The sequence below is a fragment of the Ptychodera flava genome, chromosome 17 (genome assembly GCF_041260155.1).
Source record: "Ptychodera flava strain L36383 chromosome 17, AS_Pfla_20210202, whole genome shotgun sequence".
Classification (NCBI taxonomy): Eukaryota; Metazoa; Hemichordata; class Enteropneusta; family Ptychoderidae; genus Ptychodera; species Ptychodera flava.
The window spans coordinates 37,948,854-38,237,211 of record NC_091944.1 but is presented as its reverse complement, the minus strand read 5'-3'; the positions used below and the strand labels follow the sequence as shown (position 1 = coordinate 38,237,211).

At 36.5% G+C, this 288,358-nt stretch overlaps 9 protein-coding genes across 19 annotated transcripts in view; 5 read left to right on the top strand and 4 right to left on the bottom strand.

Annotated features, from left to right (window-relative positions):
- The window catches only part of LOC139116281 (transmembrane protein 205-like), an 8,386-nt gene extending 4,330 nt beyond the window's left edge, over nt 1–4,056 (top strand). Inside the window, exons 2-5 of one of the 2 annotated variants that reach the window (XR_011548271.1) lie at nt 563–720; nt 1,544–1,710; nt 2,065–3,113; nt 3,265–4,056. Coding sequence is in view for 1 of the 2 variants with exons in the window: in XM_070678888.1 (XP_070534989.1) it covers nt 563–720; nt 1,544–1,710; nt 2,065–2,346 (607 nt within the window). In the remaining variant the exon portion in view is untranslated. Of the gene's footprint in view, nt 1–562; nt 721–1,543; nt 1,711–2,064 lie in introns of both variants that reach the window. The other variant, XM_070678888.1, reaches the window with a different exon arrangement.
- Nucleotides 4,057–11,514: 7,458 nt separating this feature from the next.
- LOC139116277 (sushi domain-containing protein 2-like) lies at nt 11,515–35,420 on the top strand. The gene is made up of 20 exons (XM_070678882.1): nt 11,515–11,767; nt 13,859–13,983; nt 14,367–14,450; nt 16,016–16,237; nt 16,943–17,059; nt 17,521–17,677; nt 19,052–19,303; nt 20,051–20,354; nt 20,890–21,032; nt 21,421–21,565; nt 22,836–23,101; nt 24,179–24,322; nt 24,869–25,030; nt 25,168–25,310; nt 31,026–31,152; nt 31,390–31,650; nt 31,935–32,126; nt 32,906–33,076; nt 33,547–33,685; nt 34,135–35,420. The coding sequence occupies exons 1-20, from the start codon at nt 11,680–11,682 to the stop codon at nt 34,316–34,318; spliced, it is 3,426 nt and encodes a 1,141-aa protein (XP_070534983.1). The 5' UTR covers nt 11,515–11,679; the 3' UTR covers nt 34,319–35,420.
- A 577-nt stretch (nt 35,421–35,997) lies between these two features.
- LOC139116278 (uncharacterized) lies at nt 35,998–46,281 on the bottom strand. Of its 2 annotated transcripts, XM_070678883.1 has the most exons (5): nt 46,146–46,274; nt 44,731–44,875; nt 40,674–40,844; nt 37,468–37,606; nt 35,998–37,048 (listed from the first exon to the last, which is right to left on the bottom strand). In XM_070678883.1, exons 1-5 carry the CDS (start codon nt 46,167–46,169, stop codon nt 36,982–36,984), a joined length of 546 nt encoding a protein of 181 aa, XP_070534984.1. In that variant the 5' UTR covers nt 46,170–46,274; the 3' UTR covers nt 35,998–36,981. The 2 variants fall into 2 exon arrangements, with proteins under 2 accessions (XP_070534984.1, XP_070534985.1); XM_070678884.1 differs by lacking the exon at nt 44,731–44,875 and having other exon boundaries at nt 46,146–46,281.
- Nucleotides 46,282–53,783: 7,502 nt separating this feature from the next.
- Nucleotides 53,784–66,292, top strand: LOC139116276 (heparan sulfate glucosamine 3-O-sulfotransferase 1-like). Of its 5 annotated transcripts, XM_070678878.1 has the most exons (3): nt 53,838–53,871; nt 56,044–56,267; nt 63,114–66,292. In XM_070678878.1, exon 3 carries the CDS (start codon nt 63,157–63,159, stop codon nt 64,129–64,131), a length of 975 nt encoding a protein of 324 aa, XP_070534979.1. In that variant the 5' UTR covers nt 53,838–53,871; nt 56,044–56,267; nt 63,114–63,156; the 3' UTR covers nt 64,132–66,292. The 5 variants fall into 5 exon arrangements, with proteins under 5 accessions (XP_070534977.1, XP_070534979.1, XP_070534980.1 ...); XM_070678876.1 differs by lacking the exon at nt 56,044–56,267 and having other exon boundaries at nt 53,784–53,871; XM_070678879.1 differs by lacking the exons at nt 53,838–53,871; nt 56,044–56,267 and adding an exon at nt 56,596–57,027.
- A 2,739-nt stretch (nt 66,293–69,031) lies between these two features.
- LOC139116274 (uncharacterized) lies at nt 69,032–90,308 on the top strand. Of its 4 annotated transcripts, none has more exons than XM_070678875.1 (15): nt 69,032–69,169; nt 76,288–76,982; nt 77,555–78,336; nt 79,738–79,878; nt 81,336–81,518; nt 81,974–82,622; nt 83,111–83,356; nt 83,630–83,854; nt 84,358–84,582; nt 85,170–85,388; nt 85,800–86,021; nt 86,536–86,751; nt 87,401–87,613; nt 87,963–88,253; nt 88,822–90,308. In XM_070678875.1, the coding sequence occupies exons 2-15, from the start codon at nt 76,304–76,306 to the stop codon at nt 88,836–88,838; spliced, it is 4,308 nt and encodes a 1,435-aa protein (XP_070534976.1). In that variant the 5' UTR covers nt 69,032–69,169; nt 76,288–76,303; the 3' UTR covers nt 88,839–90,308. The 4 variants fall into 4 exon arrangements, with proteins under 4 accessions (XP_070534976.1, XP_070534973.1, XP_070534975.1 ...); XM_070678872.1 differs by having other exon boundaries at nt 77,552–78,336; XM_070678874.1 differs by lacking the exon at nt 69,032–69,169 and adding an exon at nt 69,251–69,336 and having other exon boundaries at nt 77,552–78,336.
- Nucleotides 90,309–98,485: 8,177 nt separating this feature from the next.
- Nucleotides 98,486–105,930, top strand: LOC139116273 (brain-specific homeobox protein homolog). Of its 2 annotated transcripts, none has more exons than XM_070678871.1 (3): nt 98,486–99,595; nt 101,225–101,505; nt 102,838–105,930. In XM_070678871.1, the coding sequence occupies exons 1-3, from the start codon at nt 99,187–99,189 to the stop codon at nt 102,925–102,927; spliced, it is 780 nt and encodes a 259-aa protein (XP_070534972.1). In that variant the 5' UTR covers nt 98,486–99,186; the 3' UTR covers nt 102,928–105,930. The 2 variants fall into 2 exon arrangements, with proteins under 2 accessions (XP_070534972.1, XP_070534971.1); XM_070678870.1 differs by having other exon boundaries at nt 99,093–99,595; nt 101,222–101,505; nt 102,838–103,565.
- An 11,881-nt stretch (nt 105,931–117,811) lies between these two features.
- On the bottom strand, nt 117,812–121,739 carry LOC139116272 (epidermal retinol dehydrogenase 2-like). The gene is made up of 3 exons (XM_070678869.1): nt 121,505–121,739; nt 119,588–119,704; nt 117,812–118,724 (listed from the first exon to the last, which is right to left on the bottom strand). The coding sequence occupies exons 1-3, from the start codon at nt 121,723–121,725 to the stop codon at nt 118,610–118,612; spliced, it is 453 nt and encodes a 150-aa protein (XP_070534970.1). The 5' UTR covers nt 121,726–121,739; the 3' UTR covers nt 117,812–118,609.
- Nucleotides 121,740–129,892: 8,153 nt separating this feature from the next.
- Nucleotides 129,893–130,258, bottom strand: LOC139116421 (estradiol 17-beta-dehydrogenase 11-like). Its single transcript, XM_070679060.1, has one exon. It carries the CDS (start codon nt 130,256–130,258, stop codon nt 129,893–129,895), a length of 366 nt encoding a protein of 121 aa, XP_070535161.1.
- An 8,386-nt stretch (nt 130,259–138,644) lies between these two features.
- LOC139116263 (uncharacterized) lies at nt 138,645–276,891 on the bottom strand. Its single transcript, XM_070678856.1, is given in 98 exon segments — nt 138,645–143,013; nt 144,232–144,449; nt 145,257–145,396; nt 146,481–146,671; nt 147,977–148,178; nt 148,924–149,212; nt 150,059–150,312; nt 151,337–151,605; nt 152,164–152,388; nt 157,436–157,616; nt 158,923–159,242; nt 159,967–160,203; nt 160,410–160,519; nt 161,344–161,509; nt 162,914–163,097; nt 164,455–164,781; nt 165,595–165,851; nt 168,231–168,335; nt 170,126–170,274; nt 177,256–177,409; nt 179,861–180,073; nt 180,538–180,643; nt 181,523–181,656; nt 182,009–182,228; nt 182,967–183,092; nt 184,146–184,260; nt 187,673–187,840; nt 188,573–188,597; nt 188,600–188,638; nt 189,775–189,949; nt 191,729–191,833; nt 192,287–192,443; nt 192,860–193,010; nt 194,590–194,756; nt 195,123–195,328; nt 198,825–199,067; nt 199,298–199,534; nt 199,922–200,093; nt 201,107–201,270; nt 202,063–202,153; nt 202,816–203,024; nt 203,775–203,901; nt 205,553–205,713; nt 206,371–206,499; nt 208,994–209,164; nt 209,876–210,169; nt 210,440–210,559; nt 211,817–211,928; nt 212,364–212,521; nt 213,546–213,751; nt 214,245–214,442; nt 215,330–215,452; nt 215,825–215,950; nt 216,500–216,598; nt 217,209–217,538; nt 217,969–218,098; nt 218,867–219,010; nt 219,529–219,830; nt 220,436–220,627; nt 221,295–221,409; nt 221,801–222,021; nt 225,344–225,536; nt 226,209–226,363; nt 226,618–226,761; nt 227,221–227,356; nt 230,420–230,629; nt 232,114–232,284; nt 233,117–233,277; nt 234,305–234,458; nt 235,438–235,609; nt 238,428–238,475; nt 238,795–238,856; nt 240,470–240,619; nt 241,083–241,295; nt 241,492–241,614; nt 242,282–242,422; nt 243,030–243,174; nt 245,541–245,576; nt 248,269–248,453; nt 249,104–249,199; nt 249,724–249,906; nt 250,505–250,648; nt 251,389–251,467; nt 251,959–252,194; nt 253,063–253,353; nt 253,892–254,074; nt 255,053–255,340; nt 256,044–256,278; nt 257,792–257,998; nt 259,179–259,300; nt 259,957–260,068; nt 261,620–261,768; nt 262,680–262,901; nt 264,268–264,393; nt 267,169–267,291; nt 268,664–268,904; nt 274,407–274,513; nt 276,765–276,891. Coding segments are annotated over 97 exon segments (18,162 nt in total). The 5' UTR covers nt 274,511–274,513; nt 276,765–276,891; the 3' UTR covers nt 138,645–141,250.
- Nucleotides 276,892–288,358: the final 11,467 nt, after the last annotated feature.

Here is a 288,358-nt window from a genome sequence, read left to right as displayed (position 1 = left end):
TATAAGATAGTTAGCTTTTCCTGTTAAAGGATCCATTTATCTCACTTCTACCGGTACATCTTACAAGTAATTGATTGTTATCTTTATTTTAGCTAATGCAGGTAAGCAATAATGGTATGTTATAAATTGAAGAGACAAAATTTGAAAACTTTCAGAGTATACTTTGTCAAGAGAACTCACACCCATCAATCTAATGTATAAGTGAAAAATGAAACCAAATCCATCTTTCATGCAAGTATGAGAAAAGACAATTTGTTTGAAAGCAGGTTTTATGTATTGATTTAAAGTAAATCGTGTGCTTGGGAATTTAAGTTTAATTTAGAGGTGCATTTTTATGTGTTGCTATGCTGTTTAGTTAATTGACATCACTGTCACAGATTGTAAGAGATGATAACATCCTATAATTTGTTAGAAACTGTCATTTGATGCAATTGATTGACCTTTGAATGTCTCCCTTTCTGACATGAATACTTCATTCTTTAGTTCAATCATCACAATTAAATGTAGTCCATATCATTCACAAGGAAGATCATGATCAACATGTCTTGCATCTTATTTTCAGATTTGGTCAGCCAGCACATGCCTTGGCTGTAGTAGTGGTATTGATTGGTTTGTTCTACTTCGTACAACCGTTGGTATCAACAAATGTTGTCAACTTTCTCCATCTGTTAACATTTGCAACATATTTTGGAATGCAGTTCTGGGTCACTTTCATTGCTGGTAAGGAGAATTGAAAGTTCTTGTGTGAACAAACCTGAATGTGCTACACTCAATGTCTGAACCAATATCTATTATTACTTTTACCTGATAGTTTGCATTCTTATTCATTAGAACGCGATGATTGACGATTGTGTAAAAGGTTGTACATGCCTCAAAAATGGAAGATTTAAATTTCATTTAAACTTTCCCAAAGGAAACTTTCAACTATCATTTCAAATCTAAAACAGAAGTCAGGGGTTACCGAGCAAATTTGGTTCCAGAGAAACAAACCAACTAAAATTATTGATATTTTAAATCCAAAATGGCCAGCATATCTGTACTAAGTGTAAGGTGGTGAAAATTTTATTTACTCCAAGAGCTTCAAAATGAGCCAACACAGGAGGAAGACCAGAGGAAAAGTATCTGAAATATTTGAGCATCCAAATTTTCTGTCCCTTGGGTACATTCTAGTCATGTGAGGTTGCCATAGCAATGAAAATTTATTGTCTCATTTGTAATGGGCTTGTTGAAAGAGAAAATATCGCCCAACCCTTGCTTGGCAACATTGGCAACAATCTCTTATTGTGCAAATGACCACTAGATCTGAGATTTGCATTCTTGCAAGTAATTGCACATGTAAAGTAATGATCTCATTGAAAATCAGATAGAGACATTTTTCTCACTGTTTGCTATGAATGTCTCTTGTCTGTCTATTCTGGACCCTACATTCTGCAAGTTCATGACCCAACTCTGCAGGGTCATGACCCTACTATCTGCAAAATCACTGTGTATTGATATTTGTATTGCATAATCCAATTTGAAAGCTTTACTCTTTCCTTTATAGGATTGACAATGTTTCACAATTTACCAAGACACATGTTTGGATCCATACAGAGTAAACTTTTCCCCAAGTACTTCTTCATTGGTTCAATATCATCAGTTGTCACCATGGTTACATTTCTGACTGTTCATCCTCTTGGATCAATGGACAATACCCAGACCAAGATTCAGGTATGCCAGCAGATAGAACTTATTGTAAACAGGGACTGTATTCTTTTAAAAGTCTTTGTATTTCAAAGCCTGCTGCAGAGTCCAGGAAAAGTCACTGAAAACTAAATTGAGTCCTTGAAATTGCTAGGCCACCCATGATTTTTAAAAATTTTGAAATTATTGGTCATGATACCATAATTAATTTCCTTTGACCTCTTCAATCGGAAATATGGTCTGTGAAATGCTGAATATATGTAATGGGCCATCCAAATCATAGCAGTGGACTAAAGTAGTGTTTTTTTGCTGCTACATGTATTAATAATCAGCTTTCTTAAAGCCACCTGTTAATAAGTGTTTGTATGTTTTCTATTTCAGTTTGGCTCTCTGCTAACTTCCATACTGTGTACCATCAGCAATATAATAGTCACATCAATCATGATCAACTACATGATTGAAAGAAATGTAATTGAAAAGAAGAAAGGATTTGAAAATCACGTTGGTCACCTGGACAGCAAACACTTTGCTGGAGATGCCAAGTACAAAGAATTATCATCCAAGTTTCTCTGGTATCATGGCATAAGCTCAGTTCTGAATCTTGTCGCCTTGTGTGCAAATATGGTGTATCTCTATATTCTATCATCAAAATTGAACATGTAAATATGATATTATAGCCCATATCATTTGTGCCATTTTTAGCCTTGTACTGAAATTAAGCATATCAGATATATTTGTATCACCTATGTGACAACGGTGTGTTCCAGTTGTAAGATGCTACAGTGTATACCTGTATTTGTATGTTGTTGTTGTCAAGTAAGTCAGAGATAACCCACCGTATATATCAGTATTACCAAACTATGACATTGTAAATAGCATTTTTCAATTTTTGCAACAAATAATTCATAACAGCATGTATTGGTATATCAGCAATCATTAATTTTTACGGTGTTCGTAGAGTAGGCTGTCATAGTCAATATACAAATACAAATACTAAAATACACAGTGCATATATATGCTGTGATTCAATATTAAAACCTGTCAGTGCTGTTTCTTTTTCTCACAAGCATTGTATGTGCAATGCTGACAGAGTTTCATGTCTGTGTTATACTTCATGTTTAGCTAGAATTATTGGTCAGAGCAAGACGCTTACATTTCCACAAGATACCAAATACTTTATAGATATAGCATAGAACAACTGAGACCTAAAATGACACAAAATAATCAATGTTACTGCTTAAGATTCCGTGACAAGTATTGAATCCTTCTCTGCAGATATATTTTCTGGAAGCCTAGATATTGGCAAATACTGTGCTTTGTATTATTTTACAATTTTTTACATAAGGACCACGTGACATTCAGTTTGAATAAGCTCTTAAAAATTGCTCTAATGCTGCAGTATTTCCCGTCAAAATTAGCATGATCAAAAGGTTTTGTGTCAATCTTCCAAAGTGTGTCTTGTATTTTTTAATCTGTCCTCCTTTTATTACTTTGAAAGGTATCAGTTATTGGTCAGATAATCGTTGCCTTATAAAAAACGTTCGAGAGCCTAAAACAAAAATTGCAGACACATTTTGGAAGATTGACATGACACCTTTTTATCATGCTAATTTCAACTGGTTCACGGAGTTAATATATCTTGTTCTTTTCTGACTGCATACTGCATCAACAATAAATGTGCAATTATCATACAGTAAACAAGCAGTTGACGTATTTTTGACAAAGTCAACTCAGAATACTAGAACAATTGATATATACTAAATAGATAATGGAAGTGATATCTTATTAGCAATATTACGACAGTTTCAATGAATTTTTTGTCAAACAAGGAAGAAATGCATATCCCTATACCTTAAATTTTTGACTTGTAAAGCCATTTGAAATGATGTTGTGTAAGAATAAGTGTTTGTGCTTCATTATAGCAAAGATAGCAAGGAATTTGTGTATGTTAAGAGACTCTGAAATGTCTGTATGTCTGTAAATCAGTGGATGGTTTAATGGCATACTGACATACTGAAATGACTGTATGTCTGTAAATCAGTGGATGGTTTAATGGCATACTGACATACTGAAATGACTGTATGTCTGTAAATCAGTAGATGGTTTAATGGCATACTGACATACTGAAATGACTGTATGTCTGTAAATCAGTGGATGGTTTAATGGAATACTGAAATGACTCAATAGTAGAGGCTGAAAAAGGTGCTGATGTTGAATGATTAAATGAAAGATTTGAAAGATTACATCATGTATCTAATCTCCAAAGCTGTTTGTTTTTCCAGTTTTATTTTGTATTAAGTACTCAAAGTACCACTGAATAATTTGTTTGTAAGCCAAGTTTCAAGATAATAAAATGCTAGCTCACTTATAAAACCATTGTGTATTCTGTGTAATCACTACTTCATCGTTAATTTACAGAATCATTACCATGATCATAATGCAGTCAATGATGACTTTCCATTCATGGCAAGATCTGACAAGACTTAGATATTCAATGCATCAGTGTTTTATCAACAATGTGAAATAAGTCAATATATGACAGTTGTGTACAGTATTTTTAGGCACTTCGAATAAAATTCTTTGTTTTCCATCCATGTGCTGCTAGGTTTTCAGAGAAAATTGAAAAGACAAGCACAATGTTAACACTATTACAAATAAAAATATTATTTTCCAAAGGAAAGCAAATAAAAGTTGAGCTTATGTAAATACACTTGTTTTTGTCTTTGTTTGTTTTTTATCTGGCTGGCTGGTAGGTTTTTCAAAAATCCAAGGATGGCAAACAAAGAATTTTCTTTAAATGGCCTTATAGATAAAATGAAGTTTAATATGACTTCTGATAATGCTCAACACTGTAACCAGGGGTAGCTTGTCCAGTGGTATGACAGCCCTCTCAAGTCTTGTGTGGCATTGAAGATGATCTGTTGACAACATTGAATTAACAGTTGATGGAGTTAGTATGATCTGTGCTTACATTTCAATGCAACACTCATATGAGTTACATTATAAGGTAATCAGGAGACAATACTATGCAGCCTGTGATAAAATTTCAAAGAGCTAGAATTTGATAAATGTAAGTAGATCTTGCAGTTAATCAATTTTCAATTTAAAAAAGACTGTCTTCTCAAGTAATTGCAAAATGTTTATGACAACATTAATGCCAACAGTAAACAATGATCGGGACATGATTAAAGGAGCACTCAGTTATTTTTGTAGAGGATTGGCCAGCCAGGGTGGTGTTTGAAATTAGACAACTGTAAAGAGATGGCTAGTATTATTAATAAGCCTCATAGGTGATATTAATCGTTGGTAAACAAAGTTGACTCTCTGAATGTATTCACTCTCTGAAGTCAAAGCACTGTTGTCTGAATACAAGTATTATGTGTCTATAGTAGTTTGCCAGTGCCAGTCTATAAAGGCTTCTCTCACAATAATCTTTACCAGGAGAGATGGCATGAAAGGTTACTTCTGTCCTTTGGCTGCAGTCTGGCAAACCAGAAATGAAAGCAAACTGTTAAACAAAGATCTGATGTTTATTTATAAATTCTGTTTGTGCTGTTGAACATAGCAGTGCTGATTATATCAAAGCATTTCACGAGAAACATTCACAAAATTTGAGAAATAAAGACAGAGAAATGTAAATGAAGTATTGTTGATTTCGTTTTGTCCATGAGAATTAATATGGGAACACCATGAGTAGAGCATACACAAAGCATGGGAATTTGTATTTTAACTTTATCTTATATGGGTAGTAAATACATAAATACATTGTAAAATATATGTCAGGTGGTATCACTATGTAACTGGTCAGACAAGGACCCTCAGTACATGGATAGTCTGTGTTTGTGACAGTCTCACCGTATTCAAAATAGGCCTTTTTCTGCAGGAAAATAATTCTTGTGAAAATTCAAAGTTTTGCTTAAAAGTAAACCCCGTGACAATTCAGTGAATATTAGGTTGGAATCTACAGAACAGCAAGAAAAAAATGAAGCCATGACTTGTGGTGTTCTCAGGAAAAAGCAGAAAAGCAAAGTCGAGATCTATAATCACTTCGTTCTTTTAGGAACGAGAGTCAAAGTATCAAAGTATTGACATCCTGGGACTATATTTGCCATCTCATTTGACTGGTTATATCGTCAGTGACTGATTTTTATGTAAGGGTAACTGGTAAAACATCATCGGACCAAAGAAACTATATAATACTTGCGTTAAAAATGTAACTGAATGGTAGCAATACACGGTAGAATGCGAACAGGTTTGAAATGGTTAAATCCATCCTGTACTCATCCACCGAGTGTGTCTGAACTGAATAAAATATTCGAGATTGCAAAGCGAGGGATGTAATGGCCTTAGTTGATCCATTCCCGGGGAATATAATGCTCTGCACCTCTTTCTTTTACGTGTAAAATGACTTACAATTGCAGATCGTTAAATTCGCAATCACGATGATTTCATTGCATCAGATATTACAGTAGAATTAATTATCTCGTGGGAACCATGGAAATAACACATCAGAACCAGTCAAGTCAATGACCCTGAACTCAGAACAAATTACAGAGCAAAATCAAAGACGTTACTTTATCGACAGTGTTCCAACTCGACACCAGACTATACCAGGAAATGATAAGATAGGACAGTGAATCAAGGGGCTGCTAATATGATCATGCATATCATGATCATGGGATTTTGACAATGACCTGCCACTTTTTTATTCGTACTCGGTGGAAATTTCGTAGGAAATCTTAAATAGTTATACGGCCACCAATGGCCGTCATTTTTTTCTCATTTTTGAAATTTTATCACCGATTTTCAATGAAACGTTCACTTTCGTTGGTTGCAATTAAGGCATAACCATAATTAAACCGAAAACTCGGTTTGCTTCATATCATTTTAGAGAAAAATAAAAGGAAAATATGTTGCTGTCAAAAAATCTCGATTACCGCAACGATGACAGTCAACAGGTGGTTTTAGCTTTTCAAGAAGATATGCTTAGTGTTAAAGATCCATTAGCTGTAACTTTGGTCATTTCTAAAATTTTGTTTGTTCTGTGTATCATCTGCAGTTTCTGGTTTGAATCCCTGAACCATGAAGAAATTCCTAATATTTAGATCATAAATATACCCTATATGAGTATAATCTGCATTGTTATTGTTTAAATTTTGTATTCAGGTCCGGACTAGATTACATTTATCAACAATAACCATGGCCATTTCACATATACAGGCTGTGTTGGCAAGCAGGACACCGGGCATTGGTCATGATGATCGGATTATAGTAAAATTCTGTAGTTGATACATTGAAATGGAGTCGTGAAAAATTAGTCAAAAGTTACACCTAATGTCCCTTTAAGGTTTGGTCCATTTTTTGCATCAGAGTAAAGGGCTGACGACACGATGCAAGTCCTCAACTATCCAGGCTGGAGGCAAACCTCATGTAAACCCTCTGTGAACCTCTTTACTCAATAAACACATGAGGAGCCCATTCAAAGATGATAAAAAATTTCATGACCGCCCTCGACCAGAATGAAACAATTGAGTCCTGTAGGAAGTTTCGTTTTTTACGGGGAGGGGGGGGGGGGGTCGGTGGAAATCGGGACGTTGATTTTTACAATACTGTTTTTCGGGGGGGGGGTCAAATTTTACAATCAATGATTGGAGGAGAGGGGTCAAATTCTACGACAGTTTGTATGGAGTTATGGCAACAACAAAAACTACAGAATTGACCGAAAAAGCATATAAATCGAATACAAACATGGCTTTATTCTGTCTGAACAGGTGATTACAAGTATAGAAAAGAGCACTTTTGTTCATAAAAAAGAAACTTTTCAAGGTGATCAAGAGAAATATGTGTCATGCCATGTTCACTTTATTTTTATAGCACTTTGAATACTTTGGAAATAGCTCATTTTTTTTTGAAAATATGGTGTTATATGGAGTTTTGACAAGATTTTTGGACTTTGTAATTACATAGATTTAAACAAGAAATTTGATTTTGGAATTTCGAAAAATGTCGATTCACTATACGTTATTGTCTACGAGGAAACTAGGAATAAAGTTTTTAAGATACAAAACTAGCTAAATCTGTGCTTTGTTAATATATATATATTATGTCTCTGAAGGTTAACACTCTTCATTGCTTGTACTGCCGCCTATTTCATCGATTACAATGTCATTATCATATTGATAAAAGTGTATCTCTCGTTCTGATGTGTCCCGTGACTGCCGCTGTTAAGCAGATTCAAACAATGCACCTAGTTCTGTACTTAATGCCGACAAGGACAAATTCTTTGTTGCTTTTTACGTATTTTGTATTTGTATATTGTATTTCACAAACCTGTATTTTCTCACAGAATGCATTTTGAATAATTCGTACCATCAAAAATGCTAGCGTGTCCTCATAGAGGTCTTTCATGGCAGATGACACAGGCCTAAGAACCTGACTAATTAAAGCAGGACATGTATTCTTTTATTTTCAGTGGGGCCCGGCTCGTCGAAAAACAGCAAAATTTGGCAAAACCATGCAAGATATTTAAAAACGCGTACAATGTTTGGGTCGGGGTTTGTAAATAAGGTAGGTCGGGTTATCGGGCCGGGAACACACACATTTCAGTGACCCGAGTCAATAATTAGTCCCCACGGACACCGTCCGGGGGGACTTATAGGTTTGGTCATGTCCGTGCGTGTGTGCGTGCGTGCGTGCGTGCGTCCGTGCGTCCGTCCGTCCGTTCACGCAGATATCTCAGAGATGCCTGGAGCGATTTTATTCAAACTTGGTACAAGGATTAATTCATATGTCATACAGATGCACGTCGATTTGTTTTGTGATACGATCCAATATGGCTGCCAGGCGGCCATTTTATTACGATTTTTTCATGTACAGAGCCATAACTTAGGCATGTTTCAACTGATTTTATTCAAAGTTGGTACAAGGACATTGAGCAATGTCATAGATATGCACGTCAATTTTTTTTGTGATACGATCCAATATGGCCGCCATGCGGCCATTTTGTTACGATTTTTTCATATACAGAGCCATAACTTAGGCATGTTTCAACAGATTTTATTCAAAGTTGGTACAAGGACATTGACCAATGTCATAGCTATGCACATCACTTTGTTTTGTGATACGATCCAATATGGTTGCTGTGAGGCCATTTTGTTACGATTTTTTCATGTACAGAGCCATAACTCAGGCGTAACTCAACAGATTTTATTCAAACTTGGTACAAGGACATTGACCTATGTCATGCACATGCACATTGATTTGTTTTGTGATATGATCCAATATGGCCGCCGTGTGGCCTTTTTATTACGATTTTTTCATGTCCAGAACCATAACTCAGACATGTATCAAGCGAATTTATTCAAAGTTGGTACAAGGAGATTGACCAATGTCATACATATGCACATTAATTTGTTTTGTGATATGATCCAATATGGCTGCTGTGCGGCCATTTTGTTATGATTTTTTCATGTACAAGCCATAACTCAGGCATATTTCAACCAATTTTAATCAAATTTGCTACAAGTACATTAACCTATGTCATACATATGCACGTTTATTTGTTTTGTGATACGATCCAATATGGCCACCATGTGGCCATTTTATTACGATTTTTTCATGTCCTGAACTACAACTCAGACATGTATCAAGCGAATTCATTCAAAAGTATTTTTATCACAGACATAATGAAGAGGACTCTATCCTCTCTGAGGACCTGTAATCAAAGTACCCATTAACAAGTGGGGACTGTGTCATCAACGATGACTTTTTCTTCCTAGTTTGTTTACTCCTGTAAACGTATTTTTTTCTCTCTCAGAAAGCTGTGATGGACATTCGAAACGTGAATCTGTTACGAGAATCATTTTAAAAGTATCGTTGAATTCTTTTTTATTTTATTGCTCTGTTGTCAATAGGCGACGGCATTGATCAACAAATGAAGGGTATGAGAGTTGTAAATCTCTGTAATTTATGGGAGTTCCGTTTCTCATGAGATGACGTCACAGCATGTGAAGTAATCACTGTAATTAAGAAACGATGGAATGTCAAATATGGTTTTGTTACCCATAATAAATGTCAATATCTTTTAATTAACTGCATACCAGAATGGCGTTCTGTAATCAACACACCTTAAAATTTTGAATCACGTTATATGTTTAAGTTAGCCACCTGAAGTAACAAACTGATGGCCAATTAAATGGATCAAACGTTTCACATTGATTTAAGATGTAGATGTACCGAAAGAACGTTAACGTTGCCCGTCATTGTTATAGGCGACAATCTACCGCTGAAATGTGCCCTCCGCGTAGGCAGACATGGTACGATGGGCCCGCTATCATGAGGGCTAGTCCTCGAACTCGCCTTGCAGAAATTTCTGTATATAATAACAATATGAATAACGTGAAGGTAATCGGTTTGCAGTGTGATATGTAAATTTTATCATCGACTCTAAATGACTGTGTTGTCACGTCGTACCAGTCATCAATTTGTACTTGAACTCATGCCAACATTGGTAATTCGTAAAGACCATCACGTCATAGGACACACAAGGCAAGTCAAATACGGTTAGAAAATGTTTTTGTTTTTTTTTTTTTTTTTTTGTTTTTGTCTCAGGTGGATTTTACTGATCCGTGGTGAGCATTGATTTATCACGATATCAATCAATAATTATCGAAGTTTAGAGCCAAATGTACGCCATATCAACGCTTTAGTGGATCAATATGACGTTGCAGTAGAGTCGTTGTGAAATTACAATTTAATAATGTTACTTAAAAATTAGTTCGATATGTTGTTTTGGAATCATACATAATTCAAGAATGAACTCTCACTTATAAAGTCGGGAGAGAACTGAGAAGTATTCTTTTCTCACGATGCATGACTGTCGCTCAGATAAGTCACACAATATTCGTAGATATACTAAACTTTTATTTCATTTTGTTCATCTAAATGTCAGCCGTGACGTTTCAAACATTCCCAACAGTTTGGAAAGCGTAGATTTATATTATAAATTTGCTCTGTCCGCGGAAGAATTTAACACCGAGTATACACCTTAGTGAAATAACTGTCCTGGGGAAGGCACCACAATGCGTATCGCAGATCTTCTCATGGAAACCTTTCAATCACAATAAGAAACTTTTTCTATATCTTCATTATTTGATTGTTTTCGATATCCATGACCATCCCTTACTTTGAACTCCCAATAGTTCTACTAAATTGGTGACTTTTGATTTTACAAATGTACGACTGGAGAAAACTGTAAACCGTGACTAGTTCTACATCTCCGATCTCTTCCTAAAACAAGTGATATGGCTGAAATAAATCATCTATGGATTTTATTCATAACTAGAAACACATCTGCGACTGCTTATACTTTCTATTGAAAATTTTTACATTTTCTTTCATTTTTCTTGGCGAGAACGACATAAACATCACTAATAGATCATATTTCATAGGAAAATGCCGATCTTGTTTACGACTCGGTACCTAGTCCCCCTCTGATATTAAATGGTTCTGTCCTAAAAATCTTTTGGAAAAGGGAATCGTGCATATGGTAATGGGTAACTCAGAATCTTATAGAAATATCACGTTTCTCGGCAAACATTTCGTGTATAATGGTGTACACTCATCTCCCTTAAAAAAAACGAACCATGACGTTCAAGTTCACAACGTTGCTCAACGTTAGGGCAGAATGCAATGCTGTTTCTCAGTTTAAATCTAGAGAATGTCACATCCTACAACCCCCCCCCCCCCTCCGCTTCACTTAAAGGATATAACTTGACCACACCCGATACATTCTTACTGGACACTGCCTGACCCTTTATCATTTGCATATATCAACGTCTGTCACCAGCCTTGTACATCCATACGACCGCTGAGAGTTGCAAAGTAGAGTTCTACAAATCACTGTGTTGTTACAAACAGTGTCTAACGTTCTTGCTGTTCCGTATTTGCCAAGTGCTTGTCTGTTCTCACAGCCTAACTTTAGGTTTTGAGGAAGATATGGGAAACAGTTTCATGCTTTGTCCCAAGTTTTTTGCTACAGTTCTTGCGGTTTGGTGTAGCGTCACCGTTGTCATACAATCGCAAGGTAAGTATTATCCCGATCACATCGATCACAGATGAAAGGTTAGCAGTATGTTTTAAAGCAACCAAAGTCCGTTATCATGTACTGATAACTCGCATGGCATTCTACCATTGCGTGTTGACCTACAAATTGAGGTGTCATACATTGAGACCCTAAAGGTGTTGGTCATCATCCAAGGTTTGGATAAGCGTACAGCAATTAGTTATTATCGGTCTACAATTTAGGTCCTATCGTAGTTACCAATTGTGATCCGTGATTATTTCGCATGTTATTGGTGCATATGGGGACACTTGTTTCAAAATGTAATCGGCTTTTTGGACCAATACTTTTCTCTGGCTATTTCAAAACGACAGGACATCTCAAAAATGTGTCGGACACAACAAAATACGTTTGGCCATTATCATTTATCCCGTGTACGTTTGACGAATTATGTATATGATATTCAGGGTTTAGTGTAGTGTTGCTGAACGATCTTACTTTCAAGGACTAGATAGTTTTGAAAATGCTAAAAAGAAATTTAGATTTCATAACAACTCCCTGTATTGATCGAGTAGTTGGCCATGCCAACCTGATTTCAACTGTGTTCGGGTGAATTACGATTTGTGTGTGAACTGCTTTTCGCCGACTTTATAGCCATGTTGAAAATATTCATAATGTTCTTTCGACCCAAGGGTAATATTAATCTTATCTAGGCCACGTATACATGATGGAATGCTTTTCCCATATTGTCAAGCCGTGTAACAATACACTCAAACAAACATCTTCATGAATCAAGGTACAATGTATCTTTGTTTTTTCTGTCACATACTGATAGCAAATTTTGATGCATAAAAAATCAACGCAAGTCTTTTTTCTCAAGAACAACATGGAAAATCCTAAGAAAAGGCTCAGGTTAAAGGGACAAAGTAGGCCATGTTTTCATGAATTTTGTTTGATACGAAATACTATTTATATTGTTTGACATGTTGAAAGATACTAAATGAATGGATGACTATGCATGTATTCGACCCACGTTTTAGACACGATACATGAAACCATCAATCGCAAAAATGAATTAACGGTCATGATCATTTATGTCTAAAACGTGGGTCGAATACATGCATTCATTCAGTATCTTTCAACATGTCAAACAATATCGTATCAAACAAAATTCATGACATGAAAAAATGGCCGACTTTGTCCCTTAAACCTGATCATAGAAATATTATTAAGCGACATCAATTGTACTCATAGGATTTGTACTTAACCATGGCGGTACTTTTGTAATATTTCCTCTGAAAACTGAAGTTTTTTCTGGAGAGCCATTACATGTAATGAAATTACACCTTTGAGGTCAATGGGCGAGGACCACCAATAACATATTTGGCACTCTTCTATTATCAAGCCTGTTTGGCAATAATACAGTGACAGATAGGTGTCAATAATACAGTGACAGATAGGTGTCAAATTAAGTGTGAATATTGCAAAGCGTATAGGTCTTTGCGTTATCACTTATGTAAGTAATCAAAAGAATCTTGTGACAATCGGTTAAAATGTTACAAATATTGTTTGCAGAGAGGCGTGATAAATTAGAATTTATGGTAGTTTAAGTACCTTGGACATTCCCCGGTCGGTAATGACTAGAGTAATGTATTGTGTGATGAGTGTCGAATTATATATTAGATAAATTGTGGAATCGGATCTCATCATAGGTCAGTGACTTTTCCGTATAGCCAAAGAGAGATTTTTAGAAGCATGAACTCTGACACTAGGAAATGATTAATCATAAAGTACTAAGATAAAGCCGAGTCATTCTTTCAGAATACAGATCACACACATTGGTTTGGAACAATCAGAAGTACACTATATCAGAGATACAATCTTCGCCAAACAGACCTGTCCTGAACTAGGAGCCGGTCAATATGTAATCATTTTCATTCGTTCACATATTCAGGCGAGTCTCAACCTCTCGACAAAATGTTATAAATCCCTCCGGTTGATTATTTCAAACGCTAGCCTACGTACCAACTCAAAGCTACTGTAAAATGTTCATGAGAAATGATAGATTGAAATTACAACAAAATACCTAATTATCGTATGGTTTTCTCATTTCAGTTTTATATCCATTTGGCGAGAGTGAAGGTGACACACAGCTTGCAGCGGTAAATGACGGTGCATCACCAGAAGTGACGTTGTCACAGGGATTTCCCTACTACGGCAGCCTGTACTCGAAATTATATGTAAGGATTTTGAACATTTAAACAAAAGTTACCGAGAGTTGAGTGTCTTTAATGAATGATATTTAAAAACCGACATATGTACACCATCATGAACTCAGTTAATACCACCTGTGTACCACTTTCATTGAACAAAACTCAAAGATAGACAGGCATTTATACTTTACGTGTTTAAAAAAAATCGTAGTTTAATATTGGTCAACCATGATTTGTTCACTTTGTTCTTGATGGTTCCTCTGGACAAATGTTATCTTATCCCTTATGTCTTCAATAATTAAACCTTGCGTGGTCAGTCAGTGTACGGTACAGTACTGTCCACTGATTGTTATCAGCGACCAAAGCATTAAAACACTAATTTTATGAAAAAATAAATGGTTTCCTTCAAGGTAAACACGAATGGTTTGCTATCATTTGAAAATGCAGTGTCTATGTTCGATGAAAGCGAACGGATCCCACTACGAAGTGATGAGGTGAGTACAGGAAAAACAATGAAAGAGCAGCCTTCGCATTTTGTTGTTTGAATGGTGCTGAGAGAGGTCACACAGGGGAGTGCTCTTCTTATTTAGGCACCGATCATTATGTTACATGGGGGGGGGGAACAAAGACCAAACCATCTGAGGGAAAGACAGTCATTTTCTTGATTATCAGATAAAGAAAAATCTAAAGTACAGATGAAAGATCAACACATGGAACCAAATAGAAGTAGACTTGTCCATTGAGGGGAAGGAAAGTCCCATGCCTGCATCTGTAACTGGACTTTGTTCAAGACCTTTTGCCCAAGTAGGAATCCATAATATTCGTAATTCATCGTTTAGCGCCAATGTTAACGTTCGGATCATTATCTCCATTGTACAGGTGATCGCTATGAAATATTCGTCAAACTTTTACATACGGACAACTTTAGTTAACTCGACACTGGATTATGATATACCACTTACAGAGGGTCCAGCACAAAGCGTACCATGTGATTGCTGTCGACACACTAAGATAGCGTCCATATCTTTCAGTGACACGCACATAACACTGAATACAGACATCGGTTTCTGCAGGGGACCGAACGTTTATTGACGAATTTAATTGTGAATGTAATGAGGATTGATTATTTTGGGAATCTTCACTTGAAACTAGGAATGATATATCACTTCAGATATGTGTAATGGTCACGACTACTATATAGGTCTCTCTGTGTATTCTACACACAGGGTTCAGGTTGCAGGTGCTTGTGTTTATGTACGAGCAAGAATTTGTTTACTCTATTCCTTGTTTATTTTTACCCTCGCTCAAAAACTTGTATCCACAAATTGTTACTCAGCCTCATATTCACACTATATGTGCATGTATGCATTTATGTACCATATATGTATGTATGTATATATGTATGTATGTATGTATGTATGTATGTATGTATGTCTGTCTGTCTGTCTGTCTATGTGTATGTATGTATGTATGTATGTATGTATGTATGTATGTATGTATGTATGTATGTATGTATGTATGTATGTATGCATGCATGTGTGTATGTATTTTTTATGGTTAGAAGTATGTACGTATTCACAGTTTGTAAACACAAAGAAAGATATGACGTTTTATGTGATGTTTTACATCAAATGACAATGAAATAATCATTTTTCACCCGAATACAATACATCCACATGACATGCTATCAAACAAAAGATAAACTCGGAATGTAACTTGGTTTGATTTTAAAATTTTATTGGACAACAAACAGCGTACCATGGCCCTATTAAATATTTTGTGTTATGGCCTATTTTCGTGCACGTGACCGTAGTCCAGGGCTGAGAGAAGTTTTCGTAATCTGCCCTCCCGAAGGAATGTTTCTGAACTAATTTTAGACTGATTATGTTCGATGTTTTTTTAGCGATTATAAATCTTATGTCGTTCTTATTTTCGTTCGTCATCTTTCTGCTTGCCCTCTTACTCCAGCTCTGACATATACGGTCAATGTGCATGAGAACAAATAAAATTTGCTTGTCTTTTCCATGCCTCTACTGAAATGGCGTTCTGTTGATTCCAGACAACAAAATACGTTTTAATCGCTCCTTATTGGTCTGATATCGATCTGACGGCTGGTGGCGATATATATTATCGACAGCTGACATCCAACGAAACCTTGTTAAACGAAATAACGGATGACATTAAGCGCCAGTTTATATCCGAGAGGGACTTCCAAGCTACTTGGGCCATGATTGTCACGTGGGATAGTGTCAAGTACAACGGAGGTTCAAGTTCCCAGGATGTAAGTATACTGCTACGAATTAGAAAACATACGAATTCAGGTATAATGTTAGACTAGCACCTGTCGCTTAGTCTAGGTCCTCGACTCCGTCTTTTGGCCTTCGTTCATGGAGCAAGGCCAAAAGACGGAGTCGAGCGTCTAGACTACCAGTCGCTTAGCTTTTTCTCCGCTGCAGTTATTGGTGGGCAAACGCGTTCACCCCGCAATCAGCCTACCACTAACGCGACAGTCTGCTGAAGTTTACTCCTTCAATTTATACTGCTTTGATATTTATATGCCAACAGATTTGGATCAAATCCAGTATAATATGAAAATTGCATAGATACGCTTGGAATGAAAACGGATGGTTGAATTCAGAGAAAGATTTAGGACAAATATTAAAAATGTGACGTAACAGAGTTAAAAATTTACTTTTAATTTGTCCATAAAACTAGGAGCAGACCGTCTGCTCCTCAGCTCGAGCTAAGGTGGTAAGCTTATATAGAGCACGTTTTACATCAATTAATATTGTCCATTGATAAATTGTCCAACTTTCAAAATAAAAACAATGCCCATTTGATACAATTTTTTATAAAAGAAATTTAGTATATTTAGAAATGGAGCATCAAATCCATTTTCGCAGGAGAATCTTTTGTCAAACTCCACTCACATAATCAAATGCGTCAGTCTTCCTAAGAAATGCGTGTTTGCATCTTTTCTAACTAGGAAAATACTTTCCAAGTTGTCATGGCAACCGATGGTCATTATTCGTTCGTTCTGTTTTTTTACGAACGGCTTGAGTGGTCTGGAAACGAACCGGTGGCGTCACCGCTGTCAGCACAGGTAACTTACAATCTGATTAAAATCAGATGTAGAGTACGGCGACGTATCTACTTACGCGGTACTCTGTAGTGAGAGGCGACAGCAAGAGAATACCGCGTAAGTGTAGACGTCGCCGTCACGTACTCTACTTCTGGTTTTAATCAGATTGAGGTAACTTACTGATACGTTCTTTAATTTGTGATGTTTTTAAATAATGTGTGAAATTTGCGATTAATTGATAGCATTTAGATGGAAGTATTTACTTTAATAACATGCAGAATTCCGATCTATTATGCTAAAGGTCGAGAACAAAGTTGTACATAAAGTTTCGCAAAGTTGTCTGCGGAAACAAAACGTTTTCTGACATGTGCTACATAGTATGAATAAAGACAATATAAACTAAGCCAATCAATGAATGATAAACTCTTCTGATTCAATTTAACATGCCTTTATAATGTCTCTTCTTTATAACTTTTAACAAGGCGGGTTTCAATGCGGGTGATCTTGTTAATTTTTACACTTTGCCTGGAAGTTTGTTGGACACCGTTGACGACTTGGCAACTACCAGTAATATAGGCATCAACGGCCAATGGGTGTTTCGAGTCGACACAACAGTGACGTCATCACCTTGTCCCTCAGGTATCTGCATTTTTGTTCAAAGACCATTATTTATCAAATAATCTACAAATTCAATCCTTTAAAGGGACATTATCGCTATCTTTTGACCCTTTTTACACCAATATTGTTGCAAACGAGCAATTGCTGATGTTGTTCGATTTATTGAAAGATGTCTATAGACAACTTCCATCCAATTTTGCCTACACTGTCTAGAAAAACCTCGGGTCAGGGGTTAACAGTAGCTCACCTAAAACCTCTGACCCAAGGGTTTTCTATACAGTGTAAGCAAAATTGGATGGAACTTGTCTATTGTCGACCAATTTTTAGACATCTTTCAATAAGTCGAACAACATCAGCAACTGCTCGTTTGCAACAATATTGGTGTAAAAAGGGTCAAAAGATAGCGATAATGTCCCTTTAGTACGCTGGCTAAGTAACAAGTAATTAAATACGTCATTTTCTTTCGTTGCCGAAATGATGATGCAATATTACCAATAAATACATTTGTCTGCTGTGCAGGTAAAAATTGCTAGCTTCCAACACGTAGTTGATCTTGCAGTAGATTGTGAGAAATAAATGCATATACTGATGAAGCTAGAACTAATCAGTACCACATTCAGCATGGGAAAACACCTGAACAATTCCTAAACCAACAAAGCTGTCAGCGAGACGCCTTAAAGTTTTACGGTCTTGTTTGTGAATGCCAGTTTCACTACTCTGGTAATTTCGTTGCTTAAGAACACGGAAATAATGAAAGATTAACTGTGCCATACATTTCGTAAACTCCAGCAACCCTACTACAGAATTTTGTAACTTGAATTCACGTTTACCCCATGGCTTGGGCTTGAATTTGTCTTATCAGTGCCAAAAATTCAACCAGCTGGAAAACGTCAATGTGAAAGTTTGTGTACAACAAGGACAATTTTACAAAATCTTAGGCAATGATGTGAATTTATTGACTTTTGTAGTTTTCCACACAAGCGGAGATGTAGAAGTGGGATATGACTAAAACGCTGACAGCAAAACTGTTTTAAAATTAGAATTAATCGTGTTCTCAGTTACACAGAGTTCATGAAGATAATTCCGCCTTTCATTGATAATGGCGAAAACACACATGTATAAAATTATTACATTTTATATCACAAACAATTTTGATTCTTTGAGATAAATTTTAACACATTGCGATGTAATCCTCGCCTCTTCAGACATTGTTTCGTTCTGGAAGAGCGCGTTCAAGTTGTTGCTCTTAATAGTATTTTCACTCCAAATTTGAAACTACAGAAGAAAGGTGATAGATTATTGCTTGTGAAGGTAGTTTTGACTTTGATTCGACATACAATTGTCGAACATCAATTCTTCTCTGTAACTGACAACGCCCCTGTTTGTCCATTGTAGATTTGTGTGCATACCCAACAATTGGAACGATGTTTGGTGGCGAGATCATTGCAATCAGTGGCCTTGCCTTTAACACTGATGACGACATAGTTTGTAAATTTGGTGAATATCCAAGGGTGAATGGTACCTTCATTAGTCAGAACGAGATACAGTGTGTGACGCCCCCGTTCTTTGGAATTGGTGTTACCAGGATCGTAGTTTCTCTTGACGGTGGTGCGACGTTTGAAGACAGACAAGGAGAAATCTATATTCGTGAGGAATGTTTTTTTTATAGCCAAAGACTCAAATTTGATAAAACTGCGTTTTTGTAAGCCTATGTTTAATGATGATGTTGGCTTGAGAATTACCTGTTGTCTTCTACTGGAAGACAATAATACAATTGATTTCAACCAGAGTAACATACAGATGGAATCACGCCACCGTAGTTGACTTTGTCTTTTCGAAATTTATCGTCAAAATGTCAAGAAATAACATTAGATGCACTTTGCTGAAGAGTGGAAATATACCATCGGCGCCGTGATTACAACAAATGCAGTTTGTTTTTCATTGTGTGAAGTATATTTAATGCAAATCAATTTCGAAAGTAAATTCTCCCTGGAACACGATTGGAACTAATTTGGGATAATTGGATGGTGAAGTAATGCCGATTCAATCTACAAATATAACCTCATCTGCTTTGCTTTATACATTACACACTTGTTTTTATGAGTAATTTGCAATATTGCAACATTCAGCTATACGGCAGCTCACGCTTTTGAGAAATTTGAAAAATATGAAAATCCAATTATCCCAAATTAGTTCCAATCGTTTTCTGGTAAATTAAGTAGACAGCATCTTAATGTCACTAACTACGGGAATATTGTATTTTTGTATCACCAGTCCTTTCTTTCACTTTTGATTGGAATAAATGATTACTAAATGGTCTATTTAACAGTTTTCAAACTTGAAAACAGTTTCCTTTTTATAATCTCAATATTGCATTTTCTGTACTGTCACTAGAAACTTATGATCGTTTAGACGAGTTTCACCTTCGTCGTGTGAATACTGATTCTGATGACTGGAATTATGCTGGCAGACCATTGATGATTGAATGGGATCACCAAGAAATAGAAGACCCAACAGTAACAGTAGAGGTTGTAGCTTATCGCGAAGACGGTGTAAAAGGGCCTCGATGGGAATACGTATATTCTATAATATCAAGCACACCGAATGATGGCGTCCTAACGTTCACACCTGCTCCAGAGACGGCTGTCACAGCAGGAACAGACTATGGTACTATTCGCTTATTTGGGGAAAATAAACCGTGAGTAGTTCTTATGTGATGACCAGATCTATCATAGTTTTAATTTATTTGACACGTGACCAATAATTTGTTTTCTCACGTTCAGATCATCTTAAAAGGGAAACTTTCGTATACTGGTGCAATTTTTTTCTTTTCTTTTCTTTCTCACATTAGCTTTACCTGATTGTCTGAGTGATTGGAAGAAAATCTAGCAATGCTAGTAAAATTTTGTCGTCGAAGTATGTACGTAGACACTGATAAAACGTTGTTCAATGTTAAATTTTGCGATACAATCATAAAAGCAGCACATAGGTATGAAACCTCAAACCAAGAATTCTGTACAGAGTCTATTAACTGAGAGTAAACACTACAGCATATATCGGGATAACTGCAGATAAATGCGGTAACTGTTCTCCTTTAAATAATTATATTCGTAATGTGGAGTCCACTCATAGAAATTCTATGCAATAATTTAAAGCACCAGGTTAGCAAACACATTGTGTTTTAGCAACAACAGACGGTGTCCAAAATAATGTTTTTCTTCTCTCTGTTTTAGTACTGGCCGGATGTTGTGGGCCAAACCCCATGCATTGGGTTATGTTTTAGAACCGGCGTACCAAAGTGATCCATATGGATGGTCCATTCAGAAATGCGAAGAATTTTATCAGTTTGATCTGACTGAGCCAGACTTCATCGAAGGTTGTATCATGGCACTCCATTATGACATGATTTTCATCGTCTTTTATGTATGAGCAGACCTCCTACTAGCTCAGAGAGCAACAATACGATTGGTTTTTATGTCGTTATAGGTTAAAAAATAGATATCGTCACCTCGAGTTATGAATATACAATGTAACTTCCGTAGTTTTACAAGTACTTGCTGAAAATTCTAACAATCATTAAGGATCCTTAAATAGAACCACAGATAAACTTTGAAAGCAACGAAAGAAATCATTGTGTGATGATTCGAACCGAAAATATCGACAATTGTAGACAAGTTTAGTTTTCTACGTAAAAGACGTTTTGGATAATTAAGCAATAAATCATAACTCTTCAAGAACTTCTAACAAGAAATATTATTTTTCAGGTCTGTTGCCTTGTCCATGTAACTTGCAACAGGCTTTGGTAGATACCGGCAGATGGCAACCAGACGACGGATGCAGTATGTTCAAAGGAAGCAGATGTACATATCATGTGGGGGCGCTGCACTGCGTACGATCTGTCATGCCAACGTAAGACGACAACTTCACATAATCCAGTAATGATTGGTAAAGTTAAGCTGGAAAATAATGATTAAAATATTGAGACAAGGGAATTCTACTGTTTGAGAGTGAACAGGAACAGTTTAATCTCTATAACTCTAAAATGTGTTGGTTTCATTTACGTGCACAGTTAGCCGACCGAGACGGTTTAGAAATTCATTGAGAACATCAGTCAACTGGCAAGTTACATGTCTCAGTTAACAAACTAAACTCTGCCCATGATGAATATGATATAAAAAATATTTATAAACCTTTCCAATGACATGTTGGACCTTGATAAGTGAAATCGAAAATTAAAAACGGACTTTAAACATTCATTAAATTTCAGTGGATTATCACATGAGTGGATCTTATTGAAAATCAAGTTTTAATACAATACAAGATCTTTATTGAAAATAAGGTTGCAGTACAATATGATATCTGTCGCTCAGAGAATTTTGACGCGTCGAAGAAATAAGATGTGTGTCGTATCATTAAAGACATTATAAAGGTCATATGAATTACAGTTCGAATGAAAATTAATGACAATTTAAAGTTGTAGTTTTCTACATCTGCTGTTGTTGCTAAGTTTGAATTATGTCAGTAGTTCTTGGAAGATCGGAAGATGTCGTAAACTTTAATGGCTAAATGGAAAATTCATGTCGATTCACTAAATTTATGAAAAATAAATCAATATGACGACTTTTTCTTTTTCATATGAGAAAGGTGAAATTAATTAAAACGGTCACAAATGCCGTATATTGACCATATTTAACAATGCACTATCTCACAGCCACTGGTTCAAAACCACAGGCCACATTGTCCGGCAAGACAGGGCTCGGAAAACACATTTAAAGCCTTTTGAAATAATTGTAGGAGGAATATATCAGGATTTATGCAGAGTATAGTTGAGCCATTATGGATGTCAACCTAGGATCGAAAGTTATCGTAAATCAATTACAATATGTCCACCTTATTTCCCTGACAATATTGATCTATTTAATCTGCGATATTACAGTGATCTTCATTTCAATTTAATGGGAGTATAAGGGTCATCAGAATTGCTACGTTGTGTCGAAACCTCCGACCATCGTAATTGCAAGTGAAAATGGAAAACAACTACATTATGCCGTCCTGCTAGGATATTAAGTAAACTTTGTTAGTATTTTCTAATCAGCAAAGATGAAGTGAGTGATTAATTTAAATTAATCAAATTATAATTAATAAAATCTACGAGGTGCTCTGATTTCTCGTTTGACAGAAACTTAGGCGGCGGGAACCAGTGTTGCTATGACGACGATGGTAATTTGATGTTTGCCTTGGATACAGATCAGGGAAGTACACCTGATAGGTATCACACATGGGGTTCAGCTCCTTACAACCAAATAGGACGCGTACCGTCTACGTCACACTGGTTAGTTGACGTCATTACTTTCTACTACTGCTGTCTGTGGGGAGACCATTGCTGGAAATATATGACTGTCAGGGCTACAAAAGATTGTATTGAATACGAACCACCAAGGCCAGGTAACGAACTCTTTAGTGTATGAACTATGTACATCCTGTCAAAATTGGTTTATTCATTGATGGCTGGCTGGCTGGCTGGATGGATGGTCAAATGGATGATAGCAATGCTGTATGTATGTATGTATGTATGTATGTATGTATGTATGTATGTATGTATGTATGTATGTATGTATGTAGGTATGTAGGTAGGTAGGTATGTAGGTAGGTAGGTAGGTAGGTAGGTAGGTAGGTAGGTAGGTAGGTAGGTAGGTAGGTAGGTAGTAGACTTGGTTCAAGTCTGTGATTTGTGAATGTTTGAGTGGAGTGAACGCAATGATTTGTATTTTGCTTTCATGTGAAACGCGCGCGTGAGTGGAGTGGACGCGATGAGTCGGCTGAACGCTAAACAGGGGAGTTACATCAGGAATCACAGAAACTAACCAACCGGCAGAAACTAACTCACTATACTGCGCAGACTCAAAGGTAACGCATTCCATCGGGGGGAAAACCTGGCCTGGACTATCAAATTCCGAATAAGTTTGTACGACATAGGAGAGACACAAGAGAAACTATTATAAATGATTTAGTTTTTAAAAATTCACCGACTTGAACCAAGTCCAGGTATAGGTAGGTAGGTAGGTAGGTATAGGTAGGTATGTACGTACTTATGTATGTGTACGCATGTGTGTATGCGTGTATTGTATTTGCTTTGTTATTTTATAGTCAAATGTTTCACCTGTACATCAAATAATGACCAAATCGATGCTATAGCCAAAAAATACAATTTTCATGAAACTCATATTTGTTGAATATTCTGGTGTTAAATTTTTGTATATTTTTGTATTCCCATTCGCGACTTAAGACCTATGATAAACACTGCTGAACAGCTTCAATGTCTATTTGCGAAAGAAATGCTACCATTCCTGGAACTATTAAATGACATAAAAATACAACCAAGATTCCAAGGCCAGCAAAAATTGCTGAACTCTTTTGTAAGCTTCATATCTTACAATACTATGAAGTGAGATATTTGCCCGAAGGTAGAAAGAGAAAGATAATGCACAATGCGATGTCTGGTTTCCTTGAATGTCTTCACAGCTGCCGTCTTTGGAGATCCACACTTTACAACGCTGGATGGATTGAATTACACATTCAATGACAAGGGAGAGTTCACATTGATCAAGACAATTGATGACAGAATTGAACTGCAAGGTCGATTTGAACAGATAACAGACGATCAAGGTGAGTAACGATGTGTATTTAAAGGCACATATGCGGACTGGTACAATAGCCGAGACACAAATTACACAAATTGTCATTGCAAACTTCAAATAGTGATCTATTCCGTTGACACTTTGCTGGGGTTTACTCTTTGTGTGATCGGGAAAGGAATATATCGAAATTTATCCCAATGGATATCTTTCCAACGCGGACGGACGTCTTATGCCATGTCCTAAAACTGAATAAAATTTCAACCCGTTCCTTTTGGTCGTCTCTCTGTTGGGGACGTATTTGTTGTTTAAAGTGTTCTAGGTTTCACTGGACAGAGATTGTACTTCATGATGAATGGGAAACGATCTTTACTCGCGTGTTAAAAATGTTTGGCACAATATTGCATAAACTATTTGTTGCAACGTTTTATAAACGCGTAAACACATATACGTTAGTTTCTGCTATGTGTATATATTTGTGCAGAAAAGTTGGTATGATAGGATTCGACAATTGACGGGATCCCCAAAAGAATGACGTCACACAATTTGCATTCTGTATCTGCGTATCTGTGTGTAGGTAATGAGGTAGCGGCTACTGTGTTGACAGCGATTGCTGTACAGGATAAACTGAACAATGCTGATAAAGTAGAAGTTCGGCTAGCCGAGGAAACCACCCTGGAACTGTTAATCAACGGAGAAACTGTCGACTTTGGTGGACAAGAATGGTTGGACTTCAGTGGTGAGTTGTTACGGTCCACGGAAGTGTCATAGATTCGTAGTCTGTTTATGTTTTCTGTTAGGACACCGTACGCTTGAGTTTTTGTTACAAAAGTTGATGCACTTGTAAAATATCATTTAAATGATTTTCTTAAATAGGTGTTGCAATACAAACTCCTGAACGTGAACCTGGTGACAACGTGACCAAATTGACCATCATGCTTGAACGTGGTTTTGGCATTGAACTGGACTCAATAAATGACATGATGTCTTTGCAGTTTCTGTTACCGCCTACTCTCAAGGTAATATCCCTTTTTTCGATCAGTCAGGGTCTACAGTGTATTAAGACCATTCATTTATTCATAATTCAGCACGAGACGATGGAACGTCATACGCTTAAACAACAGAATTAAAACACAAACTGCAGTTAGTATTTAAAACGAGTCGTAAGTCTAACCAGCTTTTCCGATCATTTACAAATCTAGTGCAACAAATTCAATTTTAATTTACATTGTTACGTGCAGAGAAAACGAACAAAAGGGTGAACTCAGCAGTTAACGTTTAAACAAATTTATTACGAAAATAAAACTAATTGCTAAGTCAGGGATAGAGTACAAGCTTTAAAAGTGTACAGACTACTTATCTCAGCTGGGACGGCAGAGCTCCAGTCTCAGAGTTGTAACAGTCAGTCGGATGAATGAACAGTCCTTTGGCTTGCAGGCTTGAAACTGCACAAAGTCCACAGTATAAATCCAGCGTTGGCAGTGAAGGTCTTGAAAAGTCTTGAGAATGACTACTGCTGGAGTTTAGTAACACACAAGAGACACGATCCCAAAAGTCTGACTGGAAGCTGTGCACGTCCCTTTTATAAAGGCATGTAAGAACAATCTAGAACTTTTATTGACATGCTAATTACTGTTCTAAAATTATCTCCCTTACACAACTAATCAACTTTCCAGAACATTCCAAACATGACTAATTGAATTCAAGGTTGTGAGGTCATCAAGGGCAGTGACCTTGGGAATGTTCTAGACTAATTGAACTCAGGTCATGATGAGTGTGGGGGAAATGACCTACATAACACACCCCCTCTTCAAAAAAGAAAATTTTTCAAAGAAAAATCTTTCTTTACAAATGTAATCTTGAAAAGGATTTAAGTACTCAAATTTTGTTTTACTCTAAAGTAAAATTTCTTGAAAGTGAACAACAATAAAATTTCTTGAAAGTGAACAACAATAAATCTCTAAATACGAGAGAGACAGTCTGCAATTAAATTGTCTCTGCCTTTGATATGTCTAATGTCAAGATTAAACTCCTGTAACATTAAACTCCATCTTAGCAATCTCTGATTTTTGCCTTTAAATTTCTGCAGAAAAACAAGAGGGTTGTGATCAATATAAACCACTATTGGCTGATTTGAAGAAGTAACATAAACTTCAAAATGCTGTAAAGCTAATATCAAAGATAAACACTCTGTTTCAATTGTAGAGTAGTTTCTCTGAGATTTGTTAAATTTGTGTGAAAAGTAGCAAACAGGATGTCCCATGACTATCTTCTTGCAATTTGTTGTTGGAAAACTTGAAATGGCACTGAATTTGGCATAAAGTATGCACGGCAAAGTCCGGTTATTTTTACTGAGTTCGATAAAGTCATTGTTCGGCAAATACTTGGCTTCCTCCTGGAGATATTCCGCTTTCGCAGGATTCAGTCCGTCTGGATGTTGTTCCACTGGTTACTGTCGCAGACATCTTCGTTGTGGTAGATGATGTTTGTCCTCGTTGGAACATCTTGAAACAGGTGTTTATATTCGTGGAGCAGTTCTTTCACCTGTTGTGTTGTTCTGGCTGGAGGTGTGCCAACTTTGTAGACTCCAGCTTCTCCAGGATTTCTGAGTTCTGAAGCTTGACCGAGCCCAGCTTTGAGTTTAGAGTATTTTCACTCAAGTCAGTTTCAGTATCACTATCTTCATAATGGTTTGAACTGACTGCACTGACAGGCTGAGTTATAGTAGGATTATCCCTATCCAAATATGGCTTAAGCATATTTATGTGACATAGCTGTTTTTGTTTTCGCCTGTCAGGTGTTATTATGATGTAATTTAAATCACTCAATTTCTTATCAATTAGGTATGGCCCAAAGTAACGAGCATGGAGTGGTTTGCCAGGAATTGGAAGTAGAACAAGAACTTTTTGACCTGGTTCAAACTTCCGTTTTGAGGTGTTTTTATCATATTTGGTTTTCATTGACTGCTGAGATGACTCAAGATTTTCTCTGGCTAATTCACATGCTTTAGAGAGTTTTGTACGAAAATCTGACACATATTGCAAAATATTCAGACAATCATCATCGTCTGATAGGAATTTCTCTTTAACGAGCTTAAGTGGGCCACGGACTGTATGTCCAAATACAAGCTCAAATGGGCTAAAACCAAGAGACTCCTGAATTGACTCTCTAACAGCAAAGAGCAGAAAATGAATTCCTTCATCCCACTGCTTCTCTGTGTCAAAACAGTAGGTCCTAATCATGTTTTTTCAAAGTTTGATGAAATCGCTCAAGAGCACCCTGACTTTCTGGATGATAGGCGGATGACCTATACTGTTTAATGCCTAGCTGATCCATTACTTGTTGAAAAATACCAGACATAAAGTTGGAGCCTTGATCGGACTGGACACATTTAGGGAGGCCAAATAAAGTGAAAAATTTGACTAAAGCTCTCACTATAGTCTTTGTCTTTATGTTTCTCAGTGGTATGGCTTCTGGGAACCGGTTGATGTACACATAATTGTCAGCATGTACTCATTTCCTGATCTTGTTTTGGTAAGGGCCCAACACAGTCTATTAGTATCCTACTAAATGGTTCTTGAAATGCAGGAATTGGCTGTAAAGGGGCCTTTGGAATGGTCTGATTTGGCTTTCCTACCATTTGACATGTGTGACAAGTTTACAGAAATGTGCTACATCCTGCCTGAGATTAGGCCAATAAAATGACTGAGAATTTTATGATAAGTTTTCCTGACCCCTAAGTGACCAGCCCAGGGCGTTTCATGGGCCAGGCGCAATATTTCAGCACGATAGGGCTTTGGAACCACATTTGATGTTTTATAGCCCAATCGTCATCAACCAAACATCTGGAGGTCTCCATTTACGCATGAGAATACCAGATTTTGTATAATAGGAAACAGAGCTATCTGAAGTTTTACCTTCATCATCTACCCTGTCAAACAAAGACAAAATATCTGGGTCTTTGTGTTGTTCTGCAATGAGATTTGATCTAGAAAATGTCTGACTTTGGTCAGCAGAAGTTTTACTGGAAGTTTCAAATCCACGAGGGATAACGGAATGATCCGTGTCAAACACCTGACTGAGAAAGGTGTCATTTAAGTCAACATCTGTGACATTATTTTTGAGAGTATTTTGATTCTCGGAAGTTTTCTTTGACATGGCTCGAGTAATGGCACATGAAGGAAATAAATCGGGTATCTCTTGTTCAATTGGCTCTGGATCCTGATCTAAACTAGGATTATCAGTCACAAGTGGATTAGTAATGACCTTGTCCCCAGCAAGGTCGTTTCCAAGAAGAAGGTGAATCCCTTCAAAAGGCAAAAAAGGCCTAATACCTAAAGCCACAGGTCCAGAAACAAAGTCCGAAGACAAATAGACATTATGGAGAGGAACAGGAATGTAGTCATTACAATCTACCCCCTTAATAAGAACTTTAGAACCTGAAAATGACTTTTCAGAAAACGGCAGGGTATCTGCCAACAAAAGAGACTGGGAAGCCCCGGTATCTCTTAAAATTTTGACAGGGGTAGCGGAAGAGAAATCACTAGAAAGTGATATAAAACCATTATGAATAAATGGCTCGAAAATACCCATAATGCTATCTTGAGAAGAATTGACCTTGACCTCATTAATTGGGGATAAGAGGGGTTTAACCTCAGAAAATGTGTTGCACACATTATTAGACTCTAATTGAGTTGATGAAGAAATAAGCCGGTGGCTTAGATCCACTTTGACCACTTTGACCTTCACGTTTTTTTCTTTGAACATCTGCATTACTTCAGTTTTCTTTTCAATTTGAAACACTCTGACATTAAATGGCCGTCTTTCTTACAATAATTACAAGAAAGTGTACCGAAACTGTTTGTCAGAAGGAGATTGAGACTTGGGATCTGATGATGTGGGAGTGTTACTTGAATTTTGTGAACTGTTGTCATTTGATTTTCTACTGTCCTTTGAGAAATTCTTGGATGAAAAGGAGGAGTTAAATTTACCTGCATTGTTTCTGTATGAAAAGGACTGGGATGGTTTGCTGAGAAATGAAGATTTGTGGGTCAATGAATAATCATCGGCCAAACGTGCAGCAACCTCTAATGTATCTGCCTTTTGTTCATTGATAAACGTCTTGATGTCACTCCGGATGCACCTTTTAAATTCCTCAATCAAACAAGCTGTCGTAATTTGTCATAATTCTGACTGACCTTTTCAGAAGAGCACCAACGATCAAACAGTTGTTCTTTTGTTCGAGCAAATTCAACATAAGTTTGATCCTTCACCTTCTCACAATCCCTAAATTTCTGACGGTAAGCTTCAGGCACCAACTCATAACCCTTGAGAATTAATTCCTTCACAGAATCATAATCTGAAGCCTGCTCTACTGACAACTGAATGTAAATTTCTCTGGCTTTACCCACCAAAGCACTCTGCAAAGCATAGACCAGGACTCCTTAGGCCAATTCAGACTCTGAGCAATTTTCTCAAAATGAAGGAAATATTTATCAACATCCTTTTCTTGGAAAGGGGAACTAACCTGAAATGCTTAGTGATGTCAAACTTGTCTGAAGGGAAGAATTTTCCTGATTGTCCAAGCTCTAAACGTCTCATTTCTAACTGTAGTCGATGTTCTTCCAATTCTCTCTCCTTTTCTCTCTGTCTTTCTTCCATTTGTAATTCTTTGTCTTTCATTTGTAATTCTTTGTCTTTCATTTGTAATTTTCCTGCCTTTCCCTTTCTTCCATTTGCAATTTTTCCTTTTCTAATTCCAATTTCTTAAGCTCCAAATCTGCCTGTATTTCTAATTCTAATTTTTTGAGTTCGAAGGAAGACTCAGGCTCATAATCTTTTAAGGCAGACTCCTCAAAATGGCCAGAATTAACTAAATGTTTTGCAATCTTGAACTGAATTTCTCGCTTGCGCATAGATCTTTTGACATCTACTTTAAGGAAATTTGCCAGTGCTATGAGGTTGTCTTTTCTGAGGGAATTAAATGTGTCCTGATCAAGGTCATCCATAAATTCGTCTGGCTTGAATTCCGCCATGATTGAATTTCGCTGAGTTCACAGTATACAGTAGTTTTGAAAAGGCTGTCAAAATGTTGTCAACGGCTCCAAAATATTCGTATCCCGGACAAGCCCCAATTTGTTACGTGCAGAGAAAACGAACAAAAGGGTGAACTCAGCAGTTAACGTTTAAACAAATTTATTACGAAAATAAAACTAATTGCTAAGTCAGGGATAGAGTACAAGCTTTAAAAGTGTACAGACTACTTATCTCAGCTGGGACGGCAAAGCTCCAGTCTCAGAGTTGTAACAGTCTGTCGGATGAATGAACAGTCCTTTGGCTTGCAGGCTTGAAGTTGCACAAAGTCCACAGTATAAATCCAGCGTTGGCAGTGAAGGTCTTGAAAAGTCTTGAGAATGACTACTGCTGGAGTTTAGTAACACACAAGAGACACGATCCCAAAAGTCTGACTGGAAGCTGAGCACGTCCCTTTTTATAAAGGCATGTAAGAACAATCTAGAACTTTTATTGACATGCTAATTACTGTTCTAAAATTATCTCTCTTACACAACTAATCAACTTTCCAGAACATTCCAAACATGACTAATTGAATTCAAGGTTGTGAGGTCATCAAGGGCAGTGACCTTGGAATGTTCTAGACTAATTGAACTCAGGTCATGATGAGTGTGGGGGAAATGACCTACATAACAACATCCACAATATTGTATTACGTTAAGAATATGATAACAGGACTGTTTGGTAATTGGAATGACGATCCTAGCGATGACCTGAGGACCCCAGACGGTACAGTAGTTCCCGCTAACTCAACTACTCAAGATATATTCTATTATTTTGGACGTGCATGTAAGTAAGACTTAGTGCATGGAACAAAGCTAACATTTCGATATTGTACATTCAATCTGAGCTAGAATAAGTTATTTGTCGATGCAGAAGAAGTAAATAATGATTGGCAGAGTGATACAGCAACGTTTCTTTCCAATTTTCCATAATAATGAAGTACTAGTCTGATCAATGCTTTGTAGTCCTTAAACTTGGTTCTCACAGAGCGTGTCCAATAGCTTGAATGTCATTGGTTTACAGGGGAAATCACCAAAACAGATATGTTTGAATATGACCAAGGCAAATCCCATGATGATTATCATGATCCGACCTTTGTACCTCTCTTTGAACCGCCGAGTGAAGATGAATTGTCTCCAGAACTTAAACAGGACATGGAGGAAGTTTGTGAAGAAAACCTGGAGTGTCAATTTGATGTTAGAACCACCAAGAGAATTGACGTCGGCAGCTTGACTAAAGAGGGCGCTGATCAATATGACATAATTAGAAATGGCACAGAGAAAGGTAACAAGCTATTCGCAAAATTACAATTTGTCGAAGTTTGAAGATGACGTCAGTTAGGCTAGTCTGTGATGCAACATAGGCATTCCAAATTCCAATATTGAAAGTGTGTCATGATTATGTTTTTCTGAATAATTTAACAAACCAACTTTGCGGACCAGGATACATTTAATATTCAAATAAACACTTTGGATTCATCAAAATATCGAAACTTTAGAAAAAAGTGCATCTTGTCTATCCATTTGTCATCAACTGTTGACTAACTTTGAGTTTTCATTTACTTTCAGTTGTCGTTTGTGAATACATGAAAACTCCTTTGAACGGTACAAAGACATTTAAAGATGATTTGAAAACTCATCTTGTGGGAAGTGTCATTACTTTTGGATGTGATGAAGGCTTTGTACAGACTGGTACCCCGACACGAGAGTGTCTCTTTAATGGAAAATGGACTGGTATTGACACTGTCAACGACTGTATAGGTATGTCCTGGTGATTAACGAAAATGTGTCTCGCTATACCGGTTGATGTATAGGATAATTAACTACACGTACCTTAGCGAATGAATACTCGCGCGAAACGAGACATAAAGAACATGTAATAAAAATAAAGTTTCACAACACGGAATTGAATATATAACTTTTCACATTATTTACAATAGTTGAGTCGATTATCACAGAAAATACCGGCAATGCTTTCCTGAACATTGTTTGTATAACTAAAACATGAGTTTATGACAAAAAGTATGAGTTATGACAAAAAGTTTAAAACAACAATAAGTGAAAACATGGAGAAAAAAATGACCATCGTCTCCTTTAAAACTGGTCGAGTACAATCGTTACAAAGCAACGCAGATGAGATTGAGATAGGCAGAGAGAGAGAGAGACAGAGAGAGAGAGAGAGAGAGAGAGAGAGAGAGAGAGAGAGAGAGGCAGAGAGAGAGAGAGAGAGAGAGAGAGAGAGAGAGAGAGAGAGAGAGAGAGAGAGGCGGACTAGTAAACAGGGTTTTGGAAAAGTATGCTGTTAAACGGAAGAACTGATGCACTGATAGAGTAATGACCGACAGTGAAAGTGCTGGGAAGATGATATAGAAGCACAAGAAGATACAGTGAGGGCAGACGTAATCAATCACGAGATAGGTAGCGGGCGACTGACAGTCATTAGAGACGAAGTGATTGACACAAAGGCATACCAAAGGGTATTCATACAAAGTAAATAGTTACCTACTTGTGTTGAACTCTCATAATGTGTTACCTAATAGAAACTGGGTGTGGAACATTGTTACCGCCTGACAATGGCGCCATCACAGTTGTTGTTGAAGATGGACTGTACGTGGCATATTTCACTTGTGAAGACGACTATAAAATAAGTGGGGCTTCTTACCGTCGATGTGTCAATGGAGTTTGGACTGGCCTCGAAACGGAATGCTACGGTTGGTAAAATTGCGTCATATGTTACAATGTTTGACTCGTCTCTGCAAAGAGCAGCTCAGTTGAAATGTCAGTGATTTCAATGAATTCAAATATCAGTATAGCCGATGAGATGTGGAAATTGACAGCGTACTTACGCAGTGAAAACGAGACTATGGCATGGCACCACAAGCAGGATTGTTTAAAACAGAGTCATCACTCATACTAACACCTTCATAGGTTGATTACTTCTGTTATTTAGGGAATTCAATGGGCCACTAATCAAACCAATTTCTCGAAGTGTAATGAAATGTGTTTTCTAACTTTATGCGTGCATATTCCAAACTGTATCAAATCAGCTTTTTTAGTTTTATGATGTACAGAAAATTTTAATTGAATGAATTGAGTGAATGTAATCAAGAAGTGAATGATCTCTTATTCGATAACAATCTGCAAATCTGGAAACTGACGAGATCTTTGTTTCTTTTTTCAGTTGGCATTGACCCTGACCTTGCAATGTCATTAATCGTCGGTTTGTCATGCGCAGTTGGAGTTGCTCTCATTGTCATTGTTGTCTACGTCATCTATGTCTGTTATTTCAAAGATGATAAGAAAAGCGATGTTGAATCAGGGTGAGTATTATCCTTCTAGAATTGTAAGAGTATAGATATTAGGCCGTCAACAATTAGTAGTCTATATTCAAGAAATCATTGTAGAATTGTAAGAGTAGGCCTATAGATATTAGGCCGTCAACAATTAGTAGTCTAGATTCAAGAAATCATTGATGACAATCAACAAAATCGCCTTACGAGGATGTTGAAGATGAAGAATCTTACCTAATTTATGAGTTTTCGTTGGTTGCCAAATTTATGATTGTAGTTTTACACTTTGAAAAGAGCAAACTATATTGTGAAGACCTTCGAGTATTATGAACTAAGACCAACAATAACAATACCACAAACTTTCTAAACTTCAGAACAAAAGTCACTATACTAATACAGGTATAGATATGTGTTTAACATCTACAAAGCACTTTTGTCCTGATTGTAATAAAACCATTCAAATCATTTTATCTACTTAGAGCAAAGGCAAACACAGAAATGGAGCAAGTCAAATATGAAAACAATGCTGTTGCCATTGACGACGAAGGAAACGACCAATCAGAAGGAGAAACTGGAAAAGACGAGGAAGAAGTAAAACCTGAGAAAGAAGAAGGGGAAAAACACATGGAGGAAGAACTTCCTCCAAAGGAAATTGTACTTTGAGTTATGGACGGAGGCCAAGTGAAGCAAGTCTGCTCTTTGATGACCATTTAACTTCCTCTGTTCGCCTTTGTATATTTTTTTAATTAGGAATTTACATCACCACTTTGTTTATGTAATTTGTGATTGAAATTCGATGAAAGATATTAATCGTATTGAAAATATGATTATGGAAAATTTCTTGCTGACCATTAATTTGAAAAGGTGGCTTCCAGAAGAGTCACTCTGTGATAAGACGCCAGTGATGTCTGCCCGGTGTTGTGTTCGCCTTGTTGTGTTCGCAACTGTTAACACACCCACGTTGTTCGAATTCGTAGCGAGCAGTACCAACAAAAAAGATCATTTAAGTAACCATTATGAAAAGTTATTGATTCAAGCAATATCATTCGAAAGGTATTTCTGCTAAAATATGACAGACTGCCTGAATTTTGAGATTTACATTCTCTGCCAGCATACTGTATCTTCATATACCTTGTCAATATACGACCTGGTTATCTTGCATATCAACATAAACCATTCATAAAGTTCATATCGAGGCTTTATTTTACTAACTAATACTTTAACGATCAACGCGTGCAAAAATTCGGATTTGGAATTGCTTTTTCCTACTGAAGACGAATATTAATACATGCGCGCTGCTCATTGCATTGATACAAGTCAACTTCCAACTCCCAGACATAGAAAACATATCAGTAGCCACTATCACTTGAATCAATAATCAAATATATTGACAACAAAAATATTTTGGTGGTCGCGCCGATGTACAGTTGTACTCCTCTATTTCAACTCGTATTATGATTTTCATTCATAAAATATTGATTCAAATTTTTCATAAAGATACTGATACTTTGTGAATTTGAAATTTCCGAGATCACCGGTTTGTGCAAGCGTTTAAAGTGACGTGCAAAATCGTTGATATATTTAAGTCACTTCATTTGAGCTCAGAAATATGCATATTTTGCCATCGATGCAGAAAATATTTTAAGAGAATCCTTTAAACAATGTTGGAAGTCTCTCTGCTTATTTTAGCTGTACTATGTAGGTAACTTTTATCAGAATGCATTATTTTTGAAACACTCACTTAATAAACCTCCATGTACAAGGACATTATGTGTGGAGTCTGTGTATTTTCGCTGCAATATGCAATCATATATAATTGTAGTTGTAACAACCTAGTGTTTGTCAGCTGCTTCCCAAGTGATGCGTGTTCAGGAAAATCACGGGTGAACAGTGCAGACGTGTATGGTCCAGTGTAAGGTGAATCAATAGGGAAGTCTATTCAATTGCGTGCAGTCTTAGGGTTTCGGATTTTAAGTGATGTCAGTATAGTTATATTTCCATCGGAGTGCAATGCCAAACATGAAGCACAAGCTTGCCTAGTGGCAAAGATGTCGCTCACATCGAAACTTCTAAGTATTCTCAAAAGACTACACGACGGCAAACCGAAGTTGTTACAAAGCTCGTACACATACGCACACTCGAATTCATAACACATGAAATGCGAATTTATTCAAATTGATGTCATCATTGCTCTGGCTGGCCACACAAAAATTGTAAATTTTATCGTTGATATCAAATTTGCATATACAATAATATCTTGTTTTATGTGAAACGATGAGTATTATTGACCAAGAGAGCCCTGTAACGGCGGTGAGAAAAATGCACCAATGGCACAGCGGGTGTCTGAAAGTAAGTTTATTTTGTGAGCATAAAAAGTACTATTTCAAATTTAATTGAAGGTACAATATATCTCTTGCAATTACAAGCAAATGTTTTCTCTGAAGAAATATTTAATTTTATTTTTATAGTTGCTGCGATGAAAAGGGTTTTTAAGCGAATTTACCGTTATATGTCGTCATTTCGATATTCAGTATCCATAAATATAAATACCTCAGACGGGTCATGGAGAACTTCCATCGGTACTCTTTGATTTATTGATTTATTTATTGATTTACTGATTTGCTCATCAACAGCGCCATCAGTTAGCCACTCAACTTACAGATGAGAAAGTACTCATCAGTAGCCCCATTCTCTCCGTGAATTCTGTGTAATCTGATACGCCACTATAGAATCGGGGATTTGAAGAAATAGCAGAAGTAAAGAACATTCAGTCTTAATGGACACCAACACAAGAATATTCTTTCCTTTTGTGTTGAGAGGGAATGTACCACTCGATGACAACATTCTGTTTTTTTTACCCACCAAAGAGTATGGTGACTTGACAATAAACATACCAACATACGTCGAATAGAAATGAGCGTAGCAAATCAAAGTTGGCGAATTTACTTACATAACATTCAATATTATTGTGTCTGATTTATGAAGCAACATTTCCTCACACAGACAGGCCATTGGCGGCTTTCATTTGCGCTGTTTTCAGAGTTGCTAGTCAGCTTAATGTTTGATTTATCATTCAAGTTTATCGTCGACAAATATTTAGAATAATTTTGAGATCTATCTTACAAAACATAGTAAGATTTGGGATTATCTTGGACACGCTTTAAACGCCCTCTGTACAAATCACGAGCTGTAGAGAAAGTCTGGACATATACAATTATTGAAGTTGTGAAGGAGAAGGATCGGAGATATTAAAAGTTATCTGAGATATTTACTCGTACTGGGATTTCATTGATGTACATAAGATTCTTGTCTTGGCATTTTTGTTTTCATTCGTCTTCGATGATGGCCGCCTTGTTCTCGTATTTCGCTTCTTTAGATGCATTTATATGTGATCTGTCGAAATAACAGACAGTGTATGAATGTATGTAATGGGTTGTCAATGATTTTCAACACATATCGTGTGTCCTGTGAGTGTCCGCATACATTCATACAAATTGTCAGCAAGGTAGGTTGGAACAGTGGATATAGCAAAGTGAATAGAGTGCTATGAGTGATCTTAGTAACGTATGCTTACATCGGTATAGGCCATCATAGCGCATTACTTGAACCACAGTAATCGAATTATTATGATCGAAATCTTACAACATTTAAGAAAACGCAATACTACAGATGTTATTTTTTATACATCACAACAAATCTAATCAGAGATTAGCTTGTCACAAAGTCTAATTTCTAGTCTAACTGGTCGCGAGTTATTTCAACAATAAAAAGTACATTTTTAATACAACATAAAATGTTCAGTCACAACTTACCCTGATTCAACGTCTTTGTCGTCATTACTCTTAAAACAGTAGATGTAGATTAGATAAAAGAACAAAGAGAGGACGATTACACCGCCTGCACACGAAGCACCAATGATCAATGACATTTCCAGGTCAGGATCAATGCCATCTGAAAGAAAGATGCATTTTCAAATGTTTTAAGCACGTCATCCTTAGTTTCCTGTCACAATGATAATGTTAAAACCTACCCTTACAGTCATTACAGTTCTATGTGTGATTTATCAATTGACTTACCAGTAATCTGACTCTCTTTTGGCTGAGGTGAGGGACTACCCAAGTATAGCGCAGTGGTATGTATGTGTCAACTTGATGCAGGTAAGGGACTACCCAAGTATAGCGCAGTGGTATGTATGTGTCAACTTGATGCAAGAAAGCATCCTCGTAATATTGTCATAGTCTTCAAACTTTCACAAAAGACTTCGAATGAGAGGTTATTTGAAAATATTCAAAAAGAGGTGTCACCGTGCTGGATTTCAAAATAAAAGTTGTAATCAGTTTCGTACATGTTTGAGGGCTGACGTTTTTTCAAAGCCATATGATCTGCATGAAATCAAAGGATATAGCATATTGCTTAGACTTGGTTCAAGTCGGTGAATTTTAAAAAAATAAAATCATTTATAATAGTTTCTCTTGTGTCTCTCCTATTTCGTACAAACCTATCCGGAATTTGGCAGCTCACGCCAGGTTTTCCCAGCGATTGAATGCGTCACGTTTGAGTCTGCGCAGTAGTGAGTTAGTTTCTGCCGGATTCCGGGTGAAACTCCGCTGTATAGCGTTCACTCCACTCATCGCGTTCACCCTACTCATCGCGTCCACCCACGCGCGCGTTTCACATGAAAGCAAAATACAAATCATTGCGTTCACTCCACTCAAACATTCACAAATCACAGACTTGAACCAAGTCTATGGGTGAAACTCCGCTGTATAGCGTTCACTCCACTCATCGCGTTCACCCTACTCATCGCGTCCACTCACGCGCGCGTTTTCACATGAAAGCAAAATACAAATCATTGCGTTCACTCCACTCAAACATTCACAAATCACAGACTTGAACCAAGTCTACATATTGCTGTATATAAGATGAATCTCAAAATAAAATAAGAACGCAACATGATTTTCCTGTCTAAAAACTATATCCAACTCAAAAACTATACACATCAGAAAAACATTCAGGTGTGTGTATCGTTGAAATTAACAAAAAATGACGATAAAATAAACCCATCGTGATCGAAAAGGCATGGGGTAAGGGTATTTCAGGACTAAATACCATAAAAAGTAGTGTTGTAACCCAATTTCCTGCTTATTTTTATCGTTATAATTCATCAAAGCACAACATGTGCAAAATCAGAAAAAGTGACATTATTCGCTGACAAGTTTTGGGTGAGTTTCGATGAAACCATCAATAAATGAGAACATAACCTGTTTACAGTAGAATTAGTGTACGCCAAAGGTAACTCAGGATCGCCTTACTCAAACCAGATATGAACTGAAAATGCTCACCTGTTTCATTATATATTGCAGTTATGTGTAAATTTGAACCTTTGCCACATGTTTGCAATTTCATTGAAAGTGTTATGATCAACATAATGAATAGTATTCACCACAGATTAATTCATTAAAATATGCAAATTAGGAATTGGCTGAAGTAAAACTGCTTAATAACTTTCAATGTTGTATCATAGTATCTTTAATGTACATAGCAAGTTTCGTCAAATTTGGTCTAGTCAATACAGATGAATATCCCTAATTAGTGAAGTTTATTAAATATGCAAATTAGGAATTGGCTGAAGTAAAAAAGTTTAATGACTTTCAATAATGTTGTTTTATAGTATCTTCAATATATGTAGAAAGATTCATCAACTTCGGTCGAGTCAATTCCGATATATATCCCTAATTAGTGAAGTTTATTAAATATGTAAATAAGGAATTGGCTGAAGTAAAACTCAATAATGTTATATCATAGTATCTTCAATGTACATGGCAAGTTTCATCAACTTTGGTCGAGTCAATTCAGATATATATATCTAATTAGGAAAGTTTATTAAATATGCAAATAAGTATTTTGCTGAAGTAAAAATGCTTAATGACTTTCAACAATGTTACATCATAGTATCTTTAATGTACATAGCAAGTTTCATCAATTTTGGTCGAGTCAATTCGAATAAATATACCTAATTTTAAAAGTTCATTAAATATGCAAATTAAGAGTTTGATGAAGTAAAAATGCTTTAATGACTATCAATAATGTTAAATCATAGCATCTTCAATATACATACCAAGTTTTGTCAATTTTGATCAAGTCAAATCAGATATATATCCCTAATTAGGAAAGTTCATTACACATACAAATTATCCATTATCTTTTATGTCACCCCCTAAATGTCTTTCATAGCTGATATATCTTGGTGTGATCATAGACTCTCGAGAGTCTATGGTGTGATCAACATTTGTAGCAAATCTCATCAAATTGTGTTTAGTCGTTGTCAATATATATCTGTTTTTTCTAAAATCATTAATTATGCAAATGAGCAAAAAGTAAGCAAGCCACACCCACCAAAAACTAATCAGTTCTTACCATTTGCAATCTGAATCTATGTACCAGATTCGATTCTGATCTGATGAGCCGTTTTTGAGATATCGAGCAGACAGACAGACAGACAGACAGACAGACAGACAGACATCGCTGCGACATATGCTCACGTGTGTGAACACGTGAGAATAAAAGTAGGACGGGAACCCCCTTTATTTTTATTTTTGTTGGTATTATTAATCAGAGTACAACATATTCAAAAATCAGAATAAAAATGACCGTGACAACATTTTTTAAAATTTCTTGTAGACCTTCACCTTAATATGAAAACGATGAACTTCATATAGAACGACACATTGGGAAATTCAAAGCTTACCAAGCCAATACCGTTCATTATATATCTCCATGGTCGAATGACAGTTTATCTAGAGTTGTACGTATTGACAATTCTAGGACACAATGAATCGTATTTTTTCGAGTTTAGGCTCAGTCAAGTTTGTTCCTTCTGAAGTGACATTAGGAAAAGCTGGTTGAACACCAATCAAAAGACGACCAAGTCGGTCAGGTGTTTGGTCAAATTATGTGTACAAGTGTCATCGATCACAGTGGTATGTTTGTATCGCTAGGAAATTTTAGTTTTACCAACCGTAGCATTCTGTTTCAAGTCCAGTCCAAACTCCATTTATACATCGACGTCTTACAGCACCGCTGACTTTATATCCTTCAGAGCAGGTCAGGTATGCCACGTGGATGTCATTTTCTATCGTAACATTAACAAAACCCTCAGGTGGAGGCGTCAGTGGCTCACACTCGATCTCTGGCATGAAAAATAATCAAGGATAAGTTGCGTCACATACATCAATGACCACGGACTTTGCCGCCAAAACATTAAGATAGGAAGTCCCTTCCTACCTCCATTGCCAAGACAACCAATCTAAGTTTAAGGGCCAGTAGCTATAACTTTCCATGGTTTTAAACACTTTTGTCTTCATGTCGATTCTGTTCAACGCCCCGTAGCAATATGCTTTTGGGAATAGAAAGAGAAACCGTAACTGACATTAAAAATAAGAATACTGAAAAAATCACCAAAACATACAGTTGCTGGCCGTTAATGTAACTACTACAGGGATACAACAGTGACTCCATGAGAAATTGTATTTGCCAACATCATATTTGTTCTTAATTTGAAATTTAAACTTAGATGTCTGCAAAGCCCTGTCAGAAAAAGGAAAGTTTTCTTGAATACTGACGTATGCGTCACGTTTTTTCTCTTTCCGAATCGGAGCAAATTTATTATCTAAAGGTTTAGAGACAGGCATTGCGCTATTATTAATATGTTTGATCTTGCACCCTTCCCTGTAAATTATCTAATTTCATAATGTATGTGGTGACCGCAATGAAGCATGTTGGTCTTTATAGACTCAGCTAAGGTTGGACTACATAGTGAAAGTATGTCACTTGTCCCATTTAGCCCGTGTAAAGAAAATCCTTTGTTTGCCGTCCTTGGATTTTTGAAAAACCTACCAGCCAGCCAGAAAAAAACAAACAAAACAAACAAACACAGGATAAAAAAAACACAACATAGATCAATCGCAGAAACTTTAACTTTCCCATCGGTTTATGGGTCACAAGCATGAAAAATCATCTGTTACATTTACAATGCTGTATTTCTTACGTTGAAAGCAATGCTTGGAAACACAGGTTATACTTACATAAATACAACAAGCATACTTAGAGTTAGATGACTGTGAGTCTGAACAAACACTATACCAGTACATAATGTACAACAAATACAGTGGGATAGTGATCAACTGGTTGAGTTACGAATATCTACAGTTTTTCTCTGACGGAGGTTAATGCACTAGGTGGTCATAGACACAAGTAAAACTATTAATTAAAATAACAAGATCTCAATTATAAATACAAAGCATATTTGCGACAAATGTAAAAAGATGCAAAATACGTATTACGAGGATGTTTACGAAGTTTTGAAGAAAACAAAATATATTTGAATCAACACTAATCAAGGAACATAAGAATTTCACGTAATTGGTTCAGTTTTGCAACGTGTCTAAGTGACATTTGTATATCAATTATAACATGCACATTTAAGATCGAGACCTGTATTGATGTTTACGATTGAACGTATATTTTTATCTTTAATTTATATATATCATATGATCAAAACCAAGCTTTAAACATAACGTTTAAAATCCCATTCTAAAATAAACGGGAAAGGGAATACAAAAGACAAGAGAGAAAAATACAACAGACAGGGCAGGAGGACAGAACGACCAAAGAGTAGTCCAGGGCACTTAGACAATTGGAGAAGCGTATCTTGGGCGACGGCACTATAAAGCTTGTCTACCGAGAAATAAAGTCTGTGTAGTACCAACGAACTCTGAACATCTCGTGTAGTCAATTGAAGATTACCAGTACCTCTCAGCAAGCTAAGACGAGTCCATGAGTAAAAGCAGGCCAAGATGAGGTGATGAGATAATACGAGAAAAAACGCACTGTACACTATGAATTTCAACATGTTGGGGTAAGCTTAGAACAAAAAGGTGTTCTTGCAAAACCTGAAAATTCCAAATACAAAACAGCAAAAAATCACTGAATATAACAAAGTATGTAGTTGTCACTCAGAGAACAAATGCTAAACATCTTGGTAAAAGGTGAAACTACTATCTCTTCCATACAATTACAATTTTTGCAGTAAGAAGAGCGGGTAGCTGAACAAATCATAACAGCCTTGAGTACAAATCCTCCTTTTTAAGTGTCAAATAAATACTGGTCCTGAGCACTGTTGCTGTTGAAATGCTCCATCAGCTGTACCTTTAAAGGCTATTTATTCTGAATTTTGTGTATCAACTACTTTTTCAGCCGAATTCCAATAGGGCTGATCGCGATGTCAGGTTTGTTTACTAAATATAGCTGCACGGCACGTGCAACCTCGGACACCGCTGCCTGAAATTCGAACAAATTTTGTAATTGCATGCGCGGTCGTTGTTGCAGCTTGTAGTCTGAGCCATAAATTCATAGAATTAGTGTAACTTTTTTATGCATTATAACACTAGCAGGTTTTTTTCATTGTTCTTGCCGAAAATGCGCACAAATATTTATTTTTGCATATTAATGACAGAAAACTGACGTTAAGTAATCAGCGCTATTGCATAGATTACTAAAATGCTAAATATTCTGCTTGTCAAGACAGCAATGCCGAATGGCCATTGCTATTTTTGAAAACTGAATTCTTACAAGACTTATAAAATGATCAAATCGTTTTTAGCAGAAAAAATGTTCAAAGCAAGAGCAACTTCAACCGCGTACGAACTATTTGGAGCATTCAACAACGGACATTTCACCGGGGGTACACGCATTCTGCTTGCCCCGGTGCAGATCCAATATCCGGCGTGATCAATCGCGGGTCGCGGAAAAGCTTATAGAAATTCAGTTCAGTTCCGTATTCGAAGCTAAACCAGTCATGTATTGTTTTCGATCCGTCTTGTATGGAGACCAAAACAATTTCACGCACTTCCACCGATTTGAAAACTTTGAGGGAGAAATCAACTTGTGAAACGGTCGATCGATCTTCACTTACGGTACACTGCAGTCCGCTACTACTGGAGGTGCACATGCACACTTTACGTACAGCGGTTGATGTATCCTTTTACAATAGGTAATCTGATTTGTATTGAAACGATCGTACAACATTTGCGTTTTTGCGACATTTAAGTAAATTGCTGCGACATTGCGAACAAGGGAAGGACACAACGCGCCGTATTTTCTAGCATACGATCTGTGTTTGTTTTTCAGATTTCGTCCAAAAACTTACGCGCACGCGGACCGCAAACAAAGAATTTATTTTACGGCGCCTTATTTAAATTTTTTGGGTGCCCTTTTAGCTTTCACAGTGCATATTGACATGTTATTGAACTTCACTGCGAAGAAGATACAATTTAATTTGTTTTACAGGGAAATGAACAGCAATCTCTAATGTACCCATCTTACAGTCCATTACGTAATTTCAGACAAATGTCAGATTTGGAGTCCAACTGTACAGGCTGACAACATTCGTCAAACTCAATATTCTATGCATTACGTATAAAATGAAGACGAGTATAATATTTCAGACTTTAATGCTGAGTTCACCGAAACAACACCAGTTCCATAAATCATTTCACATCAGGTGTTAAGAATTAATTAGGATCGATGATCAGTAATCGGTTTCGTACCCATATGTTTCGCCCATATCAATTGACTTGTGAATGCACACATCATATAATATGCGATGATCTGGTCTCTTATCTGATAAACGCTAGGACACACTAATGTTTGTTTGGCAAGTTACATAAAATAGATGTTACGGACCCGGTGGTTGTTCCAGATTCTACAAGAGTAAGTCATCCAAAAAGCCTTTGAAGACTGGTGTGGGTGGATAATAAACCGAAATCTTGTGGCGAGCATTGCAAGAAATGCTATGATTGATAATCAAATACAACAAACTGTACTTTGTAACCTCCATTGCCCTTCAGCTGAGAAAGATCTCAATTGAAAGGTCACAGTTTTATGGCAGACCGCTGCGTTTATAAGGCTCTGCAATCAATACAGGTACAGGTATAGGACTGTTTTCTACAAATTAGATCTGTATCATATAAGAGTAACTTGTTGAACGGATTCATTTATAAACAGTGCATACATACCCTGCGACTCTACGCCAATATGAATGTTCAACCACAACGCTAGAACCAATACTGCAAAAGACTTGAAGCAAACTACTTTGTGATGTCTCATGATTGCCTCAAATTTCTTGAAGTATGTGTGGCAAGTACAAAGGCCTGTCTGAAACTGTAAACAGCAGTCAAATAGTTTATGCCAGTCGTAACTTTGATTTGTAGCAGTTGTTTACATTGCGAGGTTATACTACCTATGAAGGTAAATTTGTAGCAGTTGTTTACATTGCGAGGTTATACTACCCATGAAGGTAAATCACCAAAAGTGGGCAAAGCTAAAATAAATATTGGTGAACGATTTGTAAGTACGTGTTTCGTTCTGACAATCCTGCCATCTCCCACAAGAGAATGGTATCTACCTGAGATTAAAGAGATTGCAAGATTATAACCTGGCCTGGCTGCGGTGTCGAGTGACGAGGAGATGGTGACGAGTTTTCAACTGAGGTGTGTGTGTTTGTGTGTGTGTGTGTGTGTGTGTGTGTGTGTGTGTGTGTGTGTGTGTATGTGTGTGTGTGTGTGATAAGTGTTTACATGGTGACACCATTACGTGTAACTTCGAATTCTGATCAGATAATCAGCCACTGACATGGAAGATTACTTACTACCTCCATGCTTACACGTTATGATGCTATATAATTTCAATCAGACGCTGAGAATAAATCATACATTGGTATCATAAAATCAATTATGACGTTGTCACTGTGCGATAAAACACTCGAATGGCATTGGACTCCAAGGTAGAGAGTCATGTGATCCTCTGTGTCTACGTTCACAATGGTTCATATTGGGAACTTTCAAGTTTGATGCATTTAGAAAACTATGGAGGTAGTTACTACCTTGATGCATTTAGAAAACTAAGCTCTGCACTGCGATGACCTTATCAACGTCCATACAGATCAATTACTGAACCATTTTGCATGCGATTACAGTGATAGACTGTGTGCCAATGATGACCTTATCAACGTCCAGATCAGTTATTTTGCATAAGATACATTAATTACAGTGTATTTATCTCTGTGCCAATGATGGCTGGAATCGACAAGGAAAATAAGTACAAAATTCAAAAGAGTTAAACATTGCCGTGATAGTAACTATCAGCGGTTAAGTTGTCAATCAGCGGATAGCTTTGTTCACAAGTTCTAAAAATGAACAGGGGACAATTCAAAGCATAGATTTATGGCTTTACAAACAAAGCATATCAGCCGGAGGAAAACGCCTGGCTAAGGATATTCAAATCATTTATACAACAGGTTTCTTTGTTGTTACATGTAAATAGGCCCAAGTACACCGATCAGAAAATCCTTACATATTTTGAATAGTCGTGGCCGATGTAGCTGTCTTGTTTACAGGAGAAAATAACAATGAAATGAGCTGATGCCACCTACCATAGAATATACGGAATCGAACATTATCACACGGCCAGACCCTGTCAACAATCAGAGACCAGTATTGCCGTGGATTATAAGCCATAACCCACTCTTCACTAGTGCATTACGGCCATAATCCACGGCACGATTCTTTGTCTCTGATTGGTCGACATGAACAAACCACCTGACAAGATGGTATGCACAGTTTTCAGCAATGAACAAGGTCAATTTTATTCCAACGCAAACTTGCAAAACTAGTTCAATTTTCTTCCAACACAAACTTGCAATTTACAGAGCACAAATGTAAGTCTTTAGAAATCAAATGTAATTGTCATTTTCTTTCCAGATCGCTCTAAACAGACAGAGTCAATTCCGTCAGGAACAACAATGTGTAAGACTCGATCATGAGTTGAAGGCTTGTCTTCAGGTTCCTTGTTTTCTGTTTCCGAACACACTTTTTCTTGTTTAGGTTTGGGGGCTACAGGGCATTGGATATGTTTTGTAACAAGTCTTCGGACGGCCGTATATAGCTCCTCACTGCATGCAGTCGAGCGATGACCGCTTCTTCCTGTTATTGATTGTTCATCAAATCCTTTGTCTACGGTGGCCCCCACACGCCACGGAACTCTATTTCTTTTGAATATAAACTCTAATTTACTTGACAACATCTTTAATATTTGTAAGAGATTTTATTTCTCCACTGCAAACTTTTAATTTTGTACGGGCAATTTTATCTCAACTTTATCTTAACTTTAACTTCTCGAAAGTATTTTTAGTTTTAACTATAAACAAAATATGTTTCTCAAAAGTATTTTTTATTTTGTAAAACAGAAGTAAAAATTTTTCAACAAACTCCCCTACACGTCATGGAAATTTATTACTTTTGAACATAAACTCATATTTCTTGACAATATATTTAATATTTGTAAGAAATTTTATTTCTCCACAGCAAACTTTTATTTCTGAACGGGGAAACTTTATTTTTGGGGTAAACTGTTTTTAAAATCTTTTTACAAAAAAAACTTTAACTTTTAAAAAATAACTTTAACTTTGAACAAAATATTTGTTTCTCAAAAGCGTTTTTTTTTATTTCGAAAAGAAGTAAAAATTGTTCACAGCAAGAGTTAAAGATTTTTGCTAATCGCGAACTGAGTTACTTAAATGACATAACCTTATGTCTTTAGAGCAGAAAACTTAAATTCTTAAAGAAAAGTTTTATTTTTCCAAGAGTAAAATTAATTTCTTTATGAAAAAAAGATTTTCTCAGAGCAGCAAATTGAAATAAAGTGAATAAAACTTTTTCTCAATGGCGAGAAATTATTTTCTGAAAACAACAAAACTAATTCTTTCAAGATATATTTTCTACATATGAGTGTGGTTTAAGAATTTGGTAAAACTGAACTGAGAAAGAACGAAAAAGGAAGGATGAAAATGTCAAACGTACTTTTCTTCAGAGCGAAATTTATTTCTGAGAGGAGAAATATTTCATGTGAGGGCGCAATTACCTATAATGCATAGCAAACTCTTTCTAGCAATAGTAAACATATTTTGGGGAAGAGTAAAATATTTTTCCGACGAGCAAAACTATTTTAACGGCGGCGTATCCCACCATGCAACACCCAAGTTTGATGACCCAAGTTTGATTATGTGTTATAACACTCGGGGCTACGTCTCCCTCGTGTTATAACACATAATCGACCGAACTCGTTCATTATCTATCACGTAAAGTCAAAGCGTTATTTTGATGGCAGAATCACAGAATTAGGTCACAACAAGCAAGCAAGGTTATCACTGATTATCAAATGTGCCAAAATACAATTTCTGAGAAGGATATTTTGACAAAAACGCAGCAATTAAAACGAATATGCCAATTTCTTCATAGTTTTAACATTTCTTCATAGTTTAACAAGTATGCACAGGTCATCCTAATTGGATGCAGACTACTTGAACTCTTCAAACAGACAATTTCAGTGAATTCCAAAATTCCTCAAGATTCACCAAAAATAAATGAAGTCATTCCGAGCAAATTAGAAACCAATGTTCAAATTTCTTGCATTCGCGGTTTCAGTTAACTTTATTTGACAAAAAAGTAACAAAGTGTGGTCCAAAATTTTAAATTATTAATTTTTACATTTTTATTATTTACACGATAATAAAAATTAATGAAGAAATAAATACATAAATTTTTTGATGAGTTGAATAAATCTCAATGACATTATCTCTACTTACCTTTCACAGTTGATTCAGGTCAAGGGTCAAGCTAAGATAATAGTACAATTGAGTAAAAAAACAAACCGAAGGTAAAAAAACTAGAGTACACCATAAATAAATAAATTTTAAAACTGAAGTGTCAGCCGTTGATTGGGATTAGGCTGTGGAATTATGAGCTGTAGTCCAGAGACTTGAAGCAATGGTTGGCAAATCATGCAGCACATGTTCAATTGAGGAACAGTGGTGGTGACGAGAGCAAAGCAAACACGACAGTTATGATAGTCAGGGAATGAACAGACCAAGCACCTGTATGCTGACGTTGTTTGTTCCCATCGCAACTCAGAACGAGTTCCCACTCGGTTATGTCATTTCTGCAACCCTGGCACTGATTGGTGGCTACGCTGAGGTGTCATTCAAACAGTATGCATATTAGATTCTGTTCAGCATGACAAAACAGTCAATATGTTAATTGTTCGCCCTATGGTAAAATTGTTTAGTCTCAAAGATAATCCTCTCAGGAAGAAATAATTAATGAAGGGGATTATTGCTGGCAAGCGACTGTTTTCTTAATTTGCAATACTACACAGTGGTAGTGACAGGTAGAAAAGGCAAAGCAACTCCAAACATCGTTCATATTTGGGTTGTTTGCGTTTTGTGTATGAAATTGTGTATAATATAAGTGTATGTCATGTTTGGCTGTTTTATGTAAAATGTTGCTTAGCCATGGTGAAGGTAGTAAAGGGAAAGCAACTCCACACATCGTTCATATTTGGGTTGCTTGCGTTTTGTGTATGAAATCGTGTATAATATAACTGTATATCATGTTTGGTTGTTTTATGTAAAATGTTGCTTAGCCGTGGCGAGACGTATCCGTAATCTACGTGTCTTGTATTAATCCGCACTGGAGCGGAGAGACTAATGTGACACTGCGATCTTTTGGCGCTACGTTTCGAAAACAAAGTTTTCTTCATCAGTCGCTTAAAATTCATTCTTGATTGGTGAGACGAGTTTAATGGATGGTTGTTTTTATTGAGTAGTATGTTGTTCCACTTACGTCTGTTGTTCAAGTAGGGAAGCTAGAATGTCTACTGTTTGGTCTTGTTGTGTTCATGACGGCGCGACATAGGCTATTTCTTTATTACCGGATAATATCGTCTAAAATGTCTAAGTTAGAGAGTTCCAGGAACATGAGACCAAAGTGATCTAATAGGGATAATATTATCGATTTTATCCGATAAAACAGCGTTTTAGAATTTTCCAGCCATCTGCTTCTAAAATTACACTCTAACTTAGAAGTTAGATGATATTATCGATTTTATCCGATAATATCCGATAAAACTGCATGTCGAGCATCTGCCTCTTCCCAACTCATCTAATATTAGACTCTTACTTAGATTTTATACGACATTATCGATTTTATCAGATATTATCCGATAAAACAGCATGTCGGGCATCTGCCTCTTCCCCACTCGTCTAATATTAGACTCAAACTTAGATTTTAGACGATATTATCGATTTTATCGGATATTATCCGATAAAATAGCATTCGGGCATCTACCTCTTCCCCACTCGTCTAATACTAGACTCAAACTTAGATTTTAGACGATATTATCGATTTTATCGGATATTATCTGATAAAACAGCATGTCGGGCATCTGCCTCTTCCCCACTTGTGTAATATTAGATTCTAACTTAGATAACTTAGATAATATTATCCGATAATGCCTATAGTGCCAATGTCGCGGTATCCTCGTTGTGTTTGTTTAGGTTTGTGTGAACCTGAGTTCGAGCCGTTGTAGTTTTTGTGAAGTCTGGCGCTTATAAGTGTATCGCCTATATTTCTGTTCCTTCTATATGCGATTCATTGTTGTTTTTTGGAACAGTTTTTTTAGTGTTTCGTCTTTTTCAAGATCACTCCAGTTTTCTGTCAGGGCTTGCTTGATTTTTGTCATTTCGATGTACGGGCTATATGTTGTTATGAAGACTACTGTATTGTTGGTGGCGTTCTTTCTTTCTTTTTGTTGTTCAAGCTGTCTTTTTCTACTTTTATGATCTGTTTCTCCGATAATGCGTTCTATTTCATTTTTTTATATTGTCGGTCTTGTAACTTTTCACTAAATTGTGTGACTTTCTGTGTAAAATCGGCTTCGTTGTCGCATGTTCTGATGTAAGAATGAGTTTCTTTGTAAGAACTGGAATGTATCTGTTGATGAAACGTCAAAAAAGGATTTTTGCATTTGCCGAGAGTTCCCACGTGTGCCAATCGTGGATTTATTGTTGGAGGAGAGTCACAAATCTCTTTTAAAATAAAAAAAATATTCTCTAAAGGAAACACATTAGATACCAACAGGATAAAACGGTAAACAAACAAACTGATAGGTAGCTTACAAATCAGATGAATGGATACATATACACATTGAACCACCTGGCTATTCATTGCTCAGGGCCGATAGATCTCCCGAACTTTCTCACAAGTTGAAAGGAGGAGGTGTGTGTTTTATGGTTAACCAGAGATGGTGCAGTGACACTACTATATATACTCTCAAAATCGTGTTCTCCCGATCTGGAAATGTTGATGATCAATTTATCTTCCCAGAGAGTTTACCTTTCTGGTTGTTCAGGTTATTATCGGAGTGTACATTCCGCCACATGCATCTGTACCTGTTGCCATTCATCAACTTGCTGATCAGATTTCAGCTGTCGAAAACCGCTTCCCCGGACTCTGTCGTAATTGTTCTTGGCGACCCACACAGATCTTCGGAAAGACTTGCCCAAATACCAGAAATCAGAGAATTCTCGACCACTGTTACTGTACTATTTCCAATGCTTACCACTACATTGCTCGTGCTCCTCTCGGCAACTCCGTTCATGCCATGGTATATCTGCTTCCAACCCGTAGTACTGACAAAAGCTTAAGTCAGAAAAACAACGGAAAAGGGTTGTTGGGAAATGGTCCGTTGACAGTATTGAGAAATTAAAAGCTTGCTTCGAATGCACGCACTGGGACGTCTTTAAAGACTCGTGTGATAACATCTACAAGTACACGGACACAGTAACTGGGTATATTAACTTCTGTGAAAACATCTGTATCCCAACAAAAACTGTTGTTTCCTTTGCAAACGATAAACCCTGGTTTACCAAAGAAGTCAAGTCTCTATTTCGCGAGAAAGATGAAGCATTCAAAAGTGGTGATAAAGCATTGTACAAAAAATCAAAGTATCAAGTAAGGAAAGCAATAAATAGTGCAAAGGCCAGACATAGAAATAAGTTGGAATTTCAATTCTCAACAAACAACGCCAAGAGTTTCTGGCAAGGTTTCTAAAAGATTACCGACTATAAGAAATCAAAGTCCACAAATATCACAGGGAAAGAAATCAGTCCCCTGGGGTGGGGAGGGGAGGGAGGGTTTTTTGTGCAACGGTTTACCTTATTTGATTTTATTAATTTTGACTGTAATATTTCAAATAAAGAGTTCAACTCCAAACCGTCTGACTGCTTTCTGTTTTACTACAAGTAATTTTATTAATTTTGACTGTGGTATTTCAAATAAAGATTTCTACTCCACACCGTCTGACTGCTTTATATATTACCGACAAGTCCTTATCTCCCCTCCAACTTGTGTATACACCACTGTAATTGCTCCGAAAACATTGCAAACTTGCTAATCCGCTGTCCGAATCAGCCGTCACACACGTAGTAAAATTCCTTATTTTACTACATACGTTACCGTCTGTGGAATCTATTTACCTTGATCGCCTTGCTCGCAAATCATACAAAATCATTGCTGATAAGACGCATCCAGCTCACTGTCTTTTCCAGCTTCTTTCATCTGGGAGGCGCTTTAGATATTTTAAATCAAGAAAAAACCGTTTCAAAAACGGTTTTTATCCAAGGGCAGTTCAACTTTGTTGATCTCGCAATTTTTAAATGTTGTGTTTTAGTGTACAGTTTTTTTTGGTATCACTCCGCAGTAGTTTTATTGGTTGTAATTTTTTCTATACTATTTTTATTTTGCAATTTTGGTGTTTTTATTATATTGCGTGCTGATGATATTTGAAATATGTGTGTGTGTTTGTTTAACAACACCAAGTCACAATCCTTATCGACTCGATTTGATAATAATAATAATAATAATAATAATAATAATAATAATAATAAATAAAATATACGTAAGTCATGTGTTACACTTTACTGCAACGTGAATAGAAAAATGGGATTAATTGGTTGGTCGGGAACCTTTAAATCTCATTTCTATTCGCTGTTATTTGAAGATAAGAAAACGACAAAGTTTCGCGTAATTTAGAGTAGGTGACTTAAAGAAGGGTCGGCCGGGTCACCGGCAACATATTTTTTTTCTTGACCAAAAGTTGGTTCACCTTCAGTCTGTGACGGGGATGAATTGACATGGTTTAATATTATGTAAAGCGTTAGTCGTTGATTTCCCTGATAAAGTTTCATTCTTTTCTAGTTCAAGGTTACACATGAAATGAACTACTGACAACAGATAAAGCCGGACTATGAGGAATAAACAGGCCAACACTATAAGACCGAAGTTTTCAAGTTGATGAAATGATGTCGCCCTCATCGGTGAATCGATATATTCGAATATATACTGAACAGCAGCCAAGTAACACAGGCGCAACTCCATGCACACTTTACTAACGATAAAAATCAAACCCACACCAAAAGTAATAATAAAATGTTCCGAACTGTTGTTAAAATTTGTACAGGTTAAATTGGCCTTAAATCGTCTTTGTCGCCAAAGTGAATGTCTTTCTCGTTTGGTTTGCACCAATTGTAAGCTTATCATCGTATCGTCTTGTTCAGCTTTGCACAGAGCTACATTGTAATCATGTGTGAGGCCCAAGTACTAGTATTAGCTGGAACTTCCTAGTGCAATTTTGCACTTTTAAATTAATTCACAGCAAAATAATGACCGGCATTTTTTGTGAATTATTAAATGCATGATTTATTTTCGGTTTTTAATAGTAAATGGTTTGTGTTTTCAAATGGTGCGGTTGTCAAGAGACATCGTTAATTTAAAACAGAAGGCTTTTAACGGTAATTTACGAGTGGTTTTATTTCCTTAGGAGATTATGAACTGTATATTTCCATTTGTGGCGGACTTAATTGCTGGTTGATGGCTAAGTGTTTCCTGTTGCTGAAAGACTAACTCAAGATGTTGAATTCCACCGATAGTGAGGCAGCGTTCTCATTCCATTGCTTGTTAATGTTGCGGCCGAGGCAGATGACTAACTCACCACACCTTAGGTAACGTTGCTTTCAACCATAGACCCTAGGGCCTGTTTCAACTAGCTTAAATTGTATAAATTCACCGACTAATTAATGACAGCTCAGCTGCAGATTTTATTATGTAAATTATTGATAAGACAAGTGCAATTATCTTTGCCTATTGTATCACATCAGTAATCGATGAATGTGACCTTTCACCTTGTAAGCCATATAATCTATCCGCGAAGCGCGTCAGGCATAGATAGCTTCCAATATGGCGTGTGTTCTGTACCAAGGTCAGGTAAGTGGGTGGTAGCAAAACTGTGTTATCGTGTTTCATCATTTAGCTTTCCAATCTAGCTTTGTGAGATATCGTCTAACAGTATGGTGTGTTTTCACACAATACACAGAATTGCTCAACAGGCGATACTGTAGTAAGTCTTTAAAACATTTATTTATGTCATGTACAGATAACCTTAAGCTATAAGTAGCCTAAGACATCGTGTCGATACTGAAGAATAATACATCGAAAGTCATGAATCAATACAGCTATATGCGGATTAATTCATCAACAAATAACAATTTACTCTTATAGTCTCAGACCTTGTCCAGACTTTACCAGAACCATGAAACACTGGTATAGCGTAATCTTTAGAAATGGCAAGAGTGCACACAGCCTCAATAGGAATTGAAATCAAAGCCTTCACTTTTTGAACATGACTCACTTTTTGGCTCGAGAAAATTATGAAAGGGGTTGGGCAGTATGTTCAGTATGAGATAAAAGTGACAGTAACGGTGAAAAACGAAGATCGCAGAGATGAGAGCGTCAAGTACAGTGAATGTGGAGCAAAGCCGTATCAATGTTTGTATTCGAGGTCCGGTTATGTGTTTGCATTCAGCAATCTGAGCAAAGAACACTTGAGATTGCTAACAAAATCAAACAAAGGATTTTTTGTTGAATTCCCGGCAGGCCTAATCGGCACACGAATGAATATTCTATGTCATCTGCCCCCTTGACACAAGCTCCTTAACGGAACTGGTATTTGCATAACCTTTTGAACCTTATGAATGCGAGCATATGCATAAACTGGCTGAGGTGGTACGGTCATAGAGGTGAAGATTTTACTTTAGTGGAACAAGTTAACCGGTGCCTTAATTCTCCTCTGTCAGATAACATTTCGTGGAATACGTACGTTTTTTGTCACTTGTTCAGGTGCAGTTAAGTATCGACGTCTCAACAGAAATGACTGCAATGCAAAATGTCCTGGAGAAGGCAGCAACCTATTTTCAGGCTTCTAACAATCTAACCATGGAGGTAGCAGGTACCTCCATGATCTAACTGAACAAATTCGCCGAGAAAGGACTGAGTCACATTGTAAATAATGCGAATTTGTTGTACTTTACGTTTTTAGCTTGGTAAAGTCCAAAGTGTCCTTTGCAGCTGTCAAGTCAGAATTGTTATCTCATAGACTATTGCTGTTGTTGATGTAATATCAGAGAGTATATCAATGCCATTAGAAACACCATTTTACGTAAGACCCTGGATGTACAAAAATAGCATTCATGGTCAGACAAATGCAGTGTTCCCCTGGAATTTTCAATTTTTTTTTCCGAAGAGTTTTCATGCCCACCAAGGTCACTCTGCAAGTACATTATCATTAACCATACTGGAGATATATATTGTCTTGTTGGTATTTTTATTTCGCAATATGTTTCACAAATATGCAAATTAACTAAATGTCGATTCATGAAATCTCGAGATAATACTTTACGAGACATTAAAGGGCGTTACTAGATCACTGTAGTTGACTAGAGTTGCTTCGTCTTTGGATTGTGGCTGTCCACTATATGGCTGTCAGATTTCTCCATCAATTTTGTCTGTGAGGGAGACTTGGCAACCTCTTTTCCGTCTCTATCTCAGCGTGCTTTAGATTGCTGAATAACAAAACGTAATTCTTGAGTGATAAAAATGATGAAGAACTCGATAAAAAGAAAATCCGTGGTAAGTCTACCCCTTCACGATAACGCAACTTTGGAAGGGCTAGATTTGCACATCAAGTAATTGGTATTTATTTTGTTTCACTAAGTCAAAAAGTGTCAAAATTAGAATATGAGCAGACTTGCCCGAAGTCTGTAGGCGTATAAATGTCAAAACAAAATAATTGAATGAATGAACCTCAGCAGACTGAAAGGCTAGGTGGTAGGCTGGTTCTTAAATCGTGGGGTCAACGCCTTGGCCGGACAGTAAGTGCTCTGAGGGGACAAGCCAAGCGACTGGCGGCCAGTCTAGAATACTGGTTACATCCCACATATTGTGTTTCATTAATTGAATGTATTTTGACAGACCTTCCTCACAACATATGCAACATGTAAAAACCCTGATTTCTTTTGACAAAATGTACAGAATAGATATCAGTTTTCATTACCATATCACCTTGATGCTATATTAAATGATAGTTACATATCTTTATAGGTACCGGGGATAAATAACTCTGGGTTTGTTCATCCATGTCCTCGTCCATAGTTAATACTGATTCGAAAGTTAAATATGATAGGCGAGAGGAGAACAACTGGCAGAGTCATTCGAAACTCGACAATGTGTGTGGAATTTCATACCAGAAGGCTGTGTTGACTGTGTCGTCTATACATGCATACAATATGAAACGGCAACGGAAACAAGTTTAAAATTTATGACGGGTATGTTCAGAAACACATCAGCCTACTTATCAATCGTAACTTCTACGCTAGTATATAGAGATATGAAGAAATGTTGGTACATTAAATTTACACACCAAGTCAATGTATCCATGTCGACAACACCATTTGCATATATCTAATTTCAGAGTGGATGTGACCTCGTTGGGTCAATTAACATTCTCGCCATTATCACCCCTCTTGTCACAATATATCGACTATTTCCGCAATTCAGGCAAGCGCCACTAGCACAATCGTTGTGTAATTATGGTATTTAGTTCTTCCAGAAAAAAGACCATGATCCAAAGTAATTTATGTGATATCAAATTTCGATCAGGTTTATAATGTCATTGATGACACACAAAAGACGAATATTCGTCCATCTTTGTCGTAAATTACTTTGATTAAGCGTGATATCAATTTTAAATGTAGGTAATTATACAAAGGGTTACGTCACAGATACGTCATTAACGAGTCACAAAGCCAATATCGATATATCTGTGACGTAGATGAGGTCAGAGTTCTGCCGCCAATGACCAAAACTGTTACTGGATTGAACTGCCGTTGTTGAAACATTAGCTTTGGGTCATACATGAGAAAATGACATCGACACCGATGACTAGCTGTTGGTATAAATTTACAAAACAGCCTCTTTGAAAGCAACATACATCAAATGTTATTCAAATTTCGGATGTTTATTCATCACACACGAACATACCAAGATGCTGTTAAAGCTATAACGTCGCTACTTGTACATTCGTGAGTATGTGTTGACTTTCATAATAATAATTATTATATAAAGTCTAATTTTAGCAATAGGAAGTTATATCACCTTCCATATGTTTATCGTGTATTTAATTTTATCTCTCTTATAATATGTTTGCAGAACGTTATCTGTCCGGAGCAATACATAAATAATCCTTGACCCAGTTATCAGTGGTTCATGTAGGAATCATTTCAGGCTTGATACACGTCGTGATCGCTGACCTGTTCTCAGTAACAAGCTAAACTAGATCTAAGCTTGATGCCAAACTGTCTGACTGTAGAAAATGGGTTTTTATGTGGGCGTCTTATGTTTGAAATGACCCATAACTGTGCGTTGCTTACTCGTTCTAACGTTCTCTGAACAAAAGTCTGCATTCCGAGACGAAACTGAAAAGCTGCTAATGTACGTGCCTTTGAAACTAATGACAACCCGACGTAATTGCCTGTCTCATGACAAAAACAAACAGCAAATCGGCGCCACATTACCATTTACAGCCGTCGCATCCGCTCGGCGATGCTCTTGCCTCATTTGGAAATCTTGTTAACGGCGCACTGTTAGTTTGGGTGGCTCAGTCAAAAATATCATTTTTTGGAGCTTCAACTGAAAATCGTCTCTCCAACTGAATCTGGCGTGGTCATGCTTTCGTTTGACAATATTATCGGTTTTACTACAAAAGTAAGTGCAGATTATTACAATACTAGTATGTTAGGTGTTGACTGTGATGCATATTTGGCGAAGACAATGCATTTATTTTCGAGATTCTGTCTTCAACAAAAGATCTTCAAAATTGAATACAATGACATCGACTACAGAGTTTAATCAACGACCGGAAGAAGGAAAAACTCAGCTGCGCGATAAGTGTGCGTACCGCAACTGAGCGTAGATTGTCATTTTCCCTCTAGTATCGCATTACAGTTTATTTCTTTTCTTTATGAAAATGCTAAATTTTACTAATTAAATTGACTACTGCCGTGTGCTGTGTTAACTTTGACACCGGCACCATCTTGGAACTGTCATCCCTTAACGTCCTTCACATAAAAGAACTCTTGTTTCTTACCAGAAAATAGTTTGTTCAAAATCAAATATTTAGCCTTTAGGCATCATCAGGTATACACGTGACAGCAGTAAAAATACATTCATTCACATCGGATATTAGGGAGCGTTCAGTTATTATGGTCGGGGGCGGGCCGGCAAATTCTTCCTGAGTATCAGTCAAAATAAGTGAAACCCCACCTACCGGTTGTGCCAAAAAATTCATGACCCCTCCTTTTAAGATGACAAAAATTTCATGACCCCCCCCCCCCCCCCCACACACACACACACACATTGCTTGAGTAAAGCTACACACACAAACACCTCGGGCGGGATATGGAGCGATAGAATAAAAAAAATTTCAGATTTTTTCAAATGACCTTCCTTACGAACTCATAAGGTGTTACAATACTCAGATTTCCCCTTCTGACTTGCTATAATTTTGAAATTACCCCTCAAAGGGGTTGGACAGAAATTACTGGTGGATCGCAATACAAAATTCTGATGTTTGGATTTAATTGAAAATCAGCTGTTGATAATGTTGATTCACTATACATGGTAATGTATGAGAAAACTATGTAATACTTTTTCAATGCAAAACTATATCTATGCATTTATAGATATTTGATAATTTACATAAATATACTTAAATGAAATAGGGTTGTTACAACTGGCATGTGGACAAAAAGTTTGACTTTAGAATTTCACAAAAATGTTCATCCATTATACATGGGAGTCAATGATAAAATTGTGAATAATTTTTTTCCAATGAAAAACTTGGTATACTTGTGCATATACAGACGTTCAATAATTAACATAATTGTACTTGATTAGAATATGATGGTTAAAGGTGCATATTATGTGTAAAAGAAATCTGATTATGGAACTTCACTGAAAATGTTCATCCACTATACATGGGAGTCTATGAGGAAAGTATGAATAATTTTTTTCCAATACAAAAATAGGTAAACCCGTGTATTTATATACTCTCGATTATTGATATTAATGTACTTGATTAGATTAGGGTGGTAACAAATGGATGTGTTTGCCAGAAATTGGATTTTGGAATTATACTAAAATGTAGATTAACTGTACATGGGAGTCTATGAGGAAACTATGAATAATTTGTTTCCAATGCTAAATTAATTTGTGCTTTAATAGGTGTTTGATAATTGATACAAATGAACTTGATTCAAATAGGGTATTTGAAAGTTCAGATGTGGACAACAATTATGATATTGGAATTTCACCTAAAAGTATTAGTTAACTTTTCATGGTACCAGTAGTCTCAGTACAGGTAACTGTTAAATAATTTCCCTGACAAAACTTGCTATATCTCTAATATGTAAGCAATAGGAATTGTTCATTGCCCTCAGTGAGCTTGATTTACAATAGGACAAGCCTCAGAGTTGCCAAGTCAAGATGTTCATGTGACAGATAATTATACTTTTGTTCAGATTTACAGTTAAATGACTTCAGAGAATGAAATCATGCAACGAATCATTTTTATCTCCCAGAATATTTCTGAACACTGAAACTGCTTTTTGACGGGACGGATACTTATGAAAATTAAGTGACCCCCCTCTGAGCTGTTTGAAAAATACATGACCCCCCCCCTCCCCTTGCAGTTTTCAAATTTGAGGTGACCCCCCTCCTGGATTTTGCCGGCCCAAAGACATAATATCGGCAAAGGAAAGTGTTGACCAGTGTGATTTTATATGATTTAAAAAAAACAATTCAATCGGGAGGACATTTGATTAATCTATATCATGTTTGGTTTGAGTGATATGAAGACAGACACTTCAAGTTGCTACAGGTGTGGCCTACAATAAAACACATTAACCGATATGCAGATACCTTTATCGGGCAATCACAGCAAACACATCTACTTGAACGACCGTGTTTTAAGAAAACCAATGGGATAATCAAATGTGATTAGGCTGCGCTCAGAAACATCTCTGGAGGGGACAATTGATGCTAGAAAAATTCCTCTGATTTTTTTAGTAACAAACTCCAAAAAGATTTCAAGTACCACCTTCCAACACATAATAAGTTTGAAGTCCCCTTCCAAAATAAGTTAGGTCCACATAGGTGAACAACGGGCTCCACATTTGATTTTGTGCACATGACTATTCAGGTTTTCTTGTAAAATTGCAAACATGATCGATAGAAAAACGATTTGAAACTAGATGACGTCAGCTCAACTTTCAAAAAGCTGTACATGATGAATGTTTTTAAAACCTGTACGCCAAGCAAGGTTCTCTGAAATATTGTACATGGGCGATAAAAACACCCAAAAAGGCAGCCAGCTTTCTGGTTAGTAGAGAGTGGCAGGGAGGGTGTTACCCCTCCCCGAGTGAGTAAAGTTTTGAAAATTTAACATGTTTTGAAAACTTCGAAAGACAGCGTTGTTTGCATGTGTGATGAACATGGCCACAGAGCATATAGGCCACAATTACTGAACGCAAAACTTTCCAACTGGGTTGACAGAATAGAAACTATGGGACACTTAACATAAAACGTCACAACCAATTCTGTCCATATATATCCTCGTAAACTCCTTTTAAGGATCTATATTCAGTCTGACTGTAGTGTACTAGGGATTTGCAGAACGTTAAAACACCAGCTGCAGTCTAGACGATACATAACGGCTAGATAATTTACCGTTAGTGAAACAGCCCCTAGAGTAATCGGCAAAATTTAATTGATTAACATTACTGTCAATTCGGCATGCGGTCGGCTAAAACTGAACATGCTGGAATGTGTAAAAATACATATATTCACAAGTTATATTTGTGTACAGCAATATTTAAAGGTTATTTAAGCAATAAAACACACCCAGCGACGGCATACCACGAGATTTTGACCAGTTCACGACATATATGCACGAACGATAGCGAGTGCATATATGAAGTGAAGTGGTCAAAACCGAGTGGTATACCGTCACTGGGAGTGATTTATTGCTATTATATCATAGCTATATATTGAAATTCTGGCATGAAACGTCAAAAAAGAATTTTTGCTCTTGCGAGAGCTCGCGCGTGTGCCAGCGGCCGTACAGAACATACCACGGGTCTTTCGCGTCTCGACCAATCAACTCGCTGTGTTTTCGCAATCAATGTATGATATAAATTCCCTGTTCGCCTTTGTTCTGTCACTATGGAAACATCAGAGAATTGTTTTGGATGACTCTAGCCGTATGGAGAACTATATGTTCAGTTAATACCTTATAACCAGTCAATATGTACATACAGTTCCTCTGTCGTCAATTGTAGAAAGGGCTACCACATTGTCTGTCAGAACTTACAGGCAATATTAACACAAACCTTTGGTAACATGTCTCTGATGGAGACCGTATGAACCCCGAAACATTCTGCACTAGACGAGAGGGTTACGGTCTAGATCACTGTAAGTTCTCTTAACACAACAAAGTGGCTGCATGGAGTACAATTGTGCGATTTGTGTTAAGCTTTAGGAGTATTAAAAAGTACCTGTAACACGATTAGGACTAATTTTGAGAATAGAATCCTTTCATTGTTCAAATTTATCAAAACTGTTATATGCTCTATTGCTGAAAGTTACACATAAAATACACATAAAAAAGTGAATTGCAAAGAAAGAAAAATAGATGAGTTTAAGTTTAAACATTACACATTACAACAATATCCTATTCTGCCAAATTGGTTCCAAATGTGTGTATATATATATATATATATATATATATATATATATATATATATATATATATATATATATATATATATATATATATATATATATATACAAAATGTATACAATGTGCCCTCCAGGTTATCACCATAATGGCTTTATGGCAACCTCTGAACTTGGGCACAGAGATATATATATATATATATATATATATATATATATATATATATATATATATATATATATATATATATATATATATATATATATATATATATATGAGAATAGAACCCCTTTCTACAATTTCTACAATCGACGACAGAGGAACAGTATGTAAATATTGAATAGAACACACTTTGACCATTCGACTTCTGGGTTCGAAGGAAAGCGGGGCAGTTTCCTGCTCGCCTTTTTATTGTTTTAACCTTGATAAAGTGGGATTACTCCCACAAAACGTCGGTGTAATAAATTTTATAAATGAAGAGCTTGGTGTCCTGAGTTGGTGCGTCTTGACCTGTTTTGTTTTACATTATATATATATATATATATATATATATATATATATATATATATATATATATATATATATATATATATATATATATATATATATATATATATTCCAATCGTGTTCCAATATGGCCATATATCATGTCTGTCTATATGTATATATGTATGCAAGTACGTACGTACGTATGTATGCATGTATGTATGTATGTATGTATGTATGTATGTATGTATGTATGTATGTATGTATGTATGTATGTATGTATGTATGTATGTATGTGTGTGTGTGTGTGTATGTATGTATGTATGTATGTATGTTTGCGCCAAAATTATGGAAATCTGTCAAAATTTCAATTGGAATCGTGACAGTAACGATTCTAAATATTCGACGAATACGTAACTCCAGCATAACAATGAGTTTACAATTTTTCATTGTGATGTCAAATATTTCTTCATAAGTTGCCTTTGATACAGTCTCGTGAAAACATTGTAATATAATTAGCCGTTCTGTAGGTCAAGGTCAGCCAATGTGGCCATTTTGTTGAAAGTGACCGGGAATACCAAATGTTTTTAAGTTAGCAAAGGGAAAGTCTTGTAGAATTTGCGATTCAGCCATGAACACTCTCGCAGCTAGGCAATATGCCACAAGTACACTACATTGTAAAGTTAGGGGAGGCCAATTTAATGAGTGAAATGTTTTCTCCCTTCTAATTGTACACTTTCAAAATGTGGAAAAACCCGCACTCGTCATTTCTATACACATTGTATAGTCACTAGTTCCATTTCTCCTTCCGGTTTGCTAATGTTTAATGCTACGAATCACCCATAGACTAGTACGCTCACAACAGTTAATGATTTTCTTGCATTCGTTGCAGGCGAGTGAATTGATGAAGAAGATCCCCTAACAAAGCTACACAAATGACTACAGTTACGGAGAAGTTTTTGTCTACAAAGAAGATAATTGTAGGGACGTTGATAGTATGTGTCTTTGGAATGATTCTCGTCGAAAAGTTCTACTATTATGTACGAGATCATCCTTGTCCTGACGACACGGATGGCGGTGTCGCTAATCCTGTACCCCAGTCATTGCAGGCCGCTAACTCTCACGGCGATGAACTACGTCGAAGATTACCGGGAGCGTTAGTGATAGGCATCCAAAAGAGTGGAACCGGAGCGCTGTTGAAAATGTTAAACTTGCACCCTGATGTTAAAATTGCTTTACGCGAGGTGCACTTTTTTGACTTGGACGAAAACTACTCTCGGGGGATGGAATGGTATCGACGACAGATGCCGCTGTCGTTGCCGAATCAAATAACGATTGAGAAAACACCAGGATATTGTGACTCCGACGTAACACCAGAGAGAGTACGTGCGTTGAACCCAGACATGAAAATACTCGTCATTGTGAGAGAACCCACAACACGTGCCATCTCACAATACGTTCATATTCTGACCAATATGCAACAACGCGGTGTAACATATGATTCGTTTGAAAATCTTGCAATGAAAGACGGGCAAGTGAATGCAGATTACAAGTGTATTAAACGAAGCATCTATGTCACATATATGGCACGCTGGTTAGACTTCTTTCCACGCAATCAAATCCATATCGTTAATGGCGATACACTGGTCTCGAATCCAACCACTGAACTTAAAAAAGTTGAGACTTTCCTTGGCCTGAAAAGCGCAATTTCAAGAAGTAATTTTTACTTCAATAAGACACGTGGTTTCTATTGTATGACTGATGGTACAACAAGGGCTTGCTTGCAAAGATCTAAAGGCAGGAAACACCCGGAAGTCAACTCGACCATAATTGAGCAGCTCCATACATATTTCCGACCGTATAACACAAAATTCCAAGAACTATTTGGCCAAGAGTTTAATTGGTCTTAATCAGGTATAGGCACTTATAAACGTCTCTCAGGGTAATAACATTATTGAATGGCGATACTTTGCTGTTTTGTACGCCAACATGTATATGCTTACATATTTCTTGCCATTCTTTGCATGTTAATAGAGCTACTTAACATGTTAGATTTGCAAATCACTGTATAATGTTAGTTTTCACGTGAACATAATTGATTATACAATGCGAAAATAAGCCATTATGTCTTCGTTCGTCTCAGCGAATCTCTACCTCTGTTATTGTCTTTATCGAAATTAAAATGAGAATTCTCAATTTTAGCGTGAAAGAGGACATTAGCTGTAAAGTTTCTTGTTATCACAAATTAGAAGCTACCGTCCCTTGATATGTCCGAATACCCACTACGCACAGAACCATATTATCGATTTTGAAAATCAAAATTATAAGTTGTAATGTTATAAGAAAACGTAAATTCTACAAAATATACTTCCATGGTTCCTTTATCTCAAACATTTTATTTATTCATTACATTGTTTTCTACATCCTGCAATGGTTCTTCCATTCTGCCGAATAATTTAGAATAATTCTAAATTCAGCATTTATTTTCTCCAAAATCGGCATATGCATTGTCGGAATTCAGGTGGATGGCATGCATGTAGAACAGTTGACCTAGTGCGGGTAACTACTTGTCAAACGTCATAAACTAAGGAGTACCATTTCAAAATTAGGACACTCAGGAAATCTTGAAGTGAACTCCATTTGGTTGCATTGCAGAACAAATGCAGAAATGCATTGCAGCCATCACATATTTTATGCTATTTCAAATGACTTGTTTTAAAGTCAGATTTCCTCGACTACCGTGGTAGTTGATAAATCTCATATTGAGGTGTTGTTTATTTCCATGTGCGATTCTACTGTGCATCTCAGATTGAAACTTGAGAAATACACGTTTTAATGGCAACGAAGGAAATGTCCCATTTTGTACCTGTTTTGAATCATGTCAATTTCTCATCGGCGTAAACGAAACCCAAACATTTTGATTTCTCCGTTCGAAACTGGGTGTAAGATGAAATATAAAATATCGGATATTGCTTTGGTGTATAGTTTCAACAAAGCGCGTTTGAATGACGACTTTGGACAATGAGTTTGTTGATCTAACATAACAGGAGCTCAATGCTATGATCAAGTGTTGTATATTATAATATGTGGTTATTTAATGTTTTATATTCGTTAGTTTTCTAAGTTGTATCATATTTTGTGGAATACTTCCACCCTTCCCAGAGTTCTTTGTCGATGAACTGATTGACGTGTGTGCCCTTTGTCTGGGCTCACAGATCGATCAATCTCGATTTTGGCGCCATCCACAACAATGATGTGTTACGTGCTGTTTGCGCACTTTTACCATCTAAAGATTGAAAAAATTGCTCGATGGATCATTGTACTGGTTTTAGCGATTCAAACACTGTGAAGATTATTCGTTGGCCATCCGATTGCTAAATAAGAATAACAGGGATTTAGAGTAGCTTACATAGACTTATTATTGGCTGTACATCTTGACAATAACACTGCCATAAACTAATGTATACATGTATTATGTTTTCATTTGAAGGTTGTCAAATATTTAAAGGATACATTCCATATGTTTGTCTGTCACCTATGCATACCCTAGCAACCGTTGCCATGGATATATGAGTGTCTATCATTGATGTTGCATTCTGTACAGTCTATAGCAATCTTGCCTCTTCGCCGAAAATATTTTCTGTTTATGTATATTCCTCATGTTGAGACAGTTAATTGAACGGATTATGTCCGTATTCTTTGACTGAAGTATTGGAAACACGTAAAATGTTTATGCATTATTCATCTTCATCGATGTCCATGATATCTACCTGTCCTTCTTTTGAAATTTATTTGTAATTACGATGTTACTTTCCGAGTTTTTTTATGAACTGTATGCATCTGACAGTTTACTGCCCCTAAGTCTGAAGGAAAATGCAAGGATTATTTATAGCATTTGTATGTCTTAGTCAAATCCATTTGATTTGTAATGTGCTATTATACAGTCATTTGTTGTTTAAAGACGTCTGTGAACACTATGTAACTTAAAATCATCATCGTGTATCTTAATTACAAAAAAAGAGTTGAATAATAAACGTTGATGCATTGATATCAATGCAGGTGAACTCTGAACAGCGTTTAAAGATCGTAGTTTGCTATTCGCTAAAAAATTAACGTGATCAACAATTTCCGCCAGCTTGGGTTCATTGTTCTTTCGATGACATGAAGTATGTTCGTCCCTGTCTTGTATGCGATCCGTCTTCTTTTATCGTCGCCAGATTTCTGAGGAGGTTTACTGCACCTGTTTTAAATACAATGAAATCGAAGTTACTTCCATGTTGCACTGTGCAGGTGTTATTGTCTAACGTGTGATATTGAAAATGGATTTCTTCAGGTTGTTGTTGATCATTTCAATATATAATAGTGTAATTTATTGATGATTGATAATAATCAGATCTAGTCTTGATTGTCAGCAACACTATACCGGGTAAAGAATTGAAAAAATCAAAATTTATTGGTTCATGGGACAGATAACTTCAGTCTGAAATTATTGTCATCATACCGAGCTTCCATCCGTTTCTAAGAGAAGGCGTCAAAAGATTAACATCCGTCACTTGTAAGGTTTGATGTCTTTTACTCCGATTCGTATAATACAGTTTATTTATTTATTTATTTATTTTACTTTATTTAAACAGGATAAGTCAATTCATTTCCCACACAAGGTGTTCTATGATCTCCCATGACGTCCTGCATAAAAAGCAAAAGGTACACAACAAACAAATAAAAAACAGACACGTAGAATGAATAAAATTGACAAAAGTACATCAAAAGTGACGAGACTTAAAAACACAAAGCGTACAAATTAAACATATTTCTTCACTAAAGATTTAAAATTACAAAGTTCTTTTTGAGATTTTATATATGAGGGTAGAGTATTCCATAGTCTTATGCCTCTATTCATAAATGTGTTTCTACCCTTCTGTAGGCGGAACATGGGCACAATTAATTTATCTATTTCCATACTCGTATCAAAATGACTAAATGTTATGTCCACATAATCTGTATGTCTGTCTAATGTGCGAAGATGTTGCTGAGAACTGAATTTTGAGCTCAGATAGAGTTCAATTATCGATAATTAAAGTGTATATCTTACACAATGCAAGTAATGAAAACCTTACAAAGTTAGAATATTGTTTCATCCGATCGTGCATTTCTTGACATGAGAATTTGAAACCAAAAAGTTTTCTATCGGATGAGAATATAATTTATTATTGAGTGATGCTAGAATTTCTAGAAATGAATGCTGACAATTTCAGATTGCACGGATAATTAAATATGAAAAGCTTGAACAATGAAGTTTATTTCTATTATATTGGACTCTTTAAATTGTTCAGTGTGTACGTGCATTTGTGCATGTGAGTGTGTGTATGTGTGTGTTTGTGTGTCTCTGTGAATGTACGTGTGCACCCATGCTTGTGGTGTGGTGAAGACTTGATATTTTCAACAATACATGGAGTGAGTCGCTCCAAACGAAGTGAACAATACCAAGCTCTGGCGATGTTCCATTCCAAAGCCTCTCCGAACGACAAATTCCCTGCCTCTGACTGCTGACTTGTCGAACGGTAGGAGCAAAATTAATAAAAGGCTTCCATTGACCGACATGTTTTCCTGACTCGGAGTTGAACACACATTGCCTTTACTGATAGAATTACAGATATGAGTGTTTGCCTGCATCACATTGATTGTCTCCCCGGACACTGTTAGCGTAATGACTCAGCTATGTACGGCTTACATTCAGCACCCTTAACGTCGAGACTGCCTTGACTTACGCTAAAATTCATATAGTTTTATAGATTTATTAATGTACATTCTTCAGTTGTCATCGAGAAGAGAAACATCTTACACATCATACATGAAAACAGGAATACAAAGCTAAATCAATAGAATATCTGCTTGTATCGTCTCTGCCTTTGTTTCGATAATCTAGCTGGCAGTAGACTTTTGCATGACTTGCTTGTACCTTAGACACTTATCATCATTCCCAGGTGTACTATGATGGGTCTTATGTACCGTTGTACTTATCCTGTCACTGGAACGGTTGCAGCATCTCAATCAATTTTTCCAATATACGCAAAATGTACGTATATGTTTAGATCTATGAAATAAACATTCCCTAATGACATCTTTACAAGAGAGAAGATTAAAAATCTTAAAATTCATTGAAAGGTATATGTAGTATAAAGTGACTGTGCCAATGATGAGTCGCGTCGAGCAACAAACAGTAATACCAGTGATAATAACGAAAGCATGGTATAGCTTCGCCAGAGAGGGCACTCCGAGATACCTGTTTGATGACAATTATCGATTACTCGGAAGGTATTTGTTTTTCCTTTATATGCTAACAGCTAATTCCAATTCACTAGCCAACAAATAGACGTTAATATATATACATATATATTTTTATTTTCTACCATGCGAGAGATAAATTAGTACGCATCCAGCACGTACAAAAGCTGATACCACCAGCAGCGGCAGGTAGTGTCGTTGTCGTCTACACACCTTGATACTTATCGATAGCGTCACGTCTTTTCTTTGGATCTAATTTATTCGTGATTTACGATTGACGGTCACTTCATAACTGTTCAACATGTGATTACAATACTTACATTGCGCCGTCTCGGCGAAATGCCTTCAGACCTTTGGTCATCTTTGCTCGATAGCCGCAAATCAGTCATCATCGACTCTCAGCTGACAACGACGTTTGTCAATATCTGTTGGCTAAGTTATTTGCATATCTATCCGTACAGAGCCTCGGCACGCTGGTTCATATAATATGCATGTTTTCGCTCCTTAGTTGCACTGTAAACTCGAGACACACGCTGTATACAAAGTCTATGGTAGTTAATCTCTGTTCCATGTACCCAGTACAGTCATTAATTTCATGAAAGTCAAGGAAACTAGCCACGACAACGTCGCCTAAGCGGTCAGAGAGCAGGTTTTTCAGTTCGGGTAAGTCATTTATACTGTGTTGTTCACACCTTCTCACAATTCACACAGGTTAAGTCATACAAACACAGTTATCATCAATCTGTTTCACGTCAGAGACACAAAACGTCCATTCTAGGGACAGCCTTTACAAGTAATTTGTTGCCATGAAGACCTGCCGTTGTAATAAGGTTAGTTCAGTGAGCTGTATTAACTTAGACTATCCCATTGAAACGTGTTTCAACAACAGTTGAACCATTCTTGTGGCTTTGGCCCTAATGTTCGCGGTATTTACAAAATCTTTGCCATGGCAACCTTCCGAGGTTCTTCATTCCCTATTCAATGCAACAAACAATGTCCTATCTATGCGATAGATTTTTTAATTTACTGAATTATTGTAAGTGGATGTATATCGTGAAGCAGGTGTTCTTGTATTATTTATGACAATGGTACATACACATAAAAGTCGATGATAGACTATGGTTTTCCATTGTCCATCATCGTGATAGCATTAGCTTTACGTAGCTCACGTGCACAACAACATTGTTGCTTTCCCCATGGTCTGTTTGTTGGCATTAATCATCAAATGGTACAGCTTATAGGCTTTCTACACATGTAGGGAGTTGCTAGTTGCTAGGTACACACAGCATACTCAAAGTCCACAAGCACTGCTTCAATTATTCAATGGCTCCAAGGTGCCATTCTGTGCTTTATTTATTCACGGTTTTGGCATTTGAATTGCAATGATAAGTTGTATCCTTGGTCATTGAATCTTATTTAACAAGGCGTGATGCGCTATTCCCCGTATTTGAATAAGGTTTGATGGTTATCTCATTACGTCACAGCTGGCCGAATTACAAACTAACTGAAGATGTACGAGATAACACACCATCAGCATATTGATCCGTAATTTGACTTAAATAAAGCCTTTGTATTCCCGTTCCGTCTTTGTACGAATTTCATGGATGAATGGCTTCTCCATGTAAGCCTCGTTCACCGCCGGGCTACTTACTAATTCCAATTAATCAACAACAATAGTAAACACAAAGGTCTATATTATATTTGCTGTGTGGGGGCTGGAGTTCACTCGATAAAGACACACCGCAACACACAAACACAAAGTCCATAAATCATATGTTTATAATGAAACTGGATTTTGAAACTTTTGGCAACTCCTAACTTTGCTGTATTCATTGTACAGAAGGAAAAACCTTCACAGCAAGTTCAGTGTTTTACTTGAAGTGTTGTAGATGACTGCTGTGAACTTGTATTTGTAATTCGTTCATAAGCAGAGCAGGGTCAGAGGTCACTGTCCTGGTCCTTGCTGGAGTCATAACTGTCTTTCCAGAGACCGTACACAATACCAGTTCTCAGGTTCATTGACAGGAGATCAATTCTGTAGCCTTGCCCTGGTCTACTTCTGTACTAAATACCACCTTATTCTAAAATATACACACAAGTAATATGAGAAACGATATCAACGTAACACCTCTGAGAATATCTTATGATGCGATTGGCCATAGTCTATAGTGTACCCAACAATACTATGTCACATGAGTGACTCGCTCTTGAGATAATACCGTGACGTCATCTATTTACATATTATTGTGAGAAATAATGTTATTTTTTAAATGCCATGTTCTGTTCAGCCATGGACGGAGGAACCACGGTTGTTGTTCTCTATTACTTCTCGGTATTTCATGCAAAAACATTCTTTCACTACAAATTATGGAATTTAGCAATTGCGGTAAATGTTAAACCCTGAGATATTCACTGACGTGATTAGTCAATTAAGGAAATAATGTATAAAACAGCAATGGATATCCATCTTCACTCACAACAGTGTCAAGCTGCAGTAGTCTTAGTTGCTTGCGCTAGGGTCTATGGTCAAACTGAAACACTTTTGATGAATAATTTGGATGTTTGTACAAGAAATAACACGCCTACCTCGTTACATGTAAATACACCTGGAATGTTTTGTCCTATTCACGATCTTGCCCCAAAGCCACATTGTATGGACGGCTATGACATGATATAATCACATATGCAGGGAGAATAGGTTTATTGAGTGCCTGCAGGCTTGCACCAGCATTGACAACACAAGACTCTACGTTTACCTGTTTATTGTTTGTCGTTGTAAAATCACAAAAGGCATTGATAATTCTCACATGGCAGTTTCAGAGATATTTTGAGGACTACTGAAAGAAATTGCATTTAAAGAAAATCTTTTATCAATATTTATCAACCATGATAAATAAACTATATCTAGGAGTTTTGAAATCATATAAAGTAGGTTGGAGATGGAATCCGTTGTCAATTCTGTTACGAAACAAGTGTAAAAACATTTACTATGTTCAGACAGGGAAAAATTGAAACGCTTCTGCAACACTATTTGTGATTTGTAAACACAGAGGATTAATAGATTGAGTCCGCTTGCGTCCACATACACAAAATTAAGCCATTGTTTTGATGTTTAAGACGTCTTAATGCGCCCTCTCGAGTTCAAAAGGTGTGTATGGCCAAGCATTGTTTGTAACAAGATGGCTGAAATGGACGACGTCGTACTGGCTGTAAAGAATGTGAATGAGGCTCCCCATCTAACTATCCAAAATGTTTTTGTGTCGAGTTTGTGTTTTATTCGTTTCTAAAATGTGTTCCTACATTCTTATCCGATTGTTTGTGTTAATAAAAATGCTTGTTTCGCCTCGCCATAAGCTTTCCTCACACAAACAAAACATTACCGTCCACACTAATCCAAACTTCCCTACAAATATCCGAGGCGAAACAAACATTTTTATTAACACAAACAATCGGATAAGAATGTAGGAACACATTTTAAAACGAATCAAACACAAACTTAATGACTCAATCGAATATTTTGTTCCCAATTAATAAATCATATAGACAATCTCAATTCTCGGTTTATGGCAATTTTTGTCGACTGATAAAAGTCTTTTCATCTTCAACATTCCATTCTAATTTCACCTACGGTATGATATCCTAACCTCCTGTGACTTTCCTTCTAAACGTTGATTTGCCTTGTGCACCAAAGAGATGCTGTATTTTATGCCAAACGATGAAAAAATATGTGAAGAAATAACCATGTATCAGTCAGTACGGCAGGCGAAACCCGGACGGCCATACCGATTGGGGACAGAGCAGAGTAGATCGAAACGCAAACGGGGTGTTATTATAGGAAAGGCGGTGACTTATTTTAAAGCTGAATAAAATGCTGTCTCTGGTTGTGTAAGTCTGTTGATCGAAATATCCCAGAGTTGATTAATCATGGGGGATGGCAGTCTCGATCTCCCCTTTATGGTTCGATATTTACTGACTCGTTCCCTCTCATTTTTGTCAATCAATGAAAGCATTTTCGTCTTCCATATTCAATATTACTTTGACCGATGTTACATCCTGACCTATACTGTCAGTAGTTTTGACCAACGTACAAAGACATTGCCCATGCGTCCGGCTGATGAGATGTTTTGCAAAACGGTGAAGAAATGGGGGCCCGGGAGACATCGATGTCAGTCTTTCCGGACTGTTTACATGTAGCTAATAGGGGATATCAAAGGAGATGAATCAGTTAGTTGAATAAAACATAACTTTTCGGACTTATTTTATGTCAATTTTGTCAATGTCGGACTTTTGATTCAAGAGAAACCAGAATCACCTACAGAGATGTCTGTATTAAACACGACGCACAATTGGGAATAGTTTGTTATGCTACTGTCGGTCTCAGTCGTGGTGTCTCTCCCATAAAATTTCGAAGCTATAGGTCTACACTTGTCGTTTCGATTCACAGGTAGCGGTACACCGATGACCAGATATTGTACCGTTCTTAAAACTAGTCTAAGCAATTTTACGACACTGCACTATTTGCCATCGTGTCTCCCCGTGAACGTCGTTGAACCTATGGACGTGACCATTGTTTTACTGCGCCCATTAGAGTGTAAACCCCTGTTCGTTACCAGCAGAATACTTTTTAAAGTTCTGTACATCAGTGTACACTGTGTGTATGCCCTAAACCTAGTTTAATTCAATTATGGAAAGGTATTAAAGAATAAAGGGTCGTTACAGTTGCTAAAATTGCGAGAAAAACGGCACTTTTTACTCAATAGTTCCTATTCACAAGCGCTATTGTTTTAAATCACGTCCATGGTGTGCTGTTGATTTTCATTCTTTCGTGCAATTTCATTCGCTTGAAGCAATTATCCTTTCATTTGACTGCTCTGTGGGACTCTTCTGAATATGTGTTTTGGATAAAAAGAACTCTACAGTGAAAGACATAAACTTCGACGGTGATAGGTATACAATATCGGTTCGATGTGTGAAGATATACAGATTACAAGTTATTTAGAAGTTCTCAAAACCAGTAAAAATAATTCTGCGCGCCACTTATTGATAGTTTCTTCTTGTGAACGTCCTTGAATCCGTGACCGCGACCATTGTTTTCGAAGTGTTCGACGGTGGATGATCGGTAGATTAATGAAGATATATGTTACTGAACTATCGTGTGATTGTTTAATAGCATGGTTAGGTAATAGACGGTGTAGTCTGTAGAGGCGATACGGCGAAATTCCACGGCCCAAGGGAGCGTACATCGCATGGTTTCTTACAACGAACGAGCCGTCGGTTTCCATAGCTACTACGTGAAATCCGGCCTCACCGATGTCCCGGGCCGATGTCCCTGTCCTGATACGGAGAACAACTTTCAAGCTGCGTGTTGAGGTTCAGATGTCCGATTTTTTCATATTCAAAAGGCTTATTGATTTACAGAGAACGCCCGCCTTGTTGTTAGCTTTAAATTAGCACATGATGGCAATTGAAAATTCAAAGCCAAATAGCCAGTGGGAAAAAATAGACGACTCGCTCTCACCAGCGGTCGAGGGTCGCAATGAAAAAAAAATCGAAGTCTCTGAAATCGGTATCATTGCTCCGCCATGTTTATTGTTGGTTGTACGGCCAGTTTAAAGTCACAGACTTCTTCACGGTAAAATTCATATTATTGCCATACCGCGAAGTTCCCTGTGCATTTCAATATGTCTATTTGGAAGCAAAAGCCCCACGGACATTCGATCGATGGTGATGAACTTTCTCCAGGCCGTGACATGTCACCAGTTACGAACTTTAAAGGTTTTCGATACGAAAGATGCAATATATTATCAGCGTTGTTCACGTTGTGTTTTGAGTTTGATATGGAATATAACAGGAAAACACTACTAACGATTAGAGTGACGATAGAGACCATGCCCGATACGGAAAAATTGACATCAACTACTTGCAATGAGCAGTGACCTGAAACTTCAGACTGATATATAAATGTCGACAATATAAAACATTGAAATGCCGGAGAGAGAGAGGGAGAGAGAGGTTTACGCTGTCGCGAACTGATTATACTCTTTCGGATATGACTTCGGTGTAGACGATACACAGATATCGAAAATGTACATCTACTTTCCAGAAATTCGACTAATCTTATAATAAAGAGTGGAACAAATTTTAAATCCAAAAGTGTTGGTTGAAGTAAATCTTCAGATGTTGGTTTTCTAAAGTTAGATAATACTTACAGAAATATGGTCGTCATAGTCTTCTTTTAAAAACTATTTTCTTCAACACCACGTTTCTTATGATCGGTGATGTCATTTTTTATTATTTTTACAAACTTTCAATGCATCAAACGCTATAAGACTATCTCATCTGCCTGTCAAGGAATTACAATATATTTCCAAGGGCTGGCACACGATGTCAACTTACGTGTCGTCCGTCGAGCGGCCGGTGGCAGTGTCACAGATTGTTCCGTCTGTAATAGCGATTTTGATGTGACACCAACGTGCGTTTGAGGTTTTTTTGTTACGAAATTTGTCGACCTCACAAAATTTCACAGTCCATGCTTTGAAGCAGTCTCAACATGGCAAACATGTCTCGCTTAAATTTCATCCTCGTCGTTCCAAATTAAATTCGACCACTAAATTATTTCGGCAGTTTTAATTCCTATTAATTCGACGTTTTTCAAATCGTAATGAATTTTTTCTGGTCGAATTGATAGGTTTTTGGTAGCAAGCTTATCTCTTCGTTGGACCAGTATACCGCGAGATGTAGTACTGTGTTCGGCAACCATGGCGAAAGTGAATATTGTATATTGGTTGTTGTTTGTTTTATGTTACAAATACCTGTCGCGTGAGGGCGTTTGAAACGCTTCTGAAGCGGCTCAGTCTGTCCACACAGCGATTTGCGGATAGAGTTAATCCCTACAACGGCTCTGGTCGGGCCGACTAAACCGTCTCAAATCTGAAACGCTTCAGAACCACTTCGGAGTGTCCACACATAACTTTCTGTGTCAGTATTGGCCCAGAACCGTTTCAGAGACGTTTCAATGGCCTGTGTATGAACGGCATAAAAACATTGACAAGAAACTAGGGGCTCCATTGTGTACTTAAAGTATTAAGATAAATGGTCAGTGGCTGTGGTACTGACGATTGTTTGTGTCTCATTGACATAACTGATCGGAGACTTTTTGTATATGAAGTTTGCGCTGGTGTAAGTCTATTTATAGGGCGTCAAGTCCATTCACGTCTTTGTACCAGATCGATTACTCCAATCGTTAAAACTTCCAGCTACTGTAGACACTTACTTCAGAGAGCAGTCATGGGTTCGTTCACAAACTGTGGTTTTGTTCACAGACTGGTTTTGTTCTATTGACTTAGCTATTGAAGTACGTAACCCATTACGATATGTGCTAGCAATACTTAGCATTAGTGGAATAGATCGTGGTGGCAACGCTGAAAGTAGCTAGCGCCCAGAGACTATGTACTGCTTACAACGTACTTGGTGATACGTGTTTCTCCTTTCCATTTTTTCAAATAGTTCGATAAAAATAACTCCAAGGCGCAAGTCTTTCATCATAATGAAGTAGTACATCATTTAACTACATTTCAGTACATTTTTAGACGGAGATTTCAACAGTTTTATGAAAACTATATGATGTGATAGACTGAAAAAGATCAATCGTATATTGTTACGGACATGGCGGAGCATCCATACACCACTGAGTCTCATCAATGTCTAATGCCGTGATCACCTGGATATAAGTGGGTTTTTTTTCAAAAGTTTCATGAATACGTATCTGTGTTTCCTCTCAGAAAAACAACAAACAAGATGATTAATATAACGATCCAAGAGTCAATAGAAGACATCAAGAGACGGGCAAATAATTTGAGGAAAAGATGGCTGGAGTTCAGACCGAAGGTGATAGCATTTACACAGGCAGCTGACAAGGCATTGGAGGATCACCGACCAAGAAAAATGCTCGGGGATAAAATCTTGAATATCGAAGAAATCGCGATGTGTCGCAAAACGTTGTGTGCAGCAGGTTTGTCCGAAGAGACGGAGCTGATGACAACGTTTTACCACTTGTTACATCAATCATTAGAGTTACGTGAAAAGTGTGCCAAGCTGACGGAAATATTACGTGAGAATATCGAGGATAGATCCAAAGAAGAAAGAATTCGTTGCCTTCGTATTATTAATCGTGGCTTGATAGACTGGAAAGAGTGTGCTCCAAAAATGCCCTTTAGACTAAATGTGCATCCAGATATCAGCGACCGATTGACTGTGCGGGCAAAAGGTCAATGTGGACTTCTTATCAGCCTTGTGCCTAGAAGTCTAGACAGTTGTCAACATTTTATTAAATGCGTTGAACGAGGATGGATGTCCCTGCACCAAACACCGATGCATCTTGTGGAGAAACTTGGCAGTCGGCAAAGCAGACAAAGCTTCTCATCTGATCGAAGTGTTGGTTCTGATTTGGAAATCCAAACCGATCTTCTATCAGCAAGTAAGATATTCGTAGATGTGAAAATTTGCAAACTTTGATGTACAGATAAAACTAAAAATATTATATTGACTTGGTGTCAAAGTTAGTGCCTTGTAGTAGATCAAGTATTGTAGTAGATTATGACAATCTGGACAGATGCTTCTTGCCACAAAAGTGAACACTGTGATAAAATGTAAAAAAAACCAGATGAAATTAAAAGTGACATGCTGTGATTGTGAAACATTTGATGATTGGCTACGTCATAAAAATCAGTTTCATTCAATATGCTTTCATGTCGAAATTTCAGCATATGCCTATTGTGTCTGTATATCGATGATGACGTGATCCGGTAAAAATTCGTGATTTGTGTCGTCAAATCATGGTTGTAGTGTACGATGATTTTGTGAGGTGATATGAAGTGAAGATGGTGTAATGACGTAGCATGCATTTCATGTACTACATCATTTGATATCATGTAGAAACGGTGACATGACGTCATAGGTGTAAGTCGATTCAGTTGATTTTGTGAGTCGTTTAGCCGTCTACAGCTAGTTACATTTGTTTTCTTTTCAATCTCCTTTGTGTGACAGCAGTATCCAGCCCTACACCGACCCAAAGAACGACCACAACGCTGACTGATTCCCACACCCTGTCCTTCGATAATGAAAACTATAGAAATATTTGTCTTGAGGAATACTCAAAGCGAATCGCCAACTTAGAAAGTAGCAGAACACTCAGGGATCTCAACTTTACAACTTCAATATTTGCTGCTGGTCTTATTGGAAGAGAAGGTGGTACGCTAACTATCCCAGAATCTCAAGTGTCAATATGTCTTCCAAGAATTCCAAGTTCAGGTCTAGCTGACGATGACATATCTATTGATGTCTTTAATATGGAGAATGACGTAAACCTTGATGAAATGAACAAAGACTTCCAAGTACATGTCTATGTGGATCCAGAACGTAACGTTTCTGTACTTCCGCCGTTGGCAGCGAAACAAACCTTTGTGAGTCCTCTAATTCGGTGTGGGCCTCTCGGAACATCATTGAATAGACCTGCCATTGTGACCATACCTCACTGTGTGCTTGAAATTGATAAATGGTTCTTTCAAGCATATTATAAAGACGACGATTGTGAATCAGAAGTTTGGAAAAAAGTTGCAGATAACAGAACAATGCACTTTCTTGTCGGTGAGAAAAACTGTGTACTACTGACCAATCGGCTTGTAGATGTTCAAATTGTCGGTGAAGTTAATCACGTGATAGAGACTCCGAAGTTACTCAGACTTGGTGTTTTTTCAGTGGCGGAAAACATCAGTTGTGATATTTGTCATTTCCGTATATGTGCTTGGAACAATACAGCCGCAGATACTCAGGTATGTGTAGCTAGCATTAAACCCCTTCTTTTTAGAGTTTCGTAAGTTTTAATATTTTTGTATTTAAATAGTCTAGACTGTCACATCATCTATGAGAACATACTTTCAGAAGTCGAGGAGATGATCTTAAAATGAATGGGCTTCATCAGAAAGAGAGGTTAAACATTCAACACTTCGAGTCATTTCCAGATCGCCTTTTACTGGTCGAGCCAGACACACTGATAGTTCATGATCAGAAATTGTAATAGAATATTAGGATCGCTTTCGGAAAATATTAGACTGACGGAATTTCACACTTTCTTTTAACACTTCCATCAAGAAACGTCTTTCGAAATAGCCATTAATTATATCCACTAACGGTGTTTTGGTGTCCAGTGTATTTTTGACTACCAAAAACTATTAGGCTGTGCGAAAAGACACATCCTTTGCATACAGTTTTAGTAATCCTTCCCTGCAACAAGGCTTCGGAAATTGTCCATCGTCATAATTTCTGACGGCACATTGGACTCTTTTCTGTGATTTTTTCGGTGGATGGATAATATTAGAGCTTATGTGACGTGTTAGCTTCTTAAGACCTTTGTGAAAAATGCAGTATAGCTTGGGAAAGATGCTGTTTTAAATGCTTTTATACGTCATATAATACTTTCTAGAAATCAATACTGAATTCAAAATGTTTACCAGCACCGCAAGCTAAGGTTTGCAGCATGTGCGAGCAGCTGTTATCTGATTCGTATGGTTTCTAATCTTTTTGTCTGAATGTGGTATTGGAGGAATTAGTGGCCAACCATTTTGCAAGCATATTTAAAATTCTGACGATATTGATCAACTGGCTTATCAATCAATCCAAAGTGGACAAAAAAGTAATGTACACAGACAGTAAAATTGTACATTCTTAACCTTTGATTCCAGGTTAAGTTTTTCATTGCGAAATACATCACTTGTCCGTATAGGGGATTTTGATATTATTTACGACATGGGTCATGTCTTTCAAGATGACAAAAGACTGGCTTTGGGTCATTTGAAATTTGAATGCGGAGAGATAAATGATTTTTTTCAGAAAATCTCTGACAAAGATATTTTAATTTAAAAAGTCGACTGTAAAATTTGTATAAGCGTTTACTTTTGTTGCTGTTATTATTATTATTATTATTATTATTATTGTTGTTGTTGTTGTTGTTGTTGCTGTTGCTGCTATTTATCCCAGGGTTTTCTGCCAAAGAATCTTCGCGTTTGCTAATACGCTATTCATTTCTCCCGTCTTTTCAAAGTATGGCTATCTCTATTTTTCTTACGTAGAGTGACGTAGATTTTGCACGTCATCTTGATCATAGATTTCACTGAACTCAAAATATCAAAACTTATGGATCAGATTTGTTCAATATTGTGTTATTATTTTCACAGGTTGTGAATGTCCTCGAGAAGGGAACACGATTGTGCCAAGATGTTGAGTTCGAAGTTCACTCCCGAGGTCAAGATATAATATTGACTTTGGGCAAAGTTGATCCCCATGGTTGGAAAATTGGTGACAATCGGCTAACACAGGTGAATCATAATTCAATGAAAAGCTCTCAAAATATACTTGCATGTTCGGTTTAGTTAAAACACAACATCGTTGTTATATAATTTGAAAAGTAAGCCATACCCCTTCTCTTTCGTTGCTCCACGATCCCTCTATGGATAGAGGGACCGTGGTTGCTCACTTCTTGTCACGATTTCGTTGTTATTGCCGATAAGAAAAGGTTTAAATTGAAGTCACTGAATAGAACACTTAATTTTCCATGTAAAGCAGAGACAGATTCCTCAGTAATACCCTACCTATAGCGATTACACGGACACATGTGGACGTGCACACACATACACAATAGAAATGTGACTTTTAAAAAAGAGATTATCATCGAGTGCCGCAAAATCAGAAATGTACATAACTCGTGTACATCTTGGACAATTTACAGAAAGCCTCCATAATTACGGAGGCGTTTCCGTTTCGATGCTTTTTAGGCCGTTGTCATGGATACAAAGTAGAGTGTAGCAAGAAACATATGTCCAATGTTCATAAATTATACATGTAATGCGCCACACATTGATCAAGGCTTATTTCAAACAGAAGTTTAATGACTAAAATATCACAGATCGAAGCAGACATTCACTTTCATTCATACTAAAGGATAAATATTTGTTCTCATTAAAAAAAGATATATAGATTTCTGTATTGACCGCCTGTGAGGGACAGTCGCTGAAAGGTAGTTAACAGTCAATAATAAGTATAAATATGTACATTATAGAAATTAAATAATTTGATGTAGATCCTAATCCATTCAGGTCGTTGTTTTCAAGCATAAATACATGTTTTTACTGATAGATAATGACTGCATAGTCCACAGAACAGCGCCCCTCCATCCATCTAATTTAAAATCAGATATTGAGATGTGCTACTGTTTTCACTTTCTGAGGCCCACGTTTGTTGTTTTTCCGTCTTCAAGAGATTTCATTGGAATTCTCACGACAGTAGGACATGTGACGGTGACATGTGGCAACATGCGAAAGACAGGGATTATCTCGAAATTTATCTGAATTTAATCCGACTGACCAGTCTACAGACTGCTTTTATGCTCGCTCTTAAAACTTAATGGCAAAATTCAGAGAATAAAAGCAAATCGGTCGGAAAATACATGACTAAGATTCATTGTAAATAGTTTCCACTGGTTTTGTTAGAGACTATGAATGTGGAGAGCTGTAAAAGGTAAACAGATTGAATAGAAACTAATCATTCATTACCGGTTAATAATAGACATAGTTCAGTGTATCAAGGCATTGCAATGATTGTTTTATGTCGCATACTGACTAAGGCAACAAAAAGTTGGGTCAACAGTGTCGGGTCAACAGTGTCAAATAGGAAATAACAAAACCCTTAACCGGCACTTCACTGATGCATATCTGGCATGTGAATAATTTAAATGAAGATAAATATGTACATTTTTATGTGAAATATACTATTTTAGACAATCGACATGGGAAAATTATGGAATACATCAACAGCAGCGATTTCAAGATCCTATCAGTTCGAATATTACGGGAGAGAACTGGCGCCATCAATATCCGTGGAGATTGGAATAAAACAGAAAAATTCAATATCCAAGAATGCAATGTTGAAAGTTCATCGTACTACAAGTGAAGTGTCAGAGGTAAGCACACTCAGACTAGGCTGGTGTTTGGGAAGTTACGTCACCATGAAAGTTGAGGAAAGTACACATATGCTAGAAAGGAAAGGAACAGCAAGCAAGCAGAAATGTGTAGAAGGGAAGGGAATTTAGTGCCCGTTGGCAAAGCTACCGACTCGTTGATCTTTAATAACGTTAGTCAGAGTCCAATGCAACACCTAACGCTTTGCAAATATTTGGACAAACACATACCAACGATCACTGGTACGCCCATGCATTCAGTATAAACAGATGGACTTATCTGATTTGAAAGCAGGTTTATTTATAGTATACATTATTCTTATGACGAACGAACCTGAATAATGCGTTTACGAAATCATCAGTCACTTTGTAATGAGATAATCTCTGTATTTTCCGTAAATAACAAATGCAAAAGACAGTAAGAAATGATTAGTTCATGATTTGATTTTAATTTTTAGACGACAAATGACGTCACAGTGACGTATGGCTACGAAGATAAGTCTAGATCAGAAACGCGATCACAAGGACTAGCATGGCCATCAGAGAGTTTTGAAGTACAGCTGGAAGAGATAATCAAACCTGACCAGCTTCTGCATCCAGACATACACCGACACGTTTGTTCTTCCCTAGCAACAAACCACAACCGCCAACAGCATAGCAACACCATCCTGACCGAAAGAGGGCGCAATAGTACATCGTCAAATCTCTCCAGTACCAGTTCATATCAAATTGGTCAGCCGAGAATACGTCATTGCGCCCTCAAGGCCACCGAGCTTGTCGAGGGATGTACAACAACGGCATCTCACCATAGCGGGCCAATTCGCAACGATGAATATACAAACTTTCCAAAAGATTACCGTGGACTGGCAGTGACACTAGGCTTGTCGTCCAGAACGATATTTTGGATTAGCAAACAGAACTTCCCTGAAAGCACATTGTTGGAATACTTTCATGTAACACACTCATCAAATAATCGAAGGAGGTTGGACGCTCTCAGTGACCTGCATCGCCTTAGCGATAAGATCGGTAATCAGTCAGTTAGTATACTGATTGCAGAAGCCATTCATAGAGTTCTTGTCGACGACGAAGAAGAAGAACAAGCGATTGGTGAGTCATAATTGTTTTGTTATGTGACCTGAATGACATTAAAGGCTACAACAGGAGAATTATAAGATTCTCTACATTTTCAATTTGAGGTTTTCACATGCTAAACTCTATCCGTGCATATTCAAAGGTGTGGAGTTTTTTATTCCATTTGTGTGAGAAAGAATGTATTGCTATAAGAGACCGTTGTCATGAAAACAACACTTGAACTTGGTTTAAGCCGAAATTACATTTAATGAAGCAAGACAGCAACTGTACATCTTTCAAATAAACATACGAGAAAATCTTACTTTCAACCGATTTCGAGTTTAACGCCTTAAGAGGATAATATCAGAACCGACATGTTTAACTGCTTTGACTCTTAAAGATTGTAATATCTGTATATAAGAAGCTTACAATGTTCCGTGATAACTTGCCTATGGATATACGATGAGAGTTATACAAGTGACACGATATTTACACTGAAATGGATTAAATTATTTGATTTAAAGAGACGGACTGTCAGAAAGAAGAGAGGGATGAGGTGGAACGGAGAAGGAATAGTCTGCTTCAGAAAAGTGAACACTTAAAGACGAGAGTTCGACGAGAATCTGTACACTTGGAAAATGAAGAGGTGCAAGGAGATATCAATCGATCAATCATTCTCATCGATGATCGTCTTGGTCGAGTTGGAGGATCTGTACGCAAAGTACATAGCACGGAAAGAAAAGTACAAGATTTGGAGGATAAGTTAGACAGTATGTCTTTGTGTTTATTTCATCAACGTATCCAGACTTCGCCAAGGTTCTTGTTCTATTTATTTCGGAACTATGTCGACAGATCTGATATGGCGTTGCAATCAATGTCAATAACGAGTGAATCCAATCAATCGTCAAGGCTGTTGACTGACCAATATGTCAGTATGCTCGTCCTATTGCTGTCCCATCAAAGTTTTCAATAAAGTTGACGATATATTATCAGCTTGTGAGAATATGCATTCACTTCCTTGTTTTGTATCTATCTATCTGTAGATGAAATTGGTAAATTCACTGTGTCGACTAAAGCTTCAATTCAGAAGAGGTTGTTTAAGCTAAAAGATAAAGTTAATCAAGCGTTCACACAGGACAATAATCGCCAGCAGAAGTATCTTATGGAAATAGAACGTCTTCAAGACAATTTGTCAACCCCTAAAAAAAATATCGACAATTTGATCAAATTGACCAAAGGTGTAGAACAACTAGAACAAACTATTAGTGGTAAGTGTCATACCCGAAACTGTTAAAGCGCCGCCACTGTTTGGAGTGTGGGTAAACGTTGGTGTACGTCTTATGCACTGAGTATGCATGTACACTTATTGCGATGGTTTGACCCTCTGCAACAACTTACAAATGCTATGCACCATATGGATACCATGGTTGGTCTGTGACTTTTCAAGTGCATTTAAATTTCGAAGTGACATTGAATTCATTACCTAAATATATTCATGCAGTGCCGTTTGCATGTGATTCATAGTTTGCAATTATTATTTCAACTATTTTCAACTATTCATAAGGTCGTACACACTACACTGTAGTCCTATCCACACATAATAGTACCAAGGGTTGATGTATGTCATTAATCACTTGAACAGACTGCGAAATTCTATATAGGGCATTTGGCTCGATAATTGATTGCTAACTGGTTGCTGATCGGTTTATAATTGGTTAAAAACTACTTTTTTAACAGTAGGAGTTACAGTGTCACATATATTTAATTGTAGGCGATGCAAACACATATCTGACGACACTTGCAATGTCCATACGTCAGCGTCTAACTGTCTTCAGAGACGCAGTGAAGAAAGAAACAATGTACTTTCCTGATGTCGCTGAACCTTGCAAAGACTCACTGAAACGTATCGAGTACGCACTGACGGTTGCCAAGACGTCTGGCAAGGAGCTCTATAAATTGCGAAAGTCCCTTGAAGAAACCGAGTCTCATTTTCGAGGTATTAAAATTAACATATTGTCGACAATAGTGTTGCCATGAATAGTGTAAATACGTACAATACCTTCTATCGGATTGAACATAACCAAGGAAATACCTAAAATAATATCCTTGTTCCTGTGCTTAAAGTTTATGTTTGTGTCTGCTATAGTGCGCCTGGAAAGAAAGAAAATGTCGACATTGTGAGTTGTTGGTGTACAGAGGTGTGTCATATTCCTTGAACGCTACTGTTTTATCTTATCATGTGAATCAATGCTCCTTCGGACTTTACTAACCCGTTTAAACTTTCAACCAAAGACTGCAATTGAAAACTGAAATTTGATATATTTCTTCATGAAAAGTGTTCGTGCCAAACTTATAGGATAACACTTTTATGTCCCCGCCAGTGTTTGCTTTGAAAGTTTGACATTGTGTACATTTCATGGAAGATTCTATTTCATTTGATAGGTTTGCCTAAACGTCGACCATTTATCCATCATGTTTTCCTAGTTTTATGCTGTCAAAAATATAAATATTTAGCGGTTGCTGAGTGGTGTATGTTTTATCGACATTTAAAAAACGCGTAAGCTGGGTCTATGTTTTTCACAGAACGAATTGTACGCAAGTCGAGGAATCTGTACGAAGAAATAATGGCAAAGCTAAAATCTGTCACAAAGATTATTGACGAAATGGAAAATGACAGGGATGTACAAACGTTGAGGGCGTCTGTCAAACGACTCCAACAAGAAGCAAATGAATCATTTGGCTTTTTAGTTCAATTGCAAGAGTTACTTTGGCAGGTTGATCGTCTAAAAGTAAACGTAACAGGTAAGGATATCTGTATTTTCAACAAGCCATTATTAAAATTATAACAAGTGAATTATATAGTCGCTTCAGAGGAAAATATGAAATTAAAGTTTACATTATCTCACATTTTCCAGCGTAACCATCACCAATATCCTTGAGTGAACCTGTGGTCTCAAGTTTTCCAGGCCTACTGCATCCCTTACTCTGGCATTTGACACCGGCACGTGGAATAGATAAATTAAGAGAGTTGCCCATATCATTTTTTGTAATTATACATTGCTGAACATTGTTGTTGTTGTTATATCAGACTAAATTATCGACTCCAATATAATCATTCAAGATACAATCCACACAGACTGTAATTTCCGATGATCTGTTGATTCGATTTCTTTTTACATCGAACGGCGAACTCTGTCCTTCATTCTTTTGAAGATATTTTAAAGGAACAGTCTGTATCGATGAAGACAACCCTTACAGCACAGGTAGAGACTCTACAAAGAACAGTGGATGAAGACGTCGGAGATGATGAAACAACGTACAATATGCAGAGAACCTTGACAAGGGTTGGCAAGGAATGTAAACTTCATAGAACATCTCTGACCAAACTTAGGAAAATGTCAAGTTATCTTAGTTTCATGGAAAGAAATATCGACGGTAAGAAACGATCAACTGTGTAATAAAATACGAACCGACCAGTGGTTGATGAAAAATAAAACCACTGTGGACATGTCGGGTTCAACCAAAGTGCTGAGGGAACGATTTAACTCGAAACTTCCACGTTTTTATCTTCTCTTCATCACTTGTTGCAATTTTATCCCTCTTTTGAGGTGGTTTTTATCAACTAACAGTGTACTTTCATTGTGTACTTTAAACAGCTTAATAATGTCGATTTTAAATTTCACAGCAACTTGTCCCGTTCGTTATTCTGGATTCTGAGGATCTACTCTCGATACAGTCTGGGTTCTCAATGGTGTATATCACTCAATTTGAACAATGTTTTAAAGGTTTTACAACAGATAGGAGGTATTCTTTGAATAATTACAGTTCTAGTTCAGGTATCTGTGCAAATAAAGTCAGTTCAGTTGGTTGTCGGAAAATTTGAAATTTTACACAAATTTATCATCTTATGCCTTAAAGTAAAAGTTCGCACTAATTTTACTCTGAATAGAAACACGTAAGATGGAAATAAAGCTGAACTCCAAATTGGAAAATAAACTGGTACAATTACATAAACAATTACCGACCCTGGCATCATACGAAGATGTCCAGAAATTCAAAGTGGAATTGGTCAAACTAGAAGATGAAAAGGCAAAGAATAAACCATCGACAGTTGAGCTGAAGTGTTTCTATCAGAAAGCAGTCGACATTGAACGAAGAATGGAAAGTAAGTGGTGTGACGTCATGCCATGTCTGTTTTTATAAAAAAACTCGGCATTGGTTGAGAGCTACGTGAATTTATGGAGTTTGTAGGAATCTATTAACATTTTTCGAAATGGGTTTCTACTGTATCAGCATTGATTTCTCTCTTCTGGGCTATACGATAGATGATCTGTGGCTGGAGTATTTTAGATAAATTTTGTCATAACTGCACCTTATGACAGCTGTGTCGCACTCGAATTAACGTCGCTGACTCATTTCTTTGAGATTTCAGTTATCACGTGATTAACCGATGCAGTCACGTTTCAGTCTCTGTCACTAACAGATCAAGTAGCCGATAATACATACCAGTTACCTGACCCTTACCACATATTGTAACATACTCCATCATTCCAAGACCCTAAAACTCAACATAAACATAATTTACATTAATCTGTCTAAGACATGTGATAGTCACCTGACAAGTTTAGTATGTCTCAGCGGTGTATCAGAGTGATTGTCTAGATGTGTATCACAGTGATTGTCTAGGCACCTTGATTTTTATGCATGGTGATTTGAAATGACTAGACTTTAAAGGATTTAACATTCATCAAATCATTCTAAGGAGTTTTTCGTGCAACAATGTGATTTTATATTTTCTACGTATCACAAAACAGCCGAGGCAGAAATGAATCATACCAAGAACACACTGTTACTCAAACTGAGACATCTGGAGAAGTCACTGAAAACAGTTCAACCAAGATCGTTAGCAGAGGAACTGTTGAACAAAGTGGTGAGATTTAGAAACAACATTGTCAGAACCGACAAGACACTTCCAAAAATTAAAAAAATGGCATCTGATCTCGACAAGTTAGAGGTTAAAGTGAAAGGTAAGTATATTATTCCTATGATGTAATGTCGTCGTGATACTATGATGTAATGTCGTCGTGATATATGATGTAATGTCGTCGTGATACTATGATGTAATGCCGTCGTGATACTATGATGTAATGTCGTCGTGATACTATGATGTAATGTCGTCGTGATACTATGATGTAATGTCGTCGTGATATATGATGTAATGTCGTCGTGATACAAAGCTGTACATAGAAAAAGAGTGCTCTTGATATTTGAATGTTGTCCCGTTCGACAACCCAGTACACTTTCTCCAAATCAAAGTTCACGAAACCAAATGACGTATCAGTCTTTATATTTTTGCATACTGTTGTAACGTTTCAGGATTTCTGAGTGGGTGTGTCCCTGCAAATATTGATTACAATCTCTTGGACAAAATCGCTGAGATTGTTCAGCCAATATGGATACCGACCAATGGTCTGGAAATGCCGGAGTTGAAACATGCTCTGCTGATTAAAGAGGCTGGGATTAGAGGTGATGCACAGAGTATGCTAAAAGAAAGTTACAAGAGAAGAAACGGAAAATTGAAATGGGAAAGTCTGCTCAGAGTTGTAAGAGAATTGGATCCTGAAGGCCACGTGGAGATGCAGCTCCGAGAAATGAGAGCACTGTCTGGTAAGATGACCTTTCGATGACCTTTATGACGATGTTTAATGAAGGAACATAACAATATGTTTACGCAGAAATTAACTGATATATGTAAAGTAAAAAGTTAATCAGAGTTCATTATGAGAGATCGAGAGATCCGCAATATGAATCAAGATTGAAATCACTCAATAAATCACTCAAAATGCCTGATGTCCAGAATAACATGATTGGAACTAATTTGGGATAATTGGATGGTGAAGTAATGTCAATGTAATCTACAAATGTTATCTCATCTGCGTTTCTTTTTATATTACACACTTGTTTTTATGAGTAATATGCGATATTGCAACATTCAGCTATGTGGCACCTAACACTTGAGAAATTTGCAAAATATGAAAATCCAATTATCCCAAATTAGTTCCAATCGTGTTAGAATATAAACGGTATACTTAACATTTGAATATTCAGAATTCTCAATGAAATATGACGTAACTGATAGAACATTTTCTTGGAAAGCTTTGAACAAAAAAGAAAAACAAATTATAGTTTCACTTATCCATTTTAATGCGTCCTTCTTGTTGTTTACTTTTATTAGGTAATGGTAAAATCTAATCAACGGTGACGTGTTGTCATCAACCATCATTGGTAACGAACATTCATTGACATTAGTGACTGCTAGTGTCATTCTTCCGTGCTACAAGAACGAGGGGAAATATAAGTGTTGAATTGCTGCTGTTTATCGCAATCTGTGTATTGATCAGTTGTGACTGCATTCATCTTTTCCATTTTATATTCGTCTCATATCAAAATATTAATTTTAATTACGACTCAGTCAGATTGGACTTCCATTGACGTTGGCATTTTCACATATTTGAATAACACGTCCGTGGTAGACTTTATCTACAGCTCGTGTAAATACTGCACAGAAACCACCAAACTCAAACTTAAAACATGCAAAAATCAAACAGTTTTTACTGAACAGATGGACGAAACTATGTCCATCCAAATACAGTAGTTAAAATTACAAATTTAGATCAGATATCCGGTATTGATACTGTCTTCCTCTTAATGCAAGTTAATAATGGTATGAATGTTTATACAGTGAATACATTTATACTTCACGGAACAAGAACATGTATATACATCATGGTATGTATATTCTTGTGGTGAAATTTGGCATTTATACAAAGCTACATATTCTTTCCAATTTTTAAGGTGTGATGACGTGTGTACATGTGAATGTGTGTGTATATTGTACTTACATGCAGTATTTTATCTCGTAATCCCTGATAAGTTTAGTCATCATATTTTGAAAAGTCTCTCCTAATCGTTGAAAATGTCAATTTGAATATTATTATATTACTTAATATAATAATATAGTACTGTGACAAAGATCTACAAGCTTAGGCCACACACCAAAATAGGCTTACTATGCTAAGACACGATCTCAAGCTAATTTTAACGATCTGACATTAATGAACTTTGCCAGAAATATTGCCGTCATTATGGTGAAATGATGACGGAATATAGATTTCGCAATTTCCTGTCTATTCATTGTCATAAATTATAAAACGGTAGGACCTTATAGATCAAGTAGAGCAGGTACATCAGTTAGGCCTAAGGAAATCATATCCTATCCCCTTTACCAAAACTGGTCGACATCTGCCACTTTTTCAAACTGCCTAGAAACTGTACATTGCGTGTTGCCGCTGCACTGGGATAATTCTCAACGGAAAAAATTCTTGGGACGTATCTTATAATTCCCGATAGCGCGATTACACTGACTGTTAATGTCACCTAGCTGTTGAAGTAATTCTACACAGAAATCTAACTTAAGCAAAATCTAAAGTGTCGTTGATGTCAAATGTTTACTTGATGTCCGGTATTCTTAGCTAAAGCGAGCCCATTTGGTCGCGCGGCCTTTTTTATAGAGACAATTTCTAATCACTGTACAATTTTTTAAAGAAATGTGACCAAGAAAATGTACAAATATTGGACTCCTGTATGTCTAAATTATCTATATATTGTTAATATCAACATTTTACATGAAAATAAACGTATTCAATCAACATGTTTAACGTAGTTCTCAGCATCGACCTAATCCATTGCTTCGATTGCCAAATACAGAGAATGGAAAGGTAGTTAACACGATTGGAACTAATTTGGGATAATTGGATTTTCATATTTTTCAAATTTCTCAAAAATGTTAGGTGCCCTATAGTTGAATGTTGCAATTTTTCAAATTACTCATAAAAATTAGTGTGTAAAGTAAAAAGAAAAGTAGATCAGATTACATTTGTAGATGAAATCGACTTTACTTCACCATCCAATTATCCCAAATTAGTTCCAATCGTGTTAGTTATTGGTTGGGTTGGGTGGACGTTTAAAAAATGGAAGGGTGGAAAGGTAGGTGGGTGGGTGGGTGGGTGGGTGGGTGGATGGATGGATGGATGGATGGATGGATGGACGGACGGACGGACGGACGGACGGACGGACGGACGGATGGATGGATGGATGGATCCACTAAAAGACTGGTAAGTTTGTAAACCTAAATTCATTTGCGCATTGACAAGGAGTGGTTACATAGCTTGACCATAGTGAGCTGATAGTCAGCGAGGAGACAGAGCTGTAGAATGACAAACAGAATTGTTTTTCATGTAGATGGCAATGTGTCGTTGTACTGACGGATTGACAACACGTGAGTATGTTGACCAATTACGAGAATGATTTGCAGAAACACAATGAATGTGAAAGTTTTTAATATTTTACAAACAATCGGTATATTAAGAAAACAATCGGTATATTAAGTATTTTGAAAACGTCGGCTTTAAGATCTAATTATCGTTACAGAAACGTACAACGTCATACGTCTACAGGTTGTCTTGGATGTTTTTTGTATAAATTGTAGAAAAGTTCAAGGTGTCTGAAAATACATAATCATAAAGTAATTAATAAATCTAACAATTTCAGTATGAGATAAAACAAAGGTTGTACGTAGTGAATACTGTTTCTGAAATCTAAACAACAGATGCAGTGTGGTTTCCCGCCTTAAGAAGCGACGCCATATCACAGTACAGAGGTTGAGGTCAAGGAGAGCACAAGTTCTCAGAAAACAGTGCCGAGTTAGTAAAAAAACTGACGGTTGGCTTGTTCAGCCTATTAACCTAATCTATAACATTTATTCTTGAAGAGAATGTACTGGTCGTGTCCGTAATACCTAGAAACAGGACTACTCTCTCCATCACGTATGAACTTTGCATATTTGACATTATTTTTATCGCTTTTATGTATGATAAACACATTGATCTGTCGCCATACGATTTTAACCGAGTTCGAGGAACTTTTAAGTGTCATTTGTAGATCTGATCGGAGAGATCTGCTATAGGCTGACTTCAATGATTTTCAGCCAGGTATGAAGGAGCTAATCCATGTATCGATTTATATGTGAGAAGTAGGATTTTGAACTGAATTCTGTAAGACACGGGGAGCCAGTGAAGTTGGCAGAAAGAGTTGAATACATGAGAGTCAGACAAGCCCGTTGTGAAAGACATTCCCTGATGAATCCATACAATGTATGTTTGTATGTTCTCACAGGTCTGAATTATGTTTTTCTTATAATAATTGTTATCTGTAAGATAGGGAATGCAATTAGCGTGCTGTGTCAGCGACTTGAATGAAGCTTTTATACAACTTGAATGCTGTCAATGGCGGTTGTTGAGTGATCAAATCATGAACGAATAAGGAGGATTTCTGTTTTGCCATCATTTAGTTATAATTTGTTTGATGTCATCCAATCTTTAATGTCAACCAGATCTGCAGATAGTCTTCAATATGAGAAATTGCTATCGAAATATTGATTTTTGTGAAGGCCGTGTACAGTTGGTTGTCATCTGCATATTGGTGAAATTTAAGATTGTGATGGTGGATTATCTGTCCATGGGGTGTAGTATAGAGGGTGACTGAAGGCGGTCATAGAACTGATCCCTGTGGAAGTAGAGTTGATGACCTTTATACAATGACTATGGGGATGATTTTAACTTTTCAGTCAATACCAACTTTGTAATGTTGACTGCATAGAGACTACTTTAGGTCACGGTCAAGAACAATTACGATCAGCTAGCACCAAATCAAATGTTTTAAATTTAATCTTAAAGCTCGACTGATAAACACAGATTCATAAACACAGATTCATGGCTATGCGTGCAATTCCCATAATGCATGTAGCATGCTAGCCAATACTCAAAATACTTATTGTTGCGCACGTGCCTTTAAGTCGTACTCTATTAACTCAGTTAAAATTTCTTCTAGGAACGACACAATGTGAGTGTTGATAGAATTATTTCCTCGTTAAGATGATTTCACGGATCCAATGACATGGAAAGAACTCTCCAAGTAGTGTGCACCACATGTGAATTGATAATGACATAGGGAAAATACACACATGTAAACAAATCGTATAAAAGGTAAACAAAGCATCAGGCAGTGGACGGACGTATTTATCACTGAATGTGAGGTAGGAGAGCAGTGACTGCAATTTATCCAATACACATAAATGATAACAGTAAAATATAAACGACCATACACATTACAACTATAAAGAGATTGTACCATGTAGTGGCACAGTTTTAGCGAAGACAGACGCAGAATGGCTGATCGTTCGAAGTCCACGCGTACATGACTAAGAGCATGGAGGTAGAAAGAGAGGCCTCCATGCTAAGAGTAATATTATGAGTACCCATCACAGACCAAATGCATTTTTGACTTCCAGTCGATCCAGGTATTTCGCCAACACTGTCAAAACTTTTTTACAGTTGTAAATGTAAACGAGGTTGCTCTAGAATACTGTGATTACATACTGTGATTTGACACGTTAAAACTGATGATAAATGACCTCATATCCTAACGTGTCTGTCTTAACAAGATCAAAATGGCGGCTACTGCTGGTTAAAATTTAAGGATTGTCATGTGTATTTCGGTGTATAGTCATAGGTGTTGTTCTCTGCTTTACAAATTACGAGAGGATGAAATTCGCCTTTTGGTACCACTGAACTTTTGATCACATAAATGTTACAAAACCTTCCATCTGCATACACTTTGGTTTCACACCTTGACCTTCGATATGTAGGTCACACTTTGACCATGGATAAATATTTACATTTTAACAGCGTGATGGCATTAATTGTGTTCACATTTCATGAAAATTGCATCGATAGACAAAACTACAGTCGCCAAGTGACACATAACATCTAGAAAGATCGGGCAGAAATGGTGATGATATTACGGGATGTAAATGTAGACGTACACACATAGGGAATGATGATGAGTAGATAAGCCTGCGGTGAAAGAGGTGAAAATGAGTTGAAATGGACAGAGACTTTGACCTTCAACTATAGTATTCCTCATCATTTATTTATTGAGTAAATTTGCCGTCGAAATTAATGCAAATATGACACAACCCCGATTCGGAACTTAACAACTCTTTGGGAGCTGTCAATGTTGGAAAATTATGGTTCAAATGAGAAGTCAGAAGTTTTATCAAAGTTTACTTATGATAGAAAAATAATTTAAAGTATGTTTCGCGAATGCTAGAAAGTGCTGTGAATGTGTCGACTCTTATTAGTGTCTGTAGTAACAACGGTGCTGCGTGTGAAACACGGCAAATTCACTAAATCAGGCTATCATTACAGAAAGTGTTTTTAAAGAATCGATAACACAGCATATTTTTGTCAAGTGACCTTGACTCCATGATGTTTGGTACATTATTTGACACTGGCAATTTTCAGGAAATTCAATGTGAAACATTTACATGCAGCACAACAATTTCCACTGCTGTGCGTATATTTGTTCCCCTAGTTGTATCAGTTAATGAGAGTAAAGCTGTAATATATACCTAAATCAATCAAGACATCTTTCCTCTCAGAGACTAATTGAGGAATGACGTGACAGTCCTGACTGCTGTTACGAAACGCCAATAGCATATTCAGCCATCATATTCTGTCATGCAGAGACACGAAAGGTCGCTCTGCCTTGAGTTTTCACTGTGACGCCCCTTGTCTATCAGTTTACTCATTGAATTCCCATCATTGCACATCTAATTGTATCCTTTTTGAAATGAAATAGTTTATAACATTAATCATATGACATCACAGATACAAAGTTCTCATCAACGAATCTTAACTATTCTGACACAACACATTCACCTAATATATCTAAGCGGGATTGCACTTTGCTATTTCATCATCATTTGTGTTATGTATGACATCAGGTCAGATGATTTTAGCGTGGTAAAACATTAAGTGAAGAAGAAACTGCTATCTAAGTTGCGCAATATATATAACGATTGATTTAAACATTCCTCTGAACACAACAATTTACAGGGTAGCTTAATGATTCAAATCGCATCGTGGCACTACATACTGAAGCACCGCGGTGAGTGTATGGAAGTCCACTTTGATGAACTCCGCTGTAATGAAGCGTGGAAGAATATAATGCATAAAGCGAGCCAGTGAGTGAGAAGGTGAAAATCTTTAATAACTAAGACTATGGCAAGGACAAATTTCGTCGAACAAAAAATAATTGTCATATACATTTGTGAATAAATCTAAAGTTGCTTATGATTTATCACATTTAAGAAATACAGAAATGGATGCAAAACTTGGTAGACTTTTCACTAAAATGTTAAAGTTCATAGCAATTGTTGTTAGCAGACTTTAGAGTTTCATCATTATCCCTGGTATTTGACGCTGCTATTCAATATACTCTTTGTTCCAAGGTGAGAACACCCTGGTCACTTTACCAGGATTTTATTATACAACAAGAAACGAGCTATGTTGTCACTGTAAACATTCTTTGTTCCGTTTCAAAGAAACATCAACGAAACATGCCAAGTCGATCAATCATTTTGACATGTCCGTGTAATTAGGTATAGTTAAGGCTATCAGATTTGTGTTGAGATAACAAAAAACAACAAACATATAAAAAGGTGCAACCAAATCTCTTCTGCACGTGTGCATGCGTGCGGTATCTACCTGACAAGTAGTGAAATCTATAGGAAATGGCAGGTAAAATTACCAACAAAACCAATCTACCCACGGAAAACGATTAACAAAACTTGAAAAAAGAAACTGAAATAACAGTAAGGTTACTGTGAGGTGGGTGCTATCATCGTAAATTCAATGTACGGAGCTAACACACGCAATGACAATGGGGATACCAGATAGGCCACCCACATGTACCACACCTGTGTCTACATATTAACTACAGTAAATGCCAAATATAAAACAAATATATATGTTTCTTTGCTGACATAAGCCTGATTTTAAACTGATACCTGGTGAAAAATAAAGACACTGCAGTGTTTATTGGGAAAAAACATCACTTGTACGGAGGAATCGTTATAACACTAACAAAAATGGTTCATTTGTCGTTTCGGATGACGTAATTGATACTGTTGATATTGTATTTTACACACTAACTTTGCAACACAATGACAGTAAAGTTGTCTTCATTCTAATTAAATATTATTTCCTGTTGTCTCATGTAATTGTTAAAAAACACATACCTAAGAGCACAGAATTTGCATGACAGACAATTATTCAAATGGCGCCACCAACTTTATAGATACACGCCATGACTTCAAAGAAGACCATTTAGTGGTAATATCCGTCACTGTACCTGCCCCTTCAAATGTAACGTTATATTGCGCCCACTTTCAGAAACGTTTGGTAAATGTTCCCGTGTGTATTAGAAGATTCGTACAGCTGAGGTTAAGCCAATCAGGAAGATATCGACATCTCTGTCAAGAATATTCAAACACTAGCTGAACTTTCCATGAAAGTCAGCAGTCTTCAGTCCTCCTCCTCTACTGACAAAAAAACACACTGTTTCATTTTATTCGTGAACTAGACCTTGATATCTGGAGGATATCTATTTCGAATTATTGTGACATACATAATTCACCGACCATCTTGGAACTAAAGCCACCAACGCGTATCATTAATAACAAACGTGTCATTCGTTTTTTTTACTAAACGTGTTGCTATCCTGCAATACGTAACACCATGGTGTGTGTACGTCGTATTCAGGATTTGTACCACTGCTGCCAGTTTTTATAAAATGACTTGTTTGAAACCATCGACAGATTCATTAAGGCAACATGCAATCGCGGAAACGTTTATAAATTTTAAGATTTCTAAAGTTAAAATTTTGTGACCAAAATATTTAAAAGATGATATCAAGGAGTACTTCGATTAAAATATGTCAGAGCGGTAGCACACAAGTCATGTAATTCGTAAAAACTTCATTATTTGCTGTGGAAGATCTACTCGTGCGGCGCAGAATGTCGTCTACCGACGGCACGCGACAGATAAAAATTGACGATATAGCTGAGTTATGCGGAGCTAGGTCAAGTCTGTGTTGCTATGGGTATTGCTCAGCGAAGTGTAACAAAATGCACAGCGGCCCTAACCCGAGTTCAGTAAAGCAATCTCTAGTTTCAAAGTGATATGAACAATTAAAATATCAAGTAACAAAAATGGCGCTGGCGAATTCTTCCATGTTTGTCAACTTTGAAGTAATTTCTACACCACACAGTTACAAGAACTTGTATTACTGAGCACTAATACTCACCCTGTGTGATCTCTATAAATGTGATTTCCAACAGTTAGCCTGGCAACCCCACATTCACGGGACTCCCTAGGCTGATAGTCGTAGACTCAATTTTCTCAACATGACGGCAGTAAGCACAGAACAACTTTTAAGTCGGTTTCGGAAGTGGAAATAGACCCAGATTTATCCATGGGACATACAACATGGTATCGTAGCACTTTTAAAAAACAACAGGTTTCTGATCGGCTGAACTAATTTAATGTTTTCGGTGTTTTCGTCGTTGTTGATGTCACTCGTGAAATTTCCGATGATGTCCATCGTGTCACGTGATGTGACAGATAACTTATTCCCTCCATCGAGGAGACAGACATATCAATAATACCATTTCTCGTACTGTAAATCTTTTATCAAGTCATAGTCGTTTCTGCATCTACGGAATGTCATTATTTGCCTCAATTTTGTCTAAATTTATTTAAATTCATCGTTTGATTACAAACGGCGAATGGGCCCAATCTTTTTAAGATAGACGTTTCCGATCGGATAATTCATGTTTTATTTGCTATTTAGTGTGATGTATACTTGACTGACTTGATTTTAACCATAGACTTTATGTTTTAACTGACAACACAGCTATCCTTGACCCTGTGTCATCTTCACAACAACTTGAATCTTACCATGACCGTGTTCTCTTTCAAATCCTTAGCCATTTGTAGCTATTACAGTAGAAAAAACTGCTATGCATAATTTATCAAAGGTTTCTAGAAAATGCCCTACTGAAGTGTCCACTTTATTTTGCAGCTTTCAGCTTTTAATTTGTCACGTTAAATAAATATGGCAAACGTTTGTCAGCATTTGTCTCAAGGTCAAAACCTTGACTTTTGACCTTGACATAGCTTCCCGGGTAAACCAATCAAACTTAGCATGTGTACAACACGGCATGGGATGAGCATTCAACCTTAATAAACCTGAAACTCAGAAAGTAAATGCGATATAAAGGTTGTCTACTCCCACTGTTTCTACCCTGCTGTAAGTCTGCCAATAACTAAATAAGTATGTAAGATCAACGCCTACGTGTTGTAAGGGCTGTGCTAACTAAATGATCGCTTGGCTTTTTGACACGTCCTGTACCGATATGTACTGTCAATGCTTGTCTGTACGTATAGAGTGTTGATGGAAAAGTTAGTAAATAATTGTTTTGTTGAAGTAATGTAAAATATAACTTAATGTCTAATCATAAAATCTATATTGCTTATGCTTCGGGAATTCGCTTGAAGTCTTTCCTTGTAGCATCTAATAAATATGTCAATGATTGAGCAACTTAGTGGAGAACGTAAACGAATTAATTATTTCTGTTTGAAGACCTGGAGTTGACCTTACATAGTATTTGCGTTCAGTGAAGATCCCAGCACGATAGTCCATTAGAACATATTATGCAAATGAGAGATTACAAAGATAAGAGACGCTGGTTGAGCGATGACGTCGAAGGGTTCGTTGTTTGGCTCGTCGTTGTGATAGTTCCTGGAGAGATAGTAATGGTAGATGTTTATTTGAAACATAAACATGTCAGCCTCACAATGAATGTCCCACAGCGTTTAACACTTTGGTATCACACGACATTACATCTGATTATTATTGGTTTGTGAATGCTCCCCAATTCAGCTGTAATCTATTGTATGCAGCCAGTCCCTGAAATTCTAAGAGGAAGATCTTCCATCGTCTTGCGGAAATTATATAGTTATGTAAGCAGATCACATCGTCATCATCTTGAACACCATTTGATTAATCCAGTGGTAAAATCAACCATGAGTTTGAAGGTTGTACTCATGAGCGCAAGTTTGTATACAGTGTAGAAAACGGAGGTTGCGGAACGGGTCTTCAATCAGCGTCGACGTACAGACTAGAAAGCCATAGCTGGGATGATAAAAGAGCACGGCACAATTCCCACATTTTGAGATGTAACGAATATGTATTGATAAAATGTGTGTAAATGCGAACATTCTATTGTATTTCCCTCAGGTATGTATTATTTAACGAGATAAATCATTAAACTATCATGTTGGGGGTTTTAAAAGTTGGTAAAATAATTACGCGTGACTGAACGCGCTTGGACTGTCTCACAAGCACGCATATGCAGTAAGGGACTCTTGATAGTAGCCTGATAATAACTGTCTGCGTCTGCCCCTCCGAACGAATGCTGGCATACCTGCGGAACGATGGGACATGCCGACAACTGACGACCAGCCAACATCTAACATTTACTTGAGAATGACTTAATGTAGTTGTTAGAGCTGTTTAAGTTTAAACCCGCTATGCGTTCAGTGTTGGTATACCTGAGGTCACTCTAGATGCTTTTATGAATGGTACTTTGTCAACTGTTTCAAAACCGCGAACTCAACTCCGTGTAGCGTCAAACCGTTGTAGAGAACCCAACTACCAGGACGTTAAGTCTCAAGACGGCGTGACTATGCATTGTGTACGTGTTCATCCGTACTCAGTAGTGCCGATGCCGCTTGCTCCATTACCACTCATTGCAGGCGTCGTACCTAACCATGTAATGGGACCATTGCTAACGCAATCACGCAGTGCAACCTGTCGGCAACACAACATTTCAAGAAAACCAAGTTTTTTCATAGATGATATTCTGCAAGTAAGATCTGAAAAAGACAAAGAATATTCAGTAAATAAGCCGAAAGAAAACGATGGATTGTTTGGTGTGACGAGTTTATACAGACAGATCGGCAAGCACGCAAATGAACAAAGAGGTATCTATTATTATAATTATTATCTCACTTAATATGGCTTGTTGATTTTACTAATAACCTAAACTATAAGAATTCTGACAACATTTGCAAATCTTGAGATGATTTGAATATATGGTATCGTTTTCAATGGTGAGCGTTATATCCACTTACATGCCAGTAGAATTGTTAGCATCTGAACTTCAGCGGTCACCAAACTGATCAATGTATGAAATGTAAAACTAAAACGTTTGCTTTACAATGAGAACAAAGTTCGATTCCTAGAGGTTTGCGCTCAGTTCTTGGAATAAAATTTCAATATATCACCTTTGCAAAGAATAATTGATATGATGATTTGAAAGCAAAAAGGTTTTGGCAATCAGAAAAGATCAAGTTGAAAGATAATGACAAATCAGGCAATTATGTGAAATAACTTGACCCCTGCATATGTTTATTTGTAATTGTTTTCGATGTGAACAGTGCTACATAGTATCACGTCGCAGATGTTTAAAATGTCGCGCAGAGAGAGAGAGAGAGAGAGAGAGAGAGAGAGAGAGAGAGAGAGAGAGAGAGAGAGAGAGAGAGAGAGAGAGAGAGAGAGAGATGAGGGAGGGAGAGAGGAAGATTGAAAACGTTAATTTAAAAGGAAGACAGACTGTAAAAACAATTCAAACCTAATAATCATTTGGAACCACCCTATGAAATCTGTGTTAGAACTTTATCTTAGAAATACAGAATATTAAACCTTTGCTATAATATTGAAAACGATTAAGCCCAGCTGATGTGAAAATGACATTGACAAACTCACACAGTTATTTCACTTCAGCGTTTATTTGTTATATGCAGTCGCTGTCAACACTATCTTGTTGAATCCACTTTTTACAGCTAATAATTTTGACGGAAAGCAAAACTTCAAATTAAGTTAAAATGCCTTCCTTTTCATCGATATAAAACCGTCTGAACTCTCATAGAAATTTAATATGACAACAAGTGCCAAACAATTCAGGCACAAATCGAAAGACACGATTGGAATATTTTGAGACGAGTGAATGTTGAAAACAAATGAGAGAAATCTATTCTTACACGTTTACTTTACTAAGTTGTAATATATCATGCCACTTGTGTTTTCAAGCAAGGGATGATTAGCTTTTTAGAATGAAGGAAAGGCCTTTCCGTGGAAAAACAGACCTGAGAATACTATTCCGCCTTGTGTCATCATTTTCATTTTAAATAGTTTCAACTGTTAAAAGTTAACGTCAGGTTGTCAAATTCAAGCATATGTATTGCATAAACTGTTATCAGCTTTAGCCTCGCCAAACGAGGAACCTGAAAATAATTTCCCAAACACATCAGTACTTATTAATATTTAATTTCGGGTTACTTCCGTCCTCGTACTAAATGCCAAACCACATTTCTTCGACCATGAAATTGCTTTTGTTAACATTTCAAAAAATGATTTACTTACCTCATTGGTGTGATCAGCACACCTCTCCAGAAACGTTTTACAAAACGCAAGAAAACAGTCGCTCACCCAGATGGATTGAAAATCAGATAATCGACATTTTTCTGACTGAACATTTTAAAAATTAAATTACTTCGTAATTTAAATCTTTTATAGCATTATTCTAAGCATAGACTATTTTCTCAAAGCAGTTCACCCACTGGCTGGCTCGCTGGCTACTTTGCCGATTCCAGTACCTGTGTATTTGAGAGGAAAGGACACAACGGTTCCAGATTTCAACACCAAACATAAAAAGTGTCGTCGCAGCAGAACGGTCTTTACAGAATTGCAGCTGATCGGTCTTGAGAAAAGATTCGACAAACAGAAATATTTGTCAACTCCAGACAGACTTGACCTGGCAGAATCATTGGGACTAACACAGCTTCAAGTCAAGACGTGGTTTCAAAACAGAAGGATGAAATGGAAAAAACAGGTAGGCGATGTGGCGATACCATTTTCTCGACGAAATGTTGATTAAAGTGCTGCGAACAGGCTTTTCTGTGTTAAAAAGTAAAGCATGTACATAGGTTTCGATTCTACACAATTCTGGTAACTTTCTGAGCTTCAGTGAAAATATAACACCGACCGACTTCTCAGTGACTAGTCTCGGCGAACGGCTTCCATGACTTCAGGTATTGAACGCCAAGACAAAGATTAGTACGAGTTTTAATTTTCTTTTGTTCAGACGATATGCTCATTACTTTATTTCGATATATTCAGGACTTTGATTAGTGTCAACATTACCGTAACCTCAGAGGACTCGCAGTACCCCGATTGACGGGGTTGCATCTTGTTTTATAGTTCCCTTTAATTCTCAACGATGGTGAAGTGAGGTCGTTTCAATCTGTAAATATAGGCTCACCTGCTTTTCTTTTCAAGTTACACACTTGTTTTTATAAATAATTTTTAATATCGCAACATTCAGCTATATAACACCTAACATTTTTGAGAAATTTGAAAAAAATGAAAATCCAATCATCCCAAATTAGTTCAAATCGTGTTTCTCGTAACCGAAATGACAAAACGGAACACACACACTCACACTCAAAAAGCTTGGGGGTTTGATCCATTGATTTATTACCCACGTAACGACAAGAAACTGAAAGTCCGAAACAAATGTACTTATCAAGATAACGACAGTCATGTTCACGTCTGGAGAATACGTTTCAAGCAATACTCGAAGATGCCATTGTTACGATAATCCTGATAAGTAACAGTTAACTGCGTGGTCATATTGGACCAACTGTCAGATTACCTGCGGAGTACACATCAATATATTAACAACAAGAGATTACAAAGCATGGTACACTCAGATGACAGATTGTTCAGGACAAATGTATGAGTGTCTTTGAGAATTGCTATAGGGACACCACCACCGTTAGATTTGTCGGAGCCTTGAAATGTGAGAGAGAGAGAGAGAGAGAGAGAGAGAGAGAGAGAGAGAGAGAGAGAGAGAGAGAGAGAGAGAGAGAGAGAGAGGAGAGAGAGAGAGAGAGAGAGAGAGAGAGAGAGAGAGAGAGTTTTGTCGACAAAACGTACCTTAAATTCCACCCACAGAATGAACAGATTTTTTGGTTTATTTTGAGAAACTGTTTAATAGTGTTGTAAAGCACAAAACCAGCGACTGTGTCCCTTGAGAGTGTATTTTGTTGTATTTACAGTAAAAACTCTGAGATAATCACCGAAACCTTAGACAATACAGAGACACCAAAGGATAAATATTAGCTTCAAAGTCAATGACTTCAATTTTTTATTTCATTGTCAGGTTCTTCAAGGTGGTTGTACGGAAGCTCCGACAAAGCCAAAGGGAAGACCAAAGAAAATACAAATCTCGTCAAATGAACATCAGAAATAGCGACTGACATCATCCCTTACCGATACCAATTAATGCAAAACTGTTGACGGTTTGTTGTAAAGAGTAACCATTCATTAATTACATTTCATCGAAGGTAATTCACTCCTGGACTGTCGCTGGAACTTAGGATCAATTGACCAACAAATAAGAGACTTATAATAACCAGGAATGGTCTGACGAATATTACAAGATGAATGTAGATGTGGAGATTATCAACCAAATCAACAAAAGCAAATACTGTTACATTATTTTTTGTGTCTTTTACATGTAGCTAGACTATATAACGTAACTTTAAAGCTTTCATAGCCAAGGTTTAATGTTATCTCAAGCCCATAGTGTTGAAGATTTCCAAACTCTGGTTAGTCATTCTTTTTGAAAACTATGATATTATTTGTGTCACGTCAATATCCTGACATCTATTAAAACGCCATTAATTTACCTTTGCGCTTATCATAATACGACTGCACTTCATTGTTTCGTCTTATTTGTGACTTACGGACATTATTATGTTTCATTTAAGGAAAGATTTCTGCTAGACCGAATTTTTCAAATCTTTAAACGAAAGTTTTCTTAAAATGTAAATATGAAGTGTTACATCATTATTGTTTTATATAATAATAATAATCTGACAATAATGGTAAATATATTCCGGTTGTGATTTAATTTCATTTTACTTGTATGTGAGTGTTGCTTAGTGTTGCTTACGACGAATAATGAAAGCACCAGTAACGCTCTTTTCTATTCACAGGGCCTTGTTTCAGTACTATTTCTTCATATGCCAGATACATTCCCTTTGTCTACCCAGTCTTTGGCTTGTCGGAACTAACTTGCTCATTTCAGTGTCATGCATTAATACACTTGACAACAGGGTTTATTTCCTGAAATCCATTATGCTATTAACAATAGGACGTGTTACATACACATGATTTATGAATAGACCGTATAGATGTCTTATTCGACATCCTTTCAGGAGTAGATCAAGAAACTGTAGTTGATTAACGGATAAAAGTAGTTGACGATATTGTAGGAATTCTCATTGATTTTGATTTTAAGCTGGTTATCATGATTAATTAATTTATCTTGATTGAAAATTTATGTTAAACCGTTTTTATTTACTGAGCAAATAATCACAAAATCTGCCGCACACCTTACATAATTGTAAGAATTCCTGAAAACATATTTAAATGAGGGCAAACAGATTCAACTACAGACTAAATATGAAATATTGTAATGGAACAGAATCGCTACAAGGCTAAAGTGTCTCATTGACATTAATTCATGTTGTGGTAGTGGTCATAAATGTACACATACATAGAATTTGTTGACCATTTACCCATGAAAAAACTTTACAGCATATGCAAATAGCAAAATAATCTGAAAAAGTAGTTCATAAATATCAGTGTCTGGACGTGTCTGTCAACTCTGTATGGAAAATGAACAAACACTGTGGGCGATAATAAATATGCGAACACTATACACCGCAGTGTGAACTTTTAAACTATCCAGGTGAGAGTTACTTATAGTAGCTTTAACGTTGAGATTTGATTCGCAATGTGTTCATTCCTTCTTCTTAGTGTAATACAAGACTATTAGGATGAATAGTCTTTATAATCCGTAAGCAAACGTCTTACTTATGCCGGAATGCTTTGTAAAATGTCTGACGGGATAATTAATGGAGGGCTATCATTTTATCAGAGGCAAGAAAAACGTTTCGAAACTTGAACCACTAATCGAATTAAAAATGTATCCAAACTTAAATACTTCACTTCGCTCGTTGATGTCACCATGTTGTTGATATTAATGTTGACGTTTTAAAATGTTCCATGTAATATTTTGATATTTATTTAGACTGGTGGTTGCCGCGGGCACACGAATTGTCCGCAAATTACAGCGAGACCGCTTTTCCTTAGAGGCAAAACTTAACCCAGCTATGTACGTGATACGAAATTCATAGCGGATTCAACAAACATGTTTCTCTGTTCCCTGTTGGAGATTCATCATCGCTCAAGGCTTTTTACCCAGTCGATGCTTTTGTCTAATTTTAGAACAAAATGAATCCATGGATAAAAACCGATGACAATCCTTGCATTAGACGGCATTCCAGCCTGTAGCTAATCCTTCAGCAAGGTAAAACTGTAAACACGGTTTCAATTAACAAATACTGTGATTTTGTACTCGACTACTCTTCCAAGTTAGAAATTTCACGGCGGTTTCAATCTTGAAATTAGGAACGGGTGCTTCCTGGTCGGCCTGGTCGATCTGAGCAAGTGATGACGGGATGATATGCATTGATATGAGCGTTACACGATCCGCGTAACTGTTTTCAAATGTGACTTCAACCACAGTCCCTCTATCTAGAGGGACTGTGCTTCAACATAAGGATAAAGACGCTGACGTCACAGATAGTGCAAGGATGCAGACAGACAGTGTAGACACATATTTTGCCTTGTTAGTGTAAGACATCGAATGGGAAAGAAAAAGTGATGTGAACGTCACTTTATGTAAACGTTTGGAGTTCCGATATTAAGATCACTTGACTGGCGGATGATTGACGAAAGATGAGATCAGTTTGTCACGAAAGATGAGATCAGTTTGTCACGAAAGATGCAGTGATCATCTCCTTAAGATTGTGCTTTATATGGTAAAAATGTTTGCATTTTGATAACTGTAAATATCAGGGTAAAACATACAGCTTCAAGTACTACACAGCTACCTATATCCTGCAGGTATTTCGTTGGTGATGATAGTGATGACGAAAATGACATCAACTGTGACAACAGAGACTGTAATTGCGATGATAAATGATAAAATGTATAGTGAAGATGATGGGAATAGTTGTGTTACACATAGACCCTCGAGGGTCTATATGTTACAGCACTAATATGCCATCGATACCAACGTCACTCAGACTAACTGAACAAAACGGACTCGTTTATTTCCTTCAAATTACAATCAGATTTTGACGTTTCATTGACAGATTAAAGACTTTATTGATATTCCTCAAGTGCTCTGCGCAATGTATATCCTTTACTGAAAGGTCTTAATCATACGTTATTTTGTCACGTGATTACGTGATTTCAACCAAGTGAGAGCAGACTACTAGTAACATCATAATCACTTTTGTGTTTTATGCTCGTTCAAATAATGATTTCAAGACCGTACTGACAAATCGTATTAAACGACTATTCGATGGTGGATTTCAAAAGCAGACAGAGTCAATATGTCATAGATATACCAGCTCTGAGAGTTCACAATTAAAGCGAATCCCGACCTTCGATAAATCGTTTATAGGCTTTTAATTTTTATCCGGCTTGGTGGTCTCGCCATTACAGTTGTAAGAAATGGTGTTGACATTTGACATCAAATCGTTGGTCACTAATTGGTGGATCACAGTTGATGGCTACATTTGTCAAAACAATTGACGCTTTTTAGTGCTTCACACTGACAAACAGCGATGTTAAAATTGCTTTTCTCGACTGTAAGTCTAAATTTGACGAGCCACGTAGACGTGTCTTGGAGAGTAGGAATGTGTGACGATGTGAAAAGTAGCGCTTTCATATGATTTGTCGTGAAGTCACGCCAGGCGATATCACGCTAAGTTGTGAAAATTCAATGTAGGATGAATCGAATAGGAATGTAACAAGAAACAATAAGTGCACTGTCTAAACGTAGGACCACACGTTTGTGTTAGTTTGCGCTCAGTGAACAACACGACTTATATTATAGTTGCTATATCTACATTACTGACAAACTTTCGCCGACTTGCCTGCCCTTATGGTGTTGAATTGAATAGTTTACATTAACTTATTCATTAGATTATGTGATTATTGTACTTTCCAGGCAAGGTGTCTGAGATAACGTCATGAATCAAAGGCTTAACAAGGCTGTATGGTAAAGCAGGGGTTGAGATTTATGAACAGATCGTAAATAGTAGACAATGCACTTGGGACAATTTGTAGACAAATAACAATTAAGATGAGGAAGAATGATAAGAAAGCAATAGTGGATATTGACACAGGCGCAGCACGTGAGAAATGTTTTGCATGCAGAAACAGTAAAATCATCACTTGACTATTCATGAAATTTTCACATTCTAGGACTTGAAGGGTTGCATTGACCGGTCCAGGGCGACCAAGCTGCCGATCATCATTTTGTAAATGAAGAAATTTCAGATTACTCTGAACATTATCAATTTCAAGATCCCAGTTACTAATAAGTGTTACAACTTTCAACTTTAAACACTCATAACAAATACGTACTGGTACATTAATATAGGAATACAGAGGGAGGGAGAGCTAGAGAAGGAAAGGGGAAAGAGAAAAAGAGACGGGCAGATAGACGGGGGTCCTTCAGTGATAACTCAATGCGATAGACACCTGCTTACGAACGCGTAGTAAACATTTAATTTTCACGTATACATTACCCATGACATGTCTAAGACCTGTGTATTACGTGTCCGTTTCCTGATATCGGTTGACGGTATTACCCCAGTGTGAATGTAATATAAATATTGTTAAACTCCATTAGAAGGGCAGTCTAGAGTTATGGGATATCATATCACTGAAATTGAATGCAATTTTGGGGTGAAAGAATTAAAACCTAGACGATAGACAGCGTGAAAACAAGTAACAAACTAGAACGAAACACTTACAGCCACAAAACTGTTGTATGGGTTATTTTAGAGCTCTACCAGCTCTACCACCACTGACAGAAGCTAGCAACTCACTCTTGTTTCTAAATCGCAATCAGTGTCATGTTCAAGTGTGTATCTATATATTTATAGGACTTACAGCAGATTTCATTGTCAAATGGCCCGCGGTTCTCTTCGCCACCTTTGCTTTTTTAAACAGTTAAGTGATACGTTACTTGCACATTTTAATAACTTTTCCATCTAGACATTTTCTGGTTAGCTAGCCATGAAATTGGTCGGCTTTATCGACGCATATGCCGCGCCTACTAGTTTGACAAGTGCCCAGAAGCGTTAGCAATATCACGCCGAAGAATTTAAACAGTGGAACCCTATCCTAGATATTATCTAACACAGTGCCCTATCAAAGGAAGTTAATCAAATCCGACAGTCTTCCGACCGACGTGCATCAATGGTACCAATACCCCTATATAAGTGTAAACGTCTTTGACTTATAAATCCTGAGTCAGTGATATCTAAGGTGATAGGAAATATCGCTAAATGATGACCAACAGAGAAATATAAGTTGGCGGGCACGTGCCTGAAAACAATCAGAAAATAGTGGCAGCCTTTGCGTTCTGTGGTACATGACCTGACCAAGCCGCAGGCTATCTCATTATGGTGGGAATTTCTACCACCGTTGAACACGTGTTGCCGAAAAGATGTTTTTAATAAGTTGACACGACATGCACCACGATGTGTAACCATATTTATCTGATTAAGATGTAAAACATGCCTCGTTAACGTTCTTGGTTTTGCTCTAGAAAAACATCCACTCTCTGACGTTATTTCAGTGAATCAACGCTTAATCAAGTTACGCCAGTCATCCAGGGCCGTCGATAACAACTGCTTTAATTTGTTAACGGATATAACATTTTATGCGTCTTGGATTTCAAATCCGCAACCAAGGAAGAATGGCACATTTTCCTCTGCAAGCTAATGGAATTACCGTGGTATATATATGAAAACACGGCATATTGAACTGCAGACCACGAACTTCGGACATAGCCATATGGTGGTTTGTAAAAGTGAATATAATGGCGATGTATCAGAGAGGTCAGAGTGCAGAGTTTGTAGGAAAACAAAGCCTAGCTATGAAGTTGACACTGTACGACATCCCACTATGATATAGCATAGCCCAGGATAATTAACCTAAAAACAACATATTGAATACCCAGTTAGCTTGCCTACTTGTAAAAATGTTTATGGAGTAAATATGATATCGGTTAATGAGCGCAGTCTGGGCCAATGGTTGGTGGCAGGGATTCACTCACAGACTCTGTAGAATTTGACAGATGCTTTCCGCCTGAGACTAGGGCTATGCCCATTCATAAGCTGAATCAATGATGCACACATTTAGCTTATTCTATTAGTTTTATCAGTTTGGTCTGCAAGCAATATAACGACAGTAAGTCGTAGCATTTAAATGTTTGGTTAAATCTTTGAAGACGGCCGTGTCAAATGTGATCATAGGTTTTTGAAAGGTAGAAGAGTATTAAATTCAGACCATTAAAATATAAAGGGCTAATCTTATTTGTTCAAGAACTGTGCTCTGATCTACAGATTGCAACTAGTCGTCTGTCAACGTCATGACGATGTGTGTAAGTCTATAACTTGAGATGACCATTCGTTGGCATCTAATTATATTTAATTTATATTGCGTTATCATTATTCTGGTAGTTTCTTTTCTGTTTCTGACAATGAAAACGGACAGAATAGCAGTCGAATATTTCGAATTCCATGGCCAAAATTAACAAGATGTTGGAAGAAATCTTGAAGATATGACCAAACGATCTATTTCATTTTAGTCTGTTGTTGTTTTTCAAAGTTTGATGTCCAAGTCTAATCACCATAGTGCTAATTTCTTCTACTTTAAGTACAAGAAAGATCGCTCGAGCAAAGTTAATATAATGTGAAATGTCTATTAATACTGACAAATGTCATGATGTACGTGACGCAAAAAGCAAAGCAATAATGTATCGTAATTGTGAGGAGAGAATTCCGCGTTGCAAAAAAACACAATGAATGTTGATTAAAGAGCAAGAACTTTAACTTTTGATGATATTTTCATATTTTTTCCAACAAAAATAAGAACTTTTGTTAATTCACCTCCTTATCAGTGTCAAAGTGTTGAAATATTGAGCATTCGTCCTGCCAACACTACACTGGTTGCAATATGCAGCCTAAATGTTGTACAATGAATTCTAGTCCCGACTGAAATTCTGTTGTCAGCAAATACATTTACACGGGTATAGGTTTTGTTGACAAGATGAACATTTTGGCGATTAGACATGGTTTTGGTGTTATGACCAGACACAAATAGTTCTGAACAAAAATACTGAAACACGATTGACTCGATGGTGATTGGAACTAATTTGGGATTGGATTTTCGTATTTTTCAAATGTCTCAAAAGTGTTAGTTGCCATATAGCTTATTGTTGCAATATTACAAATCAGTCATTAAAACAAGTGTGTAGCTTAAAAAGAAAAGCAGATAAGCTTACATTCGCTGGTTAAAACGACCTTACTTCACCATCCAATTATCCCAAATCCAATCGTGTTACCGAGAAGAACATCATAAGTTACAGCCAATAAAGCGTCTATTATTCATGCTGCAAGTATGTTCTCTGACTGATAAACACCAATTCGCCACACTTACATCAAAAATCACCGTGATTACATCCAAAGATATGAAATGGGTGACGATACCAATCCGTGGCACATTTCGGCCAGCCAATAAACCAATTTTCACCTTCAAAAACGAAAATAGAAATGGAGCTAATTTTCAATCTTCAAATGGTTTTATTATCTTGATTATTAACGTTTAGGCCTATTTTTAAATTTAAAATCTTTGGTCTGAGATTGATATATAGGAAACAGGTGTATACTGCCGCTATAGGATGGCACTTTGCGGCCATTCAAATTTCCCTCTAACAAACTCTATTTCCCACAATGCATATTTTCGTTTTTCCAATTTTCAATTCACCAAATATCTTATTCTTCTATTTTATTTTGGGCGTGGCAGCTGATACTGTCTATCTTTGGCCTAGGAATGCATCAAATTGTGACAGTTATATAAGTTGCGCGGGCAACTCGTTCAATGGATCGAGTAACGAACATACAAAGAACAAAAGTGTTGCGGCCGCCGGAAAGGAAAGTCCGATATAATCAGTTTGACCTGACCTGCTGAAGTTTTGCGGGCTTGCCGTCAATGTCGCAAACTTGAACGTTGTGAAAAATTGTGACAGCCATCAGCCGGCCCAATCAGAGTGCAGCATCCACATTTAGTTTTATCTGATTAATTTATTCAGCTGTCAATCTTGTACGTAATGATGTTTTCCGCATAATGATCTAAGTACCCCGTCATAGTTTTTAACCCGTAATGCCGGCTCACTTTATGAATTGCACCCGTTACAACCCGACCCAAATCTTGACCTTGAAGGCGTTTGATATCATGTTTGAGACAGCATCGTCTTACACTTCGTTCAGAGATTCCACTAGTCTGGCAGAGACCCTGGTATTCGCGTCTTCTCCCTGTCAAGCAGTTGGAACACGCGCGCGCCCTTCACAGACGCGACGCGAATCCCAGGGTCTGGACGTTCTTGCAAGCGACCGGTCGGATTTCTGCCTGATCCGGGTACTTTATAGAACTCCACACATCCGTCAATCAGAAACAAATGACAAGTACCATTGCCAAATAAAATTTAAAAATGACAAATGAAAACATACCGCGTATATAGGTCTACTAGCTACTAGTATAATATCCTCTCCGCCCAGTAAGATAGGTATTTCTTTTGGTGGCACTACCTTATGAATATTCATATCCTTGCAAGAACCGACAGTCGCTGTGTCTGGCAGCGCGTCGTCAAAGCGTAGCCTTCGAATGCAGGCCCATCGCGGCGCACAAAACAAGGCACAGCGACTGTGGAGAGTCTAAGATTCCACTTGCCCTGGGCAAAACATTTTGGAGATGAACACCTATTTTGCGGTGACTTCTTCCTTTATCACCCATTTCTTAGATTTCTTGCGGCTGAACGCACCGACTTAAATTCATTGCCTGAAGTGCACGCGCACTCTACCAACCGAAGAACATTTATTTTTTCTTGTCTTCCAGTATGTGAGACGATTTTAGGGACTGGTCAGTTTGTTCGGCCTCGCGCGCTCTGTGCGTACATGTGTAGTACACACACTATCCATAACTTGCAGAAGCCGTCTGAGATAGCGTTCTACATTTGCACTATAAATCGGAAGAACTTTTCATGTTTATTTTCACTGGCGTTATGTCGTACGGTAAGTTGAAGTGATTGACACTGTAAGCAAACACTTTGTAGACCCAACGTGTCTATTGCAGGACTGTTCTATGGATGAATATGCAACATTAGACACCCCACTCACAGTAAATTGATAATACCGAAATATAGAGCTGTGAACAAAGCCATGCAAAAACCCAAAGGCCGTATAAACCACTTGTTGTCGATCAATTGTGACAGTTTTTTTTGGATTTGGAATACCAGTCGACTGTTTAGCTTTCCAGCCAGTGTGCCTTCAGTTTAAATTACAAAAAATAAAACCAGATGTTGATTTGTAAGGTAATTTTGCCGACATGCTGAAGGCAAGAAAAATCGGTATTTTACATTTAAAACTGCATGGGTAATCACTTTTACCGTTGGCGGCGCCATGCACATTATGCACATCCGCTTACAGAAGGGGAAATACTTTCCCTTGGTAATGCTGAAATGAGATCATTCGAGGAATCATCATTTTCATCGACAGCAAAATCAGTGAGCTACAGATGACACTTCATAACGAGGATTTTCTTCTAAGACCTTAGACCATATGGTAAGACACAGCTGGACAACCGCTAGTGATAGTCGACCGTACAGACAGCAAGGTATTATATCCAGTGAATCCTCTTTCATATTCAAAGATAAAGCATCAAAAACAAATTTACTGGTACGTTGCCGTGTTTACTTATGCAGTCACCGTCATTCTATGATTCTTTTGGACAAAAAACTCTCAAATTTAATAAATTTTTCAGATTATGATATCGGTATGTCTTCTTCAAATCAGTAATAAGTTTGTAACAGTCACCACCATCTATCATGAAAATATTTTAGCCCGACAAGTACTTTTCCACTGAGAGCCAATCATTGTTTTCTATAGTGGCAAAATCCTATCGATGTCTGGAAGCATATTTTCCAGTTGCGTACTCTGCGTATAACTGGTCAAAACTGGCAAACACGGGTCAAATTACCCTATTGCTTGCTGCCACAGTACTGTGTTGTGGAGAACCGTCTTGGTCAATAACTGATTCCTTGACAAAACGTAAGTCGAAAATCGTTGACTCTGTCAACAGAGTTTCGAACTGAACTGCCAACATGTGAAGTTACGAGTCTTTGACCCTGACGATAAGAACAATTTGGTGACGGCAACACATCGCTGGAATTCAACACCCGAAACGTTCCGAAGATGAAGGCGACACTTAACGTTCACAAATTAGAATGGGCAATGCTTTAAGAGACAAGAGAGTGAAAAGCACGATCCTCGAGTACACGCTCGTGAAGACGTTTAAAGATTGTCTGCGAAAAGTAACAAAATCAAATCAATTCTAGAAATATAAAATCAGATAGATGATATATTTTCAATTCAATTTCCATGTCGTTTACGAAAGGACAAAATACGTGAGTGAGATTATAGAACCTTGTTCTAAACCGCAATTACAATGGAATCACAATTACAATGGAATCACAATTACGATGGGAAAAATTGTTATTTCAACTGATGTGCGAACACATGCTCAACATTTGTTTACATTTAAATTAAACAACGAAAAAGAGACACTTTAAAAAAGCTCTAAATCGTTTATTTTTAAGCTCTAAATCGTTTATAGAAAAATAGGTAATGTAATATTCTGTCAAAGGCGTTCTGCAAATACATATAAATGCACAGGAAACTTAACTTTTCGTTGTGATGAATAAATATTTCAAATAATATCCCATTATCCCATTATGTTAAAAAGTCTGAAGTACGGTACTTCTTTTCTTTGTAAAAGCGGATTAAATCAGAAATCTAATTACACGTTAAAACAAGACCATTCTAAAAGTTTACACAGAATATGTGGAAAACCGTTGGTGCGTTTTCATAAATTTCGCCTACGATTCCATCAATTCCAAGGACTTTGTCATTTTAACGGTTTTTTAACACTTGACATCACCTCGTCTAATGAGATAGGCTGCACCAGTAAGTTACAATCAACATCAAGGTCATTAGAGTCTAAAATGTATCTTAGACCATGCCATACTTCATATGAAGTATACATAGATAACCCCCTAGGGCAAGGCTGAATCATATTGGCCCACACTTCACCGTTTACAAATAAAGATAATGCTGAGGGCTCTCATTTGTGTCCATACAGCAACTTTAAATCATTCCCTTAAGAAATCAGCAATAAAACTCATGGATCACACTGCAAAATTTGGTAAAAAATATTAAAACTAATTCTTATCAACGCGTTTCACTAAAAAGCCTGAATGCGCTTTGCAAAGCTTTAAAACAAACGCAAGCAAATTTTAAACACAAGGTAAAACAACTTATTAATCCATAAATAGAAATGTTTCAACTTTGTTTTAAAAGAATTTTGTTAATGTTACGCCGCTGATATTAAATGGAAAGAGTTCCATAATTCCAGGCCTGCGATAGAGAGGACTCTGTCACCACAAGTGGACGTTTTTATATATTTTTTTAATATTACTCATCCAACAGGCGAACAAATTACAGGGTGAGGTAGCCGCAACGCCCTACCACTACCGTTGCTCCACGCGGGACAGTCAGTGTAGTGAAGTGAGCGACAAAAGTTCAGCGAGGACGGACATTGACTTTTCAGAACCTTATAAACTAACTACAGAATTTTGAAAATTATGCGTTTCCCACGGACAGCTGTATTCACTATAGGAAAAACTTGCGAGACCGGAGCGAGAAAGTGACGCTTCCTCGCAATGGGGGAGAATCTCTTGTCATTCTCACTGCTGGCAGTGAGACATTTTGAATTCTCACTGGTGAGCAGTGAGAAATACACTCCTTGGTGAAAATAAAGGATGGTGACAGATTCTCACCTGTGAGACTGGAAATTTTCACCAATCCTAGTCAGAATAGTAATTTTACTGGTGAGAATCATCCAGACTCACGTTCATCGGTGAGAATCGGCTAGACTCATTATTCACTGGTGACAATTAACCAGATTGATTCTCAACAGTGAACAACTAGTCTGGCTGATTCTCACAAATGCCACGGTGAGTCTGCTTCAATCTCACCAGTGTATGATGAGTATGATACATTCTCACCGTGAAAATAAGCATTCTCACTGTTCTTGGTGAGAATTTCCAGTCTCACCGGTGAGAATCCGTTATCAGACTTGATTCTCACTGCTAACCAATGAGAATTGAAAAATTCTCACTGAGAGTGATGAGAATAATAAGAGCAGCTCACCGATTACGAGAAAGCGTCACTTTCTCGCTCCAGTCTCGCAATTTTTCCTATAGTGATTCCTACAGACAGCTGTATTCTGTATTCTTTGGAATTCTGAATTTCCTTTCAGATAACCACTATAAAACTGAATGACAGTCGTCCAGCCTTGATGTTACGTATGCGTGGACAAGTCCAAGTAAGTATAGGAGTAGTGGTACTATAATGTTGAATAACTGCTCCTGATCGCTACCTGTGATTTGCTCGCAATGACAAATTGACTTGGCTCTTTCGATCATGTGATGATGGTATTTGCACTTATTTCTAAAAATTACTTATCTACTTCCAATCACAATGACATCAACCTTTGTTTTCAAATTTCCCAATATCTTGTTACACAACGCGGAGTTCATCTGAAGATAATTGAACTTGGGGTGTGAGAGTCCCTCTTCTTGTTTTCATCGATAGATGTTGATCAAGACAATCGGCTGTTATATTGGTCAATGAGTACATCCAAGTTGTGACTTTATCCTGTTTCACCTGTCAACGACAAAGAAATGTTTTTTCGCATTCTTTCCATGCTATAGCTTTAAGTTTCCGATGACAGACTATTTGTTCAGGAGGTATCGATCATGATCGGAGGGAAGACCTCGATACCAGATTGTCACATTGCTCATGATTGCAGGTTTGTCAGTAAATATAGCTGCACGTGGGTGCGACATTGGATACTGATACTAAAAATTCTGACAAAAATTGTCAGTGTTGCATGACTGTTGTTGCAATTTCAGCTGTTATTACATATCTGTGACGTCTCTTTTTCATGGTCACATAACAGACATACACGTTTACACTTATCATTGTTATAATTTAAGGTTACTCACAAAATACCGGGATTTATGTCCGACATTATGCAGCAGAGGTGTTGTCATCGATGCTACGCCTCTCGGACAATACTGAAGTGTACGATGTATGAGGACATAAATCCCAGTATTTTGTGAATAACCTGATTGTTATACACCTTATTTAGTCCAATTTTACTGCAAAAAAAGTCAAAATTAATTTGCGTTTTTGGGATGCCCGTCGCGTAATACACTTAGCAATCACAAGCGAACTGAGAACGCGTTCAGCGTGTCAGCTAAGTGCTCAGAACGAAATTTCAAACCAGCGCAGCGCAATGTGTGTGATAGAAATTGTAGGTCAGCAGCATAATTTCACTCTAATTCACCTCCTTTTTCCCTGCGCGAACGTAAAGTTTTTTTGAGGTCAAATGTCAAATAGCGTCCAATAACACCAAAAATTATTGTACTCAACCACAAAGTTATTGGACTCTGCATCCTCTGACACCAAAACTTACAGTACGACAAAACTCCATAGGTTACAGACGCAGGTGTATAATAATCAATCATATGAGGGGAGCCACTTGCATGCACATTGTTAATGATATTGAATTTTACTTGGATGTATCAAAACTAAACATAATTTGCCATTTTCCTTACTGTTAAACGGGCATCAAAATGTTAGCAGCTTTTTTCTCAAGAGTGTCTTTGGCAGAAAAACTGCAGTTGAAAAATGGTTACAGTTGTGACGTAAGTATTTCTTGTCAAAAATATGTTTAATTCAATGCAAATTACATAAGGCACATTAGCTGCAAGTTTTAGCAATTTTGTTCAGTCTTTATTGTTGTGTGTATAAACCGCATTTTCGACAGCTACTAAACAGCATCTTGAATACCAACATTCTGCTTGACAACATACTATGTTACATGTTTAACAACCGCTGATATTGTTGACAAATGAATTATATTCCAGACTGAAATTCCAATTTTCAACAATATACAATGCTAAATATACACATATGAACTGGGTTGATGACCTAAATGCTGAATATTCATTATGCCTTAACAAGTAGAACAAGAAACTGCAATACATACACAAAACAAAACTAATACGGAACTGCCAATAGTTACAGCTTATGGAGTTTTAAATATGCCGGAACTGATTTCTGTCAGACTCAGTACAAACACTTCTGTATACTTTCTGAGGGCTTGTTCAGGGATGTGCATATAGCTGTACCAGCCCTGAGGAACTACAGAGACTACCAGCTATTACAAAGATATCCCCAGTACAGCATAGTCAGAAAAATAAATATGACTGCTGCATTTCACATTCATATGCCCAGTGTGTCAACAGCCCAGTACAATAGTTTTGCAAATAGTACGTGCAACCTGGGTTTGAAAAACTCTGCTTGACCATCTGCTTCTCAGTCAGCCCTGTACCAGCAATGTATACAGTTCTGTATTGGGGAAATTCCAACATAGCTGGTACATTAATGTGTGCATAGCCACAGCGGCACTGTGTATTTACAATAAGATTAGTACAGGGAGGTAAGAATCTATCATAAGACTATTAAGCCACCATGATCCATTTACTCTGCAGATAAAATAACAGACTGTATACAATTTGAATATGTATTGCGTAATTTCAGTAAGCAAACTGGATGAGAACAGCCGTTGTACTCAAAACTTGTTTTATTCTTCATAGAGTCTCTTTGTCTTTTCTGAAAATTATCTTCATAGCCATTGGCATATGTGTTCCTTCAACTCAGAAAGGCATAACTTAAACGAACTTCCTGACAAAATTCAGAGTCTGTCCCTTTCATGAAATGCTGCAATGAATCGATGCAAAGACATTCTGTATACTGAAATTGAAATCGAAGTTATTTTGTGAAGGTTTTCCGACAAGTGGTCGTCGTCAACTAAAAGACTGCCAATTCTCCAAGACTGCATCGAATGAATCGATGCAAAGATATGCTGTATACTGAATTGAAATCGAACTTATTTTGTGAGTTTTCCGACAAGTCGTCGTCGTCAACTAAAAGACTGCCAATTCTGACATTCTTAGCTTAAAAACGTATAATCACATTTCCCTTATAGTTGTGTTAGCTGTAACTGCCCTATATATTTTCATTATTTTTTCTGTTTTTAAAATTCATTCCCATCCAAAATTATATCCCTCAACAAGTCTAGTGTTCATCATATCGTAATGCTTGTATGATTGTGATGACCATTATAGTCGTCGACACTGAGTCGGATATTCGACCTGAGTAGAAATCATTTTCTCCACATTATACACGATACAATATTTATAAAGAATTGTACCCATCACGCCTTCAAGAAATGACGACATCAAATTTGGACACACCAACAATATTTCTACAAAACTAAGGATCTACTTTACGCCTTTCGGTAGAATTGTTTAGCTACACTTGTCTATTATATCTTACGTTGTTAGGATTAATAAGAATTTTTCGAAGCTGTTATTTTTCCATGACCTAGTGTTCAATTCTCTTGATTACATTGATTTTTTTCAATCTTCCCATGATTGCCAATATGCAACCAAGGAACATCGGATTGTTTCGGACCTTTACGCTTATGTGTTCTTCATTAAGACTGAGTTTAATAATATGCGATGAAACATCACTTGCAGTACCAACCCCAACTTTTCAGTCTACCGTTAATCTTGTCAGCAATGGGATTCACCTCGCAGAATGCAGCTTGTACGGTTTCTTCTGTCTCCCTACAAAACCTTTCATGAAGTCGGCGGAACCAATTATCCGAATAAGTAGTGTATAGGCATCAACCGGCATCCACCTATTCAAATGTTGGAAACAGTAGATAAGCGATAGATAAAGACGCACGAACGCGAAGCAGAGAGACAGAGACAAACAGAAAGAAAAAAATACAGAGAGCCAGAGAGAGAAAAAAAATCCCGACAAAACAGACAAACAACAAACAGACAGACAAACGGTAATATAACATGTCATATTATCCAGGAACTATAATTTGTTGATAAAGTCACCGAAATGCCAATGCTTAATTGAAAATATTGCTTATATTCATATATGAACGAGGAATCACTTCAGAGGGAAATTGATAATTAAAGATTCTGAACTTACAGAAATGGGATAAAGTCGAAACTATCCTGACTGCGGTTGCAAGCTATGAACATTATTTACGCAAGTTTAGTGTGCCAGATGAGTCAGTTTGCGCAAGCGCACGTAAGTGTGTTTTTGTGTAATCTCGTCTCTAGGCTAATCAGCAAATGTCAAAAGTAATAAGATAAAATTGAGTTGGAACCGAGAATGATTCACTTACACGGTTTACATCAAATTACATGAGATGAATCGAATACTTTGTTATAACTTACGCTTACAGGGAGGGTGTCGTCGGAACTGCGCGTGTGCGACTTTCTTGTTTACAAACAATGTATTTTATTCATGATATATAGACGCATCACGTCAACATAGCCGTACTTTTACTCTTTGCGATATTCATTGTTAAACAAACATGTTTTAACTTTCATCAATAGCCAACGTAGCCAAGATACAGTGTTTATATTGGTCGTAGGGGTCCCTGGCAACCTTTGAGCAGAGTTCAGGCGACACCCTCCCTAGAAAGTACAATGTCACCCTAAACGTAGCATCAAACGAAACAAGCATGTCGGGAACTCTTACGTTTTAAAGTACGGAAGCAGGTACACAGCTTTTGGAATGCACAGTACTTTCTGGTTGATCTGCACTGCCTGTAAAACCTTATCTGCCACGTACACTGGATCTAACATTGGTATCAACCTGTTGAAAAGTAGAAACAATCATTAGCTGTACTGTTGGTCATTCTTCCGTGATGTTTGCAGTCACAGTCCATGTTTGACATCGCGGTGCAATTACCACCGAGACAGCTGCCCGAGAGGCGTCAATTGTCCGTCATCTTCAAAACGGAGAGATAATGAAAAACAGGAGGTCGGCGTTTGAAGCTAATCAGACATTCGGGCAGAAACGTGTTCTTGTAGAGAGGCAGCATGCTAGGCCGAAGAAAAAAAATTCTGCTATATGTTCCGATAACCCGACCTACCTTATTTTTTACCTCACGATCCTGAACTTTTTGGAGCTACGTAAACACCGAAGTAAAAAAAGGGGAAAAAAACCGTAAAATCACGCGTTCGTTACCTTTGCTTGAACGAGAATTTTTTTATGTTTTTATTCCTTTTATATGTATGATACTTTTTTCTGGAAATGTTGTGGTCATTGCGTGATCGCCCTAAATGCACATTTAAAAATAAAATATTTCGGAAAAAAGCCTGCCGACCTACCTACCCTAATTTTGAAAACCATGTTTTTGGTACAGCACAATTATTTTGGCCCTTTAAGACAATTCCGCCATGAAGCGAAAATATAAACCTGACCTGTATTTATTCGAATGATAACGATAAGCCCCAATAAATAATATATAGAAAAACAATGAAGCACTTGAAAGAAGTCAATGTTATCCTCACACCTTCTGGCAGTGCTTTGGATTATCAAAAGTTTAAACTGTTGTTAACGGTGTCATAATTTTTCAATTGATTCAATAAGAAAGGACGCCATCTATAATCATATTGATGCTTTCCTATGGGAGCTGGCTGTTGCTTTAAAGGTTTTATCAACCATTGCGTTGAATTCAAATCAAACGAATGATATTTTCATTGTCAACAATAACCATTCTACAACATGATATTCAATATCGATAAATCATCAATTTTTCCTGGTCAACTCCACACCGTATTCCTTGCATGGCAGCTATTGGCCACTTCATTTTTGGTGCGTGGTCAGATTTTTTACAGCCTATTACCGCACTTGATACCTTGTGATGAAGATTACAAACCAGACAAATGGCGTTTAAAGTCAGACATGTTGAGAAGATAGTTCTCCCCATTTCTACTCATCTGCTTGTAGACCGATTAACAACACGACGAGCTCAGAGTTGATTGGATTGTATACGGAATGAACGAAGATAGAAATCGACTTTGTGAAGAATTCTGTCGACGCAATGACATAATAACTGAGGGTTTGGCACGGAGTAACATAATTTAAGGGCACATTTAAATCGTATTTATATACACTAAATTCTATCGTAAGAACGCTATAGGGGTAAATTTAAAGGGACAAAGTCGCCAATTTTTTATTGATTTTCTTTGAAACGAGATACTACTTATATTGTTTGACATTTTGAAAGATGAATGAATGGGTGACCATGCATATATACGACCCTGCCTTTAGACAAATTAAATGAAACTATGGCGAAAATTAATTAATGGTCATGACCATTAATTGATTTTCGCGATGGTTTCATGTATCGTGTCTAAAACTGGGGTCGAATATATGTATGATCACCCATTCATTCAGTATCTTTCAACATGTCAAACAATATAAGTAGTATCTCGTTTCAAAGAAAATTCATGAAAAATGGGCGACTTTGTCCCCATTAAATTGTTATATGCCAAATAACTAGCAGAGCGGCTATAATTTTGCATTGGAATTATTACAGATACCGATCTTTGCCTTCGCCGTCCACTGGTAGTCGTTATTACTGGAATGAACAGTAAGGCAACTTACTCTGTTTTTACGCCATCAAACATTCCAGTATTGATAAAATATGGCTGCACCAGAGTTGTGTGAACTCCCGTCACTTTCTGTATATCCATTTCTAACATCAACGATTCATGGAGACCAACTGCAGCAAATTTACTGGCGCAATGCTCCACCACACCAGGGCATCCACAGCTACCTGCTAAACTAGCAATGGTTACCAGATGACCATGGTTGTTGTTGATCATTGTCGGTAGGAACGCTTTTAATGTCTGCAATACAATTTACCAACATTTCAGATTTCAGATTCTCCTTTTTATCCTCTAAAGTAACTTAAACTCGATCAGTGTATCATGTGTCCTTTTCTCATATTGACGGGTCGTCGAAGAAACGTCTCGTGTTTGCAGGCATACTATAGACCATGGGAAGAAAGGGTTGGTTTCCAAATGTGGTCTCCAAAACAAATATTATTTATCAAATTTCAACACAACCTTAAACACAAAATTATGGTACGTTCCAACCAAATGAATGTAAGTCATGGCCTGAGAATATTTAATTCCGTGTGAGGATTGCAGGGTGCACGAAACTTCAACAGATATATATAATTACTTTGTACTTGTATGTTGTTTGTATGTATGTATGTATGTATGTATGTATGTAGGTAGGTAGGTAGGTAGGTAGGTAGGTAGGTAGGTAGGTAGGTAGGTAGGTAGGTAGGTAGGTAGGTAGGTAGGTAGGTAGGTAGGTAGGTAGGTAGGTAGGTAGGTAGGTAGGTAGGTAGGTGTATGTATGTATGTATGTATGTGTGTGTGTATGTATGTATGTTAGTCAAAAAGGCTACCTGACAGTCGGTGCAAAGCACTTAGCCTGTAATTTGTCAATTTTATCTTTGTAAGTAATTGTTTGTATTTTCTATGTTATACGAAGCCTGCAATAGGGAATTTACTCCTGTTGGTGATCCGAATGAATAAATAAATAAGTAAACAAATAAGTAAACAAATAAATAGGGAGTAGAGTTCTAGAACATTCCTGTATGACTGACTTTGAGATTGTATGAGAAAACAATTGTGTTACTGATCATGCATGAAGGTACACAAAATGATATATTTTATCAAGAAACCAAAGAAAACTTCCGAATCAGTAGTGTTTGCGAGGTTTTGGTACAAAAAGGAATAATTTTGCCAGTCTGTCTTCAAATTTAGCACAGTAACATCACTTTTTAAAAATAATTTTCAAAATTACTTACTGATTCAGAGCCTTTTTTGAAGGTTTCGACAAAATTACAACATTTTATTACAAGGATGTGTTCTTGCATGCCTAATGCAAACCGATGAAATCGGCTAATACTGCGCCGTCCAAAGGTAGGCCCCTGACTTAATTAAAATAAAGTGTTTATGAACATGAAAATATCTCCAACTAAGGAGGCAATTTTGAAGAAACGATCAGACATGGTGAGACAAGGAACGGGGTTCTCCCTCCCGATGCTGCATTTATGAAAATAAAGTGTTGAAACAGCGTCACTTTGAAGTCAACAACAACGTAACAAATTATATCTGACTTCCACTAGCCTTGCGTCACAACTGTTACCTTCATCCTACTATGTTAATGTCACTATCAGATCAAGATACCATTTGTTGCACTTAAAGGGCCATTATTTGTAACTGTTGACCATTTTTTACCTCGGAAAATTCCATGTTGGAGGCTCATATTTGTTGCAAAATGTTGTTTTACGAAGAAACAAACATGATTAGTGATGTTATAGCCACATAAAACTGCTAATTTTTGTTCAAACGTGTTTCCCTTCCGAGCTCATTTGTTGACGTCCGTCATGCTCAGCGTGCTGGGGGGAGAACGCAGATATGGTGACGCCGCGATCACGCCAGATGTACAAGTTCACGTTTATTGCGGGATCAAAACAATATTGCGTCGAGGAATGCCAGACATCTGGCTACGCAACGTGCTCGGACAATGGACTACGACGTAAGTGCTGGGCATAAGTAATGAATATTTATTTTGAAATTGCTGTAAATGGCTAGCGCAGGTGCAGAAGAATGCCTACGTTGCAATCCGCGTGTCAACAGAGTTTGTATTTCTGTCCGGACAAAAATTGAAATTTTCGTTGTAAAATCACATGTTATTTAGTTGTAGGGCACGTAATGTTTCCGAATAATATGCGATTCTCTGTTATTTGACAGGCTATTCAGCATGAGCCGGTGATCATTTCAATCAAAACTAACGGAAAAATCGCAAGAAGATACAGCTAATGGAACTTCAAACAAAGATTTGAATGCCTCTGAAAACATTTAACGGCTAAACCTTATATCGTCTACCATGGCAAGTGGGTGAAAACACTTTAGATTTTGGCTCAACTACGGCTTTTTTCTTAGACTTGGTTCAAGTCTGTGGGTTGTGAATGTTTTAGTGGGGTGAACGCGATGATTTGTGTTCTGTTTTCTGTGAAGCGCGTGAGTTGGGTGAACGCGTTGAGTGGGCCATGTGGTGAACGCTATACAGAGTAACATATAGACAGAGTCGCAACACTTGCATGTCTTTTGTTCCATGGTCGTCTCGGTAGACTATTGGCTTTTCATATTAAAATGAGCTCCAAAGGTGTTAAACTTTTTGGAGGCTTTGTTTGTGGTTGATAATTACACGAGATTATGCGAAAAATACGACGAGATGGCATCGTACTGCCAGTCGCGTAGCAACCATAGTTACTTCGTGAGCTCTCAGGCCAGAAACACTGCTTCACGCCAATCAAAACATAACACGCCAGCAGTTTCATAAACATGTCATTCCTTGACGCACGTGTAAAAGAGGGTATGACTGACCGTAAATCATTGAGTAAAACCAGACAGTATCGATAAAAGACTTTCAAATTTGGTTCAAACACACTCATTATATATTCATAAAAATATGAGAGGAATTTTTAAAACGGTAAAACTCATTTTCCTGAAGCTCAAAACACTCCCGTTTTCGCCAGCACGTCAATTCTGCCCAGCACCACACGACAACAACAACACAAACTTTGCCGAACATACTTTCGCTTAACAATTGGCGAAAATCCGAAAATTACCGAAGGATTCATGGTCGGCACTCTTCGGAAAAGCGAGGCGAGAGCAACCTGAGGCGAGGCGAACATGGATGGGTTACGTAACCGCTTCACGCCTTAAACAATACCTGTTGCCACTCTATCTATCTTTCTCTATGTGGTGAACGCTATACAGGGAAGTTTCTCCCGGAATCACAGCAGAAACTAACCCACTACTGTGCAGACTCAAACTCAACGGTAACACTTTCAATCGCTAGGAAAACCTGGTCAGGGCTGCCAAATTCCAAATAGGTTGGTATGAAATAGGAGAGACACAAGAGGAACTATTACAAATGGTTTTATTTTTTTTATCGATTCATCGATTTGAACCAAGTCTAACTTTTCCCAATTTGACAAGGGAAGTTATAGTGCCTGGCGGGATAATAGGTGTTAAAGCTGTGCATCAAACGTACATTTATACATTTGATGTTTTATGTAGATAAAAGCTGAGTTTATATCAGTTTAAATTCGCCCAACATCCTCTTGCAATGAGATGCAAACATATCACTGCAGGAAAATACAGAGACACTTCGATCGCAGATGCAGTATTGGTATTTTCTGCATTGTTAGATATCGGTAATTGTGTTAGATGACCAGACGGTTGTAAAGCGGTACGGTGAATACATGGGGAGGTCAGTTATTACAGACGCGTTTGACAATTCGGCGTTAAAATAATATGATTTGATGATACTTTTTAAATTTGGCGTTAAAACGTGATTTGATGACACTTACAACAACTTTCACACGAACACGTGAATATATTTACATTTTTGCACACTCCATTCCTGTTTTCATTTTTTAGTGACCCCCCAGTCGTAAATAATGGTGACTCCCTAAAGCACTTGATACCAATCTCGCACGAGTAAAACACAAAAGAAGATCATTTTGTTAACGTATTGTCAAAGCATTGTCATTTTAGATAAGAGGTAATTATCTATGATTAAATGTACGCATTAATAAATGTAAATTTTGGAAACATTTGTCATGAATAGGAAAATGGTGGAAAAACGTTTTTCTGGGAATCCTATAAACCTGCAAGTGCTTGGTTCGGATGTTGAAAGATCATGTTGATCACCTAGCTGCGCTTGCAATGAAGGTAGATCGGTTCATATTGTCATGGCGATGAATTAAATCAAGTTGTCTCCTATACTGTAATGAAATGACTAGAATGGTCATATCACTTTTTTGAGAGTAATTTTCAATCAGTAATAATCAACAATGTATTTGTCTTGTGAAAAATTTTTCTGTGCTTCGTCTTCGTGTTGACTGAAAAACCATCCATGATAAAAATCGAACCAAGCTTTAACGTTATTTCAATTGAAACGATCACCGACCCAGTAAATTTATCACATCGCGAATGTGAGGATACGTCCTTTTCCTGTCAACACCTTTCTGACCTTGTAGCAACATCTTTAACTTGATAAAGATGCACAAAGTCCACTGTCCGACATTTTGGTTGAGCTGCATATACAGCTGCCTTCGTTTTTATCGATTGAAAGATGAAATTCAATCACTAGGATATCGTTTGTTTCATTCCATCGCTCTGACTGTTTTCGTAAAAAGCTTACTTTCCCTCAGAACTATTGATACCGTTGTTCAAATGTTTAAGCTTGAAGCTTGATGATTTTCGTTTTCAACATGCACAGACTATATAAGTCAAACATGTACGTTTGATTGTAATATCGTGACTGCTATATCGTGTTGTCAAGTTCACCAGCTGGTATCGCATAAGGAGGGAGCTACCATGTTTCTCTAGAGTTTTCGCCTCATGAACGGAATGTAAAAAAGTGGGACACCATTAATAAAAAGTAGAAGTTAACACAGAGACTGTGGTCCACTTCAACGACAACTTTTTCTCCATTTAGGCAATGCCGTCAGATGACCTTGAACAAAAAGAATATACCCTCTCCTATACTTCTCTCAGTATTGTAATGTTCAAAAATTGCCCAAACATTTTTTAACGATTTGTTCATATACAAAGTGTGACTTGGCTTCAATTTTATTGTTAACGTCAATTCATGATAAAAATAATTCTTCCATCATTGGCAGATAAATTGCATAAGAAAAATTGTAAGAATTCCTAAAATACTAAATTAATGAACGACACGGCTAGGGTAAACGGGCCAACGCATTAAATATGAAAGTTTCATATCACAGTTTTATGTCAGGTAGAACCTTTCTACTCGGACTTTATAGTCAAGAGCATCATGGAGTCATGCCGGAAAATGCCGAGAGAGTTTGACCGGTTAAGAAGGGCTTGACTACGCAGTTTCTGCGTAGTGAAGCTTCATTACGTATTCATGGTGACCCCTGGCCAGCTGTCAATAACTTTGGGGGCTTTTGTCTTTTGGCCTGCTTTGCATATGCGTCGTTGGACATGACCTGCCAATCACCCAGGTAGTCAATTAAACTATTAAAGGTATACAGTCACCTGTAATCTAAATATGCCCATATATGGTCAAAGGGGCGTTCCTTGGTATTCAAAATGTCCATGTGAGGGCGCTGTTTTTAAAAAGCGGCCACCCGCTTAAAATCTGTGATTAGTTAGATTTTCTCTTTCCATGGTAACAGTGGCAAAATTGGAACAGGTGACAGTATACCTTTAATTGACTGTTTATCGACCCAATTAACACTATCCAGCAGTATCAGTCATATTTTAATCGCGTGGCCCGGGTGGGCACAACGTAGGAACGCGTGTATTTCTGTGTGTACGTTTCACTTGTGGTGTTGTTTGTACCATCGTGTGTCCTTGTTTCACCTACAGCATTACCTTCAAGGTGACAGGCTTACTATTAATGTTCAGTATCATTGCACCGAGTTCTGCCCACGGTGAAAACCACCTGTTTTGCCTACTAATTACTGCCCGTCGCTGCCCGTCCTGAATGTAGCCTATCTATAGCTACAGTAATCACATAAATCATTTATCAGTTTTGATATATACTCCTAAATTGTAAGTTTGATCAAAATCGAGACCACATTCAAGGGCTATGCAGACTGTCCATGTAAGCACACACAGTGACAAGAAGGCGGCAAACACCTACTCACCAAGCACATCGACTCGGCGAAAAGAAGCATAAAAAGCTAGGCTTATCGCCAAAACAAACGCGCCAAGCGCTAACAAAAACCCATACCAAGCGGCCCTTTTCAGGGCCACCAAATACTCCAAAAAGGGAACTACCAAAAAATACGATAAGATGACATAGAACACACAAACACTTAAAAGAAATAACAAAAATCGTACACATAACAAACAACTGAAACACAACATTAAATACAAAATAAACAATCACAGTAACGTAACAGAAAACATGGCCGTGGAAATAAATCAGCTATTTCCAAAGAAAAGCCGACAACAACATGAAATTCAACAACAACCTATCATCGCTCAAACTATGAAACTCCGAAAAATAGTACTAGGCAAAAGCCTTAAAATTCATTCGGACACCAACAAAACCAAACAGAATAAAACCACCTCAGGATTTCAACAAATAAAGTCGTATAATGTGACTACGCTACATCGTGAGACACAAACAATCGCAAACAACACCAATTCAAAGAAAAGTCAAATTGGACTCCACGAACACACAAAAAAACAAAAACTTGAAAGCTATCTGAAGCTGCTAAACTCGCACTTCTAGAGATACCCTTTCAAACAAGGAAACAAAACATGTCGCGTGCCAAAAGAATCGCGATAAACCAGCTTGCAAACATTGGACAAATTTTGGGAAAATAACCCTTCGACAAGGGTCGGTTTTTCGTTATTGTCAACACAAACGATTACGTACTCGAATGCGAAAGGCAATTACGTAACACTCAGTATTATACACAACAAGCCAGAACAAACAGTAAACAAAGTAAATGAACTATTAATTAAAATGTACGAGAACAAGCACATCAACCAGGATACTTGTAAGTATCTTGATCCAATAAACATAAAATCCGTACCCCGCAGTGGTACTTATTGCCTAAAAATTCACAAACCTCCGCAAAAATCTAAAAGACACACCAGTCAAAACAAAATTTACCGAAGTAAAGAAATATAGAACAAACAAACCGAACCACCAAACGGACTCACAACGTGACCAAAATTAATATACTTGCCTCGCTAATCGGAAAGCAAGACCACTAAAATGCATTAAAATAAATTTTCACAAACACAAACTAAGGAAAGAATCTACACTGCGACTGATGAGAAACCACACTCGGGTTTCGAAACGCAAGCGTCAAAGGGCGACTCTGTCAACTTTTGTAACAACATAGGTCCGGCTGCGTCTCGCCATAAGCTTTCCCCACACAAACAAACATTACCGTACACACTAATCCAAACTTCTCTATAAATATCCAAAGCGAAACAAACATTTCATTAACACAAACAATCGGATAAGAATGTAGGAACACATTTTCGAAACGAATCAAACACAAACTCGACACAAAAACATTTAGGATAGTTAGGTGGGGAGCCTGTTTCACATTTTTTACATCTCGCTATACTGTCTATGATTCTAAAATAAAGTCATCTGCCACTTTTTCTGTATACGCGGTTTGGCAAAACTCATCTCTTCAATCGAAAGTCGGGCGATTTCATGGTTCTTTGGGGCACTTAAGTGTACGTCGAGCTTAAGGAATGTAGTTACATTCGCGATGTTTTATTCGAAAATTATTTATTCCTTCAAGGGCAAATGCACATAATTTATGCTGTTGGAAATACTGGCCGCTCATAAACAAGACAATAAACTCAATATATGTGCATCTTTACTTATATTGTCAAAGTACCACCGACACCCACAAAAAACCAAATGGTTCAGTCCAGGTATTTGCAACTCTGCCATCCGACTGGTCAACAGGAAATCAACCATAGGTGTCTTTTGGCACGCTTATACGCCAGTCACCTGGGCGACGGTAATCTGCACCACTTATCACCATCGGGAAGGTACTCCTCCCCATATACCACTGGTGATCCCACCCTCAAGGCACTGCGTCATTCGACCAAGCATTGTTATTGTAATTTCCTGCATAAAATTAACAGCGAGGTCAACCGGTCAAACTCTCTCGGCATTTTCTCTCATGGTTCTTTCGAATGTTGACAAATTATAAACACATAGCATGCATGCTCAGAAATCAGATCTGATCAAAATATTACTGCGGTAAGTAATGACTTGAATGATAATTTTGCATTTTAATGTTATTTAGTATTGCAAATCATTGCCATGAGCTCAATGAAATTTAAGGAGTGTAAAGGTCACGTGAGATTTTCTTACACCTCTGGCAACGGCAGCAATCTACCGCGTTGTTTTTCCTATGCGTAAATTTATCACATTGCAAATCTAATGAGAAACAAGTCTTTTCAAAGAAGCAACTTCTTGTCTGACTTGTTTAGCAACACGATAAACGTCTTCTTTCTTGGTCACATCTACCACGTAGCTGTGGGCTTTACCTCCAAGTTGTTTGATCTGTTCAGCTGTCTCATAGTTACCTTCTTTGTTAATATCCCAAAGTACCAACGTAGAACCCTGCTTAGCAAAGTTGATGGACATCAGACGACCAAAACCACTACCAGCACCGGTAACCAGCACGATTTCTCCGGCAACCGATTTCTTGTTTGCGGGCAAAAATAATTTTATCCATGACCAAAATACCAAAGCCCATACAACAATCATGCCGAGCAAGGCCTTTAAATGCTGAAAACCCATTGTGACAATTGCCCACGCTAGATGGCACTGTGTCCGATAGCCTATATGTCTACACTACTGCAGTCTGAGGTTCTAGATGCAAGACACTATCAATATACTCTGCTTACTGTCAGACTTTGAACTAGCGAGATAAGTATGACCTACCTGTAACTTAACATATATAGAGAGCAAACAGGGTACATGACAGCGTCGTTGTCAACGATGGTATTTTAGACTATTAAATTTCCCCTTTCATGTCTTTAAAAATGAAGAGATAGGCTGGAAATTAATGTTCATCATAGTTGCGGTACTTAGGACCGTCTAAAAACTGTTTGAATCTGCAAAACGCTGATCTTGAAAATTACTGAAGGAGTCATGAAATCAACATTTCATCGTCCAATTTCAGTTAAAGTTTTAATTTTGTAAACATGGGGCCACCGAAGATTGACTTTGATTTATTATTGCTTATTTTTTACAATTTTATAAACCCGTACTGTCAAGATAATAGATCGATAACGAGATAGATAGATATATACAGTTGATAGAGAGATATAGATATATAGACAGATAATAAATACCAGGTAGTTCAAGCACATGTGATGGCACATGGGGCCCAGAGATCTGGCTCCTGTTGTTGTTTGTATTGTTGTTTATGTTTATATTAGTCGTATTGTTGTTGACCAATGAAATTCAACAAACATAACTATTGTGTTGTTGTTGTTTCAATCGTAAAGTAGTTGTCATTAGAACTTGAACACTATATAAGGACGCTATTTGATGCAATGCAACGACTCTCTCCCAACTTACTCTCTTTTCCTGTGTATAAACGGTGCGCTCGGGTATTTGGTTGCGGATATAAGACCTCTGGGGTGAAAATTAGCATATTTGGCGGGAAATAATCACCGAGCGAAGCGAGTCAAATACCCTCGCTTGCCGTTTATAACCTCTAAAAAGGATATAATCAAGTCTGTAGTTGTAAGTATGGCGCCCTCTATCGTCGTATGCCTTTCTTGATTCCTCATACCTCGGCATAAAGTTGAATTACAGGAAAACTAAACAAAACAAATTTATTTGAAAAACAGAGCTATGAAGTCACGTTTTAAATTGAGATAGTTACTTTTTGCAGAATCAAATATTCCAAGGTCCATTTACAGATGTTTGATCCCATGATAAAACCGCCAACTTTGCACAGAAGAACTTAAAAACTATCGCCTAATTTCTAATATACCATTCGTGGCCAAAGTACTTGAGAAAGTAGTTGCAACTGAGCTTCATCGACATCTGAAAGACAACAATCTGTATACAAAGATGCAATCTTCATATCGTCAACACCATAGTACTGAAACGGCAATTGTTCGTGTTTACAACGACATACTTCAAGCTATCGATGGACAGCAAGAAGTCATCCTTATCCTTCTAGACCTATCTGCGGCATTTGATACCATTGATCATCAAATTTTACTTAACAGATTGCAGTATCGTTTCGGTATAACCGGCCTGGCTCTTTCGTGGTTTAAATCATACTCAGAGAACCGAGTTCACCATGTACTTATTGAAGGGGCCCAATCAATCAGAGCCCTTGATTTCAAACATAATATCAACTGTATGATGTATGCGGATGACTCCCAAGTGTATATGATTATGAAACGATCACAACATGCAACAACAATTTCAAGTATCGAAGTGTGTATTGAGGAAATACTAGCATGGTATACATCCAATAAGCTTAAACTGAACGATAACAAGACTGAGATCATCCATTTTTCGTCACGCTTCAGTAAAACAATTCCGATACCATGTATCAACATTGGTTAAAGCTCTGTAAGTGCATCATCAGTTACACGTGACCTTGGTGTCATGCTTGATTCAGGACTTAAAATGACAAACCATGTAAACTACATCTGCAAAACAGCATCTCTCGCAATCAGAAAAAACTGGCCAAATTCGACGATACTTGGACAATGCCAACACTGAAAAACTCGTCCACGCGTTCATTACATCTAGACTGGACTACGGCAATGCTGTTCTGTATGGGCTTCCAATAAAAGAGTTGCAAAAAATACAACGAGTCCAGAATACAGCCGCTAGACTTGTCGTCAGGAGCAGGAAATATGATCATATCTGTAGTGTATTACGAGATCTCCACTGGTTGCCCGTGAAGAAGCGCATTGACTATAAAATTCTACTTACTGTCTACAAGGCTTTAAACAATTCGTGTCCATCGTATATCACTGAACTCCTCTCTTTGAAAAAGGTGTCACGAAGTTTGCGATCCAACCACAATGCTACATTGACTGTTCCGCGTTTTGCAACCTCTACTTACGGTGAACAGGCTTTCTCTGTGGCAGGTCCACAATTATGGAATTCTATTCCTTTTAAAATCAGATCCGTTGTATCAATTGGATCTTTTAAATCTCAGCTTAAAACTTTTCTTTTTACCGATTCTTAACGGGTTTTTTAATATATTTATACTGAACTGTTTTTTTAAAGTTTAATGTACGTGTATTTTACCTGGTTTTGTAAAGCGCATAAAGACTTTATGTATAATGCGCTGATAAGAACTATTATTATTATTATTATTATTATTATTATTATTATTTATTATTCTGCTACATTGTACAGAAGTATCGACTACGGACATATGCACAAATGCAAAACACCACAATCACAAACTTAACATACCTCGTGGAAAAGTTGCACGTTAAATTCTCCAAGCACATGCTTAAAGTTAATAACAAAGCATCCAACATAGCATGCTTAATAGAACTGGATAGATATCCTCTAGTTATTTCAAGCATAACACAAATGGGCAAATATTGGCTTAAAGTAAGTAAGATACTACACCGACTCGTTAGGCATATGATCTGGGCTGTCAACTGGACAATGCACATACAAATAATGTCAGGTATTAAACTGTTGCGCTTAAATATTGGACATGCCATGAATGTAAAAATGGAAAATGACAAACAGTTTAAGACTGATTTCAGTGTAAAAGTTAAACAGTTATTTGAGAAATGTGTATTTGAATTGATTCATGATGATACCAGACAAGGGCACCATAAAAATAAACTGCGCACATACGGAGAGTTGAAGAAAGATTCCTCTCTCGAAAGCTACCGTCATGTCATAAAAAACCCAGATCACAGATCAGCCCCCTGTAAGTTACGTATTAGTGCACACATATTACACATAGAAACAGGTAGATATAGAAACCTTGATGTTACAGACAGAGAATGCCCGATTTGCCAAAATAAACAAGTAGTAGATGAGATACGTTTCTTCTTTTACTGCAAAATCACTGAAAATATCACAAGCAGAAACCTTTAAATTCAACGATAATTCTGTATCGCAAGAAGTGACAATGAGAATATAACGTTCAGAAAAGTGCGCAAATGTGATCTTTCAGTAATTAACATTATCTGTCGTGCATGGTGCATCCCCATTCTCCTATTATGTTTCTTTCTTTCCAAGCTATGATATAATAATCGACTTATCAGAAACAAAACAAAACTTTTTAATAAAAAAGTCACATTGAAAAAGGAATTGTCATCTCCAATGGAAGGATACGGGTTTGGAGATCAATATCTTCGTTCATGTCTTCTCTACCCTTCTTTCTATTGTTTTTCGTAAATTTCGCAGTCAATATCGACTGACATAATCATTCCGTCAACGTTTCTAGATTGACTATCAGATCCAAATGACTCGCCTCCAGAGAGTCTTCAAAGCGAAGTTTGCGTATATGATATGACGTCAGCGGTTTTCATGTGGTAGTAGCCAGACGTAGTGATATGACGTCAGCAGTTTTCACGTGGTAGTACCAAGACGTGTAATCTTGATCACAGCGGGAATAACTAACTATAAAACGGTTTTGATAGATTGCACTAATGAAGATATCAGACTTTGCCTCGTCTTCTAGTCAGTAACATAGTCTAAATGTCGGACTCTCATGAAGTTTTCTTGGTAGTCTCGCAGCGTGACATATATCTGTCTTTCAGGTCTTTAGGAAATACACTTTACATTATCTTTGTTTTTGCTTTCGTGTTGATGTCATCATAAACGTCACCATCTGGTAGCTCTCATTTGTCTCTCTAAAACGAAGAAACCGATAAGAAATTGACTGACAAATGAATAAAATTATAATTACCCAGTTACGACATCTTAGAAAGTTGCCCATTAACGTATAGAAGGGAAAATGTTTAAAGGCCTGTGTTGGCACCAGATTGTCTCATCTGAAAATTTATCCACTAGATTACACTTTCAATGGAGAACAATTAGGCTATCATACCTCAACAATCCTCTTACGGACTAGAACAAAGGCGATCCCAGGGATGGCCAAAGTGTCTTTAACCTCTTTACAAGTGACGCAACAATACTTAAAGATGCGAACTTATATCCATTGTCTTGGTAATGCTGACAGCGAAATTAAAGATAATTACATTTTTTCGAGTTAGGGACTTATTTTGATAATAACAATAATCTCATATGTGATACCCGAATTTCGGAACAATGTACATAGTTGACAAAGTGTATGAATGAGCTTTTTTAATTGTTACTACGTCCACACTACGGAGTTACATGTTATATCACTTTTGAGTCTGCTGTGTTTTGTTAACAAATGTGAACTCTATGGTGATACAAATTTGCAACCGGCCTAAAGTTGTGTGCGAGAGCTGTTTATATCAGTTAGCCTAAAGCGAAGTAGACAGGTGAAAAAGGGAGGAGGGGTCAGTGAACCCGCACCATTTTTAGTTAGCTATATCACAATCTTGTGCAAGGCCAAAGAGGATCCTTGACCTGAATGTGAAGCTAGCAATAGTCTGCAAATAAATCATTATCAATGGAGTCATTACACAAATAATTACACAATTCATCGTTTATTATGAGGATTTTTTTTCGTTTTTAGAAAGTTAATATTTAACATGCAGGTGTATTGTATCACAAACAACCTTGTCTGTGATTATATCCACAGAGATGGTTGACGCGTGCCCTCCTGCGGGCACTGTTCGTCAACTCCTATACGCAGGCCTATCGGACAGTATTATCTCCAATTTTCTGCGTGCTTTTATCGGACACATATTGATCTGCCAAAAGACGTCTGTAGGCAAAACACCATCGATATCGATTTATCAGTAGCAATTGATCCCCGTTATTTACCATATTTCATATTTAATTGGTTTTTTTTGTTTTTTGTTTTTTTTTGTACAATATAAAGTTTTTTATCTCTTACTCCTGACCAAACGTGAAGGAATCCTGTATGTGGACATTCCTTGTTTTTTTTGCGAATGGTGAAAGTAACGGTATTTATCCATGTGTTGGCGACTTTCGACAGACATGTACGTCGAGTTTTTGATCATTATTCTTGGTATGAGAATCCCATAATCATCGTTAAGTAATACTGTAACAATAAAATACTTTATTGCTCAACAACACAAGGAGTGCGGTGAGGAAAATTTGTTAGCTCCGCTGTCAGCGACGCGGAGCTTATCAAATAGGTTGATTATCCGTCGTCGTCCGTCGTCGTCCGTCGTCGTCCGTCAACAATTGCCTTCTCCTCTGAAACCACAAGTCGAATTGCTTTGAAATTTTATATGCAGTTCACTTGGGGTGACCTCACTTCAGTTTGTTCAAATCATGGTGAAATTTGCATATTTGTATTTTTGGGGCATTTTTTGGTGTTTTTGGTAAAAAAATCTTCTTCTCTGAAACCGCTCGTCCGATTGCTTTGAAATTTGATATGCAGTTTGCTTAGGGTGACTTAAATCAGATTTGTTAAAATGGTGGTGAAATTTGTATTTTTAAGGCAATTTTTGTCATTTTTGGTAAAAAAATCTTTAAAAATCTTCTTCTTCAAAACTACCAGTCAGATAGCTTTTATATATGGTACATATGTCCCTAGGGATGATCTATTTCAGATTTGTTCAAATTGTGCAGAAATATGCAAATTTGCATTTTTAAGGCAATTTTTGGTCAAAAAATGTATTTCTCAAAAAGTACTGGTCTGACAGTTTTGAAATTTGGTATACAGGTTTCTATAGATGAACTAAGTAATATATATTGAATTTCTGATGAAATCTGTAATTTTGTATTTTTGGGGCAATTTTTGCCATTTTTGGTCAAAAAATGTGTATTTCCAAAACTACTCACCTGATAGCTTTGAAATTCGGTATACAGGTTCCTACAGATGAACTAAATGATATTTATGGAAACAATGATGAAATCTGCAATTTTGTAATTTTGGGGCAATTTTGCCATTTTTGGTCCAAAAATGTGTTCCTCAAAAAGTATTGTCTGATAGCTTTGAAATTTGTATACAGGTTTCTACAGATAAGCTTAGTAATATATATTGAATTTCTGATGAAATCTGTAATTTTGTATTTTTTGAGCAATTTTTGCCATTTTTGGTCAAAAAATGTGTATTTCCAAAACTACTTATCTGATAGCTTTGAAATTTGGTATACAGGTTTCCATAGATGAACTAAATGATATTTATTGAAATAATGATGACATCTGCAATTTTGAATTTTAGGGCAATTTTTCTCATTTTTAGTCAAAAAATGCGAAAAGTACTGGTCTAACAGCTTTGAAATTTGGTATACAGGTTTCTACATATGAACTGAGTGTGATTTTTGGGGGCAATTGTTGCCATTTTTGGTCAGAATATTTTATTCTCAAAAAACTACTCATCAGATAGCTTTGGTTGACATGTTCTTAGGGATGATCGAATGTGATATATTCAAAGTATGATGAAATCTTCAATTTTGTATTTTTGCAGCTTATTTTAGCCACTTTTTTCTGGCCACTGCATTGAGTTATCAAAGATTTCCACCTTCTTCATCAACATGTGTCAAAAATAGTTATTCTGTACATAAACACAGCGGAGCTATATCGGCCGCTAGGTCGCTTGTTTTACAAAGAGGTTAATAGTTGTACAAGACAGCTATTAACAGAAATTCCTCCATAATTATGCGGGTCAGTTGTATCACCTGATTCGAATAAGGAAACCAAATATGCTTTTTCCAAGAAAATGGAAATATACCCGATGTCAGTACGGTATTAAATAAAGAGCGGAGCGGAGTATTTGTGAGAACCACCGCCACGTTATTGAAGCATTTCATTCAATATACCATCTACACATGGGGATTCCCCGTGGACTTCCCTGACTTCAATTTTCTCAGAGATTTTAAGATTTCAGAAAGTAAATAAGAATATAGTTCACAAAATCTTGATCAACTATATTAATATATGTTAATTCAAAAAGAATATATGATCAGGAAAATTACCGAACTGCTTAAATTGAGTAAACCATTCACTTAGAGAAAAAGATGAGCCAACTTCCTTATTGACATGACAGTACTCCAGATATATCTTTCTACAATTTTCAGTATTGATTACGGTCACTGGAGTGAGAGTTTTCTAACTTTGATAGCTGTGTTCCTTACTAAAATACAGACCTTTTAAAATTCTGAAAGTTGTTTTGCAGTCTTTCTTCAGAGTGAAACATTGTGTGTGTGTGTGTTTTATAATTTTTGGGTTATATTTCAAACATTCAGTCATTCTGTGTTTTAATGAAATTGTTGTCATGTCAGTTGTAAGATAGGAACTTAAAAGTGTCAATTCTCAGTGTCAATTGCAGTATTTTGAATGAGCTGTAAATGTATTCCGCACTTTTTATGGATAACCCAATGGTCAAAAACTGTTGTAAGAAAAATGTGATTGTGAAATATTAGTGCATGTTGCTTTCTAATGCCGAATTCTAGAACACAGAAAAGTATCAGGAACTTGTCATGCTTTTCATATGAACTGCAGATTTCATAATGTTTAGTACACTTTGCAAAACAGACTTTCAATTTACAGACATCAAGATATTTCTTACATAAGCTTATATCTCTGTTACATTAAAGTACTGCGCCTGAACGGCGCGCCGAAAAATATTAAACATCCAGATGTCTTTGATATATATATCGGATAGGAAAGTCATGCGGCTTAAGGGCATGCTGAAAAATATGTTTGATATTTTAAAGTAACGCGCCTGAAGGGCGTGCCGAAAAATTTAAAAATAAAGATATCTCTGATATATATATATATATATATATATATATATATATATATATATATATATATATATATATATATATATATATATTATATATATATATATATATATATATGGTATATATATATATATATATGTCTGATATATTAAAGTTTAACACTTGGAACTGGGGCTCTGAAAAATATGTCTTATCATTATTAAAGTTACGCGCTCAAAGGGCGTACCGAAAAATGCAACTGAATGATGAAATTTGTGGCTTGCATGATGCATTTTAGGCAACTTTATGAGCGATCTTTTTTTCGTCTCAAGCCCTCTCTGCCTGAATTTTTTTTTCATTGACATTCGCTGAGAACATTGAAAATCTTCCAGACCCCGAGGATATCAAATGGTCTACCCCTAATAACATTTATTCAGTGCGGACGCAGATATGCGTTGCTAAGCATGCTTATGCCAAATTCCATCATTGCCAAGGGGTCCTGGCGTGCGCTTCAGAGCAACATCAGACTGACTGGGCGACGGCTCAGGTAGGTGGAGCTCTCCAAATTTTCGTTTAATTTTGCACAGTAAGTTTGAGATCGAATATTTTACGTAATCGTATTTTCGTCTCACAGCCTTATCTTGAACAATTTTAGGAATTTCTGTAACAGTTTATGTATAGGAATAGATTTTGTGAATATCTCTTTTGGGGGAGGTCATTTGACAGTACGATAGCGTTTCAAATGCAGACACCTGAAAACCGGAAGTACATTAACTTTCAAGGCGATATCATTGATGACAACTTCGTTAACAATATTCATATTTAGTATCTTCTGTCGCTTACTTAATGTATAGTTATGCTGAATAGTTATAACCGTCGCGATACGGTATTTCAAAAACAATTGAAGTTATCCTCGAGTTACAGTCACTTGCGGTTCGATATACTGCGATGGCCGCTTTGGTATGCATTAGAAATAGGAAGTCGGGAAATGGAATACCCACTATACGCAAGTACAGCCGAGTTCAGAGACGGATTTTCCTGACAAAAAGCTATAGTTTACTCAATAAACCAGCATCGATGGCTTCCAATACGTCTCTGAATCCATACCTGTTAGCGTCTATCGTCAATAAAGATCTTCTTGCATTTTTGGAACGTTGCCAGCGATAGCAACCAACGTGCCCTTTGAATCCTTCAGTATCGCCTTAACAATAATGTAAGACAAGAAAAACACTTTGTGTAGTGTCATTTGATTTTATTCCACATGGAACAAAGAAACAAAACCAACCTTGCCAGGCTTGACAAAGTGTCAGTACATGGAGATAGCCATGAATGTGGCTTTAAAAAATGAAGTCATGTTGTGCATTGACGGTGAAAAAGCAAACCACACACTCAGATTTGAAATTCAGAACATAACAACAATTATTTCAACAAACTGAATGGAATGCTGTGATTTTTGTTTTTCTGAATGCATCACAAATGCTTGACATCTTGCTATTTACATATTTACCACTATTCAACTAGAGCTTTGATGATACAAGTATCACACAAAATACAGAACAATATACAGCTGTGATATACAAGACTTATCAAGGTCATTAGCAATATGTGAACATGTAAATTTTGTGAGCAATGTTGTTAAGACTTGAGGTCAAACAACACATAATATGAAGAAGTGTTGAAATATCAAGTTTTCTATAAATTCTCTTAAAAATTGTCTGGCACTGCAATAGTCTTGTTATGGAGGGTATAGATGCCTGACAATGGATTGGTTATTACAGAGGAAACCATTACATCTGTTAAACAATTATAAAGAGTTCAACAATCAGGAATCATTTGTACATATTAACAAAATGGAATGTTATCAAGTTTCTTTACACATACATGTAGGAATTTTTAATCATTGGTGTACACATGACCTTACTTGCTCCAATCCAGTGTAAATCAGATGAAAGTAATTGCCAAAACACAGGTTTGTAAAAAAAGCTTATTTTACCTGGATGATACACAATCTTACGGACATGTTTTGCATATCAGCTGAAAACAACTTCAAATAAAACAGAATTTACAGCCTGTTCTGTCAGATCATCAAATTAAGAGTCATATATGATGATAAAAACCAAGCTAGTGGGTAATACAAAGTTACAAGGAAGACAATCTGGCTCTGTCTGCCACTGAATAAAATACAATAGGTGTTAAATATCAATTGTGCAAAGTTGTATAAGATAATCTCCATAGATCTAAATAAACACATACAATTGCCATTGGATATGGCCTTTGTAAGGTAAATATGTACAGTTAATTATAACAATAATTTGAACGTATTTAGGTGAGGTCTTTGTAATCTACAAATTAAAGTTGAAAAGTTACTGGATAAGAAGTTTCTTAAACAGGAGTTATTTACAAAATAACATTCGCTCCAGATTTACATAAATGTACCGGTACATTTGATCATGGCAACAAATATCTGAATAAGTACATCCCTAGGAATCCACAACTTATTTTGAGAGCCAGTAGGAAAGTACTTTCAGAAACATTACTTTGGCAAAGTTAGCTTAAAATCTACAAAATATGAACACTTCATTATCAACTGTACAAGTATCAAGAAAGTAACTCAAGAACAGTAAATTCAGGCACAAGATTGAAGAGAAATAAGATGTCTTCAGCTATGGCAAAATAACACTGCACAAAAATTCAAAATTCATTATAATTTCATCAAATTGTACTGTGAAATAGGTAGTTCTTGGAATTCCACACACAATAATTGATGGCATATTTTGCCAGTAATTTAGATGAGACCAATTGACCATTTCGTTCATAAAGGGAAAAAATATACAATTTCTGGAACTCATTTGCTCTGTGTCCACCTCAATAGATACAATGACAATAGATTTCATTTTTTGCACAGCCCTTGAATATAAAATCACACACATACAAAGAAATATTAATCATGATATGGACGGATATACACCATATAATTAAGTATTTACAGTATATTGTATGAACACCACAGACATGCTCTATGAACACCACAAGCATAGTGTATGAACATCATTATGCTATTCACCAACTTGATGTGAAATGCACTAATATGCAGGATGCTCTTCAGCTTTAGCAGATGAATCAAAGAAAAAATCATCTTCATCTGAGGCTGTTTTTTGTCTTTTTTCTCATCATCTGATGTAACACTGAAATCGTCATCATAGTCATAATCCTCTTCATGTTTTTTTTCTCCATCAGTAGACACTTTGTCATCTTCAGCTTTTCCATCATCATCAACTTTGACATTTGTTTGGCTGTATCTCTTGCCTGATTCACCTTCATCATGTTGATCATGCTTATCTGTCGTAGGAGACTTAGACACAGGCTCTGATTCTTCATCATCACTTGGTTTCTCAAAGTTTTGTGATTTGGCATCACCTTGTAACACAGTTTTTTGATCATTTTCTTCAGCATCATGGGTCAAGGAAGTTTTAGATTTGCTGATATCTTCTGGCTCTTCCTTGAATGCTGAGGCTTGAACAGAAACTTGAGATACACCATCATTATCTTCTCTGATGGAACTTCGTGACTTTCTGTCTTCTTTGAGCGAAATCTGTGATTTTCTGTCTTCTTTAAGTGAAATCTGTGATTTTCTGTCTTCTTTGAGCGAAATCTGTGATTTTCTGTCTTCTTTGAGTGAAATCTGTGACTTTCTGTCTTCTTTGAGTGAAATCTGTGATTTTCTGTCTTCTTTGAGCGAAATTTGCGACTTTTTGTCTTCATTGTCTGTGATCGATTCATTTTCATCATCTCCAAAATCTTCATTTGACATCTTATCATCATTATCATCGTTTCTGAGGGACTTGATTGACTTTTCTGATCCATCCTTATCAATATGAGGAGAAGGCGATGTGATACTTTTTGTGGATGATCTCCTTGATGTGACAGAACTTCTAGCATCGTTTTGCCCTTCTGAAGATGGTCTTTCCATCTCAGATGATCTACCTTTGCCATCTTCTTCTGCATCACTTTGTTTAGAATCATGGATGGACTGTGCATCTGCAGATTTGTTAGACCTAAAACTTGCTTGTGAATTCTTCCCACTTATTGCTGAATAAGACCTAGCACTGACAGTATCATCCTTGTCAGCATGTTTAGATGATAAATGGTCTTGCAAAGAATCTGCATCAGATTTGCGCCTGTCAGACCTACTTGCTTCGGATTCAAAAAGTGGCTCACTCAGTGCCCTCTTCTCTTCTGATCTGTACGATGATCTTGATGATCTGGATGCTGTTTCATCTTTGGATAGAATATCTTTCTCTTTCAAGTCATGACTTTTGTCTGTTTCATCATCTTCTTTAGAGATTTCTGTTCCGTCTAAATTGTTATTCTGGTTCTCATTTTCAAGAGTCTGTTTTAATCTTTTCTGTCTTTCCTCAATTTGCTTTTCCCTCAGCGTGGGAGCTCTGTAGTCAAACATTGAGTAGCTGTATCGATCTTTTCCTTGAATTGACGATCTCACGGACCATGTGGAATCATGTTTTTCATTTTGTTGCTGTTGATGTTGCTGAGCCCTGTTTGACATTCGTGACAAATGGGATCTTGCAGATCTTCTAGATATTCTTGAATGTTCTGATGCACTGTCAGATTTGTGTGTACCAATAGAAGATGGTATTCTCTCACTAAGTACATCATCTTCAATCATGGCTACTTCCCTCTTGATTGCTGTAAAGCCTTTAGACTTTTTGGCACTGTCTTCAGGTGCACCTTCACAAAAATAAACAAATCAACAATTATTATCAATAAACTAATCAACACATCCCTAGCTCATCCATGCATTAAAATGCTCAATGATACAAATCACTAAATTGCAGAGTCTGAGTTGGATATCATTAAACAGGAACATCCCCTACAAAAGCTGGCTTATCGTAAATCTATGCAAATGTAAAAAAAACACTTTTCTGATCAGACGTGCCGTGTTTGGTCCCGTAATCCCATAATGTTGCCGTATTTCAGGCGTTCATTGTCATTGAATCTTGCGTATGATGTCTGTGAATAGTGACTAAATTCGAGTTGAAAATAAACTGAAAAATTGTTCTGTCGTTTGTTGGAGAACGCATGTTTCAAAATGTGTTCCCTGTATGACCATTTGACCCCTCTTTGCATATGTCACAAAAGTGCCAATCACGATTATTCAAATTTATCATACAGTCAAAGCAATGCTATGAGAATTCAAAAACTCCCACCCAGGGTATGCAAATGCCTGCATCATCAGTAATTCCCCCATTGTGCACCCACGGTCCTGGAAGTTCCTGTTTAAGAGTTGTTGACAAACTACTATGTGAACAGTGAACAGACTACACCAAGTACCTTATTGCAATTCCTTACTGTAAATTTTTAACCAGGTTGATAAGATATTTTGATGTCGGGTTATCGTGAAACAAATTGAGATTGACTAGCCCCTAGGCTAGTAGCCACAAACACTTTAAGTCCAGCCTCTTTAACTATTTTTACATGCCCACCAGTCAACAATTGTTACACATATTAATTTTTCAAACATGATTTAGCAGGCCTCTAAAAAGAACCTGTTGTGAATTTAAATTGATAGAAAATAGTGTTATAAAAATAAGATCTATTTTGGTTTGGTATGCAAACGTTTGGTATAGAATGAAATTTCAATGGAAAAAAAAGTTGGTAAAATCACAAGGACAGTGTACATAATGAATGTACACATGTATTATATATACATATGCATAAACAGTACAGATTCCATAATTTGTATCAACTCCCATTAACTGCTCATTTTTAAATGATTTCCTTGCAAATACCTTGTCACTGGTTTTCAGATCATTGATCAGTATGTTTTGATTGGCCATCACTCAGGTGTCATGATCTGCACCATAAGACAAGCAATGACTACATATAATGGAGATAAAAAAGTAGAGACTAGGAAATTAAAGCAGATAAGATATTGAATGTATTTACCAGCGTCAAGGATGATGGCTGTACCAGATTGCTTCCATTGTTCAACAGGTGTAGGGCATTTCAAAGGAAGTGTGAATGCACTGATTAGACGTGACTTGTTGACAAAAACGGGACATTCAAAATAAGTGGCTTCTTCCTCTTCTTGGTGTTGTTGGTCATTAGCTGTCTGTTTTGAAACGGGTCGGATATACACACTTGGCATCCCATTCAACTCAGTTCTACAACAAAATAAGTAATATCTTAAGCACACAATCAAAAGAAGAAATGAAACAACATTTATCTCTATACTCCCATGTTACCTTTTTCATTTCATACATTGTCTCAAGAAAATAGAGTCAATAACACAATTCTCTAGCTTTGATCACACAAAATTGATGCATATATGACATATATTGACAATACATTGAAAACTTGTGATGCAAATCATAAACAAAATGAAATAACGCCTATGCTGACTTTATAGAATTATCCAAATGCATTTGGGGTTTTAAATCTGGGGACCAACCATTAAAAGATACCACGGTCAATCCAATCAAGAAAAACAGCTCTTTTTCCAATGTAACTTAGTAAATTTTGTCTCAAACAGAACCTATGTCATGAATGCAGGAATTAAGTCAAACCTGATAATCACACTTTTTGGGTTGGTCTCTTATTGTCACTACAATGACATAGTTTACTTGTCAAACTTTTTCCGCACTGTCAATTACCAGAAATGATGTGGCCAACTTGGATATGACAGAGGTTGAAAAATAAATATACATGTCTGACGATTGAGCACAGTAACCATCTGGGAGATAATTAAAGTTACATGTAGAAATATGTAAATCATTTTCTATTACATATGCTAATTGTCCCTCTCATTTCCATGCATTATTCTACCTACTCAGTATACTTGTTTGATACATAAAGCCATATACAGAAACACATCATGTACACAGAGTGTCAAATACTAACGTGTCACATTCTCATGATCTTCTTATCATACTAGTGTGTGGAACAGAGTAACAGAGAAATGCATAACTTACTTGGGTGCAGAAAGACAGCTATTTTGCATATCCCATGATGCTCCCTGCAAATATAGCCCATGCAGGTACATACCACCTTCATGTTCAATTTCAAATGTATCTCTATCCATAGATGTTGAGACATCACATTCAAGAGTTACCTGGAAGAGTAGTGAAGTGTAGAGTTCACTTGAATGTAAGTCAAGCAATTGATCTTTGATGATTAGACTTGTGCCACCAGTGTCAAGGAAGTATAGTGATTTCACTGCAGAATTGCACAGAACCATGTGACAGACATGTCTGTTAGGATGCTTTACGTTTGATAAGATTCAAACATCACTTTATAGAAGTTGCAAAATAAGAACCAACTGAGAGTAAGATGTTTTGCACAAAAGTGAAAATAACTATGCATAAAAGTTGAATGCTACTGGACAAACAATTACAGAGAAGCAAAATTTTTGAAGAAAATAATTCTCTACCAAATATGCAACTTTTATGCTAATTTTGATAAAACTTTTGAGGGTATCCCTTAGAAGCTATATATTGCATTCCAGATGTGTATGATTGGCAGTACAGAGAAATAGATATTTTGACTAAATGGGAGAAAATTAGTCCCAAAAATTTGCACATGTAAAATTCAACATCATCTGAACATAACTGAATGACGTCATCTGTATGAAGAAAATTTGGCAGCTTTTGGCGAGTCAGTTTCAGACAAGATTTCGGAAGAAATTTGTTTCAAAAATACACAGTTGCATATTTCATCAAAACAGAACAAATCTTTTAAGTCATACTTAGGGACCTGTATACCAAGTATAAAAGTGATTGGGGAAGCTGTTTTCAAGAAGAAGCTTATTGAATGCAAAAAGTTGACAAACCACAATGATGGATGACAGACAACCACTTATTGGACAAAATTTGTCTTTCAATGAAATGACACATACAGCCAATGCAGCAAGACTGCATACTGTTTTGGCTTGTCCAGGGAGTAAAAAAAAATTAACACATAACACTGTACCAACGTTGCTGAGTGATGATGGCAATTTAGCCTCAACTCGGAAATTTAAGATATTCATTAGAGTTTACTTTAGGATGTGGGCAAAAAAGACTCAGATGGCAGAGACTTTTTTTCTGTAGCCATCCTGCACCTTTTTTATAAAGTTAAACCATAAACAGTAGAGGGGGGGGCCCTCTACTGTCTATGGTTAAATGTACAAAAGCTCTGAAAAGAATGAAAGCAATTACCTCTGCTAACAGACAGCCCAGAAGAACAGCTTTCTCTTGTCTGACAGCAGTAATCAGTGATTCTGGATTAACAAGTCCACCTAACCACACTGATGTTAATTCACCTCGTGGAACATCTTGTTTTGGGTTATAGGTTGGAACTTTACTTTCTTTAATCCACTGTTTGAGTTGCTGATGTCTTTTATGTAGGTCTATAAAAGAAGACAGATTTGAATGATATGAATAAACCAACATACAAGCATCACTATGAAGCTAGATGCCCTACTTGGAAGCCAGCAAAGAGAAAGATTTTTTGACCAAAAGTTCAAGTACTAGCCTCTAGATGGTTTGAAAACACCTTTCTTTCAAGTACTCAGGCTAATGATGATATGAGCATAATTTCTGTAAATTAATTGATCAGTTGTGGAGACGATGATTCTTCAATATGATTTCAATTTTACCTTAGCTTTTGCTCAATTGGTAATATGACTGCTAAACAACATGACCAATTGGAAGTGCCTTTGGTGATCTTGTAAGTACTCAGACTAATGATGATATGACCAAACTTTGAGCTCAAATGGCCTGCCATTTCTAGCGAAAATTCTGTGGCATTTTCAGAGGATTAAATGGGTGCAGGGCATGCATGGCATGTACAAAATTTCAACTTTATTAGCCTCTTGAGGAGAGGCCATTTTAAGATTTTTGAAAAACAAATATGATAATGGTGGCCTTGTCACATGAGGTTCCACATTCTGAGGGTCAAACGCATAGGTTCTTATAGGCCCGGAGCCCTTTGCCAAGTTTAAAAGCTTAATTGCATGCAGCTGTTTTTAAGATCCAGCTTGGCAAAAAATTTTTAGTGGAAGGAGAAGAAGAGAAGAAAGATTATGATGAATTTCAAAATTTCAAGCCAGTTTCAACTATGTACCTAACTTCTGTGGACAGATCACCTTTGGGCTTTTGTTCACTTTCACTGTTTTGAGTGAAAAACTAAGTAACATGCATTTTTTGAGTTAGATAAAAATCCACATACTTTTTTGAAAAACTGGAAAAAAATTTTATACAACGATTGAGCTAGTACAAAATAAATTGAATGGTTGGGTGTTTGAAGCTTATCTATGAAAATGTGGATTAAAAGTGGGTACCAAGAAAACTTAGCTTCTACCTCTGAGTATTGAAAGAGCAATGCCTCACTTGCAAGACAACAGGAAGCACAATGTCATGAAAATAAAAGATATCTGACACTGGTGGTATATCCTCATTATTATGTGATTGTCACTTGAGATGTTGATGTAAACTTTATAAACTGCTACAGCAATTATGTCTAAAAACACATGTTACAAATGGAATTTCAGGATCGTTGTACTTTCAATTGTACTTTCACTTTGCTTCCTATATATATTTGTGCTTGAAGACATGCTGTCTATCTAATTTTACTGTGAACTTCATACTAGCAATACTTAAGTTTTTACCAGAAAGATCTTGATGCCATGAAAGTAAATAATAAAAGCACTTACCTTTAAGCCATGACAGGAGAGTATGTGTGGTTGGCTGACTCAGAGGATGTACCCATGAAATAGGCACCAACTCTTCTTGTAGTGATTTACTAGTTTCAGTAAATTGCTGTGGTATTGCATGTTCTCCACCAAGTACATATATATCCAGTTCATATAATGACTGTCTGATATGACATAGTAAAGCATTCATCCAATGACATTCCTGCAGCGAAAAACAAACAATATATACATTTAACAAAAAACCAACAACTGTTGCTATCAAGGGTCTGATTTCTTATTTTTGTATATGCATAGACACTGAGGATTATTTATCAGACTTACAGCCTCATAGTAGCTCTGGCTTATCCATGGATCTCTCTCTAAATGTATAAGGTGAAAAGAAAATGGTTGATGTAAAACAACCGTCACCTTATCTATTTTTTCCTAATATGCATGTTCTCACTTGGGAATATACATGTAAAAGGGGACAATTCCAAATTTGGAGTTAGTGCATATCATCCAGCCTCCAGAACTTTACCAACAAACAAACGAGTAAGTCTACAACAGTGGCAGTTTACAATAAGACTGGTCACACAACAATTAGATTCTCAGTGCCATCAATTCAACCATAAGGCACATGATCATCTGGGAAGAATATTACCATGGCCATTGGGAGTTTAAACCTGATCATATCATTGCAAGCTCTAAGGTAATACAAAGATGAGCTTGTAAGAAACCCCCTACGGTATACATACGTGTAGCAGAGAGAAAGCACAAAGCTAATTTTTATTGATATTGTAATGGGTAATTATCAGCCCCAGACAGTTTGAACCATAGCTGCCCTTGCTAACAGACAACTTTCTTAAGATGACCTACAAACGTGGTTGTTTGAAACTCTCTTGAGAGTGTTAGAGATGCTGTGCCAGTGTGCGTAATGTTCTTGTTGTATTGCTGTATCTGCAACTCACCTGTAGCAAAACATATCCTAGTGATTCTGGCATCTCATCAGCATGTATGCTTGCCAAGCTAACAACTGATGGTACATGGTATGGGAAAGAATATCCTTGATTTAGAATTTGCTCTGGCATTTTACCAAGTTCTAACATTGAGGGCAGCTGTTCCATCACTAAGTCCATTGCATGTTGTAATCGATAGGTGTCAATGTCTTTCTTCATGTGCAATCTGACTCTACGATCATGTGGTCCTGAATGTTGTAATTCATAGATTTTATCAAGATACTTCAGGAAGTCAATACCACTGAAATTGAGAAAACAATGAAAAAGGATTATAATCTTAATTACATAATCAATATATTGCATCAAATTGAAAGGTGGAATAATTGATCTGACATGTTCATTTTCAACAACATGCCTAAGTATGTAAAATGGAGTTTTATTGCCACATCAATCATCTGAACCCCCCTTCATTTGAAATTACCATGACATGTTGCTTATAATAATGCAGCAGAGAGCACAACTCAATGAAAATCCTACATTTCTGCTGTGATCTTCAGAGGACAATAGGACAAGACAAAATTACAATTCCTCTATGTTCTCAAATGAAAATAGAAGTGGGAAGGTTTCTTTTCATTTCTATCATACGGCTCTGTATGAGTCTTAGAAGAATTGTAAAAACAAGAGAGTTGGATTTGTAATAAAAGCCTGACTACTTTTCAATGTTACTGTCACTTTGATATTTAATAGAGATTTTCTTTGCATTTCAATATTACTCTTGCTTCATCAAGACATTTCAACAAAGTTATGAATACATACAGAGACAGAACCCTAATGATACATTTAGTCTACTTTCTAATCAATGAAAAAAATTGATTTTGATTGTGTAAATACCACTTCATTGGCTATTCCTGTAAAAGTCTGGTAATGATTGATTTGTGCCGCAATAGAATCATTTGAAGTTCAACTTGGCAGATGTTTATACTTTCTTATGGCACCCAATGAGACTATGCATTTCTTACTAAAACAGACAACTGCAAAAGCCAACCAAATAAAACAATAAATCTCAAAAATACACCAACCCTATACAGTTACACAGAATGATGTATTTCGATATAAAGGAAGGTAAAACTGTTATTTCTGCACTTACTTTGTCTGATTGTAATATTTTTCAACACTACTATCAAGAGACAAAGCTTGAGTAGAGTTTCCTGTATTGGACCATTTCTCTGCTAGCCATTCACTGTATCTTGGAGGGTCAACATTTGCTGGTGGTATTCCAATGGAAACACTTCCAAGCAGCAAGTTTCCTGATTGGCCACTAATGGCTGACATAACATGTTCAACAATAGTCTCAAGGTACACTTTGTCCCATTCATTCTGAATCAAATTTCCATACACCAACTGAGGAGAACAAATATCAAGCCATAGATATTGTCACTTAACAAAGTTTAAAATGGCAGTTTGACGGAGATTGCAGTGTGGAGCTAGCAAAACTGTCTGACCAGAAATTTACTTAAGAAGTTGTATGAAAAAGGCATTAGAAATTTTTTTTTCACACTCATGTCTTAAAACAGTTTGACTCCCAGTATGGAGGTAATTTAAGTTGTATGACAGGCCACTTTTAGAAATAATTTAGTAGTGTATATAAATGTGTCCTTGAATGATGAAATATTTTGTTGAAAAAATTTGACAAGCAAAATACAATATTCCCTAAGAATAATTATCTTACATTTGCTGTAATGATTCCTGTAGTATCAGCATCTTCTAGTGCATGATTTCAATTTTTTGTGTGGACTTTAAACAATGGAACAGATTTAAAGTTCAAAGTAATTATATTACGATGCCCTGCCCGTCGCATTTTGATTGGTCAAGCTGAACCACGTGACTGACCACAAATACACAGTAATGGTTTCTTTACATGCCCGTGAATATGAATAATAAGATTAACAAATCAAAGTAACTTTACACCCCAAACGTAAATCATAATCAATCACAAAATAAAATGGAGCACTTGTAGGTCAAGTTGAGATACTTTTTTCTGAAAACATCTCCGGATTTGCCAATTTTTTACAGCGCGCGTGACAGTGCATTGCGTATTGCTCAGTTTCTGGGGCCCAGTTGTTGTTCGCTCCTGAAATTTTCGGAAATTTTGACGGTTTTCTTGGGTTCGCTGATAATATAATGGAAATAACAGACTCCGCTCTGACCATTAACGTTTATTTGTGGGCGCGGGCTCGAGGAAAGCCAAATTAACGGGCTCGGCAAGCCTCGCCCGTTAATTTTGGGCTTTCCTCTCGCCCTTGCCCACAAATAAACATTAATGGTCAGCGCGTCGCCTGTTATTTCTATATTAACATTTACAACTGACATCTGATAAGGCATGGGTTTGCCAAGAGTGACAATCAATGGCATTTTATTGCATTACCTTAGACAGTATATCTGATATATCTTCAAGTCTGTTTTCTGAGCTACCTTCTGTCTTTATTGGACCAATCACTGTCTCTATAGCTTGTTGTATTTGAACTGGTGATAAGGTATACCACTGAGATAGACCACGGCATCCATAAGACTGTCTGGCCACTAGAATACCATGTATGACACATATTCCAAATATAGTATCTTTGACGGTGCTGGCCTGCTCACTAATGCTATTCCACTGGGATTCTGGTACTGCATCCAGTGCTGACACAATTGCTGTAAATTAGAGAATGAAAAATTCAATGAGTTTCCTGGAGGGAATGAATGTTGTACATGGTATTGAATGGTGTCAGGCTTGTTACTGTACCACTAAGTTTCATGTCACACAACTACTCATGAGATTCAGTACAAATACCACTAAGTTTCATGTCACACAACTACTCATGAGATTCAGTACAAGTGTGTCAAGCAAGCATCTTAAGTTTTGATATTAAGATTTCAATTTTCTTTTTGTTGGTACTTCCTCCATTAACCCTTTGAGCGCCAAAGTCTATTTTCGTTCCCTACATAAAATAAACCCCTGTCAAGTTTTCTCAGATTTTTGCCAGAATTTTGAGAAAAAACTGTAGCTAATGAAATGTGATGTCCATTTGGTCCAAAATTATCAAAAAATTACAGAAAAATTCATAAAAATTGGTAAAATTTTGCAACAAAATTTTGGCGGGAGACAATTACAGCTCTCAAAGGGTTAATACTTCAGACACATAGTGGAGTTTCGTTACTTGTTTGTATGCTAGCGTCAGATTAGCAATGCAAAAATAAAATACAACTAACCAGTTTTGAGGATATCCTGCAGAGTGTTGGCTTTGAATTCACAGTCATTGCCATCAGTAGCTTCATTATTGATATCCTGTAACAATGCTCCCGATATGGTGTCCCAGTTCACAACTCGTAAGGACTGTAACAGAGCCACTGAAATGTCTTCACTAGGTTGTGATGTTATCCACACACAGAAATTACTTGGATTTTCATTGTCAATAAGATTCAATCCCATTGGACCTTTAAGGAAAAAGAAAAAGGAAAGGAAAGGAGTAATTTTAATGTTAACAAATGCATCATTGGCGCAGTGAAATTACGTCCAATGGGCAGAATGGATCCGTATTCAAACAGAATGAAAGTGTTGGTAAAAGCAATTAACAGCAAAGTGGCCACTGATGTTTCATACCAACATACAAATAAATACCAACTCATCATGGTATGACTAATTCGTAACTAATAACAAATTATGTGACCAGCCAGCATCAAGTCAAAGACCTCTTATACCTATGGAAGACCGGTCACGACATGCGACATGCGACCTGCGACTTCAAAACTGCGACCTGCGTCCTGCGAGTTTGAAACATACGACCTGCGACTTCGGCATTTAGACCAAGGTGTAGGCCTAACCTGCGACTTCACAACAGCGACCTGCGTCCTGCGTGTTTGTCAAACTGCGATATCAGTCTTGATTTGTTCGCACCATTGCTCTGAACACGAGCCTGAAAAACACGAGGGACACCATTGCACTATATTAAAACAGCCGTTTACCGCATTCTCGCGACCAGAGCATTATTTTCGCACCGCTGGCCTACGCAAAAATTGGCCAGCGAAAGAATTCAACCAGCGATAGAAGTGCATGAAGCTGTGACGGTAGAGAATTCCACAAACGAAGAGCACAAATTTATTTTCCTTCTTACGAAAGGCAAACCGATCTGAAATAATGCAATAGCAATAGGGTTTTAAACGTCTACATCAGTGTTTAATAGTTTCTGGAACTTTTCTGCCTACATGATCTAAAATATTATATACACACAAAAAATAATATGTACATATTATAGTATGTACATATTAGGCTTAAAGACTGAAAATAGGATTGTAGGAGGGTTTAATTATATCCTGTTTTACAGTTTTAACTCGCGTTATCTATAAAGAACTTGAGTCGGTCTCTGGCTATTCATGGTTAGCAAATATGTTTGCACTTCTGTCAATATCAGTATTATTTTAACTGCTTTACTTTGCATATGTTATTTGTGTAGACAAATGTAGTCCGAAGTTAACCAGTAAGAATATTTTTATTTTTCCAACTGAACAAAAGTTGGATCAATTCGATTTTTTGACGAAAAGTAAAAATGAAACTAGAAAGCATTTGCAAGCAAAAGCGAAGTTCCAGAGACCAGAGCAGCGGAAGAAACAAGAGAATGTGTGACAAAGATAGGTGCAGAATGAAAGAGTGCTTTGGATTTTAATATTCAAGCACGTACCTATAGGGCTGCTAGCAGTAAACACAATGATATACAACTAAAAGCAAGGCAGTCCACAGATTACAAATGCCTACATGCACGGTAAAAACGAAACATATACATACGGGGGCGACAACGCACGGAAATGTATATCAGACGACATTCTCGCGAGCCAGAGCAATAATTTTCGCTCCGCTGATCTACGCAAAAATCAATCGCTTGACGGGTAGCGCTGAGTTGTTGCCGTAAAGAGGTGCGTGGTTTACGACGATGATCAGACGAGAGGAAACATCGGACCTAGGCCGTTGAAATTGAAAACCGAGGCCACATGCATTTTCATTTGATTAAAAGCACAGACTAAAACAATTTTCATTGCAATGTCGCTGTTTTCACGAGATACTGACCGTTTGATCTTGGAAAGTTGAGCTGCTTTAACGTGCAGCCAACGCATGCCGGCGCCGGTGCGGTGACGGCTGTGTGTTACCGGCCTGTGTGTTAACGGCCTCGCAGACTGATATAGGAAAAACCAGGGAAAAACCGCTGGTGGCTCCTCAGAAATACGGCGGGCAGTTTCTCCGCCAAAACAGCCGATTTTGAATCCAAATTTTGCATTGACCTTCGTTTTCGAGCACACCCACCTCGCCTAGGTACACGATGTACCCAGCCACGCTTGTAAATTTAGGGAAAGCTTAATTATCTCTCTCTATGCGAGCGAAGCCATCTTATGTGCCGCCATTGTTACATTCGGGCCAAACAGTATAGCGCCACGTACGGCGAGTATTTAGAGAAAAATAAAATCAAAAAGCAACAAAAAACAAAGCGAAAAAAAGCTAGAATTATTAATAGCTGAACGCAATATGATAGTCGAGCAATGCAGAATAAAAAATAAATAAATAAACACACAAGAAATGCCCGTAAAACCCGTCCGAGTTGAGCGATGACGTCATAAGCGTGTCGCAATGCATTCTGGGTAATTGGGGTAAAATTTGTGAATAGCATGTTCTATGATAGTAATACCGGAAATAGAGAAAGAAAGAAAGAAAGAAAGCAAGAAAGAAAGAAAGAAAGAAAGAAAGAAGGAAACTGAGCAAAAACTAACAGTTCCAGAGCTGGTCTCTGGAACTAATTAGACGAAAAGATGGCAACATCCGATGATCAATCACTAGAGAATTGGAACAAAACTGGAAATGTTAGAAAATGAACGACAATAACTGAAAATTCGAATGTTTGCAATGACACTGACGCAGTTATGATACAGGGGGGACAACTGATGAATTAAACAGACAGCTAGATGGTTATACCACAGTGAAATGAGGATAAATACCAGAGATTTCTAAAAATCAAAAAGTTTGTCGATAACATAAGGAAAGAAGCGAGGTAAGGCAGACGAAGAATATCTAAAATAATTTGAAATTATAATATAAACATATAAATGCCTATCACGTAGCATATTATTTTCCATGCATTAACACGGACTGTCAACATTTCCGTCATAAAATTATCTCTCCAGATGAAAATGAGTGAACTGGTGTGTACATGAATTGAGTTTTGCCAGACTTGGTGAACGATTTACCAAAGCGAAAGCAATGGCTTATTAATTGATCGATGTTGAACGTAAAATCTTATTTCCACGTTTTACCCTTTGAGCGCTGTAATTTTCTCTCACCAAAATTTTAGTGCAAAATTTTACCAATTGTATGATTTTTCTGTAATTTTTTGATAATTTTGGACCAAATCGACATCACATTTCATTGGCTACTGGTTTTTCCCAATTTTTTTGCAAAAATTGGAGAAAAATTGACAGGGGTTTATTATATAAAGGGGACAAAAATAGACTTTGGCGCTCAAAGGATTAAAGTTCACGCAAGACGCCTCCAATCTAATACTGAGGAAAACACCATGAAACGTTACGTGTTGTTGTCGCATGTCGCAGTTGTGAAGTCGCAGGTCGCAGTTTGACAAACACGCAGGTCGCTGTTGTGAAGTCGCAGGTTACACCTAGGTCTAAATGCCGAAGTCGCAGGTCGCATGTTTCAAACTCGCGGGACGCAGGTCGCAGTTTTGAAGTCGCAGGTCGCATGTCGCATGTCGTGACCGGTCTTCCATATATACCAGTGTGTACAATTTTTGCAATTGTTAAGGTGATTCAGATCATTTCAGTTTTTGATTTTAGATTCAGTTTTTGATTTTAGATTCAGTTTTTTATTTTAGACCATTTCATATTTTATGATCAGTTCTACATTTTTTGGGACTAGCATGCTTATTAGGACAAAATTTGACACAGATAACATGATACGTTTTCTCAAATATTGACTAGATACATATAAAACAGTTCAAAAATCGTAAAATGGTGAAATCCTTAGGGAGCGTTCAGTTTTTACGGCCTGGGGGGGGGGCCGGCAAAATCTTGTCGCCGGTGTTCAAAAAAATTTAGACCCCCCTGCATTTTTTGTGAAAAAGAGATGACCCCCCCTCCCTTTGTCAGACGAAAAAAATTGATGAACCCCCCCCCCCTGAAAAATAACCAAAACCCATATGTCAAATTTACCCGCATGGTTTGGATTTGAACTCCGGTACGCGGCGCACTTTATTCGTGTAGCAGAGATGCCAGTGCACAAACTTCTCAGCCACATCCATTGAAACGTCTGTTAATTAGGACGACTGTAAGGCAATTTTTAACTTCATTTCCATAGACAACTCATGTCTATGGACATTGTACAAAGTAAATTTTATTGGAGTGGTTCGCCAAAGGCAGCCCTCCGGTTAAGAGGGTCATGGGCCATTACGTAAAGTCAACTTTATTCTAGTGGGCCACCAAAGGTGGCACGCCGGTAAAGAGGGTCGATCATTGCTATTGCATAAAGTAGACTTTACTGGACAGGGCCGCTGAAGGCGCGCGGCCATTACCATTATTCAACGCGTGATCCCAGGGGTCCCTCAAAAATGTTTCTAATACAAGCCGCGGCTTCAATTGGGAATTTTACGGTAAGATTGCCGTGGGGTATTACATAAAGTCAATTTATTGTAGTGGGCCGCCGCAGGCTGCCCGCCGGTAAAGAGGGTCAATCATGGCCATGGCATAAAGTGAACCTAATTGGAATGGGCCGCCAAAGGCGTCTGCCCGTTAAGAGGGTCATGGGTAATACATAATGTATATTTATTGTAGTGGGCCGCCGAAGGCGGCCCGCCGGTAAAGAGGGTCGATCATGGCCATGGCATAAAGTGAACTTTATTGTTGGTATTATGTTTTTGAAAATGTGGTGACCCCACTTTCCTACCAGTGAAAAAGCGATGACCCCCCCCTTTGCGGATTCCAAAATTACAATGACCCCCCCTGGATTTTGCCGCCCCCCCCCCCCCCCCCCCCGGCCGTAAAAACTGAACAGTCCCTTAGCTACTTGATTCATCATATAAACAGCCAGATAAGTGGTGTTTCCCCTGTGAAATTTTTTGACCAAAAACTAAGTAGAATATTGCTGATTCACAATATCTTGAAAAATTCTACGTGAAGCATGTGTGAAAACATCAACAACAAAGCATACATACATATATACATACATACATACATATATACATACATACCTACATACATACATACATACATACATACACACACACACATATATACATACATACATACATACATACATACATACATACATACATACAGACAGACAGACAGACAGACAGGCAGGTAGACAGGCAGGCAGACAGACAGACAGGTATATATTAAAATGAGATGCAAATGAGACTGACTCACCAGAATACATCTCTTTGGTATATATACATATACCAAATGTGAGCTAAAAATTAGTATAGCTACTTACCGCCTGTGTTGCCAACTCTGATAAGGTGATGTTTTAGTTCTCTGGAGAATGCTGGTGTTGCCAGATGTAGATCTTGTAAGACAACCCATCCATCATTCTTTACAGCCATGTCAATAACAATATCTATCTCTGCTTCACTCCCCTCAGCAATATTGACAACTTCAATTGGGATATTCTTCAACTGTAAGGAATCACAGATACCATATTCTATAAACTCATTCTCATTACTGGAGGTCAGTTCCTTCTCCAATATGACATGAAATGATGCATTATATCATACCAGTATATTGATGGCGCAAATACAGCAATCTGATTGGTTGCGACGTGAAAAGAACGTGGTAATTTGCGAGACATACCATGGCTGGCATATGCGCGAACTCTCAGCTTGAGCAAAAATCTGGTTTTGTCATTCCTTGCCAGAATTTCAATATACTGTTATGATATAATAGCAATAAATCACACCCAGCAACGGTATACTATGAGATTTTGACCAGTTTACTCCATATACTTCACTCACCTGTTCCAGTTCACTCCATATGCACTCGCAATCGCATATATGATACTGTGAGGAATCACAGATACCATATTCTATAAACTCATTCTTTATTCTCGCTATCTCTCATGCATATATGATAGGATAAGAACATGAGAAGAAATTGATATAGTGTATGGTATCCATCCATATTGTTATATGCATCAGGCTAATTACTGGTACTGTAGATTTGCAAGGTTTGTACATGTTTCTCTTTGAATGATATTGAGTTTACCATGCAAGCACAGTTTCTGATGAATTTGATCTCTTTTTATTTCATCATCATTTCATCTGATTCTACAGATCATCATTTCGAAGAGGAGAAACCGACATTTCCTTTAAGTAGGGTTAGTGAAGACATTTCAATTTCCAAAGTATGTGAAAGAATTTATCTGGTTTGTTTCATTTAAACTAATTTAAACCAACCACATACATGGTTGGAAAAAGTAATTCAGACATCCTAGATTTGCATACTCTCTGGTCATATTTGTGTACCTGCACTCAACAAAAGTTTGCAAATACTAAATGAGTAAAGCATAGGCAATATGTTGTCAGTGATGTGCACTGAATGTCAACTTGGTCACTGCAAATGGTTTAGTTTGGTGGGAGTAGAGTTTTGTGGCATTTTTGGTAAATTTGAGCATTTTGACATCAGACTGCCCTCATTCCAATGACAGAATCTCAACAGGACTACTCAACAACAAATGACACAGAGTATATAAATCTCACAGATAAAATGTCTTAGTAAAGAACTTAGCAGTACTTGGACTAAAGTCCAGGAAAAAGAATACCATAAAAAGTTACAAATGCAGCAACGCAATCTGAAAACCATCTACAATTCATAAAATATGAAGACCTTTGAAATATGTTCACCTCGGAAATATGTTCACGTCGGACACTAAAGAAGCATAACTAAATCAACTGTTATGGTTCCTACATATTCAGCTATTCTTACCTGTGCTAGTTGTTTCAATACATCTACTGGGTTCACTTTCAAGGTAATAGAGCTTGTAAAATGACTGCTTTCTGGGTCTGGTGGCATCAACACCAATACTCCAAGCAGTGTCCTAGAACTATCTAGAATACTGCTTAAAGAGGGTGTTATGCACTTAACACTGGTCATGTGTTTATTGACATATGTAGCCATCGCTGTTGGTAATCTGTCCGGTCGTAACATGCGTAAGATGAGTAGCTGATGGAAGTCAGTCATTGGACCAAGGTCTGGACTGGCGTTGGTCATTGCTCCTTCATCATCATTGCTGGGATATTCCTCTTCTGTGTCATTAGAAAATAAATTATCAAAATACAATATGTTTAGCTTATGTACGTTACACATATATCATCAGATCAGTAGACATTTTTTGGCTGCCACAGCTCAAATGTAAACCAATATTTCAAGGTGAGTCACACCACTTCTGGTGGCTGCTTGGAAGGAAGTTGGCATTTGAAGACCAACTCAGAACACTTGCTTAACCCTGTGAGTGCTGTAATAATTTCCCACCCAAATTTTAGTGCAACATTTTACCAATTTTTATGAATTTTTTTGTAATTTTTTTGATAATTTTGGACCAAATGGACATCACATTTCCTTGGCTACAGTTTTTTATCAAAATTTTGACAAAAATCTGAAAACATTTGACTGGGGTATATTTTGTAAAGATGAACAAAATTGACTTTGGCGCTCAAAGGGTTAACAATGAGATTGACCATGATATCTTGTGAATGGTTTGTCCTTGGATTTAAGATCCCAAATGTACTTTGATACCGTAGTTCTGTGCAATCAGAATAGGCTTTGTTTCTGAAACATATGACACATTGTGATGATTGTTCACTCCCCGGGGCTTGCCAATCTAATGGTGTTATCTATGAAGGCACAGTTACATGTGCTATCAATGATGAGAAGTGGTACACTGGCCTTTACCACACAGCTAGTGGAAATTAACCTGTTAAATATATCAATACACAAAAAAAGACAAGTTGGATATGAAGAATGACTTACCTTTTGGTTCATCTGATTTCACAGGCAATGGTTCATTCTCTGGCGTATCTGTTCTATACCATCCTTCCCATTCATCAGAATTCTCAGCTACTTGTACACACAGACTATCTAAAGGTCCTGGTAAGACTGACATAGCTATTACATCATCCCATTTATCAGAAGGTAACCAGTTTGGTACTGGTTCATCACAGTCAAAATCAGCCAGAGTGAGTACCATGTTACCAAAGCCAGGATTGCCTACAGTAAAAGATAAGAACTTAGTTAACTATTGTTTTTTAAAATGGGACATTGCCTCAATTAAACAGAAGAAATTTTAGGCAATATGTCACACCGACAATGAGAAACAAACTGCACTCTTAACACTCCATTTATAGGATATGGGAGCTCAAAACATGCCATTTAGAATCTTCATTTTAGGAGTAAACATTTTTACAATGACTCACCTTGCAAGAGAAGAGCCATTTCTTCTTCTTGAAATAGATCTGAGGATTCATTTTGAATGTTCAAACACAGCATTGATGCAAACAGTAGACGGTGTTCCTCATACAGGCTCCTAGAATTTATTTGATAGGATTATAATTAAAACTCTTTTTATAGCAAACATTAAATCATCATTATTATTATTTAATAGTGACATCATTTGATCCCCAAAGGGGCACGAGATTGAATTAGGGTAGAATGCATCTTGAGAGATTTATACTTTTGCTTAAACTTTCCTCAACAAAACTTTTAACTTTCTAATTCTAAGAAAACTGACATTGACTTGGTGTTTCTCTTTCACACAGATTTTTCTCATGTGTATTCCAACTTCATTGCATGTGAAAGGTGAGCTTTCTGCAGCTATGCATTGTGTCATGTGATGTACCGTACTGCAGACTCCTGATCATGGTACTCTCTTATAATGTAATAAACTTTGCACTGAGAAAACGTTAACTTGTAATATCTCATGGCAACTGATGTGGTTTATGATCAAAACATTACTGAGAGTTACCCTTCAAAAGCAATATTGATTTTCAAAGCTCTTAAGACCAGTGGTATCGGAGGAAACAGTGTTTTAACCAAAACTGAAATAGCTGGTCCCCAAAATTTTAAACTATGCATATTTAATGTTCATTTGAAGAAAACACCTCAATGAGGTCATCCCAGTGAATGTGTAAACAGTTCTTGAGTTTTTGTAGGGACAGACATATATACAGACACCCATACAAAAGTACACATGCACACAGATATATGTTTACAGACACACATACATACTGATGACAGGCATAATGCTAGTTCCGATGAGAAATAGTTTCGATGCTTCTTGTGTGGCAAATTGCAGCCAAACATTTACGGTTGCAAATGTTCACATGCATGTATAGCTGATGGTTGACTTACTGTCTAACACTCTGGAACACAGTTTGAGTAAGACTGTCAAGAATTTGTTTGACTTGATTTGCTGACATATTGTTGTAATCTACTCCCTCTGTTGGCAATTGTGGTGACTCTGGAATGTTCATCTCAGCAGGTTTTGTAACTTCTGATTGGCGTCTAACTTCATTACCTACATCATGTACAAAGAATTTACAATATATCATACTTTAAATGCATTAAATTGAATGCTCTTCAATTAGACCAATGATTTCACATCTAATCTTTTCACTGAATAGAAACATTCATACACTCAGCTTTTTCTACATAATGACAAAGGAATGCATCAGACATACAAAAAGCTTGGGAAAACGTTGATAAAAATATATTCATCAAGAGAAAGACTGGTTTCAGTATTTCATAATCAATGTAAAGTTTACCAGGCCAACCAGTGAAAAGTTGATGTAAAATATTCATGTACAATAATGATCTGAACAGCAATGGATAACTGTAACTGTGTGTCATTACGAAAATTCATTAAACATGTAAATACCAAATGGTTTCAACATTGATTGTGGTGCACTGTAAAAAAAACAACATCGCATAAGACACTATAAAAAATCATGTCAATGACACTGTTGCTCACATATAGTTCATAATAGAAGCTCAAAAATGTATTGAATAATTCTACCATCCCAAATTTGCTGGTCCTGAACTAGCTCAATTACAAACCTTGCACATTTCATCACAGTTTGCAGATTTTAAAACTATGTCATCACTTTGGACTTGCATACAAAATTCAAAGACATCTGAAAAGTAGGTTTAAAAAAATAAGATTTTTTGACCAAAATTAGCAAAAATATTCTAAAAATCTAAAACTTGTAGAATTATTCACAATTTGAAGACATCTGAACTTGTTCTCCTGATAGACTTGCATACCAAATTCCAAAGCTCTCAGATGAATACTTTAAATAATGTGACTTTCTGACTGCAAATCACAATTCACAAATTTAGTCAAAAAAATATTACATGGCAGATTTCCCCACAATTAGCATGCATCTCAATTCCATTGGAACCATAATACTGAATTTCAGTAGTTGTGAAGTACATGATTTTTTTTGACCAACAATCACAAAAATGGCCTCTACAATACTTCACTTCTGATTTCATTATAATTTGCACCCATTTCAGCTAGATTATTCCTAGGAGAACCAGTATACCAAATTTTAAAGCAATCAGATAAGTAGAAAAATATAATTATTTGACCAAAAATCACAAAAATACCCTTAAAAATACTACACTGCAGATTTTGCCACAATTTGCTCACTTCTCAACTACAATTTAGGTCATCCCTATAGGAACCAGTATACCTAATTTCACAGCTGCAGACACACACATACACACATAGAGGTGAACATGGAAAGAGCCAAGAAATGAGCTATCCCAATGCCAAGAATTATTAAATGGTGCTGTAGCCTGCATAAAACTCCTCTTTGACACATATATTGAGCAACTATTTCATAATGTTTGTAATTTTTCATTGTTAAAATGACATCTCATTTATCAGCTCTTGGAGAAGGCTTGTCATCATTTTTACCTCCACCCTCATCACCACCGCCGCCAGCATTATCATCATCATCAAATATCTCATCAGCATAGTTGTCTTCATCTTTCTTCTCTTGATCTTCTGCATTAGTTTGATCATCGGAGCATTTTGTTGAGACACTGACAGGACGAGCCATCATGGCATGTACCTCATCCTCTGTGGTTGATTCACCATCCTGTGATGCCAAAAAACATTTTCATATTATTTAAAGTCTATAACAATATTTTGCTCTTGAATAAATTTCAAGTCAAATCATGAACTGTATGAAGAGGCAAGCAAATCTGGCAGCCTGAGGACAGGTACAAATAATTTGGAAAATGGAATTTCAAAATTCACTGGTCTGATGGACCAATAATTTGTACTTTAAATAACTTGTTTGATAAATAATTATGCATGACCAATAAATGTGATGGCAGGTAAGACTCATGGTACTTGTCCTGGCAACACAGAATACCGGTACTAAGTGGATGTGTTCCATCATAGCATATGTTGAACTCTAGAATGGCTTCCCAGTTACCATCAATCAAGACAATGTTACAAAGTCTGACTCAAAGACTCTGTAATGACATCCATATTGCAAAGTATTTCACATTTTTATCATAAGTATTGGATAGTGTTTTGTTCTACTATTAGGACAATGTTACAAACATCTGTCCTCCGACATACTACCATCAGAACACAGGCAGGTAAGCGTGCACTTAATTTACAGGCCTGTGTTGGCTCCAGATTGTCTCATCAGAAAATTTACCCACCAGATTACAATTTCAATGGAAAACAAAAGGCTATCACACTTCCAAAGTCCTCTTACAGACTAGAACAAAGGCGATCCCAGAGATCACGAAAAGTGCCTTCAACCCTTTAAGGCCAGACTTTCTGGTAAATTACTAGAACTACCCCTATATATAGGGGTTTAGGCCTGAAAGGGTTAAGAATTAAACATTGCTGTACTATCTATACATCTTCATCTCGTACATCAATATTTTTTTTAAATGATAACTCCACTTCTTATCTTAAACATGAAATGAGTAATTCTTGTTTTGATAATATGATTCAATCTCAAGCCTGCTGTCAATCATGTTGTTTGCCTACTCATTATCAATATCATGTACAAAGACGTTCTATGCAACATAGCTACATATGTAGCTATGTTGCCTACTCATTATCAATATCATGTACAAAGATGTTCTATGCAACGGGGTTGACAGCACTGTAGCTATGTTGCCTGCTGTTGTAAGCAGTAGTTTTTCCTAGGAATCACACATAATCAAGTGAGATGATGAGAATGTTTGTAGTAGGAATCTTTGGGGGCTTGGCTGTTGTATCTGTGACTTAAGTGCAACATACTGTTTGAGACACTTCTATCCAAATGGTGTCTTTAATCAATTGTTTTGTGGTGATGATAATGATAAAAACTTTGGCAACCTTTTGACAGACTGGCATGGAGGAATGAAGACCATGGTATGCAGTTAGCATACCATAGAGGAGCACAGTCGTTTCATGTTGTTTCATGTTAACTTTTGAAATAAACTTACATCATCTGATTGCTCTTCCTCTTCTTCAGGTGGTGGGTCTTCACCAACAGCTTTGTCAAATAATGCAATAAAGAATGGCAGAGAAAAGATGTATTCATGCTGTATTCCTTCCAAGCTGCGTAACACAGAGAACAGTAATGCTGCTCGCTTTGCCACGGGGAGAAGTTCATCCTGTAGTTGATCCAGGGCTCCAAGGATCTGTTGTGCTTCTGCTAATTTACCAGCCACATGTTCCTTAGCATCAACTATGGCAGAAACATACTCTGTTTGCTCCCAAATGTCAGTCTTTTCACCTTTCAGTTTCTCGATCAGCAGATTCTCTAAGTCCTGTAATGATATCAAGAAAGAAAAAGTGTTAAAAAGTGATCACATCAACTAAACTATAACCCATCTGAAAATGGAAAAGTGGGTCAGATAAACATACCATTATATGCCTATGCTACCTGACCTTGTTTCAATCCATTTCATGCAATTTTAGATTAGAATAACTTCATTGTAACTGGCACTCATAAGAAAGAGTATTGGAAACAACTTCCTTTCTTGGACACTGAAACAGCTCACATTTGTATCTTAAAGATGATTATCACTGTGAGATTCTATTGCAGAGTTAAAATTTACTCACTTAACAATATCAATAACATTTCATATACATATTGGAAATCTACAGGCTGAAAATTAAGCCCTATCTAAACGTCAATTTAAACAAGTATTCATTGATGATATGTGAGGTTTATAACTTTTTATTGTTACAGAAAATGTGGCCCTAGAATGTGGTATGAGACTTATAACAGCATCCTTACATCTACATGAAAGTGTGACATTATAAAGTGAATTTTTTGTCAACAATCATGCATGAGGTCATCCAAAGGAACTTAAAAGTAAATTTGAAAGCTATTGGGCTTGTCATAGTTCAGGTAAATGTGTAAAAAGTTGATATAAGGATCGATTACCTGCAACAAGCTATATGTTTCTAATGGTGAGGTAAACAAAGTATTTTTGTAGCATACTCTCCTGTTAATTCTGTCAACATGTGAGAAAACGCATGCACAACAATTTTTGAGAAACGTTACAAATGAATATTTGAAAGTTACTTCTTAGAACTGCCTTTTTTCACAGTATTGCATATTTCATAAAACTTACATAGAGTGTTTTTCTGTGTTGATGAACAGCTTTCAGTACTTTCATTCTTTCCATGTAAAGCGTAGGACGGACTCTAGCAAAAGCACGGCTCAGCAACTCATCTTGGAGTGTTTCAGCTGATGTAGTGTAGCCAATGAGAGTACTAGTGGATGACACCTCGGGGTTGAAGAGAGCATTGCCATTGCTAGTCTGCATATACAAGCGGAAATTCTCATGGCATAGAAGACGGCGGCTGGAGTAACGAATCATTCGTGGTTCTGCAAATGGAAATGCTTACCATAAATCATTCAGTATAAAGTTCACCCACATACAGCACAGACAATGGCCTTGTCTGTGCATACAGTAACTATTACCTCTCATCCTCACATTCACAAAGTAATTGAAATAACAACTTCAATTCTCCAAAATTAAACTATGACATTCTTGTCTCCATGCCAACCTTGTAAGAATCAATGATTACCTCTGTATTTTTTTACTTTGTTTAATACATGGCCAGCCATGAACCTACATGTTTCTCTGGTTGTGACCCTATCAGCATGTAATGTACAGATTTCTTTCATATTATACTGTACTAAATACATGAAGTTATCATCACCACTGTTAGCAGACAAATGAGAAGCTTATTATACTCTAATACTCTTTGTATATACAAACATAACTCAATTGCTGACTTGGAAAGATTCATTTATAAGATGTGTGAACTTTGAGTAAATTTCTTCTCTCTTCAATTTTCCTTGCATGAACCTGGAACTAAAATCTTGCACAGTCTGTGAATTGCGTACTATTCACAGATATTAATAACACCCACAGAAGAATAGGAATACCACAGTAACCATGGCAATTCTTTGTGACATACCGGTATATGTCAGGTTTATTACCAAAGTTCAGCCCTTCGACTGGTACCTTGACAGCATCACGATGTTACACAGACTGAGGTATTATTCAATGGCTACAGTAAATATATGCATAGTCTGAAGCCAGTGACATTATATGGCATTGCAGTGACATATATGCAGCAATGTTGCAACCTTCTGTTCAGGCTAACAAACCTTGCCACATCATTTGTCACTGGTGCATTTCCAGTACTTTTTATTGTTTTGTTTTTACTGCAACTTTCTTTGATTTTGCTGCACAGTGAAACAATACAAACTACTACATATATGAAGACAGTTTGCAACAATATTACTGCAGTTTGGATTGTGGCAAATTTGCCGCAATGGCTACAGGTTTTGTTCAATTGTTATTGTATATCCAAACTTACATTATAATCTGACATCAACACTTGCCACTTTTTAATTTTTGGAAGGAAATTTTGATCTGAGAATTATTTTGTCTGCTGAACTTATATGACAATATGACATGATTCAACTGTTCCATTTATAGCATTATGTACAGCGGCAACACTATTTACATATTTTATATATGTACACAATTATGAGCTTATGATTAAAATTAAATAGAATTATTATTAAGACATAATTACAGTGCCTATATGTAACACCCACATATCATACATAAAATACTTGTGAAGATTTTAATGGTCAGTTATGTTTGCTATCACAGCCTTGAAAAATGGAGAAATCTGGCAACTATATTACAGTGTCGTCCGTTCCCAACTCTTAGTGGAAATGTTTGAAAGTAGAAAATGGAAACGTCTGGTCATCAAACCATCAAGTTGAACTTGTTTTTTTGAGTGGTAATGTGGGTCTTGCATAGGCACTGTATATGTAAGAAGCAAGTTAATATTACAGATAACTTATGCAATGCAGTATTAAACTAGCAGATCTAATAACCTTTGCAATGCAATAATTACCAGATCTGCTGATCTTACATATTTTCTTCAATTACTGCTTTTGAATTGAGTATATAACAACATTATAGTGCAAAGCCTGTTGATAAAGCTGTTATGCCCTTTTACTAGTTAGCCAATATAACCATATTTGTATGTGCTGTGCAGTACCATTCTGTTGACTACATGTCAAAATGCAAGAAAAAAAAACTGTTGAAATACTGCCATTTTCAACAAACTGTTGAAACAATGCCATTTTCAACAAACTTTACTGTTAGTCCAGGAGCAACCTTTTCCCAATATTTGACAAAAATATTATAATCAATATGTAACAATGACAATCATGTATCATGTAGTCATGACAATCATGAATATCTATGAAATGTATCTAAAAACTTGGTCAACAAAAAATCTTCTATATAATCTGTCTTGTCTAATTTTTTATAGCTACAACATATCCAATTGGTTTTCTGGAGAAATAAATTTACGAATTACGGAGAAAATGGCAATATTTTAATTTTGATTAATCCCTCCACCAAAATAATAAACTTTGCATTCTGTGCTTTTATTACACCTTATAACCAATAGAAAAAAATCTTAGGTTAGATAGAGGTAAGGAAATGCCTTGATCATATTTATTCCCAGACACATCGATTTAAGAGGTTATTGCCTTCACACTTATCTCTCTATCAGATTCTGCACTTATATACTTCAATGTAGAAATCTGACACAGAAATAGCAGTGGCTATGGGGTGGGCCAGCCAATGTGTCTGACAATTTCAGGTTTTTCCACCTTCATATTCATTACAATGATGAAGATGAAGGGAAGACAAACTGACAGGAATACCTTCATCCTTATTTCTCTCTTTTTCTTTAGTATTGGTCTGAGTTCGGGCCTGCATGATGGAGTTGATTAGTCCATCCACATAGTTGTCAAAGTTGGCCAGTAATGCTGCATGCACAATTATACACCATAATGACACACATTCATTTACATTGATACCCAGAATTAACATGAAGGATTTATGTTACATGAACATAAAATGTAAAATGTCAGTGAGAAGAGAAAATACAAACAAACTAACACATCATCACCTTTTATTAATATGTAATGCACACAACTACTAGGCTTTTAAAGATATTACAAACTATATTACCATACATGATATAGGGAAAATGAAGTGTACTTATGATAAAAATATTTAGTTATAACATTAAAAAATTTATAAAACTGTGATGGAGAAGGAAAGGGAAGAAAAATTAGTGTCTCTACTTTCAGAAAATACAATTTACAAATTAAATGCTCGTTGCAACTGTGTTCTTCCAAGCAGACCAAACTGCAAATTGGCCAAGATTTTCAGTGTTTCCTGGAAATACTAGTACCTACGATATTTCATCAATAGTGATACTTAAACTACCACTTCAGACAATAACAAATGTAATTGTATCAGTCAATGTGTACATGATCCCCTATTTGCTGTATTTTCACACTGTCTTTTAATTTTATAGATCAAAAGGCCAAGAAAAGATTAAAGATTTGTTTCTGGCCATGGCTCCATCACAAAATTGGAGCAATAACAGGCATTTTTTATTTTATTTTTAGTTCCAGTCAGTTCATCTACTTTCCATTAGTGTGTATACGGCAAACAATCCTGCACTTTTCTATTTCATTTTCTTCAATGTGAATCTCTGCATGTTCTGCATGCATATATATGCCATTTTACATTATCATTGTACCAAGTTAAAATCTCAGTTCATACATGTGTGTAATGGCTCTGGATATGATTGTAACAAAACTGTAACAAAGTCGCCATCATTGGGCCGTATTACAAAATAAATTGATGTCGATGTGTATCTCATATATCCTTGTACCAAATTTGAATGAAATTTATCCAGGCATGTCTGAGTAATGTTAGATAAAAGATGATGGTTAGACGGAGCCTAATCCATCACCCCTCCCCCTTGACTTAGTACACGGGGAAAAGTTATGTTCAATTTTCCCTTTCACTTTAACTGGAGATATCAATGTTCATGTCAGAGAAAAATAAAGATCATTGATGACAACAAGGACTGGGATGACCATAAATAGTTATTTACAGTTGTGTTTTGCAATGCTGTCAATGCATGTGTAACTACTTGTGGTAACTTTCAGGGTAAATTATTACTAAATAAGTGCAACTAATGATTTGGTATATCAGTGCAAGGTTTAATTAAAAGTGCTAAATACAAACACTAGTAATGTTGAGATGGTGACTGGCTTGATATGATAGTTGACACTGAAGATCTGCAGGGATTTGTGCTTTCAATGATATAGTACAATATCTCAATAGAAAATAGTTCTGTGAAATCATTTGAGATTTATTGAAGAATCAAGATGACTTATACAAGCATCCAAAAGTATTTGTGTGCAGAAAACTTTTCCCATCTCTAGATTATGGGCATAAACTTTGTTCTTTCACCAACTTTTTCTGACATCTGTTTACTAATATTCATGATCTCATGCAGTAAAATTCAGCAGTGTTCTAAAGTTTAGCTCAGCACAGCACTGTGTTAAGATATTTATTCCATTGTGTTGACTTGAGAATTGTTTTGTAGGTTTTCAACAAAAAGCCCAGGCTTTTCTGTTCCTGTATTTCAATTATCTCATGAATTTATGCATGTTTAAACTGAAGAGCTTATTTGCATCCTCAGACACAGTCAAAGGACAATAATTTCAAAAGAAGCACAAGAGTTGTAACATACCTTCTTTCTCATCTTTTTCATTGGCTGTATTTCGATGATGGATTAGAGGAGTGACCATGCTATCCACATGTGGTTCACAGTTCATAAGTAACACAGGGTAGCCACCAAGGATAGCTTTCTCAATCTGTACAATTATGGATGGGTCAAACCTACAAACACATGATTAGAAATGATGGATGGGTCAAAGTTACAATAACATGAAATTATAAGCTGCAACTAATGAAGATAAAGAAACTTGAACTCAATGTCAGTTTCATGAAAATACAAAAATATAACAGTCAACATGACATCAGTTTCTTTTATATATAGTACAACTTCGCAAGCAAAGTTCAGCAAGTACTGAAAGATTGTAATTATATTACAATTTATCCAAAAATTTGCATATGCAAATGTTCTCATTTTTTAAACATCTCTGAATGGAAATGTCCATAGGAAATTACATGCCTTCATGCAATCAGGCTGGTAATTTCAATAAAATTTTGGACTAAAAGTGAGAAAATTAACCAAAAGTTTACATTTGCAAATTCTGCACACATCTTATTTTTTTTGAATAAATTCGTCCATAGGAAGCTACAAATCAAACTTGAAAACTATCAGAAACTATCAAATTGAGATGTTGCACCAGATTTTAGGAATTTGATAAATTCTCTATCAGATTAAAACTCACAATGTGTACAGCATTGTAGTCATCTAGTGAAGACATCACAGTCATATCTGCTCAGCTAAATCCCCATTCTAAACAGTTTAGGTCAATAGCTGATCTTATTCTTACAATTTTTATGAAGACAATGCCTGTAGAGTTTATGAAGCACTCGTACATACATACTCAATATCATACACCGCAAACAAACTTTAATCAAAGCTAACAAATACATCACTTTACTGGGCCGAAGATGGCCTCAGGGGCAATATCAACCAGACAGAACTATCTGTCCAGGTGTAGAAAATTCAGTAACAGTGGAATTAAACTGAAAATGTACCCAACCTACACTGCCCCTGAAACATTACACATTATACATCATCTCCATTGGAAGATTTATGATATAGTTAAAAAGTGGGGTTAGCAATTTCCCTAAACTATCTAACTACTGCTCCGTTTGGCTCCATTTTTAGGAATCGGAACCTTGGACATGATCTGAATATCTGTACCAAATATCAACGCAGTCTGTTCAGCAGTTTTTGACTCTTTATCGTTTACGGAAAATGTTTACTGTCCGACACAGGTCAAGGTAACCACAATATCACAACTTCCAGTTGTTATAAAAATTACCCCAAAAATAAAAGCATGCAAATTTCATCCCAATTTTTAAACACCTAATTTAGAATACCTAAAGGGACCTGTACACCAAGTTTTAACCCTCTCGGACCAACGGTTACAGAGTTTTAGCAATTTGCAGGGTTTTTCCTTTTTTCCCCTCATTTGCATATTTTTGACACTGACAAGTTCATTTGAACAAATTCACATCTCCACCCCTAGGTGCACCTGTAAACCAAATACTAAGACAGTAGGTGCTGCAGTTTAGGAGTTTTTGACATGGATGGACGGACATATATGCATACATACATACATACATACATAGGTACAGACATGCAAATGGATGCAAATGAACTGATACAGCTTATACGATAACCTCACATTGATATACCAAATGTGAGCTAAAAATCCAGTGCCAAATTGAATTACCTCTTTACTTTGTGTGTTGGAAATATCTTACATGTTCCAATGGCTATACATCTCATCATGGATAACTAAATTTACGTTTTTAAGGTACAATGGTATGGCACAACTACTTACACTATCATAAGAGTGCATTGAGTAGCTTTTGTGTCACTGATGGCTGTCATGCGGGCTGAATTATAGCTGGAATAACTAAACTTTGACCCAAACTCTACCATGTCAAATTGAAAAAATACAGTTGCAATGATTGATAATAATAGAAACTGCTATTGATAATTTCATGTCAAAATGACATAAAATGACTGCTTTTGCATAAATTATGTTCAAAGAATGGGATAATGATGATCATAGTGGCAGAAAGTGGCAATATCTTAACCCTTTGCACCCTGACCCCCTGGTACTCTATGATGTCATCGGACATTTATGTCCGAGCCGGGTTTAAAGGGTTAAGCAGTTAGGTGTGATATTGGAATGTGATACCAGGGCAGAATGGTGACCTAGCTGTGACATTGGTGTTCAAATTATGAAAGTGTGAGGCAATAAAATTCAAGTAATCATAATTGTACAGGTAAGTTGATATTAGCGTGAGTAAAGCCATATTATCTTACTTCAATTTACAATTTTCTACCATAAACTGCCATTTTCTAGAGTAATATTGAAAAGGTAAGGTTCATATTTATGCCAATTAGTTGTTAATGTTACCACTTCCCACTTTGAAATACTTAAACAATGTATTTTATAACAGAACAAAATATCAACCATAAATCAGCATTGCTTTGTAGTGGTGCTAGACATGGAAAAATGTGTTGTTACAGAAAAATTTCCGGCTGACGTCCATACTGGGATATGTCTCCAAAAACATCAATAAGGGTGAATGTTATAGGGTTTAACTTTAAAAACAGATCTGTCCTGAATTGTCCTTAGTTTTCATATACAGCTCTATAAATATGAAGAAATTGAAACAGTTGGTTGCTTGGCAGCCACATTGGATTGTACCATAAAAACACATCGATGTGCATGTGTATGCCATAGCACTTGGTCTTCTTACCCAATAATAAACAAACAAATTGGTCCAGGCATATCTCAATTATGGCTATAGACATTGAAAAAATTAAACAAATGGCCCCCTTGCAGTCATTTTGGGTTCTATTAGCATTGGTATTGGACTCTGTCTTAGTACCAGCTTTGAAACAAATCAGTCCAGGCATGTCTTTGTTAAAGCTCCAGATGTGAAAAAATTAAAACAGTGGCTGCTCGACAGCCACATTACAATGGTTTGTACTGTGAAACAAATCAACATGCCCATGTATGATTGGGTTATGTCCTTGTACAAGGGTTCTATTCAACTTGGAAAGAAAACAGTCCAGTCATCTCCAAGGAAAGTTTACAATTCAAGAGATGTACATGTGTACAGATAGATGGACATAAAAAAAAACTATTTGTCCCAAGGTCTTTGTCCAAATGGACTAACAAGCAAGGTACCTACCCCCATTTCATTTCACTAAGGCTATGTAACAAACAAACAAAAAAGGTCACAATAATTAAATTAATGAGTATGATTAATTTATCAATTGGACAGTAACTGCAACTCTGCATACCAATATCAAAATGTCAAGTACCCAGAATATGGCAAACACAATATGAATCAACACACATTTTCAAAAATATCAACTGATTAAAGTGTTCACTAAAAAAGAAAACAGAGGAAGTTGGTCATGACTCAAACAGTATAATGAGTATTCAAAATTTGACTTTACAAGTGTTAGAAGTGGGATGTTAAGGAAGTGCTCATGAAGGAAGTCAAACTGTTGTGAGCAGTAAATGCATACTGTGCTGGAGTGTTACTTAGTAGTTAGTTGAAAATCCACACAGCAAACTTTAATGGTTATATTTAAATAAATGTTGAATAAATGTTCCTACAGATCATATATCATATATTGACATCTTGAATCTTAAGCTTGCACACTCTATTATAATTTCAAAATGAAGCTGATAACATACACAATGATAATTGAAATTTGCTATTGCTTATAGCAATCTCAACTCTGGGAATACTTTCAAAGTAGGGGAAGAGTGCTTACAATTCATATTTGTCTTTGGAATATGTTTGGACTTCTTGATGCCGCCTGTAAGGACAATGTCTGTTTGTTTAGAAGCTAAGAAATTCAATCATTTTCTGTATTTTATTTTTCTCAAAAGGCAACAGTTGTGTCTTTGATCAACAAAATTGCTTGAGAGCAAGTAGTGACATCAATGAACACAGGAATTAAGTCTTCATCTTAAACAGAACATAAAATAAACACAATGTCTCAGTATGTATAGCTATGTATGTCAGTATCGTAAATAAATAAATTGTGAGTCTTCTGTCACACTATTCTCCAATCAACATTTTGACTTTCTGTACCTTACTATATTTTGTCAGTGAGACATGGTAGACATCATTTTGAAAAATATCACATTTCTAAAGTATTAGACACCAGTCAGACAGATAGGCTTGTTATGTTATACTGGTACCTTTCTGTCTATGAACTTTTAAACTTTTCAATCTCCTTACTGAATAACTTACAAATTTATGTTAAATATTAACACTGCCAATATTAGCAAGATTTATCAGTAAGCATTACACAAGGTGCTAGCAACTCTTACTGGATGAGATTTAAAGCCTCTGCATTTTGCATTAAAACTGTAAAATTTTAAATTTCAACAAGTCATATTGAATAATGTTATACTGAAACTTTGAAAGCTGACATAGAATATACTCAGTTAAATATCTATTCAAAAGCATACATATGAAGCTTTCTTGTTCTACTGACTTGTGATTTTCTTCTGCCAAGAGACATTATATCATACTATCTTCCAGCTCTCTGAGACCTTCACTTGAATATGTTGGCTACCAAAATGTTAAGTTGCAAATGTGATGCTTTTTGGTTTTGTATTTCTTTCTTGATCTATTGTGCAATGAGATCAGACTACTAAGAGTTACAATAAGTTCATCATCTGAGACCATCATGATAACTGATTGGACAGGAAACACTGCATCACACAGTCCTGTCATCGGTAGGGTACCACTTCCCATTGATTTGGTCAACTTTACTTTCATACACTCTGACATTTTTGTCACTTGTATCCAGTTACAAGGATGAAAGCAGTACACAGATAATAATGTCAAGCATGGTATCTAGCTTGCATATTTATCTAATTCATATTTCGATAAGTTTCAAAGCTTTCACAAACGTTACAAACCAACCACCAATATGAAAGTTTTTTTTTAATAATATAGAAAATAGACATTATCAAAGCATCTGGTGACATCAGTAAAAGTAAATGATATATACAGGGCTAAATATTGTAAGAAATCATGCATATTTCAAGTTAATATGATTTGAACCTAATGATTTATATTCTCAGAATTTTATGGGAAGATGTTACTGAAATATTATCCATATTTGAAATAGGTTAATTCAAAATAAAGGAAAATTTAATTCAGTGAAATTTATGGGCAAAACATAAAAAGATGCTAATATGCTAAGATATCAGATGTATTTGTTGGAGAATGATGGAAATATTGACTGCCTTCACCTTAACAGATAACATTAAACCTTTCACTTTCAGCGTATCTAACTATTGTCAACCCCATCATGCACTACATCATGAAATGTCAAAGAGAATAGTTTGTATTGAAAGGGAAAAATATGTATACATACCATCTACATTGAATGATTTCCGAAAGAAGTAGGGGAAAATGCAAAACAAATAAAAATATCTAAGGTTTACAGTCATTAGAAATTAGAGAATATTACAATCTACATTGAATGATTTCCAAAAGATGGGGAAAATGCAAAACAAATAAAAATATGAAAAAGGTTTAAGTCACACACATCAGAAATTAGAGAATAAATAAATGTTTTTGATCACACTGCTGTGATGACAATTGGCAGTTATATCCAATATCTCCTATTCCTCTGTCATATCAGCATAAGTGTCATTTGTCCTGCATCAGGATGTCATCTCATGACCAACAAATGAAAACTTCACTGACTGGTTATGCAAATGAAAAACGACTGACTGGTTGTACAAATGCTCCACTATATGACAGATTTCAAGTTTTGACAGAATTACAAACATAGAAATCAAGAACTGACAATGAATGCTGATGACTTGATGATTATCAATTTTTATCTGATGATACTGAAAACATGAAATAAGACAGTACAACTTTGTTGTATTTTTGGACTTTTATGATGTTGTACAGGAGTAGTGTTCCATCTTGACCTCTTCAACTAGACCAAATAAACAAGGAAATGTTACGCAACATCTACAGACATGATCATGCTGATCTTTCAGAAAGATTTTAACCATTATAACAAAGACTGAGTTGAGGCACTGCCATTAGACAGACCAGACATGTACATCACTATCAGAGTATATATCTCTGAAGATAATCCATTGTAACATTTCTAAATACTCCTATCACTAAATCCAATCTTACTTTTATGAATGATACCTGTGTGAGATTTGTAATAATTGCAGGTCACTTTTGTTTTTTAACCATAGGTGTCTCAAGTTTACAGCACAATGCACATGTACATGTAATTTACAAAGGTATGTTCCATTAAATACTAGCTGGGGGAGGTTATTCTGGTAAGCCACCAGAGCAACATTTGCATACCACCAATGACACTCTTAAATCTCGTAGTAACCCTTTCACCTGTTGATGCAAGGTGGCTAATAGTTTATGATGGAGTGGTACGCTTGCCATTTCAATGGACATTCAGACAATGAAAGTCATACTTGTCAAACATCTGGTAGTGGCACACAATCAGCGACAGTTACTAAGTGTCTTTTTTACAAAATTTAGACATCGCTTTTTTATGGTCAGCCCGTATTATGGCCGGACAAATACATGTTTTGGACAGAAATACAGTCAGACTACCAGAGTTCCATGAATTTGTGAAAAATGCTGATGTCTCTCTAAAATGGGATGATTCTGATAGGCAGGGCCATTTCGGACATTGCAACAGAATTATTGTCACAGCAATGCAAACAAAGTCAACATTAAAGGGACACAGTCGCCCATTTTTCATGAATTTTGTTTGATAAGAGATACTACTTAATATATATAATAATATATTCCAAAATTTCAGTTGAATCAGTAGTTTTTCATAAATTGTGTTCAGAGATACAGAGTGACACACAGACAGACACAGTGGTATAACATCAGTTCCCATACACAAATATAGGAGTTAAAGATGATTAGCAGATATTACAGCCTTATTACCACAATCACGATTGTGGCAAATTTGCAACAACTGTTATATGTTCTGCAAATTTGGTACTACGTTTGACAGAAATGTTCCTCTCATTTACATAGTTGAAACTCAAGTACAATGTTTATTTGTATTAAAGTTTTGATAGGAAGTTGTACATGTAGTAATGTCAGGTATATACTGACCTTGTTTGCATGTCAACGTTTATTAGTTTGTTTCTTCTTTTCACGGATCTCCTCATCCATTTAACACCTTGTAAGTAGGGATCAATGAGCAGTGGAGGTCTCTGCCATGATGTCTGCAGGATTGATGCATTCTCTATTTCACGAGGACTTAGACCTGAAAGGCAGATCCAATAGAATGATTTTATCTTGTAAACATCAGCTTTCAATGTATGATTTTAATAATAATAAATAATAATAATTTTTATTTTTCTATACCGTAAATCCATAAAATGCTCTAAACGGTTCGCAAATGTAAAAAAAAAATAAACAAACCCTTGACACTAAAAACAGGCACAGGAAAATTTTTAATTTCTTAAAAAGACAATTAATTAGAAGCTTTGCGGAAAAGATGCGTTTTAATACGTTTCTTAAAACAATCGATGGTATTGCACATTCTAATATCAGCCGGTAAATCAATCCATAAACGCAGAGCGACATGGCTGAAGGCCAGTTTGTATATGAAAGAAGACCTCGTGAACGAACCTCAAGCAAGCCTGAATCTGAAGAACGTAGACAACGTGTTTTACTCCTGGGTGTTAAAAAGTCAATAATGTAGATAGGCGCAAGACCATGAAGTGCCTTATAAACCAGTAATAAGACTTTGAATTCAATTCTACGCTCGATTGGGAGCCAGTGAAGTGATCTTAAAACTGGAGATATGTGATCATACTTGCGGCAGCCAGACAATAGGCGAGCAACGCTACTTTGAACTAGCTGTAGTTTCCGTAGTAAACATAAAGGAAGCCCAAGAAACAATACATTGCAATAGTCCAACTTAGAAAAATGAAAGCATGAATGAGCCTTTCAAGTGACAAACGTGGGAGAAATTTACAGATGCGAGCTATATTCCGTAAATGGAAGTATGCACTCCTGCATGTGGATGTCACATGCGGCTCCATCATCAATTGGCTATCGAGAAGAACACCAAGATTTTTGACAACTGGTGCCGAACTCATGAGGGAGCCGCCTATTGCAACATCCACAGGCCTGAGACGGGAGAGGGAATGCCTCGTTCCAATTCCAAAGCAGATGAACTCCGTCTTAGTGTCATTCATCTTCAAACAGTGACTCAACATCATACACTGCACACCCCTGATACAATCAGAAATCTGAGCAATGGCGGGTGCAGAGTCATCAACCTCAAACGAGATGTACGGTAAATCCCCGTATCATCCGCAAACAATTGATGTGAGACACCGCGATCAACGAGCAATTCAGCTAATGATGATGTGTATAATGTAAATAAAATGGGGCCGAGTACACTCCCCTGGGGGACCCCACATTCAAATTTTTTGGTGGCGGACACAGCACCATTGAGAATTACACAGTGATCACGGTTCGAGAGATATAAAGAAAACCATTATAGCACATTAATATCCAGTAATGCCAATTGAACGAAGTTTGTGCAACAAAAGATAATGACTAACAGTATCCAAGGCTGCCGACAAATCAAGCATAACAAGCAAAACAACTTTCTGTTGACCAATGGCACAGGTGATATCATTATGTAAATGGAGTACAGTGGTCTCAGTACTATGATATTTTCTATATGCAGATTGACGAGGTACATGTAAATTATCGACATTCAGATGGCTCTGTAATCAGGCCTTCTTTTATTTTATTTTTATTTTATTTTATTTTATTTTATTTTTTTATTTATTTATTTATTTCGAGAGCCAGCTTTTACCTTGTAAATAACAGTTGTCAATACAATAGTTGTGCACATGTCAATAATGTTTGTTGTCCCTGCTCAAAACACAGAAATGAATACAGCCATGGCAAAGAAAAATCGGCCAGACTTTGAAACTCTATATGTTCACCACAAGGCTACAGACCCTTGACAGAAATTAATTTGCTGACAGCAGGTGACCATTTGTCCAATAAATAATGAAGCAAGTAGTCTCTTGTTTTTTAATTCTACCGGTAATATTATACACCTATGTCTGTAACCTATCGAGTTTAATTGTACGGTAAGTTTCAGTACCAGTGGACAGTGAGTCAAATTTCATCAACGCATAGTCCAATAAGTTACGGTGATATTAGACGCTATATGACTTTTGACCTCACAAGTTTTGTGTAAACACAGTGAAACCAAAACAAGATTTCACTATTTTTTCCAAAACATCTCATCGTCAGTAATTCATGCAGAGAATGAAGATCAGTCCAAAACCTGTGAATATGATGTGAAGTAATTCTGTTGAATTACAATTTCTTCTTGTGCACTACACTGCATCGGTTGAATTTTTGTTCTATGCCTAGCTATAGCTGACACGTTGGTTGTGTACTTGCCATTACACAACCAAATGTAAATACTGGGTATTCTGTAAATAGAAACTTGTAGACTTCTCTCAAAAATTCAACAACGGTGTATAATAATAAGGTTCTTTGCAAAATATTAGGATATATATGTCCTCATACATTGTATACTTCAGTATTGTTCTCAATGCTACATATCTCAGACAATTGACCTCCGCTGTACAACATACTCAGACATAAATTCCAGTACTTAAGGTACTTTATATTACAGCAGGGAACTGAAAGGATTAAAAAAGATGAACAGACATACCTTTGGTTATCCATTCCTGCAATACTTTATCTCCAACCATTATTTTCACCAATGCTCTGGTATATTGAGTGTACTCTTGTGGAGTTATATTGGGTAATGTATCAGCAGTGTAGGCATATCTGCTTTCACTGAGTTCACTAGCTGATTCCATCACATTGGCTTCATCGGGAATATTTGCAAACTCTGTTTCCATGACTACACCATCATTGTTACCTGACAAAAGTAACAACACAAAGCTTTATAAGAGACTGGTACATGTACATATGGTATATCTGATATTGATGGGTCATAGTAGCTGGTGTAATGATTGTTACTTTATCAGTGAACTGGATATATGATTACGGCAGTGATCAGTCCAATTTGAACGCTGTCTTCGAAGGGAAGTGTACCTTAGGGGATCTGTTTTCAATAGACTTTCAGCAAAATGGGTAGAAAGGACTTTGCAAAGACTATAAAGAATTGTGACATCTTTTTTGAGAGGAAAATAACTTCCTACAGTAGTAGACCTATGGTAAAATGGCATCTAAAATATTCCTCTATTAAAAGGATTATGAATAGTGGTGTAAACACAGGCCTTAACTTTATGTATTTTGTGGGCAAACTATTATAGCTGGGTCCTGAATTGGTCAGCTAGACTTAGTACTTTTTTCACAGAATGTAGCAGTGTAATTACTTACCACTCTCTTCCTTGATAGCTTCTACCGTTTCATCAGCATTAACATTCTCAGCATCTTTGTCTGGTTCCTCTCCATCATCATGTTTGTCATTATCATTGGAGGATTCCTACAAATTCAAAACCATCACAGGTTAGATGCATGATGGTGACATTATAGTACAATGTGGTGGCATTTCAGACTATGTGAATAACTATTTGGAGTGACCATTCTGAAAAGTAGAGTAGTACGTATTTGCTGAAAATGATTAGGGACTTCAACTAGTTTTTTGCTACAAGTTTTATACATATAATTTTGATTCTAACAGTCTGCATTTGAGCCTGAAATTACGTACGGATAGTCTGAAATTCAAAAATAAAAGATGGACTCAAGGCATGACATTCAGAATCCAACATCTCACAATTGTTTCCTATTTTGAGCATTCGCACTCTGATGATAAGTCATTGAAGAGATCAATTGATACTATTCTAAGGAGTCCACTAGATCATTTGATACTATTCTAAGTAGTCCACTAGATCAATTGATACTATTCTAAGGAGTCCACTAGATCAATTGATACTATTCTAAGTAGTCCACTAGATCAATTGATACTATTCTATGGAGTCCACTAGATCAATTGATACTATTCTAAGGAGTCCACTGCAAGTTTCCTCCTAAAACGTACCACACTGTATGCTCACTGCATTTACATAAGGTCATTACTGCATTGCTAAGATCATGAGTGTGCCACTCATGAATGCTTGATCTTCAGAATTTAAATTAGTTGTGTCATCAAGGTGCACCCTTCTCCGGAAACATCATTAGTTATTTTAAATCAACTCTGTTGGATCTGCACGTAAATGTGAAGTCAAATATAAGCGCCAGCCATTTGTGTTAAAAGTAGGAGTTGAAAAACTGCTACAAAAAGACAATGCCATTTTTAATATGATTGACAACAAACCAAAATCTAATACTTATAATTAGATGAGGAATGACAATAGACATTAACCTTGACTTCTTTTTCTTCGTCATCATCTTCAATACCACTTTCTGCTTCATCTTCTTCAATGATGACAAAGCTTGGTTCACCTGCATTAAGTCCCATGGACCTACCACCATCAATGGCCCAGTCCACAATACGGCCTGTAGTGTCAATATCAATTTATTTTTGTAATGTTTCATTATATTTCCACTCAGTGGCTTGCAGCATTTCTTATAAAGATAAATTTCAAGAAACTGGTTGTGATGCTCTGAAAACTGCTCTGGATATGAAATTAAAATAGTGTCGATAACTTTGTTCTCCCATTAGCTCTGACTAAATTTTTTTTAGTCATTTATCATATCAAGTCAAAAAAGTTTTGGGACATTTTAAAAAAGGGTCAACAACTTGCCAATGGCTGATAGCAATTTGAAAACTATTCTGAGCTCTTCATTTGTGAGCGTTATTAACAACGAAGAAGTAACAGAAAGGTAAATGCATCTGGAAATATCTCACCTTTCATTGGATCAATTGAATCAATGACCAATGGCACACCACGTTCCCTGAGACACAATGGCCAATGTATAGTCAACATTGCACGGCGGAAATTGTGATCATAGGGGCCAAGGTAAGTAGCAAATGCTGCAGCTATTGCTGCACTACCTGGGATAGCTGCTTTACGTCTTGGTAGTGATTCATATATCTGTAGGCAATGTTCATGCTCCGTTGCTAGAATCTAAAGGTAGCAAGAAAATAGCATAATTAAGTAAATCTGTGCTTTCACACATCATAGTCAATTTTCATCAATACATTGAGCTCTGTCATGGAGTCAAGTATCAAATGTGTACATCATGAATGTATTGTCAAACCACTGGTGTTTTTTGCAGTACTTTCCAAACTAATAACACAACACACTTTACAACTCAGGTAACATATACAGCTGTATGTTCATGTCACATAATTGCAATAACCCCTCTGCTGCAGGTATACACTAGATTTTATACAGTTTGCTTTATGTAGCACTTGGCTAATGCTCTACATCTTGCATTACACCTAAATCTCATGTATACCGACCTGAGGCAGAGGGGGTACTGCTTATATCCATGTATCTACATAATTATAAGGAGCAAACTAGTGGCTGACACAGTAAAATAGTCATAAAAGTCTAAATACACAAACTACATAAAAATTTAAGCCATGGCCACAAAAACTAACCAGTTCTTGCCATTTCCCAAATAAAATTTGAGTCTCATTTCATGAGCTGGTTATTCTTGAGATACCATGCAAAAGTACATGTACAGGCACACAAACAATAGATATGGCAACAGCTCACATGTGTTGAACATGTGAGCTATAAAGATACAATTTATCATAATACCTTTGTCAGACCTCACTGTTTCATTGGCATATACAGTAGAGCTTCATTTCTTAATAGATTGACGAATTATCAAAATATGACTAGAAGTCACTTCACCTGTCTAAATTTTGCTGCAGTTTCTAATTGTTGATCCATTTTCCTTGTCTTTTCATCCTGATCATTCTTGTCTACTGTACCTTCTTCAAAGCCTTTGGCTAAATCATAAAGGCGGTCTTCTAATGCCTGAAATGGAGCATAGATGAAGTTACAATTAAACAGACCATAGATGAAGGTACAATTAATGTAATTACTGGTATTAGAGACTTGTTTTCCAAATATGGGCAACGCAAAAGAGACTGTTTACTATTGATATCACATTATTATTATGAACATGTCCAACCCTCTAAATATCATGACATCATCATGATAGCACATAACATGTCCAACCCTCTAAATATCATGACATCATCATGATAGCACATAACATGTCCAATCGTCTAAATATCATGACATCATCATGACAGCACATAACATGTCCAACCCTCTAAATATCATGACATCATCATGATAGCACATAACATGTCCAACCCTCTAAATATCATGACATCATCATGACAGCACATAACATGTCCAACCCTCTAAATATCATGACATCATCATGACAGCACATAACATGTCCAACACTCTAAATATCATGACATCATCATGATAGCACATAACATCCTAATATTGAAAGTTGACACAAATGAACTTGTATATTAAGGAAAAAGTAAACCATGACACAAAGGAAACATTTGGGGTTGTACTGATTCAGCCATTATTGTAAAGTGTTTTGTAATTGGGTATCACAAATATACTGCTAATTTTACAACCAATCATTTCACTATCTGTGATTGATTCCTGAATATTCACAGCCTTATGTGTCAACGTGGCATCATAGTTGGCATATAATATTTTTGCAAATTTCCCACTTTCACGAAAATTCAAACTTACAGTGAACGAGGCCAGAAGGTGTGTCAGGGCTCCTAGACTTGGAAAACGACTGTAAGTTTAGATTCTACACTACCCCTAGTAACTGTGTATGGACTGAAGTAAATTAAAGTGAATTTTATTTTTGGCCCACTAAAGCTCATCTCAGTACTGAAAAGAATCATTGCCCTTGAAAAAAACTTTCAAGTTATTTTGCTGGAGGGTTGAGGTGTGGTTTGAAGACCCAAGACTGCAATCTGTAATATGGTTTGATTTGCAAATCTTAATGTTGGTAATCCCTGTTGGAATTGCTCAGAGACACAGTACCTTTCTCTTACTCTGAAGAGTTGATAATTTGTGTTCTGCATCCTCTACTGCAGCTGCTGTCTCTTCTACTTTAGAATGCAATGGCTTCACTTTGGATATCATCAAACGATGGTATCTGTGGAAATCAAAGAAAACTAGATTATATTATGCCTGCAAGTTTACCCCTTTTCCTGCCAAGCCCCCTTGCCTGCCATCCTGCCAAGTCAGTAGAAAACCGCCCCATAATATGTACCTACGAAAGATTGTCTCTCCTGCACGTTATCCTGCCAGGCATTTTGGCAGAAACCGCCCATTTTCAGGGTAGTTTTAGCCGTACTTATAAGTGTTAGACTTCTACAATTTTTAAATGCCTGTATATAGGGGAAGGTGCTCAAGGGTTTAATACTGCTGAAAAAAATTGAGGTCACCAGCTTTGTTTGCCCCAGGGGGTGCGTCATTTTATTGCCATTCCATGCTTATTTTTTCGGAAGTAAGCTCTTTCAGTATTGCGCACACCCACTTGGCACAAACATCACCTCGCTCGTCGGTTAGTCAGGGACCCAGGGGGTCGTGCTAGGGGTGCAGCAGCACCAGCAAACCTGTCCTGTTTCCCCAGGGTAGGGTTAATTGAATACGTATCTTCAGCGACTTGGCAGTTTAGCACAAAAACTACGTTTTTGCCTTTGTACTAACGACATGGCTGAGCCATTGAAGCACAGCTTCCACGTAGTTTAGCCAGTTCAGTTTGGAGTTAGTTTAGGAGTGTTACCGTTCATTACCAACTTAATTGTGCGGTCCTCAGTTAGGTACGGGTTTGTACCATCTTGGCTTGGGCTGCAGCTAACGAGTGATAACCAGTCACTATACCCAAGTTGTCAGTCTCACTTTTGCGATGCCAAGTACAACGCAATATGCTTCCATTGTTCTAGCCATCGACGTCTCCCATGTCTGGCGGCCACTGTACAACTGGTTGCATAACAAGAGCAGTCCCTGCTCAGTACAGGTGGGTAACCCCGTACCATTGACCTTATGCCCCTTCTAGAATTCTCTATACGCTAAAGCGTACGTAACAACCAAGTCCTTGGCAACCCGTTACGTTTGCCTGTAAGCAAGAGCTAATACTACGAACGATGGAATAAATAATCCAAAGCCATGTCTGCTGAATGGCACGGCCAAGGCGGTGAAGGACGCTGCCTGGCTTGAACTTGCAGAGCTGAAGCCCAGCTTAATACATCGGACACCAGTTTATAATGGTATTTCCGAGTCGTTCATATCCGTTCCATTGGAGGAACAAGTCAAGCCGTCCTGTCAAAAATACATTCTCATTTTCAGTCACTCATAACTGAATGAGTGACTTTCATCTTGCACCATTGGCACCATCTGCCAAGTCGTTAGCAAGCGGCAGCCTTTTAGATTAGCATAGCTGAGTTGGTCAAGCTCTGCAGCTATCTGTAAAGCGCCCGGGAGTCAAGTACGTCCAACTCCGCCAGAAAATGTCATCATGCATTCCTGCCAAGTCCGTTAAAAAGCGGTAATAAAAACCCAGTCCCTCTCAGGTGTGGGGGACTGGCGGACAGGTTTCTGCGCCTGTCATTCAACTCCCTGCAAACCCATTTCGAGGGGAAAAGGCGTTCCTTGTCAGAAAACCTGTCCTCGGATAATCCATAAATGCACAAGGGATAGCACAACGTAGTGCCATCGACTTGGCAAAAAAAAGGGTACCGAAAACCAGCCCGATTTCCTCTGAGGAAAACGGCCATCCGTGCTTAGATTCTGGCTACACCAAATTTCAAGCGGATTTTCACAGACTTGGCAGGAAAAGGCTTACAGTAAATGCAGTTGACTTACACAAAATATTCAGTAAAGTTGTTGTTGAAATCAGATGCTTTGAAATTTAATGGATCATTAATTGAGGATTACCAATACATCTATGACATGTTCATTGAGTCACTATGACTTGTTCAGTGAGGTAATATGCCTTGTTCATTGAGTCACTATGACTTGTTCAATGAGGTAATATGCCTTGTTCATTGAGTTACTATGACTTGTTCAGTGAGGTAATATGCCTTGTTCATTGAGTCACTATGACTTGTTCAGTGAGGTAATATGCCTTGTTCATTGAGTTACTATGACTTGTTCAATGAGGTAATATGCCTTGTTCATTGAGTTACTATGACTTGTTCAGTGAGGTAATATGCCTTGTTCATTGAGTTACTATGACTTGTTCAGTGAGGTAATATGCCTTGTTCATTGAGTTACTATGACTTGTTCAGTGAGGTAATATGCCTTGTTCATTGAGTCACTATGACTTGTTCAGTAAGGTAATATGCCTTGTTCATTGAGTTACTATGACTTGTTCAGTGAGGTAATATGCATTGTTCATTGAGTTACTATGACTTGTTCAGTGAGGTAATATGCCTTGTTCATTGAGTCACTATGACTTGTTCAATGAGGTAATATGCCTTGTTCATTGAGTTACTATGACTTGTTCAGTGAGGTAATATGCCTTGTTCATTGAGTTACTATGACTTGTTCAGTGAGGTAATATGCCTTGTTCATTGAGTCACTATGACTTGTTCAGTAAGGTAATATGCCTTGTTCATTGAGTTACTATGACTTGTTCAGTGAGGTAATATGCCTTGTTCATTGAGTTACTATGACTTGTTCAGTGAGGTAATATGCCTTGTTCATTGAGTCACTATGACTTGTTCAATGAGGTAATATGCCTTGTTCATTGAGTTACTATGACTTGTTCAGTGAGGTAATATGCCTTGTTCATTGAGTTACTATGACTTGTTCAGTGAGGTAATATGCCTTGTTCATTGAGTTAAACTATGACTTGTTCAGTGAGGTAATATGCCTTGTTCACTGAGTCACTATGACTTGTTCAATGAGGTAATATGCCTTGTTCATTGAGTTACTATGACTTGTTCAATGAGGTAATATGCCTTGTTCATTGAGTTACTATGACTTGTTCAGTGAGGTAATATGCCTTGTTCATTGAGTCACTATGACTTGTTCAATGAGGTAATATGCCTTGTTCATTGAGTTACTATGACTTGTTCAGTGAGGTAATATGCCTTGTTCATTGAGTCACTATGACTTGTTCAGTGAGGTAATATGCCTTGTTCATTGACAGAGTTACTATGACTTGTTCAGTGAGGTAATATGCCTTGTTCATTGAGTTACTATGACCTTTTCATTGGGTCACTATATGGCCTGATCATTGAGTCACTATGGTTTGTTCATTGAGTCACTATGCAACTTAGTCAAGCGCATCCACTGTGTGGGAAGTTTGTGTCCATTATTCACACAGCAAATGCAAAATGACATGGACAGTAAACTGCACAGACATTTGATCTTTGCATACTGTTTTCAAGTGTCCTTTCTTGAAAAATATGAGTATTTTTCTAATCAGCAAAAATAAAACCAAGCAAATAACAAAATTTCAATACTGGTTCAGTTTTTCTTGGTATGATTTTTAATATGTAGTAGAAAGCAGTATTGCGTGTTACTAAAAACAAAAAATAAAGTTTGAATTTCATTACCTGATGACTCCTCTCAGCCATTTGCAAAGTGAACCAGTTGCTCCATTATTGGTCTTCCTAACCATATTCTCGGGAATGAAGGATGTCTTCTTCAGATATGGTTCCACAAGATTCAATGTGGGCTCTGGCAATTGGTTCTCATCAAAACCCATTAGTTCATCAATGAATCTGCAAATGTCATCATCCATTCATTGAGGGACAATCCACACTAAGTCACTTAAAATACAGAGACTTTCAAGAACCGTGTTGTCTAAAAATACCATTTGTCAGGTATATGTATCATTTTTGCTATCACTTCAATACATATTATCTTTATGACTTAATGACTGATCATTTTGTGACTTTCAAAAATCAAGGAGAGCTTATAAATCTTCAAGAGTCTATCATATTTTCTGCTCCATGCAAAAGACATGAGGTAACAAATTGGCTGATTAAATACAATACAAGGCATCATACTGATCTTCCTGTGAAGCCATGGGGCAAGTAATGTAGTACAGAGTCCTGCTAAAACCGTCATCATTGGATGTAAAACATTGCAATATTCTTAAAGGTGACATGCAACCCCATTTAAAGTCATGATATTGGACGATTCGGTGCCAAGATCCTTCAAGATCGACAATCAAGCATGAATAAATGGCTATCATATATACATATACTCATTCACTGGAGGATGGTTGTGTATTGTTTTCTAGGTGAAGCCAGGAAATGTTTACAAACGTATCATTTATCACAACAGATAAATACTGCAGACAGGTGGAAGATCTGTATCAGAGATAAAGACATTTCTGTCAATGGATTGCTGTGTTAGAGGTGGATTTGACCAATGACCTGTAAGTAGGTTATATCAAAGTTGCAGTCCTCCTACAGTCACGTTTTGCATGTACCACTTTATCTACATACCTATCCATGTTTGCCATCTGTCTTTGGCTCCTTTACTCCAAGTAAGATCAGCTGATGGACTTTTCACTGTTAAGATAAATACAGTTAAACTGTGATAAATTATATTGCCGGAGAACAGAACAGTCAGCTGTATAGCTTCATTTTGATGGGCTTCATTAAGGAACTGTGAAAATCATCTTATTGTCCCTGTTATTCAATAATTTACGGTACACACTCAGTATTGACCATTTGATATGGTGAATAAATGCCAACAACATGTCCGGAAAAAATTCAAATAAGCTATGAAGACAACTGAAACAGATCTGTTAATGATATTCACACAAAAAATTTAGACTGAATAAAATTGGAGTATAAAAAGCAAGAAATTAACTCAAAGACTTAAATATGGAAAGAGTCAACATTGGATCATCTCTGAATACAGTCATGTGTAAGAATGCCAGAAAAATAATGTTTTGACCAAATAAGCAACTATTGTCGGTATTACTAGATATCTCATTAGGGAAAGACTGCATTAACTTGCATGGTACCTGAAACCCAGGTCCCTGCCTCACCAACTCGGGTGACAAACAGAAGACTTTTAATCCCCCAAGGTGTGAATGTTCCATTGTTATGTTTATCTTATAGCTGGTGCTAAGAAAGGCAGGTCTGTGAAATTGATCCTCTGATAACTAAGTTGGGAAGTAGGGTATTCCTAAGTTAATGGAGCTTTCCTGTAATGTACATGATGGTCATTCCTGGAAACACACATCAACTTTGAAACTAGTCAGACTGATAGACCAAAAACTCAAAAAACAGCCTAAATGACACTGTGCTCCCATATGAATAGTACAAACTTACATAATGATAGTGAATTTAATAATAGAATAACAAAACTTCAAATAAATATATCGAGAAAGGGAAAATTGCTACCACTTTTTAACATTCACATTTTTATGATGTACCATGAAATAAAGGAATAACAGATAAATTTGGAAGTCATGGGACACGACTATCCCACATCAAAAGTTGGTTTAACACTGCTAATAAGCTATAACTGGCAGATGTAATGTAATGTCTATCTTTGCACGCTTCCAAAGGAAAGCACTTTGTACACCAATGACAAGAATAAAATAATCATATGGTCAACAGAAGCATTTATCCTGATAATAATGACTGTACAACTGTATAAATTATTTCCACGGTAACAAAAGATATCAACTCACGTATCATAATGATGGCACCCATTAGATCTTCAATGTCAACATCTGGTTTTTGCATTGATCTCAGTTCAGCAAGACTTGTTGTATCTAGTGTTTCCACAACCTGTTTGGTATCCTTCACAATACGAGATGCTTTGAATATAGCTCTTTCATGTGCTATTTGGTACCGTGGCAACGCCTGAAACATGAATATCATGACATTATCCCATTTTGTGAGACACACCACCACTGCATGGTGATAACTAAAACTTCGTGTACATTCAGGAAAATTCAAACTCTAAAAATGCTACAACTCAAAAATGCTCAAAAAGCAAAGTAAATACAGTACATAAATTTGAATACACAATGTGAACACTTCAAAACTTGGCGAGGGCCCCTTCAGTCAGGCAAGCGGAGTGAGAGGTGGGGGAATATACACCAAGTTTTCCGCAGGTTCCTTTCATTTGTAATAAATACTGTTAGTTATCACAAAGCAGTGTTGGCGTGTCTCACAAATTGTAATCTGTGTTTTGACACAGATGTGTTTTGTGGACTCACCACACTGCTCCTTACTGCGTCCAGATGCTATCAGACGTAGCATGTCTCTTGAGATAGTCTCTATCTGCGTATCAGCTCCTTCTCTGCACACGGCACACATCCTTTCACGTTTCATTCATTCAGTTTTCATTGTTCGCTGTGTGCAGACTGCCGTCAATCCCACCTCCACTCCTTTCTCCACCGTTCTCTCTTTCCTCTTCTCTCAGGTAAGGGCATTGGATTCCATCCTGACCCCCCACCCCCACCCCACCCCTTCCTCGGGAATTCTGCTATTTCCCACACTTTCGGCCTCGCAGGATGGATCCAATTTTGGGCAGTTGCCTGAATTGACGGCAGTCTGCACACAGCGAACAATGAAAACTGAATGAATGAAACGTGGCACGAACAAAGGATGACTGGGGCTGTGTGCCGTGTGCAGAGAAGGAGCTGATAGGCAGATAGAGACTATCTCAAGAGACATGCTACGTCTGATAGCAGGATCGGTGTGGCGAGTCCACAAAACACATCTGTGTCAAAACACAGATGACAAATTATTGCTTACCATTACTGTGATCTCTTGCTGTTAGGATTATCATTATTCGTTTTTAATTTTATTTTATTTCTTTGGGTTGCAATGTGTGAAGTATGGTACCATTGAAATGTTCTGTTTTCCATTGCAATATACGTAAATTAAAATCTTCAAAATACGGTTTACAACAATATTTGAAGTGGTCAAATCATGTCACTGACTTTTCAATAAAAAATGTAAAGTTTCAACTGGAAGTATAAATCACATCAAAAAGTGTAAATTTGTGGAAAACACTAAAGAACACGTATTAAATTCTACAAATGAATAGTAATTGGAAAAACTCAATAAACGACTATATGTTCTATTGCTTTTTCTGGACGAAATATTCCATGAATCTATAAACTTCTAAAATATACTTTCAATAGACCATTTTCATGAGGAAGATCAGTTGAGATCAAGATCTCTCATAATGTGATAAATTCTATTTAAGGTATAACTGACAGTAATTTTATAATATTTTCAGTTGATAGGTGAAGTTCTGCTCAAGTCCAACATCATCAGCAATATATGTAACTAATGCAAATTACATATATTACCGCAAGAGCAGTCCTGTGCGCATTGAGCAAATATCTCCATATTAGCTTTGCAACTGGTCCTATACAACATGGGGAAATGTCTTATCAGACATACGATGGCCCTACACAACATATGGTATTATATTGAACCATGGGTAAATCCCACTGGGGTGTCCTGCAGGCCAAACAGAGCCCAACAGGACTAACTGGATATTTTCAAGAGCTATAGGACAAAAGTATCTCCTATTAGATGCCTCAACAGCTCCTATAGGATCAGTCCTGTCCTATAGGAATCTTGCATGACTCCTACAGGGCTACTACTGCTAGGAAGCCTTACCTTACGAAGACTTTCGATTTTATCTTCTTGTTTTCTGACAATTTTGACCTGCTGTTCAGCAATGGCAGTGTCTTGACCAATCTGAGATAACAATTTCACGGTACCCTATGTAGCAAATAGGAGAAAACATCATCAATTTCTGTAAAGCCATATCTGTAAGTCCCCCTGACTAAATGCTATTTGAAGGCATTAATCACCTATTTTGCAAAGCAATATGGCAATGGGTGCTTGCAGGGTAGTAGAAAATGTCAAACTCTATCCAACGGATAAACTAAAGAACTACTGCATTTATCCTATTAGTATATCATGTGGAGATGCATCCCCTCTTTAAAGAACTCCTAATATCTAAATAAACATTTGAATTTGTTCAAAATAAAAAACAACGCAGGAACCACTAGTCATATTGCTGTGACATTTTACCTTTGGTAAAGATGATATTGATTCTCATTTTACTATAGGGGAAATATCTGCAATTTACAGCAACTTTCATGTTTCATCATAGATATGAAACAGTGTCACAGTGACAACTTCATCATTGAAAGCTGTAGTAGACATTACCTCTTTTCTCTCTTCCAACACAACTTTTTCATGTTCAAGTTGTTTCTTCAGTCTCAATGCAAGTTCGTTCTCCTTGTCTATATGTTGCAGAGCCTGAGTCATTATAGCATGTTCATTTTCTATCATGTCATCTCGTTCTTTAGCAATGGAGATAAACCTGAAACACAAATTGTCAATGATTACTTGCCAGTAAAAAGACTTGATTAGTGTGTTTGTTAAAACTTCTTTCACGGTTCAATTGGTAATATTTCTTTCCTCACTTGGAAGACTAATTCCAAATTCTAAAAGATCAGGTTCTGATTAGAATACAGATAAAACTGAGGACATTTCTTGGCCAAACTACCATCTTGTGTATTTTTGTTATGGAGTAAAACTAAATGGCGGGTAGACAAGTGACTGATCTGCTGATACATGTATGTCTCTGTTTTAATTTTGTCAAAGAAAAAAATTGTTAAAATTATCAATTTCCATTCCATTCTAGCTAAATACTGTTGAATATTGACCTACAAATAGCATGAAAATGCTCCTACTAAGGTATGTATTTATAGCTCATAGTGTGATATGTCTACTTGCCTTTCAATGAATTTCTCATAGGAAGTATTTGTAAGATGATTGTAACTTCCTGCATCACGTTCTCTGCCGTCTAGTTGACGTATTGCTATATGGATTGTGGCCAACAGATGTGCTAAGTTCTCCTTCTGTATGTACGTCATATTTGGTAAGTCTAAATACAGGTAAGAAAAAACATAAATTAATTTTAATGCAAGTGGTGACAATGTTAGGTACATAAACGAGGAGCCTCATTCCAGGAGTATAAATCTTAATCAATCAAGACATCAGTGACTCAAACACTTAAGCAGACACCAAGTGCCAAAACATTAAAATGCGATGGTTTCAATCAGGTTCGAACTCACAACGTACGGTACCCAATCACCTAGCGCAGAAACCACAGACTAACCCTAAAAAGATGAAGCAAAAGTAATCAAAATACAGTGTTCATAAAGGTTTATTTCTATCATACAGAATCTTAATAATAAGCCTTCTTATTATGTATAATATTTCAGGCAAACAAAGGCGATTCATAAGTGTTGTATTTGTTCAAATCAATTGCGTTCAACTTTGACATTTTGCTTTTAACAGAAAAAATGTTTAAGAAAATGATCTAACTATGATGTCATATTCATCAAACTTTTACCAATCTAAGTGTTTCCAATACACCTTTAAGTTATCAGTCTGATCATATTTCATTAAATTCATATTTCATTAAATTGATATATGGCCTAATTACAAAAGCAATTCCAAGTTGGAATGAACTCTGTCGAGAGGTATGTGAGTAACTGCTGCGGACAGATGGACATGCATACATGACCAAAACCATGCGTCCCCAAGGACTTTGACCACAAGAACTAACAAGCGACCTAGCGGCCGATATAGCTCCGCTGTGTTTATGTTGAGAATAACTATTTTTGACACATATTGATGAAGAAGGTGGAAATCTTTGATAGCTCAATGCAGTGGCCAGAAAAAAGTGGCTAAAATAAGCTGCAAAAATACACAATTGAAGATTTCATCATACTTTGAATATATCACATCGGATCCTCCCTAAGAACATGTCAACCAAATGACATGTTTACCAAATATCAAAGGTATCAGACAAGTAGTTTTTGAGAAACACATTTTTTGACCAAAAATGGGGAAAATTGCCCAAAAATTCAAAATTGCAGATTTCATCATTATTTTCAACAAATATCATTTAGTTCATCTATAGAAACCTGTATACCAAATTTCAAAGCTATCAGATGAGTAGTTTTGGAAATACACATTTTTTGACCAAAAATGGCAAAAATTGCCCCAAAGGTGATCTGTAGGAACCTGTGTACCAAATTGCAAAGCTATCAGATGAATAGTTTTGGAGATACACATTTTTGACCAAAAATGGAATAAATTGCCCCAAAAATACAAAATTGCAGATTTCATCGTAATTTCAAAAAATATCATTACGTTCATCTGTAGGAACCTGTATACAAAATTTCAAAGCTATCAGATGAGTTGTTTTGGAAATACACATTTTTTGACCAAACATGGAAAAAATTGCACCAAAAATACAAAATTACAGATTTCTTCAGAAATTCAATATATATTACTTAGTTCATCTATAGAAACCTGTTTACCAAATTTCAAAAACTATCAGACCAGTACTTTTTGAGAAACACATTTTGTGGTTCATTATGTGGTTGAGTCCATAGTGAGTGGGTATATTGAGTATTCATTGTTTGGTAACACAATTAATTAGATTACTTTACCTTTGAGATGATAGGATGCATGGAGCACAAGTTTCTCCTTTGACCAATGAGGAAACCATAGACATCGTAAGTGACTGGTCACTGTGGGATATTCACGACATCGTCTTTGGAATGCAGTACTCCCTGTTGATGAAGTCAGCACCACACGGAAATTGTTCCGTACAGTCCTGTGAAAAATTATAATAAATCAATGTACTGAACTCCACAACTTGATAGCTTTGCACATAATGTTTGCAAAAGATGACAGTCATTTTGTCACTGTTCTTGACATTTTACTTTTCTTCTGGAAACAGTCCTGCATGCATATTGCTGAAGAATGTGACGTTTCATTGAGAAATAAATACACTCAGCCTCTTGCATTAACTTCACAAAACTTATGAAGCAGTTAACATCTCACACCCTAAAGGCTAATTATAAACAGCACTCATCATTCCAACTGTTAGATGTAAGTATTGTCAGCAATAAGACACCGAATAGTCAGTGTTTTTCTATTTGGACATGAATTTGATCAAACTAAAAATGATAAAACTTACTTTAGAAAATAGTTCCAAGCTACTTCTCTGGTATATGTGAGTCCTGCAGCAGTGACTTCAGTGCGAATTGAGTTGATAATAGTGGTTTGTTCCTCAGAGGAGAAGAGATGGGTGATAGATCCATTTTCAATGAATTCTCCCACATAGATTAGGAAGTCTTCATCTAACAGTTCATCCTCATTTAGCAGTAGCAGTATCTTCTCAGCCTGTGGTACAAGATATTGAATATGAATTATTAATCAAAAGTGTTGAATAATGCATAATTTTACAATATCTTTTTATTCTCTACAAGGTCAGGGCTCTTGTGAGTTAGTAGCAGTTATCAATCATCCAGTCTACATCTGGTATACAAGTTTGTCAAACATTAATCTTAGCTGCTTGACATACTGGGACAAGTGGCCCTAGACAATATGCTATCAGGTCTTCTCAAAGATGGTTAAACTAATTCTATGGGGAAAACATCAATGATGGGAGGAATATTTATGTACAGACAACATGATAGATTCAGTGGTTGAAATAATCAGTGGAAATGATGGCGATTGCAAACAAACATTGATCTGCGATCAAAAAATCTTACCTCTAATTTTATGACCATCTATTGACATCGCATTATGCCATTAAAACAAAGTAAATTATTGCTGGTCCATAAAAAACTACTGACAGAAATGCAATGAAACAGTTTACTCTCATGTCTACCAAGTTACAGGTTCCCACAGTACCTATCAAAACATCATTCCTATGTGCATTGAAGCTCAGTAAGTCCATCCACAAGTCAACCAAATACTTGTCTCATTTGCCAGAATGAAAGCGGTAACCTGACACTATCAGCCTCTAAGTAAAATTTGAAAGCGCAAATCTTGTTATCACTTCATCAAAACTGATGTCCCTGGCAATCTGCATCACATACTTGAAAGCAACTACTTACGACATTGAAATGTACCGTTGTAACAGAGCACAAAATGTACAAAAATACTGAAAGTTGTGTAATGAATAAAGGGAAATCTGCTGGCTACTTTAAATTGTATCGTGGTGTTAGACAGGGTGACTGCATTTCTCCTTTACTTTTTGTTCTTGCATTAGAAATATTTCTTAAAACACTACGTTCTGAACAAAATATTTAAGGCATAACAGTAGATGAGGTTGAAATTAAAAATTTCTCCTTTGCAGATGACTTGACATGCTTTCTTGCAGATGTGACATCAGCTAAAAATTTGTAAAGTTGAATTTACTCCAAAATTATAAAATTGTCTCTGGTCTGACAGGTGAATCCACGTAAATGTGAAGCCATGTGGTTAGGTAAATATAAAAATTGTAAAGATACTCCACTACCAGTCAAATGGCCAAAAGAACCAATAAAAATAGTTGGTATTTATGTTTCTTACGACAAAGCTAATGCACTTGAACTCAACATAGCTGGTCCCTTGGAAAAACTCTGAGAAAGTCTTAAATTTTGGGGAAGCAGAAATCTCTCCCTCTTGGGAAAAAATAATTAAATCATTAAATCTATTGGTATATCAAGATTTCAGTACATAATGAATGTGATTGATGTTCCTTATGATAGATTAAAAGAAGTCAACAAACTTTTGTACAAGTTTTTATGGAAAGGTCCCGATAAAATTTGTATTCAAACTGTTATTGGAGAGATTGAAAAGTGTGGTCTATCCATGCCAGACCTAAAAGCTACTTATAAAGCTCAGAAACTAAATTGGGTTAGATGCTTGTGTGATGAAAATGTGAACCATCCAAAGACATTTTTTTTTTAAATAGGAAATCTTGGTAATATTGATTTACTTATAAAATGTAATTTTGACCTTAAAAAGCTACATGTCAAAATATCTGGTTTCTTTTACACTATGCTTTCTGTGTGGTCTGACTACAATGGTAACAAGAATGAAACAAATGAAGAAGAAAGTTTGAATCAAGTCATATGGAACAACAAGAACATTCTCTTTGGAGGGAAATCAGTTTATTTCCCAGAATTCTATAATTGTGGATTTATTTATGTTGGTCAACTTTTCAAAAAAAATGGTAAATTTTTGGACTGGAATGAGTTGAGAGAAAGGGGAGTCCCACAATCATCTATTTTGAAATGGTTTGGTTTGATGAGGGCCATTCCAGCTAAATGGAAAGACACAGAGTACCGTATATTAGAAATTTCTCTGTTCCAGAACTGCAAACAAAAATTAGTTTCGACAATTTCTTCATAGAAGTTAACTGCTGTACAACAAAAAATGCTACAAAGCATATTGTAAATCAGTACTTTATTAGCCCAAAATCAGAATTTTATTTCAATTTTATATTTCACAAACACATTAATTGTTGGTCTACACTCGATGCTCTTCCTTTTAGGGTAACAATTGACACAAAACTTAGAGAATTTCAATTTAAGATTCTGCACAACATTCTGCCTAAAAATTATTCACTATGTAAAGTGAAACCACCCCAAGTTCTAGTAAATGTACATTCTGTAAAGAAGAAGATGAAACACTGTTACACCTTTTCTACAACTGTAGATATGCAGTTGAGTTTTGGGATGGTTTTCTAAGACTGTGGGGTAGTAAAGCAGGACTAAACATGTTACCAGAAGCCAGTCAAATGATAATTGGTGATGTGAAATACTCTATATTGATCAACTTTTTGATACTGGTTGCCAAGAGACACATCTATCTGGCCAAATTTGACAATAAAAAACCTGACCTTTTGGTTTTCAAAAAATATTTACAAACTATTCAGAAGGTAGAGTACTGTTTGGCAATAAAAGAGAACAAATTAAGCTCTCACAACTGAAAAATGGGGAGGTTTTCTGAAAACACTTATTCCTAATTCACATCATAATGAATAATCCATTTTAGAGTTTCATAATATTGTATCTCTGAGACTCTTATATAAAAGGACTTATTGCTATGTTTGATTTTACTGTCTAAGGTTTGATCATGGAGGTGATTTTCTCCTACCTTCATGATTTGATAGAACTGTACTCACATTTCTACAAGTATTATAAGCATTATTGAATACCTCAATAAAAATTCATAAAATACAAAAAAAATTGAGCACGAAATGAAAGGCCACTGCCAGCACATCTTACCACAACATTTTACACCTGTCAATAAACGTTCTAACCAAAAAATTGATGCAAGCCAAGGCCAAACAAGTTAAATGAATGAAACCACAAAGCTTATGGGGGAAGCAAAAAAAGGTGAATACAGGGAAACAAAAAGTTTCAACTTTCTTATCAGTGTCCCTTTTCAAACTCTACAGACTGACTGCAACCTGATATCTTGAATACCTAAAATTGATGCAAGCCAAGGCCAAAAAAGTTAAATGAATGAAACCACAAGCTTATGGGGGAAGCAAAAAAAGGTGAATACGGGGAAACAAAAAGTTTCAACTTTCTTATCAGTGTCCCTTTTCAAACTCTACAGACTGACTGCAACCTGATATCTTGAATACCTAATGCAACACTAATCTGATTGTTTTGATGATTTGTCTGATCAGTACACTGGTCATGCAGTAAAGTTGATTGACCTCACAGACATATCAATTATCAGTAAAAAAGATGACTGAAAATCTGAAATAACACATTGATATAATTTAATATTTCAACTTGCAAAATTATATATCTCTGACATGATTGCAAAATGATACACCCCTTACATGAAAAGAGAAACAGATAATATTATTTGATATATAACCAAGGGTTACCTTGACAGCTGTTTTTGTATAGGCTGACACCAGATCAGACTTAAATTGATCCATTTTGTAATCCACACTAGAAGTTACAGGTGATGGATTGATATTGAAGACTGTATATCCACACAGATTTGCTGCTAACTTTGTCATGATGGATGCTAATCCAGGACAGCCTTCAGCAACTAGTAACTGATGCCCTACACTGTGGGGTGAGTGGATACATCGAGCTATTCGACACACTCTTTCAATAGTTTCCTGTGTGATAGACAATGAACAAACAATATTACAGGGCAATTGAGGCATCAAAATTGAGGCATCATTGCTCAAAATTTTCATGATACATCTCCATGTGAAATTTCAGTGTCATTAGTTTTTAAGATACCTCACTGGACTAACATACACACATACAGGCAAACATGTTAATTGCTGGCAATATGTCCCCATGATGAACATACACATACAGAAAATAGGAGCTAATAATTTACCTTGTACAGAGCTAGTTTCATCCTTGGATGTGTTTTGTTATATTCTTCCAATGCATGTTCCACCAGGAATCTCAATTTTTCTTCTTGCCAACATGGTTGATATTGGTCAGTGGTATCTTCTTCATTACCAACAGTGCTTCCTGATGAGGGTCTATAGACTCCAGCCATTACTATGCCGCTGTCTTGCTCAACCAAATTACTGAATAATGGCTGATCTGTGCTCACCACTGTCTGCAGCTATTGAACCAAATATAAAAATTACACTAGTTAAAGCACAATATAATTCAGTAGATTTTTCAATTGGATTCAAACTCACAATATATGGCACCCAGTCACCTAGTGAAGACATCACAGTCAAAGCAGCTTGGCCAAATTCCAACCCAGCAAAATCGACCACTGTACAATAGAGAATCAACTGCTGTTTGAATTAATTGAAACCTGACAAATCTGACAACTGCTAAATGTCATGCACCTCAAACATTGTATAGAAAGAATTAACTTGTACAACAAGTACTGCAAGATCAAAGCTTTATTTCATATGCAATGAAATGGGGCCTGTCAGGGAGCAGACATTAACGACATCTCATTATACTTGGTACATGTATGTGTGGAACATAAACCTACCAGTTCTTCATTAGTAAATAACTTCCTAGCTGCAGTGACAAATGCAAGCTGGTATCTATCTGCATCTACTGAGTTGACACATCTTTCTCCATATATCCACTGACATTCATGCCGCCAAAGCAATAGCAGATCCTCTTTTCTGCATCTTGGCTTCAAAGACAAGCAAATATTTCTGGAGGAGAAATCAAACAGCTGACTATCAATGATATTATTCCTACTGGCTCACTAACATATTCCAAGGAAACAAAAGCTTCTATTTCAAATCGCTGCGTGGCACTTAAACATTAAATGCAAAACACAAAAGCATCTTAAATGACTTTTCCTTTAATATTTTTAGGAAAACATGCAAAAAGAATATTGATGACCATTCATAACAGAGGCCACATATATTTGATTAAACACATGACAAGGACTCCGTGGACAAAATTAACCAAAAACAGGTAAGAAGATAATCATAAAGTATAAAGGAGTATAAAATAAGACCTAGTGTATTGGTTATCAACTATTATATCATACCAGTACATTGATGGTGCATATACAGCAATCTGATTGGTTGAAAATGAAATAACATGAAAATAACAGTGATATATTTGTGATACAGAACGGTTTGAACAAACACACTAAGCTAGAGAAGAATCCTTTTTTAAAGTTTCAGGCCCGAATTTTAATATACTGTTATGATATAATGGTGGTAAACAACACCTAGCAACAGGTATACCACTTGAGTTTAACAGGTTCACTCTGTATAATGTATTCGCTATCACTGTCCTGAACTGGGAGGTATGTGACGGTAGCTCAAACCCCCAACTGGGACTGCTAACTGGGACTCCCAGTTGGCTTCAAAATGCACTCTGGGTCCGGTCCCAGTTTGCCTCCAGGACCGGTCCCAGTCTGCTTCCAGGACGGATCCAACTGTAACTCTTTGACTGGCCGCAGAGGTGAAGTAAGTTATCTGAAACCATAATATATAATGGGAAAGAGGTTTCCCACCCCACTATATGCCTGGAAGTCCCAGTTAGTGTTCCCAGTTGGGGGTTTGAGCTACCCTTACATACCTTGAACTGGTTAAAAATCTTGTGGTATACCATCGCTGGGTGTGGTTTATTGCTTAATTGTGATGTAACTATGCATGTAAATTATAATAATTAGAGTTATGATATAGACAGAGAGTCAGCAATAGTTTACCTGAACACTGCCATCATGTCTCTAAGACTGAAGATATAATGACATCTTTCTGCTGTAGGTAAAAACATACTTCTCATCTTGTCTTGTACTTCAATAGTCACCTTGACAACAACAGACAACAGTTGCCGTAGTTGTTCCTCCTCTTTGAACTCGGAATGTAGAATCTACAATTCATTGAAAAGAAGGTAACTGGTCAGAGTGTAGCTCAAAGTCTGCAATTTCATAATAAATGCAAATATGAAAGAACAGGCAAAGAACCAGAAAATTTCCATGATTAGAAATGCTTGAGAATTCATATTATGTCACTGTTTAACCATTGATTTTGACATTTGACATTAATTTTGGCAAATTTTGAAGTATGTTATAAGTACATCCGATGAGATTTGGGAGTCTCAGAGGCAGAACTATTCACATCTGGCATTGACAAAGAACAAACATTATATTACCATGCCCTGCCCAGTGCATTTAAATCATAATCAATCACAAAATAGAACAGGGCACATGTGGGCCAAGTTGAGATACATTTTTCTGAAAACGTCTCTGGATTTGCCTAAATTTTAAAAGCGGTGACAGTGTGTCGCATATTGCTCAGTTCTGGGGTCCAGTTGCTGTTCGCTTGGGAAATTTTTGCAAATTTTGACAGTTTTCTTGGGTTCGTTGATAGTATATCACGTAAATGGAAATAACAGACTCCGCCCTGACCATTAACGTTTATTTATAGACGCGGGTTCGAGGAAAGCCAAAATAAACGGGCTCGGCAAGCCTCACCCATTAATTTTTGGCTTTCCCCCCTGCCCTTGCCCATAAATAAACGTTAATGGTCAGCGCATCGCCCGTTATTTCTATAGTGTAAGAGAAATCGATATAACTGATGTTACAGAAAACATTAAGCTAACTCAGTTGTGATAAAAACACAAAGAACCAGTGGAACAAAATGTCCTGAATTATGTACCAACCTTTTCTCTTATGCCAGTTGCTGAGGATGTATGAGGCGTTAAAAAGTGTGTGTTCAGCAGAGTGGTAAATATTGTATGGGTTTCATTGGCACTGCAATATGAAAGACAATACAGAAATCAATTAAAGGGGCTTCTAAAACACTACTTTGATACATGACCAAAACACCCCCATATTATCAAACTAAACTTTCCATAGGGTCTGAATATAATAATGATAATATGATTTGTCTAAGTCCAGCCATCTAATTGGCTAAAGCAAGCATTATATTCTGGTCGTCAATGGTCAATGACAAACAAAACATATAGTAGGCTGTGACATGATGAAAATTGTTGTCTGAATAGTATCTGTAAACTCTTGCTAATCTTAGAATTCAACACTTGTAGTTTCAGGTCAATTTTGATATACTTTACATGGATACAGCTCAATGAATCTAGTGACAAAGGTATTGTGAATGGTAACAATAGCTGTTGAGTTTCCATAACATGGCATAACATGTTTTAGAACATGAAGCCCTACAACTTCCATATCCCTTTTTAAACATGGTTTTTCCACATAACATCTAACATTTATCTAATGAGTTTATAAATGGCACTCTTAGATACTTGGTGGTGGATACATGACTTCACTGGGGAAAATTCAACCACAACACACCATTGCAGAGGTTGCTGTATACTTAAAAATATCTACTGTAAAAACTCAGGATTGCAGAAATGGCATTCTGTCAATGTATCACAGACAATTATGTTGACTACCTTGGGTATGGACATCTAAAGACTGCAAAATGACGAAGTAGTCTCTGACTGGCTTTAGGAACACTGGCTGATATCTTTGGATTGAGTGTTGTCACATAAGTCACATTCTTCACAGTTCTCCAGGCTCTCTTATCAGGGTCATACACACCACCACAGTCTATATGTTGGCGGACCATTTCACAGGCAGACTGACTACCTGAACTGTCAACCTAATAAAAGAAGGATTAAAAATTATCATTGGTACATCACTCTAAATGGCATAGTCTATGATCACTTGGAATGTACTTAAACATAAAATATTACCAAATTTGAAGTTCAGAAAAACTGCTGTCAAGCACCATCATTAGCCCAAAGGATTGTTTTATCATAGAAAGTACCTGTGTACAATGTTGCATTTCATGTACCTTAAACAAAATCCATTTTTACATGTCAGAATAGTGCCCTAGAAATACAGGCAAAACTGTGTCAAATCTATCCTATACTGTAAGTATTACAATGGTTGAATGGTTGAATGGTTGAATGGTTGTGCTATGTTTTAACAAATTTCAAGATGGAATACAGAGTAACAGCTTAAGGAATGAAGCATGTGACCCCAATGGCCAATATAACCCCAAATGTGTATCAATTTTGAGAACAATACAGTAGTATATATGACTTTGCAGACAAATACAGTAGCGTCAATGACACTGTGCTCCCATATGAGATCAGAGGCACACTTGATGCATCAAATATGAAAGCTCTCAGTCACGTGGAGAGAGAGATGAAGATATTTTTTGACTGAACATGAGATGCCTGGCCAAGAAAGTGTTGCAAATTTCACAATTTCAAGATATAAAATAACATAGTTCATAAATTGATCTTAGAATATATAACAAGGTACAACTTATTACAAATTTCATATCAATAACTTAAAAATTCATTGAACACCATAACATCTAGAAAAGCACTGTTCACATTACCTTTCCAAGATTCAGGTCATCAACAAGGAACATCAATTTCTTATTTCCCTTTGGTACATATGTCCTGCCATGTTTCCATTCCAATCGCTCATTTAATCTCTGCCAGAGCAGTCTTGCTGTAGTAAATCTGCATCATAGAATATAAAGTGTGTTCAATATACCGGTATTCTGAAAACAAAGTCTTAATGTTCTGGATAAATACTAGAAAGGCTGATCTAAGAGTATGAACAAGAATTGCAAGTCAATGTAATACATTGGGATCAACATTTGTCAAGGGCAGGAACATTTCTGTACATGTAAAAGTGGTGAGTGAGAAGAAAACAGAGTGACTGACTCAGTTACTACCTGCTACACTGATACAGGAAGTGATGCACCAAGTACTTAGAGGTTATTACCCAGCATTGCCTGTTGCTGAGCTGTGGCAATATTGGAATATATTGGGTATAACTGATTGATCATAAACCCATGCCTAGACCCATGCAAAATATGTTACAAATGACAGAAAACATTAAATTTAGGGGCTTTACTTTTATTCTGTCACATGCATAAATATGGTAATGCTTACAGAAACAGACTTCACTCATAAACTGTAGGACTATAGTTCTCACAAAACTGAACTGCCTATTAACCTGTCTGTCAGCATGTGGTAAGCATATTGTGACATGCCTACTTCAGGATATGTAAATTGTCCTTCAGAGCCTAAACTGAATATTATGCATGCCGGGTATGAAATGAGGCATGTTTAACAGGCATGTATTAACTGCCTATCTATGTAAAATAACTGTCAATAAGCTTTTCTACTGAATTCATGCAAGTTTGAATCTAGCTTCAAATATGTGGCACTAAAGATTTAGCCATGCATCAAAGTGTATGTGCTGGATTGTGAACATGATTTGCAAAATTTGTGATCACATGTCACATGTTTGTATATATTATACTAAGTAACTCTGACAAACAAGTATATAATAACAGTGTAATTTCAGAGCATACAATTACTGTATGTATTGTAGATTAGTTGGTAAATTTGGAATTGCTGCTACCCGGTATTTTTAATATAAATGTTTGAAAGAATCACATACGTACCATAGATGTCAATGAAGGAAAAAAGATAAAAATGTTTGACAAGTCATCCTTGAGTGCCCTCAAAGATGGATTAGTAACCTACGTTGGTTTTAAATTTTTGTTCAAAAAATACCGTTTTGCATTCTTTAAATTCACTAGGCTATGTTACTTTACCCTGCACACATGTGAATGTGTAATGAACATTCACAGACATGCTTGTTTTTAAAGTGAATGCCATTGGACCATGTTGGACTGTATACCAACCATATACCAACTTTAAATGAGATCATTTCGAGCATATTGAGGAATGGTTCCAAACCTGGTAAAAACTGTAACAAAATGGCCACTTGGCAGTCATACTAGATCATATCATAACACAAATTGATGCACATTGCCCTGAAACCAACTTTGATTGAAATCCTTTCTGGCATGTCTGTGTAATAACTCCACACATGAAAAAATTGTAACAATTGAAAATGGCTGCCTGGCAGCCATATTACATGATATCAAAAGCAAATTGATTTGTGTATGTACCTCATAGTAGATTGTCCTTGTACAAAGTTTGAATGCAACTAGTGAAGGCATGGCTGAGAATTGACTCCGGACGGTAGTCTCCATCGACTTTGTCCATGGGGACTATCAATTGCTGGTTAATTAGCCATGAGACAAATTGAACTGAAGGCATGCCCCATTGAACACATGTATTGGTGTCTTACCTGTTAGCATGGACAGTTAGTGCCAGTACTTCAGCTACTTCACCAGAACACACTGTTCTTATTCTATCATTGACTATTGATGTTTTACCACATCCATTCTCACCAACTAACATGACTGGTTTACCAGCATCACTCAACAGACCCAGTAAGTAGGACAGTTGCTGTGAAGAAAAAATCGGTATATGTTAATCTGAAATTAAGACACTTTCAATAAATTCTTATCATACACTTTGAATTTACAATGAAATATTTAACGTTTTCCAGACATGGCTTTCTAGTTGTACTCAGCATTATGGCATTCCTTTATCTTTTCAAATCATTAGTTTCCGTGTTTTCAGATTTTTGCTCAATCTATATTGCTTTCATGGTACCACAGCAACTCTGCCATTCCTATTTCAGATAGGGAACACAATAAAAGACCATGCAAAGACCAAGTTTTTCAACAGTTAAAACTAGATAGTAAAATCCAAAGTCCTAAGAAATTTTATGAATCTTGAAGCAATTTTTGGCATTTCATTAACATTCATGAAATCATTCATGATTTTTGAACAAGTCAAAAGACTAACTCCATAACAGCAATATCCTCCCTTCATGTTCAGAGGGTGGTCTTCAGGAAATTTCAGCATTGTACATTCAGTGGTTACGACATTTTGTGCCGCACAGGCACAACTTGTGTCTCCATCCATACCATCCCATCCCTCAATATCATCCCCATGCCACATTGATATTGTCAGACTCAATCATGCTAAAATGACCCCTTTTAGGATACAACAGTAAGACAGTTATCAAAGAAGGAAAACACACAAAAAATGACTTACTTCAATGGCAACAGTATGTACAAACGCATCATCTGGAATACCTTCATGGGGAGGCATACTGTAAACTGGAACAGCATCTTGCCAGTGGATAAATTCATTTGTTTCACTGTCAATCAAATAGTCCCAGACCTGTAAATCAATAAATTACCATGGATCATTACGTCATCATGGATCATTACTTCAATCTCAGATAGTCCATTCTATAACTCTCCTCCTAGATAGTGATCTTACCCTTTAAAAGCCACGTCTACTACAAAATAAGTCTGATAATTTCAACTGACATAACAAAACTGCTTTTGGTAGCCAGTCAAATTGGTCAGACAGTAATATTTTGCCCCCCCCTCCTAGTAGATAATATTTGGATATAATTCAAGACACAAAGCACCCATCTAGCAGTTTTCATGCTAAATTGAGCACACTGTACTAAAAGGGAAAATATACCTAACTGTCATATTGCATACTGCTTTTATACTTTATCATTATTTCCTGACATTTTACAATAATGTCTTAGTATTTTTTGCATCAAAATTACAATTTGAAAGTAGAATCATTGGACAGAAATTCATGGCCCAAGGCCTAGCATTGAAAACAAAGATGTTTTTATTTTATTTATCCACAACACAAATGCACTTCCTAAAAGTACTATAAGGTACATTATCACATACATAGACCCAGTTATCCCTATAGTATGACGTCACACTATAGGTATATGACTACGATGAATCCATATTCCACATGTGGTGGATATGGGACCCGGACTACTTTTAAAACGTAAACAAAAAATCAGCTGTTCAGAACTTATTTTCAAAACCCTGAAATGCAAAAGTGGGAGGGTAATGAAACATAAGGAAATATGGAGTATTAAAATACATGTGTAGAATACAAAATACCGTCGGTACAAGAATTTTTATGAATTTGTGTTTCTTCGTCGTTGATTTCGATTGAAACGTTTGATTTGTACACCGCTAACATTTTAATACGGTATGCTATCGGCATTTTGTGTTGTCTACCTCGTCAAAATTGCCCTTCTCGATGTCCATCAAACAACATAATAAGCACAGCCGATAACCCAAGACACGTACCAATAATCCCTACAGCAGTAAGAATGTTTTCTGATGCAACATTGACGGGTTTCAAGTTCAACATCACGATCAATGCTGCCGCGTCAGTCAACCAGTCGAGCCCCCGGGGCGAGCCGATGAAGCGAAGAGCGTACATCATTTCTGACATCAATGACGATACTCCGGACTTGAGACTCATCAGAAGAAACGCTATTTTATTTTTCAAGAGCGACGAGTTCACAAGGTTATCAGTGCATTTAAAGGTGCAAGCTATTGTTTTGTCCATGCATATTGTGCATCACGTTTCCTGTATTGTACCTTGTTGAACTTCCGTCGTCTCGCGTCAGAGCTGAGAAAGATTCGTTGCTTGTATGTAGTCTTACCGATTGAGTCTGATACTGTTCTTCATTATATTTAAACAAGCTCATTTTATTCCTAAAATATTAAACATACAATTGACAATTTCGTAAAACATAATAATTGTTAATTTTGAAAATTTCATACAAACTTTACAAAGCAGAATTCTTTGAATGATATTTGAATATTGACAAAAATAACCCGTTCTCGCCAGCCGCGGCTAAGTGTCACGACGTCCCTCTTGTGATCAAATAATTTTATGAATGAATTTTCACTAAAATTGATGTTATAGTAAGTACCAAATAAATACCTTGCATTAAAAATCCATAGTCTTTCCTATTTCCGCTTGATTCGCACAGAAAAAGCCCTACGAGAGACGCTAATTATCCACAGGAGCAGCTTCAGCGTGCTCGAAGTTAACCTCGACGTGTACAGCTGAGCGCAGTCAAGTCAGCTGTGACCCAGCGACGACCGCATAACACAAGCGTATGAATTCTTGTAAAATACTCCCTCTCCTTATTTCCCACTAATTATCATTCCTGAAAGGTTTATTCACGGAAAACTGGGTCTATGCATGTGATAAATATATAATCCCCCCGTATTCCTCACTCGTGTGTCTGTGTCGCGGACTCGTGATTCCCCGTGTAGCGGCCGTATCCCCCCTCGCCTACGGCTCGGAGGGATACGGCCGCTACACGGGGAATCACTCGTCCGCGACGCAGCCACACTCGTTCGGAATACGGGGGGATTATATATAATTATTTCCACTATAGGAATATTTGTTGAAAAATACAACATAAAACTATCAAAATCTATCAATAGCTACACAGAAATGAGGATAATGCATTATTTTTGCAAGTAATTGCAACAACATAACTCTGTTGTTAAACCCTTCTTTAAAAATATTTGGGATAGGGATGTAGCCAAGTGGTTTTGATGCATAGTTTTTGCTATTAAAGAGAGTAGGAACGTGATCAGCATTCGGATGCGACCAACTTTGAATACTGTACTGCTGAATTTTTCAGTAAATCTTTATTCATGATCAAATTCATTGATTACTTTTGATACCAATTTCCCTGTACCCCTTACCTTTATTAGTACCACATTAACCTATGCTGGTTGAGAAGCCTTGTTTTGGCACTGCTGTATTACTACTTTACATCCCCAATACATTGACATAACTGACACACTGTTACATGACTTACCTCACCATCTTGAGGATAGTCAATTCTCTTACTCCACTGATGTCTCCACCAATGACTGAAAGTAGATTTGTGTTTTTCCTCCAAGATACCACCAAATGCCCATATACAGGCAAAGTTGAAATACCTTTCATATTGCAAGTCATCTAGATCACTTTGCTGTGATATCAATGCCTGTTAAGCAAAGTATACACAAGTAACTTTGAGTGAGCTGAACTTTGTTTTACATTTTCAAATAAGCAAAGTATGTCCACATACAAAATGCATGACAACACCCTAACACACATGAGAATACACATATTGTAATCTTAGAGCACAGTAAATCTAATAAATTTTTTACATATGATATTCATTTTCAACTGAGTAACAATTGAGAAAATTATGTAAGCTGTAAGGTGATGTACACTTTGTCCATATTTCCTTTTATTCTGCACTGTCTTTGTCCATGACATGTTCCACTGCCAACATACTTCAAAACCACATCTGGGCATTAGTGTATAAGGACTGGCATGCTAAGGGCATTGTTAAATGATTAAACATGACCCTTCTACGTAACTACTGGCTTTTGCAGCATTTGTGCTTTTCCTATTAAGAGTACAGTGCTGTGGAATCAAATGTCACATGGATAAATTGATTGTCAATTAGTAATTGGATTGATCAATTAATATTCTTAAACTGTGACACAATCTTTCTGATACAAACAAATTGAAATAAAATAACAAAATTGAACAACCACAATTGGGATGCTCTTTCTGAAAATTCAGGGCCTGTTGAACTTGATATCAAGAATGCAGCCACAATTTAATGCACCAACTGTTACTAGCCAAATTCAAAAGATTCTTTCTAAAATAACTTTAAATGGTCTAAACTCATTTAAATTCTTACCTCCATGAGGGAACACAATGTAGATACAAGATTCATATCTGATGTATCAATACATTTTTTCATTCTTGGTTGTTGTGATTTTCCCATGATTGCTGGCCGGGTACAACTTTCCAGGAAGTCTAAGCTTGTTTCAACATAAACATCAATCAGTGACTTCAAAACTTCTTGTTCTGGGTCAGGGCGTGATGCCAACCACTTTGCTATGATGAGTTGCCAGCCAACATCAGACTTGTCCATTGAAATAATGCCTACATTTGATAGGATAGCTGGGCTCACATGAGCAAGGGATTCCATCTACAGGTGTGAAATGTATGCAATAGTAACAGTGTATCAATTTCCATGATAAGTTATGACAGACTGATTTACTCATATCATTTCTTGTGCAATTACTTACAGAAAACACAACAGTAGAGAAAACATTTTTGTGCATTGTCAATGTGTACAAATGGATAGTTGAAATAGTGGATAGTTCTACAAGCTGTGTCTTTAATTGTAAAATCCCCTGACTCTAGTTTATTATGTACACCATAGACATCTGCCTTGATACATAAGAACAGTACTCACCTCCCAAAAGACACGAACTGAATCAGGGAGATGTATTCTTTCATTATTACCCATGACAAGTACATCAGTGTTGTTACTGCTGAATACTGAACCCAAAACTTCCATTTGCTGAGCATCAACCTGACAGTAAAAACAGTATAGAATTCATCATGCAATGTACTACATCAGTTCATTCCACAGTTAACAGTAGATAGGAACACAGTAGCGTGTTCACATGTACTAATTCTGTCAGATGATAAACAAACAGTCATACCAGAGCTCAATAAATATAAATATTCTGCTTAAAGGGACAAAGTCGGCCATTTTTCATGAATTTTGTTTGATACGAGATACCTCTTATAGTGTTTGACATGTTGAAAAATACCAAATAAATGGGTGACCGTGCAATATATTCGACCCCGGTTTTAGACAAATTAAACCAAATCATCGCGAAAATGAATTAATGGTCATGACCATTAATTCATTTTCACGGTGGTTTCATGTTTCGTGTCTTAAACTGGGGTCGAATATATTCATGGTGACCCATTCATTCAGTATCTTTCAACATGTCAAACAATAGTATCTCGTATCAAACAAAATTCATGAAAAATGGCTGACTTTGTCCCTTTAATTGAATCTTTGCTTGAGATAGATACATTGATTTGCTCTTTTGAAGCATTTTCATATCAACAATTGAAAGTAGATCGTAGCAATTTATCAGATAAAAATTCTCTAATCTATGATAAAATAGTAGTAGGAAATAAATGGTAAACTTTTACTGTCATTATGACCATTCAGTTTACTCAACATGACAATTCCTTGACACCTTCTCAGACAAGTTTTATAATTTCTACAAAGAATCTCTTATGATTGTGGTGAGACCTAGCCTTCATTTGGAGACACAAATGCTGCTTATAATTATCTCATACTTATAGCAAGACCATTTATTTATGCATTGAAAATGAATAATAGGAAACCATCATTAGCTCTGTATTTGCTACAAGTCAAACACAACTACTATCTGGAATATAAAATTGGTAAAGAGAAATATTCGCTAGTGACACATTGTTATAAATGGATTCATATACTGCCAACAAATGCTGGTAATTGAAAACTGTAGTGTTTCACCTTTATGACAAGCACTCTTGCTTAAATTACTATTACTGACAAACCTCCTTAAATACATAAAATAAATCATCATATGGGATAAGCTTTGCAAAATGGAAACACAACTAACAAAATGTTTTAAGATAAAAGCAAAAGATGCAAAGATATCATTAATGTGGCATTTTTCTGACCATAATGCACAGATCAGTTCCCAATACACAGTTATTGTCATAGATGATTTGTGATTCTTAAGAGAGAGTTACACCAGCAATGTTTTACTCATATCCTTACCTCACCATCCATATGTACAACCTTGACAAGAGGTTTACTGTTGATAAAATCAGTGTTTGAATGGAGGCAGTGTTTTCTGATCAGTGTTTGGAACAATCCATCTTTCCATTCCCTTTGATAAAAAAACAAACAAATGGTCAGTAGATATTAATGTGACACTTAGTTAAACACATTTAACCACAGTCAAGCAACAAAATTACCAGGCCCATGAACAATCAGAAAAGACAATACACTGTATGACTATAAAGAAATACTGGTTATCCCTAGGAACCTAAGACAGGTTGTGTTGATCATCTTTCATGGAAAATAGATTGAAGGAATCTGTCGCACACAGACACAAGTCATCGTTGATGACACAGTCCCGACTTGTTAATGGGTACTTTAATTACAAGTCCTCTGAGAGATTAGCCAAGAATGAGTTCCATGGCGGTGAAAACACAAAGCCAATGTAGGCCGCCATCATGGGGCTAGATTAGGAAAGATATTCTGATCCCTATAAATGGACATGAGGTATTCTAGGAGTCACAAAAAATAATTTGAAACATACTTGGAAATAGGGTCTGTGTAGCCAAGCAGTTCCTCAGATTCCACAGCTCTAGTGAATATCCTTTGAATTCCCACTGTCTTTCCCATTTCTCTTTGTGCTGCTACATATGTGTTGATGCATTCACTTTTACCACAGCCTGCTGGTCCCACCACCAATACCTGTAACAACATGGAATATCTACATAAAACTATGCTCTACTGTCAACACAATACCATAGCCTGCTGGTCCCACCACCAATACCAGTAACAACATGGATTATCTACATAAAATTATGCTTTACTGTCAACACAATATCAACATCACTTTTAAAAGATAACTTCTGTAAAATGAACAAAATAAATCAGAGCAGATATCAAATATGAAAGGTGATAATGTGATATGGTATTGCAAATAGGACTGTTATTAAGGAGTTACAAGGCTGGGACAATTACTGGGAAAAGGTATATTTTTCTTGCCATTTCATTTTATGAACTTCAATTTTGTTGCAATAGTTTACCACCCTTTATTTTTCTTTCAGTCTGAGAAGTATTTTAATCTACTATAATAATTCATTACATCTTCCTTATCTTCTAACCTTCTTAAACACCTTTCAAAAGTCACTTCACAGATCTCCACACTTTCACACACTTTCACAAACTTTCACACACACACAGGTACAGCTACCATAGGTACAACTGTATGGCAAAATCCATGTTTTATCTCTTGCCACAATCTCACATATACAATAATTCAATGAACTCTATCTTTGATTTTACAATGTCTTTTCGCAGCTAAACTATGGTAGGGTTCCTTACATGGTAACCGTTGTAAGTAGCAAATGTTTCAGATGAAAAAGCTAACTGTAAGGTTTATTTCATTATCAAATGAAAATCCATGAAAAGTTTGCTTTGCAAGATTTATTCTCTTTCTTTCTTGAAATGAAGTTACAATTTTTTACATAACTGACTCACACGTATCTTATCAAGTATCGGTTTCACTGACACCATAGATGTCCTGTTGTACAACTTATACTGTTGATTACTCAATAGACAGAACAAAATAGCATGTGACATTTTCTGTGTTCATAAGCTGTATTATGTAGAGCATACATTGTATTACCCAACTCTTTACACCAAGACATAAATGATCTTATCTCACTGACATCATGTGATAAAGATGGTGAGAGACTCAAAAAATACTTACACATTGGTGAATATTGGTAAGTGATGCAAATTGTGAGACTCTGGCCTGGAAGACTACACCAGGCATCAATGACAGTTCAGTTGTAGCGACAGCAATGGCTTCATTGATATCTTCTAGGGGTTGTTTCTCATGAGATCCAATTGGTGTAAATGCCTGAGTACCTGCTGCAGCACTAGGGTTGACAACTGGTGTATTGAGCTTCACCCCTACACACAGATAAACCATACACAATGGAAAGTTACATTTACCAAACATTCATGTATTTCAACTAACAGGTCATAACTAATGCAGTTATTGTAAATTAGAATCATCTTGAAATGGTTAAGTTACACTGTGATCCTGTCTTACTTCTAACAAGGTGGGATGTCATACTTGACCTGTGTGTTTACATAACCTCAACATCCACATTGCCTTAATTTCATTTGTACAATGGCATTCAGCACACACATACACTTGTGCTCTGAGAACACAACATCCCATCTGAAATACATGCTAAAGTTATTCACTGCTACAATGTTCTGAACAACTTAGAGAGAAAAACCAAGAAATTACATAAAAGTGGCAAAATACAACCTGTCCCATTAATAGTTTTGAAAAGCATGTAATCTGAACCACACATTTTTTTTATTTTGCCCTACTATAATTCATAATATACTTTTTCTTGGAAATTTAATAATTACACTTCCAGCTAAATCTTACCTGTGAAAGACTCAGTTCTATCTGTATTACCACCAAAATCTAGTGGTACATCAACATCTGGGAAGAGATCTTGTAATATTCTTATAAACATATCAGCATCTTGTCCGTGTAACTTAGGCATTGAACTGTCACGCAATGCAAGAACCAATGCTTCATTCTCAAATTTCTTCTCATCTGGTGGAAGTATGGCTTCTGTGGCTGCATGAACAGAATATAAGGATATTTCCTTAGTGCTAGGATGTATGTAATAATAGTAACTGTAGTTTATTACGCAACAAATCATGGCAAGCTATGGTTATACTACGAGATGTTGACCATTTCAAGACATACATGAGCAATAGCGAGTGAATATATGGAGTAAACTGGTCAAAACCGAGTGGTACGCCTGTTGCTGAAATGTTTTATTGTGATTATATCAATCATAACAATATACTGGAATTCTGGTTGTGAAATATTAATAAAGGAATTTTCAAACTGAAAATTGGGCATATGTTCCAACTGTACTAAATTGCGAATGTAGCATTGTTGTTTTCAGGTCTTGATTAATCAGAAAGTTGTATTTCTAACACTCATTGCAGCTGTATAACTGCAATGACTTTAGGACTTTTCACCATTTGTACAATGGTACAACTGTCTATGTGTACATTGAAAAGTATAACATTTTTATGAGTGCACTTTTGCAACTGAGGTTAACCACAGTGCCAAAACATGCTTGGCCAACCAATTAATTTAAAAGTAGATTTCTTTTCTAAGAAAGACTTTTGATCTTGTTCATTATGTATGCAACCTAAATTTCAAAACAAATATATAACAATCTATGCATACTACAGTCTTATTACACAATCTATCAACCCTTGTGGTGCTTGCAAATATCAATAACAATGGTTTTGAAATCTAGATGTTATCAAGGGATGTTATAGAACATCCGCAACCATCCACATATACAGTTCGGTCCAGGTACATTTTGCTTCAATATTGTAGTCTTTGACAAATCTAGACTTAGGAAATAGTAGCTTGAGAGTTGGCAGTATCTGTAGTATGTACGGTAAGAATGAGCTAAAATGACTTTCATAAATGCATCTTACTTTTCTCAGTGTCTGCAGCTGGCTGTTCTCCAGTTGGCTCCAAGTGTTGATCAGGAAGATCAGAATGTGAAACAACTTCTGCAGGTTGTTTAGTACTCTCAGCTAAATATTCTTGAGATCTCACTACAGATAAAACACAAAACATCATAGAGAATACTTTAATATGAACAATTATTCTGGATTGATTCAAAATCAGTACATGTATGCTTCTGTCAGATTAACAATTTTTGGTCAAATCTTCCTTCCAGGCTTGAAATAAATTCCCTCATATATGCACACAACACTTTTTTGTAAGTTTTCTTGGAGAAGTCAGTAACTTGGTTTACCGACCTACACATAAAGTATTTGATTCAATATCAAATTTTATATTATTTTTCACTTAATTATTTCCCAAATGTCTCATGGTATGTGCACAACCAAAAAGTGTTTAAATTTTATTTGGAGTTAATCTTATTAGCATTTTTTTTTATTTCAATTTAGGTGAACTAAGCTTACCAGTATCTACTGTAAAACTCTCAGCCACAGAAATTGACAGCATTTCATCAAGTGTGGATCCAGCTTCCTGTATTATCAATCTTAATGTCTGTATACTCCAACCTTGGCATGCAGTTGGATTATAATCTGAATTAAAAGAAAATTAAATTCAACAATCTGTTATAATTGCTCTACTCTCTACATCTTGACATTCCATAGACTGAATCAGATCAACAAATATTGCAGGACTGTGTCTTTCCATTTAAAAGTTAATACTTATTTGTTGCAATCCTTTAAAACAGTGGCTCACTAAAACTATTAGGAGCAGCAAACTACTGTAGTAATGAAAACAAAATTACAAGGCACAATCAATAAATTTACAAATAAATTTTGCATACTATCACCATATATCTAATAATACTATGGTGTCAGGGACTGTAGTAAAAAAACATTAAATAGTTTAAAATTGCTGTTCTAATTTCTACCACATCAATTAATTGTAAAAAAGTTTGCCAATTTATTTAGTGTTCAATCTCGAAAATCTTTGTAGAGTCAGCTCCTGTTGACAAGAATCCAAGGATATTCAGATAGTGAATAACAAATGTATAGAACCTCAATCTGGAAGGAAACTAACGCTGGGATTTTAAAAATTGGAAGTGCTGTAAAGTTTATTTCTTCAATATGTACATGACTTACTGTTTTCTTTTGTAACTGCTGGCATGACGGGTAGTAACTTTGTGGCTAGTTCTTGCAGTGCTACAAGTTTACCTGACAACTCAGTCGCTGATAAGAATCCTGATGAAAGAAAAGAACATTAAATATTACTGAAAAACAACAAATAAACACAGGTCAGTTTCCATGAAGAGTCCTTTTAATAAAGTATAAGTATGGGTGGAAAATGTGATTAATTTCACACTGCAAAATGAATGTATCTGATTTCAACGACATTAATTATCCTTTGTATAGTCATTAGTCTCACTCACTGATATTATTTTGCACAAAGTTATACCACTTGATGAGAACAATTTAAATATTAAGTTCTCAACACAGATTTTCACAATTTAGGTGTTTCATTTAAAATCAAGTCTCAATGAAAGAATACAATGCAGGATGAGTTGGAAAGATTAATGCTTTCACAGAGTGGAATAATCCCATATAGAATTCATCATGACTGTTATGTGGGCCTTTGGACATGAGACCATCCGATACTCTCCATTTTTGATTAGCTGGTTGTCACTGTGAGAGTTTTCAACCATGAGACGTGTCATAGAATAAGCATTTCCTGGCATCTACTAAGGCAGTCTTGATCTACTACATGTAGCAGTGCAGTAAGCATCACTCAGAATATGATTTTAGATGTCCAAAGTATGGAATTTACTATGATTTTAGAAAGGGATTTTCATACCTTGGCTTAGCAGCATGACTTCCAGAGTTGTCCTGATATCTGGATTTGACACAGATATAACACGGAATGACTGGATCAGATTTGGAGGTAGTTTTGCGACTGATGAATTAAACATTAGATGTCTCTCTGGATCATTGCATGCCACATTAATTGCATTGTCCATTGTGGCAAAACATACACCTTGAGAATTCAACGCAACATCATCTGATTGAATGGAGATAGTGGTCTTGCCAGCTCTGAGACTGTCCAAGGTATTCTGTAACAGCTGGGCACACACACTCAAGACATCTGGTTTGATGTAGTTGATGTTACTGAAGCATATCCATGCACCTGCAATTGAAAATAAGGGATTGCATATTTTGATGTTCATATTTCATAGGGACAGATGCTTGGCAAATATTGAGGTGAGTCCTACCAAACTCTCCTTCATCATTTACACATCACACTCTATTTGTATAGCTCCATAATAAAGTAAAATTTGGCATTCTCACCAAGGTCATTGAAATTGTTTTCCCGGGTGGTGCTGATTCTTTCTTCAAAATCTCAGTTTTCATTTGATATGTATGTGTTTCTCCTGCATAAGGCTATGGCCAGTTACTTATCTTCAGTTTAGTGATGACTTTATCAGTCATTCAATTTTTGATACGGTCAACAGAATTTCCATTCTCATATTCACCATATCGTACTCACTCTATGAATTCTGCTAATTGTATTGATGTACAGGCCCTAGTGGAAGGACTTGGGTTGATTGCATGCTTACCTGTGGCGGCTAATCCTTTGAAAATGTCTGACAACATGAAAGAATCAAGTGTTTTACTACAATTGAACATGTAGACTGGTTTGCCCAATGATACAGAGAGTTCCTTGATTACTTCACGACTGTCACATGTCTGAAAATCAACAAACAGTGCTAAATTTAATATTTTGCGGTAGGGTATGAAAAATACTGTAACAACATTTCTTATCCATTAAAAGAGGACATAATATTTGGTGGTAACTACTAGAGGCTTGGTTCATTTCATATACTACACCCTGATAAACTGTATTATTTCAAACACAGGGGCTTGTCCAATCAATATAGAAAAACAGTCAAGATAATGGAGATAGCCAGAGTTATAAAATCAATAACAGGAAAGAAATAACTCAGTGTTCAAAAAAGAAAGTAGCCATAATAAAAACATATTTGACAAATTGCTTACAGCTTTATTAGCTATTAGTAATGTATTTGATGTAATTTCCAATGCTGTTCTGTCTGCAAAACAGTTTCTTGTTCTAATCCCAAAATCATGTCAAACTGACTGTTGTTCAAATCGTGAACAAAGCCTCTACATTTGTAATGCCCAATGCTAATTGACAAGTGAGTTTGAGTTTTGATCAGAACTTGTCAAAGATAACACTGCATATACATTGTGTTGTATTGGCATAGCTGATACTTTGAATTTTCTATTCTTTGAGGCAGAGAATGAGGATGCATGCATTTTATAAAATTGGATTTCACAAGATCTGAATGAGTCATTATTACCTTTGTGTACAAGTACATGAAGAATTCTGTGATGGTAGACTTATACAGTGATTCTGCTACATGTGGTTACGATCAAAACACAAAATATTGAAATCTTACCCAGTGCAAAACTTTTATGTATTTAATACTGACTTACCATTGGGCCGACACACAATCCAGCCATACACCCCTTAACAGCCTGTGTTAAACTGACAATGGCTCTCTCTGTCATTGGTGTCATCACTGCCCTATCAGTAGAACCCATGTATTCATAACCATAGTCAAACTCACTGTCCATAATCTGAAATAAACATAAAGTAATTATTGACATATCACCACGTCACACTGCTGAACTGAGAAGTTTTAGAAAAATTAAAGTGATATAGTTTGCAACATATTTCCACACATATTACTATTGTAACCAACCTAATGTGGCTTTACCTGGCCTTGAATCACATTCTTGTGTAACGTATTTGATAGCATATCATATCATACCAGTATATTAATGGCAGTGATCTGATTGGTCGAGACGTGAAAAGAACCATGGTATATTTGCGATGTACCACAGTTGGTACACGCATGAACTCTCAGCAAGTGCAAAAGTCATTTTTTGACGTGTCATCGTAGAATTTCAATACTGTAACACTGTTATGATATAATAGCATTAAATCACACCCAGCAAGGGTACACCACTCAATTTTGTCCAGTCCACTTCATATATGCACTTACTATCGTTCATGGTCATGCATATATGTCGTGAACTGGTCAAAATCTTGCTTAATTAGAACTACCATCTATAATGATTCATGAAATCCTTACCTTGACATTGACACTCATGTTAGATTCAATCCACTGATACTTGAGTTGTGACTTCCAGTCAAAACTCTCCAAGAGACTATTTTTAACAGCACCACCATCCAACTGTTGAAGAAGTCGTCTCATGACGTCTCTCTGATGGGCCAGTAATGCAATCAAGTTGCTAATCTTTTGTATCTGACTTGGAAATAGCATCAGTTTCAACTCTGTCTTGTCAATTGCTTCTTCAACTTCTACTTTCACTTTGGGTCTTCCTGGCGGAAGAACTACTTTCATGGTATCTACAGCTTCTGGAGTTTTGGGTTCTGAATGCATTGATAAGAACATAACTTATTGTGAGTTTAACAGCTTTGTGATTTCAGTTTGAGAAAATGCAAGCCATCTACTGTATGGCTTTTTTAAAAGTTTTGATGAACACATGTTGGATTCAAATACACAATACTGTGTTCAGCAACCAAATCTGTTAGCCCCTGGACTTTGTTTGCAGGAACTAACAAACCTTAGAGCGGCTATCCAATGAATGACATCTGTATGTACAATACCGTATGGATGCGCTGACTGTCACTGTCACTGTCACTGTCACCAAGCCAAATCAAATAACAAACAAGAGAACAATTGGCGTAATATACCTATTATCAAAATGTTCCTGCATTCATAATAAATTCTCATGAGAAATGCCTGACAAACCTTTTATTAGTCTTATTAAAGAGCATTTTATTTTATTTCTTGATTACTTGTCTTCCCAAAAGAATTTTCTGTAAGGACAGTATAATTGCGGTCATGGTGCTATTTGTTGCTGCATTTTGATTTCATCAGGTTATTTTCAATAAAAAATATCAAGAGGACAAAAAACAAGTGGCTACATAGCATTCTTATCAAACATCAAAGATAGAAAAAACAGACACCATACCATTTGTAGGTGGTTCAGTTTGCTCTGTGATGACACTCCCTTCTTCAGCAATGACTGGTGGTTGCTCAGTAAGACTTAAATGAGATCCTTTGTAAGACTGTTGTGAACTATGTCTCCCAGTCTGAGATATAGTCTCACTAAGACTACGACTGTCCTCTTTGGCATGGATGCTATCTTCCTTTGTAGATATGCCTAATACAGTAAAGAAGACATCCACTCATTAATACTGGATCTTGTAATGATATCTATAGTAATAACTCAAACAAATGCAAATGAAACATCACAGAGATAGAAATATCTTTTTATTTCCTGTGTCACGATTTTGCCTTTCTATATAAAATTAGGCAGCAATTGTAAAAATCTGGTAGCAATGTGAAGTGTACATTATTGCGAGTCTTGCCTGTTGTATGTGAAATCTCTGTCTAGCTGCTGCATTCATGCATGTATTGTTTTTACATCACAGTCAGTGTTCACAGTAGGATTACTTTTCCAGAAGCTACAGTCTGGTGCCATAAACTCACACCAAAACTTCTAGCCATGGTCAGATTTTTCAAACACTCAAAGTTAAATTGTCATGAGAGAAGACAGCATTCAGTAGCATGGGGCAGTGTGTCAGTGTGTGCACAATTAATTTTGTTTATTCAATGTTGTTATGTCATAGTTCTGATCCAATTGGCTCAATGACATCTTCTGCATTTAGCATTTTTCTTGAGACAAACGTACAATCAAATACAAAGTCACTTTTTCAATTTTCCAGGCACATTCTAATAACCATCATCCAACATACTGCAACGTCATAGCAGCTGTATATGGCAAAACTAGGAAAAATTTGTACATTCATGATAATCAGAAAACTCACTGTCACTTTCTTTCTTGAGTTTTTCTTGTCTTGCTCTTCTTTCTTTCTCATCTTCAAGACCTTTCAACATAACAACAGCTGCTTCTATGCTTTTATTGACTTTGGCAATGGTTTCCTACAATATTCAAATAAACACATAGCAATGTTAAAATGATAAATTACTGTTGATTTCATAAATATCTGAAGATCTGATAAAATTAAGCATAATCACAAATATCTATCTTGAACAATTTATTTTCATTCTCAATACTAGATCAAATCTGGAGCCACAGGTCATATTTATGTTGACATTCTTGAAGAAAATTAATTCAGATAAAATATTGTCTGATAAGATTTTTTCTATTTTACAACAAGTTATTTGTAACAAAATTGCATCTTATAAATAAATGGTATCTGACTGGTGAGAAATTTATTCACTATTAATATCAACTTAATTGTAGAAGATAGCTAAATCCATTGATACTACATGTAGTATTGCTGTAGCTGCCTGAGTGTTCAAAACTTACTTGTACAGCATCATGTTCACCACCATCAACAGCTTTCAAACATCGTTCTGTTTGTGAAGTCATATCCATCTGTGTTGCCATGTAAACCACTTCTGTCACATGATCCAAAATCCAGGATTTCTGACTTGTTTGTTCTTTGCTGGTGCTTTCCTCACCAGGTGTTTTGGATCCAGCACGTTTACTTTTCCGGCTACCAACACGACTTCCTGCTCTACTACTTCCTACAGTTATGAACAATTTAGTCAAAAAAATGAGACATTCATAGCAAAGATCTCAAAACAGGTTTCTATCACTATGAGCTGGTTTCTGGAAAGATAAGCTTCTGATAATCTTCCGTTCTTTTTTGTGAAATTGATTCAGTGCGCTGTTTTTTTTACATGACCATAATCAAGTGTAACTTTGAAAGGTCAACTGCATTCCTAAAACATAGGGCCAAAGTCCCTGAAGCTACTATAGACATGGATACAAAATTAAGTATTTCCTGACTGTATGAAATTATCTCACTAAGGTCATCCTAGGGACATGTAAACCAAATATTAAAGCTGTCTGACCAGCGCTTTTGAAAAAACAAGCGACTCAACAGTTGACAGAGCTCTGCTGTGTTATGTAGAGAATAACCTTTTGTGACACATGTATTGATGAAAAAGGTGGATATCTTTGATAGCTCATTTCAGGATGGCCTGACCAAAAATGGAAAAAAATTCCGTAAAAATACAGATTTGCATATTTCATCAGACTATATTAGTCTATAATAGCAAATAAACGAGAGTTAATTACATTCTAATTAAAGTAAACTGGACTTGCTTAAATCAAGATTTACGTCATAATAAAACAGCATATCTGTCAGGTTATAAAGAATCTTTCATCTTTTAATATCAGCATTTTCATCCTATTAACCAAGCACATTTTAACTTTCAAATTAACATTGTAAGTAAGTTCTGTTGAATAAGTTGAGACTGTACGTACTCAGAGAAAGCACACTGAAGAGACAAATGTTTGTAACTTAAGAAGTTCAAGGTCATCAAAAGCATTATAAGGAATCATGTTACACTTTCATCACACTGTTTACACAGTTTGCATAATTGCTATAAATACCACAAGGAATCTTATAGCCCAGCTTTACCATTAAAACCCTATCACTTTGACCACTCTTTTCATTGACCAATCCATTTTTTTCCTCAAAAAGTAATCTTATTTTATCCTTACCAAGTCAACCATAAATGGAAATTAGAACTTTCTCTATCTCTATTTATTTGACCACCCTATCATGACAAACTATTATGAGCGATTTCTTTTAGATAACACAAATGGTAGTTCAGAATATATCAAAGTTGGGATTCAGAAAAGTTGCCTTTACATGTTTTAATCCTCCAAGATGGTAAGCATTTCACTATGAACTGTCAAAAAAAGTTGAACTTTCTGATAATTCCACACTAAAATTATTTTGGCTTTGATGATTTCCTAATAAATTCAATTATTTAAAATCATATTAATTATTTATTTCTGGGTGAATTGATAGGGTTTATACAGTACAAGAATTACATACAATGTAAGTCAAATTTTGACCTAAAACGACAAAAAAAATTCCTTAAAAATACACATTTGCATATTTCATCACAATTTTAACAAATCTAAGTTGGGTTATCCCTAGGGACCTGTATACCAAATAACAAAGCTGTCTGACCAGCGGTTATGAAGAAGAAGATTTTTTACCAAAAACACCTTTTTTGGCATTAATTTGCCTATTTTCAACAATATCAAAAAATTAAAAAAAATAGTTTCTCAAAATCATATTTTTCATCTACGCAACAAATATCAAATCAGTAAGTACTGCGGTTCTCAAGATATTTGAGTGGACGGACGCCTCACAAACGGACATACAAACATACATACATACATACATACATACATACATACATACAGACTGACGACGGACGCCGGACGGATACCCATCACAATAGCTTCTATAGACTATAGTCTATAGTAGCTAAAAATAGTGTCAATGACACTGTGCTCCCATTTTATAGAAATACTAAGTACTAGTACACACATGACATTGCATCATACAGGATGATTACTCAGAAATTCCATTGCAAGTGCAAATTAATCTTATACCCAAGCAATATGAAATGCTCAACCTCATAATGACTTTTGCACCTAGTTTGAAAGTAATGGGATTGACAGTTTCAAAGAAGAGTTTTTGACTAAAAATTGCAAAAAATTCCCCAAAATACAAATATGTGAATTTCACCATGATTTCCATGGATCCTTTTTGGTCATCCTTAAGAACCGTTAAACAAAATTTTAAAGCAATAAGACTACCGTACTCGTCCGAGTATAAGCCCCCCCCTGATTTCAGAGGATTTTAGATAATGCATTACATCCGTGTATAAGCCCCTACCCTGGTGTAACTCAAATACAGAAAGGTTGGGAGAGTATATTTGGTCATTTAACTTGGTAAAATTACTTTTAGATAATTTCAGAGTTAGAGAGGGAGGTTACTCAAATTCATCACGGTTGGTGAGGGGGAGGTTCACTTGAAATTCGGAATTTCAGGCCGTAAATAATGACGATTCCCTTATATACAACGCATTACAAACTTGATGACCAATTAAAAAAAATTTGCACTGCTACCCCATTTGGAAAAAAAAAATACCGCAATTATACGGTGTTGCTAAAATTTGATCAGAATTGGTATATACCAGTATGGTTACCAAAGATCAACAATTAATATTGTTTCTATCTGTTCAGTGCGGGAAAATTCTACGTTAATGTTATGACAATGATTTCTGCACAGTACAACCAGAAAAAAAACAAGAAATATTTAAACCAGAAAAAAAGAATGACAAAAGTAAATAAGGTCTGAAACTTAAGGTACTGGAGTTCAACTTTAGCAACATGCACAGCACTACAGCTAGCCCCTCTTAGTTTGAGCATAGACAGTCTTCCCCCTCTACTGTTTATGGTTTGAGCAGGTCTGTTAATATGTGACAGTTCATAAACAATGACAGGAAATGACTCAAGCCTGTTTCAGTCACTGGCATGCCATCACTCCTGCATATTTGCAGGATTTCCCTTTTTCTTACCTCATTTGCACATTTTTGACACTGACATGTTCATTTGAACAAATTCACATCTCAACCTCTGCATCTACCTGTACACCAAATACTGAGATTGTAGCTTTGGCGGTATGGGAGCCTTTGTGTGTGACGGACATACATCCGCACATACATACCCACAAACATACAGACATACAGACGCCACCAACTCATCATATAAGCTCTTTTTGGTATTTATATACAAAACCAAATATGAGCTAAAAATTAATGCAGGTCTGACAGTAGAAAAAAACATGCTGTCACTCTGACAGGAATAAAAAATTTGCTCCCATACCCACTTCCTCCATACCCCCCCCCTCGAAATCAAATGGTTCTCCCCTAACTTGTACATGTACTTATCAATACTGCCTTTTCTTTCCAAGATTATTATACAGTTCAAACTACAAATTAGGTTTTTGACTATTTTCATAACCTTAACACAAACCTTTCCTTTCTTCTTTTGTGATTGTAACTCTCCTGGCTCCTGCACTGTGTATCTCTCTTTCTGGTCTACCAGTGGTTGTAACATCTGTCATGTCATGACCAAGTGCAGATGCAAGTTGTTGCTGAAGGCTGGCCTTAATAGTTTGCAGCAATACTGTCAGCCAACTTTCCACCTGACCATCACTGGGAACAACCTAAAACAATATTCAAATTTTTTCATAACAAGGCACTCTCATGACAAAGACCTTCCTAACTTACATTGAAATCTTCCTCAACAGAAATATCAAAGTGAGACATACACTGTATGTGGCAACTGGGCAAAATACACTCTATAAATAATAAATAAATACACTCTATTTACAGAATGGAGAACAAAGTACTGCTACTGCAACAGGGACTAAGTTGTAAAGGTAAGTGAGATCTGATGATCAAAGAAGCATATTGTTTTCAGTGACAGTGCAGCAGAAAATGTTCAGAAAATGTGTGGCAAAATATGAATTTATTTTACACTAAGCAAAAACTCAGACTCCCCAGAACTAGGCAAACCCATTCATCAAATACGAGAGTGTCAGCACATCAGAATTTACACATAATGTGATTCAAAATACTTAAATGGCAGGTAACAGACAGGATTTTGATTGTAATATTGGATGGTAGATTCACTCATCAGAACACATCATGTGATTCAAAATACTTTAAGGGAGTCGACAGATAGGATTTTGGTTGTAATATTGGATGGTAGAATCACTCATCAGAACACATCATGTGATTCAAAATACTTAAAGGCAGATAACAGACAGAATTTTGGTTGCAATATTGGATGGTAGATTTAGTAAAAGCTGATGCAATCTTTGATGGAATAGTACCTTTTTTAACGGTAGTTTCTCTCCCATTTTGCTGATAACACTGATAATCTGAAGTCCTCTGTCATTGGCTTCAGTTGCAGTTTCTTCATATTCCAATTTACCAAGGTTTTCAAAAAGTTTTGGCAAGTAGAGATTGGCTTGTCCTACATCATAACCTGTTGGTCAAATTAAACAGTATGTACAGAAGAACCACAATTACATTGTGTCTGTGATAATGTGATTCATTTAGTATTCAAAATCAGGCTTTATGGAGATATATCCCTGAATGATCCTTTCAAATGATTATGCGACATGGTAGAGGTGCATAACTAGAGCACAAAAAGATCTGTGGTCTTTCTTAAATGCTTTCAAATTTGAAACATTTTTTTCACAACACAAGATGAGAAAATAAGATGACATGTAAGCATACCATTGCATATGATATGAAGAACATCTTCCAAAGAGAGGAAATAAAATCTGGGAAACTTCTGTCTTCTTCTTTCCAAATGGTGTAGCAGACTTTTCCAACACTGCTCTAGATGTGAGTTCATTTTCTCCATAGCTACAAGTATTCCTGTCAAAGAAACAAGACCAACATCATTTTACCACTGACATCAGCAAGAGTTCAATAAAACCACAGAGTATTATGATCAAATCAAAATGTATTATGAATCACACAACAAGATAAGTTTCAACGTGGATTGACATCAATTGAAGGGACAAAACAGTTACAGCTTGTTCAAAAACTTTACAATGTATTTCTTCAATCACTGTCAGAGATGACAATTTCTTTCTATATCTTGCAGGACATTTGCATTTTTCTCTGTTTGCTCTCATTAACAAACAGAATCTTTTTATCTTGTACCATTAGCATGATACAACACAAAGTCACTGTTGGATCTTGATGTCTACACCAAATCTAGTATTCCTAATCCATTGTGATATTTGGTATTGAAATCATAGAAACTTGTCATCAATTACAGTAAATGGCATATAATCACATTTTACTTCTCTAGTGTATGACATAACCTACCTTTTCTTTGGCAGCACTGCAGGACATTTGGATTTTTCTCTGTTGCTCTCATTAACAAACGAAAATCTCGATTTGCAGAACTGAACAGCTTTGCTTCTTGAGATAGAGTAGTTCTGACATCAGGACCAGAAAATACCTACAAGTAAAATCAAGACGAATCTCAGATATTGAATCCTCTCAGCAGGTAATCACCCTGCTGTCTCTTGGCAACACAATCAATCATTACAAACCACTATCATAATGATATTGAGCAGGGCTCGACGCAAGGTCAAATTATCCACTAGCCCGAAGGACTAGTAGCAGTTCATTTTTAGTAGTCCTAAATGAAATCTACTAGTCCTGCTCAAGCAAAGCCAAATGTTGCCCTCATGTTGTAAAGAGGTGTATATGACCATTCTAATATTTTTTGTCGCAAAGTTTTTTAAACCCAATAACTAACTTTCATGCAAGACTAGCACATTTGCTCACTGCAAAATGTTTAACTTTGAATTATATATAAACCACAAAAATAACCTGAATGAAATGTCCTGTGCAGGAGGAGAGGTCATGAAAATAGCCTATTGCCATCAAGAATAAAATCAGACGTAGGAATGAATTTGTTGGAAAATTCTTCATAGCTCAGGTAGTGCGCCATTAATTTGCAAAGAATATGTTTGTTCATAATGGGAACAGATTTGTTTCTCCAGAACTGAAATTCATACAGCCATTCACAAATGTTCCTGTGGAGTGCCTTCATATTTTTGACATATATCACATTTTAAAATTGACCAGCTTGTGGGGAGGACCTCATTTGTAGTAATGGTTTGTGAAAAATTTTGTTTTTAATAGTAAAAATGTTGCATTTTACCATTTCATGTGCTTGTGTCTTTTATGAGTTTTTGCCAGTTACTGGTAACAAAATGTGATTAGCACAAAAATAACCAATGACTCCCAGAAGTGATTGGATACAACAGTCTGATACACCCATTTTCATACGTTGTTTTTTCACTACTGTTTTAAGGTTCACTTCACTATTATTGCCCCAATAATTTACACTTTTCCGTTAAAATGGCAAAACAATAAGTTGCTAGCACCAAGTTATTATCGGTGAGGAATTCCCTCACCTGTACAAGCAGTAGTAACTTGCCATAGCACTGTTTTGGCAAGCTAGATGGCTCTTTTTAAGATCAGCTTCAATCAAGCTAGGGGGTCTTGACTATATATGGAGGTCAGCATGTGGAGGCATTCTAAAACAGGGTCAAGCTGGTTACGAACTATCGGAGGTGTTGTTTGGGAATGCCCCTGAAGAAATCTTGAGAAAAATCTTCTTTGAAAGGCAAGGATACAGTGTTTGAACAAAATTGTGGGGTTGCTCATGTTTTTAGGCGAAGTAATAAGCTTCAAGCAAACCAAAATACACGACGTGCAGACAATTCCGTTTGATGCTCAGCGTTGAGCCATGTTTCCCGGGGCCGTGTTACTATGACAGTACAATTTGATTCTCCGTAGAAGGTAAACTGTTTCATTTTAAGTTGGTGATCAATAAAGTTTGCTTCACTGTTTCACTGTCCAATTTGTTTGGGTAAGAGTTAGTTTATTTTTATATAAAATGATCGAGGCTTGGTTCATTCTTATCGAATGAGTGGCCCGGCGTCCCATTAGTTTTGTAGCGATAAACTTTCCTGGACAACTACGGAACTTGAAAATTGCACAAGTCCGCAGGACTACCTCCGAAGACATTTTTACTAGTCCTCTTGAAAATTTACTAGCCTCGGGCTAGTGGGCTAGCGCTTATGTCGAGCCCTGTATTGAGTTGTCTCAATGTCAAGGTTGAGGGGAACCTGACAAGGTATCTGTTTAATATTGCTCTACTAAATAGTTGTGTGGAAAGTATGAATGGCTTCTGGGCAGTTACAGTGACTTAAAACATAAATGGATCTTTCATGTGAAGAGTCTTGACCTGTACATGTATAACATTTGGTACTTTGAGTGATCACCTTTTTATAGTTTTCAAATACATGGAATCTTGAGGTGTCTTTGAATAAATTAATTTTTTGATTTCAATATTCATGTTTCTGGCAGAGTATTTTTTTTCTCTAACTGTTCTGTTTGACTCTCTACTTATGAGTGGATGGACAACTATAAAGGTAATTATTATTATTACTAATGCAGTTGTTGTTATTGTTTTGTTATCCTAGAGCAAAAGGAAGGATACACAATCAATGTTGACAGATGATCTAAATTCCATGTAATCTCATGTCAGACTTCATTACGTCACTATAATCATAAGGGACCGTCTCAGATTGTCGCAGAAGTTCAAGAAACGAAATTTCTTCGTTTAGATCAAAACCCCCTCCCCCCTCCCCCTAACCGAAACTTCAAAAGTGCGAAATGTTCATGTCTGCCTGAGAGTACAATGTTGCATTTTGCTATAGCTACTAAAGACGTATTCCCCTTGCCACATTACAATTAAAGTAAACGATCAGATTTGAGTACTAACAGGGCATTTTACCGCATAAAAGTTTCATTTTATTTTACTTTCCCTTTTTGCATCTCTTGTGCTGTTCTTTGTCTTTGTGAACACGCAATTTGTACTTGGTAGGGGCGGTAAATAAGCGAGAAACTTTGACAAGGGGGCCCAGGCATGTTCAATCATATTAAAACGACTATGACCAGGTGCATAACAAGTGAGAATAAAGACATCTAGTGGTTAGAGCAGACGCTTATAAATAGCACATTTTTTTAAAAATGATACTTTTTGTCTTTGTATAATTTGATGAATGGATTGTTTAGGATAAAATGTTCCTATCGGTAAATTGTGTTTGGGGCACAAACGAGAGGGAAACAGTTAGAAATTTGGTGGCACGAGTGTGCAGTTTTTCTGTAATTTAAAATAAACACACGAAAACTTGTGATCACAAAATAAAAGTGCGAAAGTGAAGTTCACTAATTGAATGGAGGTCAAACCCCCTCCCCCCCTAAACGAATAAATTTCGCTTTTTGAACTTCTGCGACAATCTGAGACGGTCCCTAACAGCTTTCCAGACAGGTTTTCATGATACTAGACATTTTGTAAATGATGTGTTCAGGAAATACATGATTATACCAAATATTTTACCTTATATTATAAATATTACATGATAATGGCCATTTAAGCACTGCAACAGTAAATGCTTCTCAAGCACTATTTGCTATGTACGTCTTCTTGTTCATCACATACCTCTTCAAGTTCAACCCATTTCTCTTGTACATCCAACCATACAGAAAGAACAGCTTCAATAGTTTGCAGTCGTTTCTGCCATTTAATGACTTCATCTAAGAATGATCCAGCAACACTACTGTTCTGCATTGCTTGTAAAGACACTTGATGTGATTCTAGCTCTTCAAATACAGGCTCAGTATCATGCAGAAGGAACAACACACCAGAATCCTATTAGGTGGAACAATAAACACAGCTGACATATTACATATCAAATGGACAAATAACTTCACATACATATTTTTGAAAGATTGTCAAAAGATAGCATGCTTTTGGCACTTTTCTGTTTCTTTATACATCTGTACATTACTGTCAAGTATAAGCATGACATGTTATTCAAAGTATAGACAGTACAATTATTGCTGATGATCTGGCTCACTCCAACTTTATTTTCTAAATAGGATCCTGTAATCTCCGGCTAATTATTGGCTCTTGGCATTTCAACTAAGACAATGACTTGTTGCTGCAATGGCTGCCATAGGGGTCCCCCGGGGTAGGAGCGGGGTTAGGGGTGTCTTGGGCTCAGCGCAGGTTTCTTCTTGCTATGGTTCATTTTATTTTAATACGTTTAACTATGATATGTATTGCCAATAAAGAATTATACTGCCCATTTTTTGTTGTCTTTTTCTTATGTGAGAACTCATTTTGTAAGGATTTCTTTTTCTCCGTCCGCATCGCTGTGTCACGTATTTGCCCTTTGACAATCATATGAAAACTTCTATCACTGTGCTGCGTCTATTATCTGATGCGTTTGATTGCCTAATTCGCCAAAGCAAGCAAGGGTAAATTACTAATCTGTGGAAGCTGTCACAAGCTTATCACAGGATTAACTTTGACATAGTCAACAGTGAACGCACCTCCTGTTATACCTTGCTGGTGTGTCCGTTGTTGACTTTGTCAAAGTTAATCCTGTGATAATCTGGTGACAGCGTCCACAGATTAGTAATTTACCCTTGCTTACTTTGGTGAATTAGGCAATCAAACGTATCAGATAATAGATGCAGCACAGTGATAAAAGTTCGCATAAGATTTTCAAAGGACAAATATGTGACACAGCGACGAAGGAAAAGAAAACGATCATTTCATAACCAGTGCTAACATAAGACCATGGACCCTGGAACGAGACAAGGTAAGGTTGGCAGTATAAATCTTTATTGGCAATACATATCATAGTCAAACGTATTCAAATAAATAACCCATAACAAGAAGAAACCTGTCCTAAGACCAGACACCCTACCCCTGCCCCTACCCCTGGGGACGGAAATTTGTACTATCCCCAATGGGCAGCTGGAAATGAATGACCTCTGATTGAAATTGATCATCTAGCTAAGCCTGTCCTATGTTTATTTTACTAATGCTAGTTAGGTATAAATGTTTGAAGAAAGCAGGCTATTGGGAGAAAACATAATTGAAGTTACCCATCTTGCAGATTCTGTACTTGATTTAAAACTTGCAAAGAATTAAATTTGCCCACAATAGGATCCTGTATTCTACAGCTAAGTATTGGTTATTGGCACTTTAACCAATAAACTGTGGTTCATGTAAGAAATCAAAATACACATCACACTGCTAGTATCAGGTAGCAAGAACTGGAATGCTAAGCAAGTCTTCACTCATTTGAACAGATAAGTTGAATAACAATGCACATAACTTACATCGCCAAGGTTTAGCAAAGATGCAGGCAAAGAAGAGACACTTGTCCTTCTGTTTCTACTTTGTCCTCCAGTGACACTGGACATGCGACTCTGGGTTCTTCTACTGACATTAGCACGGCTTTTGTCCTTGTCTACGTCTGCATCACTCATTTCACTCTTTGTTGCTGTATCCTATGTCATAAGAAAATATCTTTTAAGTTTTTACTCATTTTTATTTAACTTCCAGACTTGTTTATGATTGTGAATGGCAATTGCAATTGATTACAATGTGGGATCTGCAACTCATTTAAAATTATTTCATTGCTTAAAAGCATTTGCAACATTAAAAAAAATTAAAATGTGCATATGTACATAGTAGATTGTCCTTGTATGCCTGCATAATGGCTTTGGACACTAAAAAATTGAAACAAAATGGTCACCTGGTGTGGCCATATATATTGGATCATACTGAGACACAAATTTATGAGCATAAAGACGTTACAGTGTATTGTACTTGTGCCAAGTTTGAAAGAATTTGTTCAATACATGTCAGAAAAACTGTGAGATGCACAGATGCGCACTAGGAAGACTGGACAGACAGACCCCTATTGATAAATTCCTATGGACTACATCAGTAGGAATTCATTACCAGTTTACCCTCTGAGCAATAATGATGTGCCACAGAGGCACATTGCCCTTGATGCAAATTTGTTGCTGTACATGTAAAGTTATGGGCTAAAGCAAAGAAATTTCAACATTTCCTCATGTTTAAGTTTCAAGAAATTCATTGTCAGAGGGCACATTGATAGTTTCGATATGATCTACATTTGTGTTCGGTTTCATAATATCTGTCTTATAAAATAAACATTACATCAATGAAAGATGATCATTCATTTTAATTTATCAATTGCATACCCCGAATCAAGTCAATCATAAAAATGATTGTTCATTAATCAAATATACATGGTAAAATATCCCTTTCATGTTTGACAATCACAGTTAAACAAGTGTTTTGCCATTTTACCTCAGCGGGTTGCTCTTCAACAGTAACAGTTGCACTTCTCACATGAGGCCTGAGTTCAAATATCTTGCTCAGCCAGATTTCCTCATATGTTTTCAGAGCACTTTCTATGGCTACATCTTTGACTGCACGTTGTACAATAGATCTCACTTCATCTACATGATCTGAAAAGCAAAATATTAGAAACTTTTTAGGGATCAAGCAATAAATCATCTCTGCATTCAAAACATGAAACAAACTTTTAAACAATGACCATACATTATATTTGAGCAGACAAATATTCTTACACTTCAGGAAAATAAAAAATAAAGTATACTTGTGAACCTTGTAGTAATTTATATCAATTATCTAGATAACCATGCATATGTAAATAATAACCTAGATAACCATGCATATGTAAATAATAACCTAGATAACCATGCATATGTAAATAATAACCTAGATAACCATGCATATGTAAATAATAACCTAGATAACCATGCATATGTAAATAATAACCTAGGTAACCATGCATATGTAAATAATAACCTATCCTTGTTAAGAAACAAAGGATCTGCATACATCAGAGATCTACTCCAGTCCTATATACCAACTCATACACTCCGTTCATCCACCAAGAAACTTTTAACATCTGCAAGCCACAAAATCATCACCTATGGCGGCCATGCCTTTACATACCCTGTATCAACACTATGAAAGGCATCACTCGACATCAGAGAATCCCAAAACTTGGAAATTTTCAAAAGAAAATACACGTTCTCCAAAGCATGTCAGGGTGGTTTAGCCATTGAGCGTCACAGAGCAAAGCACTGTTTTTGGATTCTGGCACTATATAAACTTTGCTGATTAATAGATTGAAAGATTGATCGATTGAAGATTTGTTCAAGCATATCTGAATACCATTAAGTTTCTCCTAGATGCTGTACCTCATTATGGAAATGTTTTGGGCATTCCTCTATCAATTGATGAAGTGAACATACACTTTATAGTACATTAATTCAATAAACTGTAAAACTTCTCACTTTCTAAACAATGTCCAGTAAGTGCATGTATGGGAATACTCTGTTGAACATAATGGAAGATAAAGAACATGGGCAATAGAAACTGCACTATGTTGCAGTAAACCTCGTGCAAATTTGTGTTTCTTCAATTTGATAACAAAGTGATTGCAATGACAGTGGCAATACTTACTATGTAGTCCAAGTTGTAATAACTGTCCCAAAGTCATTCTATTCAGACTATCGTTATCAATTTGTAGTATGACACCAATAACTCTCACCAACTGTTTCCAATGTCTTGGTCTCATGGCTGGATTACTCAGATCATCAATCAATGGTAAACATGCCTGTTGTACATACATTACACGAATCTTTGTAAATATGTATATTTTCAACTATTTCAAAATCAAATAACATCTTACCAACTACTGTACATCTGCCACAGAATTCGTATGTAGTAAACTGTAAAGAATTTGCATCAGAATTTTAACCAATTCTAGGTGACCCATCAACAGCATGTTTTGTGAGTGGTTCTGCATGTTTACTTTGTTACCTTTCAAGGGACCATTAGATAATTGCCAGGACAAGTTGGCAGACGCATGTTCTTGATTGTGCTTGACAAATTGTTGTGACATTGCATGAAAATGGTCAATACTTGGTCCATGTGAAGCCACAGTCAAGCCAAAATTATAATGATAAGATTATTATCAAAATATTGCAAATTACACAGTTGGATGTTAACACCATGTATGGCCCCCTGCTCCCCATGAAGTGATAAGCTCACCTAATGTCCCTATGCATACTTTACTGAATTTCACAGTAATCTCTAATTCTCATAGAGTAAGATACAGGACAATCACAGTATTAGATTGAAGTGATCAGAATATCCAATGTATACATGTTGCCGACATATAATGAAACACTTTATACATCATAACTGCACTTTTTCCAAGTTACTACCATATCTTTTCAAATTTAAAGCATATGTTTTAAGTAAAAAACATTACTTGCTTTAAATTCAAAGTGGTCAATCTGTCCAAATGTGCATTCTACCTTAACCCTTTGAGTACTGTAATTTTTTCCACTAAAATTTTACTGCCACATTTTACCAATCTTTTATGAATTTTTCTGAAATTGTTTGATAATTTTAGACCAAATGGACATCAAATTTTAATGGCTACAGTTTTTTATCAAAATTTTGACAAAAATCTGAGAAAAATTGACTGTGGTATATTTTATAAAGGGGAGATAAATTGACGTTGGCACTCAAAGGATTAAGTGAATGATAGGTTTATTGAGAATACAACCATATACACTAATGATTACCTGAATGATAAGTATGGAGTCTTGCATTCCCAGGTAAACATCCCATAATTGTACTTCTTCTGACAGACTATTGATCATGTCAAGTTGATCATTGGTAGCTTCACGTAGATATTTGGTGTTCATTTTCTGCCAGCGTTCTCTTTTCCATTCATTTTGTTGCTCTTCTACCAGTCTAGAATAATGATAGCAATATATCATTTACAAGATACCCAACACCATAACTCCCTAATGATTCCAGATATCCAGATATCAATGTTAGTTATAGGACTGTCTTTTCCTATCCAAATAAGTTTATTCATTTGGTATCATTGAATACAGATTTTCTATAAAATATCAAAAACTCTGGAGACTTAAAAAATAAACACTTAATGGCACTTTGCTACCACTTCAAAGACTTTAATTCCATGGATAAGTGATGTACGCTGGTGGGTGTAAATTGAGAATACTTGATCCCAAACAGATGAACACAAACTCCGGCCGTAGCTTTGTATGGCTTATTTATAATGCCCTCAGATTTCATCCGCGAATATGAATAAATGGAATTTGTTCAGAAATTTTGACAACACTTTTAAAAATTAACCTTTGAGAAATTGTGAAGTTGGCATTTTGCTACCACTTATGTCATGATGATTGAGCAAACAATCAAAATCACACATTAAAGGATCGGACCAATGGTTGCAGAAATAAAGACCACTGCTAGAAGACAATCTAAGATTATCTGTATTTCTATCAGCAGCAGCAAATGTAATGCACATGTTGATATATCTAGTGACAAGTCAGTTCATTATTGGAAATTCAACAGATACATAACTAATGGGCAAGTTTCATCCAATCTTACAATACCTCCTTGTATCACAGCATACCTCAGCAAGTTACACCATATCATTTGACTTCATAAAGCACTGGTTTGTCTCCTCAATAACAATTATCCTCCCGATTTGTCATGAATTTCACGTTGCATAGTAATTAAGGTGGAGCTGCACATTGCCAACACAATTTTTTTCAAAGGAATATTACTCATCAAAGATGACAAGGAAACCCCCCCATACTATACATTTTCAAAAAGCAGAGACTCTAAACTTCAGTATGGTAGCAATAGTTTACTCAAAGGATGAAGGGGGTATATATTTGGGGTAAAAAATCTCAATTTTGGTATTAATGATAAAAAATCAATTTAAGTAAAAAACTTGACAATATTTTCTGAAATGTAATATTTCACTTGAAATAAGAGTGGAAAAAAAGACTTTGCATTTAATCTATCTTCATTCTGGAATGGCATGGGTTGAAAAACTGACACTCAAAAAAAGTGAATTAAAACACGATTAGCAAAATTAAAATGCCTCTTATTCAATATGTAAGTACTTTATTGCTAAACAAAATAGTGGTTTTGTCATGTAGCATTTAAAGAACATAATATGAAAATTTTAGAAAATTTGACCAAGCCACAGTGGAGTTAAATTCTTTGGAAATCTTGAAATTGGGAGAAAAGAGAAGGCAGGAAATCAGGTGATTTGCATATATTTGCATAAATTACCACTTCTTTATCATGCAACTTATGACTGCTTGACCAGCTAAAAGGTGAACCCAACCAATATTTAATCTCGGGTAAACAAAAAAATTAAAATAGAATATAAATATTTGCAAAAACAGTGATTTTAAACAAAATACACTTTGTTGGGTGCAGCGCACCCTTAAATCTTTTCTAAAAACATCGCTCAGAAGATAAACACACAAGTTTTTCAGGTTACCAACAACAATCGCCATAATTATATGCCTTTCACACCTTTGCTATAAACATCACAGACATCCCTTTGCCATTGCTAACATGGCTATGCCACACAGCTAAACTAAGAATTACCTGTAACATCACAGTACTCTGGGACAATACACAAAGCACATCACAGTACTCTGGGACAATACACAAAGCACATCAGAGTACTCTGGGACAATACACAAAGCACTGAGAATCAGAGTACTCTGGGACAATACACAAAGCACATCACAGTACTCTGGGACAATACACAAAGCACATCAGAGTACTCTGGGACAATACACAAAGCACATCACAGTACTCTGGGACAATACACAAAGCACATCACAGTACTCTGGGACAATACACAAAGCACATCACAGTACTCTGGGACAATACACAAAGCACATCACAGTACTCTGGGACAATACACAAAGCACATCACAGTACTCTGGGACAATACACAAAGCACATCACAGTACTCTGGGACAATACACAAAGCACATCAGAGTACTCTGGGACAATACACAAAGCACATCACAGTACTCTGGGACAATACACAAAGCACATCACAGTACTCTGGGACAATACACAAAGCACATCACAGTACTCTGGGACAATACACAAAGCACATCACAGTACTCTGGGACAATACACAAAGCACATCACAGTACTCTGGGACAATACACAAAGCACATCACAGTACTCTGGGACAATACACAAAGCACATCACAGTACTCTGGGACAATACACAAAGCACATCACAGTACTCTGGGACAATACACAAAGCACATCACAGTACTCTGGACAATACACAAAGCACATCACAGTACTCTGGGACAATACACAAAGCACATCACAGTACTCTGGGACAATACACAAAGCACATCAGAGTACTCTGGGACAATACACAAAGCACATCACAGTACTCTGGGACAATACACAAAGCACATCACAGTACTCTGGGACAATACACAAAGCACATCACAGTACTCTGGGACAATACACAAAGCACATCAGAGTACTCTGGGACAATACACAAAGCACATCACAGTACTCTGGGACAATACACAAAGCACATCACAGTACTCTGGGACAATACACAAAGCACAGCACAGTACTCTGGGACAATACACAAAGCACAGCACAGTACTCTGGGACAATACACAAAGCACATCAGAGTACTCTGGGACAATGCACAAAGCACTGAGAATATAAAGTGTAGTGTACTATAACTTACCTGACAGTTTCCCAGACTTGTTTCAGATTCTTTAGTTCATGTCTACACCTAGAATGATAATAAATGAAAGATAATTATTATTTCTGAAATTATCCATGTTTTGGTTGTACTCTTCCAGCTATGAATGTGTAAGTTCTCTTGGCAACCGAATAACTTCCACGTAAATTGCTTGCAATATGGTTTTAAATGAGAATCATTTAGGCACATTCTTAAAGCATTTCAAATCAGTCATAGCTCTGCATATTAAAGGGCAGATTGATCAGCTGTGCATGTGCAAATTTTTTCATTATTTTACCCACAAGCCTAACAGAGATGATTAAGACTAAAGCAGCAAGATATATCTAAACATAGTATATTGACTGCTTACTCTGGTATGATGGTAAAGTTAACAACTGCTGTCTCCAAGAGTTCTTGTAGTTCAATCAGATCCTGCAGATTCAAAGTACATTATGGTTAGATGAAATCATCATTGTATAAATGTGAACAAACTATTACACAGAACTGACCAACACATGGCATTAATGTAAACACGCAACTGGAATGGAGGGGAAAGCGGGACCTTATTTTTAAATTATAATCTCTGTCAATGATTGAAAGTTTTGATCATGAAACCAAAAAAATTGTTTATCACAAAGTGAATTGATGGGTGTATGTATGATTCTGAATTTTATTACAAAACAACTGACGTGCAATGTATGATACATGGTCATGTCTTTGTATCAACTTCGGAAGAAATTGGTGGAGACATCTCTGAGAAAGATGGGCAAAGGACATGACCAAAACCATGAGAACCCTAGACTTTGACCACAGGCGCAATAATATTTAGGTTTATCTGAGTACGGCTCAAGATATGAGAACAAATTGCAAGAAAATGACCACACAGCAGCCATACAGTAATGACATTGAAAAACAAATCAATCTATATCTTAACACCACTGCAGAGTATAATCCTTATGCAAATTTTGAACAAAATTGAGAAAGGCATCAGCAGAACAGGTTGGTGGTACATATACTGTGCCCAATCCATTAATACCCACGACGTGTTCTACTGAGACATAGCCTGAATGGTATAAGCCCTATGATTCTACACACAGTTAACTATCTGATCACCTATGTACAAATAACAAATATTCTAAAGAAATGATGTGTAAGAATTTGAAGAGCTTTAAATTAGGTCATCCCTAAGGACTAAATCAGGTCATCCCTAAGAATAAACAATGCAAACATTGACAGCAATCAGACATGCAGTTTTAAAACAAACATTTGACCATATATGAAAAAAAATATCCTTAAAAAATGTAACCTTGAAACTTTGAAAAAATATTAACAAGATCATCCCAAGGTACCATATGAAAATAATCACAGAAGCTGGCCCAACAGTGTTTGTGTGCGATGGTACAAGTTGATGGTCATCTTTGGACATTTACCTATCTTTGGACACCAGACATGAAAAATAAAACTTGAAAGAAGACATGAAAAGCAAATTTCTCACATCATTTCATCAAAAATTGCATACATTAAACACCAATGCATGCCTTTAAAGGGAAAGAAATGGGAAGAAAAGAAAAATGGGATATTGTAATTCTCTAAAAAACTTGAGGAAACATGCAAAATACTGGGAAAGCTCCTACCGAAGCGATTACCAAATCTATAAAACCCTTACAAAAGGTAAAAAGTGAAGATAGTTAGCAATGAGATAAAGTCACTGATATCAGGTAGCATAACAAACTTCTATCACAACAACTTATTTCAATATTGTCTTATGCATTATTAATTTTCCTATACTACAGATACATTCAAAAGCTGACCATTAACATCAACCATACAGACAGCTGACTTGATGAAGTATAGCAATTGTACACACACCTGTCATCATGAATGACTCCTCTATGGGAGTGAAGATTCTCTATGCTGATTGATCATCTGTAGTAAATATGGCTTTCAGTCGTTTGGCTGAACGTATACTTTATGTAATGGAAATTAAGGTATACCAATCATAATATAGCTACCATGTGTAAAATGATTGGGTTTCTATCACTTACCTGGGCCTCACTGTCAAGTTCATCTAACCTGTTGGTGTAATCAGTGATGAGTTCATATGCTTGTTCAATGCTGCATTCTCTTGTATAAATCTCAGAAGCACATAGCCTTTGATTGAAGGTGTCAACTCTTTCACCAAAGGCTGCCAGATCCTTCAAGATAATAATTGAGAAAAATTTTGTTGATAATTTAAAAGAGCCAGGCAATCTTCAATCCCTAGTTCTTGAATCACTACTTATTGACAAGTGAGTGTTTCAGGATGTTAGTCCTTTTGATCTTCTTTGAAAGTTGTGTCATATTACAAACTGAAGAGAGAAAGCTGATTAAAACCTGTCCCTTTAATTGCTTGCAATCCAATTGATGCCATTGATAAATGTGAGTAACATTAATCCACCATCATCTCTGTTATAAACCTAAGTAGATTCTGCAAGTGAATGTCAATATTCATTAACGAAACAATACAATACCAAAAGAAACTTTGACTATGAGCAACAAATGAAGAAAGAGTGTAATCAACACACTGACAAGTTCAGTGGAAATCCAATTTTATGATATCATATGTCATTTATATGGGTTTTCTAGATGCTGTTTAAACAATCTGCAGTGAAAACTTACCTTTGTAATTCTATCAGCCTCTTCCTGAATTCTGGGACCTAATCTTTGTTTTGCCAATGACACTTTGGTTTTTAGGTTATTCCAACGCCCTGGTGCAGCATCAAACAACTGTTGTGTACTTTCAGGAAGTTCTTGCTTGTATTTTTTGATCAGCAAGACTGTTCTGTTCATGGCAGTGAATTTGCCATCCATTTCCTGTTGTTTTGCTGAGACCTGCCAAATTTATGATAAAAAATATTGACCTTAAAGTGTCAATCATAAAATGAGGTAAATGATTGAGTCATTTTATGTGATATAAGGAAACACTTCTCATAAACTCAGTTAAGTGTCCATACACTGCATCAGCTATCAATAAACATGTATACAATATACCTTCCAACATGGTATGAAAGAGGAAATATTGACATACCTCATTAAATAGTCTCATCATCTTCATGAATGAAGCGGTGTCTCTTTCTTCACCAGTAATACTCTCAATTTCTGGTTCTATGTGTTTCAAGAAGCTATCCAAGTCAAGCAACAGATCAGTCACCTGCATGAAATAATATATGTTACAAAGTACTCACTCTCAAGAGTATCATACAATCACTTTTATAACTGCCACAGCTGAAAATAACTTAACTTTGTTTAGATTATTATCAAGCATTGATAAAACACTGCAGACAACACTGCAGACAATCTAAACCTACAAATACAAAATTACCTACAAATAGATTTTCCTGTGCAATCTCATTTCTTTGAGGATAGTTGACTTGAGTAGAATTTCATGCAAAGAAACCTAATCTTCTGTGGATACAGTAGTGAGAAACAACAATATACTGGCTATTCCGTGTGCAGTATGATTTTACAAATGTTCTCACAAATAATTCCACTGTAAGGTCAAGAATACAGTTGCAGATATAGTTGTATAGCAAGAAACTCTCCTCACTACTAACATAATGCCAAAAAGGACCAGCTGCTATAACTTTTGATAATTTTTTTCACATATTTTTGTTTTCAGGTCAACCATAGCTTCTTGTTCTACTCCCCAAAAGATGTTGAGATACAAGTATTCAGCTTGTCAACTCAGCTTGTTGACGGATGAATTCTGATCTGGACTTGAATTTCATTGTACTTATACAAATGTAGATGCAATCATTCCCCCCCCCCCTTCTACTGTCTATGATGCAATGGTAGAGTGAAGTTAGAAGGCACCTTACCTGATCTGACAGGTATTTGGTAAATGTCCACATCCATCTGCTGGCATATGTTGTCAATACTTGTTTGATTGGCATCAAGTCGACACGTAACCAACCAACATCTTGACAATCTTGTAAATTTGCAATTTCATCTCTTGCTGTCTGTGGTTAAAAAAGGAATACATTTTGATGTATGATGAGTCACAGTTAAGCTGTACTTACAATGTAGTCTTGCCCTTGAATCAGCCGTGTCTCTTCAAAGTGTTGTCTCATAATGCTACTTACATTATACCATACCATTGGTCCAAGTGATATTTCACAAAGAATTTGATGAACATGTTAATGTTATTGGACTAATAGTAGACGTTTCATTTTGTATGAAAATCTTCAATTAGTCACCAATAAATTTGCAACATATTGTGTGCTGTAATTATTTTTATGGTGAATATTTTACCAAATTAAATTCACAGGATCATAAAGTTCTGAAATCCGTAGTCTGGGCTAAGTTAAAGTTGGAAATGACTGAAGGCTTTTGAGAAATGGTGCCAATAGACAGAAGGATAGAGAGACAGATAGATCATCAGTGGACACAGAGAGTACAGAATTGGCTCTGTGTAAGCAATGTTAGAGCTAAAAATGTTACCATAAGGAGGAATTACCAAAATTGAAAAACCCAGAAGAACATTATGATATAAAAGCCGAAACATCAGGCAATCACTGATTTACTGTTACACTTTAATATTCTTGATATCATTAACATGTTACTAACCTTGTATATGTCCACTTCAGCATCAAACATATCAAGTGTTGGTACATTGATGTTGTGTTCTCTGGATTTTTTGGGTGTCAGAAAGGATCTTTCAGCAGTACCCATTAATCCTGATGCTCCTATGCTGTTAGATGCTGTACTTGCTCTATAATTCATATCAAAATTCAAACAGGAGAAGCAAAGAACAAGATAAGACATTATGGTATTACTACATCACAGGGCCAGCAGCTGTAACTTTTGATGATTTTGGACTATTTATGTTGTTTCTAACACCTACTAACATTTCTTGTTCCATCCCTGCAGCATATTTTGATTCGCATTATTCAGCTTGTCAACTCAGCCTGTGCATTTGTAAAATGAATTGTCATTGTCGACAAATATATTCTGGTTGGACTAGAATTCAAGTGAAAATAGTGTATTTCACATGCAGGTTGACAAGCTAAACAGCAGATATTTCAACATGCTATTGTGAGTAGAACAAGAACTTGCTGAATTGCAAACAAAACTTATAGTGAAAAAATATCCAAAGTTACAGATACTGGCCCTTTAAAGAGATAGTCTGCTATTAAACCAACACAATTATGCTGTGTGGAGTCTTGAACAATATATTAGTGTTAAATGTGGTGACTCTTCCACTGTTTTATGTCGTTATTTCTAAATTGATATTAACAGCCAGTCTTCAAGACCAAATACCTTGGTGAAGGTACATTTTACACCAACCATTGAGGTTAATAGACCACTTCCCAAGCATATCGGCACCTTGATTGAAATTCCCATATTACACTATTATACATCTATGTGTTGCATAAATTTGCATGCATTACAGCAAGGAAGCGTTTGATGTAGCCTTTTTTAACTCTTTAAGTTTTGCAATGAATAACTGTGATACAAGTCTATACATGGTGTGAGGACAGCATTTTATGATTGTCATTACTGTAAGTGATTGTGAACTATGACATAGTCTGGGGCCTGTCTTCAGGTTTGGTATACACAACGCTTCAATTGGATTTGGTTGAAGCGTCGCATATGCATAACCAAGGACCTCTCCTAGACTAAGTAAGACACTACAGGACATTCATTGAAACTCCAGTTATGTTAGATAAACTTCAACTTCACAAAGTTTTATTGACCTGGATTCAGATCATTTCCTGGATACTTGTATAATAAGCATTGTACACTATACACTGTACACAACACAGTAGAGGTGGTGCAATAAAGCCTGATGAATAGTTGACTACATGAATTTGAAATGGGCAAGTGAGGATGTGAGCCTTACAGTATCATAACAACAATGCACTGAGATGTTTGCTGAAAACGGTGTCAAGTGACGAAATTCTTGCATGGAGAGGATGGAGAAAATCTCTTTGAAAATTGTTTTACCAATTGGTAGTTATGCAATATTGGGGTAAATGCAACAGAAGAGTTCTGAGAAGGCATTGTGTGAGGACTTTAAAATTGTGTGAATCCAATAACATAAAGGTATGAACACAGAGACTCATGGAGCAATTCTACTTGGTTCCATTCAATATTTCATGTATATCTGGATAATATCTGATGTGGTCACCATGACATGTATTTCTTTAAAGTGTTATTTAGTAAAGATACGAACAACTTGCCACAGCTTTTTATCCTCTTAAAAAGACGGTAATACACATACAATGTTACAGTTTTCTCTCACTTCCATCCATAGGAGACTAAGATGTTATAACTCATCCCATGTAAAGGACACCAAAGGGTACAACTATGTTGCTACATGTAAGTGTTCCATCTGTGAACCATCTTTTGATATGCAGCTTGCAGGTAAACCACTGGGCTAAATATCTTTGTAAATACATGTACTTTGCCATAGTCTTGCAAAGTACAACTGCTTCTTCACAAAACGAATGACAATGCCATTTTATTTTGCAAATTCTTCCCATATCAAGTTATTGACCCCATCTGCATTCATCTATTAAACAACTGGAATTTTAGTCCACAGGTATGAAGTTGATAAGGGAAAAGTGTCTCAAATTTTGAACTATTTTGTCTATTCCACAAGCTATATTTGACATGAACTTTTAGTGAAATCTTATCATATTCAATGATAGAGTCTAATGTTTGTAGTGGTATGTGAAATGCAATGAATTAACACTTAAATAGTGAGGAAGTGTATGTCGTCTCACCGATGATAAGCTACTGTATAACAAAACCTTTTCTGATCATCACATTTTGACTGAAAATGTGAATATACAAAATGAATTGAAATCTGCAGACAACTTGATAATTATCTCTCCCTACAATACAGACTGTGAAAGAAATGACAATCAAAAGACTTGTCTCATGGAAAATATGCAGATTACCAATAATGAATTCATTCCTTATGGTGTATTAATGACAAATGATGAAACCATGCATTAACCATACGGTAAGGGCAACTGGATTAATGAAAGCTTGATGCAATATAAATGAATTGGTTGAATATTTACATATCTATTATGTGTCTGGACTAAATATACTAACTGATGAACTTACCCATACATGTTAACATGACTACCCTGTGTCTGCGACCTTGGTATTGACATTGAGTCAGAAAAAAACAATAATGAGAATGCAGATGCTGTGCATATTACACATTAAGATGTGTGACATCACATGGATAGATATGGTAGGTCTTATGTACAAAATGATCTCTCATATGATCATTGATTTCAAGTATTTTTGCAATAAACCACATCCAGTGACGGTATACCATGATATTTTGACCAGTTCATGACATACATGCATGAACGATAGCGAGTGCATATACAGAATGAACTGGTCAAAACCCATTGGTATACACGTTGCTGGGATGGTTTATTGCTATTATATTATCATAGAAGTATATTGAAATTCTGGTGTGGAAAGTCAAAAGTGGAATTTTTCTCTAGCTGAGAGCTATCACTGATCAAACCATGCTACAAAATGCATATAGCATGATTCTTTTCACATCTTGACCAATCAGATCACTGTATTTCTGCCATCAATACACTGGTATGATATAATACACAATAAGGATGATGTCATACTTGTAAATGCAAACTTGTGGTGACATAGGCTTTGTTTAACCCTTTGAACCCGGCTCGGACATAAATGTCCGATGACGTCTTAGAGTACCAGGGGGTCAGGGTGCAAAGGGTTAAGAGCCTTGAAATTAAAATGTTTACACATTTGTTCAAACTTTCCTAAACAAAACTTTCAACATTTCTCCTAAGAAAAGCAAGAATAAAAATAAGGGATCACCGAGTAAATTTTGGTATTTGAAGAACAAATTATCTTAAATTTACAGATTGACTGAAATTCCCAATGGCCACTATCCCTATGTTAACTCCATGGTGAAAAATGAAATTTTTGATTTTACAGCAGCTTCAAAATGGGCCTTGGCAAGCACAGACCAAAAACTGAATTGGTAAAAATTTGAGAGTCCATATATCTGTCCCCCAGCCGCATTCTACTTGTCATTGTAATGCCTTAACCTGGAAAATTTATAACTAAATGTAAAATTTATTCTTAAAAGATTTATGACATGTTATCCTAAAAAGTGAGTTCTTTAAGACTTGATGACATGGATTCATTTGTTAATATATGTAAAAGTACAAATGAAATGAAAATAGAACAATTTTAAGCAAAATTTTGAATTTCCTGTACTGTCTCTAATGCTGAAAACCTGTATAAAATCAAACAAGGCTGTTTCCATGTGTTTATGTATTGATAACCTGATATAAAACATAGTGGTGTTGAACATTTTTTATGAAAATGCAACATTTACCTGAAGCCTACACCTTTCAATTGCTATGAATTTTACCATCCATTACTTTAATGTACACATGTGTTACATATCATCATTGTTACACCCTAAATTGCAACTACACAATGTTAAAATTCAAATATTAAAGTAATATTTCATTGATAACTGGTAAATCTATTTTAACAAAAGGTAAAACAGAAAGTACAGGAATTATGGTCACATCATAAATCAAGTTTGAATTGGATTGGTTAATGTATGGCATGGAATTGGAAATTGAGTTAAGATTGAAAAATGACATCCTAAAAATATAATATTGATTATCTTGTCTGATTTAGACATATCTCAGTATTGGATAATAGAGTGAAGGAAGAGTTTACACCAAAAATGACAATTTCAGACCCAAAAATATGTTAATTATCATGTCCGATTTAGATATGTCTTAATTTGAAAACAAAGTGAGCAATAACCCAACTATTGAAGCATATTGATAAGCAATATTCTAGAAGACATAAAATAGAATACAAACAATAACAGACTAAAAAGGACGTCTTACAGGTATCTATTTCATAGTTCATGAAATCAACATTGTTGATAATGGCACAATAGAAAATTGATCAACTCAGTCTAGGAAATCACAGATGGTATTTAATGCTAATCACAAGTAATCTAGGGAGTCATAGGTAGTAATCACCAGTAATCTAGAAGGTCAAAGGCAGCTTTAATACCAATTACTAAGTAATCTAGATAGTCATAGGTAATATTTCTCACTTCTCACCAGTAATTTGCTGAACCATTAGACTTGGTATAAACTACATAACTAGCAGTGCTATGGACTGTATTAGTTTATTTAAATTTGCATCCATCTATAATTTTTTTGCTATGAAAAAAATTAAGGCATTTCTTTATAAATAAATAAATAAACAAATCTTTGTGAAACGAACTAATGCCCACTTTTAAACTCTTAGTCTTAACAAGCGAAACATTTCTCATAGTTCTAGAACATGTGTCTGTTGATAGAAAGTTATGATCAGGCAAATATTGATATGAATATCACCATCAACATCTACATCCATCCCTGTATAATTTCAATCCTGTTTCAGAAGCACCATCAGGTGAAGAAATTTTCTACAAGATTGATATTCTACCTGTCCTGTGGGGTTTTTACAGAGCAAATCATCTCCAACACATGATACATGAAGTAATCACTTTGAGGAACTCTGTAGCAGTACTCTGTAGTGTTCTAAACAACATGCACAACTTATGTCACATACAGGTATCATGCAAATTAGGTTTTCATGGACCATTGTTATATCTATTCTGACAGCTTACATTTTTATATAATTTTAGATCAGATTCCTGTTGCCTACATTACCCGCGTTATACTCGTTGAAGTTTAGAAAACTTGATGAAGGAAACCATGCACAATAAGGGCCATGGTACTATTTTAACCTAGTAGATATTATTAGAATAACTTACCTGTCACTATGGGCTGATTTAATTGATCTGGCAGATGCTATTTCTCTCATGCCGGCAGCTGCATCAAGGTTGGATGGGTTTCTACGAGGGTTTGGTGTCAGACGTCCATGTAGGAATTCTTCAAATGTGGCACTGATGTCTTGAAGCCATAGGAATGTGTAGTTTGTAAACAGTTTCAATAATTCCTGAAATTTAAAGCAAAACTTTTTATCAGAAAGAATTATAACTGGTGACAATTTGTAACATATAATTGAACTGAACTAAAGAGGCCACATGTCATGAGATTTAAGCTGCCAAATGTATGGCTTATTAAATTTTGTTAAACAAACAAAAATGAATTTCAATAGAATCAATTATATACATATAGTTAGATATACATGCCAGTATAACACCTCAATTTGTCAATAAAGAAAGAAAGGTATGAACATAATAATATTAATATATCCAGAGACTAGATACAACTTCAATTTTCTTCCAAATTTGCTCTGTTTCATCTTTGTGTACTTATTGATGAATGGGGGTTTCACACATTTGGTGGTTTTTTCAACTACATGTATTAGCAGGGTTTTTGATAACAGTGATACACAAGTAAATGCAACCAGGCTGCTAAGTACTGCTTTACCAGTTTTTCTGCAATTCTGAAATAAATTACCTAAGATCATGAACCACAGGAAAAAAATGCATAAGTACTCAAAGAATAGAATTATATACTTTTCATGAATAGTTTTGACTGAGAATTGATAAGAGAATCCATCTCTATCTGTGAATATTGTGGACTATCTTCACAAATCCAGCACAAACCAGGGAAATATTGAGTCGTGCAGCCATGCCTTACCTTGCACTCTTCTCCATTTTCTTTGACCATCATTAATATTTGTTGTGTAAACTGATGTACATCTTCATCCATGGTAATGTACTCTTCATATCCATGCTAATGTGAAAGGTGTATATAAAACTTTGATGTGAAAGGCTACCACTTGTACAAATCAGTGAATATTTCAAGCATTAGAGGTCCAATGTCAAATAACAATAAGTTCTGTAAACACTATATTGTTTATACAAATACAGTGCAGAAATAATTAAACAATGAAAAATAACTAAAATCATACTCAACTGTACCTGTGTAATTTATTACTAATACTTTAATTTATGCTAGCAGAGTTGTCTTTTTAGGATAACATAATTCACAGGCAAAACAGTAGTTATATTAACAGTATAGTAAACCTTGATGGTCATATTCCATAAAGTACTCATTTCAATAGAATGTGCAACTTTAAGCCTTTACAGTACACAGTATACGATTACTATAAATACAAAGGTATATGGAACTCAATTATAATTCACAAGTGAATCGGTAGTGATGTTGACAGTGTCGTAAAACCTTGATGGCCAAATTCCATAATATACTGATTTCAATAGAATGTTGAAGTTGTTCAAGTCTGATTATCTATTCACCTTATCATCAGCTCCTAACATTCTAACCAATGATCCTCTAGCTCTAAATGCTGACAACCACTGCATTACTCTCTCCTGTACACTGACTACTGCTGTACTCTGGTCAAGGGGTGGTGTAAAACTCACAAAATTTTCTATCAGCTCCATGCGAATGGTCAGTATTGGCGTAATGGTTCCTTGTTTCTGCAAATCACAGCACAATAGGAAAAATTATAAATCCATGATTTTATCATAATGGCCTGGTTCTCCAATGAGTATGCCTTTGTAATAGTCATATGTGTATAACACCAACACAATGCACCATACCATGAATGCTGTCTGGTATCTGAGATGCAATATCTTTCTAGAATACAGCACATTTTCTAAATAGACATGAAAACAATGTTTTTTTTAACAAAGTATTACGGAACTCTTTATTACAAGAAGAGATCATAATCCAAAATTCAGTTGAAAGATTGGTCAGCTATAAACATTGTAAGGTTAAAATGTCAAAGTACTCATTTGCATCAAAGTCCTAAAATTAAAGTTACGATTGCCAATAATAATTTTCATATTTTTATTGGAAGTTCTGACTTGCTCTATGAAAAAATATTCCGCTTTTAAAATAGATGAACTCTGAGTTGGATTGCATGGCTGGCTATTCAAAGAAGGCACTGATCCAAAATGTTAAAATTTACATTATATGTTCTGTATATCTACTTGTTCTACAAAATAAATTGCATCAATTGCTACCTTTGTTTGTACATTTTGAGATTGTGATGAGATATTTATTATTACTTACCTCAGCCATGTTGGAATGTACAATGGTGTTCAACATTGATCTCAGACTTTTCACAGTTGTTTGTTTCAATCCATTTAATACCAATGCATCCATGTGTGCTACATACTCTTCCCATGCTGGTGAAGCTCTGCTTATCTCAACAGCCTGCAAAACACAGTGTCAATTAACATACCATTAGAATTCATTTCAAACAATGCTGTGATATTATCTGTACGTATTACGGTAGAATTATCTGAATTATGAGTAGTTCTCTTCAAGATAATTCCACAAGCTTTATAAAAAAAATCCAAATATTTACATCTCTGCGTCAACACATTCATATTTCAGAAAATTCAAATCCAATGCTGTCAAATATTTTTGCATATCATTTGTATGAGCATGGTAGAATGTGAAACAAATTTTGATCACTAATATGTAGGGACTACACTTTTACAAACTTTACAGGTGTATGATTTAATGTGTTGCTTACAGTTAGAATGCGTCTCACAGACAAATATTCTGACTTTCAATTTGTACAAGACTGTTCTAGTCTACTGCTTGTACTGACTAACTTTGAAGTTCTGCAAGTGAATGAAATTTTGACTGCCTTTGTTCAAATCCAAATGTAGTTTTTCCCCTTATAGTTAATATAAAGAAAGCAGCCACTTTGAATTTTAAATATGTGTATTAGTGTTCAGTTATTTGTTTCTCCAGTATCAAATGACTCTGTGAACCCTGATTTTCATTCTTGATTTTGAAAGATCACAAAGTTTATTGGGGAAAGGTCCAGTAAAAGTTTGTCTACAGTGCATCTTCTTTAAAGAAAGCATCATTGGAAAGTAATCACTGTTAGTGTTTTGATGTAATCACTTGCTGTGAACTTCATTGTTCAGACTGATACTTACCTCAAATGAAGACAATAACAGCTGATGGATCTTGTTTCCAGAAGGAGTAACATAACTTTGGTGTTCTTCATCTAATACTCTGTTGCAAAGATTTTCATCAAAGATAAAAAAAAATTAGGTCTTACAGTAATGAACAACCCATTTTAAACAATTTCTGACAGTATTCAAAGCCAGATTTTACATTGTGTTACATGTAATCATATGTAGTGTCAAAATATGTTTATGCCTATTATCTACTACTATTATGTTTTTAAGAAAATTCATACATGTTCATTACAGCAACAAAATCTCCAAAGCTTTGAATACACATTTCAATTAATACCTGCTGTTTTCTATCTTCATCAAATATTCAGATTTTTAGGGAAAAGTGGAGATAGACCATACAATATTTCACTTAGACATTCAATTATAATGTTTGCTGCTTGAAAATCAGTAAAGTATAATATGGACAGTATGAATGTTTGTCAACCAATCACATCAAAGTGATGGCCTGTATCAGGGTCAAAGGTTAATCCAGATAAACTTTAGCTGTTTACAACTGTTTAAAACTAGTATGTAGTATACACTTACTTCTGCAATTCAATGAGACTGTCCATAGAGTAACTCTTATCATGCTCTCGCACTTCAAAGACATCCAGAGGTAACTTGGACCAGGATTCAGAGATATCTATCATCTCTTGGCAATTGCTTTGAACAATGGATAGATTGTGATGTAGATCAGCACACACCAATGAGTGGGCTAATTCAATGAAATCAGCACTCTCTGTCATCTTCCAGGTATAGTGTGTCAAGCCTTGCTCAAACAGCTAGTAATGATACGAAATGAATTTGGTTAGCAAAGATATGGACAATTATTCATTTATTATTGTGATAAATAATCTATTGATGATTCATGTGCTATAGCTAAGAGTAACAATAACATGGCATAAGTAAAATGGACCATCAGTAACAGAGAATAAATGTTTAACAAAAATTGAGAAAAATTGGTGAAAAGTTTTCAAAAGATACTAAAGTCTACCATTTCTATCACCTGGTACGAAATAACTGATCAAAATCATATTCTGTACATATGGCACACGGTGGTTTCACATAGTGACCGAATCCTATTACAAATATTCATGATAACCATGGTGACCACCGGCCATTTGAAAGTTCGCTGAGTTACTGGAAATTAACGTTGCTAGGGTAGATGATGTCATCAAATTGAAGTAGGTTCAAATGGTAAGATTCTGAATGAGTTGTCAGGTGATGAACTTAAACTTAGGACATCAACTTCTAACCTTGCCACGGACAATCCTCTGATTGTGTACAAACGTATTCTTACATAATATGTGGCACATTGGGGTGAAAACAAATATATAAGGGTGTGGCACTTTGAAGGTTAAGATTTTTTCAAATGTTATGCTCATTTGAAGACACTTGAGAATTTATTTACCAAACATCAAAGAAACCAGGAGATGTTAAATTAAAATGACATAAATAAGTCTGATCATTTTATTCAAATTTCACAATAAGAATATAAGAATATTGAATGCGATTCATTTGATACACTCTGAATACAGTGCATAAAGAGTATCTAACCTGACTTGCCATGTGTCAACAATTAAGGTTTATTCATTGAAATAAGACTGACTTTCATGAATTCAATACATGGAACGCTTAATCAATACTTACATGATCAATTTTACCAAGCTTTCTTTCAAACAATGGTCTCTCAAAGTCAGTGATGGTCCTCATAACTGTGTTGTACTTTGCCACAATAGTTTCTAGTCTTGCAGCTGTAGTCCGCAGAGTTGATGCATCTGTGTTTCTGAGCAGTGTGCGGACATCATCTGGTATTTTCACATTGTACGGTTCCTGAGCTAAGTAATGCACTTCACGAAGCAGCAAGTACAGTTCAGGGTCAAGGTTGACATTAATAACCTGAGGCCGAACATCTTGTTCTTCATCATAGTCATCTGCAACCTGTGATTGGATGTTAAATAGTCATATGGTATCTTTTAGTCTCAATCACATGCTTTAGTAGTCTTGCCAGCCAGACCTCAAATCTGTGATTGCATCGTCCAAAAAGTGAACAACTAGCAGTGAAACATAAAACATTAATCAACCACAGAGTACATGAACTAGGTCTGGCTACAACAAAGTGTGGAATGACAAATATAGATAGTCTATGAGATGCTTCAACTCATGACCTGATCAAATGGTAGTAAGTGTCATTAACAACTCATATTCTGTTAACAAGGCTGGTTACATGCAGGGAGTCACTAAATAGTATACAGTTGTATGCACTGAACCCTTGTCCATACAGGGTTTTATTTGTGAATTACCCTAAAATATTTTAACTACGGCATCTTCTGTTTTCCAACTTGAAATCAAATTCTTACTGATCTTCATGCTCCACAGAAATTAAACAACTTATCAAACATACTGGAAGACCATTTTATAAAATCAAAAGATGAACATATGGGATTCCATATACAATAGGATTGAAAATAACTTTTACCAGTAAGGGTTGTTTGAGTCTGTCTTTCAGTTCTGTCACAATATTATTCTGCCAGTCACGTACAATCTTCTGTTCATACTTTTGAAAGTCATCGATGCAATCAGCAAATATGTCTCTCACATGCCATCCTGTATCCCCATCCAATGACTGTGGACTTATTCTTCTAAGTTTCTCCATTGGTTCCTATTAGAAAGATGAAAAAATATGCATTTATTGCTTTCATTTCAGGGTGATTGTTATATCTCATTGCTGTTGTTGCCTTTGGAGTGTAAGGCATCTTCTGTCATGACTACATGTAGTACTATGAAATACATTGGAAACTAATAGATATTCTCTGCTTGCAATACAAAAGCACTTTAGAACCACTCTCATTTCAATATTTACTTCTTATAAGGTGCACTTACTACATTAAAAACACATTTTTGTACTCTGGCTTATAAAATTGAATAAAATGGATTGACATCCAAGATGTTTTATCTATGAGAAATATACATCACTGTTAGATGGGGACATTTGACAGCTCTGTTTATGCACTTTAAAAATTGCACGTTGTAATCATGCTCTCATTGACACATCACACATACATGTACAAAGGTGAATTATTACCAGCAACTTCAAGAGTGCACAATATCCATACTGGGTAAATGCGTAAATATATATATATATATATATATATATATATATATATATATATATATATATATATATATATATATATATATATATATATATATATATATATATATATATATATATATATATATATATATATATATATATATATATATATATATATATATATATATATATATATATATATATATATATATATATATATATATATATATATATATATATATATATATATATATATTGGTACATGTATATTCAAGACAGAGATACCTACCTGCACCCTAGCTTTCAGTGCTCTTATCCATATTAAATTACTGACAACGGGTAAATGCGTAATATATATATATATATATATATATATATATATATATATATATATATATATATATATATATATATATATATATATATATATATATATATATATATATATATATATATATATATATATATATATATATATATATATATATATATATATATATATATATATATTGGTACATGTATATTCAAGACAGAGATACCTACCTGCACCCTAGCTTTCAGTGCTCTTATCCATATTAAATTACTGACAACGGGTGGCATATTGGAATGAAGGGGAGGTTTCCTCATGGTAGCATGGAACATGGATTTCACGGAAATTAACTCTGCTGTTAGAGAATTAATCAGATGTCTATCTTTGTCTTTCAGATTTTCTTGTACCATCTCCCGGCCACTGACGCCTTCAAAGACTTCAAGAAGTCTCAGCTGGGCGCCAATGGTAGGACACTGTAAGAAACTCTGTCGCAGTACAATGGCAAGTCTTTTCTCTAGGTCCTGTGCAAATATACAAACAAATTTATAAAGCCATTACTGACAAAGTATAAAACTATTTACAGAACAACTGAGATCAGTTTCAATGGAAAAAAATAACATGTCTTTCAGGAGAATATTAGTTACCATCCATCACAATTTTGGAGCAAATTACATGACAATATGACAACATAATGACTGCTGCATACCATGTACAATTAGAAATCTCTGTATGGCATCTCTATTACAAAACAATAAATGCCTGAGAAAAATAGACACCATGGAACTAACTTGAAATGTTGAGATAAAGCAGTCTTAGTGGGTAAATTCAACTCAAACAAATGAAAAGATATTGGTAAATGATGTGCATATGACCTCAGATACCATTGAGAATGCATTGAAAATCATAGACATAATAAAGGTCTACTGAGCATTTTTATGGCCAATAGAGTTTTGTATGTGTAAAACAAAGTCGCAATACAATAATTATGTATCTCTACAAGCAATACCAATAATAACAATTTGAAAAGATCTAAATGAAAAAGTTTAAGTGCATTTACTTGATTATTGTTTACAAAATGATACATGATATTGTGTTCTGATGTTTCTAGATAGGTCTTTGATTGTTCCAAAATTTATGGTTGATGCTTTTGCAAGTTTACTGCACCATTTGAAAATGAACTATAATTTTGCATAATACAGTTGAAAGAAACAGAAAATATCTTACCTTTACAACAGACCTAAATGCAAAGAAAGCTTTTTCAAATGCCTGTCCATCTGAGATGTCTAAGACATCCTCTCCTACTTTGTCAGAGAATTCATTCATGGCTGAGTCAAACTCTTCATGGATTTCCCTGACAAGGGAGTCTAAACTTTTAGTACCAGCACCTCCAACTTCAGCTGTAGTCTCCAGTAAATGAAAGTGCCGCACTGTTTGTACCAGTTCAAGAACATCATTACACCTAAGATGAATTAAAATCGTATTAAAATCATGGAGGTAGTGAGAACAGCATGGAAAGCTACACTCCTTATTCAGACAAAGAATGCTCATATATCAAACACTAAAGGCAAAGAAAATCACCAACTGTTCAAAAAGACTGATTGGAAAGTGGTATGGCATGAACTGGCAATAAAATTACCAACTTGAAGCTATATTGGGTTTACTCTATGCCTACCATTTGCAATCTGGTGAAAAAGTGGAAATTTCACATGTTTTAAAGTACTCAGTACCATGGTCAATTCATGCAGTTGACAATATTATTGAACTTTTTAAAAGAACCAATTGCATGGCCTGTAATGAGGCTAATACTCTCTCTCACTATTGGCTTGATAATGAGTTAAAAACGTAACTTGCCAGCTCTGTCACATCCCTCTACAATGTACTTGCTACAATCACTGATTACACACTTCATTTTGTACTTGCATTTCCAAATTGCATTCATTACTTTACAGCTTAATTCATTTTCAATACCCTCTGTTCTTAAAGTTTTACAGCAAATTTGGAAATGTTTCTTGGTATAGTTTACAAATACATGTATAGCAGTGCATTCTTTATCACTCTATCAATGTAGGCTGTTTTTTCATTACTTTGTTTTTATATTTTGAAACCCTGAAGAAATGTTGGGAAGATTGACAAATACAGATTCTTGCAGCTATAGACAAGTATCAGTAATGTGTGACCACAAAATTTCACCAGTTTTTCCAGGGAAAACACCTGACAACATGTGAAATACATCTATGATGCTCATCTACTTGTAAAGATTCATGCTGCTGACATTCTCAGAGGCAAACTAGATACATGTATGAAGTAGCTACTATAGATTGCATTGAAATTTGGAGTAATGCATTAATACTATGAGGTTATTATGAAAATACCGCAAAGGATGCACGAGGACATTGGCGCAGCGTATCGCCCGACAAGAAGCGGAGGGCGATGCGCGGCGCTAATGTCCGAGTGCATCCTTTGCGGTATTTTCGTGATAACCTCATTATTCTACATCTTACATTCGTGACTGGGGCATCAAAATGTCAGAGTAATGACCGTTTTCGTGCAATGTCAACAATTTTTCTTCCGATTTCATGGCGCCAGTGTGGAACGCTATCTCGGACGCGCTTCTGCAAGTTTTGGAGTCAGTGCACTACACATAGACGTACAGAGCGCGCGCTGGACTTGTTCTGGCACTCGTCCAATGGGTCCCTTGAAACCGTTCTACTGTGAACGCGCAGATACAGCCGCAGGAAATGGGGCGCCTTGAAACCGTACGTGTTACGGAACAGGCGTTCCGTACGGCTTTTTTAGCGAACGCAAAATTCTATTGTTCTCGATGGTAGATGTATAATAATGTCAAGTATGACATATGGTGGAGATAAATAGATATAGAATATGGAGATATAAAATAAATATTCTGAATTAATCAGTGATATATTGATATAAGACTGAAAAGACACTATCATATTTGTAACTTTTGTGCTTACCTTTCCATGAAACTATTCATAACATCAAAGCATGGTGCATTTCTTGGTGGCCAAGGTGAGTCTGTCCATTCATCTTCTTTCAATATTGCAGTCATGTCAGATACAGTGGCTTCTTTGGTTGTTCCAGACAGCAAATCAGTCTTCCGTTTGCTTGAAATGCCGTATAACTTTGTACTGTATAGTACACCCTTCGGTGGATTCAATGTCCTACAAAATAATGAACAAAATAAATAAACTTCTTATATCCTTTATTTAGAGGTTATATTTGCCAAGGGAAGGTATTTAGAGAGGTAGATAAAACTTTTTGGGGGAAATTAGCATATTTGGTGGGAAATAAGCAATGTGGAGGGCAAGGTGATTATTTCCTCTAAATATCTTATTTTTACCAATAGAGGTCATATATCTGCTACCAATCACTGAGTGCACCGTAAATTATTATTATATACCACAGTTTACTTGCATCAGAGCGTACACACACCAGCGGTAAAGTGCAAAACCAAAAACATTATGCCAAAAACCTTATCGAGCCACTTGTCACTTATATTTCTACCATGTTTGTAAAGAATTAACTTAGCATGGACAATGTTAACCATCAAAAATAGCTATTTGCTCTGTTCTTTCCCGCTATGATTGCAGCAAAAGGCTGGAGCTTGACCTGCTTGGCAAATACACAAACCTTTGACCCATAAACACTTAAACAACTTTATCCAATCACAACTCAGTACAAATCATTCCGCCAAGTTTCTGAGGTAGTACTTGGTATCACTTTGTTTTGGTTTTCCATTTTAACATGTGTAATAATAACAGAACCCCATGGGGAGGGTGCAAGTGCTTTGTACGCAGGGTGTTTGCACTATGGCTGAAGGTGTATTCAGCTGTCCCTGCACTTACTACATGCTAATGCAGGGACGGATATAGAATACACTAAAGGCCCTTGTGCAAATACCCCAAGTATGGTGTCCTTGCACTGTCTTACCATGGTGTACTGTCATATGATAACAACTTGATACAAGTGGACAATGTCTCGGTTACCATAGTGTAGGACTAAGGGGGTTAACTCATACTATCTTTACTTTCACCACTTTCTTTGCATATATCAAAACAAATATTAACAAAGAAATACCTAGTTATATTTATTATTAGCTACTATAATACTGTGATACTTTATCTTTAATATTAAAGAAAATTTGAACTTATTTTTGTATCACACTTTTATTGCCACAAATGTGATGTAAATCCTATATTTACAAGCAAGCAATAAAATATTATTATAATTATTATTATTATTATAATATTGCTACTGAATGAAAAACTGTACAATGACATTGCATCAATACAAGCACTGATTACAGACAGCAAACTGCATGTTTTGTTGGAATATACTTACATTGCTTCTTCTGTTTCTGAGTTTCTTTGAGAATTGATGGCATCTGCCTTGTCTTTGAAGTCTAAGTAAGTACCTCTGAATGCTGCACAGATTCTCAGAGCATCTTTAAGCCTGGTGTGTGACTGTGTTATCAACACGTAGAAAATTATTACACATGATTACAGTCTATGTGCATTTATCAGTCACATTATGATTTCACAAACTATGTTTGTACCATTGTTTTGCACTTTGAGTGTAACATGTACACCATTCTGGATATTCCATTTCTTCACTGAGGTCGTATATAATCAAGCATCAGTGATGGCAAAATTATGTCAAGCCATTAAGGTAGTGCTCTTCTCAAAATTGAAAGACTCAAATGTTCTGCAATGAGACTCTGAACAATTCCCTTTTGAAATCAAGAATGAAAATCAGGGGTCAACAGGCACAATTTGATACAGGAGATACAAACCCTGTTCCCCAGGCGCATTCTAACTTAATTTGACATTTTCATAAAATCATTTCAAATCAACTTTTAGAACATTAAGATCTTTCATCAAACAATACATACTACATTACTGAAAATTTGTCTTTTAAGACTACAATTGTTGTCATGCTCTTCTTAAAAATCGTATCATAGATTGAAGCTATTATCACAGAGATATTGTAAAGATAGCTTCACAGATTTTTGAAATTACATCAAGCGCTTCCAATATTTTAAACATCAAACACTGTAGAGCAAGAGAGCCTCAAATTAGTGTGACAATAAATTCCAATAATGTCTTGGTATACAGCTTACCTGTAATGGATTCTGTACCACATCCTGACCAACCATAGACTCTGCTCTGGCAACAACTTCATTGGACACTAATCGTAACAAATTATTGAACTTTGATTCTTGATGATAGTATCTAGAAATAACCGACATAAATCAACATTTGAAATCAAGTTAAAAGCAGCAGGTATAAAATGGCTTTCAATCTTGATGGAGGTTCATTTTTTGATGGCATAAAATGAAAGTGTTGCCAGTTTCTCAGTAAAAATCACAAAAAATACCGCAATTATACGGTGTCACTCACATTTGATCGGAATTGGTACATACCAGTATGGGTACCAAAGATCAACAATAAATGTTGTTTCTATCTGTGTTCAGTGCAGGAAAATTCTAAGTTGATGTTATGGGCGGTGCGCCGGCAAAGAATACATGAGAAAAAGGTTTCCAAATTTTGCTCGTTTCTGGTGCTTTGTGATTTTTTTTTTTTTCACTTCTGTCTGTTATGACAATTTTATTTTCTCAGGCCATGACAGGATCAATTTTTTTTTCTTCTATTTCACCTGGTGACATTTTTTTTTCTCAAAATCCTCCATACCCCCCCAAGAAATCAAATGGTTCTCCCCTTAATTTGAGCGGGTCTGCTAATATGTAACAGTTCATAAACAATGACAGGAAATGACTCAAGGTCAGTGGAGTTGGCCTGTTTCAGCCACTGGCATCCCACCACTCCTGCACATTTGCAGGATTTCCCTTTTTCTTACCTCATTTGCACATTTGAACAACGTCACATCTCAACCCCTGCATCTACCTGTACACCAAATACTGAGATGGTAGCTTTGGCGGTATGGGAGCCTTTGCGTGTGACGGACATACATCCGCACATACATACCCACATACATACATACAGACATACAGACGCCACCGACTCATCATATAAGCTCTTTTTGGTATTTATATCCATACCAAATATGAGCTAAAAATAGCATCAAATGTCTATGTGATGTGAGGAGAAGTGAATAAGATTAGTGGCAACCTGCAACAAAGTGTCAAATCAACAGGACAACTTCACCCTTGCCTGGAATAATCAATGCAGGGTGGGTAAGAGTACACTAATTATACATAATATACATGAATGTTTACATATTCTGAGGTTATGATGGTCTTGTTGGTCACTTGGTAGCATGTAGGGGCCGGCAAGGATGGTATTCCGATGTTGAAGGGGTACAAGGAAGACTTGAGGCAGCGAGTACTTTAATCTAAAATGCCACTTTATTCCAGTATACACCATGCTACATGTACATCAGCTGTAAGCTGTGGAATATCATTATGGGCATCATTTGTGCTGTGTCAGACAGGGCAAGGTTATCTTATTGATTTGAAATTTAGTTGTAGGTTGCCAGTGACGCTCTCTTCATTCCGGGTATCAAGATGACATTAAAGGTATACAGTCACCTGTAATCTAAATATGCCCATATATGGTCAACGGGGTATTCCTTGGTATTCAAAATGCCCATGTGAGGGTGCTGTTTTTGAAAAGCGGCCACCCGCTTAAAATCTGTGATTGGTTAGATTTTCTCTTTCCATGGTAACTGTGGCAAAATTGGAACAGGTGACTGTATACCTTTAACAAAATTGTGTTTTTGAGTATATTTCTCTTGCCTTTGGTAATTTTTTGCAAATAGCTTACCTTGAATGTAACCACACTAATGTCATTGTTTGGATGACTGGAGAGAATAAACACAACATTTCTGCTGGTCTGGTTGCATCATGTAATTGTTCAAACCATGGCAACAATGTGCTCAGAAATTTCAAATTTTCATTTGTTTCCATTAGTGCCTGTAAAAAAAGGAAAAAGTTTAGTTTTTTCACAACCAAACCTTGGCTTTTGTGCAAATCTTCACCAACATTGATTCTATGGTACCGAAATTGCACAAGTTTAATTTCTAAATTGGTTATCCTATCCAACATACATCAACAAACTAGTGTCTACAAGTGTTCTTTTGTTACATGTCAGGCAACAAGAATTATTAAATTATTTACTACTAATTGCATGTGTTTAGGAGATGGGGACAAATTTACAATTTTTATCTACACTTGCAAAATGAAGTGATTTGCCATGTGATTCAATTTCTCAAAACAACACCAAGTAGATTAGCAAAATATGCTTATGAGTATTAAAGTACACTTACTGTAGGTACATAGCAAATAGTTTACATGGAACAAACTGTGATGTTAGGTTCATAACATGCTGTTCTCCGTGGCAGCTAAGTAGTTCACATTACAAGGTGTTTGCAAATTTGGTTTATTTTGCAAGCAAAGAGACAGCAGGTTTTTTATATCCACAGGAGGGAGAATTCTATTCTTCTTCACAAGCAGGCAGCAGAAAGTAGTATTTGATTGTTTTTAGGGATTGTTTTCAAGGGATAGGGCAAAATGTTGTTGTGGCGGCCATTAGGGAGTTTTTGTAAAGGAAAATGCAGAGTAGGCAACTTTATAGTGGTGGGATGACTGATGGAGATTTCTGTTTGTGATTGGGAAGAAGAGAAAACATTAGGGAAAAAGTGACAAATTGAGAGGGCAGTTGTATAAAGCCATTACTTTTCTCTTCAAATTTTAATTTGGTTCAAAATTTTACATTAAAAACACACCTATGGTTCAAATATCTCCAATTCTGCTATCGGCTACTGTTGAGTTTAACTGAAATATTTGAAACATTTATAAGAAAGAGTTCTGACTGTATGATGTACCTTTGCAATATCCTTCCTGACATTGTGGAAGGATTGAGAGTATGTACTATTTGCTTCATCCAAGTTCATCAAAATATCAGCAGCAATTGGAGAATCTAACTGTTGGTTGATGGAATGAAGCTGTTCTGCTCTATCTTGCCACATTTGTACTTCATCCATTGGTCCTGGTCTGTTGCCAAATCGCCGCTGTAATTCTGCCATTGGGTCATGCTTCAATACAAACTGTATCACAAAAGACAATGTTTTAAATAGATTGGTACATGGAACATGTATTACCTCACCGCACAAGGTTTCACAGTAGTCAGTTCCTTATGGTCTGCTTCTGTAAACAGTTTATGAATGATGGAACACTACACTCTGGTTGACATTTGAAAGATATTCATTTCAGGTTAAAAACAAAAACAATGCTGTTTGGTGGGTGATAGGCAATAAGATCAAAGACTAGACATGGAATTTATTTGCCTTGTGGCAGGAGACAACTTGCCTGTCTGATTTTGGGCAAGTGGTCAGCAAATAAGTAACCACAGAACCTTGTTCTGTCGATATCATGTAGTATTGATCCTACACTTCCCATGATACTTTGAGGACAAAGCACAGTTAAGGGCATTACTCCTTGCCATGACACTAACACTATCCACAAACAAAATGCTGCAAGTGTTTGGCTTGCTGACCATCTACATGTACTATCAGCTCCTCATCCTTTTGCAAATAATAGTTTTCTTGTGTTACAATTATCAAAGACATTGAAATATTATGCCTGAGATAATAATATAATAATAATAATTTATTTGAGATCTGATTAAAGACAACAAAAAGCATTAATGAAACTGTGTTCCCATGTTAAATAGTGTCAGGTAACTTTAATATGATTATCACACTGAAACAAAGTTAAACCCTTCCCTGGAGTTGGTGCATATAATTGAAGAGATCTTAGCTACATGTATACATTATAGCCCCAAATAAAGGGAGAATGTACTCTCAAGGCAGGAGGCAATTTGCCCTACTACTGCTACTACTACTACTACTACTACTACTACTACTACTACTATTACTACTGCTACTACCTCATGACACACAAATGGTAACCTGGCCTAAGGCACAGAGTCCCTTGTTGTTGCTACAATATATAGGATAAATGGAAAACAATTTAAAGATTTAGCATACTGCAAAGAACACTCAACAGACTTCTGTTACATGTACTAGAAGTCTAACTTGTCATTGGATGAAATCAAGATCAATATGACCTTCCACACCGACCAGTGCATACCCTACTCTGCTTTAATCCATTCCATTACATACCCTAAATTCATAATATTGATATTTTTAATGATTCATTTAAGTCTGACATTAGACATATTATATTTTAATGGCTGTTCTTGTTGATTTGTTTGCTTTGTTTTTTGTCTGTGTGTGTCCTACACTTGATTTTAGTTTTGTAAATACTTTTTGTTTGGTGCTATCTTGTTCAGTGTTTTTTTTAACTGTTTTCTTTTGAGCTTTTGTGGAACCTGTAAATGGGACTTGATCCCGTAGGATTTCCGAATAAATAAATAAATAAATAAATAATCTGTTTTTTTCCATTACTTACCCTAATCTGTTTGATCCATCCGATAACTGAAGACTCTAATACATGTATTACAGCAGCTCTTCTGGTTGGCAATGCTGCTGCTTCTGCTAAGACTTCAATGGAGGGTAGGGGGAGGGTGATTTTACCCTGTGGATGATGAAAAAGTTGGGAATTAAATACCTCATGGACAAGTGGATCTTTTATTACTTCAAGGAAAAGAGATATCAAGATTTTACTAATTACTCAGAGCTCACTGTATGATCTACATGTACCATGACGTGTGTAGCATTGTGATACAACATGTTATTGTCTTTCTGAATGCAATATGATCATATTCTGTAAGTTGACACTTGGTTCACTTTCCACTAGTTTACTAATTGAATAGCCTGTCCTACAAATGGAGTGAACATATCCAGTATGACACTGCTTGACAGTACAGTCAGTACTCAGTCTTAGTTTGGCTCAGATGAAACAACCTTGACAACCATATAGCATCTTTGTCCTGAGTACATTTTGAGGTCAACTTGTGACTCAAATCCTGGGTTGTAACATAAACAATGCTAATTTCAGCCTTCTTAGCTGCCTTTGTGCAAGTTACACAAGCACGAGGGTAAGACTTCTTCCTTTTTGAATTTCCGAGTCACTCATCATAGTTAAAAGTGAATGTGGAGCGCCAACATAAGTGGAATAATGGTCATCGTTGATGACACAGTCCCCACTTGTTAATGGGTACTTTGATTACAGGTCCTCAGAGAGGATAGAGTCCTCTTCATTAGGTCTGTGATAAAAATACTTTTGAATAAATTCGCTTGATACATGTCTGAGCTGTAGTTCAGGAGATGAAAAAATCGTAATAAAATGGCCACATGGCGGCCTTATTGGATCGTATCACAGAACAAATCTATGTGCATATGTATGACAGACATCCAGCTCTATGGGTTTGCTCAGAATTAGATATACGCATAATTAATGAGGTACAGTATGAAGCATCATAAGGTCTCTCATCATACCATATATGAAGGGTGTACAACTTGTGGTTACTGAGTTATGGATAAATATGTATATTTGAGGTCAAAGGTCATCGAGGTCACCTGACATTTTGTCAAAATAATTGTATCGCTAAGTTATCCCAATATACCAAAAATCAGACCTCTAGCTCTATTGACTCGCTCAAAATTAGATATGCACATAAATAATGAGGTACAATGTGTGGCGTCAAAAGGTGTCCCATCATACCATATATGAAGGGTGTAGCACTTGTGGTTACTGAATTATGGACAAATATGTATATTTGAGGTCAAAGGTCAGCGAGGTCACATGACATTTTGTCAAAAAAATTGTATTGCTAAGTTATCCCTATATACCAAAAATCAGACCTCTAGCTCTATTGGCTCGCTCAAAATTAGATATGCACATAATTAATGAGGTACAGTATGAAGCATCATAAGGTCTCCCATCATACCATATATGAAGGGTGTACAACTTGTGGTTACTGAGTTATGGACAAATATGTATATTTGAGGTCAAAGGTCATCGAGGTCACGTGACATTTTGTCAAAATAATTGTATCGTTAAGTTATCCAATATACCAAAAATCAGATCTCTAGCTCTATTGACTCGCTCAAAATTAGATATGCACATAATTAATGAGGTACAATGTGTGGCGTCAAAAGGTGTCCCATCATACCATATATGAAGGGTGTAGCACTTGTTGTTACTGAGTTATGGACAAATATGTATATTTGAGGTCAAAGGTCACTGAGGTCACATGACATTTTGTCAAAAAAATTGTATTGCTAAGTTATCCCTATATACCAAAAATCAGACCTCTAGCTCTATTGGCTCGCTCAAAATTAGATATGCGCATAATTGATGAGGTACAATATGTTGCATCATAAGCTGTCCCATCATACTATATATGAAGGGTGTAGCACTTGTGGTTACTGAGTTATGGACAAATATGTATATTTGAGGTCAAAGGTCACCGAGGTCACGTGACATTTTGTCAAAAAAAATTGTATTGCTACGTTATCCCTATATACCAAAAATCAGACCTCTAGCTCTATTGGCTCGCTCAAAATTACATATGCACATAATTAATGAGGTACAATATGTGGCGTCATAAAGTGTCCCATCATACCATATATGAAGGGTGTAGCACTTGTGGTTACTGAGTTATGGACAAATATATATATTTGAGGTCAAAGGTCACCAAGGTCACGTGACATTTTGTCAAAATATCTGAGATATCTGCGTGAACGGATGGACTCACGGATAGACTCATGGACGGACATGACCCCATCTATAAGCCCCCTGGACTTCGTCCGTGGGGACTAAAAACTGTGTCACTGCATCCTTTTTGCAATATGAATACGATGAGAAACTAAATTTTTATTTTTCTTGGCCTTATACATGGGAGTCTATGGACTGCCTTATACATGGGAGTCTATGGACTGCCTTATACATGGGAGTCTATGGAGACTGCCTTATACATGGGAGTCTATGGAGGTGAAAACTAAAAAGTCCTCTAACACGGCCAAATTTGATCGCATTGTGAAACAAATCGACGTGCATCTGTATGGGGTAGGGTACTATCCTTGTGCAAAGTTTGAAAGAAATTGACCGGGGCATCTCTGAGATTTCTGCGTGAACGGACGGACGCACGCACGCACGCACGGACGCACGCACGCACGGACGCACGCACGGACACGACCAAACCTATAAGTCCCCCCGGACGGTGTCCGTGGGGACTAATAATGGTGCCAGGGCTACAGGTGTTTTTGAATTCTACTTAGAGTTGAAAGGCATATATCAGCTAGATACATGAAGTGTAATGAAATAGATTTTTCATTATTAGTAATTTGATAGTACCTGGTGTGAATTAACAGCTAGAAAAGTAACAAGACTAGAATGTACATATACCTCCACATGTCCTTCTGTGACTTCCAATGTACCCATCAATCTATGAAGTACATCCATTAGTTTATCCGCACTCACTCCACTGTATGTCTGAGCTCCATCTGTGCACAGTAAAGGTAGGTATATCTGCAAAGTAGAATTTCATTCCACATTTTAGCCTGATAGTCAGTATATAGAATTCATTGTATTTATAGATTTCAAATCTGTTGAGGTTTCATTGAATCTCTTTTTGCCTTCTTGTGTTTATAGTGATTTAGCAATCTGAGTGCACGATGTGAAAATAGCATCAATAATGACACTACTCTGATTGGATGACAACAGAAGTATGATAGACACTCTCAATAGGAAAGCAATCAGACAAGAATTTTCAGAGATGAAGATACTTTGGCAAAACTGAAGCTATGTGGCCAAAAACATCAATGTGGAAATTGCACAATACTCCATTCAAAATCCATTTAGTTCTGTCATACACTGTCACACTTTTATTACTTTTCATAAAAGTACAATGTCACAATGCAGTCATTGTCAACTAAAACGCTGCCCACAAATTTGGACTATGAATTGATATTTTAATGTTCCAATCATCTATTTGTGTAATTTATTGTCCTACAAACATTGTGTGATATCCCAATAATGTTGAAGAGTGCTCATCCATTACAGGAGATTTGTGTTGATGTACAACATACATTATTATACATCTGCTATTAGGAATTTGGACTATGAATTGATATTTTAATGTTCCAATCATCTATATTGTGTAATTTATTGTCCTACAAACATTGTGTGATATCCCAATAATGTTGAAGAGTGCTCATCCATTACAGGAAGATTTGTGTTGATGTACAACATACATTATTATACATCTGCTATTAGGAACAATAGATTTTTGTGCAAGGTTTCTAAGTCTGTTATATTAGAACATAAAGAGAAGTCTCATTACAACTGTCTATGCTTAAAGTTATTCCGTCATTCATGGTACATGTACCTAAATTTGCATCTACAAATTGTACAAGAGGCATATTATCTGTGCTTAGTCAGAGATCATCAGTGGCACTATATAGTATTGTTGACCCACTTGTTTTTGCATGCCCTCCAAAGTGAAAAGCACTGATTGGCTACTTCAAATACAAGTAGCTGAAATCCTTTGAGTATCAGTATTTCTACAGCATACTCTATCTCAGGATACATAATATGATTCCAGGGGCACAATGCCATTGATGCATACATGATGCCAAGAATTGCCTTCATTACAGGCAATAAAATGTTTTTTTCTGAGATTTTCATAGAATGAATCAGAATGCAGTCAGATAAATTTCAAGATATGAAATGATCTAGAAGATTACATTGAGAAGACTTTCATCTTATGGTTACCAATCATCCATGGTATGAAAAAAAGGATTGTACATCAATGTATTATAATATACATTGTTGATATAATAACTGAAGCTGTATTGTGTAGTAGAGAAATTCTCATTCAGATCACCCATACAATACTTACCTCCTTGGCAAGTAAATCCAACTGTTGTAATGCCAGGGTGTCACAATCTGAATACACAACATCTTCTCGTATGTTGTCCTTTGTAAGTTTAGATGCTTGATTGGTTTTCAAGAAGAACATTGCTTTACTCCTGATTTCATGGGGTGGGTTGAGAGAGGCGCATAGTGTGTGCTTTGGTGGCTTTGTAAAAACAAACACACGCCTGACATCTTCGTTGTTACAGAATTCAAGGAAGGCATGCCTAGAGGAAACAAGAATAACAGACAATTCAGCATCTAGATACCTATTACACAGACTGGTTATATTGCTTAGTGTAGAGATTCTTTACTGGAATTATGGTACATACAAATCAGAGCCTCTGAAGAGTGAGTGTCTGTGAGTTTATCATGCTCTAACTGAATTACGTGTAGGTATTCTGATGGTAATCTGCATATGAATCCACCCTACATTGTATGACCTTAGACTGACCTACAGTGGATTTCACCTAGGCACCGCAACTCGGCGTACGAGACAGACACATTTCACGTACAACACAAACGATAAGCTTGAGTATCACGACACATTTCAAAGCCACCGAGTCGTTGATTAATTATAGTAAACCAGCATGGGACAGCCGCTCTGTCTAGACTGAGAGATACACTTGATCTACAATGTAACTGGTTTTACAGTTTCAGCTAAGAGTTGAAGAGCTGAAGGTTTTCTCAAAAGAAACTACACACTTTGCTGCAATTCACCTCAAAATTACATTGCACAAAACACACACACCGTAACATACTTCAAAAACGTTTATTTTTTGAACACGAATAAAGTGATCATAATTCAACGGGCTACGTTTGCTGCTGCTGTCAACTCTGTGGAATGAAACGTTAACACGAAACTTTAACCTTGAAAGGAATGAAATACGTCTACTTCGAGATCTGACATGAACCTCAAATGTCTGTTGTCAACGTAAGAAACGAAGTCTACATGTAAGCTTATATCACTGCGGACGACGATGAAAGTCAAAAATAACATGTGAATTACGGACTAGCGTAAGCAAAACAAAGTCCATATTCAGTAATGTCCTATCGTTATAACATCCATATAAATTTGAAAATCGAACGTAGAGACAACGTTAACACTGTGGAGTTCACTGTCGTCATGGCCACATACAAGACTAGATAGCCTACTGATCTGAAAAATTCTAGACACTGTCCCGGTGTAATTTCAGTAACAGCCCGGAGAATCGCATATTCCATATTGTCAAGAGCAAGTCGTTGATAAAATGGTCTCTTGAATATAGTCTTGAGACATCTAAATGCAAATTCTGCTGCATTGAAGTCCGGGGAGTATGTGGGAGTGAAGATGTATTCAATGCCTAAATTATCCAAAAACTGGGATAATATGTCACCTCCTCTGTTATGATGAGTGGGACAGTTGTCGACTACGACGACATCGCCGGGAGAGAGAGCTGATAGGGCGTTCTCCATAACTGTTTCTGCAGCTTCACTGAAAAAATGAAGATATCTATCCGTGTTAGATGGTCCCTGGACAACGTTTGCATGTGCGACCCCGAAAGGACTGACGAGTAAATTTAAAGTGAAACTTGCTCCCGGATTGTAACGTTGTATTTCGACAGCAGGCAGTCCAATTGGTGAATGTCCGTACGTCCTATTCGATGTCTGGAGCGTAAAACCACTCTCATCAAAAATCGCAGTCGCATAGGGTCGATATTGTGTAAAACATTGAGATAAGCTTGAGTATACATCAAATTAGCCTGGCTGAATCTTTCCCGTGCTGGCCTTATCATTTTCTTGCGGGTCCACTTGCCTTGAAGAAGACGATGTCGTACAGCACGACAAATGGTAGCCTCCGATACGATCACGTTGGCATTTTCTTCAAGTTTCCTTTGTATTTCTCGGTAAGTCATCGACGGGGTTTCTGTCTTCATGAGTTCAATATATCTCAAATCATCACACCAAAGTTTCTTGCAAAGTTTGTTTCCAGGACATTTCTTCGGAGATACGGAACCTGTATCACAATAACGTTCCCAGATTGTTGTCACAGTACTACGATCAACTTTGTGCTCTCTTGCACATTTACTTATCACACCATACGGTATACTGCGACTTACTTCATCTGCACCTAGTTCCTTTAATTTGTCGACCAAAGCACGTCTGTAGTCGTTTCCTAGTGGCTTTCCGACTTCATATTCCCTGCCATTAGAATTGGTTTTCCTGAATGCCATGATGCCGGCCAGTGGTCGTGGTTTTTTCTGCTCTGTAATACGTGGCTCATCAAGTATGCAAGTTGGTTTCAGATTGCAATCAGAATCATGTCACTTTTAGCCAACGCTTCCGCTCCTAAAATGTTATTAAGTCAAAATAATCTCGATACAGTGAGAACAAATTATTCGTCAACAGTGCTAGTTTTCCTGTCGGTATATTTGTACATGTAACATGGAACTGATGTTCCATCTGTCCCAAAACTAAGAGGAGCAGAGCTGAAGTTTTGTGGCGGGTTTTTATATAATACTTGTTCAGGACAAGACAAAATATTTCAGAATTAGAGTTTCCTTTTCGATATTCCTGCCGCCTCTTTGCATGCTTTACCAAACGTCGTAAATCTGTCAATCAAATTGTTTTGTCCACAACAGGCGCGATCTGATAACGATGAGCGGGGAAAGTGATCACGAGACACGGGCTGTCTACACGACTGAACGCGCATATCGCATACGTTGTGAGTGCTGTGGCGGACAACGTGCAAACAATTTTGTCCATTTGTACACCATTTGGACTCCATCGGCCATGGCAATGTCAAAGGAGTGCGAGACAGAGCAGATTGACATAAAAGTACACTACAATTACCACAGCCAACAGCGTTGCACTGTCGTCGAGGTTGGATATGACGAATTGTGTTTGATGGATTTTGATGATTTCTGTGGCATGCTGAAACAGGAGGTGAATTATTTGAACCGACTGAGCGTACTGAGGGTCAGTTACAAAGACTCAGAGGGCACCTATGTTGATGTAAACAGCCACCGCAGTTTTGGCAGGTTTCAGCGTTTTTGCGGGAGCAACATCCCAGTTGTCAACGTAAAGATTGATGAGGGGACATCACCAGCTATACTTGTAAGCCGTGAAAACGTTTCGACAACTCCACGTGGTGCTTCTTCTGGTTTTAGACGTACCCTTGACTACTACACAGAGCCGCCAGATGCAAGAGTTGCAAAAAAGCCTAGAGTGTACCTTAGTCCGATCGAGATCGAAATAGAAAGGAAAGAACGAGAGGTCGATGTGAAAACTGCAGAGGTACAGCAACTAACGGAGAGATACCGAGAAATGGAAACTGCATATAATCCCAAAGTATTCAGGGATACGTCCAAAAAGTTGTGCAGAAACTGTCATCAGAGGCTAGGACACACGAAGGCAAACTGTCCATCTGACCAATGCGACAGTGTTCTACTCTGTGGAGAGATAGACATGCACACCGACAGCAAAAAAGAACTGTCAGCTCTCGCACAATTGAAAACGAAAGCGGAGAACGAACTGAAGGGTATCAAGACAGAGCTCGAGGTGAAACGTAACGTGGCTGACTCCATGTGTAACTCGTTCGAAAGTAAAGTGCAGCCATTTCTTATCAACAGCAATCCCGATAAATATCTCCTCAATGGTCGTGTCAGACAAGTGATTGTAAATGCAGACATAGCCATTCTTCGTGCGTATTACAATGGTAAAATTCCAGAAAACATTGAGACTATAAGCGAAGTTTGGCCAGAGATAATCCAGGCAGCCGCAAGCAGACAGGAGAAAAAACGACCCAAGCACACTAACAGTGTACAGAAATTACTTGAATCGCAAGGAATTACTTTTCCAAGCAAGCAGACGTCAAAATCACCCGGTACACCAACATGTGCTGGCACAGATGTCATTACCGCAGCGAATGTTAACAAGGATTTGGTACAAAACGACGCAACTCCATTCAGTAGAGAGCGTGGTGAACGGTACTCTGAACTTTGCAATGTTTCACAACAGACCCGGCCGTACTATCAACCTAGCATGTACTATGAACAGAATATATTGCCTTACCACCAGTCTATGTTTGCACAAATGCATCCCTATGCGTACATGGCGAATTATGGGCGATACTATAGTATGGCTCTGAATCAACCTTTACACTCGTATCCATTTTCTCCTCGGGCATGTAATAACATTAACACTCAGCCTCCTTTGCCGACTGAACAACCATCGCGCCCGCCATCTCCACCTCCTCCATTTCAATAGTAATGGCGAGTAATTGTCCCAAATGTTCATTCCGTAAGGCAATGCAATATTTTGCTGTTCTTGTTTTTCTTTTAACTTTGAGTGGACTATCACATATCAGAAAGTTGAGAAAGAAAAATTTGCTTCGAAATATGTTTCAACTGCTTTCCCTTTTGCGACCTTACATCAGAGTTACCTTGTTCAATTATCCGTTGATTTCGTATTCTAAACTTCTTTCCGTGAAGTAGTGCACAGTAGATTTTCTCGTGCGAAACACAAAGTCAGCTGTAAGCGGCTTTGGTTTTTTCGTAGACTAAAGATATGTTGACTTTATTTCACCGATTCCAAAGCGAACAGTCGAAGTACATGTTACTCCATTTACTCATGGTCACCACTATATTCACTTTATTCGTGTTCATAAAATAAAATATTAAAAAGTATGATAAGAGTTATGTATTTTGTTTATTCGTTTTGTAATGTGAGGTATTTGTGCAGCCAAATATCGACTATTTCGACTTGTCTTAGCAGCAACACATGCGATATTTCAATTCATTTTAGCTGGAAGCCGAAACCGTAAAAACAGTTACATTGTAGGTCAGGTGTATCTCTCAGTCTAGACAGAGCGGCTGTCCCATGCTGGTTTACTGTAATTAATGAAGGAGTCGGTGGCTTTGAAATGTGTCGTGATACTCAAGCTTATCGTTTGTGTTGTACGTGAAATGTGTCTGTCTCGTACGCCGAGTTGCGGTGCCTAGGTGAAATCCACTGTATAATCAACAGAATTTGCATGACATCGCATATCACTTCTTGTCTTGGCATCTTTAATTTGTTTGTAGCAAAAAGGTGATGAAATGGATTTAGTGTTCACTAAATTATACATGAAAACAAATTTTCAGCAAGGATTTTTGCATATAGAAAGAGATAAGGGAAACAATGGAAAACTACATCCTCCTCTCCCAAGATTCCAACTTACAAAAGCAGTATTAAACATTTTTATCAACAAAGTATTTTTCCACTAGGACTGTTGGCTATGGATACATGTTTGGGACACTGTGGTAACATTTATAATATTCCATTGTCATGAACACTTTCATTTTGCTACATCAAGCTTCAATATCATGACTTGTAAACCTGACGAAAGTCCTATGGCTTTATACCTCCTTGCATTATTTTCAGTATGAGTTACCAGATATTTCTAGAATTGCCACTTTCAGAGAGTTGAAATTTTCAAATTACCCACTTTCCTATCTCAGAGCAATCTTAAAAAGACACTTCCTACATGAGTATTTAATTACGATCAGTGAAATTGGAACAGTGGAGTAGTTTCCATGCGGGATACATGTACCTTTTGTTCTGATTTACCATACTTACCAGTCATTGAACTTTCAACAAACAAATGGGGAGAAAGAGGGAGAGTACAAGTTTAAAGTTTTCTAAAATTTGCCCCACAATATTCTGAAACATTCTCATCAATTTCTAAGATGTTTGTAGACTGTCCATACCTGTTATCATCATTTGCAAATAACGCCTTCAAGTCATCATTTCTTGGCCGAACACTTGATGTAACCCTTGTTTCCAACCAACGAAGACGTTCATCGACCTCCATTTTCTGATGAACAAGACATACAGAGAAATCATTTCAAGTTGTGGTGAATGGTAAGGCACAACATTTTCATACAGTACAATGTCATAGCATTGAAAGGCAGTACATGTACATTTTACTTTGTACACTTGGGACTTTAAAAAATTCAGCACGCTGATTCAGTATCAATAGTGAACTTTATATGATACACAACTGATGAGTAAAATTAAAACTTGCACAATTAACTTGATTCATAGAAATGTAGAGCTGAGAAATCTGCAGCGTTAGTGGCGGTACATTTTACACAGAATTCTACAGCGTTCGTGGTGGTCCATTTTACACAGAATTCGAGTATTTTTTTTAAATTTTTAACGGCTAAAAGCAAGTAAAAGAAATACTTGTCACTTTAAATAGAAAGGACATATTTAACCCTTTTCCTGCCAAGTCCATATTTTACCATCAGGTCAAGATGGTTAAAATTAATGAAACACAACATATTCCATATGGTGTATTTTAACATAATACTGTACATTTGAAAGCTGTTGAAAACATAAATACTGTAAACTTGATTTTTTTAGAGTAAAGATACTATAACAGATCAAGTGTGTGAAAATACGTCATGTTTTGGCTCAATACCGCTTTTTACTGACTTGGCTGATGGGGAAGCGATACTATCTGGCAGGAAAAGGGTTAATTTATGAGTGTATTTAAAACATTTTAGGATGGCTTATGATGTCTTTCCAGCTGCTGACATTTTAATCTTCCATATCAGTACAGTATTATTGTATAAATGGAAAAGTTATAGGCAGAAAGCACTTCTTGAATTCTGTACAATATGTATTTCATATATATATATATATATATCAATATATATCAATATATATATATATATATATATATATATATATATATATATATATATATATTTAAAAATTTGCAATACTAGCAAACTGTACTGTTTCATTGGTGACAGTGTCATTGGAAATAATTTACTCAAACTCTAAAGCTCAATGATTATATAGTGAGAAAACAAATTAATACATTTGTTTGAGGTTTTATTTTCTCTTACAGTAATTAAAATTTGTTTTACTTAAATTTAAGTGAGTGAAAATGCCTTGCAATTTACTAAGAAATATCATGGACTCTAGGGTCCATGGTACATGTAGTATCATATGATCATATACTGGTAGAAAATAGAATTTTAATACTTAAATACATAATCGGTATGTTCAATTACATCCATGTTAAATGCATGGATACTTTAATGTGTTTAATACTGAGACTCGGGAGAAGCTGTGGTGATCACATTAATTTTATAGTCTTTGTTTTACTTAGAAAGCCAGACAACATGGTGGCATAAAAGACCAAACTTATTATCAGATAGTGCTAGTAGTTTCGGATCATTTCATTCAAAACTAAGAAAACGACCTTAGTGCGATATGGATAACTTTATCACAATGGTATGATGACAAATTACCCCGGTGCACACTCACCCTTGAACTGGGTAAGATAGCACAAACTCTCAAATTTTCCATCAAATTTTAATGGGGATCAAAGGTCTCAAATACAGTATTATGGTAAAAAATCTGAAATTGGTATGATGATAGGTCAAAAAAGCTTATTTGGCGTCAAAAGTTGTTTTGGAATGTTAGACATTGTAAAGGCAAGGATCTAGCAAACAGCCACAGCACTGAGATATATAGTCTGGCCCGGTATTAGGATCTGGGAAACAGACATAGCACTGAGATATAGTCTGGCCCGGTTTAAGCTGCTGGTATGGGTTACAAGCACTCAGGTGTTTAAGTCGAAAAGCAGTGATTTAAATTTGCTTTCTGCAGGAATATGTTTACAAAGTCTATAAAGCATGGTTGCATGGCGTTCATGCTTGTTTAACCTTCCCTGAGAAATATTATGGAAGTGAAACGTTCGGTGACCACGAACACAATTTTGAGGAATTCGCTATGCACCCAAGGCTCCGTAACTCCGTTGCTGTGGTGGCATGCAAATCTCTGCTGAATATATTACTCATTTTATATAATGTGTGCTTAAAATTTAGAATGCAAAACGTAACATTTGATTGACCAAATGCCCACACTCTATGGGAAATTAAATATTTAAGTGGCCCTAACAAGTAACATACAGACTGTATATATAACGAACTTTAGCTATCAGCACTGGGGTGTACAACTTCGCGCGCTATGGTCTGTTCTCGGAAAGTGAGCCAAAATATGTTTATCGAACGCTAACAGAATTCCATGTTGAGTGTCTGCTTACCTACAGTGTCGAACGTTCCGTCACAACCAAATAGTGTATCAGATCGACTTTACATCGGAATCTTCTTTAGTTGATGACAGTTGAACCGTTTGTTGTCCAGTGCAAGCAATGTCCACCATATTGTTTTCCTGTTGCTAGCTTGAGTCCTTTATTTGCATCTATTTTACATAATTGTTACCCTGTCCTCTCGCTATCCCATCACACGAGGGCGTCACTTGAGGTCAGGCCCAGGTCAGGCCGAAGTCTGCAACAGGCTCGGCGAACACAGGCGCTCCTTAGCTGGGTAGTCTGCTAAGTAGATCGATTTTCGGATCGATCTATTGATCCCGTAGTCGATATGCCCGCCAATGCAACTTAAATACTCACAAGGTGTGCAACACAATCACTCAAAAAACACGCGATCTGGGTTTCAACTGGCCGTGCTCTCACACAAAACATTCAGAACTACACTTCCATATACCTAGGGGACGATTCAGAATTTACTTCCAGGGGGGTGGAGGATTTTCAGGGGGGGGCCACCCATTTTTCGCAAGAAAATTTAGGGGGGGCCAGACAAAAATACCACAATCTTTTAGGGGGGGCCAAGGAAAAAAATCATCAATTCAATATTTGCCCAGAATTTCTGATCTCTTCAAAAGAGAACCATAGATGCTACCTGGGTGACAGATAAACTCAACGTGTTTATAATTAGTTAAACTCCTTTAGCTGCCAAATTCGGTAATATTCACAGTGGTTTGTTTTATGCATCTACTGCAGTATCTTGTTCTTCTCCCTGAAGCGTCATGAAATGTCCAGTATTTAGCATGTCAACACAAACCATACAGTAAACAGTCGGGGTTGTTTTTGTTGAAAAGAGATCTCGAATCAAGTCCAGGCTAGAATTCATTTAACAACAATAACAATGGTCATTTATGTTCACACTGGTATGTTGCTAAATACAGCATTGGGTGTTCTATGTTGTGATTGATAGAATAACAAACAAATGCTGATACACAGAGATGAACATTGAACAAATGCTAAAAATTACAGCAAATATTCAGCATCATCAGGTTGGGTTTACCTTGTAGCTTGTAAAGCAGTGTAAAGTTGCATGATAAAGAAGTGTTAATTTGTGCAAATGTATGCAAATCACCCGATTTCTTGGCTTCTTTTGCCTCCCAATTTCAAAATTTCCGAAGAATATAACTCCACTCCGACTGGGTCAAATTTTCTGAAATTTCACATTATGTTTTCTAAATGCTATATAACAAAACGACTATCAATTGGTTTTGTTTGGCAATAAAGCTCTTACATTTTTAAAAAGAGGCATTTTGAATAAGAGGCATTTTAATTTTGCTGATCATGATTTTAATCAATTATTAGAGTGTCAGTCTTTAAACCCCTACAATTTTAAAATGAGGATGGATAATGCCAAATAAAATAGTCGTTTTATTCTACATATACTCTCCTTTCAAGTGAAAATTACATTTCAGAAAATACTGTCTAGTTTTTGACTTAAATTAATTTTTATCATTAATACCAAAATTGAGGTTTTTTACCCAAATATACACCCACTTCATCCTTTGAGTAAACTACTGCTACCATACTAAACTTTAGAGTCTCTGCTTTTTGAAAATATATGGTATGAGGGGTTTCCTTGTCATCTTTGATGAGAAATATTGCTTTGAAAAAAACTGTGTTGGCAACATGCAGCTCCACCTTAATTCAAAACAAAACGACTTGCTACTCTGCCACTTCTTAAAGTAACATGGTCACGTTGGTTCTCTGGGATTTCGTCAGTTCAGTGTCTGTGTCACTATTATATTCAGAACCAACACCATCATCATCACTCTCAATGACTCCATTGACAGAGATTTCCAATTCAGAGTCACTGCTATCTGACTCTGACTCATCTGTGACATAAGTTGTTACATCTTTCCCTGACAGTTTTCTTAAATTGAATGAAGGTTGTGCATGTATATGTGCGGTTATAATTTGAACTTTTTCAGCTTTCAATTTTTTTTGTTTTGGTAATTTATGTTTATCAAGGTATTTATCTAATTCTTTTACGTTTAAATTTTGAAGGTTCCCACTCAAGAGCAACTTTAACCAGTCATAGTCCTCGTATTTTTTATCCTCTCTTCTTTTCTGCTCCTTTTTCTATGTTTCATTCTCATCAATTTTACCCTTTCTAAATTTTTTAAATGTTCTACATAACTTTTTACAGTGCTTCTACTATAAACTTTTTTGAAAATAAATTTATGGCCGTCTCATCTTCAAGTTGCTTTTCAGCGAATAGTTTTTTAATGTTGAAAATAAAAATATTATGTATTACTGTCAAAAATATATGGTGAAAAATTTACAAAAGGGTTGATTTTCCAATAATCCTGTATGTGCATCCAGAAGATCATGTGGCTCTGCATCAATGCTATGGTGTCGGATTGTTGAAATATTGTGTACACAAGAAATTTGCTGTAGTCCAAGAAGTGATCTCAGTGTGTATGAGGCTAGGAGAAATATGGATAGCTTACACATTGTGTATTGATGCTAATACTTTTGTGTCCCATTCATTCTGATATGTATAATCAAAGATTTCTCAGTGGCGGCTGGCAGAAAAGGCAAAAAAACAAATTAACATGTATTGTTTCATGTCATCTGAAAACATGCGCATCATGACTATTTTAAGATTAAAGTTTGTTAAAAAAATTTGAAATATGAATGCTCTGTCAATTTTGAAAAATACTGCTGACAAAATGTGAACTTTGACTTACACAGGGTTATCTGCATTTTAATATGAACATTGGATTGTTAATGGAATGAGCAGAATAACATGTGAATTCATGGTTTTGATAAGGTGTTTTGTTCAAGAAATGGTCTAAAATATTCCTCAGCATTGTTGCTTTCCGTGGCAGCTACTTGGTTTTATGACAACCAAATTAGAAAAAAAGAGAAAATTAAAACAAGTTGGCTTTCACCAATTTTAATTCCTAATGTTTAAAACTTTCACCGTGAGTCTGCATTCAGCATCATCAAATGAAAATGTATGCTGAACTTGTGCATGTACATGTACATCTTACTTTCCAGAAATATCTGGATATCTGCAAATGATGTACAATTAAACTTCTAGATATATATCACTTTGCCAATTATCTGCTCCTCTGATTTCCTGTTCACCATTTCTAACTGACATCTTTGCTTTGTCTTTGTGTGCATCATATGTATCAGTGAGACATAACGAAAAACGTATTCATATTTAGTAATTAACTTTTCTTCAGAAATTTACAACCAGATATGTTTATTGCTACCCTTTCCAAAAGTGTGCCACTTGCAGTCCCTGCAAATCATTCTTTTTATAGTCACATAACCCTGAAATGATTTGTTATATCATCGATTAAATGTCCACTACAGTTCCTGCAACTTGTTAGACTGGATATGTCTATAGTGTATAAGCATGCATGTATATATTAGGGGGGGGGGGCCATGGAAAAAAAACACGAAAGATGAGGGGGGGGGCCATAGATTTTTTCTATAATTTACTAGGGGGGGCCGTGGAAAAAAATCACCCAGAAAATAGAAAATCCTCCACCCTCCCCCTGGAAGTAAATTCTGAATCGTCCCTAGTTGGATCACAAATTTAACCACTCCTCGGAAATCACACCGATGAACGTGTTACTCGCATCATCTTGAAGAAATCGGCCGTGTTTTGAGACCAAGCGCAGTGAAATGTGGCCTGCAGAACGATTCTACCATATGATGTAATTTATTCCACTACTGATTGGCTAATCAACGGCCAAAACAAAGGTCATGGCAAGACGTCACTGGTTAAGTATAGTTGAACCAATCAGCAGTGGAAAAAATGACGTCATATGGTAGAATCGTTCTGCAGGCCACATTTCACTGCGCTTGGTCTCAAAACACGGCCGATTTCTTCAAGATGATGCGAGTAACACGTTCATCGGCGTGATTTTCGAGGAGATGGTTAAATTTGTGATCCAACTAGGTATATGGGAGTGTAGTTCTGAATGTTTTGTGCGAGCGCACGGCCAGTTGACAAATCGGGTGGTGTGTTTTTTGAGTGATTGTGTTGCACACCTTGTGAGTATTTAGGTTGCAGTGGCGGGCATATCGACTACGGGATCAATAGATCGATCCGAAAATCGATCTACTTAGCAGACTACCCAGCTAAGGAGCGCCTGTGTCGGCGAATCATCAGTGTCTGCAGTGTGGTTCGCACATAAGGTGACTCCCCGGGGGTGACTCTAACTAGATGATGACAACGACCGCAGCGTGTGGTATATCGCGATTTAGTGTCTATGAAGGCAAAACCTGCGATTTACAAACATTAAACATTTTTACTAAGCTTTCGTTCTTCTAGCTGTAGCTCGAGGTTTTGTTCTGAACTATGGATCGCGGACGGCAAAATGGTTTTGTCGTACGATCTACTCTCGATCGTTTAGCAATTTATAGCGAACGAGGAGGATACCCTACTGCAATTTGTGAACAAAAACACCTTAAAATATTACAGTCGGATTCATTCTTGTAATAATCCTTTTCTGAAAGATACCGTCTCAGTCGACAAGAAACTGAATAGCAAAATGGTATAGGCCTAAATGTTTTAATTCTCTAAAGTGTAAATGAAAATAACATACCATAGATCTCAGATGATCACAAACATAACTCAAAAATTGCAAACCTTACATGTAGAAAAATTGGGAAAAGAAATATATTGTGACAACAAGGACTGTGGAAATAAATCATGGACATACAGAATATTTTAAGAAAGATTTTCAGCAATTTAAGAGAAGTATTGACCACATAAAAAATCCAGAACTATGAGAATCTTTCACTAAGTTTAGATATAAACTATAACAACTGAAAATTATGGAAATCCGGTCACGACATGCGACATGCGACATGCGACTTCAAAACTGCGACCTGCGTCCTGCGTGTTTGTCAAACTGCAACCTGCGACTTCTGGGTGCTCTGGCCTAGCTGCCACCTGCGAGTTTGAAACTGCGACCTGCGAGATCACGACCTGATCCATGATTTTAGGTATTTGGTGTTTATAGAGTATGAAAAGCAGTCACAAGTAATATCAGTGATAGGTGGTGTCATTTAGGAAAGAGATGAGCTCCGATGACACAGCTGTGTTGGCCTACGTGTTGTTCGGTTGCTTTCAAAGTCCGGTTTCAAAGGGACAATGCTCAACTGATCTGACTGATCACCGATTTTCATGAATAAAATTTGTTTTGATAGGCACAAGCATGTTGTTATATATGTTGTTTCCTAAAGTGGTGGCTATTTCACAGATCGAAATGACCTAGTTTAGGCCTAAAGAAGTATTCTGTGGTTGTTGTACTTCGATTCGGTGACCATGCACCCCAACCAGCCTTAATGCAAGATTAATCGAACGTGGCTAAAACAACAGGAAATGTCCAGTCACATCGCAAGCACAGTTCGCCGCACGAATTACGCAACTAGAACACAAGCGAACAAACGAAGAAACAAAGAAAACACTAGTCTTCACAACGAAAACTATAGCAACAATATATATAAGAACACAAGCTATAAAAACAGCAATGTGCGAAAACTGGGAACACATAGACAAGGACGAATGAAATATTTCCACAACAACCGATCATCGCATACAAAAGAAATGATTAGCGATATACTGGTACACGCCAAAGTCCACGGCATTTGGAACAAGGCAAGAAACAAATATACACAAAACGATCCAAACATAATATTCTTGTTTCCCGGCTAGAAAAACAAGAGATCAACATCATAGACACAATATATAAAAATAAGAAAGAGATATACATAGGCGACTGAGGAAGAGACCGGACTGGTTTCGAAACGTGGGGTCAAAGGATGCACGGTTGTCTAAGACACACTCGACTACGCCCACGTCTCGCCATGGCTTATTTTAAAATTAACAACTCGTTTGTTAATTTTCACACTAACAGCCAAAACACAACTCAGACACTATTACACACCAAAGCACATACAAGACGAGATGGCTGATGTGTGAAGCCACTTTCCCTTTATTACTATTTACATCTCAGTTGTGAAGTCGAAGGTCGCAGTTTGACAAACACGCAGGACGCAGGTCGCTGTTGTGAAGTCGCAGGTACAGGTTATACCTAGGTCTAAATGCCGAAGTCGCAGGTCGCATGTTTCAAACTCGCAGGTCGCAGGTCGCATGTCGTGACCGGATTTCCATAGAAAATAGAAACAGCAGACTTACAAAAAATTGTACAAAGTAACAACCAAAAAATAGAAGACGAAATACATTTCTTACTTCATTGTAATATATATCAGCAGAGAAACATACTTATTATGCTTAACATTATCACACTCAACAACCCCAAATTTAATGACATGAACACACAAAATAAGCTAATATATTTGATGAATACCGAAATACTTTGTTTACCACTAGCAAAGGATATAAAAGATTTTCTCCAGCAGGGCTTACTCTTTTTTTCTCTTTATAGTTTTTTTGTTATTGATACAGTAATGTATTATTGTTTCGCTTTTGTTTTGTATTTTGTTTTGTGTCATTTTGATCACTTTTTGTCATCAGTGTGACAACCATTGCCCACCCTACAATAGGTGTGACAATTGTTATGACAATAAAGTTAAAGTTAAAAGTTAGAAAGCAGGCGGTTCGCAACAACAGTCAGTATAAACGTTTAGTTTTGACGGCTGCATGCTAGCGCTGGCATGCTAATAAAATTTTATTTCACGAGAGTGCGAATGCAATCATATACTATCCTACAGTGTTTGTTGTTCAATACACGGCAATATTTAGAAAACTCTAATGTTTACAGGGCCAGGGGCCTTCGCATGTTTATCAAACCTCAAACGACTGTAACTTAAAATATGTCTAGCAGACAGTCCAATCAACGTGCAGCTGTGCAGTGAAAGGTAAAACAAACAACAACACCATGAACCAGAGGCACATTGTGAATAAGAGTTGTACATTGTATAATTAAGCAATAAAGCACACCCAGCGATGGTATACCACGAGATTTTTACCAGTTCACGACGCATATGCACGAGCGATAGCAAGTGCATACATGAAGTGAACTGGTCAAAATCGAGTAGTATACCATCGCTGGGTGTGCTTTATTGCTATTATATCATAACAGTATATTGAAATTCTCGCATAGAACGCCAAAAAAAAAAGATTTTGGCTCTTGCAGAGAGCTCGCGCGTGTGCCAGCCGTGGTATATCGCCAATATACCATGGTTCCTTTCGCGTCTCGACCAATCAGATCGCTGCATTTGCGCGTTCAATACACTGGTATGATATAATATCGAATAACACTTGACTTCTATCAATCTAAATGACGATAATTTGATAAAAGTGGATGATAACAAGACCCACAGTAAATACCGGAAGGACATCGACGTAATAGTAATACTCCATGCATGCTGGAATGAAGCCGAGACTACCTTCAATCCCTTAAAAGCTTCAACTTCACGCTCCATGGTATGCAAAGAAACAACTACACATACAGTAAGGGACTGATCAGTTTCTTCGGCCTGGGGGGCGGTGGATTCATGGGGGTCACCCTGTTTTTGACTTTGGTGATGGGGAGGTCACCATGTTTTTGAAATAATCAATGGGGGTTGGTGTGTTTTTAATTACAACTCGGGCTCATACTTGCCTAAAACACATCGTACCATTCATCTTTCAGTTGCACTTATCGGCGCAACCTTCGGGTGCGCAACTTTAATATAGCAGACATATATATCAGAGATATCTGGATGTTTGCATATTGGAGGTTTGTTTTGCAAAGCATCATACCAACCACAAATTGCATCATTCAGTCACAGTTTGTCTCTTGCGAACTTCATTCCATTCATGGCTACCAAACATGTAGTTAAAATCTCCTCCTTCGGTAACTGGAAGACTGAGGTGATGTACGCTATAACAGCAAAAGTTAAAATGTTAACAAAGCCTCGGAAAGTCTATACAGATATGAAAGACCCTGATACAGTCTCATTACTCAAAAAATCTCTTTAACTATGTTGTGGAGCCCACAGATAAAGCTACAAAAGCGTATTGCAATTGTGCATGTGTAAATTATTCTATATAAAACGTAAATCATTTAAGGTAATATGCACCTCGAAAGTGAAAGACTTAAACTTTTGCTCTAACTTTCCTCAAGGAATCTTTCAATCATTCTCTTTCAAAATCAAGAATAAAAATAGGGGGTCACCGTGCAAATTTTTGTACTAGAGAAACAAATTACCCAAGATTTACCGATATTAGAAATTCAAAATGGCCGCCATCCCTGTGTTAACTCTATGGAGAAAAATAAAAATTTTTGAATTTCGAAAAACTAAGCCGGTAAAACGTTTTCTTTCACCAAGAGCTTTAAAATGAACCCCCACATGTGGTATATCAGAAGAGAACTGTAAAAGTTTGAGAGTCCCAATGTCTGTCCCCGAGGTGCGTTCTACCTTAATATAAAGCGTCTTCCTAGAAGCTGATATCATAAATAGAAAGTCAGGCGTATGAAGACGCAGTAGCTGTCATCACAAATAACAAACACAGAGTGTGACAGATTTGGTTCTCTGATATTTTTAAAGTTAATTTGAGTCAAGGCAGTCAGTATTTCAAGGTCATCGGCCCAATATAATGACAATACTCATGTAAATTCTTATGGACAGGCAATAGAACTGTCAGCAGAAATATTTCATATTTAAACATTCCTCAGTGTAAAAGAATGGAAAATAAAATCTACAAGTTTCTATAGTCGATCAGTGTTATTTGAGGACATCAAGAGGACAAATTTTATTTCTGTTGGCGGAGCTCAGTCGAAAGGCGATAGGCCTATATACTTCTCCAAGTATCAAAAAGGGCGCGGCACAGCAAAACAATGTGATGTGATACTCATTTTCAACCTCAATTCTTTCACATAATGAACATTCTTATTAAAACCAGATGAAAAGATTGTCCAATTTTACACTACAATGTACTTCTTGAAATTTCAAGAAAGGATTTCACAAAAAGTTATTCATCAGTTAACTTCTTGTTGTTCCCATATATCTTGTGAAGTACGAAGTAAACGATATCGGTAATATGTTATATCTACGTAGGATTTCTCCTAATACCTGATTTGTCAATAAAATATAACATTTCATACATCTGGGGGTATGTACATTTTGGCATCTTGGACAGTTTGATCTTCTATTTCATACATCTCTTTGCTGTGTATAGATATGTCTCCAACATTAACCGAGATCAACAACATTTGGAGTATAAGCAGATATGACTAAAAACATTTTACAAGCCATTGACGCGCCAAGAATTCACACTCAGAGTAACTACACGCTTCAGAACCATATGTTCCCCACATATAGCATCAAATAATTAAAAAACAACATCACAGGAGGAAGTATCAATCTTTCTACTAGCGCTAGCAATGCACGTTGGCACTTCTAATGCTTGTTTGGCTTCATATTTTATGGCAGCTAGCTGCTTCTATCTGCTGGTTACGTTACTGCGTTAAAAGTGCCTTTCTTGGTTGCAAAGCCATTTCTCGGTCTTTGAAAGAGAGCCACCAACTTAATGTACTATAACTTTTGTCTCTTTTACATTGACTGGCGTTTTCCATCTGTTACCATGGCATTCAACAATTCAAGCGCTGTAAACTCATTATAATATCTAAGAGTAAAACATTATTTACCAACAATAAACACAAAGTCGTATGCCACGATAACAGCTCTTTTGTACACTTTGACCCAGTGTATTTATGAAATAGGAAAATGAGAAGGGGTTTGACAGGCATCGCTGTCTAGCCCCTATGGGATAGCTGAAATAATCGGCATATCTCTTATGATTTCCACAGCAGCATTTACCTCGCTTTTTTCGAAATATATCTTTTCCAATAGATGGTGAAAGAACAATTTTTTAATTGAATACCTACGCGAGTTTCGCTTATCTTCATAAAGTATTTGCTAAAATATGACGATTTTTCAAAACCTGAGACAATTTTCAAAACAAATTTCCCCCCGCCGCCTGCCTCGGCACTCCTCGATAGGAAATCGGGTCAATATTACCAACCCGCGCACGGAGATCTGCCGCATTCGTGTGTGGCTGAGCGACGCAAACGAACTCGGAAACATCGCATTAGGGGCCCCTGGAAAAGTTCTTTTTTTGGTAGGGGTGGACACCCTAGAATGGGTTGGCCCCGAAATATGGCCCGCTGTCCAGTAAGCACCACGGGTTTACCAATGGATCAAAAGAGTGATCGGTAAAAGTGTTAGTATGACATCAGCTCTGGTGCAATAATCATTTCCACGCAAGATAATATGTTAGCCGGGAAATTGGGATGAATTTATTATTTATAATATACATTGAAGTCACTTTTTGGAAAATTACAACCAAATTTCATACATTTTTCGTTACGACCTTACTGGAGGCCGTCCAAAAGTCATCATGGTTAAATTTCAGGCACATCATGCAGCGTGTCTATTCCACAATGAAATCGTTAAATCCAGTGTTAAGAGACCAAAACCTGTTCCCTATCCTCTTCCCCCCCCTTAACCATCAAAATTGACTTCGATTTGACTGATGAAAGGAGTTTTGGAGAGGTGTCAACAGTCGCTTTTACTGGAAAGTCACCGACAGAGATAAGATTCAATCAACTTTACAGCTGTTAAAGATAGATATTAAATATGTCCAAAGGTTAGAATTGATAATTTCTGACAGAAAAGGTACTATGTGTAAACATTTTGAGAAGTGGCGAGACTTTGCTGCGTAGAGTTGGTACTGGACCTGACATATTATGATCATGGAGGTACCTGCTATCTCCATGTTATGATATTCAAAGCCTAAGCACATAGCGAAAATATTCCGCCAGGTGCGAAATCATAAATATTCATGAATACAACAAAGTATAAAGTGGTGCCCAGGGAACTCAAGTTGCATTCCTCACACAGCCTGGGCTCCGCCAACATAGAGCGTAGGATGATTCTTCACCTCTTTCCAGCAGTGCTGCTTCAGCGACACCCCAAGGCGCTCCACAGCATAGAGAGCTTACAGATTTAAGGGAGCGTTCAGTTATTATGGCCGGGGTGGGCCGGCCAATTCTTCCTGCGCATCAGTCAAAATAAGTGAAACCCCCTACCCATAGTATCAAAATATTGATGACCCCCTTTCAAGATGACAAAAAAAATTATGACCCCCACCCCACATTGCTTGAGTAAAGCTGCACACACAAACACCTCGGGGGGGGGGGAGGGTATGAAGCGATAGAATCCAATAAAAGGAGCTCACATTTTTTCAAATGACCTTCCTTACAAAGTCACAATAATTCTCAGATTTCCCCTTCTGACTTTCTAGAATTTTGAAATTACCCCTCAAATGGGTTGGACAGAAATTACTGGTGGATCACAATATTTTTGCGCGAGCGTGTGTGTACAAATTTTTTATATTTGGATTTAATTAAAAATCAGCTGTTGATAATGTATGTAATGGTGATGTATGAGAAAACTATGTAATACTTTTTCAATGCAAAACTATATCTATGCATTTATAGATATTTGATAATTTACATAAATGTACTTAAATAAAATGGGGTTGTTACAACTGGCATGTGG

Bases quoted from the DNA above. Each gene is read 5' to 3' on its own strand.
- LOC139116277 (XM_070678882.1), top strand. From the start codon at position 11,680: ATGGGAAACAGTTTCATGCTTTGTCCCAAGTTTTTTGCTACAGTTCTT. The intron at 14,451-16,015 runs GTGAGTACAGGA...TGTTGATTCCAG, and splicing joins TCCCACTACGAAGTGATGAG to ACAACAAAATACGTTTTAAT. The intron at 25,031-25,167 runs GTGAGTTGTTAC...TTTCTTAAATAG, and splicing joins AGAATGGTTGGACTTCAGTG to GTGTTGCAATACAAACTCCT.
- LOC139116278 (XM_070678883.1), bottom strand. From the start codon at position 46,169: ATGTTCGATTCCGTATATTCTATG. The intron at 44,876-46,145 runs GTAGGTGGCATC...TGCTGTTTACAG, and splicing joins TCGATTCCGTATATTCTATG to TTTCAGACAGGCCTTTGTAC. The intron at 37,607-40,673 runs GTTGGTAAAACT...TCTTTCTTTCAG, and splicing joins ACTTGAAACAGAATGCTACG to ATGGCATTGATCCTGACCTG.
- LOC139116276 (XM_070678876.1), top strand. From the start codon at position 63,157: ATGACTACAGTTACGGAGAAGTTTTTGTCTACAAAGAAGATAATTGTA.
- LOC139116274 (XM_070678872.1), top strand. From the start codon at position 76,304: ATGATTAATATAACGATCCAAGAGTCAATAGAAGACATCAAGAGACGG. The intron at 86,022-86,535 runs GTAAGAAACGAT...TACTCTGAATAG, and splicing joins CATGGAAAGAAATATCGACG to AAACACGTAAGATGGAAATA. The intron at 86,752-87,400 runs GTAAGTGGTGTG...ATCACAAAACAG, and splicing joins CATTGAACGAAGAATGGAAA to CCGAGGCAGAAATGAATCAT.
- LOC139116273 (XM_070678870.1), top strand. From the start codon at position 99,187: ATGAATGGTACTTTGTCAACTGTTTCAAAACCGCGAACTCAACTCCGT. The intron at 99,596-101,221 runs GTATCTATTATT...ATTTTCTCAAAG, and splicing joins GCACGCAAATGAACAAAGAG to CAGTTCACCCACTGGCTGGC. The intron at 101,506-102,837 runs GTAGGCGATGTG...TTTCATTGTCAG, and splicing joins GGATGAAATGGAAAAAACAG to GTTCTTCAAGGTGGTTGTAC.
- LOC139116272 (XM_070678869.1), bottom strand. From the start codon at position 121,725: ATGATCAACAACAACCATGGTCATCTGGTAACCATTGCTAGTTTAGCA. The intron at 119,705-121,504 runs GTAAGTTGCCTT...ACTTTTCAACAG, and splicing joins TTTGATGGCGTAAAAACAGA to GTTGATACCAATGTTAGATC. The intron at 118,725-119,587 runs GTAAGAGTTCCC...ACATTTGAATAG, and splicing joins CTGCTTCCGTACTTTAAAAC to GTGGATGCCGGTTGATGCCT.
- LOC139116421 (XM_070679060.1), bottom strand. From the start codon at position 130,258: ATGGGTTTTCAGCATTTAAAGGCCTTGCTCGGCATGATTGTTGTATGG.